This window comes from Zonotrichia leucophrys, chromosome 13 (genome assembly GCF_028769735.1).
Source record: "Zonotrichia leucophrys gambelii isolate GWCS_2022_RI chromosome 13, RI_Zleu_2.0, whole genome shotgun sequence".
NCBI lineage: Eukaryota > Metazoa > Chordata > Aves > Passeriformes > Passerellidae > Zonotrichia > Zonotrichia leucophrys.
Genome location: NC_088183.1, coordinates 9,262,617 through 9,546,040, shown reverse-complemented (window position 1 = coordinate 9,546,040; position 283,424 = coordinate 9,262,617). Strand labels below are relative to the sequence as shown.

The window sequence follows — 283,424 nt, the reverse complement described above, 5'->3', positions numbered from 1 at the left end:
GAAATTCAGGATCCATTTATCTGTACACTCACAGAGAAGGGGAAAGCTTTGGTTTCCATCTCCATTCCAAGCATTTGCTCTGTTTTTATCCTCATACTCTTTTGAATTGTCTATATGTGAATCAGAAATCAGATCTCCTTTGTCTCTCTGACTTTGTCTCTCTGACAATAGTTTAGAGAATCACAGTTGCTTTTCTCAGATATTTATCTGAGCCTTCAAAGGAGAATGTAATAATGAAAGGATACGTGCTGTGTTGCATAAATTGGGTGTTTGTCAGGGCTTCAGATACACAGTAAGATTAAACTGTAACCTGTGAGATGGCAGTAATAAATCGTATTTAGTATGTGAATATATGCCAGGCATGTATGTGGTTTGTACCTCGGGAGCTGTCTGGGTGAGGCTGCCCTGGTGAGTCAGGGGTATGGAGGCCACACTGCTGTGCTGACACCTGAGTCAGGGACCAATGTGTCACATGTGTGGCATTCTGGGGAGAGGTGAACTGGTCAGGCTGACTGCGCTTGTGTTTGCACACATCCAGCTCTAGGTTATTCAGGCTAGCCCATAGTGCCAACTCATTCTGTACTAGTCTGAAATTAATTGAAACTCATGGACCAGGGTGTCAGCAACTGCAACAATCTTATCAGTAACACCAACATTTCCATTGTACTATGAGAAATCAGTGTTTAAATGCAGATTTATGTAGATTTATATCACACCATCCAACAACACAACGTATTGTCAACTTAGCATTGTAGAGTAAGGAACACGTAAATTGGTTTCTTCACACTTGACTCTCTCTGAATATTTTAGTGATTCTAAATTATCCATCAATGCATGTCCAAAATGTCTGTTGCTATGGTTTTTTAATACTAAATGCAGAATTAAAGGGTTATGCAATACAATATAAAACTATACTTTACAATTTAAAGGCTATACAGTAGTGTAACAATGAACTGCCAACTTTGATTAATACATGTATTTCTGCAAGCAAAGAATATAGATACTGGTACATTAGTGTGGAAGTCAACTGCCTCCATGAGAAAAGGGACTTCTGATCAAATAAATTCAGAAGTACACACCATGTAGTCTCTTGCATATTCAGGTACTGGCCACTACTGGGTAAAATATATGTTTTATGTCTTGATAGTGCCATTAAATCAGATAAACCTGTCATCTTAAGTAGAACCATTGCAAAAGACCGAAAGAAAAACAGAACACTTTTACATCAGACATTTGTTACATCATCACAAACAAATACTATTTCTGTGTGTTTGACTAATTTCTGAGTCCAGATAGTACATGACAAAATCAGTGACATCAGTAATACCACTATCAACAGTGGCCCACTCACTTCAATGGAATGGCTTCTGTAAAAGATAGAATCTCAGTATTAATCACCTTGTACACCACAAAACATTTTACTGAAATCTGCTAGTTCATCATTCACCCTCATGCTGTAGATAAAGCAGGAAGTGCAGTGTCTTACTGAAGGGAGAAATTACAGAGTAACCATGAAAATCACATTTTCAAATCACTATGGTTACAGATAGTTCATAGTCAAGAGTCTTTTAAAAGCTAGGAATAGAGTGCTGATTCTCGAATGTTGGGGGCTTAATATTTTACAAATATTTTATGTCCTGCTCTCTCTGTGTCCAGCCTGGCTGGTTGGGAGCACTGGGGCAGTGGGTACATCCTTGTGCACCTGAGCACGCGGCCATGTTCCGCCTATCTATCATCTACCAGTTTTAATCTCTAGAATATTTGACAAACACCACCTCTGCCAGGACAAATACTGTCACTTTATCACCAGATGGACAAATACATGATTTCAGGACGATCAGGAAACAGATACTGAAATTAACTCACTTTCCAAACATGACAGAAGCACTGAGAGTCGAGAGTAGAGACCCCAGTTCAATAGATACTTGTGCCCATCCTTAAATTCCTTGCTTTTAAACAGATAACATAAACATCTGTGAAATGTCCTGCTAAGCTCATGCTGCGAGGCTTTAGGCTTGCTGATTGCTGGTGTAATGCTCTGATCAGCACAGCTTGTGTTACAAGTGCTTTCTTTGGAAAAACTCCCATTATTCAGTCCTTTCCATAAGCTATGTTTAAGTGCACAACAAATTATTAATACGTACAAGCAGTTGTCATGGAGATAATGTGATCCCAAGTGCGTTTTTTGTAAGTGGCACAAACCTGGCACATCCCACGTGCCTTGTATGGACAATTCCTACATAATGTTTCCTGTGTTAGATATGGGACAGATATATATCTTTGCTTTTTATGCCAATACCCAGTGGAGAAACCACTGCTTCTGCTTTTCAGATGGCTGGCTTTAGGAATATGAAAAATGTAAGACTTGTAAGATGTGGGGTTTTTTATGCTGTAACATATTAAAAAGGGGCTGAACAACTAATTTCTGTGAAATTTCAAATACAATGCAACATCCAAATTATGGCTATAACCTCACAGGATGTATTTTCTCTCCTCATCTTAGTCCACAGAATTATGCCAAAATGTAGTAATTAATCCAAAAGAAGGCAGCTGGCTAATGTAGCTGGGGAGGCTTCAGGGCCATAATGAGGATAGTTATCCTTAGAATGAGGCTGCTATCCTATTAAATGTCTATAAATTCCAGTGACATTTTGTTTAGGGTTATCACAACATTTCTACTCTTTGACTGTGCCCTTGCAAAGTAATTCACTGTGCACTTTGACCATTCTTACCTTTATTCTGCACCTCGTGTCTGGTCCTGGAGATTGCTGCACTTCAGCCAAGCAACACCTGACTGTTGGAGCCATTCTGTACCTGCTTGAATGATGTAGATTCTCTGTATATTATAGCTGTTGCTTCTTTTTGCTTTTTTCCCCTGATATTTACTCATCAGTTAATATGACATTACAGTTACTGGCATAATGACCTTGAGCTGGGCCAAGCAGTTAAGCTACAGAAAGGCTGCACAAAAGAATTGCAGCAAGAAAACTTGAGTTGTTGCTCCCTCACTTTCCTGCCCAGTGACTGTGTGTTTCTTTCATAGCAATGCCTCTGCCTTGTAGTGAAGGAGCATAAACTCAGCTGGGGAGTACTCATGACTGCTAGTGCATGTTAATATGAGATCCATGTTGGTTTGGAGATGTCACAGGTGTGTTGTGTGACAAAACAGGTCCCCACAACCTGCTGAGGATGCCTTGGCTAAACTGCTGCCTTGGCCTCCAGCTCAGCATCAGCTCTCAAGCCCAGTTCCAAGCAGTGGTGGCTGCTGATTAAATGCTTCCTCTGAAGAGAGAGCCTGGGGAGGGAAATTTTCTTGTGAAATCTCTTTGTGTATGTGCTAAAGGACAAAGGAGAAGTTCACTGCACAGGCACATTTAGATCCTGATTTTGTTTCACTGTGGTTAACAGTTGGGTTATTAGTAATAGCTAGTTACAAATAAGAACCTGACCTTATTTTTAACCTAATACTGAATCAGATCTCATTGTAATAGGTGGGTTCACTGCTGTACTTTGCTCTTTGAATATTCTCATTCAGAATTTCAGTGCCATCCATCTTAGGTATTAAAAATAGGTGGCAAGTTGGATAATTCTTATTGTTCCAAATGTCATTTGCAGCCTTACATAACAGTGTTCTCACCAAAAAGTTTATTTTAAGTGTAGAGTGGAAGAACATGCTGTAGCAACCTGAAATTGTTGGCAATACTATAGCTGAGTTATCTAGAATCTGGATAGAACTGTCTCTTCTTTTTTTGATGGGCCATTTTATTATTAAAACAAAGAGATTAATTAATATAAAAATGTGTAGACTGCCTGTACTTTGGAATGACAGTCCTGTGTTGTCAGTCACAAGCATCCTTAGGTAAATTGCCTAAGCAGAAACTGCTGGTAATTCCAACTCAATGACAGTCCAAATATTTGTGAGTGTAATAATATTAAATATATAAACATGCAGAATGGTGAATTACTTAGAAAGAGAATAACTCCAGGTGAATAGAACTTCACTTGATAGACCTGAGCTTCCTCAACTTGATAAACCTGAGCTTTGTCATTAGTAACATTAGCATTGTGCTCATTTAGAAAGTACTGTCTCCATTTTTAGTAGCTAAGACCATTTATCCCTCCAGCCATGAGCTGTGTCACCTTCCCTCACCATATCCATCAAACACATGTGACTTGGGAAGGATGAAAAATGTTGGGAAGAGGTGGTGATCAATCCTGTGAATATTAGACACCTCCCTTCAGCTGTAACCAGCTCCCCTGCTCTCCATGTGATCACAACAACAACAAAACCTGATTGATTCTATTTGAACGATAAATTTTATTTTTTCATCTTCTATTTCATTGCATCCTGTGATCTCCCTCCTTGATCAACATCCTTTTCACATCAAAGCTAGCATTTATTCTTCCTGATTACTGTTCTTCTCCTCTATCCCTTTTCCTGTCCATAACTTCCTTTCTTCCCCCTTTTCAGCTTCACTGAATTGGATCAGCCAAATGATCCAATACCTCATAAGTTCTGAAAATATAATTAAACTGTTTTTTCTCCCTGGAGTTCTGCATAAGATAAATATAATGCAAAATAAAAATACACTGTTATAAATTTGACTAATAAAAATCTCAGGTTTGGCAAAAGAATGAGAAATGGCCATGAAGAGTGACACATTAATCTCACTGGTAAATGGTAGTGCCAAAATTCCTGGCATTTCAGCTGGCACTGGGAACTTACTGAGGGAGCTCCTGGCATCCTTAGTGATGTATTATAGCATCAGTTAGCACTGCTGAGCTCTTTCACTGGCAAAGGAACATTCCCTGTGAGTCCCATCACCACATATTGAACTGCCGGGTGGTCATGCAGGTGCTACTCACACCTGCCTGTTGGATGCCCAAAACAGCCAATCCTAAAAGATTTCAGGTTAAAAGCTGGGTTTGCACTGGGCTGCCCAAGTGCACACTCAGCTTGAGCTGAGCATCCATGAGTCCCTCCCTGGCACTGAGGGCAGGCAGAGCTCAGTCTCACTGTGCTCAAAGGCAGGAACCAGGACTAACCCTGCTGCTGGGGCATGCAGAGATTTACTCCCAGGTGTCCATGTCTAGCACGTGCATAATATTAACTTGCACACTTTACCAGTGTGGTTTTCCTCCTCAGATTACAAACTGATCAATGAAGTTATGACTGTTGTTTTCACTGGATGAACAATTACTCCATAGTTAAATAATGTTATCAGGTGTATTATTAGAGAGAACTGGTTTCAGGAAACTGTCATTAACTTGAGCAATTATAATTTTTCAGTTCAATGGTGAATGCATCTGTATCAGGACTGAATGAGTGAGAGGCAATCAGTGCAGAATGAGAGGGAGTTTCCAGCTTCACAAGGGAGGCTCCCCAGCACAGAATCTCTGGGCTTATGCTGTGGAGCACTGCCCAGCAAGTTTAATTCCGATTCAAATTTGCTATCAAAAATAATCTTTAAAAAATCCATCTGAACCTCCTCAGAAGAACATTTATTCCAGAAACATCACCTTCCAAACATCAGATGCAGTACAAGTTATTCTCAACAGCAGGGCAGTTAAATTGACCATTCTTGTGATGGAGCTGTTCCTATAATAAGTCCCTCAAGGTAACTTTTCATAAATGGCCCTCTCTGTCCTGATTAATAGTTACACTCCTTTAACAAATCTTATCTATGACAGCAGAAAATCACTCATATTTTTTCTTCTAGTAGGCAGAAAATCTTCACTGGCATAGCTCCTACAGCTCTATTTTTTGACAATGTCCAACTGAAGACAGTCAGGAAATGTACCAAAATCTACCAAGAAACTGAATGTGTAATTAATATACCAAGTGAGAGAATTTCCACAATAAAGGTGTGTACATTACAGTAGCCTTGAGATAGGGCTGACTTCTTCCAAAACAAGTTCTTCTGGTTTTATGGGACTATTTATTGCACTTCTGTGTTAAAGAAAATAACTCTTGTTCTCACTCTGTACTATGAAACCAGTATAGCAGGAGGCACCATGGGCTGGTGAGCAGATCAGGAGACAGGAGAGGATGTCTCTTGTATCTGTTTAAAGATCTTCAAGGCCATTTCAACTCCCACTTTCTCTTCTGTGAAGTGTTACACCTACTATTAATTTTGCTAGTTATATGAGCAGATTTTCTAAACTGAAATACTCTCTCTTCAAAGTATAAGGTACCTTAAAGAGAAAAGTCATATTAGGAAAACAAATTCATTGTTATGTCTGTGAAAAAGCTTCTGGCCAATGTTACTGAATGCAAATATTTGCATTTTGTTCATCTGTTTTAATGTTAATGCTTTATACATATTATCCAGAAGAAGTATATATACACATATAAACATTCCTTGTAGAGAGGGTAGCCTCTCAAAAAAAAAAAAAATACTGACAGAGGGTATGTGTAACATGGCTTTTCACTTATCTCAGGAGATTCTGCAGTGTTCAGTGTCTTGCAGACACAAAGGTAATTTCACTTGATCTGAAAAGTAGCTCTGTGTGAGATGTCAGAACCACAGCACTGGACAGTAAGATTTCTGGGTTTGGGAGTGACTGAATGTATCCACCTGAAACTACTAATACATATTTTTAAAGTACGGGTGCTACCAGCAAAGTACAGCTTATTCTGACGTGAGGCCATGTGGCAGATGCTGGTAGTCCCTGTGCATCCAAATCCCTTCTACTTTCCTTTTCTATCATGGGATTGTGAATTGTACTTTTTCGGTTTTGTAATTAAAGGGTAGAACAGATGGAGAGAACTTGAAGAGCTGCATCCATTAATTTAATGTAGAGAATGTCTCCATGTTATAATTTAATATAATGAGATTTTACTTGAGTGAAATAAAACTCTACAGTCTAGTGCTTGGGAATGTTTACTATATGAGCAGCTTCACTGTTGAAAAGATTTCACTGAGTCATGCTATGACTCTCTGCCAAATACCAATCATATGACCAGCCCAGCTAGAAAAGGGTGTTCCTTCATGCCAGTACATTTCACATGCCACCCTACATTGAACCTTTTTTTGGCTGTTCACCTGTGCATTTTATGTGGAAACAAAGGGGGACAATATCTCTGTCTGAGTGAGTTTAAAAATGAGTTTTTAAAAAGAGTATATACCAAGAAGCACAACCCAGCTGGTCCAGTATTAAGAATGGTATAACAAGAGGGGCTGGGCTTGACAAGATTTCAGAAGTAGATTTGAGGCAGACAATCCAAACCAAACATTGATACTGGTGAAAAGCAGTGAATATCTTGCCAGTTCCAAGAATCGAGATGCTACCCAGGAGATAAACAATATCAAAAGTTCAGAGAACAAACTTCCTTATTTCTGTTGAAATAGGAGGGGGTTTGAATTTCTACAGTTAAGACAGAAAAAGAAAATCCAAAAGTAGATGAATGAGTTTTATATGCAGCAGTGGACACTGCTAGATTTCCCTAAATCTCATAAAATATTTATACTTAACTGTAAATGTTTAAGTGAAACTTGTGTTAGCTGCACTTTGGGAAATTTCTATTTTATTCCTGAAAAGCCTTTTATCTATGGAAAGCTACAGCAAATGTCTGTGCTAGTGATTCTTTACTCAGCAAGCTCCAGCTGTAGATACATAATACCCCTCTCCCACACAGCTCACCATGGCTAGCAATCAATACATTGTCTCCTGCTCACAAAGGCTACTCCTCTGATAATCAGTCACTAGGATGGGGATGAAATCATCAGGGAAAATAGGACTGGAAAGAACACAAAGGCTCACAATGGGCTCAAGTGTCTCTGCTGCAACCCTTAACTCCAACTAAAATATCCTACAGATTAACTTGCCTGGGTGACTACTGAGTAAGGAAGTTAAAGGGATGAGCACACATAGCACAGAAAGTTTAAATTACATTTCCCAGCAGTGTGATCTGTGAAATCACTGTTAGGCTGCGTGGGAATAATTGAGAGGTCACAAGGGATTATATGAGCATTTATGTTTCATTCTGGCATAAGTGTGTTCAGCTCCAGTGATAGCAACCAAATTGTTTCCGTCTTCAGTAATGCTGCATTTGCCCCTAGGCCTTGAAAGAATAATATGTTTATTAACTGTACATTTTATCTGTCACCAAGATCTCAGGTTTTCAAATTTTCGGTATTCAACTACTGAATTCAAGCTACAGTATTCAATGTACTGAAGCTTTGCTGCCTGGTATAAGGAAATGAAAAACAGGCTGGTTAATGGTTTCAGAGCACAACACACCTCAGCTCCCTCAGAACAAAGCAGAGCATTGCTTTAAATGGCAGCAAGCTTTGCCAGGGAACCTGATAGGAGATGCTCAGATCTTCACCTACCACTGGAGGAGATGTGTCTCTCCTTTTTTCCTGCTTTCCTTTGCCTTCCCTATACTTCTGTGGCTCTCACTTGAGGAATGGCTCTTGCTCTGGCTCTCTCTCACTTCCCTACTTTAACCTCATCCTTCCTCCCCTTGAAAAGGACTTGTGGTTTGGAGAAATATTCACGCCATTTAAGCAAAAAGCCATGGTTTTAGTGAGCAGTGTCTCCTCTGGCCTCCCTTTGGTGCTCTTCAAACTGCAGCAGAACGCATTCCATGAGATAATTAGCAGCTGCATTCAAGGGACTCCAGGGGAGACACGAATTCTGAATTTTGAGAGGATGTTTGTATATCTGATGTAATTTTGTCTCATCACAGCCTGCATAAGCTCCCTGTGCAACAGAACAAATGACAGAATTAACCAATGAGTCCAAAAAACTTACACAAGGAAAATAACTATTTTCTTCCCAACAGCTGGTGCAGCTTTTTCACTGTTGGATCTGTCTGTAACACCCCAAACCAACTAGAAAGGAAATGTTAGAAACCCTCCAAAATAATGCTTGGTGCAGGTAATGTAAGGTGCTCTTTGCCTGACATATTCACTGAAAATCAGGTTTTTCACTTGGAAAATACACTTCTGTAGTCAAGCAACTGTGATGTTTTTCTTAAACATTTACCCCTATACACAATAAAATACTTAATAATTTTACTATCAGCTCCTCTGCAGGAAATAATTCAAGCCAAATAGATAGAAACTTGTGGCAAAGAGCAGAACTCCCAGAGCTGCATGGTGGGTGTGATTGTGCTAAAGCCTCTCTCGCACAGCCCTCAGTGACTCTGATCTGGATGTGCCCTCACAGAATCACTGAGTACAGCAGATATTTCTGTATTAGGTAGTTATTTCCCCTTTACTCACAAAAGACCCTTTTCCCTCCCTAGTTTTATTCCAGCAAAGAGGTTCCTGCTTGTGTGAGGATTTCCTCTTTCCATGATGTCCTATTTGCTCACTCTGCAGAGTGCTGGGAGGCATTCAGCATACAGGAAAGAATTTCTAATTTCCCAGGGCCAGAGTGTTTAACAGCAGAGATTAACTGATTATCTGGTCTTCTCTCACCACCCTTCTAAAACCTGATAATTGCTTAGATCTGAACACAAGGAGCACATTTCTAAAATAATTCAGATAATGGCATTTTGTATGAAAAGCATAATATTTTATTGCCAGCTCTAGAATAGCATTTTCCATCAGTAGTTCTCAGTGGGCTTTGTAAAGTCAATACCACTTCAAAGGTGAGGAATCAGTGCTCAGCAATTAGAATATTTACCCCAAACCATCTCAGCCAGCAGCACAACAAGGAAGGAACGTGATCCAGGCAGGCTGGGATCAGATCCAGCTGGTCATTTAAAATGGAAAAGATGTTATTATTTATTTTTGGAGGATTTGCTAGCTCAGCCTCCCTTTCACTTTTTTTTTTTTCAGCCTCATAGAAACTGTTTTTCTTTCTGGGATCTTTAAGGTATGTTCTTTCTTCTTCTGAGCTGAGATCCAGTGAATGAAATCTTCTTCTGAGCTCTAACTCTAACCCCAAGCCCCTGGAAGCTTTTTCTGGACTTGGTGACATTAAGCCCCCAGTTCCCTGCTTACCCCAGGCCCTCAAAATAAATTTTTAGATAGGATTATACAGGAAAATGCATTAGGAGAGGAAGAGCATTTAAAAATAGCCTGGTATCTAAATCTGGGTGTAATCTCCTCTAATTCTCCCAGTATCTGAGCAAAGGCCAAGGGGCTGTACCAGCCTGGTGTTGGTAAATTCAAGCCACGTAGATATAAACCTCACAAATAGTAACAGCTGGAAGCAAATCACAAGCCAGGGAGCAAAGAGGAAAGGGCAGCACTATCCTAGTGCTCAAGTTTAATCAACAATGCAAGAAGAAAGAGGAAGAAATTAAGATGTACCAAAATTGTCCTAGTTTTGATGGTCTGACTTTTAGTTGCCATGAAACCTGCAAAACTGTCAGTATTTCAAAATTTTATATTGTAATGGCTGAATTTAAGTCTTTATTATGTTTTAAAGTCACAAAAATAAGTATTTGTTTTAAACCTAAACATAACAACAGGGGCTCTTTATTTTTTAACCCTGTTAATTTTTTAACATTCCAGACTTTTCATAGTTTATTAATCCAGCTTAAGTTGCTTATACTTTTTTTTCCTAGCAATATCAGTGACTGACTGGAAAATGCAACAGGAGAAGACTAATGAAAAATTTCAAATATGTGACAATAAATAGGAAAATTGATTGCAAGAGGAACTGGAATTTGCATCCTGATTCCTGTGATAAACAAAGATTTCTAGACTTCAAAACTCATTAACTCTTCCAGTTTCCTTATTGCATGAGCTTTGCTGCTCAGCAAGATTCTTTAAATACTTTACAGACACCTCGCGATACCAGATAATGTCATGGTCAAACAGAAACTGCTTTCCCTCAGAAATACAGGATGGACAAGAGAGCCCCTACAACACATACAGTCTCAGTATCACATTTCCAGTACAACCAAACTCCTTCCAGTTTCAGCTAAACATGTGGAGCAGAGTTTAACTCAGCTCCACTCAGTATTTTCCTTGTTCCAGTTTCTTTTACTGCCTCTGCAGGTAATTTATGCTCGGTTACAATCTTGGATCACGCTGTGGTGACTCGGCTGTTAATGTGTAACTGCTCCTCAGGGCTGGTAACAGAAAACATGAAGATAACTATAAAATACCTACTGATTTTCTGCTAGCTTTTTTGTTTGTTTGCAATTTATGTTTTCCAAGTAGATCTTCCTCCCAGAAATGTTTGCTTCTATGCTTTCCCTACCCTCACATTATTGTGCTGGTTCCTCATGTGTTTTCTGTGTGTACTGATCCCTGTAGCACACCATTAACTCATGGTGCACTCAGTTATTTTAGGCATAGATATTGGAGAAACACAATTAAAACAAGACTGAGTATCATAGCTATGCAATTACTTCTTGTTTTCTTTTTTTTTTCTTTCTTTAGACACTGAATGGCCAATGTCACTGTTGGGGTTTCAGTTTGCAAAGCCAAGGCTGTGGTTCCATGTCCTGGGTGAAGCTGCCCCTCTTTCCTCTGTCCCTACCCACAGTCTCAGTGGTGCCACAGCATCTTCATGAGACTTCTTGCAGAAAAAGAATCCCAGCTCAAAATACCCATCTTTGGTCAGGTTATTTTAATCCAGATCAGGTCCTTGACCGGGTTCACCACACGGCCCCACATGAATTACTCCAGCACAGCTCAGGGAAAGATGTGGGACTGGGGAGGAGCAACGTGACTGCAGGCAGAGCTGCTGCCAAGGGAAACATTGATCAGGCTGTACCAAGTATTTGTTTAGAAATCATTTTGAAATACAGTTTCAGAATATTTGCAATATTTAGTTGTTGGGATAAAAGGCTGCAGCCAAAGCTAAATCTGCTCCCTAATTATACAGAATAAACAGACACAAAATTAGACTGTGGAGTCTAAATAGGTAATTTCGCTGTTCATATTTAAATATCAACCATTTAACAACAAAAAATATTAAATAAATATTTTTGATTACTCGTGTCTATCACCCTGCTCACCAAACTACAGCTCATTATCAGTGCTTAGGAGTGAAGAGGCTTCCTGGGCAATGCTGGACCCCTAATTCAAATGTGTCCTCACCTCACTATAAAACTACACAAAAACCAGTTTTTGGCTAAAATGTCCTGCCTCCCTTTTTCACATTAGCTTTATTTTTGTTAATGATGCTGGGACTGGAACACTTCAGAAAGAGAGGTAGTTGAGAAACCATGTCTGTAAAAATTTGTTGTTTAAAGATTAGCATGTAAGAAAATACCTTTTGTTCAAACTATACGGAATGATTTTCATCTGGCAACTGTTTTCCCTTTAAATAATAAAACATTAAAACCTGAACTAAAAATAATCCTGTTGACTGTTCCAGTTCAGGAAATTTCTATGAGCCAAGTTTTGCTGGGTTTTTTCAGTGGCTGTTATTCCAAGTTAAGTCAGCTCAGCAACTGCTGACTCCACAATCTCAACTGCTTTCATACAACCTTCATTTACTTTCTTTTATTTTTGGAAACTGTGACAAAACATCAGCTGGAACACTCAGTCCAGCATTTTCTCAACATATCTGAAATAAAACAGCAGAGGATCATCTGCAGGAGAAATATTCCATAAAAATGCATAGCCCCTAAAGGATATCTCATATCCCTACTTGGAAGGTCCTTTAACAAGTGAAGATGTTTCTCATGCTGTTGTTTAAAATCACCAGTACGTTGTAATTACAATAACAATTTTATGCAGCAATAAATATTTAAAGAAGAGCAGTTATCACCTTCCCAAATCCTGCACCATTCTGACAGGCATTAAAATCAGCATTTCTCGTCTTTCAGCAGCTCTACATCTCTGCTGTTACTCTGTGCTTTGAAGGAGAATTTGATTTTCTTTCTTGTGAGAAGTTGGCTTTCAGGGCTGGTAAGAATCTGATAGCAAATGGTGAGTTTTTAAGCTGTATTAAATAACATTTTCTCTTAAACCATATGCCAGCATCTAAAGTAAATCTGCTATTAAACAACTCAGAGCACCAAATCCCTCATATTTGCAAAGATAATGGCAATTGTGTGCTCAATTAAAATGGAGCTGGTTAGCAAAGGACACAACCAAAACTTTTCCTTTGCAGCAAAAATCCCAATGCTATGTGTGAAAAATCCGTATTTTATGATTGGCTTTTCACAAATATTAAAATGAATATTATATGTGTTGTGTTAGAAAGTAATGCTGCATCAATTCTCTTAAGCAGTGTGTTAAATATAGTTTTAGGTTATAACAAAATGTTAAAATAAAAACTATGCTATGTAGGATACTTTTTTTTCTAGAGAAAGGTCTCACACCGAGATAGTGGTCACAGGACACCTAAATCTTTCAGAAAAAGAGAATTTATTGCCCCATTATCAGGAGAAACAAACTTCTTCCCGCCTCGCTCAGCCAGGACGATGTTGTTTGGATTATGAGGAAGAAGATGACGATGACCAGAGAGAATCCTGTGTTTGAATGGAATTTATGCACCATGTATGAGATGTATGAATATGCAACAGGTTATTGTTTTTAAGGGTTAATCCTCTGTTAGCGTGTGCCCTTTTTCGGGCTTATGCTGCCCAGAAAAAGGTACCCGGACTGTCCGTAACTCTTTGTTTTTATTGTCCCATATTGTCCTAATTCAAATTGCCCAAATTATTATTCCTCTAATTGTATTACTATTTTTATAACCATTTTATTACTATTAAACTTTGAACATTTAAAAAACAAGTGATTGGCGTTTTTCACACTATGTCTGTGTAGAAGACAGACACGCTCGTGTTTACAGCTCCCTTGAGATCTCCCAGGGGGAAAGGCACTGTTGGGTATCCTCGCTGGGAGGGAGCGAGCGCTGGCCCCGCTCCGCAGCCCGGGACCGATGGAAGCGATCCCCGAGTTACAGAGGCTCCACAGCCCGGGGCTGATGGAAAGGACCCCTGCCTTACAGAGGCTCCACAGCCCCAGGGCTGATGGAAGCGATCCCCGAGTTACAGGGGCTCCACAGCCCGGGGCTGATGGAAAGGACCCCTGCCTTACAGAGGCTCCACAGCCCCAGGGCTGATGGAAGCGATCCCCGAGTTACAGGGGCTCCACAGCCCCAGGGCTGATGGAAGCGATCCCCGCCTTTCAGGGGCTGATGGAAGCGATCCCCGAGTTACAGGGGCTCCACAGCCCCGGCTGATGGAAAGGACCCCTGCCTTACAGAGGCTCCACAGCCCCAGGGCTGATGGAAGCGATCCCCGCCTTTCAGGGGCTCCACAGCTGATGGAAGCCATCCCTGCCTTTCGGAGGCTTCACAATCCCGGGGCTGGTGGAAGCGATCCCCGCCTTTCAGGGGCTCCACAGCCCGGGGTTGATGGAAGCGATCCCCGAGTTACAGGGGCTCCACAGCCCCGGGGATGATGGAAGCCATCCCCGCCTTTCGGAGGCTTCACAATCCCGGGGCTGATGGAAGCCATCCCCCCCTTTCAGGGGCTCCACAGCCGATGGAAGCGATCCCCGCCTTTCGGAGGCTCCACAGCCACACCTGCTGGCTCGGCGGGCTCGGCACAGCCCGCCTGAAACCCGGGAATTTTTAGGGAAATCGCTCCATGGCAATGCTTAGCGCTGTGTCACGCCGTGGTGCCCTCTCATGGTGTCAGGAAAATGGTCAACATTTGAAAATTGTCTTACACCAAGTGCTGTCTAGAGCACTTTATAAAAAAAAATTTATAAAATTCTCTTTGTGGCCAAGCCAAGCATTAAACAAGCTAAAAAATAGAAATTATGTTTACTAAGCTCCAACAATCTGTTGGTGCTTCTTTATATATTAAAAGGTGATTACATGGTATCTACTATTCATCTAAAGTTTGTTTTACTCACTCTCTGACTGGTGGCAAAAAAAATGGGTTTTTTTCACTGTTCACTGTGTGAGTTCTTCACTCTGCAAAGGGCCAAATCTGGTGCTTTTCCATGATACAGTTACACCTTTTGAGGAGCAGGCTCAAAAAGTGAAGACTTGGCCACTGTCTCTGACTCTACTCTTGTGTGAGAGAACATATAATCAACGTTCTGTGAAAGATCTTATAGAACTTTAGGGAAATACGAGCTTTAGGGGATCTTTTGGGACATTCTCAGACTCCTCTGAATATCTCTCCTTTACTGGGCACTCACACAGAAATTAAGGACAATTTGCTCTGCAGAAGCAGTTTACCATTGTCTACATAGTTATGGACTGATATCTGTTCATATCATTAGATAATCCATAAATTAATATCATCAAGTCATTAGGACTCTTCTCATCTAGTGCTATTCAGTGTCTGTTCTCTACTTAAATGATCTCATATATTTTTTGTCATTGCACCTACTTCAGTAACATCTGGGATGTCTGTGCCTTATTCTGTTGCTGTGTAACCTAGTTCACAGTTTTTGGCTCATCTTTTTGAATAGGTACAGTGGGTGGGTGGAAGGTGAGTTATTATTTTAGCTCCTAGTTCTAGGGTAGGTAAGGGCCCCAGAGTTTTATCTAAATTATACTGGAGAAATTATTCCCTCCAGGAGGACTCTGCTGGCTGAGACTGTCCCAAAATACTCTTCTAATTTGCTAGATAGAGGTTATGAATGGACTGTCAGGTAGCTGAGGCTGTTTCACCTCTCTTTAGCTGGTCCTTGTTTCTTTATTTCCAAATTGCATTTACATGTGCTGCCCTATCATTTATGTTTCTGTGGATGTTATTCACACTCATGACCAGAGCCTGAAGTTTTTAGAGCCGTGCAGTTTTTCAGCATGGAGTAGGAAATTAAGATGCATAAGATCATCAACTTAAAATTTCTGGGCAGCCAGGAAAATGCAGCATCTCTGACTACAGATTCTCCCTCCAATGTGCAGGATCTTCTCTGAGAGTGTCAGAAGATACAGTGAATTTCAGCCCAGCTCAGGTGGGTTCAGACTCCCTGCCAGAAGTGTTTCCACAGCTGATTTTACCTTATCCACCTCCATACGTTCCTCTTCTGCATACCTGAGGGATATTGCCCAACTTTAAGTCAGTCTAGAGCTCCTTAAACTAAAGGGCCCACGTGAGAAAGGTAGGATCCCTATCTTCCATAAACAGTTTGGAACATCTGATCAAATAGTTTAATTATTGCCTAATTTGAGTCATATAAAGCATTTTCTGAGAATCTCTGCTTCTCTTCCCTGGCTGTTCAGAGAAAAAACAGATGCTTCCAACATAAATAAATCCAATATCTGAAATAGATGGACTAATACCCCTCTAAAGCTGGAGGAAGAGACCAACTTCCTGCATCATGTCCTCATCCTGAAAGAACATCCTCCATGCCTCCATTTCTATTTAGCTTCCAGCTAAACCAGTTTAGCTTCCAGCAATAACCACTTCTGAAGGGGGGGAACTTTAGAATCCCTTTATGCTGTCTCTGTGGGGTTCATCTTACATGGAAAAAGAAAAGAAATCCAAATAAGCATACTAAGAAAAAATAAAATGAATCCTCCTGAAAGCTCTAAAATGTTTGTGAAGGATTTTGAAGGGTTACAAAGACTCCTGGGGAATCCAAGTAGCCTAATGGATAAATTGCTTTCCCTTCTCTCCAAAGCTTCATTTAATTTCAAGTGTTAAACTTAGTTGTTTTAACTCAATACCTTCTGAAAGTGTATCTGTAACACTAAGTCAATCCATCATCAACAAAATCAATGACTCTGGAGATTTTAACACAAATCTCTATCAGATTTGGAAGAACAGAACGAGAGAGAGAAGGAGTAACCCCTTCTGTAACTGAGCCGTGGGAGGAAAACTTGGCCTCTGGTTTTGCTTTTCCCTGTCCCCTCGAAATGAATGAGATCCTTCATTCCTCTGCAGCAACTGCATTTTCTGTTGCAATAGGAAGAATGAGTCAGAAGAGCCTGCTGCTGGTGAAAGCTTCACTGGGCTGTCTTCAACAGAGTGCTTCATCCTTTGTGTTTGACTTTTCACGGTGTTAATCAGTTATTAAAAATGTCTGCTATCACCACGAGCATTCTGGATTTGTAAAAAAGCTTTTTGCTTGTCATTTATTCTAGGACTTAATGAACAAGCTCTCTTTGTGGAAGAAGACATTTTAGGTATGCTCTTAAAAATGAAATAGAGCAAGCTAGTAAAAAAGAAAATGCATCTCAATTAGATTATTCTTCCTCCATCTGTTCTCTCAGATCTTTTTATGGCAGGAAATTGCCTATTGGATTTTTGATTTTGCTTAATGGAAATGGCAAAATTTAAATCCATTCCCATTCCCACTGACATCAGAGGAAACAAAATTCAATGTCTGAACACAACACTTTTTTTTTTTAACCATTAGTGCCTACAACTGCATCTCAGTGAATATAGTAATTATAACATCAGTGAATTTAAATTAACTGAAATACTTAGAAGACTGTGGACTGGCACTTACACTTCTGAATCTCCTTGGCATTTCTGAAAATCCCAACTTCTCTAATTAGCAATTTCTGATATGCCACATTCTTCCTGTGTGGACAAACCAATTAAACCCTGTGAACTCCCCATATGACTTTGGGGTAACACACTGTAACTGGATGGGACTTCTAATAGGAAGGGGAGTTTCTAATAGGAGATAGCATTTCAAGTAAAGCAGTGAGCTGAAGAAACCTTTTCTTTGCATTTTTAGGATGCTGAACTTCAGAAGTACTATCCCTGAAAATCCTGGTCTCCATAAAAACCTCCAAACTTTTTTGGAAGTATCCAGCTGCTTGACAAACAGGACATTATGAACAGACAATAAATCAGCTGGTTAAAAGAGATATAAAAATTGCATACCATATTCTTTTTTTGGTATCCATGTGGGGATTGGTAAAATACATTCCAAATCTCTCATCAAAAAGCCTACTGTCTTCAAAACTGAAATGAATCCAAATATCCAACACTGCTGTGCTGCTCCCTGTGCTTCCTCTCAGAGAAGAATCCTTCCCGCTGACTCATTCTGCTCTATAAACTGAGGTTTGAGACTAAGGGAATTATCCTGGCTTGTTATTTACCTTCATGTTTGCAGTTCAGCACTGCCAGAATAACTGCTACAGAGTACTGCTGTTACAATTATTACTACTAATAACAATAATTAATAATCAATATCTAAAGCATAGAGATTGGGACCATGACTTAGCACAGGGGTTCTCTTTCCTCGCCACAATTCCAAACCTCTACAGAATTTCATAATAGCAGGTGGACAATAACAGAATTTTATGCAGAATAAAGTCTTTAGTGGAAATTAAGTACAAACTTAGAAAAACTTATAAGTTACCATGTGTGCTATGTCTCCAAAGTTCTACATTGTTGCTTCCTCACTTTTCCAGCATTTCCTCTTGCATTGCTCCATAGAGAGCCCTTGTCACTGACCATCCAGGGGCTCAGTGCCAGCACTGATGGATGTTTTTGATATGGACAATATGGAAAACCATCTGCAGGGCAAACAGACACAGGTTACCTGGGAATAACACAGATTGCCATCTTCTACAGGTTTATAAAATAACTCTGCTGTTTGGTTTATATAATAACAGCACTATTTTTAAAGATGAACTTTGCACTGCTTTGACTGAATCTGGAACCAGAACATAATGGCAAATCTGACCTTAAATGTAGGCACATTATGTGTCACCATTTTAATTCAGCCTTTATTTTTCTTTTGCTAATGTGGCACTGTATCCTGAGGTTCAAGTGCAGGAACCTGCTTTTTCTGTACAGTTGAATTAGAGGTGCCATCACCCTCAAAAAACCCCACACGTTTATTTTTATGTGTAGGGTCTCTTGAAATCAGTTAAGGAGCCCTGTACATTGTGTAAGCACATAATCTGTGTAAACATCACCAGGGCAGCTCATGTTCAAGCAAAACCTAAATCAGAAAGTTTAGTAATTCCACTTTGTGTTAACAAAATATTTTCAGATGAAATCATAGTGTATAACAAAGGAAGAGGAAAAAATAAAAACCCAACAAAACCTAACAAAATCAAACAATACAGTTTAATAAGAAGCACATTCTGTTTGTTTTAAAAGTACTCAAGGCATGAAAGCACGGACTGAAAAAATCCTCCTGCTACATCAGAACTGACTCTGAGGCACAGAGTGCCCTCATTTCCCAAAGTCATCAATGTCCTGATCCTGCTGCAATTAGCAGCTGCTAATGTAGGTGATGAGCAAAAGGGAGCAGGATTTTGGCACAGTACAGAACAGATTTGGGCACAGTACCCAACCCATCAGCAGCAGGACAAACCAGAAGTGATTAAAAGACAGAAGACAGAGTGAAGGAGAAGGACAAGGTGGGAATGCCAAGTACTGAGCACTTTTGGCTCTTCTGAATTTCAGAGAAGGGTCCGAGTTCTCTGGAGGAGCACTGCTGCTACCTAAATCCTCCTTCAATCATTCAGTCCAATGACTTCCAGGCAGCTGGAAGCCTTAAACTACAAAACTAATCCTTGTTCTTAATAAAAAAATTAACACATTTGATATCTGTATGACAAATCACAACAGTGAAGAAAAGGTGTGCTCTAGAAGCAATAACATTTTATTTATGATTAATCTTTCCATGAGCTCTTTCATGATTATTGTGAAGGTACTCAATTGCTTGTTCTAACTGGAAAAGGTATTTTTAAGTCCTTTGTTATCCAATCAATAGAAATAACACTGGAGCTCATCTAGAATTGTATGATTGAAAAATTCCAATTCACTAAGTGAAGTCTTTTCTTTCTGCTTAAATACATTAATCAGGTTAACAATATCCTTACGCTGAAATCATTGTTGGTAAAAGAAGAAAAACACTTTCTACCATGGCTTTTTATTTGAGTTCTTAGAGACTTCCTCTAAAAGGCTGACAACAAAAACTGCAATTTGCTTAACTAAAGACTGTCATTAATTTGAAAACACGCTGAAAGTCTTTGTTTCTGCTCCCTCAGCCTTCCTCCAATATTCAAACACATTTGCCACATTACTTTTCATGGTGCATCTTCAGGCTCTGAACCAATACAGGAGCACCAGGAATACAGCAAAGAAAGGAGCAGCTCCTTTCAGCAGCTTAAAAATATCCTCTTGAATGTGTTTTATTTACACTAATAAATCATAGATAAGCACTCCTATATTAAAAGAATCACAGTAAAAATATACTTTTTCACACTGAGGTCCATTTACCATTTAATTTGTACATTACTAGCTGCTGATAATTTGAAGCAGTTTTAGGTTAACTACAAAGCTGGTTTTAACTCGATATAGAAGTATGTTACTTTAATTACACCTCCTCCCCCTTTTTTTTTTTAATTGAGGGCTACACTCTCACTAGTGCCAGGTCTCCTTTGTGCTACCAAGAGCCAGGACATCAGTCTGTGTTTAGAGGGAACTTCGAGGGAAGCTGAGGAACCCATATGGCAAAATGCACCATTATCCCTAATTAAAAATTGATAAGAACTAAATTTTTAAAACATCCAGTTACTGCAAAGAGTGGAAATAGAATGGATATAAAGTACAGAAGTAAAGATCCAAATAAGTAAGAATCTAAATTTATGCCCTTGAAGTTAATGTTTCTGTACTTTGCACAAGTTCAGTTAAATCACAGTGAGCTGGTGTGTCTGGCAAGGAGAAAACCCAACTTGCCCCATGTCCAGACTGAAATTCTTGTGGACTTTTCACAGGCAGAGGTCTGAACTCAAACTGAGCTTTTAGGGGAAATCCCTACCACAATGCTGAAATACCTCTGCGAGGAAATGCTTGTGGACAATCCCGGTGGTGTTTGGGGATGGCACAGCCCTGGTGCAGCAAACACACCGCCCCTGCCGTGGCCAATGTGTGCTGGGGAGCTCGGGGAGGAACCAGAGCCCGCTGATGCAACCCACGGCTGGCACGGGGCCCTGGGGAGGCACACGGCTGGCTCTGAGGCTGGCCCCGATCTGCAGGGCTGGGAGAAGCCTCTCAGCTGGCGCTGCTGTCCCTCCCCATGGCAGGTTCTGCTGTCCCTCCCCATGGCTGGCTCTGCTGTCCCTCCCATGGCCACCTCTGCTGTCCCTCCCCATGGCAGGTTCTGCTGTCCCTCCCATGGCCACCTCTGCTGTCCTTCCCCATGGCCACCTCTGCTGTCCCTCCCATGGCCACCTCTGCTGTCCCTCCCCATGACAGGTTCTGCTGTCCCTCCCATGGCCACCTCTGCTGTCCCTCCCCATGACAGGTTCTGCTGTCCTTCCCCATGGCCACCTCTGCTGTCCCTCCCATGGCCACCTCTGCTGTCCCTCCCCATGGCAGGTTCTGCTGTCCCTCCCCATGGCTGGCTCTGCTGTCCCTCCCATGGCCACCTCTGCTTTCTATCATGACAACAGTCCTCTGAACGGGGAATAATTACCATTGACTCCATGGGGAATAATTAGCATTGACTGCAGAAGGCTGATCAATTGCTCTATTATGCTATACTGAATCATACCACACTATGAAGAAACCCATAACCCTTATAGACTGTCCCATCCAGCTCGGGCCTACTTGGTCAATCAATCCAAACGCCGTCCAGTGTCCAATTAAGAAACCACCCTTTGGTAAACCATCTCCATAACACATTCCACATGTGCACAACAACAGGGGCAGCAAGTGGGGATGAGAATTGTTTCTCATTCTCTTCTCTGAACTTTCTCACAACTTCCCAGGAAAATCCTGGGAGAGAGCCATGTCTCTCTGTGTTCAGAGGATATATAATTAGCACAGCTGTCCCTCTGCCATGGCCAGTTCTGCTGTCCCTCTGCCATGGCCAGGTGGGGCTGAGGACACCCAGGAGCTCCGGGATGGAGGCACCCACAGCAGGACCCAGGCAGGACAGCAGGAGCTCACCCAGCTCACACACATCATCTTGTGATGGGTCCAAGTTACCCATTTGTTTGAGTTTGAGAAATTGTTTGGGTTTGTGAAATGCTGCACAAGAATCTAGTACTTACTCGAGATTAATGTTGAATGTGCTGTAAAAATTAAAATTATTTTTAAAATATAAAAAGTAAAAATAATATTTAAAATATTAAAAATAACAAAAATGTGAAACAAAATATATTAAAATATATAAATAATATAACTAAATAAGCAATATACTATAATAAATAATATAATAAAATATATAAATAAAATATAAAAAGAAAAATACAAATATATAAAATATGCCTTATCAAATGGCATTTTTTTAAAAAATAGAAATAAACATTGAACTTGAAACAGCTTCCTGATCAGGAAGTTGTTACATCCATCCCAGTATTACTCAAGAAGGAACACATTACTTTCTGGCTGTGTAAGGATTTTTTCCAAGTGTTTGAAGCACTGTTACATTGGATAGCTTTAATTGCACACAAAAAAACGTCTCCAGGAACCAAATGACAAAGTTAGTGTTGAAACTGTTGTTTCCACTCATCTCTGGAAGTCAGTGGGTTACAAGTACCTGATAAATTGAAAACATTTGAACTAAAATGCCCATAGTGACATTATAATGGCAGTGATGCATTTAAGCTCATTAAGCAAGGAAGTACTGGAAATAATTATCAGCAGATACAAATCTAAAGTGGATATTTAGTGCAGATTTCATTTTGAGACACATTAAACCACCTTTGCAGGGCCAGAGCCTATCTTTTATTGTTAGTTGGGACTGATTTTTTTAAATTAGCTTGGGATATATTAATTTTAAAACATATACATGCCATGCAATCAACAGAACAGAAATTGCACCTCTTCAGAGGAGTAAAAAAAAGCTTTTAATTTATTATTAAAACTACCAGCTACACATGTTCCTGCCAGGTAGGATTAAAATATTCCATTAGATAACATCAATACAGTGTTCCCCGGTGGTGTCAGAGAAGAAATATTGTCCCTGATGAGATGTTGCTGAAAAAGTTCCCAAGCTAGGTGAAAATACCAAAGGGTTTCAGGTTCAGTTCCAGCTTGGTGCTGCTGTTTGGTTTTTGTTTATTTCCCTGCACAGGCTGAGAGTGACTTGGGCTTCAAAGGGCACAGAGCTGCCCTGGGGACAGGGGATGCCCTGTCTGGGCTCTGAAGCAGTGCCTGCTAATGCTGAATTAATTAAAGTTGTTAACTGACCTTCATTTTGTGTACAGGTCCAAGCTTGCACTGGTTTTTACAGATTGCTTTCTGCCTTCCACGTTAACAGGAGCAAAATAAAAGCTGGATAAAGGTATAGGAGCAGTGGGATGAAAAATGGGAACGTGAGTGGTGGGAGGAGGAAGAGGAGAGTCCAGAGGAGGGGATTGCTTGCCAGGAACCATTCCTGACTAGTGTGGGAATCATGTTTTAGTGGCTGGGGTATTATAGTTTCCTATTACCCAGCCTTTTGGAAAAGCTTGCTCCCCTGCAGCACCAGGATTTGTGTGAATTCCTCACTTTTGGCATCTATTTGCACTAAGGTGGACATTGGATTAAAACGGTCTGAGTAAATCTTTACAGAGTTAAATCCCACCCCGTGTGAAATGCAAATTCCTCTTCTAACTGACCCAGTGAGTGGTGCTGCTGCAGCAGGGCTGGCACTAGCTTGGTGAAAAAGCATCTCTGAGCTTAGTGCTGTGAAACCCTGGGCTGGTGCTGTTCCACCACCTGGATGGATGGCTGGAGGCAACGGGAATGGGCAGGGGATGCAGACAGCGTTTATTTCTGTCATTTCATTATGAGTCCCATGATGTTTTGACCTCCTTAAAATCAGCTGAAAGAAAAGCAGGGAGGCACATGTAACCACACAAATCCAAGTTCAGGGATAACTTCCAAGACTGTGTGTAAGAACTGGGTCACGACTTCAAAGAGACCTGCTCTGTCTGCTGGAGTAATGGGATTTTCAGAAAGGGCTGAGAGCCAGGACATCAGTCTGTATTTAGAGGGAACTTAAAGAAATGCCGAGGGACCATATGGCAAAATGGACCATTATCCCTAATTAAAAATTGATAAGAACTAAATTTTTAAGACATCCAGTTATTGCAAATAGTGGGAGCGGGCTGAATATACAGCACAGAAGTAAGAACCTAAACGTACAACCTTGTAATCTGACCTGGAGCAATTGTTTGTATGCTTTGCAAAATTCAGCTAGATCACAGCAAGCTGGTGTGCCTGGCAAGGGGATATCCCGGGCTGAAACGCTCCGGGAGCGTCAGGCAGCGCTGCTGCTGCCCGGCCGGGCCGGGTGCGGCAGTCCCGGCTCTGTCCCGGGCCCTGTCCTGCCCGGCAGTCTCGGGCTGCGGCTGTCCCGGGTTCTCTCGGACCTTTCCCGGACCCTGTCCCGCCCGACAGTCTCGGGGTGCGGAACTCCCGGGCTCTCCCGGACCTTTTCCGACCCCTATTCCCCCCGGCAGTCCCAGTCTCTCCCGGGCCCTGTCAGCCCCAGCATTCCCGCTCTCTCCCGACCCTTTCCCGCTGCCTCTTCCCAAACTCCGCCGGGCCCGGAGCCGCCTCCCCCTCGTTACCCCCCCGCGCGGTGCGATGGTGCGGTCCCGCCTCCCCCTCCGCAGGCGCAGTGGTGCGGCCGGCGCAGGCCCCGCCCCGCGCGCGGAGCCGCCATTGCGGGTTGTTTGTGCGGGCGCGCAGCAGCGCGGGCGGGAGGCGGCGCCGCGGCTCCGCCATGTCCACTCCGGCGCGCCGCCGCCTGATGCGCGACTTCAAGAGGTGAGCGGGGCCTGACCCGCCGCTGCCCCGCGCCCGGGGCTGGCACCGAGCCCCCCGGGCAGGGGAGCGGCAGAGGTGGGGGGAGCGGGGGCACAGCGAGGGGAGCGCGGGGTCCCGCCGGGCAGCGCCGGCTTTGTTCCAGCCGCCTCGCCCGGGCGCCGACGGCTGGGGGCGTGTGAGGATCGGAGTTGGAGCGGCGGCTGCGGGGCCGGGAGTGCCCGCGGGGTCACGGGGCGCCGGGCTGGCGGGGCTGCCGGGCCGGGCCCGCTCCGCTGCCAGGGCCGTGCCCGTGCCCGTGTCCCTGCCCGTGCCGGGCCGCCCGGCCCGCAGCCCCGAGAGCGGCCGCAACCCGCCGGCTCCGGCTTTGGCATAGCTCCGGCGGAATTCACAGTGTTCTGGGCTTGCTGATCAGAGGGCCTCTCTGAAAATAAGTTTGTTGTGATAGGCACCTGGAAAGAGTTAGCGAACGCTTAGTTAGTGTGTTAGAAGAACCGAAACGCTCTTCAATGTTTTTGTGCACGATCGTGTGATAGCGTGTTTAAAGTTGGCAATCGTGAAGACTCTTGTGTAATATACGCGAACTGCTAAAGGAGCAGTTATTAGTTGCACTTTTAAATGTTAATGACTGAACCACTGACTCTGGAATAAATTATTTCCAGTCTGACACGTAAACATACTTAGAACAGAGTGTGGAAAAGGGTGGGAGGTTTCCTTGCAGGATGTACAGTAAGAGCTCTCCAGACTGGGTCGCTCAGGAGTTCTTGGAGGTGAGTCAGCTTTGATAGTGTCTCTTTTTTTAGCATAGCCATGTTATACCAGGCCCTGAGAACACATCAGTAAACACTTGACGTGTATTGTAGTTAATTTACGTGGCTGCACGTAAAGCAGCAGCGACAAAAGCCTGATTCGTGCATGTAGAAGCAGGAGGAGGTTTTTGGGAAGTGGAGCCCTCCCCTGCTGTTGTGTGAGTGTTGGTGTTTGTTAAGTGGGTGTTGCTTGATTCCTGTTCAAATCAGAACAGGATATTCAGACTTTTTATTGTATTTGCTTACACAGATGAACCAGTGATTTTTTTTCAGGCTGACTACCTCAATTTTTCAAGATTGCAATCAGATGTGGTGTTTTTGTCTTTATATTCCTACAAGGACTGGTTTAATAATTTTGAGGTTATGGCTGGAGAGACTCTATTTACAGAAGACTCTAAATCTGTGGAAAAATGTAACCAAGTAGACAATGTAAATTTAATCCATTTGTTGTATATATAGGGACTTTGATATTCCAAAATTTATGTAGCTTTTTCATGTCAGTTTTTGTTTTGCTCTTTTGTGCTGCAAGTTATGCATTTGTTTCTTATGTTGCTGGTAGTTCATACTGAAAAAACAGACAATGTGCTGTGAACTCTGATTCACTTCATTAAGTATAAACTGCTTTTGCATACTGTGATTGTCAGGAGCAGTGAAGAGAGAAGAGTTCAGAAGATTTCTTTCCTCCTCTAATTTGTTTGAATAAACCAAAAGAAATAAAAGGTTATTTATTTACTTTGCTGATAAAAAGGGAGTACTCAAACCACATTTTCCCTGCTGTTTAGGACTTTTAGGATTAGCCCTATTTGCAGTCCTTGCCAGATCCTGTGTGTAGTTAGACCCTGTGACAAGCAGGGTGCACACGTGCTTTGAAGTTGATCTAAAACCCAAAATCATCTCGCAGATGCATTTGTCAGGCTAATGCTCAGGCACTGCTGCTGGCCTGCAGCCTGGCTGTCACGTAGGAAGAAATCCTGTTCCTGCTTTCCCTGACCAAAATAGTAGGTGGTTTATGCTGTTGATACTCAGCTGTCTGGACTGTGTGTGCTCCAAGAGCAGAGATGTAAACACAGAGTTTAAAGGAGCTTTGTGGGGCAGCAGCAGTGCTCAGCATCCTTGGACCATAAATATTTGGTAAAACAGTGGTGTTTTACCCGTGGTGTTACCCCAGGCTGAGGCAGTGCAAGTGCAGGGAGGATTGCCTGCCTGTGCTGCTGACAGCTCTCAGTAAATCTGCATTTGGCATTTAGTTAGAATTTGCCCCTTGGTCTGCAGAGCTTTTTGTAGTGACTTGTTTATAAGTGTGCTGTGCTATTATCAAACCTCATGGTAACACTCAAGAGTTGTTTGTGACACAAGGGCAGTCGCTGCATTTTCCTTGTTCTTGCATAACTCTGGAGGTAAAACAGGTGAGGGCAGTAGGAGCTGTCACTGAGGGGGTGTGAGCAGGTGGATTGATTGGGAGCTGCTGGTGTACATTTGTCAGGGTCTTGTGATCCTTAATATGGATCAGTGATGGGCACAGGGGGCATTTGGATCCTGTCCTTTGGCTGCACTACATATTTCTGGTTCAAGTTTGTGAAGCTTTCAGTGAGCAACATGCTTTTCCCTAGTCCGAGGATTAAGGAACTAAAAATAATTTGAAATGTTGCTGTAATTGCTTTAGAGATAAACACATTTGTGGGGCTGGTAAGAGGGAGTAGCAGCACGCAGGTTCTCCCTTTGCTCTCTTTTGAAGCAATCAGCTTGTCAGTCAAAATAGGCTTATACCAAATATAGCCACTTGTCATGCACAGATCTGGGTGTGCAGGAAAAGCTCCTCTGATGGTCCCTTGCCTTGAGTCCCAGCAAGAATGCTCTGTGTGTGTGCCACTGCCTGGATTTCAGCTTTCCTTGTGCCTGCAGCTTGTTCTCTTTGCTGTGGCAGCCAGCAGCAATTGCTCTCTCATAGTTCACAGTGTAGCACCATAAATCCCAGCTGTCCATGGTGCTCTAAGTTATTCTTACAGTTAATCCTTTGCTCCCTGAACACTTAATCAGACCTCTTGTGCCCTTGTGTCTCAGTGTAAAACATGAGAAAATCTTGGTGTGTGTTGCCTTGTAGGTCTGGCTTTCAGAGCATTGATAATTGCATGGAATGCTTTGTGTATTCTCTGATCTGGAATGAGAAATGTTTATAAAATGTGGATATTACTGGTAAGTTATATCTGCAGGTGGAAGTATTTAATATATATGACTTGTCATTCTATGTTTGTAATTCTTAGATTGCAAGAAGACCCTCCTGTGGGTGTCAGTGGTGCACCATCTGAGAATAACATAATGCAATGGAATGCAGTTATATTTGGGTAAGAGTTTTTGGTCACTATAAAATTCGGTATTAGAGGGCTAACTATGACAACCTGATGTTTATTTTTGCAGTTATTCTCTTGTTTCATGTATGTAAAGTCAGTAAACTTAAAAAAATTAGCCAAGGTGAAAATCTCTTTCCACAGATAATGGGGAATGGTTAGGAAGGAAAAAAACCTAAATTTTAAATTTGTTCAGCTTTTTTGTTGAATAAAGCTTGCATGTGGCTTAATAAATAGGTTATACTGTGTTATGAAAAAGCAGAATTCCTCCTTAAAGTATGTAAGGGCCACATGTTCTCAGCCATTAAATCCAGATGTATTAGTGATTGGATTGAATCCTAGTAGGACAAGGTACAGGATCTGTCTGGGAAGTTACATTAAATATTTTGTGGAAGAGGGGGTGCCTTAGTATCCTTTCATCAAAGTGAAGTGTGCTTGCTAATAGTCTGCTCATTTGTTCCCAACTAGTCACCTAAAGGCATATGTATTGTTTGGGATGATGATAAAGTTGCTATCCCAAATAGCAGGTGACTGTGGGACATGTCTTAGATACAACAAAGCTCTCAGAAGTTACCTATGGATGCTTCTCTAATGATTTAAATTATTGCTTCTGCCTGTATCTTGGAGAGGATGAGAAAGAAGATATACATTTATTGTGCCTGTGTGGAAGTAATGATCACTTTTAACTGGACTTTCTTTTTAAAACCTTTCAGGCCAGAAGGGACACCTTTTGAAGATGGTAAGTTGCTAACTTTTGTATCCTTTGTCATTCTAATAAATGTTAATAGTACTAACATTGTTCTGCCTTTGAAAAATAATAGATGTGTATAATTTGAAACAAACCAAGTAAGTGAAGCAGTGAGGGCTATAAAAATATGTATCTTAATCTAAGCAGTGTCTTATTGTGCTGGCTCATGGTTGGATAGAAAGCTATGAAGCAATGCTCCTATCAAGGCTTTTTCATACATACCCACAAGAGCTTTTAGCAGAGATTATTGGCCTGACACTGCCAGGTGTGTTTGCACATCTCTTTAGCTGAGCTCAACAAGAGCTTTTCTATTTCATCTTTTGGCATGTTTGATTCATCACTGTTCTCCTAATGAAGAACAGGTGAAAAACCTTGAGGTGTTCTCAGTATAGAACTCAGTGAGGTTGAGGGAATCCCAGATTTGTACATAAACATGAAAGCTGGTGTGTAATGACCCTCCCTCAGGCATATGAGGAATAATGAGTTTAATAATTATAGTATTATTGCAGTAATTGGCAGCAGATGGGTTTTTCTCTGTGTTGGGTTGGAGGAATTACAGTAAATTATTCACTGATCCATAACAAAGGTTTTCAGTGAATCAGTTGTGAGCTCCAAAGACAGAGATTGCTGATTATGAAATTCCAGTGTTTCTTTGCTGGCACCACAATGCCTTCTTAATGAAACGCCTTAAAGTCACCCAAGTCCATGGGCCCAGCATCCCTGGGTCATGGAAAAGTGGGATAATGTTGGATAAAGCTGTTTTTGCCATGTGTACACTGAGTCTTGAAGCTCCTACCCAACCACTACTGCTGGGTTTGTTACTCTAAGCAGTAATTCCATAGTTCCAATGTCACTTGAAATATGAAAAGCAATCAGATTCAGTGTTGGTTTTTTTTTTTTTTTAGATAATGGTGAGGAGAAATACTGTTCATGGAGTACATAAATTAATTTGTTGTCTATGTTCCTGGATATGTTATTTTGTTGTTAATTATCTGATTTTCTTTATCTTTGTTTGGACAGGTACTTTTAAACTAGTAATAGAATTTTCTGAAGAATATCCAAATAAGCCTCCGACTGTTAGGTTTTTATCAAAAATGTTCCATCCAAATGGTGAGTAAAGCATCTTTATTTAGCTCTAATACTCATTAAATATTACAGTGTGGTCAGGCATTCTCTGAAGCTCCAGAATGCTTAATCTCTCTTCACTGCCATCTCCTAAGTAGATGTCTAGGACAGCAACTGCTTGATGAAAAATTGAGAGTTATGATGCTATTAAGAAGCAGCTATCTGCCTCTTACTAATCAATATGTGGCCTCAGTAGCAAAGCCTGTGAGTATTTTCAGCAGCAGAGGCTGCACTTAGGTTGGTTTAAAGATGCAGTTCTGGCTGCAGATTCCTGCCCCCTTCCATTTAACAGCAGCCATGTCTGTGCAGCCACAGCATGAGCTGCAGGGAACTGCTGGAGCCAAGTGTTGATTATTCCTGCCAGGTGAGGTTTCACCCAAGTCTCTGCTTTCATCTGGTGCCCTGTGCCCACCAGGACAGCACAGGGAAGAAAATGAGGATGCTCAGTTGTAGAGGAGACATCTGACTCCATCTCAGTGATGAGGGCAGCTATGAGAACGCACTGTGCTGTCCCCCCCAGCGCTGAGTGCAGGAAAAATCCTGCCTGCTGCTCCTCTGTAGAAATTATACCTCACATACTGTGCAGGCCAGGTTGTCTCTGCCACAAGGTCTGTAATTTTTTGGGAGCAAGCTGGAAGACAAGGGTGTAGAAGTTTGAGCAGTGAGTCTCAGGTTCATGTGAACTCCATAGGGCTGATAGGTATCCAGACAGAAGTAGGATTTCAGGCACTTTTCTATATTTTCTACTGTATGCCTTGGTGCTTCTCATAGTGAGTGTGTGCAAATGGGGCAGGAGCTGTCCCTGCTCATGGTGTGAGGGGTTCCACTCCTGCAGCGAAGCCTTGCTGCTCTCTGGGAGCCTCTCCACTGTGACAGTGTGGGTCAGTCACCCTGGAGGAGCAGGACACCAAATCTGCCCCTTCCTGTGCTGATGCCATCATCTTCAGACCTTCCTTCTTTCCCTTTAGGTGTTCTGTTAATTTCAGTAATAAATCTTCAAAGCCTGTGTCAAGCCACAGAAGATGGTGAGACAAACTGCTGTCCTCTTTCCTAAAGCATTAATAATCTCAGCACAGACTGCATTGGAACAATAACTCTGCCCTCAGCAGTGCCATAAATCTGACAGTTTCTAAGTGACACCTGTGTTGTATTTACAGTGTATGCAGATGGCAGCATATGTTTAGATATTCTTCAGAATCGCTGGAGTCCAACATATGATGTTTCATCTATTTTAACTTCAATTCAGGTAACTTTGCATCTGTTTTACCAAATAATTATGGTGTTGTTGGTCTCTATTCCAGAATTCACAGCTCAGTGATGAGGATAACCAGGTGTCTGTATCAAGGGGAGCTTCAAATCCTTATTAGCTAAGCAGTATTTTTAGATCAAATAAAGACAGAGATGCTACATAATTGCTAATTCTGAGATAAAAAAACTGCCATTATATATTTTTGTACAGGAAAGCAGTTACTGGTTTGTGTCCATTTTTAACTGTTTTTACCCAAGATGGGATATCAGATGCAGAAAATTGCCTCATGTTTGAAACATTTAACTTTACTGTGAAGCCCTCAAAGGGACAATATTACTGAAGCACACTATTTGGAATAAGTAAAAATGGCCTGGCACAGTGGAAACACACAATTCCTTTGCTCCTGTGTGATTTTCTAATTTTTCAATAGTGATGTTTTGTAGTAGACATCTTAGTCCCTCTTTAGTCCTGAATGTCAGGATAATGTAATTACCAAATAGTCATTTAGCTCCATAGTGCTGACTAACACAAACTGTCTCTGTTTGGTTTGTGAAGCTACAAGTGTGTGTGCAGCACTGATGCTTAGGCAGGGTGTAATTTGTGGGTCAGTAATGTAATTAGGGGTGCCTAACCATGAGTTTAACTAGGTTTTTTAACTGGGCCATTCTGAGTTGTGTCTGCCTCTGAAACACATTTGACTTGAAACTAAGTTGATTTTTTCCTTGATTTACATGTGTTGGTTTGTCTCACATTATATTTTCCCCTTTTTCCAGTCTCTGCTTGATGAACCCAATCCAAACAGTCCAGCAAACAGTCAGGCAGCACAACTTTACCAGGAGAACAAACGTGAATATGAGAAAAGAGTTTCAGCTATTGTCGAACAAAGTTGGAATGATTCGTAACAGCTGCTGTGTTACTCTCCATCCTCATAATCATTATGTACAATTTAACTCTCAATAGAAAGGCTACCAGAAATTTCAAGTGCCACAGTTCTATGAATTTGCATAAAAACTCATTTGCAAACAAAATTAAGCCCTCCAGTTTAGGGGAAGCTAAAAGCTTGTGTATCTCAATTAACGTCCTTTTTATTGCATGGTAAGAACTAAGTTATTGCTACATAAATTTGTAATATATCCTGTTTGTATTTTTTTTCCAAGTGTATAATTGTTGGTGTGGAGTTTTCATGACAGAATATACACATTTTGTAAATCTGTACTTTTTCAAATATTGAATGCCTTATTTTTGAATTCTTTAGATTTTTAAATTGGAGAAAAGCACTTAAAAAAAGTTTTTATATATGAATATTTCATGTAAAACTGTTAAATACATAACCTTAGTGCAAGACATTCTGCTCTCACTCTTATCTTTTTCCAAGGGCTCATTTTTTTTGTCCATGCTGTTGATAACCCTGCACTTTACAAACAGAAAAGTTAATCCACAATGCAGCTGTCTTCATGGCATGTCTTTGCTTCTGCACCACAGCTTGACTTGACTCTGCGTGTCCTCAGTTGTATGAGGAAGAGACATTTTGGTAGCTGCCAATAACAAATGGGGAAACAGATATAACTATTTTGCTAAAAGTCCCACCTTAAACCAGCAGCAGAGTTGCAAACATAACCTGGGTGACCAGGCTTGATGAGAACATATTCTAATAAGTTTTATTTTTCTGAAATATTGTATTCTACAAACCTGGAAAATGTTGCCATCTAAATCTGCCCTATATTCACATAGTGATACTGTAATATAGTTTTGAATATCTTCTAATAATTAAAGAGGTTTCCCATGAGTTTCCGTTGGGGGGAGGGAAAAAATTAATCACCAACAAAAGAAAACATGTCTGCAGATTTAATGGAGTTATCCTTTAAAGCTGGACTGTGTACTGTGTGGTCAGGTCTCATGTCTGTATCACAGAGGCTCCACATATTCTGAAATTGACAGTTTAAAGAACTTTGGCTTTGTTTTTGTAAGTGTTGATGTGGTGGTAATTTCTTACTGTATTCTGTAATCCAGGCTAGCTGACTGCAGTAAAGAATTAAGCCATTTTTTTCTTCCAGCATTAAAATTGTAACAACTTTTCATAATTCCAGCCAGTATTACACATATATTAAACCCCCCAAATCCCATACCAGAATACAGGGCCTTGGGTGCCTAAAAAGCAGTGGAAATTGATGTCACCTAGAAAAGAAAGTGTTCTTTATTTACAGCAGTCATTACTAGAAGTTATTCTCAGTACACTGAAACAAAAATATCAATTTACACCTCACACCTGCTTGTAAAGGTCTGTGGCTTCTAGGAGCAGCACTGAAGTTTAGAAATGGCACTCAGAATACTGCCAAACCAGACTCTGACAGTAGCTTGTGGAGTAAACTGTTGTGCCTTGGATGAGCATTAGTGTACAAAGGCTCAGAATATATCAATGCTGTGTAATAACTTTGCTCTCATTAAGTCAGTTTGCTTTCCTTGAATTGCTGAATTTGTGTTTAGGAATTTTTCAATCTATGGCTGATTAATAACAGAAACTCCAAAGGATCCAATTTGCTTTTGGTTGTGGTGAAGTTTCAGTAACACTGACAAAGTGGTGCTACATGGCTTAAAACATCAATGCAAAGATTTTTTTGTTCATAAATATAACATGGAAAAGCTTCCCCCTTCTTAATCTAAATTTTTTTTTTTTTAATTTGCCTCCTCTTTCAGTATTTTTGTTCCTTTGACGTGTGCATGAGCTGAGATTTGCTGTTCATTAGCATTCACATTAATTTGATTTTTCCTGAACAGCCAGTTTGGCCCAGTTATAGATTGATGACACTCGGAACGTGTTCTGTGTCTCTGGGATGTGTGAGAAACAAAATTGGAGCAGGGATTTAATTAATGATGGGCACTGCAGGCTGCCTATGCAGAACCCACACTGTTCAGGGACAGGAGTGTCTGAAGGTGTCTGAGAGCATTCTCTGCAGAGGGCAGAACTTGGAGCCTACACCTGGAAAATGTCCTGCTGTCCCTCACACAAAGGTGAGGTGTCCCAGGGTGGGGAGGTGTAGGGAGATAGAATGTAAGAAAATAAAGGGAGTATAGAAAGTAATCTTACCCCTAAGGAGTTGCAGCTGTGCTAATTATTAAAGATTAGGGGCAGCCCTGACTTTAACAGGCCACAGTTGTATCCAATGAGAAGAAGAGTGCTATAAAAGAGTGGGGTGGCTGCGTGAGGGGGATTTGGAGTCAGTTGGTTGCTGTGAGAAGAAAGAGTCAGTGCTTGGAAGAGCTGCCCATGAGAAACACCAAGAAGGTATGGAACTCTTACAGTATGGAACCCCTGAAATACAATGACAACAAGGAGGAGCATTGCCTTGCTCACCAGATTTCCCACAGTAACATTTGAGATGACTCTGCACTTGATATGACTCTGCAGGGAATGTGGGAATGGTGAGAATCCAGGCTCCATGGTGACCTGTGGGGACACACTGGGACAGAGGAGCTCCTGTTTCTGCAGGTGGCATCCTGGAGCAGCTGGGGGCTGCACAGGACATTCCCAGGGGGTGTGGGAGAAAGGGTGACTTCTGTGAGCCCTCCACTAATGCACATTAAAACCAGAGAGCACAGGATAAAATCTGCTAAAACTTGCTAGAGAACAGATAAATTACCAGGCAGAAGGAAGCAGGCCAGAGGTAATGATGTACAGGATGCAATGTGTGTGAGCTGTCAGCACTCACTGGTGCTGCTCAGGGCCACACATTCCTCCTGGAGCCTTCACATGCCCATGTTCAGCATCTCCAGTGGGTTTAGATGCACTGACTGTTTCAGGCCTGGGTGTTCCTCACTGCTCCCACCTCCTGCCTTTTGGGACCATTTGATCACTGGGCTGAGCCCTGCAGGCTGCCCCTAAGCTGTGTGTGGGTGCTGAAACAGGTCAGGAGTGTGGGTTAGGGACAGATGAAAGCCCTTTCCCTCTACAAAGAGCAGGAGTGATGACAAAGACAAAAAGGTTCAAGTGCCCTGATTCACAAGAACACTCAGTAGTCACAATAAGCTTTGTGGCACAATTACCTTCTTAAATAGTATACTGGGATGCTTGATTTTTAATGTATTGGGAGATATAATGCACTAAGCTTGTTAGGACAGTGGGATTAATTAAGGAAGGGCTGATGGGTTCATAGTTTTGGATTTATAGCTTCTCATGGGGCTTTTGTTCATTGATATTAAACAGTTCATAATCACTTCTTTTCCATTGGATTCTTATAAAGATTGAAAAATAGTGGAGATGTCTTTAAATTATTCACCCCAGAGTTTTTGTCCTATATATCCATGTCATTCCCCTGATTTTACAGTTGGACAGAGGCATCTAGGTTTGCAGAGTTCTTGGGTCAGTCAGGAAGCCACTGGTGGGGCTGGGAACCCTTCCTGGGCATTCCCCAGTCTGAGTTTCAGGTATAAAACCACCTTTGCCTTCAGGTTTATCACACTAACATTATTCATAAGAAGAATCAAACACTGCACTGCTCGTGCTGCTTTCTTCAGATCTCATTTCCCTGAAGATGTCTCATCCAAATGCAGTCCCAAGCCAGAACTAGGGGACTTGGATCTTCACAAATGTGATTAACTTCACTCGTGTGAGTCGTCCCATTGGGATTCTTCACCATAGTACAGATAAATGTGTGTAATTGAAGAATCAAGGCCTTAGGCTGTGAGAAGTGAAGAAATCACAGCTTGAGGTACTGTATCTGCAGCTTCTTTGTGGGAGGTTTTGTATTAATAGTCAATTAATTCAGTGTGTCAAACAAATAAAGCTCTTAAATATTTAGAGATTAGGAGGTGCCTAATAAAAAATTTACAGGAAAAAAGGAAGATTCCCTGATCACTACAGGGACATTGAGATATTCAAAATAAAACAGGTAGGATAATGTAGACAGTTAAATACTTCACATTTAACATGTCAAGAGTCTGTGAAAAGAGCTTTTGATGTATATAAAAATGCACCAGCAGAGGAAGAGACTTATCCGGCCAGACTTCCCAGCCTGTGTTTTTATTTGAGGTTTTTACTGTTTGTGGAAGCTGTCCCAGGCAAATACTATGCCTTATTTGTTTGGAATTGTTTTCTGGAAGAGGAAAGGTGTAATCAGCAGGCAATCTGCTGTAATGTGTGAGTTGGCAAGGCAGGTTCTCCACCTCTGCTTTGGATGGGGCTCCACGGTGAGTGGGAAACAGTGACCAGGGACTCTGGGTGAGTGGGCAGCATTTGTGTGAGCAGTGCCAGCTCCTGCACTCTGTTTAATTTGTTGTTTAAGTATTAAAACAATTATCTGACCTCCTCTCGCTGATTTTGTTAATCTTTCTAATGGAGCAGCTTCAGCAGAGTACAGAATGTGTGTGTCCTGTTGTCACACTGACAATGGATCACAGACCCTCCTCAGCAAACCCAAATTCCTTAGAAGTGTAAAGTGGTGTAAACACTTGGAACCAGCCTTGGGCCGTATGAACACCTGTAGCTAGAGCAGTAAATTATTTAGGCGGTATTCTTTTTATTTCATTGAAGTTTTGGGGATAAAACCTGTCCAAAACTAGAAGACCAGCAAAGAATGTGTGTTATTGCAGGTAAGTGGACAGTTTTGTTGAACATAAATATTCACAGATAATCTCTGGAAATCTCTTCATATTCATGATGGTGAAAGAGGTGACAGGAAAAGGAGCTAAATCTAAAAAAAAATTAAATATGAAGAATCAATGACAAACCCCATTAACAGGATGCTGCACTGCTTTAGCTGTGCATCCAAAGGATAGGAGTCTTCTAGAAAATAATTTATCTTGGATTATGTGTGTGTATGTACATAGGAGAGGGCTTTTTGAGCTATTGTAGAAACTTTAGGTAGTAGTGTTTGAAAATAATTGGGCTTTAGGATTTGAGGAGTTTTTGCTTAGCATTGTTATTGCTCCTTGAATTCATCTCATAGCTCAGCCACCATGAGCAGAGAACAAAAAACAGGCAGAACTTTTTAGACTTTCTGATAATGACTGTAATTAGCATCACAAGCTATGGAAATTGTGATATTCCCTAAAGCTTTCTTGTCATTATCCTCGGTTTCTGCATTGAAAATAAAGATTTTTAAGACAGGGTATCTTCTGTATTTGGTACTATCCCACTAATGGTAACATTCAGCCTCCGTGACTGCGTGAATCCATTCTTAATGCTTGTGTCTGCTGTGGTCTGTGTGAAAGCTGGATCCTGCCAGAAAGCAAACATGCTCCTCCCAAGCAGGGGATGTTGTTCAGCATCCAGATGAGCCCTTTTTCATGATGTGGTCAGAGCATGCAGCGTGGGATTTTTCTGAGCTGGTGCAAATGTTATTAGAAGAAAGTTTGTTTTAAAATCCCACTATGTCAGTGTTTCGATCAGTAGTTCAGTGAGGTCATAAAATAAATTATTTTTGCCCTTAAACAAGTGCCAGAGCTGGGTCACACCACACTGCTGCAATAAGGGAGATGTGATTTGATGGCACTGATAACAGACTTGGCTGTAGAGGCTGTTAGTGGTGAAGGTGGGCAGATGTCCCTGCCCCAGCCTCCACCTGTAGCACAGGGTGTTCAGCCCTCAGCCGCTAGGACTGAAAAGATCTTGTGTTTCTTCCCCTGTTTTTCAGTTTGGGTCATTAACTGCCGTGTCTGATGCATTTCTAAGCTGAATAATTTTGACAGCTGCCAATTTGGTACACATACCATGGGCTGAGCTGGGAGCCACCAGGCTGGGGAGGATTCTGAAGCCTGAGCAGAGGCTCTACCTGGCACAGCAACAACCTCAGGCACAAAGGGGGCCCTAAATAGATATTCATCAGGGAAATGTTGGTCAGAGAAAGGTCACCCCAAGCATCTGAGACCCACAGAGGTTTTTATCCTGGATAAACCTCTGCTTGCAGAAATCATTGAACAAATTCACATTGTTTTCAAACCCCTGTTGAACTTTTAACCGCTCTGCCTCAGTGTTAGAGTATTAATTACACTGTTCATTATCATCACCATTTATTTATTCAATAAATAATATTTTTTATATTTTATGATTTTTTTATAGTTCTGTCAATTTTGAAATTGATTTGGTATGACTAGAATCATGGGTTCAGAGGTTTGTCTAGAATTCTGCCAGATAACTGCAATGTCCAGTAAATATAAATATTGCTATTTTATTACTTCATGTTAGTTCTATCATTAAGGGACTTGAAGGATTTCATTCTGAAATATGATAATTCACACAGGCTGAGGCAAATTGTCTTCAATGACTGATCAAAATGGGAAGAAGGCAGAAATGCCATCTCCTCTGAATTAATTATGAACCACACAGCTCTTGCTATTATCTGTTTACACATTATTGGCCTTGTGATGTGCTGGTGAGAGATTTTCTTTCACTGTCTGGTCCAAACGTACATGAAGTCCAATTTCATTAAGAAGGCTGCTCGCCTGCCCTGTTGAAAGGGTCATTGTGTTAGTTATTACAGTGTTTTCTTTGTGCTGCCTTCCCCCAAATTCCAGTAACTATTTTGTAGAAAAGTTTGAAAGTGAACTTTTGATGCCTGTGAAAGCTGCTTCATTGACTTTATTGACTCCAGAGCCTGAAGTTCTTTATCCACAGAGATCTTTTAAAGGACACTAAAAAGTTTCAGCCAAAGCTTATAGAATTTGGTACTTATAGTATAGTTAAGTATTATAGACCCAATGCTGTTCCCATGGAGACCTAAAGGAATTTTTCCATTGAATTAAGTGGTAGCAAAGCGTCCCCTTTATTGGGTGGGAAAAGGACTGGACTGGAGAACTCCATTTGTTGTTCCCAGTTTTGTTTGTGTGCTTTCAGTTCTGCATAAAGAAATAGCAAAATTAAATTTTAGGTGTTTTCAGTGAAATTTAAAGTATTTTCATTGTGATTCATCTGTTTGGTGGTAAGGGAATGTTGTAGGGTGATAACCCATGGCAGGCAGAGGCAGAGCTCTCACTCACTGCTGGTGCCTTTCCAGGCAGCCTGGGATGTGAGGAGAATTTCAGTCTCCCACTCTCCTTCTTGGGAGAGGTCAGACAGAGCTGGAGCTGTTGGCAGATGCTGTCAGTGCATCTCTCTTGGGTTCTGTGCCACCTATTCTTGAAGACACTTCATGTCAATTTGTGGAAACACCAACTTTTTAGTGCTGGAATTCCAATTCTTTGCTTAATACTCAAAGAAATCTCAGGTAGACTCATATTTAGAAAGAGCTGTCCCATGCTGGAAGTTTGGGATATTGCTCAAAGTGTTGTTCAAAGTCCCTGCTCCAGCCATGGCTTCAAGTGGGAGCTCTGCTGCAGGCACATGGCCAGATCCTGCAGCTCTGGGGTACAAACTTACAGGAAAAAATAAAATTGAGCTCTCAGATTGTACAATATGGTGCTAAAAAGTGGTTTTGGTTGAAGCTGTGTCATTAAATCCTTGGCTACTGAAGTCAAGATTTATGATTGATTTAGCCAGAGTGAGGGTCTTGTCTATAATGAAGTCCTTTCATTTTGTCTCACTGAGATTCCTCTTGTTCTTTCTTAGTGCCTTATGACACATTGACTCCATCTTTGCCTCAAACAAAGAGAAATTATACTATCATGATAGCCCTTTAAATATTTTCTATTTGAGGACCTACTGAAAGGCTCCAGAGGCAAATTCTTGGTTTAGAAGTTGCTATTTATGTCTAGACACATCTGAATGTTGTTACTCTTTGAATGTCCTGGATTGCTTGCTGCTTTCTTTGTAGAGATGGATGAGTCAAGAGAGAGAATGCATTATTTTCAATTAACTTGAAATAAGCTTTAACCAGCTCAGGGTTCTACTTGTTGCAACTGGCTCCCTTGATAAAAATACATAACAGAATAAGTGACACCACAAGAAAAATCCTTATTTATTGATGTTTCAAAGCAGAGCAGAAACAGATTCTCAATACATGGCATTAGATTCTCTTTGCATATTATTATTTGAATTATTATAGTGTCTCAGACTCCTGGATATGGCAAGGAGCCTACATGGGCTCTACACAAACAAATCCAGTGCCTCGTCTTTGCTCCAAAGGGCTTCCAGCACAGGTGTAAGGCAGGTGATGACAGGGAATAGTCAGGCACAGAAGGGAAGAAAATAACAAAATCATGATTAGTGCCAAGAGAACAACTGGTCTCTTTTTACTAACCAATTATCAAACATCATAATAAATCAATAGTTAAGCTTGGCAATTTATATATTTCATTATATATTTATATATAAATATAATATATTTATAATATTTATATACTTCATTAAAAATATGCACACATGAAGTAGAAAGCCAGATTGTCCTCAGTGTGTGTATTTCAGCTCCACAAGCAGGTTACACAATACAATTCTCACAGACCAGCTGATCTCCACCTCTGTTTTTCTGCAGTTCTGCATTTCTAAAAGTCTTGTAAAGCACCACAAGTTAAATTGCTGCTTGTTTCTGTTCCTTCCTGCGAACTGTATTTGCTTACCAAGCAGGTGAGAGTTATGAGGGTCAGCATGAAGAGCAGCCTGGCTCTCCAGCTGTCCTGGTGCACATCCACCTGAAAAAGGATGGACTCACAGCTCTGAAATTACACCTTCCTTGCTGTTTTGTAGGTGTTTATCTCACAGCATTCCTGGGTGGGTTATATTTTTATTTCATGAGAAACAGTTGCTCTGGGTCAACCACAAGACTTCTTGTTTCTGAATTTGGTACAGGCAGGGCAGGACTCACTACAATATTAGGAGGTAAAATGTTCAGTGTGTACAGGTACAGAAACAGAACAGAACCATGGAATCATTTAGGTTGGAAAACACCTTTTAAATCATTGAGTCAAAGTGTTAAAATCTCCATATCTGCCCTGGACCTCAGGGGTGGAGCTGCACAGACACTGAGGGTCTGTGCTGGCTCTGGCATCCACGCTTAACTCAAATGGGAGCTTGGGCAGCATCTCCAGCAACATTTCATCCTTAAACCTGGCAAGACAGAGGCCAGATGTATACAGGAGAAGTGAAACTCTGGGTTTACATCACTTGAAAGACCACAAAATGTCATTAAATCTCTGCATATTAATTTCTTCAGCTAAATTGTCTCACTGCTGACTGCATGCTGGGTTACATTCATTTTCAAAGGATGAAGCAAATATTTCAAATGAATGATCAAAAGAATATTTTTCTCTTTTCGCATTCTGAGTATGGAGTCTATGAAACATTTATTCAGGAAATGAAGAATTAGGGCCTGACTGATATCTCTAGTGTCACAGAGTAAGCAGGTTATCTGGAGATTTCTAGTGCAAACAATCCTGCACTTTGATGAATACACGAGTAATTGCCATTACAAGGGGTTGAAAGCAATATTAGATTGAAGTTACAGTCGTTTCAGCAATTATAAATAAATTCTCAAAATTAAGTCAATTAAAGTGAGAAATATCTTTTTTCATCTGTGCATTTCTTAAGCGAAAATGACAGAGAATTGTGGTTTAGAGTGTAAATAATGATATTTTTGTTGATCAGGGGGCTGGATGTAAGGGAAGTAGATTGATGCCTGATGTCTTAGGGAGTTCTGCAGGAGGATCTGTGAAATGCTGCAGTCCTACATGGTCATAGCTTGTTTGTCCTTGATTTTGTGTCTGACATTCGTCTGGGATTCTGACACTTTATTTTCACTCAGTGTTGTCGTCAAAATGATGCAGACCTTCTCTGTTAACTTGAGTGTTTAGGAGCTCTGAGACCTTAAATTGTAATTACATTGCTTCAAATGTCAGGTTCTTCAACATCATATCACTGCTGGTGATAGAAACCTAAGCAGCTTAGGTGATATAAACCTAAGGAGCTTAAATAGCTTCAGGATGCCATTTAATGTATGGGGAATCTCCCTGCCCAGGGAACCTGATAGGGGACATCTGAGTCACGGTGACAGCCTCAACAAGCAGGCAGGAGGGTGTGATGAGCTCAGAGGAGGTGAGCTGATGGTGGTTTGCTATTTTTAGATGCACAAAGAGGCTCGGAGACAGGAGCTCCAGGCAGGGCCACTCTGCGCTTGCTACGAAAATGATTCCTCGTCAGAGCTGCAAGCAAAACACAATTTGTAGCTGGCAGAGTCTCGGGGTGCCCTCCTTGTATGAACACATGGGCATGCCACAGCAGCAGCAGCAGCTTTTGATGAGAGCCTGAAATACAGCACATTTTAGCAATTCACTGCTGAATTTCATCTCTCTGTTCCTTGGTGTGTTTGGTTTTTACAGGGAAGGAATGAAATGATGCTGTGTATCCTCTACACTAAAAGCAGCCTTGTCTCATTATTTTAAGCTGAAGGAGTGGCAATTTAGATCAGATATAAAGAAGGGGTTTTTTACAATGATGGTGGTAAAATACTAGCACAGATTGCCTGGAGAGGTGATGGGTCCATTGAAACACTTGAGGTCAGGTTGGACAGGGCTCTGAGCAACCAACACCATGTCACTGATGTCCCTGCTCATTGCAGGGGGGTTGGACTGGAAGACCTTGAAAAAGTCTCTTCCCACTCAAACTATTCTATGATTATGACAGGAAACTATTCAGGAATCAATTATTCCAGTTTATTTACTGGAAGACTCTTCTCAGCCAGTTCTGGAAACTAGAGTAGTAATCCAGAACTGCAGTACTTAAATCCAGTAACCTTCTCTTCAAAAAACCACTGATGATTGCAAAAACCAGTTGTATCTAGCATCCCCATCACCTTCAATCAAAACCAAAGAGATTGTGTTTGTTTCAGTCACTTGGTAAAAAGGTGCAATGGTTTAGTGATTTGCTTAAAAAAAATAAGGGCAGAAAGGGCAGACTGAGCTCAGAGTTCCAGCTAGAAGCCTCACAGTCATTGCTTGGAGACCATGAGCTGTAGCTGTGGCGCTTTCCAGGACCATTTGTGTCCTAGGTAGGGCTAAAGAGTAATTTGGGCCATTTTCAAGCCATGGTTTGGCCATGCCCCTCTGCACCAGGGAGGGGATGGCTTTAATACTAAAGGTGACAGCAACCCTGTCCCAGCTACTCCCAGTTCCAGAGAGGAGTCCAGCATCTTCCGTGCAGTCAGGGAGGCGCCCCCTTTTTACTTGAGAAAGGAAAACATTCAATTAGATGAAGCTATAAATTATTTTCTCAATACTCATAGAATCATATAATAATTTGGTTCGGCAGGGCTCTTACAGATGATCTCATTGTGATCCCCCTGCCATGGGCAGGGACACCTTCCTCTATCCCAGGTTGGTCCAGCCCTGTCCAGCCTGGCTTTGAACATTTCCAGGGATGGGGCAGCCACAGCTGCTCTGGGCAGCCTGTGCCAGGGACTCACCACCCTCACAGGGAAGAATTTCTTCCCAACATCAAGCCTAAATCTCTCCTCTTTTAGTTTAAAACCATTCCCTCTTGTTCCATCACTGTCTGCCAGTATCAAAATCCCTCTCCCTCCTTTTTATAAGCTCCTTTAGGTACTGGGAGGTGCTGTAAGGTCTCCCTGGAGCCTTCTCTTCTCCAGGCTGAACAACCCCAATTCTCTCAACCTGTCTTCACAGGAGAGGTGCTCCAGCCCTCAGAGCATCTCCATGGCCCTCCTTTGGAGCTGTTCTAATAAGATCTTTCCTGCCTTTCTGCTGCAAGAAAAAATAAGATCTTTTCTGCCCCCACCCCATCTCTGCATGCCTGAACGCAGCTCTGCTTCTGCTGTGGCTCAGACCCATCCCAGCCCAGGATCAATGTCATGCCTGTTTCCCAGATGCTGAGCCAAGGGCTTAGGGCTGAGCCCAGAGCCTGCACACTCTTAAACCCCCATGGGATGAGCTGGGAGGGAGCTCATCAGGGGGAGTTCATCAGGGGGAGCTCATCACCTCGGATCAGGCGACACTGAAGCCACTGAAGCCCCTGTCACAAGCTTAGAAAGGTCAGCCCCATATTTACAAAAGCCCATCAGAGTTGAATTGTGCCCTGATTGAGATTATACTGGAAGGAAGACCTGGCTGTGCTGATGTTGACATGATTTCCTGAGAAAGTGAAATTGAGGCATTTATTTCTGATGGTTTTGCACAGCGCAGAGCTCTCAGCCTGATTTGTATTCAGCTGCTGCATATTAAGACTGGTCATTGCTCTTGTAAATGGTAGATAGGAAGAATTGCTATACAGAGAAATATTTCCTCTGTTTTAGGGTAGATTTTAGCTATAGCCCTTCAAGTCCTGATAACCAAAGCCAGAGTGATGTGTCTGGCATTCTCTGCCCTGCACTCCCAGTTATTTATTCTGTGATGTGCAGGAAGGAAGGAGACGTGTGCAATCTCCATTCTTGTTACCAGGAATTGTGCACTTAATTCTCTGTGCATTGTACTGAAAATGAACTAGTAAGATGTGTTCTGCATCAGCAAAAAGGCTCCCTTATTCAGCTGGAATGAGAACATGCACACTTTAACTTGGGAGTAAAGAAAATCGCTGTAAACGATTTCTTTAAACAGAATCTGTTGGGTTTTGCCTTCAATTTTTGCTGAGGGCGAAGATTCTGCAGAGTTTTTTTCTCCTTTTTCCTACCCAATTGCTAACCTTGCTGTTGCATGTGTTTTTGCTGCTTCTAGCACTTTTCATTCTGATGGCAGTTTTTCATCTCCTCACTAGCTTATGGCTAAAACAGTCCTGGTAACAGGAATTCCAGTTACTCACTCTCCAGAATAATTATTTCCATTTGTTCCCACTCTGGTCCTGGGGCAAAGGGCTTCCTCGTGTCTTGCCTTCATGGATCTGTCCTCCCAATTCCTCTGCTTTGTACAAATGTCTTTTCTGCAGGTGTTAATACCAGGTGACAGCACATCCCTGAGATGTATTTTAAGTCATTCCTAGCTAATATGTGATCTGTACATATTAGGATTTATTACTAGGACTGGAATTTCCCAGCTGGCTACTCAATTAATAAAAATGCATCAGCATCCACATGCATAATTATGGAAATGTGTGTAATTCTGTGACTTATTCAGTCTGAAAACTTTGCAGAATGCTTCACAGACGGGCTGTGAAGTACCACTAATCACAGCACAAACTCCAGACACACACAGGGAATGGAGTGGGTTTTCCTCACACTGTTACTCAACAAGTCCCTAAAATAACCAGGGAAACACATTCAAATCAGGATCTCCTCACCCACTACTCTTTGTGTTAGCTACTACCTAGATCCAAGGTGTTGTTTCTGTAGCAAAAGATAGAACAGAAAATTGCAACTCAGAGATTTTTACTGAAGCAAAGTCATTGGTGCAGTGTGTGATTGTTTAACAGTACAGACCTACAGCTTTATATGGTGCCTAGAGCTTTGAAAATTACATGTCTTGATGAATCTGGAGGATCTGAAGCTGATACATATCAATTAATGAAAGAAATACTAAAATTAAAGATGGAGCGGCTTCTTACCTGCTCCCTCCAACTAACAGCTGAGCGCTGCTCTGTACAATCTTTTTGCCCATCAAGGTGTGTAGGGTGAAGGTAAAACCACTGCAGTTCTGTAAAGGCAGATGTTGGGGTACAGCATGAGCACCTCCACACCAACCAAACATGTTCCAGGGAAAGGACCAACACTGGGAGCACAGGACAAGGCACTGCAGAGGGAATTCTGGCAGAGAATGCCTCTGGGGACAGAGCCCCCTGTGCTGGCACTCACTGAGTGTCCTCAGCCTCAGAGATCACCTTCAGGACAAAGCCACCTGCTACACCTCATCTCTAAATTTCAATCAATACAAGTTAATATCAATTTTTCCTGGTTTGCTTGGGCCCACATTAGACTAACCTATAATCAGCCACTTTATATGGAAATCAGTGTCAGTGCAGTCCTGCTCCAGTCGAGCTGTATCAGTTTATGGATTCACATTAAGTTCTGCAGCAATACAACTTTCTTCTGCAGCAAAGCCCTCAGAGAGTCATCAGCTTCCTGTAGCATCAAGGCATGGAAATATGAAGTGAAGGCTTAGGACATTTCAGCTGTATCAAAGTTATGAATTCTGCCTGAATTCATGAGGCTGCTGTATTATTTAATGCCTCGCTGTATAAAGACTCAGAGCTTTGTTTCAAAATTTATGTTGTCTGCTTCAGGTCTGAGCTTAAAGAGTTTTGAGAGGAGCAGCCCAGTGTCACTTACTGCAATGATCTGAGGTGAGGATGCTGACCTGGGTGAAAGGCAGAGCAAATCTGGGCTCTGCAAGCAACTGAGAGCAGTGGAAAAGCCCCAGCAGAAAGGAGTAAAAGCAGATGTGTATTTAAGGGCTGTGAAGAGGGGATGTGTCTGATGATGGGAGGAGTGGTTACAAACACATTGAGGTCTGGAATCATGAAGCAGCCCGTGCCCACGGAGGCCAGGAGGCAAATGACAAAATTAAAGCAGAAACCAAGTGATGATGTGGGTTCTGAAGGGCTCACAATCGCCTGGAGACGTTTAATATGCCACTTAAATCTGTGTGCACGCTCAGCCTGTGAGTGAGTAAATGCCTTGTGAGCCTGTCTGCCTTCCCCTGAGAGCCCTGAGCACAGCGAGTCGGCTCGGGCTTTATTCCTCAAGGGTTAAACTAGAAACTGAAGTACCCTTGACTCTGAGCTTAAGTGAGGCTGGTTTTGAGCATCCAGCAGTCTTACAGCAGCTGGAATGTGGAGGCTCATTCCTGAGCAGTAATGCCTGTGCACAGAAACTGTGTCTGCAGGGACACACAGACAGCAGGGACACATGGACAGCAGGACACACACAGCAGAGACACACTGACAGCAGGAACACACTGACAGCAGACACACTGACAGGAGAGACACTGACAGCAGCTCCTGGGTTTATGTTTGTCCTAAGCCCCCCAGTATTGATCAGAGGGGTTTCAAGGGTGCTAACCTGCATAAAAGTGGTCTTTAAATACTAAATAAAATAGCCATTTAGAGTTTCACCACTTTGAGGATCTTTTGCTTGCTGGGAGCAATGTCTTGGCACTCATGGACTGTAAAGCTGCTTGAGGAATGAACCACGATGGATGAGCACACACTGACCCCAGCTCAGAGCTTCTAAATTCTACCCAAATCCCTTTGGCCAGTGTTTCACACTGGCCAGGCTTTGCTGGCAATAGGCACAGGGACCAGAGCAGACACTTCACACTTTATGATAAGTAAGAAGAGTAACCATGTGAAGTCAGAACATTCCAAGAGCAGAGGCCTCCTTTGGCTGTTTCCAGCTAATTAACATTGCAAAGTCAATGCAGGCATCTTGGGAGATCTTCCTGGGATGTGGGGCTGGGCCACTGACCCCTCCATCAGGAGCCAGGGCTGCCCACAGCCTCAGAGCTGGCTTTGTGTCTGGCCTCCATTAGACCCCAATGCAGAGGTACCCAATACTGCCTTTCAGGTTATATCCAGGGAAAGGATGGTTTCCCTTCACCCTCCAGGGTCTGCAGTGGGGATTTACACACCTGGGCTGGAGAACAGCAGGCTGTGTGACCCTGTTCACCAACACATCCACACACAGGGCCAGATTTCTTCATTTTTGGCTTCCTTGTGGTGGTTATTTTTTTTTTTTTTTGTTTTCAGTCTGGTGACTCTGTCCTGCAAAGGAAGTGTATTTAGGGAGGTACATCTATAGTTGCAGCCTTTTCATCATGCTCACTTTCCCCTGTAGAGAATATTTAACTGCTACTGCTGGAATGATTCTCCAGTGGTTCACTTACTAATTATTGAACACCCATTACAATTAAAGTACTCTCTTCTTTCAACCCTGGGGATAAATTTTAGAGTATTAAGATTTATTTTCTTTTTTTTCAAAACCAGTGCAAAGCCGAACTTTCTGTGTTGCCCCTGGGTTTCACACTGCAAACTTGGTCAGTCAAGCATGCAAAAATCTGGTAAAATAAACCCTGGAGACCAGGTTTTAAATGGCCCTCTCACCATCCAGAATTCTCTTCTGCTTAAAGTAGTTGCCCAAACCCAGCACATAAGATTTAATAATAATTAATTACTCTATGCCAGATAATGAAAAAAGTGGTATGGACAGACTCCATGTACATGTACCAGTTGAAAGCATTAAATTTATTTTCTTCTGGTGCAAACCATCAGTAATCAAATTTCCATTACCCAGTGATGGGTGTGAATGGTCAAGAAAAATACTTAGTCAACAGAATTCCAATTAGAGATCTGTGAGTGTCCTGCTTTAAATATAGCAAAGTAAGGAAATATTTTCCCAGGAGGACGGTCCTCTGATGAGTAAGTGTGGTTCTGGGTATTTCACTGTAGCAAGTATTTGGCAGGAGCAAGATCAGTGAAACAAGCCTCTCTAAGTGCCTGAAGAGAGAAGGAGAAGTGGTTTCCTTTGTAAATGAATCAATCCTGCTCTGAAATTGTTCTATAAAACATGGAGAAGCTTAAAAGTGTGGTGAGACTGTCTCCCAAACATGACTTTTCATGCTGTATTTACAGCACGGTACTATTTATTCCATTTCTTCTGATTTGGAGGTACTGCTCAGATTTGGATGGTTGTTTGTGCCAGGTGAAAGATGCTATGAGAAGCTACAGAATATAATCATTGCTTGGGAAACATGAGCAGCCATCCTTGCAGCTGGGGAGGAGGCAGGGTTGGGTTTGGTCCCAAAGACGAGGGCGTCAGGAGAGGGGAGCACTGATTTCACTGCAATCCTCACGCCTTTCACAGTCATGTAACTGGGGTTTGCCTCAAAACTCTGCCTTAGCTGCATCACACATGAGTTTGAGACATAATTAATATTAATAAAGCCCATTATGCAAAATTAGCCATAGCCAGGAGATTCTTTAAAAGGTGAAATCATAATAGTCATGATCAGAGTGTCTGTGTTGCTGGGAAACTGGGAGCTGTCCTGGACTGCTCCTCAATATTTGCCTTTCATTACAGATCTTTCCTCCCTACTTGTGGAAAATGGGGTTTTAAAGGAGAGAAACAGTGATGACTACAAAGAAAATTCTTTCTCTGAGTTTTGGTATTTTTTGCAGTTGGGTCTCAGATCTGGCAGATAAAAGACATGTGGAGATTCCTTAGCAATGGTGCCCTGCAAGGAAAACCAGCAGCAGCACAAGTGGGTGTAGGGCACGATGCTTGTTTGTTTGGGAGTATTTTGGGGGGATCCTCATTACTCATTCTTCCATTTTGTCTTCAGAAATTGTGGGGCAGGTTCCAATCAGGTGTTGTACCTGCAAATCCCTCCATTTCCCAGCACAGACCTTGGCCACTGACCTGCAAACACCTCCTTCAGCCACTCCAGTATCTGTAGATCTGCCACGAGCATTTAGGTGCAGCCTTCAGATGAAGCAGCTACACACTCTTGAAAAACCTGCAGCAGAAGAACCTAAGCTTAAAAATAATCCCACAAGTAGAGCATTCAGCTAATCAGGAGTTCAGATTGTCTGGTGTTCCTGCGCACAAATCAGTTGTATTTCAGAGGCTGGAGCAAGGAGTCACCACTGGAGCCTGATTACAGATTTTAAGTGCTGCCTGATTAAATTAAACTTGGTGCTGTTTAAGGCTGATTTTGAGCAAATGGGAAAAATCAGAGATGCAATCCAGGCACTTTAAGCTGATCCAGATTTTGAGAGTGAAAAATTCAGGACTCAGACCTAGATCCAAGTTTTATCCTGAGGCCCCTGTCTCCAGAGTGGGCTGATTCAAAATCTTGCAAGGAAAGTCTCTGGGCTATTCCCCTGTAGTAAACTTATATTTGCTTAAGAATAAATGACTTAATTCTTAGTGGCTCTAGAAGGCTCGTGTCCTCGGCACTGAGTTCACCAGAACAAAATGCTAAACCACTGAGTGGTTTACTCAGACACAGAAATAGGCATCAGAAGGTATTTCATCAGTTCCTACAGTACAATCCAACCTTTGCAGGTTGGCACATGTATTCTCTTTCAGCCTTTTGATTAGCTGCATAGTACCAAAACCATACGTATTTATAGCTTGCAGAATTAGATAAATTCTCCAGATGTGGCTTCCTTTTAGTTATGCTGAGATGAGTGGAGATCAAAGCCTTTGATCTGCAGCCTGACTGAAACCTGCTGCTGACACAAGTCTAGAAAATGATGCAGTGAGGGGAACTGGCCACTCTCAATTTGCCCCAGAAGCATCTCAAACAAAACGGATGGGATGAAACTTTGTGAAGGATATTTCTATACACACCACTGAGTCTCTACTCCTGAAAGTACAAGGCAGTTTTCAATGAACCTTTTACTCTTAACAACATATTTAAATAGATTGATTTTCTGTTCCAGCTCAGAAATGATTTAAGACTTTTCAGTGCATGCATATCCTCTGTGATACACAGAACTGGCAGGAAATGTCATCATCAGCTAGTTTATAACCTCAATTAAGGCCATTTCCATTGCTCCAGATGTGTAAAGCAGACTTATAGCTGAGTTCCTGGTACAGGGAACTCCCTGATGCATCCTAGGCTCAGCCCTGCCAGCTCCATGATATCTCCTTCATGACCCTTGGAAAAAATGATGAATAGCCAGGGAATTGCAAATTCAGGCTGAATTCTGGCAACATGAGCACTTTGTACAAGTCTTACTGGTTAGGCAGATAGCACAGTCTGGAAACCCTTATCTGGCACCCCAGTGCAAAATTCTGAGTGGCCACTCCTGCCTGTCCCTGCATCTTCCCAAGCCCCACAGCAAGGCCATGAACCCTCAGCTCTTTGGGTGATGCTGCCAACAAGTTCTGACTCCCATGGCCACTTGCATGAGCTGTTTGCTGTGAAAGAAGCTGATAACAAAACACAACACACAAAATAAACAAAAAATTAAACAAAATAAATAAATATACAAAATATATAAATTATGTAAAATATGTAAAATATATAAAATATATAAATTATACAAAATAAACAAAATAAATAAATATACAAAATATATAAAATATGTAAAATATATAAAATAGATAAATTGTACAAAATAAACAAAACAAATATACAAAATATATAATATATATAAAATATACAAAATAAACAAAATAAATAAAAATATACAAAATAAAACCCAACCAACCAACTACAACCAAAAAATACCCACTCAAAAACCTTATATTCAAACTTCAGCAAAATCAGAGAATGGACAAATTTTCATTGGAGAGAAAAGGCAGAAATGTACTGCCCTAGAGAGAGCATAAGAAATGCAATTTATTTACTCAATCATAAATTCTTTATCAACATAAGAAGAAAGAACTTTAATTTTAATATTACTGAAAATTATCATAAAATATTAGCTCAAATATATAAGGGAAAATTCAAAAGGTAGAAAAACAAATGAAAAAGGTATAAAACCAAATGCAGTCAGGAAGAGACATCAGGGTCAACAAGTCCTTAACTCCATTAATAATGTGAGGAAAAGCAAATGAAAGGTTTGTCCTCCTGTGGGGTTTGGACTAAATGATCCTTGGACCTTATTTTGGACCAATAGACCTCAAGGTCCATTCCAACCCATTCTATGCTTCTATGAATTAATGCCCATTTCACAATATTTAGTAGAAAGTAAATAGTGAATAAGAGTTTACTAAATTAATACTAAGGAAAAGAAAATTCAGGACAGATTAGGGTAAAATCAGGTTAAAGAATACTTAGATAAGTTAGAGATTATGAAATTGGCTGGGGCTGACTTAATCCTGCAGACCTTGAAGAACTGTAATCTCAGAACTATTAATGGTATCTCTGAATTCCTGGATGGGCTGGGGTGATAGCAGAGAACTGATGTATTGCCCATCTTTAAAAGGTGGGAGAGGTGAGAGAAGAAAGAGCAGGAGAACTGTACAACAGCCAGCTTACCCTCAAAATCTGGAAAAATGCTGCAGCAAATAGACACATATCTGGAAAATAAGAAGATGAGCAACATCCAATACAGATTTGCCAAGCACAAGTCATGTCACAGAGCTCTAATTTAATTTTAAAGAGTGAAGGGCCATGGGGATAGAAGAAAAAGGGGAAATATCAAATATATTGACTTCAGTAAGGTTTTTGACACACTGATGGTGTTCTGCTTTTTGTCCCGTGCAGAATTTCCCTTTCTTATATAATATCTTTAAAAAATAATCTCGAGGAAAATGAAAATCTAATATTAACCAAATTAAAAGACTCTTTTAAGTTTAACAATTCAATATAATGCATAAAACAGAGGATAAAGATTACAATTTGTGAGGGCTGCCAGGACAAACTTCCCCCCACCTTTCAAGAGCCCTTATGGGGGTTCACACCCCTTTTAGGTGATGAGATTTTGTGTCTGTGAAATCCGTGAACACAAGGAAAGGTGTGAGGAAGGAGATCTTCCCGTTGCTGGCTCACCTGAGACAAGGACACCCTGTTTGCTCTTTTTTCTGGTGTGGGTGTTTGGTTGTTGGTTTTTGTTGTTGTTGTTGTTTGGGGGGGTTGTTTTGTTTGTGGGTTTTTTGTTTGTTTGCTTGCTTACTTGTTCGGGGGTTTGTTTGTTTTTTTCTTCTTTTTTTTTTTCTGTAAGTCTGCTGTTCTCTGTTACAACCTTACCTAATGGAGACCACTAGGGAAATAGGGAATGGAAAAGGGTGAGACTGCAGAGAATGAGCAATGGCCTTGTTTTTGAAATAAGCACAGTGCAGTAGTGCAGGGGAAGCAGAGATGAGCACAGCAGAAAGTCAGCAGTGAGCAGAAAGATAAATGACAAGTGCAGAGCTCACAAGCCAAAATACGGCCCTCTGGAGCTGTACAGAGTGAGTAATGGGCCCTTGCACAGGCACAATGTGTGGTCTGAGCCCTCCAACCTCTCTGGGCTGCCCAGCTGAGCTGAGGCAGGAGCAGGAGAGCTCTGTTGTGTCCTGCAGAGCCCAGGCACTGCCCTCAGCCTGATATTCTGACACACTGTGCTCTCCGTGGGGCAGACTTTGCCCTCCAGGCTTTATGGGATGTCCTGCTGCCACGCCAGACCCAGCAGCCTGCAATCACCTTCTGCAATTTTATCTCTCTCTATATTTTTATGGCATCACCCTCCATCCCACTCCACCTGTGAGTCCTCATTGCTCTTGGCTTGCAGCTCTGGAGCACACAGCTGCCCCATCAGTACCTCTGTCTGTAATGAAAAGAGTTTACAGCCTCCAAAAGCCCCAAACCCATATGGTTCAACATCTGATTTGCTTCAAGTCACTTAAGTCACAAGTTAAAAGCCCTGCCTTGTGCACATGCCTGGGAGTCAGGGTGTGGATTTCTCCAGGGAAAGGTCTCCTGTCTGCCTTTAAAGGGAGCAGCTTTGCTTTGATGTATCCATAGGTGAGGATCTGGCCTTGTCTCACCATGCGCTCCCTCCACAGAGCCCTGGGCTGCTGGGCATTATTACAGCTCATACAGAAAACCAGAAGCAGAACAGCACCCTGCTAACCCTGCCCAGGCTGGATTTGCAGACACCTGAAGCCCAGTACAGATGCAGGTTTGGGTATTGCCACATGCAAAGTGTAGATATTGTCACATATTCTTCACTTTTAAGGGAAGTGAAGGTTCTCACAGGTCTAGGTGAGGTGTGAGCACTGACAGACATTAATGACCAGAGCAGCTGCTCCCTCTCAGCTGGGGCACCCTCACCCTGTGCCCAGGAGCCCATTTCAGCTCAGCCCAGGAGCCTCCACCTCTCCCTGGGCTGTGCCAGGGGGTGCTGGGCTCCAGCTCAGCCCAGGCTGTCCATCCCCTGCCTCAGCCCCAGCTCTGTGGACTTTCTGCCATGATGGACCTGCCTGGGAGCTGCAGGATGCTGTCTGACCTGGATCACCTTCCCTGCATCTCACCTTGGCCTGTGGGTGTCTTTGGGCTGCCCCATCTCCTGATGATGTGGGCTCCTGGCTGTGACCTGTGGGGCTGCTCTGCCCCCCTTGCTCACGTACTGGGGGCTTTGCTGGGTGTGTTACCAGGCTGGGCTCCTGCCTTCCATCCCTACAAGCATTTTTAAACTTTAAAATCTCTTTGTTTGAAGTTAAGTTTAGTAAAATTCTTGTGGCAGAGGCTGAATAACTCAATAAAATATGAGCCTTCCCCAGGACTACAGGGCTTGTGCTGGGGAGATGATGTTGTCCACCTTCTAGCTGGTAAATGAAAGTTTTATTTTGGGGTGTAGGTGGATTAGGCTTGCTACTGCAGTGTGGGGTATGACAGGCCCTTTTTGGGGTGCAGGAGGGCAATGGGAAGTTCAAAGGGATTTGGAGTGTTCAGATGCACTCACAGACTCCAGCTGACACAGGGCCACCACATGCTCCCAGAGCCCTGTGCTCCTGAAGTATTATGAACTTAAAAAAAGAGAAAAATTATATTTATAGGCGATATGAATGGTTGAAAACACAGGTACTGTGTGTCTAGGTTGTCAGTGTGGAAGATGTTGCCTGACCCCCCTGGCATCCCAGCCAAGACTGAAACCCAGGGATGTTGGTGTCACCAGGAAGGGAGGCAGGCAGTGACACCTGTGACGCACTCTTCAAATGTCTGACATTTTCCTAAAGAAGCCTATATGTTATCAAAACAATGCATTTTATTCTTCTGGATAATGAAACTGATCAACCCAAATAACTGAGGGTTTATCCCAAACTGGGGCTGAATCTCAATTCTGACAGTTACTGCTGCCCACAGCTTGTACTTTTTTTTGTACTTTGAGCCATTTCTGCTGCCTTTGCTCCCTCCCAAGCAGAGGCTTTCCCTGTGAGCCCTGTAGACCTGCACAGCTGAGCACTGCTCCCATCTTTCTGCACCTGGTGCACATCCACTATTTTGCCTGGATTAATCACTGGCTGCAAGTTACAGTCTTCTGCATCCCAACATTGGCACTGAGCTCTGTCAGAGGGGGAAAAAACTCTTTTCTGATTATTAAATTGTCAGTCCAAAGTTGAAGAGTGTGTTGCAGCTGAAATGCTGATAAAAGCCCTAAATGTGGAGCTTACTAATACAAAGCTCTAGCAGCAATTTAGCTGGTTATCAGGCAGTAAATAAGACTTACCTGCTATTCTTTGATCAACCTTTTTTCTGTTATGAACTGCATGTGTTGACAAATTATGTCACCAAAAAGAAATTCAAGTCTTTGATGAAATAACAGGAAACATGCATGTGCTGGAAGGCTAAAAATTTAAATAAGGCTGCTTTAGGATTTTGGGTAGCAGTGGTGGATTTGCTTAAGGTGCATGAGGAAGGGCTGGGCTGGACATTGGGGGGCAGGAGAAGCTGGAGTGGCCTCAAAGTCACCCTGAGCCTCACACAGGCTTTGAGCAGTGTTTCCAGGACAGTGGAACTGCAGCTACCAGATGAGACTGATTCTCTTTGAATTTGTAACAATAAACTGGCAGTTTCTGTGAATAGATGCCTCTTTGGAGGATGGGTGCCTCAAAGAGAGCTGCACTGTCAGTACCCCACTGGGATAAGCAGCTCTTTAAGGGTGAGATTTGGATCCAGGGCTCTGACACATGAAACATTATTATTATTAGAATGCTAACAGTGGTGCTTGAAGGGTCCAGTGGAGCTTAGACATGAGTCTTGGTCAAATTCCAGCTTTCTGAGCCATTTCCCAGAATATCAGACAGAACTGAAACCAATAGGTTTCCACGGCTGCCTCTTGAAAAACACAGCCAGAGAGCCAAGTGAAAGGAGATACCACAACAAGGGAGAAGTGTGAAGCTGGAAAGCACAGATTTGGCCCTGAATTCCCCCAGAGTCTGGAGGCTTTTAGATCCAAATTCCTCATTTGCTCCATCTCAGAGTGTGAGGCTGCCCCTTGCAAACTCCCTGCCTTGAACTCTTCCCAAGAGCAGGAGAGAGGCTGGGACTCTTCCTGAGGTCAGTTTTTTCTGCTGTAACTGAGCTCTGCAGTCAAAATCCCCAAAAGCTGGCTCTTCCCTGACTGCAGGCATGTGACTGAGATCAGCTTCTGTCAAGTGTGAGAGGTCTCAGACTGTGCCATGCTGGGGTCCAGCTGGCTCAGCCCCTCCCTGTCTCAGAGGCTGCAGAGAGCATCCAGGGGTTGTTGTGGTGGTGGGGTGTGCACAAAAACCTGTTCCCTGGAGTATTTTCTCCTCCCAGATATGTTAGTCTAGTCCTTAGGGGCACTGGCTCAAAACTTGATCTCTGGATATACAGTTATATTTACCCACACAGGACGTGGGGCTCTCCTTGGTGGTTGCTGATTTATGAGCATACAGGATTTCTTCCAGCAGATCCAACAATGTATTTTATAAATTTTGAGTTCACCTCTTCACCTTAATGAACATTAATTGACTGCTAGATCAGATATTGGGAAGAAATTCTTCCCTGTGAGGGTTGTAAGGTGCTGGAAGAGGTTTCCCAGGGAAGCTGTGGCTGCCCCATCCCTGGAAGTGTTCAAGGCCAGGTTGGCCTTGAACCTGGTCTAGAAGAAAGTGTGGCAGAGGGATTGGGATAAGATGGGCTCTAAGGTCCTTTCTAGCCTAACCCATTCTATCATGATTAATTAAACAATATTACAGTTAAATTATCCTTTATGTAGTAATATATTCAAATTAATAAAAATTAAGCCCAGAGGAATTAAACAGGAATCTTTCACATATTTTTCCAGTGGCTCCAGCACTCATTGATCTGAGTCCTCATCCCCTTTTACTGAACATTTCCCATGTGAATGGGAGCTACTCTGCCAGAGCAGCACTTCAAATTGACCTTGTCCAGCACATTTTAACCATGGCTGCTCTAGGAGTAAATTCATTTCTCCTTCCCCACTGACTGGCACATGCAGGATGGTCAGGTAGACCCTGCAATTAACAGGGAGAGACTCACAATTCATCTTCATCCCTCTCACACGTAGTGCTCAATAAATGCATTTGATTGCAGCTTTGATGGAGCTGCTGGAGCTCCAGAGGGCTCATGAAATCAGTGTGTTCAGTCAATTTTTAACCTGCAGAAGCAACCAGTGAAAGGTGTAGATCCATTTGTTGGGAAAACAGCTGAATTGGAGAAATGAAACATCTCACCAGGAACAAATATTGTTTGACAAGGTCGGGGGTAGCAAAACACTTTTCACGGTGCTTTTCTGCCTGAGGCACCTCCCTTTTGCTGCCAGTGTAATATCCAGGAGGGGTGATGGGAACAGTGCTGAGATGGGGACAGCTTTCCCCTTTCCTTTGCCTCTCATCACAGCCACCAGCACAGCATGGGGAAAAATTCTCAATGGGAAGCTCCTTTGCCACCTTTTTGCTAAATTAACCTGCACAGGGGTGATAGCCATGGAGGAAAAAGGGGATTAGCCTTTCCAAATCCCTCTGATCCTCATTTCTGCACAATTCCTCTGGAGACATTTTTCCCTTGCAGTAAGTGCAGAGGCATCCATGGGCTCCTCCCAAAGGTCTGGGAAGGGTTACCGAGGAAAGCCAACCTACTGCAGCCCCTTGGGGGAAATACTGGGGGTTTCTGCGGTGGGGAGGCTGCTGACCACCCCTTGGGAGAGGAGGCACAACCAGGTGGAGCTGTGCCCCTGCCCGAGCCTGCTCGCTCCTGGGCTGTGCTGCACAGACTTGCCAGCTGTGGCTGCCCACAGAAACAGGCTCCATAACCTAGAGGGAGCTTTGTGATTCCAGACAAGCCTTGCTGCACCACCTGTGCTGGGGCAGGTCTTTCTCCTCCCCTCTCCTTAGAATTCACCCATTTGTTTTGTCTGCATCTGCTGGATCTGGCAGGAGAGTCTCTGTAAGCCCAAGGAGTAGGAGGTCACAGCTGTGCAGGAATCAAGGACCTTTTTAATTTAGGAAAGGGCCAGAACTGCCGTGGGAAGCCTGGGATGGATGTCTTCTAAAGCTTTTTTGTACTATTTGGGTGATGTGAAGAGGACTTGACATAACCTGACTTCATGAGAAAGCCAAGAGACCAGCCCAGCTGTGGTAAAATGTCTGTGGTCTCCAGATCTGCCCTAATTTGAACTTGAAAGTGAGCTCCAAAGCCCTGCTGCTCACTTTTGAAACTACTGCCTTCTCCTTGTGCAAGTGAAGTTCAAGCAGCTTGAAGGCTCTTAGATCCCCATCCCTGCAAAGAATAAGCTCTGCCTTCCCACCACCCCTCTCTGCAGGGGAACATCAGTGCCCGTGGATGAAGCTCTGGGAGGATTTTTTTGAGCTTCCTGTAGTTATCTCAAACCTTCATCTCTCAAATGCAAAGGCTTTTATAGCCTTTGTATTCTATTAGTGTAACACTGAATGCCCTCGTTCTTCAGGTATTTATAGCAACTTCTGCAGCTCCCATAATAACTCTTGGTGGCTCAGCACCTCACAACATGATGTCTTGTTATCCCCATTTCACAGATGTGGAAATAGGGCACAGGGAAATTAAGTGATTTCTGCAGGATCTCCTGTAACCCACTGCAGTGCCTTGGCTGTGCCACCACCTTCAGCTGAGCCTCAGCTCAGGTAGGATATTGTGGGCTTCTGCTATTCTCTTCATTTAAGATTATATAAAGAGACATAAATGCTAATTCTAGAGCAATGCCCTGATTTTCAGCAGCTCTGAGGAACCTCAGATGTCTCTGGACTCAATGCAGACATCCAGGAACTCAGAAAATTAGGCTGAGTTTTACTTGCCTAAATACTGGTGGTGAACTTGCTGGCAAAGCAGGGGATGAGCAGGAGGGTTTGGTGAATTCCTGCAGCCCCCCTTGGTCTCAATGAGGAGCTGAGCTGAGGGGAGCCAGGGCCAGGCGCTGTGAAGCAGGGCAGGGGTGCAGGGCTGCCCAGGAGCTGTGTGGGCACACAGGGGAGCAGGGCATGGAGCAGCAAGGCTCTCCCCCCTGGCCTGAGGAGGGTCCCAAGCACACTGCTCTCCCTCCATGCCTCAGTCTCCCCACCCACGCATCATGCATGGTAACAGTTAGCCACCACACTGAAGTGACACCCAGCTGGGTTATTTTGCAGCTTGGGTTTCAGGTCTTTGATTATGTGACAAGAGTGTGATGCAGGGGCTGGGCTATTTGGATACTTGATAAGCATGATGTTGTTTTGCAAGGTGATGCCACGTTATGGATTAAGTTCTTTATTCCCTAACGATGGAGCAGCTTTGGAATGCTCTGTGCATGCAGGCAGTGAAGGATGACTGCTGGGCAAAGGGCTGGTGTTGGTACAGGAATCTTTCCCTAAACTGCTGCTGTGGGATGGTTTCATGCATCCAGAGATGTCTCCTCTTTTTCTGTACAGCAGACCATCACAAAGCTTGTGCATCACCAAAGTCCCTGCTTTGTTTGTGCCATCAGTCAGAATCCTGGCTAATCACAGAATCACAGAATAGTTTGGGTGGGAGGGATCTTAAAAGTCATCTAGTTCCACCCCCTGCAGTGGGCAGGGAGACTTCCACTAGACCAGGTGAAAGGTCTAAAGAATGGCACTGGACAGAGCTGGATCAGCAGAAGCTCAGCATCTGTCCCCATCCTCCTCAAAAAAACATCCAAAGCTGAACCTTCAGCTTTTTTGAGGAGAGCTTGCCTTGTCCTGAGCCACACTGCACTTGAGACTATGTGGGGAAACTCCAGGAAAATGGCTTCTCCCAATAAAAACCTGTATGAAGACAGCTGTTGGTAAGGTTTTCATTAACCTTGCTCTGGGAATGTCTATTATTTCCAGCCACAGTGTCTGGTACTGCTTGGTACTGAGCACACGTGGAACAAACCCCTCCTGCCCCAAAAGAGCAGCAGAGCAAAGCTGTGCCTGCTCTGGAGCCGTTTGCACAGGACATCAAAGGTCTGCAAACCCCTCTGTGTCAGTGCCACACAGATGGAATCCTGGAAAACTGGCAGGTACCAGCACAGGACATTTTTGGAAGGATTACATTTGGTGCAGCACAATAGTTCCTTTATAGCCAGGGCTTGATGTGCTGCTGGTTCACGATGGCAATTAGCTGGATTAAGTTGCACCAATCTAAACAAAGTATTAATGAGACAGTTCCAGTAAATGGAACAGGCAGCACTCGGCCTGTGCCAGCTGCAGGGGCACTGTCAGGCATTTGGGATGCAATGTTTGTGGCACTGGGGAGGACATTCACAGCCAAGCCATGAACATCCACCTGCTGTGGTGGCCTCTGCTGCTAAATGGAGCAGGATGGGGAGCAGCAGCACTGCTGGCATCCCAATCCCAGCAGGCAGGCTGGTTCCAGCCCCCAGACGGGCAATGGCAAACACTTCATCCTGGGCTCAGAGGAAAAGGTGAAGCAGCAAGGCTAGAAGTAGGACATAAAATCAGATTACAGCTTTGCTGTGTTTGAATTGCATTGTTTAATTCCAGTTTCTGCTGCTCTAAGACTAGACATCAAATAGAATGTTAAAATTATTTGAAACCAAGCTACAAGTCTCAACATCAGAATGCCTATTATACTTATCTGTGACCTTCTCACCATTAAAACCACCATATTATCATTACTGTATATTTTCAGATTATTATTAGGCTTCTGAACTCTGCTGCAGCTTGATTTATAGAAACTGCTTAGTCACTGGCAGCAGTGCTGTGCTGGGAGAGGCAGAGATGCTCGCTGGTGTTTCAGCACAGGCTCCTGCCAAGAAGCAGACGCTGCCCTTGACAGATCATTGAGAGCTGGTGAGCATTTCCCTCTCATGTAAAACTCCTGGAATAGCTGCAAACCAAACCAACCTTCTTCCCTACCAACAGCAGGGGTGAAAAGACTCAAGGCTCAATTAATGCATCCCCTCCAATCTTTTAGGGCAGATTTCTGTTGCCCTTTGCATGCAAAGAGACCTTCTGGTTTGCTGAGTGCCCTGCTGGGAGCCGTGCTCTGACCTTTGGGGAGGCAGAGCTCCTGTGAAATTGGGATTTAGGCCTTGGAAGGAGCAGTCTGATGGGACAGGAGCTGTCAGCAATGTGGGAAGGAGCCGGGCTGGGATGGGAATGGAGGGGCTCAGCAGGTCCAGGCACTGAGGAGCACATCCAAAATGAAATGTGGAGGAAGCACCTGCTGCTTCAGGACATTAGTGATGTTTCTGTGACCCCATGCAGGGAGCAAATGCTCTGAGCAGAAGCTGCAGACAGGCCCTTACATGAAGGGTGTTTTCCCTGGCTTGTACACGCACCAGGGCATAGTAAATGCTAATAATTTACAGCCCTCTGAACAAACCAAATTACAAACCTGTTTCTTTTAGTTACTTGCTGAGTAATGACTATGCTGAGCTCTTTATAATAAAAAGTGTAGACAAAATCAGAGTCCTCAGCCCTGTATGCCCTGAACAGGTAGGGAGTGATGTTCACCACTGCTTCAGTCAAACTTGCATCATCCCCAGCAGCCCTCTGAAACCTGCAACTGAATTGAGCTGAAAATAAAACAATGGGTATCAAACACTTCCATCCTGATTTGAGGAAATGTTTCAGCAGCATTAATGAACTGTGCCTGCTTGCAACATGCTGGTATCCTGGAGATTCAAATCCAGCACTTCAAAGAACACACATTGGTTAAGTAGCTTAGTCTTTAGTTTTATTCATGCTGGAGTAAACCACTGCCAGATATTTTCAGGGAGCTAGCAGGAGAGAAACAATGGCTCTATTTGGCAGAGTCCAGTGGATGAAAAGTATAAAAGTATAGAGTCCTAAACTGCTGAAAATAGTGAAAAATAATGGATTGGTTCTTCTCTCCTCACTCAATACCTTCATTCTTTTTGACATTTATTTTTTTATTGCCTTTTCTCCTCTAATGCATTGTGGTGACTCATGTGAAAGGTCTGTGATAATGTTCCATTGCTGTGAAGTCACCAGATAACCACTACTCCAGATACACACTTATGTATGTTTCGAATATAGCCAGAAATGGGCTGACATTGATAGAACAGGGTAAAATAAGAGGTGGAAAGAGCATTTAAAAGCAGGTGCTGAGGAGTCCCACAGCCAGAAGACAATGATTTCTATATCTGTTGGAAATCAGAAAGGGCATGCAGTAATCTGATACACAAAGATAATTCATGGGATAGCTGGTGCCACTGCAGCTCACTTTCTCCTGTTCAAATAATTGCACTCGCTCACAGACACAATGCTTGAGTCAATATTTTCAGGAACTTTGCAGCTCAGGTCCAGACAATATCTGGCACTTTTTGCTGTCTCAAAGAGCAAACCCCATTTCATGTAGATCCTGCAGATGTGCAGGGCTGAGCTGGGATGAGGCACTGGAGAAGGGACCCATTGCTTGGTTCAGCCTTGGATTTGGTGCTCAGGAGGGAGGTGCCACCTCCCTTGAAGTCTCTGAGCCCAGTTCTGACTTTTCCAGCTGGTGCAGATGCCTGGGTGTTGCTGTAAGGAGCAGAGAGCCTGTTCCCAGGAACTGAACTTTGCTCTCTTAGCAGGGACATCTGAGGGCCATATTCCAAGTAGAGACATCATGGCTTTGCCTAATAATAAACCTATTGACTTAGGGCATTTGGGGGCATGAATTCAATAAATTTGTGTTTTACTGGACATGATGTCAGCCAAGTCCCTTCTAGCCAAAGGCCATCTCTTCTGAAGCAATCAGGGCCTAAAATGCAGCAAAATAGAAAATTTATAACTAAAAAATGGAGTGAGGAGTGCTGGCTTGACAATATTGCACAGTCCTGCCCCAGTCTGCATTCAGTTCTCAGCTATTCTCTGCCTGCAGTCCAATAGTAAAGTCATATTTATTTTCTTGGCTCTGCTGTGTTAATGAAAAAGCCACTTAACAAAACAAATAGAAGGAAGGACATTTGCAACCAATTATGGTATTGCTGATCAGTCACATTGTGCTGGAAATTACACACTGAAGTTCAGCCCAGGCAGCTGATCAATGACCTGGTAGCTTGGCACCGGTGCACGCTATCAACTTAATAAATCAATGTAATTCCAGTCCCTGTGCCAGCATATATATGTGGAGTCAATATGACATCAATATTATATAATGATGGTTAAAACTAATTGCCCAAACACTGAGGTTGAGGTCTCTTATCTGCTGTGCAACCCCACCAGAGCTGCTCCAGCAGGCAGGGTGGAATTTGGCTGTTCCTTAAACACACCCCTGGGCATCACTGAAAATCATGGGTTTAAGGCTTTTTTTTTTGGAAACCACAAGGGAAGTCAGCACTCCAGCATGTCATTCAGGGCTGCCCAAGCTGCCAGCCAGCCCTCAGCCTCTGGGAGGACGTGGTGTGCACGCCGGGGCTGGCACGCGCGGCAGGAATGGGTTTCTCCTTGGTGGCAGATGCACATCTTGGCTGCTTTATGCATGGCTTCCTCTTCTTAATTAGCTCTGACATTTTAGCTGTTGGAATATGGGTTTGGTTTAGAAGTTAAGGCTGAAAACTCTGGGAGTTTTTTGTTGGAAATGAAGTTTGGTTTAAGTGCAGGGAATGTGGGTTTGAGCTAACTGGGTTTGAGCTTTGTGGGCCAGGGAGCTACAGAAGCTTCTGAGTGTGCTGGGAGTCACTTCCTAACCTTAATCCTAACCTGTACACCCAGCTTCAGTGCTCTCTGCTCTTGTAGTTCACTCTTGTCACAGAAACTACACAGTTTATGCTTATAAAACCCCTAATTTTATTTAGAAACGCTTTTTTAAGGGTACCTGGACACTGAAGACATCCTAATAGGATTTTTGTAAGTCCCAATCCTGTCCAGCCAAGTGATTTACTCATCTCCCCACCTCTAATGTTTTATGCACAATATTTTACCTGGAACCACAGCAACATCCACTCTGGCACACACACCAAGCCTCTTACCTGGCCATGGCTTCAGCTTTTCTGGGAACACACCTGGCCCTGTGTTATGTGGAACCTGCTGTTTGTCCCATGTCATGACAACGGGTAAAGGGACATTTGGGCAGTACACACCCACCTTGGCACAGTTACTCTGGTTGTGTCCTCACACCTCAGCTGCATTTCTCAGATTCATCATGTCCTGGAGCCACTGGAAAGGTATGTGAGACATTTCTACCTCATTCCTCTGTGCTTAATTCTTATTAATTCAAGTGTTTTACTACATGAAGGATATTTTAACTGTAATATTGATTAATCAGTCATCAATGAATCATGATAGAATGGTTTGGGTTGGAAGAGACCTTACAGTACATCCAGTTCTAACCCCTGCCATGGTCAGGGACACCTTCCACTAGATCAGGTTGTTCCAAGCCTCATCCAACCTGGCTTTGAACCCTTCCAGGGATGGAGCATCCACAGCTTCTCTGGGCAACCTGTGCCAGGGCCTCACCACCCTCACAAAGAAGAATTTCTTGTAATAACCAACCTCTGTCAGTTTGAAGCCATTTCCCCTCATCCTGACACTCCAGGCCCTTGTCTGATCACTCTGATCTCCTGTCCCCCTCTGCTCTGTGCCAGTGCCAGCTGCAGCTCACTGGTGGCTCCCAGCTCTGCTGCACCTTTCCCCCAGGGAATGCTCTGTTATCAGCCCATGTTCATATTCTGGGAGCCTGTACAGGAACTTAGCCATGGCTCTGCAAGGTGCTCTGAAAAGTGGAGGGGAAAAGGCAATCCCTGATCTGAGGGTCTTCTGTTTCTGTTCTACAGGCACTTGGAGCCAAGGGGATACACAGCACATGCACACACACAAAATATATGTGTGTGTGTACATAAATATAAATATAAATATAAATATAAATATAAATATAAATATAAATATAAATATAAATATAAATATAAATATAAATATAAATATAAATTCCCATATACATATATGGCAATGACCTTTCTTCGGTAGCATAATTTGGTTTGCCTAATGCTTAGCTGAGAGCAGAGACAGGGAGCAAGGAAAGGAAAGGAAGGAAGAAAATCCTGATTCACGTTGCCCAGCCATAGCTGAAGCCAGGTTTGGCTGGGATTTTGGCAGAAGTGAGCTGTGAGGATAGTTCTGAAGGAGGAGAAAGGAGTGGCTGCTCAGATTTTATCAGGATGGTTTTCCCAGGCTCAAAAGAAAGCTGGGCAGAATGTGAGTGTGAGCCTTGGGAAGGAGCTGACAGCAGCATTACGGAGCCTGGTGGGGCAAAGGTTGTGGGCTGGCCATGTGTGGGTAGGTGGTTGGTTCAGCCAGGTAAGAGGAGATGTGCAAAGGTAACAGGAATAAAGACTAGGAGGCAAGAAGCTCGTAAATTATGTAACTGAAGGGCTGGTATGGCTGTGGAGTGAATTGATGTGGCCTTGAGGGGAGCTGCTAAAGCTGAAGTTTGTAATAACTGATGGAAGAAGAGAGAGGCTTGGAGGAGATTATTTTAAAAAATAAAGTTTTAGACATGATAAAAAGAGTGAATTTGAGACACAGTTCCAAGAAATCCAGCCTGGTATCACTTTGTTGAGAAGGAAATGGAGAAAAGAAGGAGAATGGCAGAAAACAATTCCTGACTGACTGGGGGGTGGAAAACACTGTCTGGGCTGCTCTACAGAACTCTTGCAGTCTTTCTGAGTTATTTGGGTATTTCCCCAATTTATTTTTTGATTAATGAATTTTTTCCAATATTGTAGCTGATTCTGGTCACTCACCCAGAGTCACAAAACATTGATGTGGGTGTGCCCAGCCTGGTTCTTCCTCATGGGACACCAGCTCCACACCAGCTTGGTTTCTTTTGATATTTCCAGAAGTTCATAGCAGAAAAATACTCTGAGAAAATTTTGTCTTGTGGTGGTTTATGCTTTATAACCCTGGCCATCACTCAAATAAAAAATGGCAGCGGTCTGTGGAAAAAAAGAAAAATAATTGAAAAATTGATTCTTACTTATGTTTTTCCAAACCACCAGAGCAGTTTACCATTTCTGGGAAAAGATGCAATCAGGCACCATTTCCCTTAATGTCAGAATGCAGAATAATGCTCAGATGAATTTTTCAAAGAAGGCACTTTTATATTTATGCTGTCAAATGGAGAAGCTGATTATCAGCTTTTTCTTTCTCTTACCTTAAATATTTACATCTAGAAATGTTAAGTGGATTTGTTTTCCTTCCTTAGTGTGCTTGGTTTGGAAAAAAAATGGGATTTTACATTGATTTTTCTGGTTTGTTTGTGTTGGAGTATAAAACCAGAATGTAGAACAGCTGGAATTGGTTTGGGGGATTTATCAGTTACACTTTGAGGGCATCATATCTCAGTATGGTACAATGGGTGTGAAATTCTGGATCCAGCAGCACCAGCAGCAATACTTCCTTCATTTTTCATTACCTTTATTAGATAAGAATAGAATAACTTGTACTCCTTCAAGGTTTCTCCAAAATAAGTGACTTCTTTGTGATCATCTCCAAACTGGAAGCTGCCTGACTCTATTTGAGCTCCCCACCACAGCAGCAACACCTGTGTTGGTGTGTGGGGAACCCTTCATCACAGCCTGGGCTCAGGGTTTGCACAAGGAGACCCCAAATTCCTCCTGCAGCTGGGGTGGGATGGGATGGGATGGGATGGGATGGGATGGGATGGGATGGGATGGGATGGGATGGGATGGGATGGGATGGGATGGGATGGGATGGGATGGGATGGGATGCGAGGAGCAGGGATGCTCCTGATCCCTGGCAGGAGATGTGGATCACACCTGGGCCGTGCTGAGGAGGGAGCAGCTCTGTGTGCTCCAGCATCATTTCCCCATGAGAGCTCTCCTGAGGCAGCCAGGAGCTCTCTGAGGCTGCCAGGAGCCTCTGGACCTGTCCCCACAAGCTGTGACAGACATTTCCTCTCCACAGATGGTGATGAGGAAGGTGAAGTGATGCAGTCCCAGACTCTGTCCCCACCAAAAGATGCAGCTCCCGAGGCTCCAGTGTGACCAGTGGACCCACAGCTCTGCAGGAGCACTGTCTGCTGACACACACAGCCCCAGAGGAGCCCTGTGCCCGTCCCTGTGCGTGGCACACACACGTGGGCATCTCCAGCAGCCTGAATTCCAGCTCCTGCCTCTGCCATCCCGGTGACAGCAGCACATTTGCATCAGGAGCCTCTGGGTGAGTAATCCCTGCCTCTGCAGCTGCAAATCCTGCAAACTCCCTGTGGCAAACCTGCTGCTGCTCTGGGCAGGGAGGATGCACTTTACTCCCAAAGCAGAGGATGAAAGGCTCTGTGGCAAGGGCTCCTCTTTGAAAGGGCTGAGCCCAATGCTCTGCACTGTTTATTATCAGAATCACTGATCTCCAGAGCATTAATGCCCCTGCCTGCACACACACTGCAGCCTGGCTGCCTTCTGCTGAGCATCTCAGCCTTACTTCAGCAATGCTGCTGCTAAATGCAGTAAAACACTGGATTGAAGGGATTCACCTGTTTCAGCCACTTGTCAGGATGGTGCACAGTGACAGGAACGGCCTGAAATGGCTGCATTTGCCCAATTCCTGAGCTACAGGTGTGCAGCCAGGCAGACCTGTGCCTGTCAGCACAGAACTGTCTAAAAATTAACCAGATTTGCACCTTCCCTATCTGTCTGCAGATAAGAGTGTTACCCCAGAGACAGGCAGGGGATGTTGCTGATAGACTGAACCTGGGTGCTGGGGAACTCCTGACTTTGACCTTGGCACTTCTATCACTGGAGCAAAATTCTGCATGCTTCTGTTTGCTTACATGGAGATAAGGATGCCGGTCTCTGGATTAAAAGTGTCATTAAGGAGGCACATTATGATTATAATTATTATTTTACAAGCTGGCAGGCCTGCTGCTGAGGTTCTTCAAGGAGTGTGTGCCTTTGCAAAAAGCTGGAAGAAGCTGTACAGGAGGATTTTCTCATACATAAGCTGAGGAAAAGGATTATCTGTGAAACAGCTAACACTTTTTATTTACTGTGAAAATCTGAGTCTCGCTCTCAATTTCCCATCAAGATAAAATGCAGGCATTTGGTTAAAATGGTAACTTAATGCTCCAGAGGTTTAATTACCACCACTCTATAATCAAAATCAACACAGAGTGCAAGCTGTAGCTCCCAACTCCAACAAGAAATGCAGCTTCCCACAAAGCAGTCAATAAAAAGAAGATATATAGCATGTGCTTGGATTTTGTGGTCCTTCCCACAGCTGAACTTGCAAATCTGCTATTGCTAATGGTTTTCTTTCAAACCTCAGGTTCTCCCTTAGCTTTTATCAAGATCCAGAGCTCCTTATTTCTACATTTTAACTTTCTCTGGGTATAATATCAATATACAAGGTAATGAATTAAGGGAATTTGCAGTGCTGGAAGCTAAATTTCAATTTTTTTTCCTGTACCAACAGAAAGCACTGAACTAATATCCATAGTGGTTATTGTTGAAACTTTATAAGGGCCTTGGTTGGAAAAAGTGTCATGAAAGCAGGGATGTCTTCTGGGCTGAGGCTGGTGTGATCCCTGGCATGGATCTCCATGGATCAAATGATCCATCCTCCTCCACTGCAGTTCCTGGTGCTTTTCTTAAAGGACTTCAGGACTTCTGGGTCGTAGGACCAGCTTGCATCTTGCTTAGGACAGATTTCCCTCTGCAAGTTGAGATTTCTTTTCTCCAGCGCATTTTCTGAATGGGGCCGTGGTGCTGTGCCAAGTGATGATCCCTGTGAAAATTCCACCTGCTCTGTATTTTTTCTGTTTCCTTGCAGGACAGGTAAAAGCTTTCCTTGTGAGCAAAGCTTTTACCTGTCCTGCAGCCACGGCCCTGCCAGGCAGAGGGCAAGGTGTTAACAAAGCAATCCTCTGCCCTGTGCCAGGGGCTGAGCCCTGGATTTACATCCCAGATGTTGCAGTAGCAAGCACAGAAGTTGCTCCCCAAAAAAAATTTTTCTATGGTTTCTGCCCTCTAAGCAAGGGTTAATTTTCCTCCTCATCAGCCCCCCATAAAAAGCAGCACATATTTTGTGACCTGCTCCTACCGACTTGTGGGAATAAGAGATACCCTATTAGCAATCCCTGTCCAAACAGCGCTGCACTGGTTAGTGCCAGCACTTTCCATCCAGCACTAGTATTTGTTTTTCCATGCTCTTAATCTTAGAAATTGAATTGAGTCTGATAAAAGTGACTTCCTGAATATTGCATAACAGTTTACGTCTGTCAGGAGCGAAGACAAACAGACCTGACCTTGAACTGGAAAAGTTTCCTCCCAGCAGGTAAAAGCTTCCAAAAGTCTGAGCAGGGGCTCCCTGTCTCCTCACTGTCCTGGGGCAGCAGTGAGGCTTCCCTGGCAGCCATTCCCTCCATAAAAAAGCTCAGTAAAATGCTGTGGATCCTCCTCTGGGACCTGAGAATCCCCCGGAAAGAGCCGCAGCAGGAAGGCAGCTCCGTGTGCTTGCTCCGAAAAGGAGGCAGAGGAGAAATCCTGTCCATATCTGGCAGGGTTTAGCCTCCAGGGATTAATTAAAGGCTTTTTCAGTTTTTCTTTCAAACCTCACAACATTCATCCCCGCCTCACTGAATAGGGAAAAGGGAGAGGCATTTTCTCTGGTGAAGCACCAGCCTGTTTCAATTTTCAGTTTTACATTGCAGTAATGTGCTTTTCCTAAGGGAATACCACAGGAAGGGCAAACTTTGGCTTCTCACCATTGGAGCATTACGTCATTAAACCGAGCTGGAAATCTGAGCAGCGGGCAAAACAAATTCCCTAAACTTAATAATTCCCCTTTTTCTTGGTGCTCCTGTCCCTCTGCCCTGCCCCAGGCAAGGCAGGTGGAGGTGCTGGCAGAGCCAGCAGGGATGGGGACCAGTGAATGAGGAGTGGGTGATGATGCCACAGGAGCAGGGAGGTGTCCTTCTGAGCTGCTGGGGCTGGGACTAACAGAGCTCTGGGGCAGCCAAATCCTTTCTTCTTTGACTCAGGCTTTTGGTGGTGGCTGCAGAGGGGCCAGAAGGTGCCACCTGGCTCTCAGGTCTCCCTGTGATACATTTGGGATCTTATGCACAGCTTTCCCACTGCCAGAAAAGTGCAGGGTTTGGGAGACTCTAGGTTTTGGGCAGCATCCTGAGGAAGCAGCACAGCTCCCAGCTCAGCCCACCCTGAGTGTGCGTGGTGCCCTGCAGAGCCCCGGCTGTGCCCTGCAGGGTTTGTTTTCTGACCCCATTACCTATTCCAGTTTGGTTTTCAGCTGCTTAGGCTTGATTATTTTAAACCCCTCTATCTGATTATCAGCAGCCCAGCCAGGCCAGATATGGGGATTCTGGGGGATCCCCAGCAGTGTCACAGAAGGATCATTTGCCTCATTCATGCTTCTGAGGGCACTGGGCAGCTGAGAGGGCAGGGGGAAGAGTTACAGGGATATTCCAAACAGGGGAAGGCAGCTCCCCATGAAGCCCCTGTGCCACAGCCTGGGGTATCTCAAACTGTGCTGCAGGATGCAGGACCTTGCTGAATCCCAAACTGTGCTGTAGGACCTTGCTGAATCCCAAACTGTGCTGCAGGATGCAGGACCTTGCTGAATCCCAAACTTTGCTGTAGGACCTTGCTGCCCTGGTTGTGAGGGAGTTCCTGTCACTGTGCCCAGCACCCCCAGGAGATCTCAGTGCTGGGCACCACGGCACACACCAACCCACACTGGCACAGCAGGATGCTTCTGGAAGCAGAGCAGCCCAGGGACACGCTGGCATGGCAGGGTGCAGCAGACTGGTACCCAAACCAGGCATCCCTGTGCAACCTTTCCAGAGCTGCCTTGCTCCTGCTTTTCAGCTTCCTATTGTTGTCCTAGAGCTGTGTTTTCCTCCTCCTCCCCCCAGCAGGATGAAGAAGCCTCCAGCTGGCCTAGGAGGCTTATCAGCTCTGTCTGGCTGGGTGTTAACAGTTTATTTGCATAAGTACCTGTCCCCGTCATATGCCGCCTGCCTTTGTGACTCACTGGAGCTGTTTATTTTTCCTCCAGCAGCCAGGCTCGGGCTGCTGCTCCCTGAGGTATGCCAGGGCAGATGCCACCACCCCAGGGCATGTGGGATGCCTGGCACGCTTGGGGCAGGAGCTCACCCTCGCTGCCTCACCCGCTCCTCCTGCCCTGCGGGACCAGCTTGGAAATTAAATGTAAAACTGGTCGGGTCCTGATTTCTCCTGGCTGTCAAGATAAAATTAAACTGAACCCCCTCCCATTTCACACCTCAGCAGCTGTCCCTGGCTGGGGAGAGCAAGGCTTCACCTGGGACCACAGTCTCAGCCCCTGCTGCAGGGAAGGTGATGGGCAGCTGCCTCCTCCCTGCTGACAGCACTCATTGGAAGGGACCCACACAGATCATCGAGTCAACTCCTGGCCCTGCACAGGACAATCCAGAAATCCCACTATGTGCCTGAGGGTGTCGTCCTAAGGAAATCTGGACATCGTCCAAATTCTCCTCAGCTCTGTCAGGCTTGGTGCCTGACCATTCCCTGGGGAGCCTGTTCCTGTTCTCAGCCTTCCCCCAGGGGAAGACCCTTTTCCTGATATCTTTATTTTAAGGAGCTGAATGCCTTAAAGCATTTTCTGACCTCAGGTCTCAGCTCCAAAGGCAGAGGCAGTGTAACCTGCCAGACAAACCCTTGGGGCTGTGCTAAAGCAAGCACTGTGGAGCTCTGCTCCAAGTGTTGGTCCTGACCGCGGAGTCACCTCCTCAGCCAGGAGCCAAGCGATCTTGTTTCTGCTCATTAGCTCTGAAAGGTTTTTCCATCCATAATAAGAAAGTCATTAATGTTAAACTTCCATTGCCAGGTAGGATTGATTTGAAGATTACAAGCACTATAAAGGGGGGATGCATTGCAAATACAATGTGTTAAAGTCCTGGAGCACAGGAATTGTTGCTTCAATGGTTGCCTGTCATCTGTGGTGCTCACCAAAGCCCATCCATGGAGCTCAGGCAGATGTGGGGCTGCTCAGCAGCCTGGAAGGGGTAGCAAAGAGTGGCTACTTTCAAAGGGAAAAGGTAAATTCAAATCAGTAGCATCCTCTGCAGAAGGGCTGTAATCCTGTCCCAGGAGATGACAGAATTGGTGATTTAACAAGTCTCCATGCTCTTCTTCCTGTGATATGTTATTAATATGGTGCAAAGCCCAGATGTCCTCAGTGTTTACAGATGGGAAATGCTCAGTATGAGACCCCCCTCTCCAAGGAGCTACCAAGACTGACTTATCTTCTCCTGAACATGGCCCAGACACCTGGGTGCTGTTGTGTGGTGTGTTCTGCTGATGTGTTCTGCTTCCCCTCCATGGCTGATGTGCCAGTGGATCAGCTGTCCCTCCATCCATCCATCCATCCATCCATCCATCCATCCATCCATCCATCCATCCACTCTTGGATGTAAAAGTTATTTCAGACATATATCATTCATCATATAAAATGTTTTTGACAATGAGCAGTGCAGGTGTGCGTTGCTCATCTGACTGGGAGATGGGATGGATGGATGGATGGATGGATGGATGGATGGATGGATGGATGGATGGATGGATGGATGGATGGAGGAACTTGGTGAGCAGAAAGAGGGATTTGGCTCAGCTCAGCACATCCAGCCTCAGCTCTGCCTGCGTGATGTTACAGGGCAGACCAAAGTGTGTGAGGAAGAAGTGAGCATGGTAAGGCAGGTAACCAGTAATTTCCTACGAGTATGATCATGGAAGAGGATCAGTGGATTCAGTTTGTCCAAAGAAAAATGCAGAGAGAGAAAAGAGAGAGAGAAAGAGGCAAGCAATACACCATGTGAACCATTCAAAAAGTGGTTAAAGGAGCAGAACCACAGAAAGATAAATTCATGCAGCCAGGAGAGTGCTGCAGGAATCTCATTATAAATATCATGTTCAGTTGTAGATCAAGAAATCCTCGACTTGCAATCTTTATCTCTTCTCCTCAAATGCATTAGCAGCTGACTTGTCCTTCTGGCTACTCTCAGGTCTTTCTGAGATGTTGTTTCCCATTCCATGTGCTTCCCTCATCCAGGCTGGGTTTGCTGCATGGGAACACTGATGGAGTGTCCATGTCAGCCCCCCTATGGTTAAAACCAACCCTGTAAGCAAACCTTCATAATTTTATTTATGACTTCTGGATGAGATAATGGTTTTCCACTTTGAAAAGAAAGCTCACTACTTCAACATTTATTTTCTATAAATGCCATGGCATTTATATTGCAACAGGAGACTATTCAGTGACATTATCTGATAAATATCTTGTTATACAGCTGCAATTTACAATGCATATATTTTTAACGGTGCTTCTAAGCTAAATTAAATGCTTCTAAAATATGGTACTTAAGGAAAACAAATGTCTGTTCTAGCAATTTTGTTTTTCAGGGTGCACTATTTTTTTAAAACCAGATACCATCTTCATCCTGTCAGGCAGTAAATTATGCACTTGCACTTTCATAAACTCTCCCCTTGGGAACTTAGTCAATGAAATGGAAATGTCTTTTTCACACCCTCCAACTCCAGAGAAATACAGGGAAATAGCCAACTTGGTTATGAACTGAATGTCTAGAGGGAATCCATATGAAATGTGGATTAATGCAGTCCTGATGCATGTATTGTTTAGCATATGTACCATTCACTCAAATGGTGCATTGAGTTGTGACTGGGATCATTAATGTCTCCTTTTTTTTCTGAATTGGGAGAGTAATTGCATGTTCCATGGTGGGATGTGCAGGTATGAGGACTCTCCCTGTCACTGGACTGTGAACCTCCCTCCCAAGGCAGGACACTGCAGGAGGAAGGCTCTGCTGGCCTGCTCAGGGAGTAAAGCACGACAGCATTTACACCTCAGCTGGTCTTTTCTGTGTTGTGGGGTGGGATTGGGCAGGACAAGGGCTTGCAATGGCATGTTCTGCTTGAGGGACAGCCTTTCACAAGGAACAGCAGAGCTACTGAGGCAGCTGAATTTGATGTTCCTTGCACGTCCCTTCTAATTGAATTATTAAAATCTACTTCTGTTTTCACCATCCATCACCCAGAACCACAGAGTTTTGTCTGTAGCAGTCAAATATCTTCCCATGAAGCCCTGTGTGGTCCAAGGAGTTGTGTTATCCCCTCACCACATCATGCATGGAAAGTGTGAGAATCCAGCAAAAAGGCAGCAAAGGAAAGGGAGGCAGGAGGGGATTTGCAGGGGACCCTGCTGAGATGCCCAAGGATCCCTCAGAAGCAGCAGGAGCTACAGCAGCTCTCCTGAGCCAGGAAGGGCACTGAAGCTGTTCACCTGACCACTGATGGTCCTCACTTTCCCCAATCTACCTTGAGAGCCCTCTAAAAGCCCCAGCTCTTCCACTCTGGGGAATGCAGGAAATGTGAGGTGTATTGGATGCACTCAGCAATAGCAGCAAACTCAAAGAAAACAGGAAAATCAACAGCAACAACAAAAAGAAAGGAATCTTGAAATTTGGCAGGAAAAAATGCAGTGCAAACCCCACAAGAGCGTGAGTATCTTTGCACAAAGCCACTTATGGATGCATTCCTTAAAGGTAATCCCTTCAGACACTGTGAGGCTGCCATTTCTTTGAAAGATATTAAAGCAGCTGTTGCTAGAACACAGAGAATTACTGAGCTATCTGTCAGGGGATGGACATTTGTAATGCTATATCATCTACTTTTTTTTTTTTAATTTACAGTTTGTTTTCATACCAAATTTCCAGCTAGTGAAGGTAATTGAGACTGCAAACAAAATCTCACTATCCACTGATCTGCCAAATCAAATTTTTTCTCCTGTAAGTATAGTGTATTTCCTTAGCTTCAGAGAGGAAAAGAATTATGCAGAATGAATAAGAAAGAAAAGGGGTTAGTTTAGGAAGGGATTAGTTTATATAATGACCATAGCAGCCATCTCTCTGTTATCTGTCATAGTTCATTCCCAAAGATGTGAATTATTATCATTGTCATTTAGAACAGAGCTTGTCATTTTCCTTCTACTGCATCTGCTTACCACTGTCCAAATTAACACATATTTTAATAAAAACCAAATATCCTGACTATAGCCGGGATATTGGATGACCCCAGCTGGGATATGGATGGAGCAAGATTCTTTATCATCTTTGCGTTGCCCTCCTGGAATGACTGTGCACTGCCCTGGTCCTCCAAAGGAATTAAAGTAGCCATGAGGTGTTTTGATGACTTTTGGCTACCAGAGGCCTCAAAAGAGGGCATCTAAGGCAGTGAATTAGTAGCTGTGTGTCTCCTGTGCCGTTTTTAAGCTGTGTGGTTCTCTAGGAGCTCTCTGTCCCTGGAGCATCTCCCTGCTCCATGATGTCCTCCCACACCCAGCACCAGTCCTGGGTGGGTGTCACAGCAGGAATGGGCTGAGGGAGCTGAGCTCCCCTCGTGGCCTTTTCCCTGTCAGAAAACAGAATAGTTCTAAAGATCTTCAAAATGACATATGATTTTTGCTCTCTTTGGGGACTACATGCACTCCCATGGACCAGTCCCATCCATCTAGTTCTCCTGAGCTATGGCAATCAAATTTGATGCCAACATGGCAACTGGGCTTTCCTCCTTCTCTCTCCTGTCTGCACTGAGATTTTCACTGGTCTCAACTCTTACTGAGAGGTATTTTTCAATCAATGTCTTGAAGAGTAACTATTTCATATGCTTGTTCTCCTGAAGTTGCTTTAACAATTTTGTAGCTCTAAGGTGAGCTAATTCACCCCTAAAATTCAGGTACTCACACCTCATCTCTGCAGCAGGATGCTCCTCCAAGGTGGGAAAGCAGCCCTGAAGTGACAGCTCTGCAGCATTTTGGGGGACTCAGGGTAAGTGATGGGATAACTCTGCAGAACTCACAGAAAACTCACAGAGACTCTGTCCTTCACTTCAAAACATCTGTTAATTCTACTTGTGTGCTCATCATCGAAAGGCTGCCTATATTTTTCCTTTCAGGTTTGCGAAAATAAGCGCCGGTGAATGAAGATGAAAGAGAAATGTTGCTGGTTTCTTCCCTGGAGATCGTATTTCTTACTTGTTGCATAACTGCTTATTTTAGCATCAATCAACCAAGCCTTTGTTGTGCAGACAATTCTGTCCTTTTAAAGGATTTGTGCAGTATTGTTTCTTCCAAAATGCTTTTTTTTTGTTGTTTTTATTATTAGATTTATTTCCTCTCTTAGCAAATGCCAACTGACAACACCCTGCAACACCCTGTCAGAGCTCTTCATAAGTGTTACATAAATGTCATACTATGTAAACTGAGTGTTGTATGTAACATACACATGACCTTTCTGGAGAACCATCCATCAGGTGCTGCGTGTGCCACGTTTATGCATCTGTACACAAACTGTGTTTAAGTGTGCATATATGGTAGCCAAAAATCTCTTAATGAGAGTACTCAAAAAGCAGAAATGTCTGAACTTTGTCAGTGCAACTTCATGTACACCCTTTTGCTGAAGCAGAACAAGACTTCAGTTGCATGTGCAGATACTCTTTTCCCTCTGCATGGCTGTGTGCAGTGAGATGGTCAGCAAGGGGCTCAGCAATGCCGATTGTTCAGCACATGAGCCCAGGCACAGCACGTTATCCAGAGCATTATTCACATGTCTGACCACTTTTGGATTTCACAGCAATAGAAAATACAGCTCCAATACTTCTCCGTGCAGTTTTCAAAGCAGAGCAAGGTGCTCAAGTTCTGGATTGTAAAAATCTACTGAGGGTGCAACCAGGCATGCTGTGGACCTGTCATGTCCTGCTGTGACCTTCTTTAGAGGTGTACTCCAGAAATCCTGGAGAAATGGTCCAGAGGGTGGTGAGGCTGTGGCATGCAGCACAGGACCAGAGCAGGGACCTGCAGGTTCCTCAAAAGACAGAATTATTAATTTCCTCATGGCTCTTTCTACAGCACTTTCCACTAGACTGCCTCAGTGCTTCAGCACCTTCATTAATCCTCCCCAAACACTCATTCTGAAGATGGGTCAGAGTGACACATGGATGGATTAAGGTCAGTTTTGACTAATTCAGGGTACTCCATCTGAAAAGCATAACGTCTGCGTTTTCAGAGCATTTAACATGATACAGCACTTCATACATGCAAGCACAGCACCCACTGCTTCCAGCTGCACAAAGATGGATGTCAGCAATTCAGGCTAAAGGCTTCCAGCCACGCATCACAGTGAGGGCAACACAGCCATCAGCAGCCAAAAGTTTGGGTTAATGACTTGGAGTGTTACACAGCCTGTGGCAAGGGCACGTAAAGAATCTCCTTCTTTGGGAGAGTTTTATTCTTTTGTCACAGTCTGCCTGTGTCCTGCAGCCCTTGCATCACTCCTTGGGCAGTCTTTGGTGATGCAGGTAAGATGAGAACACGGCCAAAATTTGTTTCCTTTTTGACTTACAGAACAGAACCGTGCTGCACAGGTGTCACAGAGAAATCAGATTGTGACAGTGTAACTAAGAACTGCATTAGAGAATGTGTGCACAAGTAAATCTCCAGAAATTGGTATGGAATGCCTCACTTTGGACACCTCTCATGTCCAGACCAGGTAACACAGTGACCTTCACAACATCTCTTAAGGCAGACTGTGCTGTAGATGGGGTGGGACCTGCAGGTGAAGTCCTGTCAGGGTCTGTTCTCATGAATCCCACTGCTCTTGTAATCCAAGGAAATGCTTTTTAGTCAGTAGCTGGTGTCTCCTGCTCCCTGGGGGGCTGCTGAGAGGGCTCCGAGCACCTGAAGCAGCAGGTGCCCCAAGAGCAGCATTTTGAGAGATTTCAGCTGCCAGAACTGGGCATGTTTATTGCTGTGTGGTGAACTGCTCTTCAAAGCCCAGTAACAGGACTAATTTGGGTGGATTTATCTACAAGACCATAAAAGGCTGCTTCATGCCAAATTTCAAGACCTTATTTCTAGTGTTAGTCCTAAGAACCACAGCAAGCTCAAGAATGACCAAAGTGATGCTCTTCCCCTACTCTGCTTTCATCCTTGGAAGTGCCAAAGGACTTGGAACCTTTGGAAAACATCCAACACAGACTGCCAAGGCAGAAAGTTACAGCCTAATTCATTCAAGTTTGGTAATTTATAACAAGCCACAACAGGGATGTAAGTTGGGGAGCATCTGGCTATTGTAGCTCTGGTTCCTAATGGTTTATAATTGGTAAATCACAATTTTAGGGCTGACCAGCTTAATGAATCAAAAGAGATGATGGCAGATTGTCACTGAAAGAGGGTCTTTAACTTGAATTTTAATCTTCTGCAGCATTGGTTTAAAACAGTTCAAGCCAACTTCTGTAGGGCCCCTGGGAGTCGGGGCAGATATATGCTCTACATCCAATTATTATTACTATTATTTTAATTTAAGAAGCCGTTTCTATCCCGAAAGCACTGCTGTCGTTGTTTTTAATCCTGTGCAAAACAGCTGGCAACAGGCAGCCCTGAGCCACCCAGAGCGCTCGTGTGGGGCGCGCACGGCAGGGTCACCCCGCGCGGAGCCGCCGCGCCGCTCCGCACCTCTCCGCGGAAACTCTGCCAAGTTTTTTGGGGGGAACACGCACAGGCACACACGCCCGGCCCGGGGGGGTTCCTGTGTTGCGGTGCATCCCCAACCCGCCGCTCCTCGCCCCTCCGGAGCGGCCGCGGTGCCGGCGCGAAGCCTCCGCGTCCCCCCCCCCCCCGCGGTTCCCACGCCCCGCGGCCGCGGAACTTCGCTGCGCGGGTGCGGGAGGGAGGCAGCAGCTCCGCGCCGCGGCCCCCGCCCGCCCCGCGATGGGCAAGAGCCGTCTTTTTGACGCAGGAGAAATGGCAAATTTTAAGTACGTCATTAATATGGCGCCAAAACCCTTTTCTTTTTTTTTTTTTTAAGTATAAGCTTATTTTTTATTTATTTATTTATTTTTTCAAAGGTTGGCGAAGCCGCCCCGTGTACGCGTGTGCACAGCGCGGAGAGGGGGAGCGGGCGGGCGCGGGGGGGGGGGGGGGAGGAGAGCGTGAGTGTGTGCGGGTGTGAGTGTGAGTGCGTGTGCAGGGCCGGGCTGCGGGGCGCCGGGGCTGCGGGCGAGCGGCGCTGGGGCTCCGGGCAGCGCCATGGGGCCCCGGCGGCCGGCGGGGGGGTGACGCGGGGCGGGCGGCGGCGGCGGCGGCGCGGCCCGCGATGGGACCCGCGCTGCCCGCACCTGGCCCTGCCGCGGCGCCCGGGGAGGGGAAAAGGCGAAGAAATTGAAGATTTGGGGCGGCCGAGGCGGGGGGGGGGTGGGTGGGGGGGTGGAAGCACCGCCACCATTATCCGTCCCCGCTCCGAAAGTCGCTTCCCCGCCTCCCTGCCGGAGCCGGAGCCCGGGCGGCGGCGGGGCGCGGAGCGCCGGAGGAAGTGCGGGGTGAAAAAGAAAGAGAAACAGGCGGGCAGGGCTCGCCCCGGCCGCGGCGGAGCGGCCATCTCGGCTGGGAGCGGGACCGCATCCATGGAGTTACCGGGCGGGCGCTCCTAAGGAGGGCCCGGGCGGCGCGGCCCTGGCAATGACACCGGATTGAGCCGCCGAGGGGGCTCTCCCGGCCGGGGACTGCGGGAGCATCCCCCGCCCCCGCCTCCTCCCGCCTGTCACCCCAGAGACCGGCGCAACTCCGGGCGGACACTCCTGGCCAAGGTAAAGGCTCGGCGGGGTGGCGGCGGGAGCGGGCTGGCTTTGCAGCGGATGGTTATTTTGCAGCTCCCCCTGCTTTTGCTGTATATATGTCTCTTTTTTTTATTATTTATTTTTTTCCCCTCCCTCCCCCGGCTGCCGGGCGGGGGGATGTGCAGCATTCCCGGGGCGGATGGCGCACGGTGGTCACTCTCCTTTGGAAGTGCGGGAGGGAGGGAGGCGGCGGGGACGTAAACAAGAACTTTTCAAGGCTCGGTTCGCTGGTTCGCCCCTTTATTCCCCGAATTAATGACTGCGGCAGCGGCCCCGCGCCCTGCCCTGCCCGCCGGGGGAGCGGGGGACGCCCCGCGGGGCCGGGGCGGGCAGCGGGGGCTCGGCGGGCGCAGCGCGGGGCGGGCGGCGCGCTCGGAGCGCAGGGGCCGCGGGCGCGGAGCGCTGCGCGGGGCCGGGATGGCGGTGCCCGGGGGCGTGGCGGCTGCCGGCTCCCGCCTGCCCTCCCCTTCCTCCCCCCTTCCCTCCCCACCGCGGGGCTTTCCCCGCCGCCTTCCCCCGCCGCACCGCGCCGCGCCGCGGGGTCCCGGGGCTGCCGAGCGCGGAGGCTCCGCCGCTCTCCCCCCATGGCATCACCCGCGCTCGGAATCATCCCGCGTCCCCCCGCGCCGTTGTCCCCCCGGGCCGCCCCTCCTTCTCTGCCCGGCCACCTGCCCCTTCCCCGGGCTCCCTGCTGCATCCTCCGTGCCCCCGCCGTGCTCCTGCCCCTTCCCCACCTGCCGAGCCGCTCCCAGCCGGGATGCGGGGCTGGGAGCGCCCCCCCGGCTGCCCCGCGCCCGGGGTGGGAGCGGCGAGCTGGAAGTTGGGAAGCGCTGGAAAGGCGGGAGGCTGCTGGATTGTCAACCTCGATCGCAATTAGGGGGAAATAAATTTCTCTCTCTGTCTCTCCATACCTATACGTTTTGAGCGCTTTTTGAGTGGGAAGAGAAGGATGGCATGGCATTCGCAGGGAGAATTCTCAGTGCCTTTCTCAGCCCCCACAGTGAAATTTGTTTTGAAGGGCTGAAGCCAGGACCCTCCGACCGCTTGGACAGTTCTATGAGGTGGTTTTGCTTGGGGGAAATAAAACCAATTATCTGATCTCAGCCTTCTCCCCAGGGGTACAGAGCCCAGCTTTTAGGAATGGTGTTTGACCTTTAAGCATTTATTGGCTACTGGGGTTAAAATAAGCTTGAGATAGGAGTAAAAATAGCTTGCAGAAAGGTTAAATCGAAGGTTAAATTTGTTTTTCTTAAGAAAATTGAGGCTGATGTTCAAAAATGTAGGCTTGGAGCAGAGGATGGAGGGTACACATTAGGGGGTCTGTAGGCAAGGAGATGCAATTCCTTTAAAGTATTGATGGCTGTTGATAGGGTTTGACACCCAAGTTCTGAAAGTTGGTGGGTGAGTGGATTCAGACCAGCTCTGATCTTTACCTTTCTGTGTGTTTTCATGATTCACAAAGGTTGGAGTGTCTGTAGCTCCTGTTGATTTCCTCTGAGTTCTTGATGCTCAAGAGACCTGCAGGATGGGCAGCTGGCTGTGGGCATGGAGCTTTGCTGGTGTCCCTTCTCATGTCCCCAGGAAGGCAGGGGTGGCCCCAGTGCCCTCAGTAACCTTTCTGATTACCTGTGCTCTGTCTGGGCTTGCTAAAGAAAAAATAGATAATTATAAGGAAACGAGTCAGAAGAGGCAAGTGAAGTTATAAACGTGAGTAGTAAAGGAAAAAAAAGCCCCTTGTAGGTGTGGAGAAAGGCAAAGCACAGGAAGTAAACGAGCGCTTGTTTTGTTTTAAATTGAAATGAGATTAGATTTTGCCCTGGGGAGCCAAGACAGCAGCGCTGGTATGGAGGAGAGGAGGGATGGCTTGCTCCTCACCTGGGCACCTGAGCTTTTGCTGGAAAGCTGGGGCTGGCAGCAGCCTGTGGAGGAGGCGAGGGACAAACGAGCCCCGGCAGGCAGGGGCAGGCTCTGCTGCCCAGAAAATGGTTGTTGTAGGTACCAGGATCCTGCTCTTTAGCATTTACACTTCGCAGGGTTACCAGGGAGGTCAGGAAAGGCTCCTCCCAGATGGAGGGGCTGAGCAGCACGGTTTGCTGCGGGTCTTGTTGGCCCCGCTGCCGTGCATCCTTCGGTCCAAAAGTTTGTCCTGTTACTATGAAATTGGGGCTGTGCCAATTTGGGGGATGCTGCTGCTCTCTCAGAGCCTCCCGTAGCAGCGCTTGGCTCTGGAATTTGCTCATGGGAAAAGGCAATGGGACGAGGACAACCCTCCCACGGCGTACCGGCTGGGATGTTCCAGCCCTCCACCCTTTTTATTGCACTTTCTAACAACTGGCTGGAGTTCCTAGACAGAGGATAAAAAGCACATTAGAGCAGAGGGGAAGCGCTGGGGGGATGCTCGGGAGCAGCCCCAGGCTCGGTGCCAGCCGCGGGCACAGGTGGCTCCGGGACGGGGTCCCCGAGCGGGGTCGGTGGCCGGAGCCGTGTGCGTGCCGCTGGGGGCACTATGTTCTGTTTGTGTTCCTATTTCTGGGCTGGAAGAACAAACAGGGAAGTGGTTTTTCTGCAGTCTCATTGCAGCTCACAAACAGAGCACATCATTGAGCCGGTGTTGCTCTCAGCGTCAGAGGTGACGGCGCATCGGGACCGAGCGCGGCGCATCCCTCGCTCAACCTGCGGGAGCTGGGAGGAGGTGATGACCATACCCTTTCCTTTTTTTTTTTTTTTTTTTTTTTTGCTGCAACTTATGCAGGTTTCTGTGCCTGTTCCCTGTGGAAGTGGGGAGCACAGGCATGTATGAATTTCTCTGTTTGCTTGCCACAATTCAGAATGGTTCGTTCTTGGAAGCAGTGGAAACAGCCTCTGCGCAGGGTGCTGGGATGCCGCTAAGAAATCTCCAAATCGCACGTGGAGTTGATGTGCAGAAGAGTTTGCAGGGAGCTGGGGAACATCAGGGGGCTCTCCAGAGCACAGGGCTGCTGGAGGGGTCTGCAGAGGAAGATTTCTGTGCTGGCTGGAGGCTGGATGAGGCATTTCGGTTCAGTGTGGATGGGAGCGGGTGCCTGTCCCTGGCAGTGTGCCCAGCTGAGCTCAGGATCTGGGCACAGGCATCCCTGTGCCAGCAGTTGTTGCCTTCACCTCTCCCAGGTTGCATGGGCTGGGCAAAATTACATTCCCAAGAGCTCCTCTCCAGCCTTCCCCTGCTGTGAGGCAGGACCAGCCAGCCTGAGGCCATCATCTCCATTTTAACACCAATCCTGGTGCTAATTTGTCCAAGGACATAGTGATTTACATTTGTTTAGGCTGATGAAGGGCCATCATCTTCCTTGGTCTAGCATTTATCTGCCTTTCTCAGCTTTGAACAAAGGCAATGCTAAACATGTGTTGGTTTGCAAGCAGTTCAGTTTTTGGTTTCCAGGCATTAGCCAGGGCTATGCCTGTGGATTTGAGTTGCAGACACTTCAGGGGGATGTTCATTTGTTTATAAAAGAAACCCACATCTGTTTCTGTTTGAATTTTTTAAGCAAGCCTACATAGAAACCTTTCACTTGGTTTCTGGCTCTGTAAAAACTAGATTTTGGGCCAAGTTTGACCTAACAGTGACCTTTTCAAAGTATTACAAATTTTTTTGGTATTTGTTTATGACTTTATTAATGATGCCATGTGGGGAATGGGTCAGTTAAAGGTGAAATTAACTTCTAATGTAAACAAAAGATTAATTTTGGAGCAGAGATGGTATTTTGCTGGGACTTAAGTTGCTCAGTAGTTCACCAGCTGAATTGCTCCTGAGAGCTTTTGGGAGCTGGAGTTCCAGCCCTGGGAGGGATGTGGGCAGTGAGCCCTCCCCACCCCCAGCCACGATGCCAAAAGGGTGGTGGGAGCTCAGCCACCATCAGACTTTATAACTCTGGGATGCAGATGGGGAAATGGCCCAATTACCCCTCTACAGTAAATTCCTCTCTTTAGTGCCATGTGGTTTACTACTGTTTGGCTGCTCGAGATGAGTCCCTCAGAAACAGCATCTTAGCACGGCCTGGAATGTAACCATTTTTCTGAAATAGCCTGGGTTTGGCCAAAACTTTTGTTCCTTTCAGGCACACAGTACTTTGTGTGCCATCCCCTGCCCAGCCTTTCAGTGCTGCTGTTCAGAGATGTCTGTACTTTGCTCAAGCCAGAATTTCATTCACAAATTTAATGCAGTTTGGTTTGGAGGATGCTGTCTTGCATCCTGCCAAACAGTGGCAAAATGATTTACTGAAGTACAGATGCTATTTTTACCTGCAATGTGAACCACTTCTGTATGTGAATATCAATTCATCTTGTTACCTAGCGAGTGTGTTAATTCTGTAGGCAGCTCTAGGGCAGAAGCAGGATGCAGGGACCAGGTTCTGTGAGGGATGATCAGTGCATCTCCTCACACATACCAGCCAAACCAGTGCCACCTCCTGCTACCTGAGCATTGACTGCAACCCTTTTTCCCTCCTTGGAAGGAGAGTGATGTCAGTGATGCTGCCTTGCTGTAAAAGCAAAGATGGGAAACCTGGGAAATCTCACTGGCTATCAGTGGCATTCCTTTGCTTCACCTCAGGTGTTTTTTTTCCCCCTCCTCTTGGTTTTGGCTTATTTAATCTCTGTGATTAGGAACTCCAGAATCAATAAAAGCATTGCCCTGTCTTTGTGCTCCAAATGTCTGTTTGTCACTTCAGACCAGTAGGAACCAGTTTCAAAGGTTGAGGTAGGATTTTCACTAAAAGTAAGTAAGCTGCAGTTGGAGCTATCTTCAATTTCATTTCCCCCAAGCAAAATCTAAAGGCTGTTTGGAACAAGGCTGGTTTAATAACATCTGTTTCCCCTTGAATCACCAGGGGAAAAGTATTGATATTGCTATATTCTTAGGGAGTGTTTTAAGTCACATTTTGACAGGGCAATGCCTTACCACAACACTGATAGTTAAAATGTTCAGGATATTTTGTAGTATTTTCCTTTATAATGCTGTGATACCACATATATTGTAAAATACACCTATTACAAGGTTTTTATAGTTTATGTGGAACATTTCCTGATGTTTGGGGGCAAATGTCATGCTCTAGCTTGCTGTCCCACTCTGTGTGCTGCTTGTACCTGTTGCAACCAAACCACACAAACCCAGTGTTTCATTATCATTCCCAGTTACCATTTGTGGAAGCAATAGTGGGAATGACATATGAACACATTCAGATTCTTCAAAAATATCTCAGAAAGTACTAGGAAGATTTCCATGAGGTTAAGACTCATTTCTGTGCATGTATTTTGGCTTCTATCCTGTTGGATAGGTGTCTGGTCCACAGGTAGCCCTTTCCATCCAGAGCTGCCCAAGCCCTGTATTGGGAGCCACATTGATCAGCCACATTGGTAAAATTTGGATTTTCAAAAGTTAAAATACCTTTCTTCTTTTTTTTTTTCCTGAAGCCCCTACTTTGAGTTCTGAGTGCTTAGTTCCCAAGGGGTGAGTTCAGGACAACCTGCTGATTTCAGGCACTCCTGTGGCTTGTTCAAATTCTCAAAGCAAATCAGCTGAGCTTGAAGCTGGTCTTCTCATCAGTGCAGTGGTAGCTGCTGCTGTGATTTTAGCTCTGGAAGGATGGAGAAGCTGAGCAGGAGGCACTTGCCCACCCCTGGGAGCTCCAGCAGTGACAGCGATGGGAGGTGCTTCCTGTGTCACAGATACTCCCGAGCTCTTAAGAGAAATAGCTGGTGGCTGAATGGGAAGATGAGTCAGAGGGTAAAACCCCAGGCTTGTGGTACCCAGGGGTTCTCTTCAGCTCTGGGATGCTCGTACTTCCCCCTGCAGACATACCGAGAGTGTGCAGTTTGCATTCTCCTGTCTTCACACTCTGCAGCTGGGACAGGTGGTTCCCAGGACATCTCTTCCCCCATCCCACAGCACCGTGGTCCCTTGAGGATATCCTCCAGTCCTGTTGGAGCTCTTGCAGAGGAAGAGACATTTGGATGCAAATCCTGCACAGACAAATTTCCATGGAAAGCTGAGTGATCCCGATGCACCCACTGTAACTGCTGGGAGTGGGAAAAGCTGGTAGAAAGACAATTAAAGTTTTTTTAAAAATCCATGAGAATTGTTTTCTTGCATTTTTTTCAGCCTCTGGGTAGTTGTCTGTCCTGAGGGTAAGGACTGACTGGTGCTGGGGTAGGAGGGTGTGCAGATATTCATGTAGCAGTGCTTTGGTGCTGAGATGAGTTTTCTGGACATGAAGTGTAATGTTCAATTTCTTTTGTTCCAGATGGAAGAAAAACGACGCAAGTACTCCATCAGCAGTGATAACTCGGACACCACTGACAGTAAGACCTTTCATTCAAAGCTTTGAACAAGATTCACCTCCAGCAGTCAAAATGCTTGAATAATTACTGTACAAAGAGTGGAGGAAACTGCATTTACTGGGAAGTCTCTGTACAATGAATAGTGTGCAGGGCTGGGTTTGTCAGAAATGCAGCAACAAGCTGATATCAATTTATTTAAAGGAGCCACTTTGCTGTGGCTCCTCTTAACTGATGAGAGTGTCTCCCTCGTGTGAGGAGTCTGGGCGAGGAGAGCTGCTGATTGCAGATCTGCTAACCAAGCAGCAAACACCCTTTGTAGATGAGTTGTCCTTTCCTGTGAGCTGCAGCCTGAGACTAGTTTGCTCTTGATTCGGGTTGTACCAGGGGAAAGGGAAGTTTTTCCTGGAGTCAGAGTAAAACTGGAGCAGTTTGCATTGTTCCCTCCTTGCAAACTGAAGAGTGATGTGGGAAAAGGGATAAGGCTCAAGCCAGCAAAACCTGCAAGCCCACGCTTGCTTTTCAACATCTACCTCACTTCATCCTCATTCAGGAAGGCACAGAAGCATGTGTTCAACAATAAACGTGCAAATGTGCTGAATTTTGGCTATAAATAGAGCACTCTCCTCTCCCACCTATTCCAGGGTTTCGCCCACTGCACACATACCACACTGCCTCGGTGTTCAGTACCCTCAAGGCACCAGCCTAATCCCTTGTCTGGACTCTGGAGTTTCTTACTAGTGGCTCTTGGTTTCTTACAAATGTCACAGTAATTTCATCTGGGCCTTGCTGGGAATTTGCTCTCCACACTTTACAGGATCTGGCTGCTGGATATCCGAGAACGAAAGGGACTTTAGTAAAGACACTAAACTTCTGGGCTTTTTCCTAACAGGATGATGGAGAGATTACAGGGGGTTATGGAAAGGCTGATCTTGCTGGGTTTGGCTGCTGTTCCCACAGCTTCAGCCAAAAAAATTGTCAGTGTGAGTGGAGTTAGCACCACAACTGCAGACAGGAACCTGCTGTTCTGCTGCCAGCGGGGACCCCCATCCTGCTGGAGCCCAGGGGGCCTGGGGCTGAGCTGTGCCTACAGAACGTGTTTCAGGCTCTGTCAACACCCTTGCTTCTCGTAAAATGAAACATCTCTATCTCAGAAAGGAGTTTGTTTTGGAAGCCATGCTCCAAACTTCCCGTCTCCTAATCCCCAGATGCTCAAAGGCTTATGGAGCCGAGCTGTGCTCGCTGCCTTCCCTGCCTTTCAGGGGTAAGGCATCCTTCATCATGGTATTAAACAACGGCCTTATCTCTATGGGGCTTGCATATTTATGCTGCAGGTGATATCTCAGCTTTTGACAAATGCTCTCCTGCAGGATGGTTGTAAACAGAGTGGTGACCTTCTTTTTCATGCCTCTGCCAGCAAAGGGTAGTTGTGGTGTGTTATCCAAGCCTGTATAGCTGTAGCATCACATTGTACCTTGAGAAGAGGGGGCAAGGTGGAAATCAGTGGCTGATCTCTCCATGAAAGCTGTGGAGCTGCTGCTGCTGCACTCCTTGGAGCAGCTTGCTGAGTACAGCAGTGTGTCCGTGGGGCTGCAGCCTAGGGGTGTCTGCTCTGGGCTTTGTCCACACAGTCCTGTTATGCTCTGAAGTGTTATATAGAATTTAATTTGTATGGAACCCTCTTTATTAACATGTGGCCTATAACTAAAAAAAACAAGCTGTGTTTTGGGAACAGGTGATGCCCCCACGTTTGGCCTTCATTTTGTGAAGTACAAGAAAGTGCAGTGCAAGTAAAGAATACAGGTTGTGCTGGTGCCTCTTCCCCTGCCAGGAAAAGTAGGCATGTGAAATTTACCTGGGCTCAGCTGCCTGAGCTGGTGGAAGAACAGTTTCCCACTGCAGTGGTACCACAGCCTGACCCCTGAGTCAGCTCAGCTCCTGGCTCAGCCTGTTTGGGTGTTGCTTATGTGCACAGTGCTGTTTCCTCCTGTTTAGCCCTCCAAGGATAAAAAAAATCCGTGTTAAATAGGCCTATTGGTAGTTATTTTGTTGCAACCTCACAGAAACATTTTTATATTCTGTAATATGGAGGGGTCCTCCTGTACAGAAGACCGAACTGTCATCATTATTATACAGAAATTCCAATAATCAGTTTGTTATTTATTATTAACAAATACAGCCTTACATTTAAGTGATAATGACACAAATGGGTTGGAAATAAAAATTAGTAGTGTATGGTTCCAGCACATTTCAGGCTTTAGCTACCCTTCTTTTTGGAGTGGTGATGATATTGCCCAAAAAAAATGTCATGTCAAGGTGTTATTCCATCTTCGTGCTGACCCAGAGTGTTGGCTGGAGCAGGGGGGCTGGTGAACTAAGGAAAAGCTTTGACTCTTTCCCAGGTAACCTGTTTCTGTTGCCTTGTTGCAGGTCACACCACATCCACCTCCAGATGCTCCAAAATTCCGAATACCAAATCCCCCTGGTCGCGGCAGAAGGAGAAGAAGCCCTCTGAGGTACGTGGGCTTTTCGGCTTTCCCCAAAGGAGAGTTTTCCCTTGGGACTGCACTTGCCAGATGTGGCAGCCAGTGTTCCCATGGCTTCTGTGGGCAGTGGGTGCCAGGACAAGGTGTCCCCATGCTGCAGAGCCACAGCTCCCAACAGCTGTGTGAATCCAGCTCCCCTGGGGAGGGAGCTGATGGGGACACACAGTGAGCATCTCTGCTGAAGGGGTGGGGGGTCCTTGTGCCCCTCCATCCCTATTGAGGCAAGTAAAGGCAAGTTAAGTTGGGTGGGGCTGGGAGTCCTACAGTACTGGGGTGTCTGCATAACCAAGATTCCCTGGTTTGGGTGCCCCTCTGGGTGCCCTTTTATTGAGGTCACAGCTCTGATGGCAGGGGAGGGTGATGTGGAGACTCCTCCCATAAGCAAGTGGGAGGCGTGGAGAGCTGTGAAATGAGAGCACAGCTGAGTTGCAGGTTGTGCTGTGTTGGTTTCCCCTGTCACAGGGCTCAAGGACATCAAGCTGATGCCATCAGTCTGACCTTGCTGCAGGGTTCCCCTGGCTGGGGTGGGCAGTGCTGCCACTCTGGGGACACTGCCCAGCTTCACCTGCTGGCTCTGCACTGCAGGGCCTGGGCCTTGGGTGGGAGGAGCTGTTTGTCCCCAGGACTGTTGGGAGGGGTGGTGCTGTGTCCTGTTTTTCCTTTTGTGCCTCGGATACATTTCCACTAGCCATGGAAACTATACCAGGCATGAGCTGCTGTTGTAGCAACCGCAGTGTTTGGCAGTGGTCATCTTCATTTCAGCAGCAGCGTGAGCAAAGCCAGAGGGACATTGTTCTCACATTCCCTTCCCTCTGCACTGGGGTCTGGAGTCAAACAGTGCTAAGTTTAGCAGCAGATGAAGCTGGCATGGCTCCTGTGAACTCCCCATTTCACCTCTCCTGACGCTGTGGCCTGGTGAGCACAAACCTCTGCAACATCCTCCTTTTGCATCAAGCTGAGTAGAGATTTTGAGGTTTTCCTGTGGTCACTGCCTGAATTACAGCTGCACTTGGTTCTTACTGCTCTCATAGGTTTACATTGAAATATCTGTGTTGGCAAAGGACACAGACTGAAAGAGTTGAAGTTATTTGTGCATTGGGTAAAGAGAGGGACTGGAAAGCTGTTACTGCCAGCTGAGTTAGTTGGAAATACTCCAGAGAGCAAGAACCAGGGGTGCAGATGTCACTGATGGCTAACAAGGCTGTTGGAAAATTGAAAAATTGAATATTAGCACTGGTAATGTTGGGTTTTGGTTGTAGATTTGTCTCTCAGTATGTGTGTGGGGGAGATTTCTGGGAGCTGAATCCTCCTTTGGAAAGTGAAGCATCTGGGGCATCTCCTCCTCCTGTGGCACTGTTACCCCTCTCTGAAATAACTGCCCAGCCCTGTGCCTGATGTGTCCATAAAGGCTTGGGTGAGCCCTCTAGGTGCTCTCAGGAGTCTCTGCCACAGAGATGGCTCATGTTAGATGTGGGAAGATGTGACTCATGTCACAGCAGTGTCACAGGTGCCACCCTGCTGCTGCCCAGTAAAATCCTTCTCCAAGAGTTGGGACATCTTTCTGCCTCACTGGTGCAGACACATTTTTGTCATTAATATGAGTTAGTTTAATCATCCATGTAGGATTTTACCTGGCTGCTACTGAATATAAGTCCAAGATTCAAAGTGAAAATGCTTCTTGACTTGATGAAGTGTGGTAGGAGCTGGATCCAAGCTGCTGCTCTACAACAGCTGGGGTGAAAACTAGATATTAATCCATGGCATCTGGGGAGACATCAGATGCCTGCAGAACTGCTCCATTATCCCCCAAGGAGGGTTCTCAGTGAAATGTAGCTGTGGAACAGATAAAGTGGAGCAAAATCTGAACAGGTCCCAGCTTAACAGCAGTTGGGACAGAAACTGAACCTCTGTGGCTTATGTGAACTGAGAGTCTAGGGGAATTTGGGGAGGCCATGTGTGATTACTCAGGCTGGAGTTTGGCCAGGATGCTCAAGCTGACAAACCATCTTTTGCAAAAGCATGGTGGGCACACAGGCAGATGGAGCAATGCAGATCTCAGCTGTGCTCCCCTCTTGCTGTGTCTGGGTCTGCTGGAAATCAGCACCAGTGAAACTCAGGGCTCAGGACATTGTTGGAGGTGGATGGAGTATCACCCCAAGACTTGCAGCTGTGCAGGGAGATGGCTTGGAGATCACTCCTGTATGAATTTTCTCTCCAGCAGCATCTTCTAAACTTTTCCGTGAGTGACCCAACTTCTGCTCTTCCTGTGAGCACCCATGGATGTGTCTGGTCCAGGCACTGTGGGGTTTGGCACATCCTCCCAGGAACACTGGGGGATTTCAGGCACAGACTGTGACCTGCATCATGTCCTGTTGGAGCAAGTGCTGGGAACTGTAAAACACAAACTACACTGCTATCAAACTACTTCACATGAAACAGTGAATCACCTTTTCTTTTGTCCATCCTGCTGAGGATGGATGTTGATCTCATCATCACTGACAGATGGAAACCACAGGAGAATAATAGGGAGAGCAGGATGAATGCATTAGCAGGTATTGAACCCCCAGCCATTTTGGGTCTGGACACATCTTTTCAAACCACAACTCAAACTCCAGCTTTACACATTGTGGCTTTACCAAGAGCTGCAGTGGGTGCAGGCGTGTCCTGAGGGATGGCCATGCTGGAGGATGGGCTGGGCAGATGGCAAATGGCCACCAACCTGTCCTGCCCTTCTCCAAGTCATGTCCCCTTCTCTGGGAGCTGCTGTCCCAGGGGAGCAGGCATTCCTCCTGACAGCCCGGGCAGGAGATAAAAAAATCGAAAGCATTAGTGTTACATAGTTATTAGTCAGGTCAGGGGGTGATGTTTATTATGAAAGACTCTGTGAGAAGGGATTAACTATACACATTAAAAACCATCGGATACAAGGCATCTGGAAAAACAAGCTTCTTAACATGGAAAAGTACTGAGCTGTTTGTAAACATCCGCAAAGGGGCCATTGCCAGGGAGGGTGATTATATTTATCTGTGCCTGTCACGGGGCTCTGCCCGGGCTCTTTCCTGACTGTCCCAGGCACCAGCCTGTGTCTTCTTGGCTCTGTCCCTCACAGAGGTGACAGCTGTCCTTCCCTGCCCCTTGCCTGGGCAGCAGATCCTTCAAGGCTCAGACCTGGTGCTGATGGTGCCCTGGGCATGGCTCTGCTGCGCTGCTCTGCCTGGAGGCAGGGATGAACGTGGGCAGCTGCCAACAGTTTCTTGCATCTGCACTGATAGCAGTACCAATCTGGTGATTTTAATTAATCTCATTAGTGCTCGTTTGTCTCTCAACTTGTCTGCAAATGGAGCGTGGTGGCTGGTACCCATCTCCCCGGGTCCCTGCAAGGAGCTGCTGGTCATGCTCCCCACCCTGTCAGCTGGAAGGAGGGGATGCTCACTCAGGTAATGCCTGCCGTGGATCTGGATCTGCAGCAGGGAGTAGCACATGCCTGAAGCACGGATTTCTGCTTCTGTTAGTGGCACATCAGTGCAATCCTGCCCCCGGCTGTAGAGCTGCTGGGGATGTGAGCACGAGCCTCACATCCCTGGTTTGACTGCAGTCTTCAAGCCTCTCTCCTGTTCCTGACAGGGAACAGTTGTCAGTGTCTAAGGAGAGAATCTAAGAACAAGGCAAGTGTGTAATGATAGTCTGTGGTTCTCTCTGCCAGCTCCCAGCCATCAGCAGCCCAGGGACTCCCTCGGATGCTGCCTCTGAGTCACTGCCTTAGCTGCTGTGTTAGTCATTACCTCCAGAGCTGTTTGAGATCCACAGCGCTCACCTGCACTGCTGGAATATATTTGGGAGGCACAAAAGCCTGCTGTTTTGTGCAGAACACCTGCCTGCCAGCCCTGCAGCCGTCCTTTCTCAGCTGAAGAGCCCTGTGCAGTCTGGGCTGTGCTGTGCAGGTGCTGCTCATCCCACCGGACATCCTCGCTGCCCTTCTCCCTCACTCCAGACCTTCAGGAGGAGAGGGGACTGCAGCTGCAGGGCTCAGGATGAAGGGGAAACCACAAATTTATACAATTTACTTTATTTTCTGCTTGCCTTGTTTAGATATTACTTCCGTGTTTTGAAAGGCGCCTTTTTATATCTCTTTACAAGGATTTAACTCCTTTCCCTTCTAAAATGTAATTCTTACTGCATTGGATCATGATTTTTTTCCTCCTGCATTAGGTATATAATGACCCAGTGCAATGTGAATTTAGTTCCTGTGCTCTCTGTGCTTGGAGAAGAGCTTTAATGGATGTGTCCAAGCAAGACTGGACAGGCTTTTATGGGGCTGGATGGGGAGAAAATCCCTCTCTGTTGAAAGGTTTGACTGCAGTTTGGCTTTGTCAGTTTTCCCTTGCCAGCGTGGGGATAACAGATTAAAACCATTGTCTTCTGAATGCTGAGAAGGGCTGGACAAAAATGCTTCTTGTTCCTATTTTGAGTTCTGTTGTTCATTGAATCTTTAACATCCAGCATTTCAAGAGGAAACAAGACTAGATGAAGAGATAGGAGGCTGGCTCCCCAATTGGACATGGGAGTTCAGGATTTCTTCCCCCACAGGCAGATGGTATCTCCTTGCAAACACACTCCTGGCACTGCCACGTTTCAAAACCTTGCTACCGAGTATCAACTCTCTTCTCATTTTGGAAAGGGCTGGAAAAATGTCATAGAGCAGCAGGGATGTAGGACTGGGAGGTCCAGAGGGCAGTGGGGTGGGTCAGCCAGGGCTGCACCCACAGAGGTGCCATCTCGAGCTGATATCAAGACAGTTTGTACAACCAAAACCTATTCTCGGGGCTCCCATTGTTCCCGTTGTTTTCTCTTTCTCTAAAAATCCTTGTGACTCATGAGCTATAACAAACAATTTTATGCTTGAGAGAGTGAAGGGCTAAGAGAGCTGGCTGGCAGTGAGGAGGGAGTCCTGTGCATGAGGCAGCTGGAGACTTCCCTGGTCCCAGTGTGGATGGAGGAAGGTGGTTGTGGCTGGGGCTATGCAGGACTGCCAGGACTGCAGTCAGGGAGGGAAAAAAGAGTGTTGGGCCAAAGCCTGAAGAAAACTTGATATGTCAGTGCCAGGAAGCAGCCCCACACCTGCCTGCAGTGACCTGATGCTGCCCCTGCTTGGAGCAGCACTCTGAGCACCCACCCACTGCCTCTGCGTGCTGTGGAGGGGTCATCACTGTGAGACACACGTGGCTGCTGTGGGAGTGAGGGAATCAGGGGGGATTACAGCTCTGCTGGGTGATGGAGGGAGTGAATTCAAAGGTGAGATCTCAGATGCAGGCTGTGACCATCCCTTCTCACCTCTCCTGCCCGCCCTCTCCCTAGTGAGTGTTGTGTTTTCTGCACACACTTCATTTTGGGCTGCTCTTCTCTTACATTGTGTACCACTGCTTTGGGAAGAGTTGTTTTCACTAAAATGTTTTAGGGACAGAGATGTTATTGTGTATTAAAAAGATGCCATCCCATCCTGGCATTTGAAGGAGAAGGCACTGAGCTTATTCCTATGCCCCAGGAGCAAGGTCTGAAAGCTCCAGAGTGAGCAGGGTGCAGATGCAGGGGAAGATGTGTAACAGAACTCCTACCAGCTCAGGAAGCCTGATGGGGAGGGACCCAGCCTGCTGGAGCCCATCTGTGTTGGGCTGAGCTCTCTGCTCCCTCTGGGGCTGGTTTCTCCTGGGCTGGCTTGCAGCAGGCGCCGGGAGCCGAGCGCCTGTGCCAGGGGTGCCGGGGCCATGCTGGGGGTGCCAGGGCCGTGCCAGGAGTGCTGGGGCTGTGCCAGGGATGCTGAGGCCGTGCTGGGGATGTCAGGGCCATGCCAGGGCTGTGCCAGGAGTGCCGGGGCTGTGCTGGGGATGCTGGGGCTGTGCTTGGGTTGCTGGGGCCATGCTGGGGATGCCGGGGCTGTGCCAGGGATGCTGGGGCCTGGCCAGGGGTGCCAGGGCTGTGCCGGGGCCATGCCAGGGGTGCCAGGGCTGTGCCAGAGATGCCTGGGCTGTGCTGGGGATGCCAGGGCCATGCCAGGGCTCTGCCAGGAGAGCCGGGGCCATGCCGGGGATGCCAGGGCTGTGCCAGATCCGTGCCAGATCCAGCACAGCAGTCCCAGGCTGGCTGCTGCTTTCGAGCTAGTTAAAGCCAGGGCTAGACGAGTGTTTCTTCACATTTCGATGGAAAGCCCAAAACAGATCCGGCTCTGGCTCTCACCCAGGAGCTGTTTTGGTACAAGAGGGAAGTCATTACTGCAGGATCAGAGTTTGGTGGTTTTGGGTCTGTTTGGGGCAGAGGGGAGATTTGGCAGGCTCAGAGCCACAGTGCAGTCACTGGGAAAGGCAAGTCCTTGACAGAGCACATTGAGTGGGAACTGAATGGCAGGGAGATTGCTGGCCACTTCATTAAGAGGGGTTTGTGAGTGAATTGCAGAGCCTAGAAATTGATGTGAGAGTTGCATAGAAAGGTGGTGGAGAGGCTCCCAGAGGGGCTGGGTGGTGATGGGGCAAAGGCAGAGAAGGAGGAGAATGCTGGAAAGTCCTTAGCTAAGGGAGGGATGGGGAGCAGCATTTCTGATGCCTCATGGCATGTCCATCATCCTTCCTGTTGTGGTGAGGCACTGTGTGCCTTGGCATCTCCCAGGGGTACGTGTTCTTCTCTGAGGTTGTCCAGCTGTTGGACAAATTGATGCTGGTCCATGGAGAGCTCCCAGAGATGCCTCACAGGTGTCACAGGGAGAGGCTGCAGGGCTGTGTCCAGTGGGAGAAGCAGCAGATCCTCACCAGGGTGGAGCAGCTGATGTAAAAGGTGCCAGGGGCTCAAGGAGGAGCCAAATCCAGCCCCTGCCTTGCAGGTTTCTGCCATACCTGCAGGAGCATCCCTCCAGTGCCAGGCTGGATCCCAGTGACACATTGGGATGGGAACATCAGAGGATGTCACAATGGATTAGCTCAGGGTTTGGTTGGTTTTTTTTTTTTTTGTTTGTTTGGTTTTTTTTTTGTTTGTTTTGTTTTTTTTTTGAGATACAAAAGGAACACAGCTTTTGCTTTAAAATAGCAAATTACAGAAATTACAAAAGTACTGATGTATTGTTGGGGAACACTCAGTGACTTCTCATGTTACTGGACTGCCAGACTGGCCCTACTGGTGTGTCAGTCCAACACCACAGACAGGTTGGCAGCAGGGATGGGGAGGTCCTGGGGTACTCCAGATTTGCCTGGCCTGTGGGATACAAGGCAGATTAAGGTTTTCCCCATGTTCCTTTCTTTGCCTGGAGTCTGAGGCTGCGCAGCCACACCGACCTGATGTGGACTCCATGTCCATTTCTTTTGGAAATATGAAGGAAAAAATATCTTGGGATTTTGAAATTTCACATTCTTTTTAACTGTGTTTAAAGCTGACAGTAACAAAGGGAGAGGCTGGCCCTGGGCACTGGTGTGATGCATCCTGAGCATCACTAAACCTCCGAGAGGTTCCTGGGCAAGCAGAGGTAATAAAGGAACGTCTTGGTTTGGCCTTTCCCAGTGCTGGCAGATCGATAGGCAATAACTGAGATCCCATTCAGGGCTGAAAGGGGAGGCCAGAGCCTGGCCAGGGCTGTGGTGGTGGAGGAGGGAGCGGATGCAGGGCAGCAGACAATCTGTCAGCTCCCACGGCCAGGGAGAAACAGTAAACACTCCTATTGAGGGAAAATTGCTTGTTTTCTGGTACCCAACTTTCTCTTCATCGCCAGGTCCTCGGTTCATCAGTGCCCAATTTATCCTTTATTTGGTTTTCATAAATAATTCAGAAGAGTTTGAGTAGAATAATTGAGTCTTTTCCCAACCCTAATCCCAGACAATTCAAAACAAAAAGACATTTAGATTACAATTTGAGCGTATTAGCTGTTGGGAGATTTCCAGACAACTGATCTGCTTTCCTTTACAATTTCTGTGCTGTTCTATCATTTCTAAAGTGTTCTGCTTTGATAGTTAATAATTTGAGCATATCCAGTTCTTCATGAAAAGACAGAGGCGTCGCTGTGATAAAGTGCGGGCGCGCGTGCTGCCGTCGGATGGGTGAGCTTATCTGTTTTCCAAGAAGGACTAAATAAATGAAGTAGTGAGATTGCAAATCCAGCCTGCAATGTGCCTTATCTTCAGGGAAATAGATACAATCGTGCTTATTTGGCTTAAAATTAAAACTAAGCTTCTATTCTGATGCGAGCTGAAAGGCCAGAAGGGATGAATTTGGGGAAGACTTAATGCAGGAAACCACAGGGTTGGGATCTGCACCAGGCAGAGGGAGGAATTATACCGAGGGCTGGTCCCATTGCTGTGCAGGCTCCTCCATCTCCCTCCTTATCAGTGGGAGGAGGGTGATGGGCCAGGATTTTGGCACTGTTCCATGGATGCCCTGGTGTTACCCAAAGAGAGAGGGCTTGTCTCCTCACTGCTGGTGCTAACCTAGCAAAAGAAAATGGGGATTTTTGCTTGGGGTAAGGGTTTGGGAAGGCCACAGCTGCTGTGGTTGCCTGGAGGCCTCAGGGCAGGGTAATGATGTGGCTGGACCCTGCCAGTGGTTGGATTTCCTGCAATGGACAGTCCCACTCCCAGTCCCCCTCCCAGTGTTCTGCACTGCTCTGAGCTGGCTGCCAGGTCTGGGCACTGAGGTGGAAGCCGGAGCATGCTGCCGTCCTGCCCTGCACTGCCCTGAGCAGCTTCCTGCCAGAATTGGGTGTATTTGCCTGCATTAAAGGATGCAATGCTCCTGCACCCCAGAGCATCAAAGGGGATGTCCTCAGGAGGCACTTGAGCTGGCATTGAGGGAGGAGGATACTCACATGTCAGCAGGATCCAGTCCAGGTCGTTCAGAAAAGCTTTTGGGTGCCCTGCACCTTTGGAACCATTCCTGCTTGCCTTTGCCCACAAATCCCTAGGGATGTGTCTTCAAAACAGTATTTTCTACAACAGCATTGTGCAGTTGCCAGGGAGAGGTTAGACTGAATATTAGGAATAAGTTTTTCACTAAAGGGTGGTTGAGCCCTGCCACAGTTTGCCCAGGGCAGTGGTGGAATCCCTATCCCTGGGGGTAATTAAAGACTTGTGGATGTGGCTCTTGGGGACGTGGTTTAGTGCTGAGCTTGGCACTGCTGGGTTGAGAGTTGGACTTGATGATCTTGTATGGTTGGACCTGATGATCTTGTAGGGTTGGACTTGATGATCTTGTAGGGCTTTTCCAGCTTTAATGAGTGTGTGCTTTAGGGATTGTGTGGTGCTGGTGGCCAGAGCAGGGGGTGGCACTGACCCCATGGTGGCCTCAGCGCTGTGTGGCTCAGGCACAGGAGAGCATCTCATCCAAGAGCTCTGAGGTGTGAGGGATTACTCAGGGTTGTGTTGTCCTCGTTGGAGCTGGGCACTGAAACTGGGTTAAGGAGAGGGTGTTGACCCAGGCTGTGACCTGTCAGGGCTGTCAGGAACAGGGTGTATTTCTACCCTTTGTTCTAGAAAACACTCTACAGTGGGATTCCTGCACTTGTTTGTATACACAGACCCACACTGCTGAAGGGACTATAATATCTCACATATCCCTTCTCATCTTTAATTAATGCCTCTCTTAATATTTTTTTAATTTCCCACACTGGCAGTGTGTTAAAAGGTTACTGTGGTGTTTGTAACCATGTGTTTGTAACACACAGAGCCTTAAAGGACCCTGATCTTTCCCAAACTGAGCTGACTGCAATATATAGGCTGTTAATTATGTTTGGAAGGATGTGCCAAGACTGGGTCTGACCAACTCAAATCAAGTTTATATGGACATAGTTTAAAATGTCTCCAAGCAGCTGCATCAGGAGGAGAGTACCAGTGAAATTCAGAGGTCCCAACATAGCAAAGGTTGTTTATATATTGTATTAACTCTAATTGGGTTAGCAGCTGAGGCTCTGAGGATTAAACAAACTGACCTAAATACTGGTCTCAGTGGTCTTACTTAATGTCTAGTTTCCTGCATTTCAGTCGATTTGGGTTCCCAAATACTCTCCAAAGTGTGTTATCTTTGTGTCAAAAAATGTAAAACTATCCTGTATTATTTCTTGTGATTCTGACAAAGCAATTCTCATTTGGAGAGCAGACTGTGAAGAGATTAAACAATATCCAAAGAAAACACCTGATCCACCCCAGCCTTGTGGAAGGAATGCAGAAGTAGCAGGGAGGGAGTGAGATGGTGTCCAGGCAGGATTGCTGGCACTGGCAGTTATTATTCCAGCTAATAGCAGATGGTAGAGAGGAGAAATCATCCATTTTCATTTACAATTTATTTTTGTGCTGCAAGAGGCAGGATTGCTCGAGTCATTGCTGTCAGGCAGCCCTCTGGAAGGAAAACCTTACTTACCGTGAGGGATATTTTTAGAATGAGTTTTTCATCCCTGTGTATTGGGAGAAGATGCTGCAGGGCCACGAGTGAGATGGAGAATGAGCCCATTCACTGAGTGAAGGACTGGAGGATTTTCCTGCAGGAGGGGACCAGTGTTGATTTCACAAGGGGTTTATTGAGTCAGGAAGAATCTGTGTGGATATGTAAGCAGCACCTAGATCACATTTTAGCTGGATAATTTCTGTATTAAGCTTTTGTCTGTCCCTGTTCAGGACAGTGAGGTGATGTGATGGAGACATGAAGGTGCTTGGGGCAGTGAGGTGGCCAGAAGGGGACACAAAGGTGCTCAGGATGGTGAAGTGATGTGAGGAGGATATGAAGGTGCTGGGACAAAGTGGCTCTGTGTTTCCCGCACCTTCATTCAAGACAAGAACATTTTCTTGTGGCCTGTGAAGCCAGATGTGGAGAAGCCCAGTTGCTGTACATCCCTTGGCATTTGGAGTAGATTTGTGTGGTTGTGCTGAAACCATCAATCCCCAAAGACAAAGCAGCCTGTTTCTTTGGTTTAATTTTTGGTCTGCATCTTGTCCAGGCTCACACCCTGTGGCTGGATTTCCTGACTGCCCAGTATGGGAGACCTTGAAGGGGTTGCAGCTGCAGGGCTTGGGCTCTTGGCACTGCCTGGCTGGAGAGGAGTCCCTGCCTGTTGCTGTGTTCTCCTGCCCAAAACTGGCCCTGCAGGAGCTTAATTTGACACCCTGAAGTTGGTGATGCAGACACCCTGTGCTGTGCCTTGGGGGCGGTTTCCCTGGACACCCTCCCTGGACCCTGCACTCAGGATGGTTTGTTCCCCTGCAGGTTTTCAGGACGGATCTGATAACAGCCATGAAGATCCCTGACTCCTTCCAGCTGAGCCCTGACGAGTACTACGTGCTGGCTGATCCCTGGAGGCAGGAGTGGGAGAAGGGTGTCCAGGTGCCAGCAAGTGCTGAGGCCATCCCTGAGCCTGTGGTCAGGTAAGTGAGCAGGATCTCCTCCATCTGGTTCTGTCCACAGGGAACCTGGTCCTGATTAGGAATCTGTCCTTCCTGTGGGGTTCCCTCTGCCTTGGTGGGGTGTACACCACGTGGGAGAGCACATGGAGGTGATGCTCAGGATCCTGGGCTTGCACATGGATGCTCCCACTATATCCGGAGAAGTCCCTCTCATGTGTGTGGCATTTTTTGGTCAGTGGCCAGCTGGGACAGCTCCTTGTTTGCTCTTGGTCAGGAAATTTTAAAAAAGACCTGATAAAATCGAAGGAACAATAAAAAAATAACAACAGAAACCCATGCAGAATGCCAGCCTGTGCCTGGCTGCTCGATGCTTCTCTGTCAGGGAGCACGTGGTTGTACCGCTGGTATTTCACGGCAGGGGAGCAGGAGTTGGCCCTTAAATTAAAAACTTCCCTCTTTACCATGTTTGTGCAGATTGGAGACGTGCTGGGCATGCTGAGATTCAGGGCTTGGGAAAAGGAGCCCAGCAAACACAGAAGCATCTCCCAAGACCTTGTGGAGACGACGTCTGTCAGCAGAGATCGGGGGCTCATTAGCTATTTTAAAATAGGGAACTGAGGTTTAAAATAGACACTCAAACAGCTGCTCAGGCGAGAAGGAAACATGGGGGAGCTGCTACTCCCTGTGACGTGTGTGGGGGATTATCCCAGGGCAGTGGCCCGAGCTGTGGGGGAAAGGTTGGTGCTGCCGGTGGGGACAATGGAAAAGGCTGGGAAGGGACCCCAGAACTCGCAGGGTTGGATCTGAAAAGTTGCAGGATCAGACCCAAAACTCCCCACAGGGTTTAGAGGAGCTTTGCATCTCTGGTGTGTTCCCTTTGTGACGTGTGACACCGTGTGTGCATCCTGCAGAAACACTCGTGCAGCGTCGTGCCAGGGCGATGCTGGGGCTGCTCACGGGAGCGGGGTGGCTGCTGGGGGATGTGTTCTGCCAAGGGATTTGGGCACAGAGCAAAGGCTGGTGGAGGCTCTGCTTGTCCCACAGCAACAGCAGCTGCTGCTGCTGCAGCTGCCGACCCCGCTTCTGAAATAAACTTTTGTGTACGCTCCCCTTCCTCCCCCGGGGAAAACAGAGAAAGAAATGAAACTTTAATGAGTCTGAACACATCAAAAGGGAAGTTGTAAAGGGGGCTGTTGAGTTGATTTAATCCTTGGGAAAAAAAAAAAAAAAGCAACCAAAAAAAAAAGAGAAGGGAAGGAAAAAAAAAAGCCTGTGTGTGAAATATCTTTTTTTAGTTGTCTTTGATAGCTAACCGCAGTCTGGCCTCACCAGTGCTCTGCTTCCCAGCTGAGGGCTCGTGCCGGGGCTATTTCCAGCTGAAAAGTGATAGCTTGGCACTGCCTGGGCTGGCAGTGCCCATGCAGAGCTGGGAGTGCTGCTTCCCAGCAGTGGGATTTGGCACCCCAGACCTCTCAGCCAGAGGCTCCTGGGGTGCAGGATAGGCTGGAAATGCACCTCTCTTCTTGGCTCCCAGCCCTTGGATTTGGGGCTGCTGGAGCATCTCTGCTGCATGTTTTCATCAGTGGATATTCCTAGAGTGACACCTGGAACAGGTCACTCCCTCCCAGGTCCCCATCCCACCCTGTCCTGCTCTGGCCCCCCCAGCACCATGATGGTGGTGGTGGTGTCCCCCTGTGGTTTCTGGAGGGGACATCCTGGTGCTGCCCATTAACCTTGACTGTGAAGTTTCACTCCCAGTGTCAGTTTCTCTTCCAGTGTTATCCTCTGAAGAATTTCCTAATTCTTGGGATTATTTTACTTGTTTGATTATTCTAATTGGCACTTTTCCATAATCCTTGATGAATTGCCTCCTGAAATAGTTCCAGCTCTTTCTTCAGTACCTCAGCACTGTTTTTAGTTCAAGCCTTGCTCTACAAAGCGTTTGTTTTCTTTTTAAAGCAACAGATATTAGGAAGAAATTCTGCCCTGTGAGGGTGGTGAGGTGCTGGCACAGGTTGCCCAGAGAAGCTGTGGCTGCATCTCTGGAAGAATGTCCAGGCTAGACAGGGCTTTGAGCAGCCTGCTCTAGTGGAAGGTGTCCCTTCCCATGGCAGGGTATTGGAACTAGATGACCTCTTGAAAGTCCTTTGTAAGTCTGTAATTCTGAAATCTGACCCATTCTCTATGACCTCTCAGGTACTGATTGCTGACTCCATCACTCCCAGCTCATCCCAGGCTTGGGATTTCTGCATCCCCTCTAGTTTGTGTCACACCCTGCTCATCCCAAGCTGCTCCTCGTCTGCTTGGAGATTGTGCTGCTTGCCCACAGCTTCAGCTTCCTCTTCTTTCTTCTGCTGTTGCTCTGTCTTGCACTGTGTCTCAATTGCCTGAACCATCTCTCCCTGCTGGCTGGGCAGCAAGCATGGCCTGGAGGGCTTTGTCCTCGGATAGACTCCTGTTTGGGATATTTTGCCTTCCCCAGTGTGATGGGAGGGAAATGAAGAGCTCATTTTACAGCAGTGTTAATGGTTGCACCTGGTTTGTAGCCATGATGCACTCCCAGGGGGACAGGCAGTGACACTGCCAGATTTTTTTTTAATCAGGACAGAATGCACGCCAGAAGGCACAGCAGAGATGGTGTGTTCTGCTGAGCAGCTCTGCCTCCCAAAGCATCCCTGCCCTCAAGCTTTTCCCACTTGGGCCACTGATGTGAGAATGGGAGGTGGAAAGGGCAGTGTTGGGCTGCCAGGGACAGAGCAGACTGCAGTAATTTTGCTATCTCCAGGGTTAGACAACTCCTTTTTGCATCTTGCCCTGTTTTGGAGAAATGTCAAATGTTTTTTCACAAGAGATGACTCTATTTCATCTGCCTTAAGAGAGCAGCCTTAAAAGGCCTTACAACTCCATTTACCTCCCCTGTTTAACTGCTTTAATTCACCCCAGTGTCCTTCCCAGGAGCAGCCACCTTGCTGGTCCTGCCTGAGCTGCTGCTTTTGCCCCCACCCCGTGGCTGCTGCCCCATGGCCTCGGCATCACTTTCCTCCTTTACTTCCAAATTTTCCTTTTTCCCTACTCAAAAATTTTTGTCTAAACCGAACATCCTCTCTGTGTTAGCTGTGGACAATCCAAATTCCTTTTAATCTGCTGAAAAAAGTCCCAGCATTGATGTTTTTTGTGGACTGGCAATGTGGAGCCCAGCGGCTGCTGCTCTTCCTCGCTGTCAGCGCTCTGCTTTCCCCATCTCAGAGGTGTGACAGAGCATCCTGCCCTTAGGGGGGGATGCCTGTGCTAATCCAGTCCTGATGCTGTCACTTCTGACAGCCACTTCCATGTGAAACTCCTAGGGGGAGGTGGGGAGGCTGGAGAGAAGACAGGAGAGCCCCTGGAGCTGGTGAGCAGACAGGCACTGCCTGCAAAATAATAGCCAGCCTATGGTGCTGCTGCTCAGGAGCTGGTTCCTGGGCTGAGCCATGGGCAGCCAGCAGATTGTGCTGTGGGGTGGGAACTGCTTCCTGCTCTGGAGATGGAGCTCGTTGTCTGGAAGGTGCCTTGAGTTGGAGCAGAGATGGAGCAGAGATGGAGCTGTGTCCCAAAGGTGCCATGCGCTGGAGCAGAGATGGAGCTCATTGTCCCAAAGGTGCTGTGAGTTGGAGCAGAGATGGAGCTCATTGTCCCAAAGGTGCCATGAGCTGGAGCAGAGATGGAGCTGTGTCCCAAAGGTGCCATGAGCTGGAGCAGAGATGGAGCTGTGTCCAAAAGGTGCCATGAGCTGGAGCAGAGATGGAGCTCATTGTCCCAAAGGTGCCATGAGCTGCAGCAGAGGTGGAGCTCTCTGTCCGAAAGGTGCCGTGCACTCAGCCACTGCTGCTCTTTTCATCTTCCTCCTGGCTGCTTGGAAACCAGCTCTAGGTTTTGTGCCTCCAAAGCTGAAAATGAGATTTTTAAAACATTTTGTTTTCCTGGAGCTGTAAAATGTCAAAAGCTGGGGTAGAGGCAGAAGGCAAGAGCTGTATTTTAAGGAATGCTTTCCCCAGAAAGCATCTGTCTCCAAATGCCTCCACTGAGAGCCACCTTAAACTCCAGGGTCCTTTCTAGGTTAGCACAAATTGCAGTGCAGTTGTGAGGAAAGCAGGGGAGGAAGAGGTGCAGCATATCTTGGCTTGTTGTCTCAGGAGGATGCTGCTGGCAGCCACCTGGATGCCAGGGTCATCAGAGGCAGCACAGGAGATCAGCTGCTTCCTCTCCACGATTACTTCTGGCTCACGGCTATTCAAAAGGGTTTTATTTGAACCTGAGAATTTTATTGGCCTGAGAATTGCCCGGAGCTTGAAGGGCTCCTGTGTGGAGATAAAAGGCACTTGCAGTCAGATGGGAGCTATCAGAGCAGTGAGCAGTCAGGGCAGCTTTCCCTTGCAGCAGGCAGGCAGGCTGCCATCCCCTGCCCTGTGTCACCCACCTGCAGTGTGGGTGGTGGTGACACTGCATCCCCAGGGTGCTGTGTTCCACCTCTGCTAGAGACCATTGTGGAAGGATCTCCACTGGCTTTTTTGGAGCAGAGCTGAGCCTTACAGCCCCTGTGTGAACTCTGCAGTTATTTTACATTGTGTAAACAGAGGGACAGAGATTTCCAGCATGAGGAGATCCAGATGCAAGGTCCCATTCTGCTGTGGGATGCAGTTGGGTGTTGGAGGCAAAGTTGGCTCATCTCAGTGCAGCCTCAGGATTAAATAAGGTAAAGTAAGGGTAAGAGTTATCAGCAATTTGGGAGCATCAGGGCTTTGGGTGCCTCTCCTGTTGTAAATGGGAAGATGGGAAAAAGTCAGATGAGTTTTGTATTCCCAGAGTCACACCATAACAAACCCCACAGGACTTTGCAGGTTGAAGGGTGCTCGTAGGAGGCTGTGGAGCCATTTTTGAGCAGTGGATGTGCCAGGGACCTGGGCTTGTCCCTTCCTGCTGGTGGCAATGCGTGTTGAGGTTGCACAGCAGAGCATCACTTCCTAAAGCAGCGGCACCTACGTGGGATTTTATGCACCTGTGCAGGTTTTATTTCCTCCTTTATTAAATGATTTAATGTTCTTGGCATGTGGCTCCTTCCCCAGGCTGACAGGGATGCAAGCAGGATCTCAAGGTGGCTCTTGGATCTCGCATTAAGCCACATTAGTATGTGCTGTAGATTCTGTTTCCTGTGAATTTGCACACAGCGGGAGGACGAGCAGGAAGGCTGCTTCTTGCTGGCAGCCTTCCCAGATATTCTTGGCATTGCAGATCTATACTTGCATCGTCGCTGTGGCCCTGTTTTAACAGAAAACAGAAAGTGCTGTGCTCACAGGAAGGCACAGCCCCGGCGAGTGCCGGCGATGGCGGCACCGCCACAAACCGTCTGCCGTGCACCATGGCCCTGTCCCTGTCCTGTCCTCCCTCAGTCCCCTCTGCCCTCCTCTGATGGCCACACACAGGTCAGGCTGTGCTCAGGGAACACATCCAGGTGGTGCAGGGCTGGCTGGGCTGGGTGGTGTGGCACTGCCCACTCAGGTTCATCTCCTCCAGGCTGTTCTTTAGTGGACTCCCATCAGGAGATGCCCCACGTCTCCAGGAGCTCCAGCAGCTCTTTCCAAGCTGTGCATTTCTGGCAGGTGGTGGTTTTGTGGCGCCAGTGTCACTGGCAGAGCAGGCACACGGAGCAGGTCTGTCTGTGGGAAGCAGTGCTGGAGATGAGTGTGCTGAGGTGGGGAGAGGAGTGAACTGGTGCACCAGCAGTGGGTGTAGGACTGGGACACATCCCTGCCCCCATCTTGCACTGGGAAGACACCTCAGCTCCTCCTCACAGGGCTGGGTGCTGCACCCACAACACCCAGCAAAGGGAGAGAGCCCCTGCAGGAGCAGTCTGTGCTGCAGTGTGGAGCGTGGCAGCCCCAGGAAGGGCGGCCAGGCTGGCCTGGCAGCAGGGCGGCACGATGCAGATGTCCCAGCCATGCCTGGACGTCACCTCTCCGTGTCCCCTGGGAGTGCTGGCCGGCAGCCAGGCTGTGTCCCTGCAGCCTGGGGAGGGCTCCCCGAGGCTGCCTGCTCAGTGTGTACTCCATGAACCAGCACACTTTGTTCTCAGTGCTCACATTGGACTTCCTCTCCTCGGTCGGCGACGCAGGCTGGCTGTTGACTCATCAGCTGCTTCCCTTGGGCTTTGCTGCAGAAGGGGCAGGCAGGATTCTGCAGCAGTTTGAGGAGCTTTTGGAGCACAGCTTTTTTTTCTTTTAACATAATCCTTTTTTTTTTTTCCTGTTTTTTTTTTTTCCCTTCCCTCCAGCTCATCATGAAAAATGTGTGAGTTTGGAGCTTGCAGATGGCATGCTGGCGATTTTACAAAGGGCTATTTCTTGGGTTGGTTATCCCTGTTCTGTGGCTGCCTGCCCTTGAATGTGCCTGGGTTCTGGTATGCTCCAGAAATACATGTACACTTCCCTCAGAGACTGTGCTCTGATCAAAAGAAATGAAAATCCCAATTGCCCTAGGCCTAAATGTTTTGATCACAAGCCCTGGGCTGTGTGTGGGGAGAGGAAGGCTCCCTGCCTGCCCGTTCCTGGGGACCCCCACAGTGACAGCTGGGCTGTGAGGATGGGCTGGCCAGTGGCACTGATCCAGGGCTGCAAAATAATCCCAGTGATGTAACATCAGTGAGTTTGGTCTCCAGCTCTGCCACTGGCAAAGCGAGGTTTCCAGTCAGATCTGCTCAGGCGTCCCTTGTCCCTGCAGGCAGAGGGGAGGGATGGTCTGGGCACAGGGTGGTCTGTCCTGTCAGGGCTTTAGGGACCTGGTTTGGGGTGGGATGAATCACACCAGGGCAGCAGAGGGACTGGGCCATGCACAGGGTGGCACTGATGCTGCACAGGGGGCACTGGGGCTGCACAAGGGGGCACTGGTGCTGCACAAGGTGGCACAGGGTGGCACTGGTGCTGCACAGGGTGACACTGGTGCTGCAGAGGTTGACACTGGTGCTGCACAGGGGGCACTGGCACTGCAGAAAGGGAATTGGTGCTGCAGAGAGGGGCACTGGTGCTGCATAAGGTGGCATTGGTGCCACAGAAGGTGGCATTGGTGCTGCACAGGGTGGCACTGGTGCTGCAGGAGGTTGTTGGCTCGTGCCCAGCGCCTGTGAGTGCTTTGCAAAGGAGTGAGTGTGATTTACTCTGCCTGTTACTTGTCATCATTTCAGGTTTACTCTCTGCTTGACAAGTTCTTGTGTGGGCTTTCAGCAAGTCCTCACCTTTATTAGTTTGCTATGGGAAATGTGCTAATCCAGCCTGTTCTTACCTCATTCTGAGCCACTTGGACTTTTATTTTGAATGTTTGCTAATCTTCCCAGTGGATGCCTGTGGTTTATACTGGATCAAGCACACAGAAAGTCAAGTGTACTTCAGGAGCAAATGTATAGAACGAGTGAGCTGGATTTCCTGCTGCTCTGTAACAAGGTTTGCAGCTCTTGGGACCCACTCTGGTTTGGTAGAGCCTTGGGAGCCTCCACATCTCACTGCATTGCCTCTGCTCTCCATCCAGAACCGTGGATTTATTGTGAAGCCAGGCAAAGCCCAGCAGCTCTGACTGCTGGGCTTGCAACCACAGCCCTAATGAAATCACCTCCCAGTGATTTGGGGCACCTTGGGTCCCCTCTGAACAATGCAAGCAGCTATTGCATTTAAGTGCTCTCCAGAGTGATGGGAGGAAAGGGACAGCCCAGCTGCTCCATTCTGGTGCTGCTGTGGGTAATCCTGTAGAATTTAGGTGGGGTGTTGCTGGAAAGTGAGCTGCACTGTGTTACCAGACCTTGGGGAGGTGGAGGAGAGCTGTAGGTGGTTTCTCTCAGTGCACTTGAAGAAGATCTGGAAAATCTGATCTAGTTGAAGGTGTCCTTGCTCATGGCATGGGGTTTGGATTAGGGGACCTTTAAAAGTTTCTGCCAGTTCAAACCAGTCTGGGGTTTCATGAGGTGCACCCAGAGCTGCAGGGGATGGTGGAAGAGGCAGATGGATCCCTCCCTGTTCTCTGGGATGGGCTCTGAGCTGCTTGGAGTGTCAGAGCTGTTCTCATGTGCTTCAGGGTTCAGTGTCAGTTCAGTGATCCAGAACACATTAAGAGAGTCTGGGTGCTGCCTTTTCAAATTCCTCAAAGCTTTGCTTTCACTGGGCTGGGTTTCTCCAAGGAGACCCATGTGCAGACACTGTGCTGCTGGATGGGAGTTGTTGTCATCTTGTGCTCATGTCTGTGTTTTGAGCTCTGCCACACTTAGTTCTGTGAGTAACAGTGTCAGGGGGGTTTGTGCAGTTCTTGGTCTGCTGTGGCTCCTGCTCAGACCCTGGCAGGTGCAGAGCTGCCACCATTGCTGATGTCTTCTGTTTCTGGTCTCCATTAGTAGGTGGATACAAAGGCAAGTGGAGCTGTTTGCATTACTGAAGTAATTATGGAAACATTATCTGGCTGGGATAATTAATTCCAGATGCTTTAATGTTAGTAGCTTGGCTTAAGTTACATAAAGAAGCAACTTTTTTTTTTTGTCTTTTTATATCCAGAAAACACACACTCAAGTGTCCCTGGCTTCTCTAGTAGCAATTCCAAGACATATATTGCTGAAATGGGAATGAGCAGGATGCTGGCAGCCTGCAGGCTGGGTCTGGAGGAGGTTGCTGTGTGACCCACATGGGTCCCTGAAGGGCCATGGGGGGGTCAGGGATGCTCTGGGAGAAGGGGAGAGCAGCACCTGTGGGTGCTGGGGCTGCTCTGCCCTGCTTGCCTGCAGGGAGCTGTGTGAGCATCCCCTGCAGCTGCCCTGGCACTGGAGGCTGCTGTGTTCTGCTGGGTGTCAGGGCCAGGGGAGCAGCACAGGCTGTGTCACCTCCCAGCAGCTGGGCACAGTCCCCCTGCTGCCTTCAACGCTGTTAGAGCTGAATGGCAGAGAGAGAAAAGGGGAAAGGAATATGGAGAAGATCTTTGCACAGCATCAGAAATTATGTGTGCATTTTGCTCTCGGCCCAGACATTGCTTTTGTCTGGTCTGCCAGAAAAACATCTGTGTTTTGTTGTTGCAATCAGCCCACCAGCAAAGCACTGCCCAGCCATTGCTGTGTCCCTGCAGCCCTGGTTTTCCTCTCTCAGAAGGTGTGGAGATGAACCCTCTGGTGCTCTCCTCTGCCTTGGGAAAGCAGACACTGCTCTGCACCTGAATCCTTCTGTACCAGGTCCCCACTGCCATCTACATCAAAATGATTCTCTGGGCACTGAATCAGAGTTGCAACTTAAATAATTCATTTGTTGAGCTAAATCTCGGTGAGATTTAGGCTGGAATATAAATGTGAGAAAGACAGGGACATCAACACTGGTCTTCCTCTAGTCTGCTGGGTATCAGGCTTTTTATGTGGTGATAAACAGCTCAGAAATGGAATTGGAAAAAGCTGTCTGGGTTTCACAAGATGGCTGTTTAGTGCCTCCTGTTCACTTGTTTTCCTCTTTTTATCACATCAAAGAAGAGTGAATCACTTTCTCCTTAGAGGATTATGTTATTCCAGGGGCCTGGAAGGACCCACCGTGGTTACAGGCTGTTACAGAAGGAGATTTCAGATGGGGAGGGAGCAACTAAGCATTTTACTTACTGCACCTGTTAATTGTAATTGGGAGCTTCAGCTGCATTTCTGTAAAACTTCCAGATCCTGCCTATGTAAATCCTAAACTGCCAGCAGCTCGGGAGGGGCCACCTTACCCCATCCTTAACGTTCTGCATGGAAATGGGAATGGGATTGTCACAGGGGGATTTCCAAGCCCACAGAGAGAGCCCTTGAATGGTCCTGGGAAGGAATTTGGCTGTGCCCTGCAGAGCTGTGCTGTGCTGCTCAGGGATCAGATGCTCCCCATGGCTAGGGATGCTTTAATAATGAAAATTTCTGATGTTCACTGGGCAGCGCCGAGTGACAGAATTCAGCTGGGGAAGAGCAGCGGCAGCTGAAGGGGACATCCTGTCCTGGGCTGGGGATAGCAGGGTCCCTGGGACATGCTGGGGTCCTTGGGATGTGCTGGGGTCCTTGGGACGTGCTGGGGTCCCTGGGACATGCTGGGGTCCCTGATACATCCCGTGGTCCCCAAGGCATCCAGCAGGAGGGCTGGGAGTGCAGCCTGCCCAGCCAGCCAGCATTGCTGCACAGCACCCAGCATTACGGCACCCTGTCCTGGGCTGGTCCCTGCCTGGCTGGGGACTGCAGGGTCCCTGGGACATGCTGAGGTCCCTGAGGCATCCCGGGGTCCCCAAGGCATCCAGCAGGAGGGCTGGGAGCACAGCCTGCCCAGCCAACCAGCATTGCTGCACAGCACCCGGCATTACGTCACTTGGAGCTGCACTCACTGGCTGCTGGCACCAGGGCAGGAGCTGCTGCGAGCAGCATTAACCCCTTCTGAGCATCCTCTGTGCCACTCAGGCAGCACAAAGGGACCTTACCGGAGCTGAGCATCAGGCACTGGTGTCTGTGCAGTCAGGGGGTGCATTTTGGGCACGGCTGCTCCTGTTCCTGGATGCTCCTGGGATTCAGCTGCTTTGTTCTCTCAGCACAGCAGCAGAAGGCAAATGGAGCTTCATGGCTGGACTGTGTGTGGCACTGCCTGTGTGGGTTTTGGGACAGGCACTTAAAGGAAGGTTTGGGTTATAGCAAAGGGCAGTGCCAGCCCAGCCACCCCCTGTGCCCATCAGGGCAGGGGGGACAGACTGCTCATGGCACTGAGCTGTGTGCCAGAGCAGGGATGTGCACAGGAGGGGCTGATGTTAAGTTCCCTCCATCAGCCTTTTTTGCCAGGAATGTGCTTGTTGCAGCCCCTGCCATGAAGACAGCCTACAAATGGTGCAGAATGGGTGGCAGATGGGGCCATCCAGGTTTCCCTTCATCCATCAGCCACCACAGGTTTCCCTTCCCAGACCAGAGGTTCCCATTCCCATGGCTGCTCTGTTGATGTATGTATGCATGATGAATTTGCATGGATTTTCGGAGGCTGTTGCCAAATCTTGAGGGGGTTTTGGCTCCAGCAGCCAATAAGGAAATACTGCAAATAGTTTATTTTCTTCACAAAGTGGTCCCAGCGGTGCCATCTCATTCTTCTCTTTGGGTTCTTGTTTGTTTTAAAATAAGAGGGTTTGGTGACAGTGCCCTGTTGAGATGCACTGTGTCCCCTCTCTCCCTCCCTCTCCAGGACCAGCTGCCTCCAGCATCCCTTCTCCATCCACAGGAGGATGTGTTGGCAGGCTCTGGGTACCTGTGGTCCCTCTGCAGCGTCCTGGGCTCTGGTGTCAGGTTCCTCATGCCAGGGGTGCCAGCAGGGTGCTCTGAACTCTCTGTGCTGGTGACCAGGGAGCTCCAGATGTTCCCTGGGGTGTCTGCAGCCAAGGAGGGAAGGGTGAAGTGCACAGGTACCTGTTAGCACCAAGGCCTGGGTGAGCCTAAAGACACTTCTGGGCTCATCCAGCTGCTCAGGCCAGCTTGCTTGCAGGTCTGAACCTCAGGCCAGTTAATTGAAAACCTAAATATATATTATCTATATATCTAAATATATATTCTCTTCTTGGCCTTCCCTCTTGTCTTTGAGCCCAGTTTTGGGAGTATAGTTTTTGGCTCATGGTTTTATAGCCTTTACTAGAAGCCATAAAAATACAAGAAGTAGGAGTAACATGGTCAGTAAATCTGGGAGTGGGAATGCTGAGGATCACAAACCGTTGTGTGTGGGTTGTGGCTCATTATTGTGACCATCCACCACTATCTCCAGCCCTATCCTTCACCCTTATACCCCCAGGCACTTTTTCTAACTTAAATGCTTAAATTCTGCTCTGCTGTTGAGAGGCAACAGCATGTATAAAATCTGTTAGCTTAAGTTCAGAAGAAAGTAGGGCATCCAGTCCAAATGGCCTGCTAGATACTATTTTTAATAAACAGAAAGTGAAAATCATCCCTTTAAATTGCCCTTTTAAAGCTGTTGTGTGCCACAGGAGAATTCCCCACAAGCAGAGCTGGTGGTAGGAGCAGTATCAGCACTGAGGGCTGCTGGCAGAGCTGTCTTTGCACTGACTTTCTTAGGCTGACTTATTTATGGACATTGGACAAGACTAATTTAGGCTGGAGTGGAGGTAAAGAAAAGATTACTGACTAATGTCTTTGTTGTAATAAAATTAAGTATTTTTACATGAGAAACACTATGCAGGATTAATTATTTCTGATATATTAAAGGGAGCATATAGAAAAAAAAAGCCTTCTCCCTTCAGCCAAGTGAAGCATTCAGTTTACAGAGATGATTAACCATGGGAATTTGCTGAGTATATTTTATTACAGTGTAATCTTCTCCAGGGATAGATGTGATCCTCAAGAGTGTTGGGGTCCACTTACTCCTTTTCCTCAAGTGCCCTTGAGACCCACTTTCAGACTAATGGCCCCAGGTTTGTTGTGATTTTCAGGCTGATCCCAATTTTCAGCCCTTCATTTAAAGGAGCCTTTGATGGATACAGGATTTTAAGAAAATGCTGTGTCTCTGGATAAATAAAGGAGTGTAAAGCTCCTCCTGTGTAGCTGAGCTTCTGTGAATGGTCTGGCTCTTGGTGGGGGCTTTGCTCTGTGATTCTTTGCCTTGATGGTGAATTTGGGTGGGTTGGTGGCTCCTGTGCAGACTCCTCATCACCCAGCCTGGGTATTTCTTTGTACATCAAGCAGCAATTTGGAAACATGGTTTCCCAATGGATTCAGAGTTGTCCCTGCACAGAAGGGGAGCCCTGATGACATCCCCAGCTCCTGGAGCCCAGCAGGAGATGGACAGACACTGCTGAGGGCAGCCTCTGTGCTTTGTTCCCTTTTTATTGCCAGGTCTCCACTGCAGTGCTTGCACAGTACAAAGCTTAACACTTTTTGGGCTCCAGTTTCTTGAAGCTGCTGGAGGTGAGGAAGGTGCCCAGCTTGGTCTGTTCTCTGTATTGCTGTGAGGCAGGACATGGTCTTTCACAAAGGATTGCTCTTAAACTGTAGGATCTCTTCCTCCCAAAGCTCCTCCTGGCCTAAGGCACTGTCACTGCACTCATCTTTACATCTCAGCACCAGGAAGAACTTTGCAGGTGTGGCAGCACATGTCAGGAAGGAGTGGGTTGCTTTTTAGGAATGTGATTTTATCCACCAGAGCAGATGCAGGAATCAGTGGCAGGCTGTGCATCTCTGGGGCATTGGGATGCCCCATGTGAGCCTCAGCATCTGGCAGCCTCCAGCTCCCCTCAGGGTGGGAGCAGTGCTCATGGGAGCAGGCACAGGCTCTCCTGGGGTTTGCTGAATTGTTTGCAAGCCATAAAACCCTTGTGTGTTTAACTGAGCGCTGCAGATGAGTCAGGGAGTTGGTCTGGACCAGGCTTCTAGCAGGTCTTCATAGGGTTATACAAGTTTTTCACTGTATAAAAAATAATTTAGCAGCTGTTTCAGTTTCTTCATTTCTGACCTCTGTTTGCTGGTATTTGAAATGGTGAGAAAATGGCATGAACATGTCCCAGCATCCCCAAGCCTGAATTAACTCCAGGGGATCCCAGTCCTTGCTGCTAGACCAGCATGGGGTTATGGGGAGGAAACTTCAAAAGTAAGTGTAGTGATCCTCTTAGGAAGATACTTTTCATATTAATGCTTATTCCTTGTAAGAAAGTGCTGAGTGCTGGAGCACCTGATCATCCCTCCCTGATCCCTGTGCTCCCAGATGGGGAGAGGCACCTGCCATCCCTGCACTGGCATGTTTCAAACCTTTAACAGAGTGCTGGTCAGCTTGTTAGATGTTGGTATCTTCATTACCTTGATCTTCATCATCAGTGACACGGTGAGAGGCAAAATGTCACTCTACAAGTGCCAGTTCCCATTAAACCAAAGCAAACTGCATTTAATTACAGTGTCAGAAAGAGCTGGACATTGAGCACTGGTGGAGCTGCTACCTTCAGTGAGCCCCTGAGCTCTCTGCATCACCAAGGACTGTGCACAGCCAGGACCTGAGAGTCTGAAATTAATCCAGGTTTGGGAGTCTAAACATAAATCCAAGTTTGAGACTCTAAACATGAATCCAGGTCTGAGAGTCTAAATGAATCCAGGTTTGGGGCAGTTGGGAGGGGGGTACATGACTCGAGGTGACTGTCACTTGTCTCCTGTCCCTGAGCATCAGGTTCAGCAAAATTTCTCCATGAGATTCCTGCAGAAAGGAGGTGGAGCTGTGTGCCCAGGTGGGAGGGGATGTGCCCAGGCTCAGGCAGGTCCCACACCCTGCTCTTGGTGGGCAGTGCTGTATGCACTGTGTGAGGTAACCCCAAGGGGCTGCTCCATGTAGGGGGATAGAATTTAAGAAAATAGTGTAGAAAGTAATCTCACCCCTAAAGAGTTGCAGCTGGGCCAATTATGAAAGATTAGGAATAGGCCTGACTTTAACAGGCCACAGCTGTAAGCAGTGAGAAGCAGAGTGGTATAAAAGAGTGGGATGGCTGGGTGAGAAGGGAGCTGCAGTCAGTTGGGTGCTTTGTGAAGAAAAAAGAGTCAGTGCTCTTAGAGATGCCCACGAGAAACACAAAGCAGGTATGAAACTTTTGTGAGAAGGAGCCAACAGCATGGAACCCCTGCAATGAGATGACAACAGCTCCAGCCACGTCAGCATCCTCATCACACTGAGTGCATTTCAGTGCTCTCCATGCAGTGAACGACCTGTTCAGGATACTCCTTTGATATACACACAGAGCATTAATCTTTGCAGGTTCATGCCAGGGTAAAAATAGCAGCGCTTTGCTCCTGCCATCCCGAGCATCCGCGGCTGGCTCGGTGTCAGAGCATCACCTGTTGCAGGGGCTTTGGGGTGAGCAGCTTGTGTAACTTGGCTTAGTGAGGGCTTAGGGCCCTGACCTCGTGCTGCTCAGGCAGCTCTCCCAAACAGAAGCATTCATTGCAGGTGGAGGAGTGGTTTTTTCTCTCCTGTAACACAAGGCTGTGCCCAGCCTGGCTGCCACACCCAGGTTCTGTCTCTGTGAGGGATGACCCGGACTTGAGCTCATGAAAAGGAGAGGTTCAGTCTGATGTGAACCAATTGCACATTGCACCAGCAGCTCCTGCTTTATTTTTTTGTGAAAAGCATCTTCCAGTGGCTAAATGGGCTACAAGAAGGGTTGGACAGCAACTTTTTTAGATGGGTATGTAGTGACTGGACAGAGGGGAATAGCTTTGACCTGACAGAGGGCAGATTTAGATTAGGTATTAGGAAGAAATTCTTTCTTGTGAGGATGATGAGGCCCTGGCACAGGCTGCCCAGAGAAGCTGTGGCTGCCCCATCCCTGGAAGTGTTCAAGGCCAGGATAGATGGGGCTTGGAGCAGCCTGGTCTGGTGGAAGGTGTCCCTGCCCATGTCAGGGAGGGCTGGAACTGGATGATCTTTCAGGTTCCCTCCAAACCCATCTATTGTGTGATTCTCTGATTTTAGGGGTTTGGGAGCTCCTTAGATGCCAATCCTGAAGCTGTGGCTGGAGCATCCCTCTAATGTCTGCATTAGTGTCATGGTTTGAGCCTGGCACAGAGCCAGTGCCCCCCATGAAAATGCCCTCACCCTGGTGTCTGCTGTGAGATGTGACCAGAATAAGCAAAACAGGCTTTAGCTTGAACATAAAGAACACTTTATTACCTAAACTACAGGAAAATAGGGAAAGACTATAAGGAAAAGAAAAAAAAAAAAAAGAATTGAAAACCTTACAAAAACCACTTTCCCCCCCCTTCCCACTACCTGACTTTCCCAATCTGATACATTCTCCCAAATCATCAACTGCCCAGCCTTGGCCCCACACTTTAGTATACTCAAACTGCAGTTCATGAAGAGGAAAGGAGTCCTTCTTGTTCCATAGGCTTCCCCTGGAAACACACTGAAACCTCGTGTGCTTCCCTGTCACTTCGGCACCGCCCGGAAAAAGTCCTTTTGCCGCTTGTGACATCTTCCTTCCATGCCCAGTGCTCTCACCACTGACGCATGGACCAGAGCTGCTTTTAGGGTTGTCTTTCAAGGATGCCTTGTCTCACTCCAAAAAGGCACAGTCTCTGCTTTTGGGACATCTGTCCCCCCCATATTTTTCCAACCCCCTGGGGCCGGGGGGTCCTCACGAAGAACCCTCCTGGTTTTGAGCCACTGCTTCCCCCTAAGTGCAGTCTCTGTGTCACAGGAACAACTGAGTCCATGGCCACAAGAAAAGTCCAGCCAAAAGGCCACTCCAAATCATCTCTCCCCATTCAATCATCTCCACGTTCTTCGGGCCAGGTCCTTGTCTCATCTCATCTCTCATCTCCCTTCTTATTCAGCTTCGAGGAGGATTAGCATTTTTTGCAAGGCCCCAATCATGAAAGAAAGGGGTTAAAACTTTCAGTCTCTGTCTGTCCCGGAACGATGATACTCCCACACGTGCTGCTGCTGCGGCCAGCCGGGCTGCACCCTTCCCCCCCCTTCCTCCTCCTGGGCTGGCTGCTATCACATTCCGTCTCGCCGACTCTCCCTCTCTCTCCCTCCTGGGGGGGGAATGGCTGCCCGATGTCTCTTGGGGCTCCTCCACCCTTCCATCCTTGAGGGCCTTCTCACCCCCATCTCTGTCCAGGCCCCGGGCCTACCGCATGGCTGCCCCTCCCCCGCCCAGCAGCAGAGACTGGACAGGGGAGGGTGATCTGACCTCTTCGCTGCGACGTCTCAAGAGAGCCTCCCAAGGCCAAAGCCCTGCTTTTAACCCCTGTGTATTCTCGGAGGTGTGTCCAAACTTCACTGGCTACACCAGGTGTCAGTATGAAACTCAGAACATCCATTGGTTTGACCACAGCATCCCAGAATTCCCACTCCTTCCTGGTCAAACCACCACAATTAGAGAAGTCATTGAATCCCCAAATCCTATCCTGGATTAAAGTGAGATTGTTCTAAAATGTGGGGACTGAGAGCTGTCCTTCCATGTGGCTCTTTTTGGTTCTTTAATTTGGAGATGTACTCAGGACATTGGGTCACATGTTTATTTTCAATTTACTGTGGGGCAAGTAAAGCAAAAGAGATAATACGAACCCATTTCTTGATGTTTTTCTCTCTGAGCCATAATGCTTCTCCTGCTGGTGGCTCTGGAAGTGCCTCCAGTGTTTGTGACCACAGAGAACAGCAATTAAACTGCATGTCTGGCTCTGTAGGAACTCCAGGTTCATTTTCCTGCCACAGATTTCCTTCCCAACCTTGGCAAGGCAGGCAGGGTCTCATTCCCAAGGACAGCTGGGCTCAGGTGTCTCTCCCTGGCACATACAGACCTTGGAGCACCTGGTACCACAGCTCATCTGCTTCTGTGGTGGACACCATGGTTCTGCCCCAGACACATCCCAGAGCACAAGGCACTCCATGCTCTGACATTAGCTTGCATAGCAGGACAGAAGGCAGATAAAAGTATTGCAGGGACCAGCAGCCTTCCCAGCTGGCCCTGGTGCAAGAGCAGGGCTGGGTCCTCCAGCTCTGCATGGGCAGAAGCTGTGCTGCAGTGAGGTGTGTTTGGTTGCTGTTTCTTTGCAGCATCTTCCTGGCTTGCTGTCTGTGCCAGGAGGTGGATTTCAGGGGAGGAAATGTGAGCTGTGCAAATCCTGCAGCAAGCTCCAGCTCCCAGCCTCTCTGAGATGTGTCAGCTGGCACCACAGGCTGCTTCTCATTTCCAGCCTGTCCTCTGCCTGCATGTCATGAGGCGTGACACTGCTGACATGTGCATGGCAAGTCTCCTGCATATTGCTGCAGAGCTGCCAGGGAAAGGCAGAATTGCTGACAGCCAGAGCCTGGTTCCTTTCTGTGCAGGGAGTTTGTAGCACATGAGGCAGCTCCTCTCCCCATCCCTGTGGTTGTGGTTAGAGAGCACTCAGAACAAATCTCACAGACCACCATGGGATGTTCCCCAGTGCCAAAGAGCTGCCCAGTGGATGTGGGCACACTGGAGGTGTCCATGGAGCAGTTAATGCCTGGGGGCTTGCTGTCAGTACTTGGAGCATCATCTCCATTGCACCTCATTTTTCTCATGTAAAGAGTAATTTCTGGGGGTGAATGGGAACACTCTTGCTGTAGTTGCTCTCCTGAGGCTGTCTGTCAGTGCTTGGATTGACTTTAGGTGCAGTGGCTTTGTTTTCCTTCACAGAGTCAGGTGCCCAGTGTGCTCTCACCCTCCATGGCAAGAAACAGGACATTTTTCTGAGCTGTAGCTCTTTCTGAACCTCCCTTTCTTTTCTTCCAGGATCATCCCCCAGCTGGAGAGCTCACTCTCACAGGTTTCACCCAGCAGCCTGCCTGGCTCTGAGATCTCAGAGGCTACAAGGACTTACCTGCAGGGCATGAGCCGCTATGACCTGGACGAGCTCGATGCCTGCTGGTTGGAGCTTGTTAACATGGAGCTCAAGGAGATGGGTGAGTATTGCTGCCTTTGTTTTCTTTCTGCTCTGGCTGTCCCACAGTGGCCATTTTTGAGTAAGCATGTGGAACTAAAAGCCTTGAAGAAGAAATGTCAGAAACTCTGGTCCTACTTGTTTCCTGTTCCAGGCATTCTCTAGATATCACAGCATAACATTGCCTGCATCACTGCTGTTATATCACTGCACATTCTTCAAATCCTTTAGTGGATTTTGGTCAAGTGCAGCTACCTGAGCTTGGAATTTGACCACTGGCACTAGCTTAGCATGGTCTGCTGGGCAGATTTGTTGGCACAGACCCCTGGGTGTGTGTAGTCCTGCCAGACTGTGGAGGGATTTTCCAGTCCTTGTTAGGGAAGGGTTGCTGTGGTGTGGCTGCTGCCCTGCAGGTAAGAGCAATACCTCAGTAAAGCATTCACCTTGTGGGGTCAGTGAGGGCTCAAGTGTGCCTGCATGAAGGGTTAGTCCTGGTGGCAAAGGCCTTTCAGGAGTGGGGAAAAGGATTTTACAGGTGCTTGAGCACCTGGGATAGTGCCCTGAGGAGCAGGAGGGTTCTCCCAGGCAGCTGGTTGAGGGCTGCAGCAGGATTCAGGATGAGGTCAGGAAGATGCAGTTCAATGAGCTTGCATGGAGCACAAACAAGCTCAGAAGTTGGCCATGACAGTGACTGATGTTGGTTTTGAAAGATCTGTCCTTCTGGTGTACTCATGGTTTACAATGAAATTTTGTTACCATGACCTTGAGAAAGTTTTAGAAGCTGCTTTCACAGTTTGTGTGAATATCTGGTATAGATATCCTGTATATTGGATTTCCCATAATCTCAACATTGTGGAGCCTGTAGCATCACAGAGAAGTCACAACTCAGTTCTGCCCTCATTAGCTGCTCCTGTATCAGCAGCCCCAGCTCTGTTGTTAGCACACACAGGTTCTGAGGCACTGGAGCTACACTGAAGTCCTTGTGCAGAGCAGGGGGTGCTGCTGGATGAAGCCAAGTGCCTCAGTCCTGCTCAGGACTTGCAGAGGATCCACCCTTCCTAACCATGCACGGCTGCTGCACCAAGAAACCACCTTCAGCCACACTGGGCATCGTCCTGACCTCACTGTGCCTTCACTGTACCCCCTGCTACATTTCCCTCACCATCTCCACCAGAATGTCTCTGGGCTCCAGAGAAGCATTGTCTCTATTTCAACTTCCTCTTGTGTGTATTTCATAAGACTCTAGAAATGAAGTGGGCAGAGATTTGGCTTCTCCAGCTCAGTTGGATTAAATTTGCCTTGCTTTATTATTTCTTCAGAGTATTCTGTTTCAAATGCAGTTTCCAGCTGTGGAGCTCCTGGGGTGATGGAAGGTGGAGGTAATTGGAAGGTCCCTGCCCCAGGCCAGACAGGAGCTGGCTGTCCCCATGTCACCTTTGGGCTGGCATGTGCCAAACCCACGAGTGCTGGGGTAGAGGGGCAGCTTCTCCAGCAGCTCTGCCTTGGGAGTGAGTTGAGTTTAGGAGGGGAGGTTTAGGCTGAGCTTCATCCCAGCCATAGCCCTGCTCCTTGTGGAGCATCCCAGGTGCTGACCCCCAGCCATTTTGAGCAAGCTGCATTTTTTCCCTCCATCTCATCGTTTATCAGCCAGTCACCTTTTCCAAGGAGTGTGCTTAGGAGATGTTTGTCCAGGGTGGATGAAACCACAGAATCTGAGGAAGCCCTTGAACCTTCCTGCCATCACCAGCTCTAGATGGTGATAGGACTGAGGTGATCCCAGCAGTGGTGGTGCAGAGAGCATCACTGCCCATTCCTGCTTCTCCAGCCCATTCCTGTCACTGAGTGAGCTCTGTCATTACTGGCTGAGCCTTAAATATGCTGGGGAGAGAGGAGCTTTGAAAACCAGTGTTTGGCAAGTGAAATCCACTGCAGATTCAGCTTCAGCCCAATGGATTCTGGTATCTTTCCCCCTTCCCCAGTCCTCCCAAATTCTCTACTTGTGGTACATTTTTTCCAGTGACTTGGAAGAGATGTGGCTTTGATAATGCCCCATCCCTGCTGCTGTGGGGAGCTGGGGGTTTGGCAGGTGGGAAGCAGGATGGGAGCTGGTGCTCCTGGCTGCAGGACCATGGTTCATCACCCTTGGGAGCTGTGCCTGCTGTGGAGCCTGGAGGTCATTGTGCTTCTTTGAGGGGATGCATCCTCCTGCCCGCGGAGGTGATGGGGTTTGGGTGCTCGTAGAGGAAAGCTGTGGCAAATCTGCTCAGCTCCTGGGCTGGACCAGAGCAGGGGCTTTGCTCCCTCTGCTTCGCAGGTGGGAAAAGCCAGGGTGGGATTTGGGTGCCCTTCAGCACCCAAGGCAGTCCATAAATAGCTCTTTCTCCCGGAAGCCCTTGACATTAATGACACTGTTAATGACTCCCTGAGATCTCCAAACCTGCTTTGCTAATCTCCAAGATCATTAACATGACTTAACTAGAGAATGGCAGCCTGTCCTCCCATTCAGAGGAGCCAGGAGTTATCTCCCAGAGTTAATTTAGGAGGTAGGCAGAAGTTTAAATTCTTCATGGGTGTTTGGCTGAACTGTTGTCACTGGGCTGTGCAGGGGCACAATATGTCATTCCCAAAATATTTAATGACAAAGAAGGATCCAGATCTCCGACTGGCTCCTGAGGATGTGTGGGGAGGAGAGCTGGAAAACACCTATGAGATCATCCAGCTCGCCTTTCGTGGCTCTACGTAGCACACAGCACATGCCTTTTCCAGTCCTTTTTAGGTCACCCCAGGGATGGAATTTTATCACCAAGATCAGATAAACCTCCAGATAGCTCCAGCTCTATGCATTCTTCCTGCTGACTCCTCTCCCAATTAAGTGGAATTGCTCCAGAAAGCAAAGGTTTCACATGAAAAGCAAAAGTTTTAAACATGAAACAGCTTTAAATAGTTTTAAACCCCCTAGTAAGATGCCTCAGTAGCTGTTGCTGTACTCGATGGAAATGTGCTGTTTAAAGAACCTTTGTGTCCTAGAGATGAAGTCAGTATTTAGGCATGCCTAAGTGTTTTATTTGTTGCTGCTGCAATATGAGATTGTAAAAAAAGTGGATCTGAAGAAGACTGAATGGAGCCTGGAGCCAGATTAATGTCCATGCCACTCCAGGCAGCACAGGCCTGTCCTTTTAGACAGCAGCCATGCCATAAATCTTCATTTTTACATTAACATTTTATGCTGTGTTTTGTGATCTCTACTAAATCCAAAGCTATTGTAAGAGTGCAGCTAGAGAGACTTCAAAGAGCAAGGCTGAAAGATCCTTTTGCAGTGATGGACACTTCATAAACACACGGAAAATCCTCAAGAAATTGCTAAAATTGTTGTCGGAATCAATTTTGCTGAAGGCAGAGTCGACGTTTCTAAGTATTCCCTTGACTTAATCCATATGGTGTATTCTGCTCACATATGCCCACCACAGCTTCTATCTTTGGAGCTGGAGGTGTTCCTGGTATTTTATGGCAGGAACATGCAAAGGTCACATGGATTGCTTTTGAAGCTCCGGGGGGAATTCAGCGCTGCATGCTTGAGATGTGTCTGTGTGCTAATGAGCTGATCCCTCCCTGCTGGAGGTGAGATTATTGGTCGAGTAGATGTGAAGGAAGCTGCAGTCAGTGGGGTACCCTGGGCACGATGTGCTTGGTGGAGCAGAGGGTGCCGTCAGTCCTCTGAGGGTGCTGTCACTCCTGCTCCTCACAGAGTGGCTGCTTCCCACCCTGGCATTCCTGGGTGTCACACTCTGAGGCTGCTCCCATCCCACTGCATCCTTCTGGGATTCTGGGAGCCCCTTTCTCCCCCTGAGGCAGGAGCTGGCACTCCCCAGGCACAGCCTGTTTGCAGCTGCTGCCCACCACCATGTGTCCATGTCCCACTGTGCAGGGCACCCCAGGACAGAATTGTGGAATGGTTTGGTTTGGAAGGGACCTTAAAGCTCATCCCATTCCCACCCCCTGCCATGGGCAGGGACAGCTTCCACTGTTCCAGGTTGCTCCAAGCCCCATCCAGCCTGAACTTGAACACTTCCAGGGATGGGGCAGCCACAGCTTCTCTGGGCACCCTGTGCCAGGGCCTCAGCACCCTCATAGGGAAGAATTTCTTCCTAATATCCATCTCACCCTGCCCTCTGTTAGTTCAAAGCCATTCCCCTATGTAAAACATCACAAGCCTCTGGATCTGAGCTTATTTATCTCCTCAGAGATACAGATAATCAATACCACGTGTAAATGAATGTATTAATTGTATGTGATGTATTAATGTATAGATTAGCAGGGTGGGAGATCAGTGGGACATTTTCCCTCCACATTTTCAGCTCAATCAGTTTTTACATCAAGTCGCTGTTGTGCTGTTTCCATGAATTCCTGGCAGTAATTGCAGCAGTTTCCAGCAGCACTCCAGCTCTGCTGCTGATGGGGTGAGGAGGCTTTCATCAGGAGTGCTCCAGGACAGCCCTGTCAGAGCCCAGCATCGCTGCAGCTTCCAAAGTGCCTTCTGAAACATTTTGTCATCATCTTAAATTTGAGCAATAATTGATGTCGGTGGGTGGCAGAAAGGGTGATAATTGGTTCCTGTAAATCTTTTAAGTGCATTAGCAGGCTGTGTTTGTAACAAAATGTCTGGAGGTTTCGCTGTGGATGCTCAGTTCACTGTTAGTGTGTTGGTCACGCTTTACACGCGGGGTCTGTTTATAAATAACACCGATAAAAGATTGATGTGCAACTGCTGCGTGGTCCAAGGGCTGTGTGGCTGCAGGTGGTGGGCTGGAGGTGGCTCTGGGAGTCCCAGTGCTCTGCTGTGGTGTTCAGGTGGTGGCTGCCATCCCCTGATGTCCCTGCAGGATGCCCAGGGGGGCTGGTGCCCCCACAAGAGCACACAGGTGGCTGGTGTCCCCACAGGTGACGAAGCAGACACGTTTGAAGTGGCTTGCCTGGGGTGAGCTGGAGGGCCAGGGAGCTGGAAGGAGATTCCTGCAGTGTGTGGTCCCTGTACCATGTGTGAACACCCCATGCCATCAGGGACCTGTCATTCTTTCACCTCAGGTTTGCAAAGATAGTCAGAGACAATCCTACATCATCTCACAATTGCTTTCGCTTTTTAATTATAATTTTTAAAAGCATTAATTTTACTTCTTTTTAATATATAGAAATATATTTTATTATATATTAATAGATTAAAATATTATGTATTATATATTAATAACATATACTTATATAATATATAAATATATATGTGTGTATATATGTATTTTTAATATATATTTCCTGAAAAGCAGACTCCCAGGTTCATAGTCTGTGAATCAGCGAATGGCACAGCCTGCACTCCTGATAGCTGTTTGTTCATGAGCTGTTTCCATCTCCAGGTGTTCTCCACAGGGGGAAAGGATTTATTGTTTCAGTAAATTGATATTAGTGGAGCACAGTTCAGTCAGAAATAGTCTTTATTTTGTGAAAGGTGGCTCTCCAGCTATTTTTTTCCTCCCCTTGAGTTGGCTCACACCATGACAAGGAGTAGCTGAGAATTCATTTAGCAGAAGAATATTGCTCCTTCATGCCACATAAATTACAATATTACAGGAATAATTGTAGGGAGGGCAGCGTTGTGTGGAGTAATTGCCTGGTGCTTCTCCCCAGTGTGGCTCTGTGGCTGCAGGGCCAGCCCAGTAACCCCAGTTCCTTTGGGACACAGGGTTAAAATTCTGTGTTTCAGGTGCTGTGTGGGCAGTTGTAAGGGCTGAGCTGTGCAGTTGGGAGCTCCTGGGGTGATGGGGATGCTGAGGAGCTGCAGGGATCACTGCAAATCCTGACACAGACACACAGCGATGACTTTATTGCTTGGAGCAAAGTTCTCTCATGTTTTCTTTTCATGAATCAGATCTGGAGACCTCCTGTAGTGCATCATTATCTGTCATTTCTCCTCCATTTCTGAAGAAATCCCATTTTCTGGTGCTTCCCTTAGCTGGGAAGGTGCTGCCCTGCAGCATCCTGCCCTGTGCAAGCAGGGGACAGATTTCTCCTCTGAGATGCCGTGGGAGGCAGCATTCCCTGGATTACAGCCTTCCCACTGTGGGGCAATTCTGGGCTGTTCCGGGGAGGCTGGGTGGCCACATCAAAGCCCACCATGGTTAATGAGCTCAGTGTTAATGGGGAAAGGGTGTGGGTGGCCTCCTGGAAGGGCTGATGGCACAGTCTTCCCCCTGTGTCAGTGTTTTGAGCTAAATAGCCAGGGATTATATTGGCACGGGATTGAAGCCTCACCTCTGCCTGTGTCCCTCCAGACAAACTGTGAAGTTTATGACTATCACTGCTGTCATCTGTAGGGGCTCAGAATAACTTTGTTTTCTTGCCTAAGACCTTGGCACACCTTAACCAGGTGAAAATACCATTCTCTTGGTCAGCAGGTAGAGTCTGCTGACCTGGGAATGGTCCCAAATGTGGACATCACTGGATTTGTTAATTGTAGCCAAGATCAGTTGTCAGTGTCTTTGCTTTCCTTCTGTGGAGTCAATAATAGTGTCACTTGTGCATGTACACACAGGGAGTGTTTTGGTGGAGGATATTTTTGTTTGCTGTTTAGCTGGCCACGATCAAATAAAGAGAGAGCTTTTGCAGCCAGAAAGATGACAATTTTATGAATGGAGTTCAGTAGTACAAACTTCATGTGATACAGAAGGAGATAAATGGAGCACAAATGGAAAAAGCACTTCACCCCCAGGCCCCATTGTTTAGTGTTTCACAAACGATTAATCGCTTCATCCCCATCAAGTGCAATTGTCAATTCAATGAGCTCCGAGGTGTTTGGGATGAGGCTTGGCAAACACATTCCTGATGTAATTACACCTAAATGGAGTGGGAGAGTGCCTGTGTGTGTGTGTGAGATCCATATTCCCATCTAGGGCTGCAATAGCTGCATGCTGGAACCCCACCAAGGCACTGCTCTGCCTCTGCCCTTCCTCTGGCACAGGAATTTGGGATCAGCATGAACTTTCTCCCCAGGGTTAGGCAGGTGCTGGTGGAAAATTCAGGAGGTGGGATGGGCGCTGCTTCTTTCCACTGGAGGTGAAGTGGAATGGTGGCAATGCCAGCATGATCCTGACCCTGGGCAAGGCTGAGTTCGTGATTCCTGTGGAAAACCCCCTCCCTTTCCTTCCTCATGCTGCCTGCAGCTGCCAGCTCTCTGCCTGCCCTCTCCCATGAGCACAGGGCAGCTCTGGAGAGTGTGTGGGGAAAAGCACTGGGAGCACCTTGATGATCATTTTGCTTTGCAGAAGAGCAGAGCCTGAAATGTTGGGAGGAATGGAGTAGCTCCAGACTGGCACTCTGGTGCCCAGGCTCATACTCACAGATGGGGAGTTGAAACCGTGACCAAGAGGAGGATATTCTTGCTGGACTGGTTTAATACTCACATAAAGTCACATTGAGCAAGTACACCTCGGGTGGTGTGTTTGTAAAGGGACTCCATTAAGGCAGAAATAATGCTCTGACTTTCTCTGTAATATGCAGGCAATGATAGGACAAGGGGGAATGGCTTTGAGTTAAAAGAGGATCAATTTTGATTAGATATTGGAAATAATTTTTTCCCTGTGAGCGTTGAGAGGCTCTGGCACAGGTTACCCAGAGAAGCTGTGGCTGGCTTGGACAGGGCTTGGAGCAGCGTGGTCTAGTGGAATTTGTCCCTGCCCATGGAGGGGAGGCTGGAACAGGAAGATCTTTAAGGTCCCTTCCAAGCTCAACCCTTCCACGTTTCCATGGCATCCAACCGGAGCGGTGCCAAGAGCAGGATGGAGGCTCCATCCCAGCCCTGGTGCTCAGAACTCACCGTGCTGGTGCAGGATGCTCCACATTGCTGAGCTGCAGAGCCCCAGGCGGCCTGTGCCAGCCTGGGGCTCAGATCCCACACCCATGGTGGGGCTGCTGCGGAATCCAGCAGGTATCAGCAGGTTCCTTGGCACGCTGCAGCACAGCAGCCCCAGCTCCTGCAAGGGCTGAGATAGGGAGCAGTGTTGTCTGTCTTAGATGGTATCTCAGACTCCACATAGACGTGTAAAATGCCAGGCTGGATGTTTGCAGGGACTTGTCAAGCCAAGGGAAACCGTGCCAGGGAAGCATTGGGGAAGAGCTTAAAAAGGCAGACAATGGTGTGTGTGCTTGCCGAGCTCGCCTACGTGGTGCTTTCCCCCTTGACAGAGTTTTTTCGGTTGATCAGTGGCTATGGGGGGAAAGATGCAGCCTCTGACAGCCCCATCCAGCCTGAGGTGCTGGTTCCCCTGCAACCCCATCCCTTAGGGCCTTGGAGCAGCCCAGAGTTCAGCCCAGAATAGGAACATCACACTGTGGCTTGAGAGATGACCAGGATGCCAGTTTTTTCACTGAAAACTTAATTAGTAACTGGTCCTTATGGGTTCTTCCTCAAGCCTTTTTTCTCCATCTCTGCTTATAAATGAAGTATCTTCTGCCATTGCTTTGGAGCAAGGAGGGTGGACAGCAGTTTGGGTCAGGCTTCTTCACTGTCTGACCAGTTGTGGATATTTCACACTAATGAACTACAAAGTCTAATTGTTTTGTATTGCATCCTGCTGGTACTTCTGTTGTCCCTGTCCCTTCTCCTCTGATGACATGGAGCTCATTGGGACACAGGGTGTGATGGAGGCTTAACTCTGCCTCTAACCCTTCAGGGAGAACCTCACCCCTGCTCCTGACAGATTTTCTTCCTTGCCTGGAGTGACCTCACGTTGCATTTGTGGCACCAGGATCTTTGTGTGCAGGTGGGAGGCAGCACTTCTGGGGCAAGCCTTCTGTGTGGCACCATTTTGGGTGATTTAGACAGGACAGCAGCATGTCCTATCTAAAGGCAGCTGGGTGTCTCTCTCCCAGAGGCTGCTGCTCTAAAAAACCTCTGCTGGTTATTGACCTCACACTCCTGGTTGTCTCTGTGGAGAAAGCTCTGGTAAAGCATCTCTGCCACCTCTCTCCATTAAAGATCCTGGTGTTGGGGGAAATAAAAGACCCACCTGGGTCTGACCCCTTGATTTCACTAAACCCAAACACAAAAAACACCCCTCATTTATGCTCAGTTTCTGCCTTTGGCTTCAGTTTTACATTTCCGTTTAATTGCCCTGAAAATGGTCAGTTTTCAGTCTTAACAATTAAAGCACTGACTTTGTGTTGCCAAAGCTTGTCTGAGCCCTCTCTGCAAAAAGCATCTTTGCAAAACTTGTCTCCTTGAACATTTAAACTGTCAGCCCCAATTATCCGCATTGCTTCAGCTGAATGGGTTTCCCTCCTCTCAGCCAGCAGCAATATTTTGTTACTGTCTATGAAACACAAACTGCATCCTGAGATAGGAGCAGCCTTTTCACCCTGGCTGTGGATTTGCTCTTGAGTTTCCATCTGAAATGCTCAGCCCCTGGTAAAACACTGCCCAGAGGTGATGGGTGCCTGGGCTGGGGCTGCTTTGGTGGCTCTGCCTTCACTCTCTGCCTTCACACTCTGCCTTGTGCCTTGCAGAAAAGCCTGAGCTGGACGAGCCCACCCTGGAGCGAGTGCTGGAGGAGCTGGAGACCATGTGCTACGAGAACATGAACATGGCCATCGAGACTGAGGAGGGGCTGGGCATCGAGTACGACGAGGACGTGGTGTGCGACGTGTGCCGCTCGCCCGAGGGGGAGGACGGCAACGAGATGGTGTTCTGTGACAAGTGCAATGTCTGCGTGCACCAGGTGAGCCCTGGGGGGAGCATGGCACTGAGATGGTGTTCTGCATGCACCTGGGGTGGAGCAGGGTGGCAGCACGTGGCTCTGCTCATCACGCTCTGGTACCCTCCTGTCGGAACCCAGCAAGTTCTTCTGGCTACCCTGGAGGGCTCAGAGACCTTGGCACAGAGCCCAGGACCCCTGTGCCTTTGATTTAGCCCTTGGAAAAAAACAATTACCAACCTTTGTGTGAAGAATTGTAAGTCAAGAGAGTTTAAGTAGAATAATAGTTAGTGGGTCACGGGGTGAAAAATAGATTTTTGTGATTTCTTAGAGTGGGGGTTCAGAAGGCAAGATGGAGGAATCTAGGCCTGTCCAGCCTTTCTCCTTCTTCTTGGCCTCCATCTGCTGCTGTGATGGTGGCACTTTTGGATTGGTTTAGAGTAGAAGCTCATGTCTAACATAGGTGATAGGTATTGGGAAGTTATGGTAAATAATGTACGCATAGTTTTTAGTATAAAATATAACACCACCCCAAGGGTGGCCAGTGTGCCTCAACCCATCCTGCCAGACAGACCTACAGTGGGTTGGAGAAAGAATTTTACACATAAGATACAATAAACAACCTTAAGAATGAGAACAGAAGAGCTCTGACTCCTTCTTCGACCACCGGGCTGGGAAAAGAGACTTTCTAATGTATCTCAGGATCACCGTGACCAGCAGAAGCCCTGGGTTCCTCCTCCTCTGGGTTCCTCCCATCCCTTCCCCTGGGCTGCTGCAGACACCTGGTAAACTTTCCTTGCGGATCCCAAATGCAGCTCCAGAGGAGTGGGAACAGCAGTGAGGTCTTGCATAGCTGGCAGACAGCAAATTTGCTTTTCTTACCCCCAGCTGGGAGTAAGAAAGTAGAAACTTAAAGGAAGTTTTACCTTATCTCCTCTATCTTCGTATTTCACAGCATTGCAATCTGAATTTGCTGACACCTCTGAAAATGAAAGAGATTGAAATTTTTACTGGCACAGTCTCCTGAAGGAGTGAGGGCTACAGTGGCTGTCACTGCTTCAGTCAAGGAGTAATGAACTCTCGGGGAATGAGAGGGGCAAAAGCCCCTTGCAACCCAAAGAGAAGGATCAGTTTCCACCACAAATGGTGGCTGAGGAAGCAGTGGGAAACCCCAGCCTTCATCAAGAAAGAGGAAAACCCAGGGACACCTTCACTATCTCAGGTTGCTCCAAGTCCCAGGGATTTAGGGCAGCCTGAGATCTGGGGCAACTTTCTTACCCCCAGCCATTTGTAAGTGCCCACAGACACACACAGCCAGAGGATGAGGTGTCCCTTCCTCGTTATTCTCTGGTCTCTGGGATATTTTATTTTATACCTCCTTGTCCTTTAATACGCTTATTCTTCTTTACCCCCTTTATGGAGCCCCAGTGGGATCTTTAGCACGTTCAGGTGATCAGCACTATGTGCAAGGCTTGGCAAAGGGCTGGCTGGGATGTGGGTCTGCAGTGCTGTGCTCACCACAGGGGTGGGCTTGCACAGGACCCCCAGCTTCCTCCTCCTCCCCCTCTGCTTTGTCTGGGGAGTGGTTGGACCTTCCAGCTCCACCAGTGCAGTCTCACATCGCAGGGTTTCTGTCCCAGCTTCCCCACTGTGTGAGCGTGGGATTTCATTTTATTTTGCTGCCTGGAGGAAAATAATTTTATTTTTAGAATTGAGTGCTAATGCTTCAGGCTCTTGCTGAGAGGAGTCTGTGGGCCTCCTGCTTTTGGGGAAACCTTGACAAGGGGAAGGCAGCCACGTGAGGGTCTCCTGGGTCCCTTGTGGACCCAGGGAGGTTTTACTGGTCATGCTTCAAGGGGAAGCTGTGTGGTGCTGGGATGGCAGCAGCAGCACCTGGGCTTCACCCTCTGTGTGAACGGTTTTGGGTTTTTTCAGTTCTAAAGAGAGCCATTTGCTCATCTTTTGGGCAGCTTTTCCATCAGTGCTTCCTGGAGGTGGGAGAGCACTGGAGATATCTATAGTTGCGGGTGGTGGGTGTTTTGAATGGTTTCCATCAGTGAATCAGATTCCACAAAATACCAGAATGATTCAGGGTTGGGTTCGAGGTATTTTTTTGTCTTGGGTTCTTTTTTAACAAACCAAAGTGGCAGTGTCAGGCTGTGAGCTGCATGAGCCACAGCAGGGACTCAGGGGGAGCTGGGGCACCATGTGGGCTCCACTTAAAGCAGCAGCCCCAGTGCTGCAGGAGGGGACACAGCAGCCTGGGAAGGAAAAGAGGGATTTTCAGTTGTTTTCAGGGAGCAAAGTCCAGCCCTAAGCCCTATACCAGCCCATAAACTGCCTGTGATTTAATCTCTGCCCCGATTTACACCCTAAGCCATGAAGTGCAGAGCCACAGAGCAGGGTGTTAGATGCCATCATGGTTATCTAACCTGCTCCATGCCTTTGCCAGCACCATGTCCAAAACCTGCTGGGAATGATGCTTTCCTGCAGGGTTGTGGCTGCTGGTGCCATGGGCTTCACCAGAGCCATGCCTTGTCCTCCTGCATCCCCCTGGGAGGGGGCTCAGGGCACACAGTGTGGGTTATGGTACCTGATGATATCTTTGTACTCCCTTCATCTGCATAGCACAGGCCATGAGGCTTGCTATTAATTAATTCCTATGAAGTGAAGCCTTTAGAAAGCACATGCAGTTGTCCTTTTAAAATTGTCAGCGAGGTGGAGCCATGCCCCCCACTGCTAAATCACAGTTCATTGCTCTCACAGTGACAACATCACACTTCTGTGATGGGAATGAGCCACCTCCAGTTTCCAGCCACCATGCCATGGGCCTGTCATCGCTGAATTCCCTTTCCCTGGTGTGGCACATGGCTGAGCCCACCCTCTGTTCCATGGACCACACCAAGCTTGTCTAGGGCTTGGCATCCTCCCTGCTTTTTTGACATCTCGTTCTCAGTGATGTTGCACCCCAAATAGATGCAGCAATAAAAATAGCTGTGCTGCTCCTATTCAGCATTCCTCTGGCTTCATATTTCTGGAGCACCTTCTGCCTGCTGCTGGACTTGGGAGTGTGTATTTAGCTGATAATGCACCTTGTTTCTAGAGCTGCTCCTTGTCTGGGACAGAAGACCTGTTTTTGCTTCTCAGGAGCAGGATTGCACCTTCAGCTACTCTAAAATCACTAGAAATAAATAACCAAGATCCATGAGTCTGCTAGAGATGGTCATAATTCCTGCTTTCCCCTGGATTTTGAGATGAGTCTGCCAGTTCATTCTGCTGCTAGTACATACCAGGCTGATTCCTGCCTGGTAATAAATCACATTTTATAAAACTGTGTTCCTGAAATGATTTATCTATCAGATTTGGAGGCACTGTGAAACACACAGTTGTCTTGTTGAACCATGTAGACTCGCAGCAATAATATTTCCTCTTTTAATTCCTTGTTATCCCAATAATCTGTTCACAAATTGGCTTTTTCCACTTTGAAACCACTATCAGTTTGTGATTTGGGGCAACCTCAAGTCATGTTGTAGTCTTCTGGGCCAGTAGAGACCAATGATGCACTTTTGCCAAGCTCACACATCTCCATGTGCCCCCTCTGCTCCTGCCCCCACCCACAGCACTGGTACTTGCTGTGACAGTGCCCTGCAGCAGCAGGAGAAAATCTGCTCTGCTCTTTTTGGGGTAAACTTCAACAAGTGGAGCTGATGAATGCCTGGGCTCAGTTTGCAGCTACCAGTGCTGGGGGTCCTTGTCAGCCCTGGCTGCTTGCCTTCTGCAGGGCTGTCAGAGCAGCCAGATGTAGAATTAATTACATCTCCTCGCTTTAAATAGGGCCACAGCCCTCTGTTAGTGCCCAAGGCAGTGTCGCCCTCTGAAACCCTTTAAGTGTGAGTTATCAGGACCTGCCAGTTAAAAACTGTCTAGTTTTAGCAGTAGCTGTTTAATGCAGTCATAAATCATGGTGAAAGTGGGAAGTATTTATCATTATGTGATGTAGCTTATCATTTGGCTCTTCCCCCCCAAGCACAGAAGAGAAATATTTATGAAGCACTTTGGCTTCTCGGTGTCCTGCATTCCCACAGCAGGTCAGGGAGCTCCAGGGAGCCCAAGTCCTTCAGTTCTCACTCTCTTGGCTGGAGACTTGTCTGTGCCCCCTTTAGATGTGTCATCCTTTAGATTTATTATCCTTTTTGGTTCCTCCCATCTCATTTACATTTATTACTATTGACTTCCCCTTTTTGCCTTTCCTTATTTATTTTTGCTTCCCCTTTGGGCTGCACTGGGTCTCTAACCAGTGTGGTCAACTTTCTCAATCATGGGCTTGTGGCTTTTCAGCCCTCAGTGACCTCAGAAGATTTCTCTGCACAGCATTTCTGGCTTTTCATGGGTCAAAAACAGGCAGGACATGGGCAGATGTCTGTGGTGGGGACTCTGCCCACCCCCAGCCTGGAGCCAGGTTGTGCTTGGTATGGTGCACAGCACATTTTTATACTTAGCTTTTAATTAACACCCAGGACATACTGATCCAGCAGGAGCATCCATGTGAAAACAGGGAAGGTGGTAAGGAAGAACTTCATCTCCCTGTCTGCTGTTTGTTGGGATGCAGCAGGAGAAAGGTGGGAGGGAGGAGGTTTGGGAGGGTGTTCATCCTGGTGTGCTGGATTAACCCTGTCCCTCCTGTCCCCACAGGCGTGCTATGGCATCCTGAAGGTGCCCATTGGCAGCTGGCTGTGCAGGACCTGTGCCCTCGGTGTCCAGCCCAAGTGTCTGCTGTGCCCCAAGAGGGGCGGAGCGCTGAAGCCCACCCGCAGCGGGACGAAATGGGTCCACGTTAGCTGTGCCTTATGGATACCTGAAGTAAGGGCTTTGCCAGCCTCCTCCTGGCACCTGGGTGGGCTCAGGGAGGTCTCAGGTCTTGGCCCAGGGGGTTCCTTAACGGTGTAAATAACAAATGGGTAAATAACAAATGCGGTTTGGCTGTGCCAGAGCCACAACGCTGGGCAGTTATCGTGTGTTTAATTAGCAGCCAAGGAACTGCTAATTAAAGGAGGGCAGAGAATTGGGCTGCAAGGCCACAGAGGGAGGGGCATACCTTTGAGCAGAGTGAAGCTAATTTCATGTGCCCATCTGAGATACACCTCAGATGAGGAATTCATGCAGAGGAAAAAGCAACATGAATTTTTCCTTCTTTGTCATCCAGATTTGTTTCTGGTTTTGGGGGGTTTGGGTTTTTTCCAAATTACAGCTGACCCTGAAGAATAAGAAATATAATCCATCCCTCATTCAGGCTGCCACAGACACCCCCTTGTAGGAGATTTGGGACCATAGCTGATAGTTACAACTTGTGTTCTGTCTTGTGGCCAGGTTAGCATTGGATGTCCTGAAAAAATGGAACCCATTACGAAGATCTCACATATCCCAGCAAGCAGATGGGCTTTGTCCTGCAGCCTCTGCAAGGAGTGCACTGGGACATGCATCCAGGTATGTAACTTGGCACAGGAGGAGCTCAGAGCTCTGGGCTTGTACCTGTGTTAGCCACTGGAGAGTCTGGAGATGCTGAAGGACAAGGTCTGAATGACTCTTATTTCTGTTCTGAGTAAACCTAATGACAAGAGCCTGTCAGGCATCATCAGATGTTGTTTGCAATCATTTAATGCGCCGAGTGCTAGAAACCTAGATTAACTTTATTTGCATAACACAGTGGTGTTGCTGTAGTGACACTAATTACTGGGACTGCAAATGACCTTGATTTAGATCAGAAACCTCCAGGAGAAGGGCTTTGTGAGGCTGCCAGGAAACTGAGATGCTCATGGGATACCTAACACAAGTATTTCACAAACCTCAGGGGGTGAGCCTTTCAGTTGTGGGGATATCGGGGTGCACCAGGGTTGGATAGTCCTCACTGACCTCCTGGCTGGGCAAAAAAAGTACTTACATGTATTACATTTCCACATTTTCTGATGTGCCACAACTAAACAAACCACTGCAGATTCCTGATTGCCTGCCCTCCCCACAACAGGAGAGGCAGAAATTCTGTTTTCAGATAGAAAGCAGGATTCTCCAGGCTTTTCTATTGCAAGAGTGGGACATAGCTTCCCACACCATGATCTCTGTTCTTGGGGAGCAGAGCAGGAGCTCCCATCCATAGTGCAGCCCTCTTGGTGTGAGGGCATTTGGGGAGCCCTGCTGAACCCCATGATTGCCTCTCCTTCCACCTGCTTGGCCAGTGTGATGTCTTGGTGGTCCCAGAGAGCAGCCATTAAGCTTTGAAAAATTGAGAGAAATGTAGGCATGTGTCCTGACCCCAAGGGATCAGCTCTGGTACCTCAGCAGGAGCTGCAGGTGGAAGTCAGTGTTTGCAGCAGTGACCATGGACCAGGAGCTGCTGGCTGGTGGCAGAAGGACAGCAGGGATAGGAGCCCTGCAGTGCTGAGCTGTGTTTGTGCTGTCATCTTGGCTTTAATACCTTAAAGGCAGCTATTTAAAAGTAATCCCCATAGTTTGAAATGAAATCTCACAATACTTCTTTAAATCTGTCGCATTGACTCATTTTTTTTTTGATGGCTCTGGGTGCTTATTCACCCTGCCAGATGGAGATACTGTGTCAGAATGGCAACTGCTTTCAAAGAACAGAGGGGCAGGGAAGGAAGCAAACAGGCTTGGCAGCATCAAAAAGAATTCAGTGTCTCTCAGGCTTCATCCTCTTAGTGCCGTCGTGACATGGGAGCTGCGAGATCCTGAGAGCTGAATGGATTTGCATTAAAGGTCACCTGAGACAGAACAGGAGCCTTGCTGCCTCATGTGCTGGCAGCTGATGGTTTGTAAGTTTTCATGAGATTGCCACTGGGGCATTTGCCAAGGCCACCCTGCCGTGTGCAGGATGGTTTTGCTTCAAGGAAAAGGGGGAGAAGTGACAAAAAAGCAAGCAGTGCCTTTATGTAAGGATTTATGGGGTAAATTAACACCCCTAGGTAAATAAATACACTCTGTACTCATCCATGGTACAGAGCTCTGTTTTGAAAGCTTATGTTTATGGAGCATACTTTGTGGAGCATATTTTATGGAGCATATTTTTGCTAGTGCCTGTTTATACAGGTGGGATCTACCCTTGTCAGCATTTTGGGTTTGTGACCCAGCTCTGAAAGGAGGATGTTGTTTTCTGCAAAAGCATTTTTTGGGTGGGCGTTTGTTCCTGGCAGCAGCAGTCAGGTGCTGCAGGTGGGCAGGTCTGTGGAAAGAAGGAAGCTGCTTCCAGGAGAGGCTTTTCCAAGTGGCCAAGAGGGTTTTGTGAAGGTGAAGTCTGGGAGGCAGGCTGGAGGAGTAGAAGACTGTCATCCAAGCAGGGCATCTCAGAGGCAGCACTGCAGCCTGAGAAAACACCCACCTCAGCCACATTTGCAGAGACAAACAGGACAAGTCTTTGTGGGGACCTCTGTGTGTGGAGGTGTTTTTCCCCCATCCAAATTTGACCATCAAAAGGGAAAGAAACTCAGAAAAGCCTGAGAAAGAGCTCCCTGCTACTGTCCATGCCTGTGCCCTTGCTGCTGCATGTGACTCAGTCCCTGCTCCCTGGTACAGAGCTGTGAGCCCAGTGCAGCTCAGTGTGATTGTGACTGAGCCTAAAGAACTGGCTGCTGTGCAGGGATGCAGCTCTGGAGACACCCCTTGCCTGAGTCCTGCTCAGGGGAAGTCATTACTTCATGGTGGTTCTTGTGGTCAGACATCAGGAGATGCCAGAGAGCTCAGAATGCAGGAGGAATTTTCTTGTTTGCATTTCTGAGATGGAAAAGAGAGTGCCAGGAGCCAGGCTCTGGTGCAGCCTGAGTCCTGACCATGCTTTTTTGGGACTCCTCCTTGCTTGTCAGAGTGACTGGAGGAGCTCACCAAGGCAGCACAGAATGCCAGGGCTCTCTTGGTTGTTGGCAAGCTTCTCCAAAGAAGTCATCATCTTCCAGCTTTCTTTTTGCTGTCACTTTTTGGAGAAAAAGCCCTTGGAAATGTCCTTCATCACTCCCCCGTTCATCATCACTTCTCTGCCCACTGCCACCCCCTCCCATTAGGCAAGCAGTGCCCCTGGTGCTCATCCCCTGGGATAACTGGTGGTTCCCAAAGCTGTCTTCTGCCTGTAGTGCTGGAAAGGCAGCACGTGGCACCAGGGATAAGAGCAGGGTGTGCTGCCCCAGCCCCATCCATCCTCTGCCCCTCATCCCCCGAGGAGTCTGAGGCTGAAATTGCCATTTTTAGCTGAGAAGCTCTACCAGGCTCCAGACCATCTGTGGTCATGAAAAATCACATGGTGGATTTTTAAGGATGCAGAAGTGTTGTGTCTGATGGCTTGGCCAGTGTTCAGCACCGGTAATTAATTTTTCCTTCCTGAGCTCCCCTCGCAGGTCTGTTGGAGGAGCTGCTTCCTTCCCCTCAGCCCCAAACTGCAGCAGAGCACCGCTGCAAGCTGCTGAACTTCTGTTTGAGTGACCTTGGCAACTCAAATCATCTCTGTTTCTTCCCAGTAAGAATGATTTTAGGACTAATTAGGAGCCCGTGTTAAATCTCTGGGGCAGTTTTTACCCTCTCTCTCTCTCTCAGAATTTTGTTTGGGAACGGATTTGCCTGGATAAGCAAAGTGTGCTAAAGTGCTTGAATGAAAGGTGCTGTAAGATAATGAAGCACAATCAATAATGAAGCAGGGACTGCTCCAGTGTTTGAGCCTGGTTCATTCTGTGTGGCAGATCCCTCCCTCCTGCCACAAGTGGCTCCGTTCCAGCGCCATTCTGGGATGGATCAATATGTTTTTATTGTTAGTTTATCCAGGGTCCCTCGGTGGCTGTAGCCAACCAGGTATCTTTCTTTGTTGCCCTGTCAGCTGAACTGCCTAATTATTTTCTGTTTGCATTTTGGGCACAGTTTCTGACAAGTGCTGCTTGCCATCTGTTGGAGTAGAGAGGTCCAGGATGAGAGTCACTGGATTTGCTTTATCACTAAGGTGGAGTGATGGTCATTCCTGGTAGCAGGACACTGTCCTGGCAGAAGACATGGGCGTGTTGTTAATGCTGTTTTTAGCACTGATGGCAGAAACAGAAGGGAAGGGACAGCACTGTGTGTGCTTTCAAAGCCAGCATGTGATATACTGACTGCCCTGAGTAAATCTGGAAGCTGCAAGTCAGGCTGGGCTCCCTCTGTCCCTCCCTCGTTGCCAAAAATAAATACTTGGGAGCAGAGCTGGTGCTTCAGCTGTGTGTGGCTGTGACAGGGCTTGTCCCAGGGGAAGGGCAGGGTGGCAGGGCAGGCACCTTCTGCCCACTGTGGTGGTGAGTGCCCTGGGCTGGCACAGGGAGCATCCCTGGGTCTCTCACAGTGCCAGGCTCCAAGCGAGTGCCAGCAGCACAGCAGAAGGAGTTGAGTTTTGCAAGTTACCAGATATTTTTGTGAGCAATTTCCGACTGAAATTAGCACCAAATGGCCATTTTTAAACAGGATGAGCGTGGTGTTGGAGTTCATAATCCTCTTGTTTGTGGTGCCTGTGGGAGTTGGTGCCCAGCATTGCTGCCCAGAGCCATGCTGGTACAGCCAGAGCTGCATCCAGCTCTTCCCACTGCTCTCTGAGGCTTTGGAGCAGGGCCTGGAGAGCTCTGGAAGTGAAGGACTTGGACAATGCTTGCCTAAGCTTTCTGGTCCTGGCAGCTTCTTGAGCACCAGCAAACTCATAAAAAAAGTCAAAGGAAAATATCCAAAATCAGCAACGTCAAAAGTTCGCCCCCGGGTGCCTGAGCAGGATTCAGGGCTGATGGATGGGGTGATGATAAAAAGCTGTAAAATTTATTTTCCTCAACTACTATCAGAATATATTTTTGAGAATTAAGGTGCAGCAGAGCCCCAGTAAAACTAAATGGTTTGCCATCAACATTCAGGAAATTTCACATGCCTCCACCTGGTCCTTCAGGCCACAAGTGCATCTTCATCCCCCACAAGAACAATTCTTCTATTAACCCAAAGTAGTGCCTACAGTAATAGCCCACTTAAAAGGTCTCATTATTGCAGTTTAACTGGTCATTAGCAGCTGGAATAGACTGATTTCTTATGGATTATGGTTGAAATAATTACCTGACACTCTGAGCCATTAAAAACAGTTAATGAGTGGAGGGGGAAAAGGTGCTGACATGTACATGGCACAGCACTGGCTGGTGGGAGTTCCTCTGTGGACACCAGGCTGAGATTTGTTTCCTGTGGGATCCAAAGTAATTTAAGCCTGAGTTAAGTTCAGAAGATCATTAAAAAATCGATCTGATGCAAGTTTGACAACACTGTAGCCCATGTACAAGTTCTAAAGCACTTGTTTTCTGATGTTTTGCTCCAGTTACATTTTTCTTTCTTTTTTAAATGGAGCAAGTCAGAGGCTGTGTAATTTCCTGAGGAAGAAAGTATTTAGGAGCACTGGCTGCTCTTAGATCCCATGTTCACTCCTAAACCTTGCCATGTTCTGTATGCTTCCGGTAAAAAATGGCATGCTGGCTTTAGATGTGGTAACAGAGTGGGAGTAGCTTGAGGGTGAAATACAGGTGAGCATTTCTCCATCAGGACAAATCCACTGACGGTCCTGGAGCATCCCATTGGCACGAGCTGTTCTTTGGCTTTTGACATGTCTTGTTGGAAGAACCATGTGAAGCTTCTGGTTGTGGTAGGTGGGAGCTGAGCAGGGTCCATTACAGAGTGGATTAAAGAAGGTTAGGTGGGAAAATGCCACCTCTTGAGCCCTGGGGTTCTTCTGCTTGTGTTTGTGGTGTTGGGCTCCTGGGTCTGTGTGACCGGGACAATACTGGTGTTCCTCCATCAGGAATTCCTGCGGTGGAACATCCATCACTCCATGGCGGGTGCCAGCCTGGTGCTGTCCCTGCGTTTGTGGCGTGCCCGTGTCACCTGGTGTGTTGGTGAGTGTCCCCTCATTGCTGTCCCTGAGCCCTGTCCCTCTCCCGCAGTGCTCCATGCCCGCCTGTGTCACCGCATTCCACGTCACCTGCGCCTTCGACCACAACCTGGACATGAGGACCATCCTTGCAGACAACGACGAGGTGAAGTTCAAGTCCTTCTGCCTTGAGCACAGCACCGGCGCCACCAAGTTGCCCGAGGAGGCACGGACAGAGCCCGACCAAGCCCAGCTGGACTTGGAGAAGGTCACGCTGCGGAAGCAGAAGCTCCAGCAGCTGGAGGAGGACTTCTATGAGCTCGTGAAGCCTTCAGAGGTGGCAGAGAACCTTGACTTGAGTGAATCGCTGGTGGACTTTGTCTACCAGTACTGGAAGCTGAAGAGGAAAGCAAACTCCAACAAGCCGCTGCTGACACCAAAAACAGATGAAGTGGACAACTTGGCTCAGCAGGAGCAGGATGTTCTCTACCGACGCCTAAAGCTCTTCATGCACCTCAGGCAGGACCTGGAGAGGGTGAGTACAGCTTCTCCTTCAGTGCTGTGCCCCTGTGCCCATCAGGGCTATTGGCACCCACAGGCAGCACAAGCCCTGCTCCCCCTGACTCAGTTTGGCTCCCCTCACAGTTTTGTTCTTCCATCTTCATTCAGAAATTTAGCAGTGCTCAGTGTGTGCACGTCATCACTGCCAAAACACTGACAATGATGGAATAAGTTAGTGTTGGGCTCATCCAGGGGTTCAAAAGAACAAATGTCTGCAGGGAGAGGTGCCTCGGCAGGGCTGGGTGGGTGGGAGGCAGATGATGCTGCAGCTTGTGTCCACTATGCCTGAATAGTTTCACAGAATTAGCCTGTGTTGTCCCTCAGGTGCTTTGCAGCAGCAAGGCTTGGGAACACATCATTGTTTACTTATATTAAACATCAAAGAGGAGTGAAAGCAGAGTGAGGGCAGGGCCAGTGGGACTGGGCATGGCTGCCCTGCTGCAGCCAAAAGTGGGTCAGCTCCTCAGGGAGCAGAGGCAGAGCCAGGCCAGAGGATGCAGCACCTGCAGCTCCCAGTGGTGCAGGGCATCCTGGAATCCTCCCAGCCAGAGCAGAGGAACCAGCAGCCTCCACAGCAGCTTTTTGGGTGAGAGGGAGCATTGGTGGAGCAGCAGTGCCCCTGTGGTGCCAGAGCTCCCTGGGCTGGGCTGGCTGCCACCCCATGCAGCTGCCTCTGGATTTGGCTGCACGAGGGCAGGAGCAGGGATGGGGCAGAGGCTGGAGAGGAGCAGCAGCTGGAAGGTGAGAAGCAGCGAGGGGAAGAGGCACAGGGGAAGAAGCAGCGCACACAGAGCCTGGGGTGAGCTGGCAGAGAGGGGACAGGTGCAGTGGTGCTGCTGCTGGGAGGCACACGGGTGTAGCACACTGCAGCAGTGGCACAGGGACAGGCAGGGCAGGGATGCCAAGCCTGCCATGCACAGCCCAAGCTCCTTCACTTCCTTTGCTTAATACCCAAGCCCTGCCTGGTCCCCTCTCTCTGCTCCTGCCAGAGGGGTGAATCCACTGCCCTTGCCCAGGTCCCTGTTAGACTCCTGACCCACAGCTTAGGCAGTCTCTAGGAGCAAGGAAAGCAGGAGAACAGCATGGTTCTGACCTGGTGGATATGGTGCTGTGGTTTCCTGAGCTGAGGGTGCAGTAGGTGACATGCCCTTCCCTGGGAGGTGAAGGTGGTGGGGGTGCTGCCCCTGCATGTCCCTGAGCCCTCCCTTCAATCTGCTGTGGGTCTGCAGCATAACTGACCCTGTGGGGAGGAGAGCAGTGTGGGTGGGCACTGTGTCCGTGTCCAGGTGGGGGTTCAGCTTTGGACCTGCCTGCCCTGGTCCCCTGCTGCACCCACTCCCATGTGGATCCTGGAGCCAGAGAGCTTTTTCTGTGTGGAAATAGTTGGATTTGAAGCTGTTGGTCTATTTTCTGTGATTCTGTGGCTTTCATCCGTGTGGTCATCATTGCCATCCCTCTGCCAGTCTGCCCCCCCTTTGTTCCTGCCTTTACTTACCACATTGCCATCTCTGTGTTGTGCTGGGCTGGTGCCACCATGAGTGGGTCTCCAGCAACAGGCTGCATCTGCCTGATGCAAGGGTGACAAGTTCAACTCACTTTTCCCCCTCATCTGCTCTATACTGTAAATCTGAACCAGGCTGCTTTGCCTCCTGCTGCTCCCTTTTGTTGCCAGCTTGGCTTTTCCAGCTGCACTGAACCACTGTGCATCCCTGGGTACCATGCTTTGCTCACGGCAGCTTCTCTTTGATTTCTTTGTGTCAAAACTACGTGTTTTACCAGATTTCTCATTTCCCAGAGTTGCCTCCAGGCTTTGTGGGGTGTGCCCATCAGCATTCAGCCTCTGCTTAGCAACTCCCTGCCAGGTTTCACTGCCTGTGCCTGGAAGAGCTGTTTGTTTGTTCTGCTTCCAAGAGTGGAACAATAAACACCAGCCAGATCAAAGTCCAGTGCTCAGATGGGTGATAGGGCTTTAAATCCAATTGTGGGCAGAGCATCCCAGGTATCTGATCCTGCACCTGGCAGGTCACTGCCACCCTGGCTCACTTGCAGATAGTCAGGAATCACATCAAACTGGGATCAGAGAGGAGTAGCCTGGAAGGCTCTGAAGGCTTTCAGAGGGTGTCCACAGCATTTCATGTTGGATTTTAGCAATTTCAGCAATTAATCTGGCAGAGGTGATTTTGGGGCTGGTCATGGTATCGGGGATCCAGGAGTTGGGGAGGGCAGGAGCAGAGAGCAGATGACATGGGGACAGCCATAGGGATGGTGGTTCTCTCTGTCATTTCTTAATCCCTGACATTTCTGTACTTCACAGTGTTAGCAAATTAAAGCTGTTATCTGGTATTACCTGGGAATCCTAATACAGTCCCCCCATTTTATTTTTGGCCTTTTTTTAACCCTCTTTGCCTTTTTTAAAAAAGCTTTTTCCAAGGACTGGGTGTTTAAATTAACTTTAACAAAAAGCTGTGGTTTCCAGGCTTTCACACCAGCATCTAAACTTGGCTTGGGGAAGCAGCACTGGGTGGTGTTGAGCTGTGTAAGTGTGGGTAAATACCAGCAGTCTCTAAGCAAAGCTAAAGTAATGTTTTCTTCCAGGAATATCAAATCATAGGGAAGAGATATGGCCAAACTCTTGGAGAGTCAGGTTGCCAGAAGCAGTTGTTTTCTTTATAAAGAAATAGCTTGATGTTTTCTCCAATCCAGAAAGAAAAAAAGAGAACATAGTAAAATATGCTATAGAACTCCCTGCCTTGTATTTACAGCTAGGGGATTCAACAACAACAAAAAAGAGCAGCTTCTTCTCCTTTTTTTCTAAACATTGCCAAATTGTCCTTAAGTGAGGCAGGGGTTGCCTGCAGTTGTCCTGCTGCCCTCACAGCCTGTGGTGGCAGATACAAGGTAAGTGTGGGACAATGTCCTGGCTTGCTGTGTCATTGTGAGAGGCTCCTGGCCACACTGGGACAGTCTCCCAAACCTGGAAATATTCTCTGCAGAGAAGAGTGTGAGCATGAGGAGGGGAGGAATCGAAGACATCAGGGTCACACGTGGGTGTGGACATACCCATGTGCATGTTCTTCTGTTCAGGCCACCTCCCCCTTACCTTATTACAGGCAGCATCAAAAAGCTGAGTAAATGCTGTCAAATCCTGTTAGCTGCCATTAGCATTTTATGCTCTGCAGCTGAAAGCCTCTGCTTGCTCCAAAGCCTTGCTGTCCATTGTGGCAGCAGTGCCAGAGCCTGGCTCTCCAGCCACCCTTACGTGGGGCTGGCAAAAGCAGGGCATGAAACTCATCAAGTGCCAGGTGCCAGGAGTTATCAGCAGTAATTCTGTCATCTTGTGCTGCTGGGGGTGTTTATCAGCATCAGGGTTTAGCTGCTGCTGCTGCAGGGCTCACATGAGCAGTTATATTTTGTGCTTTGCTGTTTGTGTTTAAAGCTTCAGATAATCACAGAATGGGTTGGGTTGGAAGGGACCTTAAAAGATCATCTCATTCCAACCCCACTGGCATGGTTAATGAAAGTTCTGGAGCTGGGACAGAATGCACCAGTGATTTGCAGGTAGCTGTGGAGCAAGTGTAAATATCCATATGAAGGGGCCAGGTTTGAGGCAGGGAGCTGCTGCAGCTGCTGACCTGGGCCAGCATCACCAGGGAATTTTGCTGTGTTTTCTGTGCTTTTCCCTGGGATCTGCTTTAGGGCAGTCCTGTGAACCTCTGCCATCCCCATCCCAGCTCAGTCCCTCCCCTGCACTGGCTGTGGGAAGAGGGTTTATCCCTCTTGCAAAAGGTGCAGTTTGTGCATGAGAACTGGGGGTACCAAGCTGCTTCATCGAATTTGGCATTTTTTGTGCAGTGGCCTTGTCAGGTGTGCACAGGAATGTGCATGATGCAGCTGCTGGGCCAAGGACTCAGAACAGTGCTCAGGTGTTGGTGCTGGCCCTGTCCATGCCTGTGTTAAATGCTCCTTCTGAAGCATCTTCCTCATCTTCCTTCCCAGCCTTCCCTGCCCACCGTGGGCTCCTGGCTGATCCCAGGACAGAGCTGTTTGGGCTTGGAATGATTCACTGCATGGCTTTTCCCATATGTACCACACAGTTTGGATCCAGAGCCCGCTCTGCCAGCCCTGGCTCACCCAAAGGGCCATGGCAGGAGGGCAGCACAGAAGATGGTGAGGGGAAAAGGATGGAATCCCAGGGAGTGGGGATTTCCCCGGGCAGCAGGAGCAGCAGCACAGCTTGAGGGGACCTGCTGTGACCCTGCCTAAACCAGACACTGTTTCTTGTGTTTCTGTAGGTTAGAAATCTCTGTTACATGGTGACAAGACGGGAGAAAATGAAACACACCATTTGTAAACTGCAGGAGCAGATCTTCCATCTCCAGATGAAGCTGATTGAGAAAGATCTTTACCCAGGTCAGTACCACAAAACTCACTCTCACAGATGCTTCCCACTGAAGCCAAGTTGTGTGCCAGGGAAGCCAGAGCTGCCCCCTCCCCTGATGTGTTATTTTGGCATGGCTCATATATTGACTCAGAAACACTCAATAAAGCCAGACTGGAGTGCTGGAGCTGTTTGTTTTCACAGATCCCTCTTGATCCTCCCTTCCCAGAAATCACTCAGAAGGACCAAGCATTTGCTTAGGTGGGGGTGCTGGGACAGTATTTGGTGACTTTTTGTGAGCTGGGGCTGCTTGGGAGGAGGTGGCACATCCTGGGCACGGGGCTGCTCTGCAGCTGGCACAGGCTGGAGCCCTGCTCAGGCTCTTTGCAGATGCCTCTGAGCATTCTGTCAGGAATCAAAGGTTAAGCTGCTGGTGGGGAGCCTGTTGCTCCAGGAGACCAGCTCCTTTAGCTCTGGTCAGCTGCAGCTCCCTGCTTCACATACCCTTAGTGGAGATCATGCTGCTGGCTGCAAAGCCTCTGCCAACTTTTATTAAGGAGCTGAAATAAAGCTGGTTTCCTTTTGTCCTACTTTTTTTTTTCCTTTTGCACAAGCAGTGCTGGAGCCCAGAGCTCCTGCTCCCTCCTCCTTCTCCTCCTGTGCCTCCTGTGGCAGGGCAGAGCAGCCCCTGTGGCTGCAGAAGAGTTTTTCCAGCAGCAGCATCTGGTGCTTTGGCAGCCGCTTCCGACGGTTGTTGTGTTTGTGGCTTTGGAGTTGTGTTTGAAGCCATCACATGGTTGGGGTTTCTTCAGGAACTGTCTGGGCTGAGCTTTCCTTGACAAAAGTCTCCTTTGACTGAAGTTTTGGAGGCTGAGGAATGTGTGTGCTGAGATGTCTGTGAGTCAGGCCCATGCAGATTCCTGCTGATAGCCAAGGCCAGGCAGCGGTGGGGCACAGGAGGGCTGGGGGGCCCCAGGGTGTGCTCTGGGCTGATGTGGGCCCTGCAAATCCCAGTCCCTGGCATACTCTGAGTTGCTCTGACTGTCCTTACTGGACCAGAGGTGCAGCTCAGCAGCCTGAACACACACAAATGGTGTTTGCACTACTGGGGACCCCACATTGCACATTCCCTGGCACCCAGGGTGTTATGTGCATGTTATTCCTGAGCTGGACCCCCACCTCACTGTCCCAGCCAGCAGCATCCCTGCCATGTGCTGTCACTGCCAGCTTCTGAGGGTTTTGGAGGCATCACAGGGGACTTCAGGATGCTCTTTAAACCCAGCCCAGCATTCACAGCTCTCAGAAGGAGACAGGCACAGGGTAGTTCGCCAGGACAGATTTTTAAGCTCTCCTCTCTTGCAGACAAGGTGTTAGATAGCTGGTAATGCCCTTGGGGACCTGTGTTCCCCAAAATGTCCTTGGGGACCCGTGTTCCCCAAAATGCCTTGGGGTTCATGTCCAACCCTCTCTGATGCAGCAGTGGGATGGGAGCCAGCAGTTCCTCCCAGGGACAGTGGGAGTAGGTGAGCTGGGAGCCTCACCAGTGGGGTGCAGATGCCAGCCAAAGATGGAGAGCTGATGTTGAGGCTCTGCTGATGGTGTTTTGGGGTTGTCTGCATTGCCCATTGGTGCTGTGCAGTTGCCCTTCCCCAGAATGTTATGGGTGTACTTAGAAAAGCATGGCTGCTGTGCCCATGATGTTTGTTCTGCCTAAAGGTGAGTGATCAGAGACAAGCCCACAGTGGAAGGGTGGCTTGGGCAGGGTTTGGTGTGCAGGGATCACATTGTGCTGCAGATGCCTTTCCCTCCTGCCCTGTCTGGCTGGTGTTTGGCTTTTCCACTCTGAACCAACCAAGCTGAGCTGCTTGTCTCTCCCAGGATGGACTTACTGCTTGAGCCTGAGCAGGGAGTGACTGCTTCCTCTGGGACCCAGCTCCCCTGAGTCCCTGCTGCCAGGGAAACAGCCCAGCTCCAGGAATTTGGTCCTGGCATCTCCAGGTGGTTTGGGCATCTGGGTCCTTCCCATGCCAGGGGGACATTAGGCACCCTTCAGCATCAGTCTGTAGAGTGCCCTGAGCTCAGGAGGAGTTCCCCTGCCAAGACCACACCAGGAGCTGCAGATACTGAGCTTCCAGTGGAACCAAAGGTTTGGATAACTCCCTGCTGCCTTTTCCAGCATTACAAAGCACTCACTGGTTTGGAAGAGGGGAACAGTTCCATTAGCATCCTCCCCCACAGCTCCTGACCAGGATGCTCCCCCTCCATACCTGGGGCTCCTGGGAGAAAGGAAGAAGTCTCCATTATTTCACCAGGATGAGGGCAGTTTTTAGCTGCTATACAGTAGCCATCCACTGAGATCTGTTGGGGTTGTTCCAAAGATGGTTTTGGCACAAAGGTTTTTTTGGACCAGCTCCCACACAAAACTCAGAACAGGAGGGGTTTATTTTTCCCACTGTCAAATGATCATTTAAGCAGGAGATTCTTAATAAAATCAGTGAGACCTTCCCATGTAAAATGAACCTTCCTCTCTTCTTCCCTGTATTTTTCTTGCACTGAGTGGAAAGTAAACACTGTCTGGCTTTGAAACACGGCTACTATTTTGACAGGTTCCTCTTCAAAAAGTGCTGCTCGGGTTTCTCTTTAGCCCCGTTGTGCTGTCTAAACAAAGTTAGATTTTGATTTTGTAAGCGAAGTGAAAAATGTGTCTGCCTTCCTCCCATTACTTGGCAGGAACGTAGCAAATACCAAATTTGCTTTTGCATTTCTTCCTTTCTTTCTGTAAGTCCTTTGGTCAGGAGGGGTTCCTGGCTGGCAACTCCAGGACTGTAAATCCTCTGTTAATTCAGACTCAGGCAGGTGCAATGCAAATTTCCTCCCCTGCCCACCCAGTACATTTCCACTGCTGCTGCAGGGGGAGAGCTGAGGTTATTCCCTCTGACCCCTCCACCCCATGGCCTCTCTGCTGAGGATTTGCTGCTGGCTCACACAATAAACTGATTTCTTCCTTAAGATCATTGTTTAGCCTATGGGCCAGACTCTGAAAAACTGCCTGTTTTGCCTCCATTTCCACGAGCCACCCACATTTTGGTTTAAGGGCAATATCCTTCCTTCTCTGAAAATTAACAGAAGTTTTAGCATGGACTTCTGGGGGAGAATGGCCTAAAAGAGAGTAAGTAAAAACTGCTGAAAGTATTTTACTTGGCAATACAAGTTGTACTTTTATAGGGTATTTCTCCTGTTTACCCCAGAGGAATAAATCCAGTAGAAGTTCAAAGCCATTTAGGAAATGCTAATTTTTAGCTGAATGTCTTTATAGCTAAGAGTTAGATCCCTACCTTTCCATAGGCAGTCCTGGTCATCTTTCCTACCTATATCACTTTAGGGTTTTTTCACTCCTGTACACTTTTGTCAGATCAAGGTTGGCTCTAAAACTGCTGGTACCTTTGCTCTGTCAGTCTGGCTGTGCAGCAGAATCCCCTCTGGAGATGCTCTTGTTGGTGATGGGTGACACAGCACCAGATTTGTAGGTCACTATGGCTCCTGCAAGGTGTCTGAGCAGGATTTGGGGTTACTCCCTAGTGGGTCCTCACCCCATAGTCCTGCTCCAGGTCTGTGGCTGTAGAACCTCCAGCAAATCACCTGCCTTCAGTGGGGCTGCTCGTGTGGCCACTCCTCTCCAAGGCTAAAATCTCTTTTTTTTTTAATAACCTACAGGATTCAGATTTTCTTAAAATGTAGAGCTTAGCCTACAGCTGGCCAAAGGATGGCCTTTGCTCTCCCTTTGGCTTGGAGGTGTTTGCAGGTCTCCACTGCAGGGGTTGCCCAGGGGAACTCGCTCACCGCAGCATCCCTGATGCCTCGTCTCACATGGCGTTTTCCTTTTTTCCTAAAAAATGCCAGAACAAACTGGGAAGAAGACAAAGGGTAAGAAAAGTGACCCAAGAAGGAAAGGAAGAGATGGTAGAAAAAATAGTCCTGAGAAGACAGAGAAAAGGAAATCGGTCAACGAAACTGTTTTGGGACAACTGGGTAAGTCTGATTTTATGGCGCAGAGCTGACCCGCGATGCTGGAGGCTCCCTGTTTTGGGGAGCAGGGTTAAGAGTCCCAGCCCCTGATCCCTCCTGCATGTAACACGGTGGAGTTACACTTTCCATCTCACTTTTGTGGGAATCAGCCTGAGTCATCCAGGTCCTGCTAGAGAGACTGGCTCAGAAACATGCTCGCTGCCAGGGCAGGGGATTTAAAATTCCCTCTGTAGCTCCAGGATTGGGAGAATGTGTTACAAAACCTGTGGTGTGCTGCTGGAGCGGGATTTCACTTTCAGGTGATAAAATCAGACTTACCCACCCCATGGTAGGGCTGCTCCTCTGTGCTGTGCAGTGATGGTGAGTGCAGCACGTGGGCTGTGAGGTGTTCTGTGCCATCCATGACCATGCTGGTTGTGCCAGTGGTGCAGGAACATCCAGGAGTCAGGCACAAAGCTCATCCATCTCATGAATTTGCTCAGGGGTGAGGAGCCTGGCCCTACACATGCTTCAGCCACCTCCAGCAGGTCCCCATTACCTAAAAGGTTGTTTTGGACAAGGTCCTTGACAACTGCATATGGTTTTTACGTGGAATTGGGCTGTTGCTTGACTTCCTCTGGTGCTGCCACCTCCACCAGCAGAGGCAGGTGGTGATGAGTTCCTGTGTGCCTGGCTGCCAGGGCACAGGGGAGCCCTGGTCCTTTGAGGCTCTCAGGCAGTCTGGAGATGCAGTAAAACCCTCCAGGGGGTACAGAGCATTTCTGTGGGAGGTCTGGTAGTCTTGACCACCCTGCCTTGCTCTGCTTTGCATATTGCTCACCTGACTATGCTGTTTTCTGTCATCTCAGAGCTGTTGGACCTTTGGAAACAGGGCTTTTGCACTCATTCTGTCTCTGCTCTGTTTGCTAAAGAAGTTTTGGATTTACTGGGGCAAATTCCAGCAAACAATGGAGGCTGGAGAATCTCAGAGGAAAGCTGCATGGCTATGAGCTTGGGAAACCAGGCAACTTGACCCAAAGCTTCACCAAGGTCTTGTTACCTGCTGCATTTTGTGAAGGGTTTGAAGCATCTCTTGGGGCTGCTGGGGAAGGTGAGCTGGGCAGTGCTCTTTCCCACAAAACTTGGGCTTTTTGGTGTTTGGGTACCACACAATGGCCAAAGTTCATCCTTGCTCCTGCATCACCTTATCTGCCTTGGGCTGCTGTCAGGGTGGGTGCTGTCTTCTCCAAAAAGGCTGTGGTGATTTGCAGGAGGTGCAGGGTCACAGCCTGTGTTGATGCTCACAGGTGAGGGTGATGTAAGGCTGACACTGCTATCAGCAAACCTTATGGGCATGAGTCACCCTGCCCAGGCCACTGCTGTTTCCCTCTCTGTTGCTGGACTGACTGTTTCAAAGGAAAGCTCTTCCTGAAATCCCAAATCAAACCTCATTTTTCCTCCATCCATAAAACCACCTCAGATGTTGAACCCGTGGGTTTCTGTTTCAGAGATGAAAACTGCCTGTGCCTGTGTAGGTGTGCACCTTTCCCATCACTAATTGGACCCAATTAGCCCAGCCCACAGTGCTCACTCTTGCTCTCAATGATCATTATCAGGAAGCTTTTTAGCTTTTTCCATTCCAGCCTTCGTCTTTGCTGGAACTTCTTCAGTTCTTCTTCAGTTTCCGTGCCTTCTGAGATGTTCAGACCTGCAGATGTAGCAGTGGTCCCATCACCACACTGGCTGATTAACCCTGGGGGTGGCCTTGCAGCAACTGCTTCCTGGGGAACCTGTCATTCCCCTGTCCTGCTCTGTCACCGTATTTTTTAACTTACGTTTGAATTGTTTGTCGTCCACCTTTTCATGAGAATGTTTCCACCTGTGCTGGGATGCGCCATTCCTTGTCATCTTCACTGAAGGAAGAAGCTTGGTTTGGGTTCAGGGAGGTTTGTGGAGAGTTGGATGTGAGGAACTGCTTGAGCTGTTGTGCTGTGACCCCAGTGCACCCCAAGTTCAGCACTAGTACCAGAGTAACCCCTGCTCTGTGTCCGGTGGGTTGCGTTGTAGTTGATCTTCCAAGTGTTTCTCCAGTGCCAGGGAGTTTTGGTGGTGTGGTGATGGTGATAGAGGGCAACATGGCTGTTCCTGTTCCTGGCTTCTGAGGCAATCTTCCACTCTTGTTTTTCCCAGGCTTATCAACCTCCTTCCCCATTGACGGGACCTTCTTCAACAGCTGGTTGGCACAGTCAGTGCAGATCACTGCGGAGAACATGGCGATGAGCGAGTGGTCACTCAACAACGCCCACCACGAGGCCAGCACGCCCGGCCTCTCCGAGGAGCTCCTCCAGGACGAGGAGACCTTGCTGAGCTTCATGATGGACCATTCCCTCAGGTCCCCGTTCAGGCAGAGCGAGACCACAAAGAAAGTGAAAAGCAGAACGAGAACGAACACTAAGAAAAAGCTGCCGAGGAGCAGCCCCTGTGCAGTGAGCGGGGGCCACCCGGAGGGCTCAGAGCCCTGGACTAACAATGCCAGCAACTTGGATGATCCCACCAAGCCCTTCGCTCCGGATTCCAGACCCAGTAAAACGGAAAAAGGGGCGGCCAAACTCCCCACCGACCGCAAAGGGACGGGCGAGGCCAAAAAGGTGGCCAGGAAGGGCTCTCTGCAGAAAGCCAGCGAGCCTCACCCCCCTGCTGGGACGCGGGGCTGCGCCAGCAAGGAGGAGGAGGAGGAGGAGACGCCGCGCTGCGCTCAGCCGGAGCCCAGCCCCGCGGCCAAAGTGCCTGACTCCATAGGTAGCCCCAAAACCATCGTGCGGTTCAAATTACCAAAGGAGAGCCGGGGGGCGCGGCGGGCGCAGCCCCCCAAGGCCGAGGGCGCTGGCGGAGCTGCCCTGCGGCGCTTCGAGGCCGACACGGACGGATACTTCTCCGACGCCGAGATGAGCGACTCGGACGGGGAGTCCCGCGGCGGCCGGGCGCAGCGGGGCCAGCTGGAGGCGGCCGGCGAGGACATCGTCAGGATGAGCATCCTGGCCTCCTAACTCCTCCGACCGCGCCGGCTCCGTGAGGCCTCAACCCAGTTCCAACTGCCATGTCCAATTTCTGCCTGGTGTCGCGGCGAGGGGGGTTTTTAATATGTGTATATAGTTGGAAATTCGGCACTGTTGTCTTTCTCTTCTCGAAACGCCTGAGATACAGCTTCAGCTTCACCGACATCGACGACTGTGACAGCAGTGGTCCCTCCCCGGCTCCCTGCCTGACCCCACTGCCTGGGAACGTGAGCCGGCACCCGGCAGGACCGACATGGAGGGCGCTGAGAGGGTGGAGGGTGCCGGTATACCCGTGCTTTCTGCAGGGATGACAGTTCAATTAATGGGCATTATTTAATGAGGGGCAGATTTCTGCCTGGGACGGTTGCCCTCAGAGCAGGGAGCGATAGAGGGTCCGGCAGTGGCCAGCTGTGGGAGGGGAAATTCCCACCTGTGTGTGCGGAGAGAAGGAAGCGAAATAAGCGATTCTAAAATAAATAATGACTAAAGCACAAAAAGCTTGTTGGAGGAAAACGCTTGGGGTGGAAGAGAGCAATGTTACATTTCTATTTTTAGGGAAAAAACCTCTTGGTCGTTATTTTTCCCCTCACCTTTCCATCTGGTTGGGATCCGTCCAGGGGCCAGGATGCAAACGTCCTCCCCGTCCATGCCCCCAGTGAGGTTCTTAGAAACATTGAAGGGATTTACTCAGGTGAATGGATCAGCAAGTGGAGAATGGAAATGTGGGGCTGGATGGAGGAGGAAAGCATCCTTTAAAACCACCATGGGGAGTCAGGGTTGGTGTAACCTGGGAGGCTGAGCAGTTTTTTTGCCCATGCTTCCCTCCAATGCTGCTGTGGTCCCACCATGCCAGGGCAGCACATTTGAATTCCCCTTGCAAACCAAAACCATGGCCCCAAGGCCAAATGTGCTGTCACTGAGGGGAAATTATGTTGCCACCACCATTATGTTTTCCTTCTAAATGCTACAATGGAAATGGTGAATTTATTCCTCTCCATCCTTTGTTTTGTTTTGGTTTTTTTTTTTTAACCTTAAATCCTGGTTACAAGCTGTTGACTCGTTGTGGGGGGGTGATTCACAGAAGCTGACATTATAAATATTACAATAATTTAATGCATAAAATGTCCCCAATAAGCCTTAAATGTTGTTTAAAAGCCCATGTTACCTATAAGTCAGGCGAATTTCCATGTTTGCACTTAATTGCACCATTACTTCGGTTTTGGCTTCAAAGGTCACAGTTAAGTCATGCTACGTGTTTTATTGGAGTGACCCCAGTGTGAGCTCAGGGAACAAAAAAAAAAAAGGAATTCACTGAAACTTTTGTTGTTGTTGTTTTTTAAAAATAAAAAATGTTTTAAAAAAAACTAAAAAAAAAAAAAACAAAACCAACCCAAACCTGGGACACTTCTGCAACCGGTTAAAACCCATCACTAAACAAAAAAACCTTGCAATTGTCAAACCAATCAGTCAAAGAATTTTGTGGATGCCAAAGAAATATTTTGACAGTCAAGCAGCACAGCCAGAAACCGGAAACTTGTCATTATGAAAAAAAAATTGGAAGTTATTTAGCAACCAAGGACTAAAGACACACTCATACCACACTGCTGCGGCGTTAGGTTCCAAGCTTGCTCCGAGGGATGCTGCTGCTCCGAGACCGCATCCTGCCATTTTGGTTTCCGATGCTTTTTGCTCATTTCACTGTGAGCTTTCTTTTTGAAACTCTGAGACTATTTCGATTGGTGTTTTAGAGTAGATCATCATCTTTATCAGCCTTCCAAAGTCCTTATTATTGATCAAATTGCAGCAAAGATCAGCGATGACAGCCCAGCTGATCCCAGACACGGCGACTGGTGGGGGCTGTGGGTGGGATGCCCAGCCCTGCCTGAGCCCAACACTCACCTGGCTGAGACTGACCGTGCCTGGGAAGGAATCTTCCTCAGATGGGAAAAATGTGACACAAGTTATTAGTGGGGGAAAAAACAAAAGAAAACAAAAAAACAGCAAAATACCAACAAAACAGGAACTACCTTTGTTATAAATTAGCATAATCCATTGAGGTTGGAAATGAAAATCTGCTCATTAATTAAGGCTCAGTATGTTCAGATAATGTTAAATACAGTAAATAGGACTTAGTTTATCTTATCAGGCTTGCTAGCTTTAGCTCCAGTATCCTAGTATACGAGTCATAACAATAATCAATATGCTGCCTTTTAATGAATCTTGCTTCCGTGTGCTTCACTCAATTATGGTTAAAAAAAAAGCAATCCACAAATTTCACTGTACACAGTTCCATTCATCAGCTTCTGCACTACTTGTCTTCTCAGTACAGGAAAGCAAAAATGGGGAAACTTTAAAGAACAACCAACCTGGCACCTCCAACACTGGGCAATAGCACAGTTTGAAACACTCCCAAAACATCAGGCATCATGTTTTGCCATCAGGAGATGGGGGAAAAGCTAAGCAAGCTGGTGGGGCACAGGGAGAAGAATGGGATGGCAGGAATAGAGAGGAGGAAAAGGGCTCTGGTGAGCTTTGGGGCTGAGCAAGGGCTGGACCATGGCAGGATGGCTGCAGCCACCCCAGAGCATCCCCTGCCTGGAGCGTCCTGGGAGCAGGGGAGTCTGGTGTTCTGGAGAGAAAATGCACAAGGAAAATATTTTTGATGTTAATGTAAATGTATTTTGAAATGAATAGAAAGAGAAGAAAAAAAGGTATATTTTAGTACAGAATGTTATCTTTTAAGATGTATAAACTGCAGGAACTGACATTTGCACTGTAAGAGCACCTGTTTCCTTGGAGAAGCAGCCGCTGTTGAGATGAGGATGCAGAAAGCATCATTCCCTGATGGAGCACAGCCCCTCACCAGCCCCAGCCCTGATGGCTGAGGGAGTTTCCCCAGGACAGCTCCCATTCCACACTCCCATTTTCCCCACACCCATCTTTTGATTTTTTTTTTTAATTTTTCTTTTTTTTTCTTTTTTCATTTGCACCTATGTTATGGGGTTAGGATGCCTGCTGTCCCATGGAGCTCACCCCAAGGCTGGATGCAGAATGGAGCCAGGATGGATGCAGGCTGCAGGAAGATGCTGCTACAGGGCAGGGCATGAGGTTTGGTTGTTCTTTAAGGAAATCCCCTGCAGTTTGCACCATTCCACATGCAAACCAACCCACTTCACATCAGTTACAGGAAACGATATGAATGTCACAGGAGGAGAAACCCTTCTGTTTTCTTTGTTTCAAAGAACGTGATGTGCCATTTGTTAATACAAAAGAGAAATATTGAAAATATATTGAAAAGAGCAATTTTAAATTATTTTTGGCTTATGTTGCAATATTTATTTTCTTGTATTAGAAATTCCTTTGTAGAGAAAAAATGTATTTTTCATTAATGCAAAAACCTATTTCTCCTTTTTGTACATTTTCCATGTTAGTTAATCCTTAAAGCAATATAATGTTATCAAACTCGTTCTGTGTGAGACTGTATTATGCATGCTATTTGTGTTGCCTTGGAATAGCTCTGTCTGCCATTATTTTCATCCTGTTTAGATACAGTGTATGCTTTAATACACATTGGGACCATGGCCCATTGCTTATGAAAAGAAACCCCTTTGCATTCCTCAATGTGTTGGCTAATGCAGTCAATAAAGCAGTGTTTTCTGTGTACCTCGTGTTGGTGTAGTGAGCATGGTCACACAGAGCAAGCTCATCCCAGGGATGCTGCTCTAGCCCTGCTGATGCAGCCACTCTGCCTGTGAGGAGCACATTTTTGAACTTCATTGCATTTCCATTGCCAAATCTTAGCCAGCTCTTGGGGAAACACAGCTGGAAGGGCAAGCCCAAGCAAGAGGTTGTTCACAAAGTTCCCCATGCCTGAAAGTTTCTGTAATTCAAGGTAGCTCCCTTTCTGGTGGAGATTTAAGTCTTGTTTTGCAGACTTGGAGCAAAGCCCACAGAGGAAGTCCTGCTGTGAGACAGGATGCTCAGAGGAACAGCTTCTTGCTCCAGGAGCTGCTTTAACAGGCAGGGAAACACTGCTAGATCTGCTATTCATGGGAGCAAAAGTAAGCTGTGAAATCCAAAATACTCCAGTGATGTGTTCCTCTTTGTGAGACACTCCTTGCATCCTGCTGATGCCAACCAGCAGCCAATCCAGTGAGTGGCATCTCTGCCCATGGGAGGAGATGGGAACTCAAGCTTTAAAAACTTGAATAGGATCCACATCTTGTGAATGCTTGGCTGGTTTGGAGGCCACAGGCAAGGGTGCTGCCTTGTTTCAGCAAATATTCAAGTCATTAAGGAATGGCTCTTCCACCATTTTTGGCCTTTACTGGCACATTTTTCTTCTGTAAAATTGCCCAAGTGCCCAAGCTGCTGAAGGAAAAGGAGCTATTTAGCAGACATACTTAATTCAATTTGTTTGTTAAGTGATTAATCAGGTAGGTGATGGTGCACAGTGAAGTCAGAGCAAAACTCATCTGAGATGGGTCTTCTGGGGGGTGGAGCAACTACCATGGCCTCACATTTAGATCTTCAATGAAAAGGGAAAAGATTGGTTTATTGCTAAAAACTGAGGATTTTGTTACTGGGCTGTGTTCTTGCTCACAGCTCTCCAGGCACCTCAGAGATAAACTTCAGTCCCCAGAGCCCCTCAGCGCAGGTGTGATGCCCACAGCAATGTGCATGAACCTGTCAAAAAGCCAGTTCAAGAGCTGCCTTCTCTAGCAAGTTTTTCACCTGTTCAAGGCAGGGAGATATTCTGGAGTTCCATTCCATAGAGCAGGGAGCAAGGCCAGCCTGACTGTTATTGTTTAACTTGAATCAGCAACCCCTTTCCCAGCCCCAAAATGTCCAAGGGGAGGATGCCAAGCCCAGATGGATCTCAGAGATCTGATGCTGGGGAACATGAGGCATCATCTTTACAAACTGGCAAGGATTTTGTCTCCAAAATATTTAAGGCTCATGGAAGAGAGAGCTGGCCAAATTCCTGGGAAGATGCATCCCTGCCTGCTGGCACCTGCATTAGACCAGAGATGGCTGGGATGGTCCAGCTGGATGTATCATGGAAATGGGCATGGGAATGAACAGAAGTGCCTGCAAGCAAAGGAAGAGAATTTTGGGCTGCTGAAAAGACTGCATCACCTCTGTATGTCACCTCCTCTCCCAGAGACCCCATTTCACAGGAGATAAAATAATCAAGCTGACCAATGCACCAAGAACAGCCCAGCAGCTCATTTCTGACATCTTCCTGTTTAGACAGACACCTGCTAAACCCCAAGCTGCCTTCTGAAGGACTGGGGTGCAGGAGGGAGTTCCACGAGGCCAGGAGCCCAGCCCTGAGTACCAAACCCAGGCAGCAACCCCAGTGCCCCTGACCATCACCAGAGGAGAGCCACCAGCCACAAAGGGCACTGCTGACAGGGCAGGGACAGGCAGACCTGTCACTGGGGCTCCACTAGCAGCACCACACCATCCTACAGCCCAGCCTGAGAAATCATTCCTCAATAAAGTCACAAAAAGCTGTTATTAAACTTGTCTTTGTAGGCAGAGCACATAGAGCTATGGTACTCACTCAGGGCTTGCCTATAGTATCTTCAGCACAGATAGTGCTGAATGCCTTGGTTTGGAGTGAGTAGCCAAAGATTCATTTCAATTTAATTGCAAAATAAATGTTAGGCTAGTCCTTATATGTTTTGCATACAGATTGCAAGTGCCACCATAAATACTAATGGGTCAAATACCCCCCGGTGTCAGTAAATCATCAGCAACGGATGTGCAGGGGAATTAATTTTCCTTCAGCTTATCCTGAAAGAATTGCAGTAAGACCTTGTTTTATTGTGTTTGATTAAGTGCTGGTGGTATAACATAATTTCCCCTACCCATTAAAACCGCTGGTGCTGTACTTCTGCATAAATGCCTCTAATGTGATGAGACCATATTTAATATTTACTCTTCCAAAGTTAATACATTTAGGAGAGACATTTTGTGCACTAAAAATAGTTCCTTGGTCTTGGATTTCCATGTAGGGCTGTGAAATGATGTGTCTGCTGTGATTGCAACAGATGAATAAGAAAAAAAAATCCCTAAAAAAATAAACAAACCTATGACTAACCCACAAAACAAGGGAAAAATCCCGCTGCAGCCAGGCTGGACCCTGCCTGATCCAGAGGGTTTCACAAGCACTGACTCTGCTCTCTTGCCCATCCCAAACTCTATTTGACAAACTCATTCCCTGTTTGTTTAATGCAAAAGTGAAAACTAGACTTGTGGAGGGTCTAACTAGGCATTTTTCGAGGCGGGTTTAAACAGATACGTTTTCCCAAGGTAACTTAACTTGGGATGAGTTGGGACTGGTGCTGGTTGCTGGTTCTTTCTCCTGAGATGGCCAAATATGCTGGGATCCATCATGATGTCATGGTGGGGAGGTGCCCAGGCCCCAGGGAAGGTTTGGGGGCACAGGGTGGGCTCACAGCTCTGCCCTTACCCATCCCTCATCCATGAGAGGGTGCTGTGGGCACAGATCCTGGACCTTGTCTGCATCGGGTATAAATCATGCAAACAGCAGAGTTTATAGGGGAATTAGGTGGTAAGAGGGATGCAGCTCCCTTCCAAAATCAGAAGTCAGGTGCTGGTGGTGCTGTAAGTGCTGTGGGTGCCCTAAGAAATGAGCCCTGGGGAGTCTGAGCTCTGCTGGTGTGTGCAGTGCTGGGATGGAGTTTCCCAAAATGGGATTTTGGCATTTCCCTAAGTGCTGGGATGGTGTTTCCCAGCTAAACCCACTCTGCTGAGTGTCAGATGCAGTCTTTTTCCTCAGGAGTAGCTGCTGTACATTCAGATGTAATAAAGATTAAAGTAATTGACTGCCTGTGCTTACATTTTAAGTGGTACTTTATAATGCTGACACTGAGCACGAGTAGAAAATGCAGAGGTTAAAATGCTGCTGTTCCACCTGGTCATTAGCAGCCCTGCAATGAGCTCCAAATGGTCAGATCAATGAAATGGAGTTTTTGCAGGGGAAAAAACGGCAGGTCAAGAAAGCAAAATAACACATCTGCAGCCATAACTCCTGGGAAAATTATTCCCAAGAGAGAGCTGCTGAGGACACCAGCCATCCATGTGGGAATGGACCTGCTGTGTGCTCTGCTCCATCCCAACATCTCCCTGTGCAGGCTGGAGTGCTGTACCCTGCAAGAGAGAAAATTCCCTGCAGACAGCAAGGTACCAAAGCCCCTTCCAAGAATGCTCAGCTATAAATAGGTGTTTGTTGTGTGGGATACCACAAATAACAGTGACACTCCACAGAGAGACTGTCAGACAGGGGATGAATTCCTGCCCTTAATAAGAAAGCAGGATAAATAAAGCATTTCTAAAAGAGGGAAATCAGCAATTTTTGCAGCTCCAGCTTTAAAATGAGTAAGTTTGGGGGATAAAGCCCAGCAGCAGGGATGCCAGCCCTTGTGCCCTGCATTCCCAAAGCCAGCTGGAGCCAGGTGCCATGCTGGGGGACACAGGACTCCTCAAGACACGCAGAGAGGCCAGCACACAGACCTGGCATGCTCCAGCCCCCCGAAGGGCTATTCTGGAGAGCCATGAGCAATGAGCTGGTTCCAATCAGGTTTTTTAACCCACCCCACAGGGAGCAGCTCTGGAGCAGCACAGGCCAAGCAGCATCACTGTGTGGCCAGAAGCAGGCTGGGGACACATCCCTGTGCCACGAGCATCACCTGCTCAGTACCAGCTCTCTCCTAGCAGCAAAAGCACCCATGGCTGAGATTTCAGGCTGAGTCACAAGGATGCCAGGGCACAGCCAGCCTCAAGGCACATTTATTGGCACAGCAAGAGCAAGATGTCTGCTGAGCCGTGAGGACTGAGGTCACTGCTCTGATCTGAGGCCTGCGAGCATCTCCCCAGTCCTCTGTGTGTGCTCCACAACAGCTCCAAATCCAGCTCATACCAACACACCAGGAGGGAGGAGGAGTGTAAATAAAGGAGCATAAATAGCTGAGCTCCAGGAGCACAGGCTGGGAGTGGCAAGGGCATGGCATGGCACAGCCAGAGTGTGCCAAGAGTGGCTGTGCCTCCTCCACTCCATCAACAGCCACAGCTCCCACCCACCATCCCACCAGCCCCTGACAGGCATCTGCAGTGTTTTCCATCCCAAGCATTGGAGGATGTTCAGTGATGGTGAAGTAACAGCCACACCTGGCACCAAGGAAGATGTCACTGCTGCCGCTGGCTCACAGGTGCCTGTTGGAAAATGTGACCTGAGAGCTGAAACTCACTGTAGCTCTCTGCTTCCTAATGGGGGAACACAGGATGCCATTACTGGCTTCTGAGACTGCTCACTGGCTTTTTTTTATTGTTTCATAAAGTCTTTGGCTTAGCTGAGGTTTTCACCTGTTGATAATTAAGTGGACAAGAGCTGCTTCAGCAAACAGAATTACCTTACACTAAGGCAGGTGGCAGCACTCTCTGATAGCCCGAGGAATCACACTGGGGCCCTCACAGAAATCACATTTCGGCTGATTTTCCAGTCTGAGGGTGGTGTTTGCTGGCTGCTGGAGAGCTGCGATGCTGGGGGCTGGCAGAAGTGAAATTGTCATGCATACACAAACTCATTTTGCCTTTTGGTTTCCATAATGCATCAGTGAAAGCAGTTTGTTGGAAATGAGGGAATCAGGGGAAAGGTTTGTGGACCTGGAGGGCTGTACTGATGGGGTGAATAAACAAGGAATTGTCTCATTGCTGAATGACTGGAAAGAATGAGGAGTCTGCAGCAGCAACTGAAGCACCCTCCAGGCTAAACCCAGCTGGAACGAGCATCTGCAGCCCTCAGAAGGGAAGCAGCAGGAGCAGGGGCGCTGCTGACAAAATATCCCATCCCCTTCTCTTCATTTGGTGCCTCTTTGTCTTTCCCAGGGAGGAAAGTGTGGGGCTGTGTCCCCCTGTAGGACCTGACACTCAGAGCAGGGCTGTCCCCCCGAGGGTGCTCCTCTGATCTGGTACAAGTGGAAAGCCAGCCACAGGCAGCAATTTAATCTGCATTTTGCTCTTAGAGTTTGACTCAGACTAAAATTCAGAGCTCAGAACTCTTGGGGTGGGGGAGCAAATGACACCTGAAACACCAAAAGCCAAAGGATGTGGGCAGGCTGACACTGGTTCACTGCCTGCCTGTCAGACCTCTGCTCCAAGCCTGGCCTCCCATGGGTGCTGCAGCCCCTTTTGGGATGCTCTTAGCCCTCCTCTGAGCAAGAGGACTGACAGGCCCAGATCCTCCACAGACGAATTTGTTTCAGACAGGGTTTTCCCCAGCCCACTCCAACTCTCCCAGACCAGTCCCTGGAGCAGGGAGCAGAGGTGACCCAGTGGCACAGGCTGGGCATGAAGGAACAGCTTTTGTGGTGGGAATTGCTCATTTCTGCAGGAGTATGAGGCCCCAGCAAGGCCACTGCCAAGCTCCTGATGATGAACACCCCACTTGTGCCTGCTCCAGCCTGGACACTGCTGACTCTGGGCAGGCATCCCAGTGCTGGGGAAAGCATTTTTGGGAGTGCAGTGCCACTGGGCTGGTTTGCATTGCCACGTGGATCACACCGAGTGCCTGCAGAGCAACTTCATCCCCTGGGACAGCCTAGGAGCAGCTGAGGAAATTGTCCTACTGCCTGCAGTGGCACTTGCTGTGCCTGTGGAGGGACAGCTCTGCTATGGCTCCCAGCTTTGGCACCTTTAGTGAGCTTCACCTGAACCACTAGAGCAGCAAACAATGCAGCAAAGCCACAGGAGAAGGGTGGAGAGTCTGAAATTGTGGGTTCTTGTCAGGTACAAACACTGCTTGGCTGTACAGCAGCTACTTCCCATGTGGTTAATGCAAAGAAATGGTGAAAATAACTAAGGGCAGCATTTGCTGTAGTGATGGAGCAGAATCCACCTGACAGAGACAGAGCCAGGTTTCAGCTGCCCAGAAGCTGCTGCATCCCCAGCCCAGAGTCAAAAAGCACTTGGAGATCTTTTCTGGGTAAAGGCATGGACCACCTGAGCCAGAGGGGAATGGCTGAATTTCTCCTGGAATTAACTGCAGGCCCTTGGTGTGTGGGAGCAGCAGGACAGAAGGAGGCTGGGAATGACAGACCAGAGCCCAGCCTGAGCAGGACTTCCACTGAGTGTGACACTTTAATGTCAATGTCCCCCAGTCACTGCAGCCCCCCTCTGGGCTTTCCCAAGGCAGATGTGAACCCCAACATGAAATGCCTTTAAAACACAAACATGGCCTAACACTTGTACTAACATTTCCTACCCTACTCTTGATAAAAGAAGAACAACCAAACCAGGCTGGCTGGCACCAGCAACCACCAAGGAACAAATCTGTGCTGCAGCTGTGGGGTTAAAGAGCTGCTCCTTAGTCAGCTCCCACCTACGGGCACAGAAGCTACTCAGGAATTACAGCTGAGCAACCCACCAATGCCAGCATCCACACTTCCCTGGAATTACAAAGGTTTTTAGTCTAATAAAAGTATATTACAGGCACATCTATAATGAATATCTTGAGATATCTATATATGAAAATCTATAAGGGTAAATACCTATAGATAGCTAGCTCTATAAATACAGTTTTTCATCTGCAGATAGTCAAGATAGCTTGAATATCTGTAAATGAAAATTTATATTCTTAGAATTTAAGGCTGAAAAATCCAATTCCACATGGGAAGAGAGAGGAGTTGACTTGTGTGCTGAGCTGTACTCAATGATTCTTGTGGGTCTCCTCCAAAACTCTGAATATTCTCTGATCCTGAGTGATTCTGTGTGGCACCAGCCACCACCAAGGCTCAGTCTTGGGGTGCTCAGAGCACAGGAGGTTCCCTGCAGCCCCAGGGTAGGTGCTCATCCAGGATGGGATCCATCCTCTGAACTTTGCCTCCAAGGAAATTTGACATTGCCAGCTACCAAGAAGCTGGGGTATGCATCAGCGGTTTGAATAGTGGTTATCTGGAAAATATTTTTATTTTTTCTGGTGTTCCTGAATATTGGGAACATGGCAGATGGGTGCTCAGGACCAGCAAGGGTGATCCAGCCTGAGGGCTTCCCCCTTTCCCAGCCCAGGCCAGGCAGCAGCCCAGGCCAGCCACTGCCTGTGTCACGCACAAATCTGCATTTTATGCTCCAGCAGATGAAGAACTGCTGTTCTCACAGCTGTCTGACACAGAAATCATTCTTTGGGAAGTTCCTGGAGGAGGCAAAGCAAAAATGCACCCAAATACAGGCAGAACACTGCAGGAGCCCAGTTTCCTGGGCAGCCTCCACTGCCCAGGCAGGACCTCTCTCCCTGACCCCCTTTTCCCCCCAGGATTTCAGCACCCACTCCCACCCCCACACTCCTGGTTTGTAACCAAAGGCCGCTGCAAACTAGACTGAGATCACCAGATCATTCTATGTTAGACACTAAACAGACATGAGATGATCACTTCAACTTAATTATATCATAATTAAGCCTTCATATTCCTGTCATCTGGAACTGTCAGCGGCAGCCTGAGTGGAGCTGCTGCTCCTCTCCAAGAGCCGTCACTCAGTGCTCCTGAGAGGTGTCAAAATAGGGGTAATTGTGCCTGCAGAGCCAGCTCCTGGCTGTAAACAGGAGGCTGTGCTTCACTCCAGAGCTCTGCAGTGCAGCAGGGGCTCTGCCATCCCCTTGCCAGGGCTAACGATTGCCCAGCAATGTGGCAGCCTCGGTACCCATGTCACCCATGGCACCCTTGGTGTCCCATGCCCCAGCACTGGTACCAGCATTGCACATGAAATCCTCCTTGCCTTGTGAGAGCCAGCTGTGTAAAACAGGTATTTAATCATCTTATTGGGAAAAGTTAAATTTAAATCGGCATGTGCTTTTCCCTACAGGATCAGAAAATGGGGCTGGGGATGTAAATGTGGGGAAGATGCCTTTCCCTGAGGTTCAGCTGAGCACAGCCCCCAGTCCAGCACATGCAGAAAGCTGGATGGGCTCTGTCCCTGCTGAGAAGAACCATGTCCCCTTCCAGCCTCTCTGCTCACCAGCCTGATCCTGCTCCCTCCCAGCCTCAAGACATCCATCCATCCATCCATCCATCCATCCATCCATCCATCCATCCATCCATCCACAAACCCAGGCTTTCTTCTTCTCCTTTGGATGCCTCCCCTCCAGGCCAAGTCACAGAGATCCCTGTGCATATAGACACTACTTTAACTACAATTTTATTATTATTTAATCTTACAAGAACCCTGTAAAGCTTGCAAGGTTATTTAGGATTGTCTGTCCAAATTCCTGTCACCTTTGTGGTTTCCAAATGAGTCATTACCACTGTTCCAGCAACACCCCATCAGCTACAGGGCAGGTGGAAAAGAATGTCTCCTTCAATTGGAGCAGTGATTAATTAGAAGTATAATAACTTCTGTGGAGGGTTTCCCTCACCCTTGGCCAGTGCACCTGCTGCTGACCTTTTCCTTCTCCATGCTCTAACAAATTCCCAATTAATCACCCTGAGAGGTGGCTGTGACTCAGTGCCTCATTCTGGAGAGCCCTCTGACCTCCAGCCCACGTGGCTCTTGGTCCTTGTCAGCAGGATCTGATTTGTTTGTGTGAGCTGGCACCACACACATGGGAATAGAAGGCAAACCACAGCCAGGCACAGGAGTGTGCTTGGCACGTGGCACCACGGGTCCCAGGAGGTGTGAGCAGCTTGAGCAGGGACCCACAACCTGAAATGAATGTGAGGAGAGACAGTGATGCTGACCTTCCTCCATGCTCAGGAGTTGGGGTGGGGGCTGGAGGAGGGCTGGCTCACAGCCCAGGGCAGCCAGTGAGCTGCTGTGGCAGGTGGAGGCATCAGGATGGAGCTCTGGAGATGCTGAGCAGCCTTTGGAGCTGCAGTTGACACCACCATGGAGCAGAGAGTGCTCCATGTGCTGCTGGAGCAGGGGCAGCCATCCCTGTCCCTGTGTCCCCAGCATGCAGAGCTGGCCCTGCCACCTCAGCTGAGCCACAGAGCAACTCACACCATGGCAGGGAGGGGAGAGATCCCCTGCTGCAGGCAGAGGCACACAAAGCAAATTAGAGCAGAGCTGCTGAAATCCACACCACAGCTTTTTGCATCCACTGCATAGTTTCGCAGGGGAAAGCTGCTAACCACATTAGTCTTCCTGAGCTGCTTATCTGATGAAATTGCTGTCCTTTGCAAGGGTATGCTGGCTCCAAACAGGAGCCTGTTTGCCCTTTCTTGCTCCCGAGTTTGACTTTCTGCTGTTTGTGTTCACAATTCAGCAATTCAGTAAACAGCTGCAAAGGACGTTTCATTCCTTGAGAAGGATCCGTTCCCCTTTCCCCAGCTCTGTGCACGGTCGTTCTGGAGATCGTTGCACAACTCCCTGAGCTCTTAAAAAACATCAGCGGTGAGAGGTTAAAGATTTTAAAGCCTGCTGCCACCTATGGATGGAAGGAAAGCAGTGAGAGCAGGAATCCTTCCCGGACTGGAAGGACACCTGAGCTGGGGATGAGGTGCTTGCACTGGGGAGATGCCAGCAGCCCAGAACGACAGGAGCTCCCTCCTCCTTCACACAAACCCAGCAAAGTGTAGGACACAAAGGGCTGAGGAAGGGTGTTGGGAAATTTGCTACCCATCATGTGATACAAATAGTACAGAGAGGAAATAAGCCTGTTTTTTGGCCTGCTGTATTAATCTGATTATGGTGTTTTCATTGACAGACTGCAGCTTGCCTTCCCCTTTGCCTATTTGTTCTGTTGTAATTAAATCCTTAAAAAAAATGTACATATTTGCATTCAGATTTCTAAGGTGATAATTTCTGCAATAGTACTCAACAAAACACCGGGAATGGATATTTGTGGGGCCATGAAAACTACAGAGCAGCATATTCCACCTTCACTGGAGGAAACAGGGATATGTCTAATATGGATGATGTTATAGATAACAACACATCTATAATATGGATATGTTATTTTTATAGCAGAGCCCTTAGTTCATGAACAGGTTCTTTGGGCCATGGCAGGGGACATCTCCCATCCCAAGGGAATCCCACCAGACCTCACAGTGCTGCCCTGTGCCCAGCAGGACCCACCTTCACCTCACACTGGGAAAAGAGGAGAGGGCAGGGACTGTGGTGCAGACAAAGGCCACACTTCAGTGTTAAATGCAAAGTTGTTTGATACATGGTGCTCATACACTTTTTTCTTTGCTCTGGTTATCCCCATGCCTGCTCTGGAAGTAGAAAATGAGCTGAAAGCAGGCACAACCTGATCCCCTGATCTCAGGCACCCACTACCTTACCCTTTAGAATCAGATATACTTTCAGCACAGGGTTCAAGATGTCCTACTGGTTTATTATTTTAATTTTTTTTTTTTTGTAATTTCATCAGCTTCTTGAAAAACCTGTTTTTCTTTTATCCTGAGTCATTTCACATGAAGAAACTATTGTTCTAAACTGTGACTCATCAGTTTGCATCACCACTTTCCAAACCCCTCAGGGCAACGTGGGCTTGGAAGCAGGGAATGGGAGCCAGCCTTTATTTACCAATAAATAGGCACTTCATTTCTGCATTGACTCATGGCTGGTTTTCTCCTGTTCCTCAGTGAACCTGGAGTTCTGTTTGCTTTTGTAATCGTTTTTTATGAGGAGCATTCACATGAACCACATCTCACTGCCAATCTTCTGATGTTTAAATACAAATGCTTGCAAGGAAAGTCAAGTATCTAAATGATAGAGCTGAAATACCTGGAAATATCAAGTTTCTATAAACTGCCACAAGGCAGAAAACACAACTGTTGGTTAATGAGACACTTCTAATTACAAAAATTCATAGGGAAAAGGAGGCCAACATCCAAATTATCCACTACACTGAAGCTCTTACACAGATCCTCACTATATATTTTGCAAATCTGAATCAAAGGAGCTCTTTTGGAACTAGAATTCCCTCTGTCACTGAGATACATCACCCCAGTCCAGCAAATGCAGCACCAGCAGCATGCAAGGGATGAACAAATTTTGCATGAGCAAAACTGAGCCGTGAGAGTTTAAAGGTGCAAATTGAAAGGTTTGATCCTGCTTTTCCTATGCACCAAAACCTGAATAATTCTCCTCCTGTCCTCCTGCAACTGAATAAGTACCAATAAAGAAAAGAAACTACGACTTTTGGCAACATTTGTCCTTCTAACCCCATAGATGTCAAGATCAAATTATACTCAGCATCTTATCCTAAATACCTGATGCTGCAGTTCCCTGTGGGACATAAATTAAATCATGGCTCAAATCTCTTGCAGCTGTAGCATTGAGTACTCCAGCAAAACTTGCCATGGTCCAGTTGGGCTGGGATTCATCTCAAGGGCAGGAGGAATGCACAGGGCCCAGAGCAGCATATTAACACTAATTATATAACATATAACATTAATCATATTAACACTAATAATTGTGTGAATGGTTGCACTTGGTCTTAGAGGGTTTTTCCAGCCTAAACAAAATTCTATGATTCTGTGTGTCCAAGGCAAAGAAAAGCACAAGAACATAACTTGAAAGTGGGAATAAAACGAATGTTTAAACTATGACTAGGATGATTTCTGCTAAGTACCCCACAAGTGGGTTGCACATCATGATAAACTTAAACTGGGACATAAATTTCTGGCTTTCCCTAACAGTAAATAGCCAGTTAATGTGAAATTTTAACACATTTTTTTCTTGTCATCCTACTCTTCTATGCTGTCCTTTGTACACAATTAGGAAGCTCATAGGAAAACCATTTAAAAGTAATTTCTAGTCAAAATTTCCACAGTTGTCACCGACACTTCACTGCTGGCAGAGCTGCCCAGCAAACACTATGGGGTATGGGTGCACTGGCAGGGGGGAATGAGCTGAACTTGGGGCTTGAGGGTTTTCTTTGGCTCTTGTGCAGCAGTAACATGTCAGCCTAGGCTCCTCATTGAGTCCTTCCCATCAAGGCACAGCTTTCCACTGAGAACATTTCCAGTGCTGTGGAAGGTTTGTGGGCTAGAAGGCTGCTCTTTCCACTTCACCTGATTTTTTACTCAGCTCAAAAACCCACAAAATTTCTAAAGCTCCGGACTGGGAGCAGGCTATTCCCCAGGGGGACACAGCAACACAGGCTGCAGGGGTCAGGTGCAGTGCTGCAACACATGCCCTGTGGGCTGCATGGCACAGGAGGGAGAGGAAGGCACATGCTGCTGCAGGAGTTTGGGGGATGTTGTGTGTGAATGGAGGGGCACCATCTGTTTCTGAAAGGACTGTGCTCAAGCATTTGCTGAAAATGAGGTGGGAGTTTGATTGCCTCTTCTGCAAAATGAGAACATCAGAAATGGAGTAAATAAAAAGGACAGAGATTTGTTGGAGCAACTCCAGGCGGAGGCCACAAAGATGCTCTGAGAGCTGGAGCATCTCTGCTCTGGAGACAGGCTGAGAGAGCTGGGGTTGCTCATGCTGGAGCCAAGAAGGCTCCAGGGAAACCTTACAGACCCTTCAGGCACCTAATGGGGCTCCAAGAGACCTGGAGAGGGACTTCAGACAAGGGCATGGAGGGACAGGGTAAGGGGGAATGGGATGACACTGACAGAGGGCAGGGTTAGACTGGATATTAGGGACAAACCCTTCCCTGTGAGGGTGGTGAGGCCCTGGCTGCCCAGAGAGGCTCTCCAGGACAGGCTGTCCTGTCCCTGCTCAGGGCCAGGCTGGATGGAGTTTTGCTGTCCCTCCTTGCATGACTTTTTCACCCAGTTCCCAGGGCAGGCTTTGGGACTCCTGTGCCTGCACAGACAGGCTGCTCCTTGTCCCAGCAAGCACCTGCCCAGTGCCCTCCCACTCACTCCCTGTGGCAATGGGCTGGATCCCTGAAAGCTCCAGCCAAGGATCAGGGTAGGACCAGCTCCTTCCCCAGCACAGCCTCATCCTGTGCAGCTCTGGTACCATCTAATGAGTGCAAAAGTAAAGTCTCCATGACCCATTTCTCTCACATCTTTTTCCTTCTTTTGCAATCTTGAGATTTGCACTTTTTTATATTTTGCAGAAAGGATCCAAGTCTCAGCCACACATCTGTTTATTTCAGATCTGGAACATACAAAACAAGAATTTTTGTGGTTTTTTTTCTAGATGCTGTCTTTGTCAAGTGCTCTTATGCCCACAAGGTGTCTGAGATATTATTACAGAAACTCACAGCATTTTCCCTCTTATCTGGTAACACACAGGATGCTTTTTTTGCTTTATTGCATGAACCTGCTTCCCTTTCACTAAACATCTTCCAGCAGCACAATGTTCAGCAGCAAATTTAAATTTGCTTTGTACTCCCAGAGAGGTGCAAGCAGTTGACCAGGTCAGCCAAGGACTTCACCAGCCCCATCTCCATGGTGTGCATTTCATAATTTCATGTTTACAGAGACATAAATAGACTCATCCCTCAGTCACATGTGTGAGGATCTGTTACACATTCTTCACTGCAGTCAGACTCACAGCAGCTCAGTTAACTTCAACTACCCACAGAGGAACTTTTTGGGTTTTCTTCATCTCTCACAAAATAATAATGGCAAACTTCGTGTAAACTTCATACTGCTTCTCTCTTACATTATGCCTGACAATGGCTCTGCAAACACAAGCAGAATTTCTTCTTTGATAGAGGTCTTTCTTCTCAGAATTTTTAGGCATTACAGTGTTGGAATAAAGCTCCCCCCAAAACAGCCCAGTGTGCCACTAACTGACACCAGGTTTGTGGGGTATCTCCAGCAGCTTCTGTGTGAGGGAGGCTTCTGTCACCCTGTTACAGACATGGGCAAACAGTGCCCACGTTAGGGAGGCACCATTTCCTTCAGGGCTGCTCTGAGAGCTCTTCTTGTTCAGGCAGAGCCCAACATGGCCCAATCCCTCCAGCCACCACTGGCACCACAGGGAAAACAAGGACAGGAGCCCTTCCACTCACAAGGATGATGAGGCAACATTTGCAGATGGAAAGCTCTGAGGCCCTGAAATGAAAGGCATCAAAAGCTCCAAAATATTACCGTAAGATTTCTCACTATGATGCAACATGTGCAATAAGAAACAGGGTCATAAGAAAAACAAGGGATATATTTTTTTTAATTATTATTTTACAATACTTGCTTACCAAATTTTTAATTGCAATTCAAAAGCAGACAAAAAATAATTTGGCAAATGTAAACTAAGGAGAATGTATTCTTAAGGTTGGAAAATAGTTCTCTAACAGTAGGTTAACACACTCTCCTGTGGGCTACACTCAGTTTGATAAGTTTGAACTCTGTGGCAACCCCCACTGCTCAGTCCTACCAAGGGGGCCAATCCTAGAGCACAGCTGGATTCTAAGGATGTATCACTCACCTCTAAGATTATATCTTTCCATCTCATTTTAGAACTGCAACAAAGGAAAGGCAATTTTTTCCATGTTCAAAGAGTTTTCCAGATAGAGGATTTTTTTCCATACACCCATGAACAGAAATTGAGCAAAAATGAGACAGAACTATTACTATACCCACCCAAGAAAACCCAAACTCAATCCTAGACCATATACTGAGCACACTTTTTTCCTGATTTTGACAATTTCACAAGAACTACCTGTTTAAAACTCCTTAAAATTTCAAGCAAAATTTTATTTTCTATTCCAAATGGTTGTATTTCCAGCATAGGATGGGACAAGATAATAACAAACGCATCACTTTCACCTTTAGCTTTTCTTCTGCAGTTTATTTTATAAATTACAATTTTCAACATTTAATGCACTCACATTTCAGAACAGAAACACCAGTGCAAAGAGTGGTTTGTCCAAGTGCAAGAAGTTACACATCCCCACTGACCCCAGTGGATGAAGCCCCAATGTAACTCCTCAGTCCACGACCAACAACAGTGTGTTAAATGTGAGCACGTTGTAGTCAACAGAAACACTGGACTCTGGTTGGAAACAACCAAATACTTTGACAGGACCAACAAGAGAAGAACAATTTGACCTCCAGCAGACCTGTGAATTCACTGGGATTGGAGACCACCTCCTTCATTTTTCTGAACTGACATTATTATAAAAAGTGAATGCCAAATGTTCTTTATTTGATGCTCAGATCCAATTATCAAAACACAATAAAGCTCCCATGCATGCAGGTACTGTACTCCAGTGAATGCCACAGGTCACCTTTGGCACATCATAGTCAGGACCTGAACACAGAAATAATCCTGATCTGGCACAGGATGAATGAGAAAGCTTGGAGAGTTTGCCCATCTCCAATGCCAATAATTGTTGCTGAAAAATGCATTAAACCAAGACTGAAATACAGCAATCACCTCTCAGTTATACAATACATACTAGACCCCAATTTTAAATTTTTTTAAAATTTTTAATTACATCCAAGCAAAAGAAATCTTCAACCCAGAGATGCTGGTAAATGGGGTCACTGCTGTGAAATACAGGCCAACTGTCAGTAGTAGTTAGTAGGATCTTAGAAATCTGCATTCATTTCTCTTAAGGAACTGTTGCAATGTAAAAACAAAATGAGACAATTCATAAATAACATCTTTATTAATGAGTTTTCTTTTTCACATTCTTTAAAGTGATGTTCAATTAAAATCTGCATAGTCAAGAGTGCAAAAAAAAAAATCATAGAAGTCAGACCCAAATGTGAACACTACTTGTTTTGAAGCAAGACTGGCCATAGTCATAGGAATAAAATAGAAATAAATGGCCAGGGGGATATGGAGGGGGTGGGGATGAGAACCACCAGGAAAATTCTCATCAGTAAATTTGTCTATTAATAAAGTCTTCACACAAAGACACACAACACTCATTCACATTCATGTGCACAACAGAATGTAAACCACAGAAGAAAGGTCCTTCCTCTGCTGAATGAAATGAAATAGAGCAAGATTATTTATGTATTTCACTGAGCATTGATCACCTATTCCAACAACATACCCAGCTGGATAACACAAGGTCCAGGTTTCTCCATGCCCTTATTACAATAACACTTCAGCCACCATCCCAGAGCAGGAACCAGGGAACCAAGGGTGTTTCCACAACACTGGGAACTATTCTTAACACACACTTTTAAGCACCATCACCTCCCTTCCTTTTTAATTTTTAATAGGATTACCCCTTTCTTTAGTGCTGCTGTTCACAGTTGGTTGGAAGAGCAGGTGAGGAGGACCCTCCAAGCCCATGCAATGGCTCAGCCTGTGGAAGTGCAGCACAACATCTCCACTTCCAGCTTCATTTCCATAAGCACAGGCAACACAGTCCCAAATCCCTCACATCAACACCACAATGTGACTCTGCAAGTAGTACTTTTAATATTTACACCATCTAGTGATTCAGCTGTGGTTCTCTGCATTATCACCATCATCAGAAAAAGCTAGAGAAAAAAGCAAGAGGCACATCCCCTACATACTGGCTGTAGGTAGTGAAGACACACACTGTGCACACAGTGGTGAGAGGCCACTTCTTGCCTCCAGTCTGGATTTGTGCAGCAGAGACATCACTCCACAGCTGAGCATGAGTTAAAATGCAGAATTCTCTATGTTGGTCATTTGGAAAAGCCCTCCAATGCCCTCACACTGAGCTGCACCACACACAAACTGGGCTTAATGTTTTGCATGTGATTCTGCAGTAATAAACTTCATTTACAATTTATATTAGTTAGGTTCTGAATTATTCAGATGCACAATCTAGGACTGTGGAGAACTGATCATCAATATTCAATCATACCAGTTCAGGTTTGGGCAAGGAATAAGTCTCATTTATTTGCTTTGTGCCTACAGCCTTCAGATCTGAGATTCAAGCCCAGAGGTCAAAAGGAAGTTATTTGTGAAATCAAACCAGTCAGAAATACATTTGCTGCCATGGATATTGGAACATAAGGCCTAAAGTATTTTGCAGAAGATGCACAACAGGAAGTAATAGGATTCAGTACAACTTGCAGCAGTTTGTATTTGTACAAGGACAAAACAAACTACACAGAGAAACTCAAAGCCATCAGAGTGAAATGGTGACTCCAGGGCTGAAACCCCACATTCATTTGGCAAATTAGGAGTAAAACTTGCCCAGCACAAGAAAGCACTCACCACAGCTCCCGGCCAGCATCAATAAAATGTGCTGCAGCACCCTTTCTTCAAAGATAACCTGCTTTCTCCTTGGGGAACTCAGAAGCAGGGAAAAACAGTCAGAAACTGGAAAGAGGGACTCAATTTTACCACAGAAATAAGTGCCCTGGGCAGCCAGCAGCTGCCACACTGGTCAGGCTTCAGGGCAAAACCACATAAAAGGATCCATCTTGTCCTAAAAATAAAACTGCCCAATGAGTGTGAGCTGGTAAACCTGCAAAAGCAGCAATGGCAACCCCTTCTTTTTCCAGGAAATTTCATGGGCAAGTCTTCTGGTAGACCCAAAAATGAATGAAATTGGAAACAGGACATTTAGTGCAGTGGTATTCTTATTTCTTCAGAAAGAAACTGTATTTCTTGTGTCACATCAAGGATTTAATTCAAGAGACCAGTAGATTAAGACCACTTTTGTCATTAATTCAAGACTTACTTTGGCACAGCTAATTTAGACTTTTTGTATTTGTGCTAATTATAAGGGCATCACAGTGGATTTCTCCTTTACTATGGAAAATCCTAAAATAAATAGAATTTAGTAGTCTGAAAAAACCCACCTTATTCTAATCTACAACTAAACTACTTTGTGGCCTATTTATGTTTCAGGAAAATATCCCACATATTCAGATCAGCCTCACTAGTTAAGACACATTAAAATGAAACATTTCCCAATAAAGATGCCAAAAACTGGATTTAAATTTATTGCATGACGTTGCATAAGAAAGTGTATTATTGAAAACTGTAAGGCATCATGCAATTATCCATCAGCTAATTATTTATTATTCCTTGAAAGATGGTTATATACTCTAAAGTTATAAAACCAGTTTCAAAAAAGTACATAAAAAATTTAACATAAGCATTAAATATTTTTCACATGTTCATCGTTTTCAGCTGTTAAAAAGTGCATTCAAACATACTGTACTGGAAAGTTGCTCTGACCAAAAACGGTGCTGGAGACTCATTAAATTAAAAGCTGCAAAAGGATGTTGCATGGGATTAGAAAGCTCACAGGTTGTGTGTATTTAAACTTACAAACTTGCTCGAAATAATTTCGCAATCCTCACACTTACAATTTAGCATCAATGATAGAATTAGCTAAAAATGTGTATTTTTAAAATTGAACAGTCAAATGAATTCAAGTTACGTACACTGAGTGATCAGAAAGGAGCAGACATGGAGCCCAGGGCAGGGTGTGCTGCTGGGATCTGGCAGGCTCAGTTGATGTACTGGGCCATCCAGCGGAAGCCCTCCCCGTAGCCTTGTCTCTTCAGCACGCTGCACATGAACACCTCCAGGGGCCTGGCATTCAGGTCCTTCAGTGGTGTGCTGCCCTGCAGAGAGACACACACAGCCCCTTACAGCTCCTTGGAAATCAAACATGTCCTTACAGTGCCCTTATGAACAGCATCTATTCCACATGGACATCTGCTTCTGTGGAACGCCCCTACTTAACTTACAAATGCCCCTACTTACTTAACAAACTTCTGTTTGACACTGGAATTTTGGAAAATAAATTAATCTAAAATCATAGAATGGGTTGGGTAGGAAGGGATCTTAAAGCTAATCTCATTCCAGCCTCCTGTCATAGGCAAGGACCTTCACTATCCAACCTTCACCTATTGAACCTTCCACTATCTGCTTCTATGGAATGCCTCTATTTAACTTGCGTTTGACACTGGAATTTTGGAAAATAAATTAATCTAAAATCATAGAATGGGTTGGGTAGGAAGGGATCTTAAAGCTAATCTCATTCCAGTCCCCCACCATGGGCAAGGACCTTCATTATCCAACCTTCACCTATCCAACCTTCCACTATCCCAGGTTGCTCCAAGCCCTGTCCAACTGGCACAAAACCACTTCCAGGAATGGGGCATCCCCAGCTTCTCTGGGCCTGACACCTCCACAGAGAGACAAGAACAAGTGACCTTAAACCCAGTAATTTGTATGCAAGAGCACCATGCATGTTCTCACGTGCATCCACACTGGAGAGGGGATGTGAAACCAGAACAGAAGAGCAGACATGCAAAGAGAATTTTACAGCTTATATTTGGTGTTCAGTCACAGTTCCCTGCTCTGTTTGCAACAGTTTTCCAATCAGATAAAAAAACCATTTGCTACAAATTTTAGGACTGACCAAAGCATGAATGCCATGTGCTTGCTTGCCAAAATCAGCACAGTGCAATAAAGCTGCTGTTTAACTGGAGATTCACTGTGGTGTCAATCTTCATTAAATACATGTGGTGGAAAGACCAGAAAACAAGAGGGCAAAATGCAACAAACAAGAAAATAAAGATTTCTTCTTGTCTGACCTAAACTATGACTGGCACTGAACTTAAAGGGAGGCACCTAAGAGTGAATAAGCAAAGATGAATTGCAGGGCAGGTGCCCTGAGCAGAGCTGGTCAGCTAAAGGAGAAAATCTGAATCTACAAATCTGCCTTGTTGCTACGGATGCCAGTAGGAACTTTCTCTTTTCCACAACCTACAAACTTAGACTTCTACAATGGTGTAAATCTAAGCTTTAGGCAAATATGTTAGGTAGAAAATTATTAAAGCTTGCACTTGAAATGAGAAAGATTCTATTCAGTTTTCTCTCATAATTCACTCTACAACTACAGCCTCTGAAAACTGTTTAAAAATAGTGCATAAGAAAGTTGAAGTAATAACTAACTATTATTCTAGACACAAATGCATTTTCTCTGAAATAATAATAACTAAATAATAACTAAAAATTATTCTAGATACAAATGCATTTTCTCTGAAAAAATGTGGCATTAAATACAATGTAAAAAGTTATAGTAGACATACATTTAACACACACACAAAGAGACTCTGGGATTCATTCTATATACTGTTATTATGTACTAAGTACTTCATAAATTAGAAAAACATTTCTTTTGTATAGCTGGAGCAAACCAGAGTCAACACACAAATAAGGCAAACTAACTGCCCAAGCAAAAAACCTCACCAAAAAAAAACCCCCCAAAAAAACCACAAAGCAAGCAATACCTTTCCTGTTGTCTGGCCATACAGACCAAACGTCTCTCGTAACCTCTCTTCACTGATGGCTTCAGGTCTGTCAATCTTGTTACCAAGAATTAGGATAGGCACATTAGCAATAGTTTCATCTGTCATTAGTGACTGCAAAGGAATGGAGAAAGGAGGACTGATTAATTTAAAATACAGAAGGTCAAATCACTACTACTCATTTACAGGTGACAGTAGAGGTCTGTTGGGTATTTGAGCTTAGTTCTTAGAAGTTCAAACTTTCAAAAGTTTATTTAAACTTACATCAAGTTCTTCTTTTGATTCAAGCAATCTTTCATGATCTGCACAGTCCACCAAGAACACAACACCATTAATTGCAGGCAGATAGTTTTTCCACACTCTGCGAGCTACAGGGAAAATAAGAAATAAAAATAAAAGGAAATTATCCCCAAATAGCAGAGTGATGCACATCGGTAATTAAAAAGCAACAGGTGCATGTGGGTTTATTAATTTGATTTTTTAAAAATTCTTAGCTTATGTTGCCAGTCTTTGGAATGCAATTCATGTTTTACAAAGCTTGAAATAACAGAACAAAATCATAATTCACTCTAATGTTATCACTGTTCTATCCCACATGAACGCTGATGTGTGGAAATGATTTTTGTTTCCCCAAGAATTATGTCAACAAAGGTAAGTCTGAAGGTAAATGCAAGGAATTCAAAGTACAGAACTCCTCCTCACAGTATTAGTCAAAAGTTTCTGCTCTACTGCAGCTCTTGCTAAATCATATTTGTGATAAATGGTGGAGATGGGCAAAAGAGCAGCCAGTGTCACAGAAGAGTTTGGGAAGTCAGTCTCTGCAGCAGGGCCGTGTTTCTGATTGGAAGCAAACTCCAGCCCAGTTCAGTGAGCTTGAGTGAGCAACACACTCTCTTACCTTGAGCATGTCCACCCAGATCGAAGGTAGTGAAAGTCATGCCAGCAATTGTCAGCTCTTCTGAAGCTGGAAATACACAGAATTATGTTCTAGGTGAAGATTATGCAGTGCTTTGGAAAAGTCTGGCCTTCTAGCACATAGATTTTACTTTCTTTTGGTTCTTTACAGTATTGTGTTATTCAAGAAGAACATGAGAGTAATACATTCTCTCAAAATCAATGGCACATTCATGTATCACCAAAATGTTATTAACCATTAAAGCATGTCTGAAATATCTACAATGCTAAGAAGAGCAGAGTAGTCCTACATTATTTATCCCTCATGTTACACAAACAACAGTTGGCTCTGACATCTGGTTTGCAAAAAAGATTTTGCATTTGGCATTTTGTTTTCAATACTGTTCAAGGCTTCTCCTTTTCACATCCTTTCCCAGTTTCTCACCTCCTTACTAGACTTCCCCAATCCACATTTTCAACCTGTTGAACTTCTTCTCCTGCAAGGTTAAGAATCCTCCTACCAGGATAACAATTGCACAGCAACCTCTGAGACACAAACACTGATTTTCTAATTATACAGAGAAGCTGGTCCCAAAAATTGCAAGTCCCTATTTCTTGCAGCTTCTATAGTACAAACTCTCTGCTTCATTGTTCTGCTTGATATTCACCTTGTAATTTTAAATATAACACTCTGAACTATCCTACACACACTGTTTTTTAAGATTACTTGAACTATCCATGGATTGCAATCCCAAAAATCTCGTATCTCCCCAGTTACACTGGTGGTCTTAGATCTGGCATAATCAGATCCTGCTTTTCCTCAAATGCTTTCTAGCTAAGGAGCAGCACTGTGAACTTACTGGGGTGTAACGTGGGGACGTGCTGTCCCAGTCTGTCATCTTTGAGCATGTGCAGCAGTGTTGTTTTTCCAGCATTGTCCAGTCCAAGAAACACTAGTTTGCCTGATTTCTTGTACAGTCCTAGAATAAAAAATGACCTAGTGATTAATCAGTTCAACAGAGTTCATTTCCAGCACCAGAGATGATTTTGCTCCTAGGAACAAAGTGTTCAGTCACGGTACAAAATACAGACCAGGCACATTCCAGCACACCTTTATCAGTGCCCTTTATCCACGCTGTACAAATGGCATTCCCACTTACCACAAGGCTGCTGCACCAGGTAACATGCAGCTTACAGGATGCTTGGCAGGACAGGCACAAATTGGTGTGAATGTGTCAATCATGGAATGCATTCCATTAGCTTAGGAAAAGCTTCTGACAGAACAGGACTAAATGCTACCAGTGCAGTTTACTCTGCCCCAGCAAAAGCACAGTTCTGCTCACAGGTGGTGGAGAGATGGGCACAGACCCAGCACTAACAGCAGGCTCTGGATCATGGGCCAATCTGAACCTGAACTCTGTTCACCTACCATCAATTACAGCAAAACACTCATCTGAGACAAAAAAGAAATTCAGACTTCAATCACAATAATACAGAGAAATTGGATTCAACATCAATAATCATAATTTGTGAATTAATTCTTTAATATTGTCTAACACACTGTTTGGACAAAAAGTAACTTTCAGCCACATCCCCAGGAAAACTGTTGGCTACATCTTGAATGGCATTGTCAGGACACTTCTGACACACTTTGTCCCATGTGACAATGCTTTCCTAACAGGAATAAGAAATTTTATTTTCATTGGTTGTCATCTTTATAAAAATGTCTTCTGCCCTTCTTCTCCCCCTCCACTTGTAACCCCAGAAATGCAACAGTTGCTGTGAAGGAGAGGAAAGATTTTTTAAAACACAAACACCATATTTCCTTAAATTGGAGATTATCGAAGGGCAATTCTCTTACAACTTGTCAACACTGTATCCTCTGCCAGAATTAGTTTTCACTGCTTCAAACTCATTGATATTCAAAGGAAAACATTAAGATAAATTAAATTTAAACCAAAAAATCAATCCTGTTCTGTACTACAAAAAACCCCTATTTTCTGTAATGTGCTATGCTCCTGTGTGTTGGGGTGTTGAGCCAGCCCTGCTGAGGCTGCAGCACTGCAGGGACAGAGGTGCCTCTGCCCAGCAGACCTTTACACCACTGCTGTTTGCTCACCTCTGCCTTTGAGCTAATCTCTGTCTTTGAGCTAATCACATTCCAGCTGGACATGTTTTGTAACTTGCAGGAATGAATATTCTCTCCTATTCATCATCTTATTTCATTAATGATCTTTATTACTCCAGGTCCTGCAGAGTGTCTTCATAGTTCTTTCATGTACAACAACTTTTACTTCCCAAACTCACCTTCTCACATGCCCATATATACACTAACTAATAAACTGTGGAGTAGAGGAAGTGTTAATGGTTACAGAGAAAGAAGTGGACAAACATTTTCATATACTAACTTACATCACAGGAGAGACTCCAGTTCACGCTCACCTTATGAGTTAAACAAAACTCTCCTAACCTATAGGAAAATAAAAATATTTTTCCCTCTCTCAGCCTGCAGATCCAGGAGTCTTTGCTTTCCAGTCAGATGTTGCTGCTTGCACCACAACATTTCAAGCTTCCCAGGTGTCTTTCAGAGAAACACAAGACTAACAAGCAGCCATACTTCAGCTCCTGGCTACACCAAGACCTGAGGTTTTATATATACATACAAACTAAAAAATGTTTTTGTGCCTCCCAGAAGTATACTTGTGCAAAGATGTTCTTCCTAAAGTGATCTCATTAACCTTCTGACAGACAGCACAGGGAACTGTGGGCAGTTTCCCAAATGTGATGATCTGTCTTTTTCAACTCTAACTACAACTGAGAACGCAAAGAGAAACTGTTTCTTTTAGAAAAAGAGAGACATAAAAGAGGGAGCTGCTTCAAGCTCCTCTGTCTTTCAGCAGAATTAGCCTTTGGTTGCACAGGAATGGAAGAGCAGGCCAGTGTGCAGTAATCACTGTGCAGCTAAGGAAGAAGAGATAAGATTAGTCAACTTAGTTAAAATTTCACTGGCTAACATTTTGATAGCAGGCCAAGGGTCTGACATTCAGTGCAAAACTTTAAACTTTCAACTGATAAAAGGTAGGTGGCACAGCTTGCTATGACTTCTTAGCCTCAAATGCTTTTTGACCACTTCAATAAAATCCTTTCAACTTGGAAATTGTGTCTTTTACCTATGTGATCTACAACTTCTGAACCTTTTTTTAGTATCCTAACATTAACTGAATCCTAACATTAATTTTCCTCATGGTTGTGGGGTTTTTTCATCTTGGACCGATATGGATTGGAAACATTTTGAACAGGGAATAATTTTCTGAGGTTCTTGAGTAGGTGCCAGTGAAGTTTCACATTAATTTCTGTGGCACAGAACAAAACCTCACAGAACAAGGTGCTGCTGAACACAAGAAAGGGTTTCAATATCTGACACTAATTTTTTGCAGACAGTCCCTCCTATTTGGATTCTGAAATGATGGCCTCATGTGCAAAAGAACTGAATTAAATAACTGAGTTCAGTTCTTTACAGCAGAGAAAAATCAGGAGAAGACCCATAAGAGCCAAATGAATTACACCAGCTTAAATGTAGTATGATTAGAAAAGTCTGACCTTTTATGATCATGAAATAAAATGTAATTTTTTTCAGGAAGGGTTAATGTAAGACAGAGTGGAGAGCACACTCTGGAAATGCTCAGTATTGATAAGTGAAACTTTTGTTTGAGTGTTACTGAATGTACACAAAACCAAATATTATTATTTACCCAGCAGTCTTATTTGAAGATAACAGAGGTGAGCAGATATTTTACACAAGAATAGCAGAAAGGAAAAGCCCCAAACAAAAATGACTTACCTAAAAACTGCAATACACTACTGAAACCACTGTAAATCCAATCAAATAGGAACATATCTGAATCTTATAGTCTGAAATAAAGAGAAAACATAATACATTTAAGTTCTGTCAAAACAGCACATTAAGCATCATAAAATATTTATAGGTAACAAAAATAATTTAAAATCCTGTTTTAAAAATAAAAAAAATAGTTTTGGTAAACTATATCATAGACCAGTTAAATGACAATAGCAAAGATTTCCCCCTCCCTTGGGAAAACACTACATGGACTGAAGTCTTTGCGAGAAGTAAACATAATTTTATCCAAAGTACAATTTGTTGAAGGTATGTGATGATCCACTGAAGATTTTAAACAGGATTTTCACTTTTCAGAGGGGAAAGGTGGCACTTAGAGAGGGCACTAGAGGGATATCAGTGCAGATTTAGGGCTCCAGCCACCCCTGGGAGCTGCTGGGGTTCAAAGTGGAGGCAGCAAGAGGTGAAGAAGTTTTGCAGAATTGAATCTAAAGAAGTTTGATACCAAATAAATCCTTGTTCACACAGAACCTGACTGTTTGGCTTGTTATGGAAAACAATTACCTAGCACAAAGCACTGTAACTATCCTTCAAAGACAGTGACCTCCTGTATTGCCCTGCACAGACTGCCACAATTCAAACCTTAAATGCAAAAGTTTTCTTTAAAAAAACCCACTTTTTCCCCAGTGAATTCCTTCAGCTTGGATTCAATAACAAGCTGAGCTAAGTGCCCATACTAGGTTCATTGAGTAGCCATGAGTGATGAATTTTCTAGCTTACATCTTAATTTCCTCATGATCTAAAGTGAAGATAATCATAGAATCACTGAGGTTGGCAAAGACCTCTAAGATCATTGAGTCCAACTGTTAGGCCAACACCTCAGTGTTCAACACTTAAAGCAAGTCCCCAAGGCCACATCCATGGGACTTCTGAGTGCCTCCAGAGGTGGTGGAAGCCTGTGCCAGGGCTTGGCCACCCCTTCAGCAAAGAAATTTTTCCTAATATGCAATCTGAATCTCTGCTGGCACAACTTGAAGCTGTTTCCTCCTGTCTTGTCACTTGTCACCTGAGAGAAAACACCAACCCTGACCTGGCTACAACCTGTCAGGGAGCTGTACAAAGTGATGAGGTTTCCCCTGAGCCTCCTTTCTCCAGGCTGAACCTCATCAAACTTGTGCTCTAAATCCCACTGAAAGCACCAGTTTGACACAGTGAACTGTGAGCATTTTAGTTCTCTTGGAGACTAAAGGGCAACATCCTTAGAAGCCTTTAGCAGCGAATTCCTACTGGAATACATGACCCCTGTGGACACTGGAGTCTGGCTGCCCTGGAAAAACTGGGCTGCACTGCTAAACACAGCTGGGAGAGGCATCCACACTGCTACAGGGGCTCACCACACTTGTTCAGAAGCTGCCTTGGGGCATCACAAGAGGACTTCAGGGCAGCTCTGAGCCTAGAGCACAGCACACAGGAGTCAACACACAGGTCTGAACCAGCCCAAAAACCCAGGCATCCATCACAGCAGCTACAGTCATGACAGAGTTTCTTTGCTATGCAACAACAGGTACATCATACAGAGCTAATGTGGAAAGAGGAGTGGATATTTAAATGACCTTTGCTTGCACTGGAACAAAATCTGTTCAGATGACGAAGCACCAGGTGTCTTGGTTTCGCCACAGCTAACCCTTAAACCTTTAACCATGACTCTGAACAACACAGCAGCTGCAACAGGCACAATTTTTAAGAATACCAATCAAATATGCTTGTCAATGCATAAACACCCAGTTACACAATGTCATGACTGAAACTGTCCCTTGCACGGCTAAAAATCAAAGGTCAAGAATAAGCAAACATGGCAGAACACACACGTCAGCAGATTTATTTATTGCTTGAGCAAAATAGCAATGGAGAAAAGCCTCTGTGGGGCTTAGGGAAACCATCGACTCAAATAACCTGCAAATCAGGGCAAACAGCGTGATGTAAGAGAAGTGCTCAGATTACTGAGGTGAGAATAACTTCAGTGTTCAGTTGTATTAACCTGTTCCATCTATTACACTTAGGTTTACAAAAAACATCAACCAAAACAATCTTCATGCACTACAGAAAAAGTTTAAGGGGTGAGATTTAATGTGAGAACAGGATAACTCTACAAACACAGCTGAAGTGGCATTAATACAGGTTCAATTTCCATCACTATAAGAAAAATGGTGCTGGAAACAGAGCTACCCAAATCCTCCCAGAACAACCTCCATATCAGCTGGCAGCAGTTAAAGGAAAACACTTTCAAAATGGGAAAAAAATGAACAGCTAATTGTAAAGGCACACAGGTAATATTTGAATAGCGATATTAAATCTGCTCTTATCACATAGGAAAACTTTATAATTCAGAGCTGTGTCAAATCAAAGCATTACAAACCAGAGTGGCTCTGCTCTGGTTGAGAGTTGTTATGCTGAGAGCAAATTCAGGGAAGAGCTGAAGCTGTTGAATATATACAGACTCAAACTCTCAGCCTCACGTTAAAAACACCACAAAAGCAGAACAATGAGGACTCAGCAATCACTGTTCACAAGCCATGATGGAGATGAAGGTACTATTTTAATGTTATTTCAAGGGTTGATTTGAAAATAATCCACTGGAAGCAGACAAAAGCTTTGAATGAAAAGCTGTGCTGGACCAAGACAGTTTTTTGATATCAACTGCTTTTACAGACATCACCAGCTCACTGTGTCTCCACTGCAAAGACACCAAAGTTAACTTTCTAGTATCACTTCAGTGACACATGTCTACCCCGGAAAAACATCCCCTTCAACCCAGGTTAATTCATCAGCAAAGCATCAGCCAGTAACTCCTGTGCAGCCATTCCACCACTCCACAGACCAAGGATCTGGGTTCACTCACTGAGACTGGAGAATGAGGAATTCCCCACAGTGGCTCTGGTAACACCGAGCCAGCCTCCTGAAGGGAAAGCTGCTGACAGCAAGCAAACTCACTCACAACTCTTTTATCTTCCGAAAGCCAGGAAATTTTTTCCTCCTACACTCAACTAGTGTTTTTCCTAGCTAAAAATTCATCATTTCACTTCCAAACCTTAGGACAGTGCTCACTTCTGAAGGCTCTTGAAGCCAAGGTAAGAGACAATATCAGGCTTTTAAAGAGCATTTTAAATGCCTTTATGGGACAATGAGGAAACAGAAACCAGTGACACCCATGAGAACAGCTCTGCATGAACTGGGAACACACTGTGCTACACCTGTGTGGGGACTGTCAGCAAAAGAGAAGAGATCTCAGTCCAGCCTGAGAGCACCAAACATCAGTTTCAGCCACAGCTCAGTCTGAAACCACAACCTGCAAGCAATGGCTTAAAGCCTACTGCCAAGGGTGTATTTTTAGTTTTTCAAGCAGGATGGAAACACGATAACTTGAAAGCTGTAATTTCACACATGATCACCATAACATTATAAAATATTACCACATGCAACAAAAGTAAAAATCTCTAGGAAACTCAGTGGATAAACTGAGATTCTACAACACAGTTTATTCTTTGATTTGAAATTGCACTTGGATTTTGTATTTTAAGAGCTAAGGAAAGACACAGTTAGAAAATTAGGTAAAAGCGTAGACTCTCTAAAAGAATTTTGATAATTTTTTGACAGCAACTAATTTTTGAGCCAGCAGAGTTTGCCTATGAGAACAGCACTACAACCCACGAGTTCCCAAGGGCAGCTGGTGCAGAGGTTTCGGCAGCCCTGGCTCACAAAGCCCAGCTGTCAGAGCACATCCTCGCTGCAGGGCTGCCGAACATTCACTGACAGGGAACAAAACCCTTAAAAGCAGTAACTTCTGAAGACATAACAACACTTCAAACAAGCATTGCCCGGTCGATACAAGGCGGCAGACGGCCCAGGGATGCTGCAGGGCACCCGTGGGTTACGGGGTTCCTTAACGCCCCTCACCAACACAGACCCCCGGAGGCAGCGCTGCTCGGGACCTGCGAGCACCGTGACAGCCCCAGGACCGGCCGGTGCCGCCAGCGGCCCGAGCAGCCCAGGGCAGTGCCGGGGGCAAGAAAGGAGGGGACAGAAGGAATAGGAGGGGAGCGGCCGGCCCCGGGCCCCGCGCAGGCCGCAGCTCGTCGGGGCGCGCTGGGACCCCCAGGCAGGCCCAGCCGCGGCCCGGAGGCCGCTCCCGGCAGGACACGGGAACGGCCCAGCGTCCTGCTAGGGAGAACAGACCCCTTACCGCCCGCCCCGCTCACCCGGTACCGCCGAGCCTAAGGTGCTCCGGGACTCGGGTAGCACCGACACCGACACCGACACTCACCCTGGCTGCGCCCGCTCCGCCCCCCGCCGCTCCTTCCGGCACCGGCACCCGCGGCGCACACACTCGGCTGGGCTCGTCTGCGTTCGGATGGACTCGGCTCTGTCCGGATGGGCGGGCGTGGTCTCTACGGGGTTGCCTTCGGCTGGGTTCGGCTAGGCTCGCCCCGGTTCGGTGTGACTCGGCCGTGTTCGGCTGGGTTCGGTTCGGTGTGACTCGGCTCCGCGGCTCCGCCCCTCCGCGTGCCCGCCCAGCCCCGCCTCCGGCCCCGCCCCTTTCAGCCGCAGCGCCTCTCCCGGAAGTGCCACGTGTCCGCAGTGCGGCTGCGCGCGCCGCCCGGCAGTTCCGGTGGGTCCGTCCCCCCCGCCCGGCCCGGCGCCGCCACACGGGCGGCACCGAGCGCAGCCGGCCGAGCCATGGCCCAGCCCGCCGGGGCCCCCGCCGGCCAGCAGCCCTACAGCAACGGTGAGTGCGGGGCGGGCTCGCGGGGCTCGGCGCGGGATAGGGCCTGGCGGGCACGGCTCCCGCCGCGGGGCTCTTCCCCCGGGCCCAGGCCGCCCTTCGCCCCGGGGCAGCGGAGGCCGGGGCCGGTGCCCGTGGGCAGAGCGCGGGGAGGGGGTTCTGGGGACGGGTGCTGGCTCACACCCGGCTGAGCTCGGCGGGGCAGCCCGGACGCCCGCTGCCGGGCTAAACGGGGCGGAGAGCAGGAACGGAGCGGCGGCGGAGCCGGCACTGCCGGGACCCCGGGGCGGCCGGGCCGGTGGGAGCGGGGCCGAGGTGACCCTGCCCCCGGTGTCACTGAGGAAAGCACAGAGCCACTCATCAGGCAAAATAAAGCTTCATTGTGATGTATTTTAATGGCAGAAGTATCCCAGAGTCCATCTGTGTGTCGGTATGAACGGCAGCGTCTCTCACAGAGCCCCTGTCCGTGCTGCACGGGCTGGCCCGGGCCGGCCCTCAGCCCCGGTGGGTCCCTGTCGGTGACACGGGTGACACAGCCGAGGTTTGACCCTTTGGAACGGGGCTGTACATGTGGCACTGTGGTTATCGCTGAGCTCAGCCCGCGGCGCTGCGGGGCTTTCTTATCTTGTCATTCCCGTAAAGCCGACATTATCTGCTTCTGTGTGCTGCCAGCTGCGAAAGTCTTCATTACTTTCTTCCCCTCAAAATGCGTTTCTTTACAACGAGATGCTGAAGGTGAAACTGAGCTTACTAGCCGGTGTTTTAATATAGGAATAAAAAATGCAGGGCCAGCCTCGTCTCTGTGTCTGTTTTCGTGGCATGTGTGCAAATCTGTGCTGATGGAAGTGTCTCCTGATTTCACATACACATCCTCTGCACTTGCTGCCTTAATTATACACTTGTGTGTTTCAGTAGCTGTGCTGCATCATAAGCAGTTCAGTTATAATGAGATCTTTTGATTTTTCTTCCCCCTCCTCCTGCACAGTGTGTTTATTGCTTTTCTTCAAAGTCATCAGCAAAACGACAATTTGCAATTAACTGTGTAGCTGCTTCTAGGGTCAAGGGAGTGGGAAGAGAATGAATATAATGTGGAGAGAGAGGCTCTGTCCTGGAGAGGCTGTACAAAGGGAATGTTAGCTAATGGAGTAACTGAGTGGGATGATTTACCGACTGGCATGGCTTTATGTTTGCTCATTTCCCTAGTGTCAGATTAAGCACATAATGGAAGTTATGGAGAGGCAGCCGAGAAAGAGGAATTTCAGGCTGTTCAGCTGTCAGGTGTATGAAAAATAAAGAACTGAAATGTAGAGTTATGCAAATTAAACAGTAGTTACGGTGTGTTAGAGATAAGGCTTGGGTTGCTGGCCTTTGAAATAAATCAAATTGTTCAAGCATGGACTGCTCATAGCATTGTTTAAAATGTGTGTTGAGAGGATGCTGTGATCCTTGCCCTTTATACTGACACCAGAGCTTTATAAAACAGTTTTGGGGGTACTGAGTGCTGTGGTGGTGCTTACAGGGGTCTGTGAGGAAAGCAGACTGTCAGCAGGATGATAAATTGTTCTCCAGCTGTCAGCCCTGCCTTGCAACTTGTTGCTTGCTGAAATGTTTGCAGGTAACTCCCTGAGCTTGCATGGCCACCAAGGCAGTAAATTGTCACAGCAGCACCGTGTGCTGCCCGGGAAATTGTTTAGCACAGAGCTTTGGGTTGCTTAGCAACAACCTTCCTCTCCTTCATCTCTGTTTGTCTTTTAATAGGACCAGTATTCTGTACTCATTTAATTGCAGGTGTCCAATTTGCTTTCCAGTTGATAGATCTGAAGTGCAAGCAAGAAGGAGAAACAATTCTTTTAGAATGTTTTGCTCTTCTCATGTGGTACCTTAGCATGGTGCTTTGATGTCATGAGGTGCTTTAGGAGCTGTTGGGTTTGGAATCCAGTGGGTCAGACTCAGGTGAAGTGGACACTGGTGGTGACTGATTCCACAGCATCTGTTGGGATGTAACTTATCAGAGTGTTTATCTTAGCATCTCCCTGGAGCTTGGAGAATTTGTGGCTGGCAAAAGTGATGTGCTGAGTGACTGGCTTGGAGTAGGGGACAGTGAAATTCTGTGTGGCAGAAAACACAACTTGGATCCTGCCTGTCCACATTAGTACTTTGAGCATTTCATAAAACCATCAAGCGACCTTCATACATATTCTGGTGCTATTCCTGATCTCTCAGAAACATTAAATGGCCTTGTGTTGTTGCAGAGGAGACTTTTGATGTTAAATAGGTGGCCTTTCTTCTATCACTAACTCATTTCTGTGGTCTCCAAGTGTTGGCTGTTTTGCTGCTGTACAGATGAAATAGCTCTTCAGTCCACACAGAATTCCTTGTTTGTTTCTGGCTGCACAGAAAACAGCACCATTTGGGGAAAGCTGGACAGCCTAGATACTCCTTGATGGGTCTCAGTGAAGAAGTCAGGTCAAGATGGGGATCTGGCTGCAACCCAGCAACAAGTCCTGAAAAGTTTTTGTGCACTATGAAACTCTTTGTAAAGGGATTTTGTCCCTTAGTGCTATTTCTATAGCTTTTTTTGGCAGCTTAGTGCAGACTTGTCTTGGAAACATAAACTATTACATGAGGATGTCAAGACTTTTCATTGTGCTTCTGACTTTAAAAATAAAATTGAAGTTGGAACATTTATATTTTTGCATAAAATGCCATAGAAAATATCAAGTAGGTCAGTTTTGATATCACCTCACTTCCACTGTTTTCTCCTCAAGCAGAGAAAACAGTGCATAAGAGAGCAATCCAAATACTCTGATTTCTGCCTGGGATAGAGTCATGCCCTAAGGTGAAAAATCAAATTAATAAATCAATTTGTATTTGTTCTGTATTTTTCCTACAGTTTATACTGATGTTATATCAGTGTTTGTGTGGATGCAGTTAGAAGGTTTGATAAGAATTCATCATTTTTAAAGTTATCAAGTGTAATTGCCAATAGGGTTTGTAAATCAATTCTTGGAAAGCCATCTGATAGACTGCAGGGTAGTTTTTGAAGGTTACTCATAACTGTAAGCATTTTCATCTTGGTGAGCTTTTTCTTTAAACAGCCTTGATTTTAGAGAATTATTAACTGCAAATATCTATGAGCAGCATTGTAGGGACAGTAGGGTATAACTGGATTTCCTAACTGAATGATAAATTACAGGTTGAAATTAATGGTTGGAGAATAATATGGTGTGTAGAAAGAAGAGGCAGTGAGGATGAGATCACTGGCACCGTAGCAGTTCTATGGACCTGTGCAATATTCAGTGAACCAGAGCCTAAGGTTTTCTAGAATGTTTAATGCAGTGTTTGTCCTAACTAAGAATTTCAATGTATTCTGCATTTAGCTTAATTTATTGTCAGAAATGTGTGAGTTACTTTAACTTGGAAATGTGAACTTGCTCACCTTTCAGAATGTAACCATTACATTCTAATAACCAGCTATCTTTTTTTTAATGTGTAACTGTGTGTGTGGAATGTCTCCAGTATGTGAGCTGTGTTTTTAGGGGATGAGAGCCACAATGTGACTGGCTGAACCGAGTGACACAACACTGGAAAGTGTTGTGGTAGTTGTGAAGGAGTCACAGCTGGCTGTGGCCTGCAGCATCTCATGTGTTCTGCTCAGAAGGATTTCACTTGAAAATTGATAGTCTCTCTTCAGCATGTCCATTTTGTGGCAATGATATGAACAATCTGTAGTAGTGCCTTTCTTGATGGAGCTCTTATTGCAGTGGAAATCCCATGGGATTCTGTCAGCCTGTTCCTCTGTAAAGCAGAAATCTGATGTGTTGTTTACTCTTTGGAGAGTTATTAACCTTTTTTTTTTTTTCATTTTTTTTCTTCAAGTGAGTAAAACTTACTTCATGTATACCAACCAACATATGCATAAAGAGCATCATCAACCTGTCAAGTATTTTTTTTCCTGACTGATGAATTATTTTATGATAAACTTACCCTTCCTTCTGTGTTGGTGACCAGCTGGCCACTCACATGAGCCCTATGTGTACTGATAGTTCTCATACTAAAATTAACTGCAGAAACTTTCATGGATTGACTCAGTCACTTGAGAAGCAGCGTGGTGACCTATGCTGGCACTTGGCTGCCAGTGTCACTGTGGTAAGCTGACGTGTGCCTGCTGTCAGCCATGGTGTGAAATGGAGCTCTTACGTAATGGATCTTCCACTTTCGCTCTGCTGCTGTGTGCTGCTGCCTGTGCTGTGGGACTCTGCTCCTCTGTGGGCAGCTTGCCTTTGGGGGTTTCTGGGGACTGGATGGGATCCTGTCTGAGTTTCAGTCTTGATGGTACTGGAATGCTTAGTGGTTTCAAGGTTCTGTAAAGCAAAACAAAGATGTAACTGTCAATAGCAAAATACTGCTCAATTCATGTTCCTTGCAGTAGTACTTCTGTCACACCTAATGGTTTAAATTAAAAATGGCTTGGAGACTAATAAAATCCTAAGGAAAGACATTCACAAGAACATCTTTTATTTTCAGATGTGATATACAGCACTGACTTTCTAAAGAGTGTAGTTTTTTTTCATTCCAGGCCCTGTTCAGAATCAGCTGATGCATTCCCCAGAAGGCCAGGGATACAGCCCTGCAGTTCCAGGATCCTACTCCCATCAGCTGCCAGCAAAGGTTCCTCCACATCAGTCTTCTGGACAGTACAGCTACAGTGGCTCTCAGAATGTTTCTCAATTAAACAACTTCCAAGGACCTGGCCAGACTCTCAATAGACCACCAGTGGCAGCTTTCTCTGGGTCACCAGTACAACAGCCAGGTCCTGTTCCACAAGTGCTGCCACCTGCATTACAGAACTCAGCTGCTGTATCATGTGCTGGGAGCTTTCCTCCTGGAGCCAGCCCAGCGGTGCTTTCAAACTGGCAGTTCAGCCAGAGCCCTGGGAGCCAGCTCCCTGGGGCTCAAACAAGCCATTTGGCTCCTGTGCCTGGGGCAGGGGCTCAGCCTCCATCATCATTGCCAGGGAGTACAAACCCTGCAGGGAGTTATCAATATGCTGCTTCTCCAGGGGCTCCTCCACTGCAGAACAGCTACATGAAGCCAGGTAATCAGAACTTTGTGATATTCTACCAATGAATGGTTTTCAATGAACTTTTAACATAATGAGTATACAACTGACTCTGCAGTAACATTTTGCTTGTGGAAGATTGTTAAAGCAGATACACTCATCAGAAATACCTGGGTGCTTTCTTTGGGTTAGGAATGAAAGTGCTGTGCCCAGGGTGGGTGGTAACTCCTGAATGGTGTCCCATTGTTTTGGGATGCTGTGTGTGGGTGATGCTGTTTGTGTGATCTACACCATTTCCTGGGGTAACCCATGAAGCATTAGTATGTTCCAGTCCAGCACTTCACCATTGAAACGAGCTCTGTTCAGTGAGCCTGGTCAGTAACCACTTGATTCAGGTAATTTTCTGAAGAGCCTGTCAGGTTGATGCAAATAACTGGAGCACAGCCTGGAAACTGAAAAGCATTCTGTGCTGTAGAAATAGAGGTCAGTTCAGTGGAAAGCTTCCTTCCCCCAAACTTGTAATTTTCACATTTAATGATAATTGTCAATCTTCAGAAAGTCCTCTAAAAGTAGGAGACTTTGCTCCTACTGCTTTACTGCTGGTATATGCAATGGTAGAAGCTTTTCTAATACAAAATAGCTCTATTGTGCAACTTGTGATTGTTATGGAAACACAGCTAATACTCAAGTTTCTCTTTGCCAAACTGTTGTATGTTGGTTTTTTCTCACTAAGCATGCAAACAGGACTTATGTACAGAAATATTTTCATGTAAAAGCAAATAATTTTTCTTGTTAAGCACTTTTAGCCTCATTAGAGATTTTTATTGATAGTAGTTTTTTTTGTTATATGCCTGCCTAATTTTCTTATGCTGTTCAAAATGTCTTAAGCTTGCAGAATTTATTAAACTGTTTCTGGCACTTAATTGGAGTAAGCAGTTAGTAGTTTGGAATAAGTGAGGAAAATGCAGAGAAATTTTGGAAAGTGGCATATGAAATGAGAGGAAGTGTGTGGAATAAGTAATTTTTATATGCATTCAATCCTCCTGAGCCATTTCCCTGGTATATTTTTTGTGTAACAATGATCACTTTAATTAAACTTTTTTGGTGATCATTCCAGACTTAGTTATAGAGTTGGGATATTTTTTTGTACATCTTGAAGTTCTTGCCAACAATAGCAACAAAAAACTGAAAGAGATCAGTAATTGCAGGAACCTGGAATGAGAAATGAACATGAAGCTGAGACCTTCTACCCACATGTTAGGATTTATATCTCATGCCATTCATCCTCTGAGTAACAAGAACATTTAAAATTCATTCTGTGCATTTTTGTAACAAAACTTTTGTGATTTTTTTCCAGCTGAGTTAAACTCCTCCTAAAAGTTAATCTCTTTATAGGATCTGCACCCCCACCAGTGACTCAGCCTTTAACTCCCCTCCACCCTCCAAGGCCACCTTTAGGACCTCCACCTGTTGGTGGTCCCCCTAGGCCACCAGCAGCAGTAGCAGGACCACCTGGTGCACAGTCCATGCTACAGTCAGCTGTAAACCAAGAAGGTAAGAAACAATTTGCTCTTTATGTTGAATTCAAACACTGCAACTTGCTGTAATATGCAACCTTTAAAGGCAAGCACGTTGTTCTATGAGAAACTCAAATTGTAAAATTGATACTGATACAGCTAATAATTCAATCTGAAAAGAGTAGGTAAGGACCTGGAAAGAAGAAAAATTCTTGTAAGCAGACATTATAAAATTTAAGAAATTACCAGTTGAAAATAGATTTCCAAGTGCTGTTTTACATGGGCATGTCTGCTGTAGTTGGCATTGCTTTTTTCCTTTTGTGTGTTGTAAAGTGATAGAGATCTCATTTCTCTGTGTCCCTACTGCTGTCAGGGCAGAAGTCCATGTATGACTCCCTGTGTACAAGGAGAGAGAAAATGTGGACCTTGCAATTCCTTGCTATCAGTGTGGCTGTACCTTATTCTCTGTGTAAAATCACTGAAATACACATCTTGCATTTGTTAGCTTGCTGAAGGAAGCTCCTAGAGGCTGTGAAGTGGCAGCTGTTGAGGACAGACACCTGACTTAGTGTCTCCTGTGGGCCCTGCACAAATCTGCCATTGTTTAGGAACTCCCAGGGCTCTGTATCAGACAGACTCCAGTTGTTTGGCATTTAGTGCCCATGCTGGATGGGGCCATGTGTGAGCTGGCAGCTTTATTTTTACAAACACAGTTCTGTCAAAGCTGTTGGTTCCTTGCATGTTCAGATTGACAGTTTCTCGTGTGTGGTAGCTCTGTGAGCACAAGAATACTATATTCAGATTTAACTTTGTTTGGAATGTATTAAATGCATTAGAAACAGCTTTTGCTTAGAAAATATTTTCTTCATCGTGAAAAGAAACATTTCCAGAGCCCTGGAGAGATAAAAATGTTTAGTCTATGAAGCAGTTGGATTGCTGCTAGGAAGATTCAGTGTGTAATGTAAGTTCCTTTTTTTGGGTCATCTTTAGAGATTTTAATAAAAAATGGTAATAAAAATAGAGTACCTACTTGTCCTTAGCAATATATAGTTGTGTTAGTATATTTAGACATAGTTGGCTTACCAAAAACTGTCCTTTGGGAGCACTCTCTGAGTTTCAAGGTTTTTCCTATCTTTGATAGAAATTCTATCTTGGCTGATGTGTGACTGTGTCAGAGCTGTTGCTGTTTGCTGAGCAGTAGTGAACTAAATGTGTAAGCGTAGGGAATTTGGTGTTTCTGTGAATTATCAGGGGAAAAAAATCTTCAGGGTTAAGCTGAAGGTTACTAAGGAACCCTAAGCTACAGGTTACTTGGAAAGCTACAGCTATCCTGAAGAGACTTCCTCTGCTGAGGAGGGAGCATCCCCTGACCTTTTGCTGCATGTTGGCTTGGAAGCTATGGCAAATCCCTAATTGGAAGGAGTCATAAAAGATTTTTCAACCAGAAGTGTAAGGACTTTCGTTTTCCTTAAAAAAAAAAAAAAAGATTGTGATGTTTTATAAATGTCCTTTGTTGAGGTCACAGCTGCAAGGGATGTGTGTATGAGAAAGAGGACAAAGTATATTTAATTCATTTTCTTCCTGGGTCAAAACTAAAGTAGATTCAAACTATGCTTATCTTAATATTCATCCAGCAAGTAGGATATTTTTTGCAGTTACCTCATTAAAACTTCTTCAGAACTTGTGCAAATTTTTCCTGTGGTTGTTTTTCTCTAAAGGTGATGCCAGATCTGCTGCCAGTGATGGGTCTGTAGTGCAAAACAGCTATGATGCAATTGAAGGTGGTGGCCTCATGGGTAAGGCTTTGGGGTACAACTGGTTGTTACTATTATGGAACTTTTAAGAGTCTGGGAAAGATAGAAGTTTAATCATTTGTGTACAAACATATGTACTTGGTTCAATGCCTGTCTTGAAGCTAAATGTGAAATTTGAAGCATTGACAATTAGCGTGTGTTAGCCTGTGATATGTAAAGTAGGTGAGAGCCCTTTGCAAAGTTGACAGCAGCTGCATTTTTCAGACTTAGCAACTAAACAGGCAGCTCTCCTGTTGTACTAATGCCTCAAGTAAAATACAGTTCTTCAGCAATTAAGTGTCTGTCTACTCTGCTTCCAGCAACTCCACACCATTCTCCTGCAGCCCCAAATCTGAAGATGAATAGAAGTGTTGGGTATTCTTACCCTGCCTTACCTCCAGGCTACCAACATGCTTCTCCACCTGGAGCCCCAGGAATGAATGCAGCTGCTTTGCAATATCCAGATGGATCAAAACATTTCCAGCAGGTAAAGGTTGTCTGGTTTCTGTCTCAGCACTACCTCTGGTGGGATGTGTGGGTAAAGAAAAGTGATGGTTGGTAGGTGCTGTGTGTCCCTAGGATGCTGTTTCTTTTGTTCCCTGTTTGGGCACCAATTGTTCAAGAGGACAGACATAGCCAGAATTAATGCTTTTGCCTGTGCCTTGGTACCACTGTGGAAAAGCTGTGTGCCAGCTCTTTGTGAAGTGTTCCACCCTCAGATCTGTTCAGGATGTTTCTTTTGAAACTTTCAGCTGCTTTTGGCATGTTTCTCTTCAGTGGCTTTGTTATTGTTAGCTGAAGTGTTTGGTTTTTCTTTTCCTGAACTTTCCAAGTGAACTTACCAACACTTTCACCAGCTGAGCCTCTGTATTTCAAGAGTTTTATAGGCAATTTATGCTTTTTTCCTCTGTTATGTTACATACATAAGTGATGTTCATGTGACAACCAGCATTTCTAAATACATTGAGACAATGGCAGTTAGTACATGAGCAAAACAAACTGGAAGGGATATAGATGTGGTTTTAAACAGATTATGGATTTCATCCAAGTACTTGGTGCTAATCTGTGAAATTTGATTTGTCTCTAGCCTGTCCTGGGCACTAATCACTTAACTGCATCAATGGCTGGCCTGAGTCTACAGCAGGAAGGGTTAAGACCTGTGAATCTTCTTCAAGAAAGAAATATTCTTCCTACCACCCTTTTGAAGGCTCCTGTCCCCAACTTGCATGAAGACATCCAGAAGCTCAACTGCAATCCTGAGTAAGATTATGCATTTGCTATAATACATCAAAATAGATAGAAATTTAAATTCCTGCTTATAAACATAATTTCACAAAATATTTTCTTAATTTTATGAGTAGAAAATATTGAGAATAGGCTTCACTGTTACAATAAAGGCAATAAGTGGGTTTAACTTTGAAGGGGGAAAAATCATCTTTGTAGAAAGTATGAGGAAAAATTAGTTAACAAGCTCTAGATAGGTACAATATAAAAGTTTTATGCCTGGCAGTGAGTATGAATGAGAAGATATAAAATTACAGTTAATTCAGTCAGGTGAGGTACATCAAAAAGATTGTGCCTGAAGAAACATGGGTGACCTCTGTATTGAAAAGTAACCATTTAAAACAATGGAGTAAATGAAATTTCAAACAAGAGACTGGCAGTTGGTTAACCAGTTATTCTCTCTGATGAGACCAACCAAACTGTGAATGGCCAGGGACTTCTGCTTTGCAAATGTTTTTATGGTAGATAAAGGAAATAACAGCGCCTTTGTGATGTTGTTCATGCAAACAAGCTGGACTTGATTTGCAAATCTGCCACATAGATCTGCACCTTGTAGAAGCTGCTGAGTGCTCAACACTCAGAAAATGATTGTGGGATTGTTTATAGTTACTATGTTTTAAAAACCACCTTTTAAACATTGCTGGTTCTGATTTATTCCAAAATAACATTTAGTATATAAAGATTTGGTGCAACTTTGAATATTGTTAGGCTTAGCTTTGACTTGGGTGACTAAAATGACACTGAGTTCTGTGTAAAGATCATTTGTATGAAACAAGAACTCAAAGTATGTACTGTGGGTCAAGCTCAGAAACAAAATGATTTGACAGAGATAGAGATCTTTCATCTGGAAACAGAAATTCACCATTAGCAGCTCTAGAAAAATATACTGTACTACTGAAATCATAATTTATTTGAAAGCCTCTGAAAATAACCCTTTGTCATCCATGTAGGTTGTTCCGCTGTACCCTGACTAACATTCCTCAAACTCAGGCCTTATTGAATAAAGCCAAACTTCCTTTGGGGCTCCTGCTTCATCCTTTCAAAGACTTATCGGTATGAGAAATGTTCAAAACTTTACTGCTGAAATATCAACTATGCCTTTACCAGAGTCCAGACAATGGACAATGAATTATAAAACAAGGACAGGTATCTTGGCCTTGAAGAATTACCATAGTAACTGACATTTCCTTATTCCATACAGATTGCTATTATTTTTCCCTACCGTATTTAAGCCTTCAGGTCTCACTTCTTAATAAAAAAGAAAGCCTCCCAAACCTCAGAAAACCAAAAGCTTAAAGGCAGCACAGAATTTGGACTGTGATAGAAGACAACTTAATTCCAGGTTGTCATGTATCAGTTGTAGTTATTAATTTCAGACCTAGTGCTAATTCTAAACTCAAGGCTTGACAAAGTTGAAGGGATTTGGATGTCATGAAATAACCAGAAGACTTTGAATTTAGCAGTGTCTTTCTTAAACATTGGGTTTTTTCTAACTTTAATTGATTTTTCAAAGATGCTTTTGATCTGTATTGGGTGAGGACTTGATCTTAAACCATCAGGGTAAAATTCAAGAATTTGAGGCTTGGAAAGGGAATCCACACAGTCAAATATGTTAGAGCTCAGTTCCTACCTGTTTTATTAAGGAATTGCAGTGGTGCTGTGAGGATGCAGAAATACTCCTTCTTTCAACAAGGATTCTTTGCCTCACTAGGCAGCTCAGTGTGGGTGATGTTACCACAGATGAGCAGCTGCAGGGTGAGGATGCTGTAAAACAGGAAACTTTTCTTTTCCAGCAATTGCCAGTGGTCACTTCCAGTATTATTGTGAGATGCCGTTCCTGCCGGACGTACATCAACCCCTTTGTCAGCTTCCTGGACCAGAGGAGGTGGAAATGCAATTTGTGCTATAGAGTCAATGATGGTAAGTTTTAGATGTGCTTGAAAGGGCTGCAATTAACCTTTCCCAATTAACCTTGCAGCACCTTAAGTGGTGCAATTAACCTTGGCCTTTGAGACTGGCCACAGCAGTAGGGGGATTGTTGTCAGTCTTGCTGGGAGTCATGAGAAATGTTTCCCAGTGCCAGTGGTGTCCCTAAAGAACCATGATGAGCCTAAGTAGTCCCTCACAGTACCTTGCACAAGTGTAAAAACTCCACTGCCTGGTGTAGTTCTCCATTGTTGCCCAACAGCCACAAAAGAGTTGATATATTTGTTTTAAAATGCAGCACAGCCAATACTAGTGTGAAATACTAATATATAAACTTATCTACATAGTTCCTGAAGAATTCCTATATAATCCTGTGACAAGAGTTTATGGAGAACCTCATAAAAGACCTGAAGTCCAGAATGCTACTATTGAGTTTATGGCTCCATCTGAATACATGGTAAGGCTTTATTTACTTTTACTTCTTCTCTCCATTTGTTTTATTTTCAGAGGGATGTCAGAGAAAGCTTTGTTTGAGAGGATGCTTTCCAGTTCAGTAGCTGTTGCCTTAAGGAGTGTATCTGAGAACTCATGGGGAAGATCTCAGAGAGTTCACTTTTAAACATTTATGATGTCAAAGTTACTCTGTATTTGGAATATGTAGGCATTCTGTGTCTGGAATATGTCAGTATTCTGTATTTGCAATATGTAGTATCTTTGGAAGAAAACTAGAATTTTGGTATTACCAAATAAGAGGCAAATGCATCCAGAAATTTTAGCTATCATCTGTGTGCTGTTTTAGCAGTTTAAACTTGGAATAAAATGAATAAGCCCAATGTAACAAATGCTGTTTGAGAATTAAAGGTGATCTTTTCTTTGCTCAGCTGCGCCCACCCCAGCCCCCCGTGTACCTCTTTGTGTTTGATGTGTCCCACAATGCAGTCGAGACAGGATACTTGAACACAGTCTGCCAGACCCTCTTAGACAATCTGGACTCGTAAGTACTTTTGCTTAAAATCTCTAATTTTCATTCATCTTAAGAAACTTGTGGTAGACACCAACATGCCAGTCCTTTCTGTGTGGAAGACAATTTTCTAGTGTGGGCAAACAATGGCCAGTGTTGTGTTAAAATGTGCCATAAAGCTGTAGTCTTTTTCCCATCACAGCTACACCAGTATAAAAGATAATTTTGAGGCTTGATTTTCAGTCTGACTCTTTCCTATGTGCTTCATAAATCCCCAAAAGAATGTAAGCATCATGTTTATCTTTTGAACTGTATTTTTTAAAAGCTCAAATTTAGATAAGTATTTGCTGAAAAGAGTCGTACATCTAATAATCTTCTCATAAAATGCATGCTGTTTGAACTTATATAAACACTAATTGGGATTTTGCAGTTTATTTATTCTTTTTCCTCCACTTCTGATTGCCCTCTGAAAAGGTTTTCACCTGCCTGCTAGGTGACTCTACCATGAGCTCCTTTTTTGTTGTGGTTTTTGTTCTTTCCAAAATGACTTAGTGAAGCTCTTGCTGTCTAGCTGTTAAACTAACTGCTTGGTAACAACCACTGAGAGATGCAGTGGATGTTAAAAAAAAAAAAGAAAAGCCTGCAGAAATGAAATTTCATCTTGTTGAACACCATATGTCTCATTTTCAGGCTTCCTGGGAACACTAGAACAAAAATAGGCTTCATAACATTTGACAGCACAATCCATTTCTACAGTCTTCAGGAAGGTCTCTCTCAGCCTCAGATGCTTATAGTTTCAGATATTGAAGGTATGCAAAAATAGTTTTTGTGATCAGTACCTATTAGTGACTTCTGGTTATGACAGCCTTTAAAAATAAATATCTGGTGGGAGTTTCTGGATCACACCATTAGTCTCTCTAGTAATGCCTTTGGAAGTACCATATGTGTGAGTTTGTTTATGAAGACATCTCCCTCATGTCTGAGCAATGCTGTGGCTGCTCATGACTTCAAACATGAAGACAGCTTTCCTACCTTCTAGTTTAATTTGTACAAATCTCCAGATTCCTCTTGAAATCCCAAACACTGATGCTAGATACCTTTCTCTATAGATTTTCTTGTGGCTAGTGCTTAGTGCTTCTGCCTTTTGTTTCAAATCACCTTTCACTGGATATTATTGGGCAGGGTAGAATGAACATTGGAAATATTTGCTATGTGATTTTATTTAACAGTTTTGATTATCCTTCAGCCCTGTTGATTGCTGCTCCAGCATGGGATTCTAGCCACAGGAATGCTTATGAGAAAAAATCCACAAAATTATGTTTACATGTGCTAATACACTGAAACTGTGTATTTTTTTCCTATAAGCATGATGGTTGGCAAATAAAGTCAGGGAAAGCTTGGTGTGTTTTTAAAAGATAACTCTCTTTTTTTCCCTTTCAGATGTATTTATACCAATGCCAGAAAACTTATTAGTAAATTTGAATGAAAATAAAGAGGTAAGAAGCAAGGACTTTCTTACATAACTAGTGACATTTACATAACTGGGGATATGTTTGGCAATTTTTTGATTAATTAATGCTCATTAACACCAGCTGTTCAAATGCCAGGTTTGAGGCAAAAAAAAGAGGTCTTTTATCTATGTCACTGTAAGTGCTTTCAAACCTGGAACAAGACAGTGCTTCAATTTTTCTAGAACTTTCTCTATACTATTTTAATATTAGAAGTGTTAATACTTGGTTGTGTTTAAGTATTTGTACAAGATATATATATATATATCGACCCAACAGCCAATATTTGGCTATAAAATAGAAAACCTTGAAGACTCATAGGCCTAATACAGTTTTCTCACTTGCAGCTAATTCAAGATCTGCTGAAGACATTGCCACAGATGTTTACCAAGTCCCTGGAAACTCAGAGTGCTCTGGGGCCTGCATTACAGGCTGCCTTTAAGCTGATGTCCCCCACTGGAGGTAGAATCACTGTCTTCCAGACACAGCTCCCATCTCTGGGAATGGGAGCACTGAAGTCACGAGAGGAGCCAAACCAAAGAGCAACAGCAAAGGTTAGGAAAGCAGAAAGCTTGGGAGTATTAACAACTCTGTTCTGTGCATTTAGGTGGTTCTGGGATTTCCTCTTCTGGGTTAATTTTGTGCTTGTCTTGCTCCTTTTAAAGTAGCAGAAAAAACCAAAAGAAAACCCAAGCAATATAAACGCAAATTACCTGATTTTTTAAAATAAAATATTTTTAATCAATGATGGAGAATTGATTGTGTCCCTGAAAGCAGGCAATAAATGTATTAATCAATTTGAATTTCCTTTGTATTTTGTAATACTCCACTGTGTGAACAGGATATACATCTGACACCATCGACTGATTTCTACAAGAAGTTGGCCTTGGACTGCTCAGGACAACAGGTTGCAGTGGATTTATTTCTTCTTAGTGGGCAATATTCTGACTTGGCTTCTCTAGGTAAGTCATATAAAGCTCTTTTGGGATGTATAACTCTTGTATTTTGAGCAAATGCATAGAATCTGCATTAATATTTAGTAGATGTACCTGATTTGAATTAATCTAGTGTGTCAAGATACAAACTTGTCCTTGCTGCGCAGTGACAGTGAATAGAATGTCATCTTTAAGTCCTGATTTAAACTACTTATTTTCTTGTGCTCCCTTAGTGACTCAGGACCCTTGTGCTACTGATACAAGTAGTGGAAATAGTTTCTTCCTTTTTTATGCCTTTTTAACCATCAGTGTCATTGCCTTTAGAACAAGTTTTATTAGCATTTTAATTAATTTTTTCTATTTAACCAAACTTTCAAATGACAGCAATTTCAGGTCAATGGAAAATTATTTCACACCTGAAATTTATCACATATTAGAATATATAGTTGTAGCTACATCTGTCTCTGTAGGCAGGTCTGTAACTGTGCATTTGAGTGATTTGCAGGTGTGAACAATTTAATACTTTAAAGACTGCAGCAGCAGCTGTTTGCACTCTCCAATGTATACTGGTTTTGTTTCAGGTTGTATATCGAGGTATTCTGCAGGTAGTGTCTACTACTACCAATCTTACCATCATAAACACAACCCTGTCCAGGTGGAGAAATTGCAAAAGGAACTGAAGCGATATTTAACTAGGAAAATTGGGTTTGAGGCTGTCATGAGGATAAGATGCACCAAAGGTCTGAATTCACTTTCTTAGATTTTTGTGGGGTGGAGAAGAGGGAAGTGGGGGTTTGCTGCTCTTTGGGAATGTTTTCTTTGGTATTCTAGCTATTTTGTAACCTCAAATGATTGAAAGGCAAAGATTAGAAAAGCAAAATTCAGTACCAGAGATAAGACAATTTTTTTTAATACTGTATTTGCAGTGTCTTTTCTGGCATCCAAGTTCCAGTTTATAATGGTCAAAACTGGAAATTTTCCTGAACGATTTCAACAAGGGACTGTTTTTATAATCTAGATACTTTCTACTACTCTGCAGTGATTTCCCTTGCTAATTCCCACTTTCTGCTAGGCTTTGTGGATTCTTTGGATGAGTTGTTAGTTTGTAGCATTTACCTTTTCTGAAGATAATATATTTCATTGAGAGGGAGCATTCCAGTACAGTCATTGATGTAGAGCTCTGTATATGGTGCCTGTACTTCACAGCTATAAATCCAAACTGATTCATTATCATCTTGTAGGTCTTTCCATTCATACTTTCCACGGGAACTTCTTTGTGCGATCTACAGACTTGTTGTCATTGCCCAATGTAAACCCAGATGCAGGATACGCTGTGCAGATGTCAGTGGAAGAGAGTCTTACTGACATGCAAGTGGTTTCTTTTCAGTCAGCTCTCCTGTACACCTCCAGCAAAGGTAAGGTTAGACTGAGCCAACAGTGGCATTTGTAGTGTTGCTTCATAAAACAAGTGTGGGGGTTACAGTTGTCTTTCCTTGCAGGTGAAAGGCGAATTCGTGTGCACACGATGTGCTTGCCTGTTGTCACAACCCTGAGTGAAGTGTACCTGGGGGCAGATGTGCAGGCCATCACAGGGCTCTTAGCCAATATGGGTGAGTGTGCTAAGAGCTTGTTTGGATATGTGTGGATTGTATCCTTAAAGGTCTGAGCAATAATCCTCTGGATTAGAAGAAAAGATTCTCCCTCATCCTAAGAGAGTTTTGGTTTTAATGCTTGGCTTAGGTGAAGGATCAGTAGAGCTGTGTGTAATCGCCTGGGCTTAGGCTTAGTCTGGTGCATCATCATGGCCCCTCAGCTTTTTTCTGAAGCACTTCCCCTAGAATGTAGTAACAGCTTAAGCTGTACTGACATATATGATAAAGTGAGAGGAGTTAATGTATGTGATTGCATCCTGCCAAGGGAGGAGCCCTCTGATCTGAGCCTTGCCCTGTTTCAGCTGTGGACCGCTCCGTCTCCGCCACGCTGAGCGACGCGCGCGATGCCCTGGTCAATGCCGTCATTGATTCCTTGGCCGCTTATCGCTCCTCCGTGCTGAGCATCCAGCAGCCCGGCCTCACAGCCCCCTTCTCTCTGCGCCTCTTCCCTCTCTACATACTGGCACTCTTGAAACAGGTAAGAGGGCAAAGGAAGCCAGGCAAGAGCATGATTGTTTGGCAGGTCAGCCTGAAGTAAAAGGACAATTCAAAGGCACTGACTAGTGAAGAGAATGTGTCAGGGTACTGATAGTGTTTTCTCAGGAATCTCAATTTTGTGTGTCTCTGGAAATGTACATCCACACAGCAGCTCAGTGTGTATTAGAAGAGAGCTGGGTGCAGCAGAGAGGGAGTTGGCTGACTGTTCTTGCAACAGGTTTAAAGCATTTCACAGTATTTGCTCAGTGTAAGTATTTTTTAATTCAATTTCCCTGAACTGATACTAGAAGTCCTTTAAGTGTTGGACAGACTGGTTTCTTGGTTCAAAAAGAAGTTTTGGATTCATACGTCTTGGTTAGGAATTAACCAGCATGTTCATATTGAGCTTTTTCATGTGAAAGGCTTGATGAGCATTTGATCCAGTCAGGTGGGAGGAGTGAGCTCTACTTTGATTTATAACTTTTTCTTTGGTCCCAACAAGCCAGGACTATCTCTTTCTTGTTAATACAGACCTAAGATTCTGTACATTGAAGCCAGTTGTAAACTGCTCAAGTATTTATGCTTTTAAATTTCATCAAGTAGCATTTTTGAGGTGTGTGTTAGTATTTCAGGGTGCTTTCATCTCAGCTGTAAGAGAGGACTGATGGTGCCAGGTCGAGGTTACTTCTAAAATCCAGAAACAGGAGAGAGACCTGCATGATTTCTATGTGAAACACTGAAGAGAACTATGGAGAAGTAAAATATAATGAAAAAAGACTTAGGATACGTCTTTAAAACTTAAGTTAGAAATAAACAGTAGGCAATGTGTTTTATCTGCAACTTACCCTGCTTTGCTTTAATGGTTAAACTAAAGGCCTGATTGTTTGCAGAAAGCATTTCAAACTGGGACAAACACACGTTTGGATGAGCGCATCTTTACCATGTGTCAGGTGAAGAACCAGCCCCTTGTTTACCTCATGCTCATGACACATCCCAGTCTGTACAGAGTCGATACTCTCACAGATGAGGTGAGTCTTGCCCTTGCTACATAATCTGATCCCAAAGATCTGTGTGATGTGCAAGTAAATGTGTTAGAAATCTCCCAAGTTTCCCATATTAAAGCTGCACAGCTAAAATGTAATGTTTCATATTCTCCCACTTGTTGCATTTATGTATTTGTTATTTGGAAGTGGATTGATGAATTCTGGAGAGAAGCTGTGCTTTGCTATGGATGGGGAAAGTTTTTTCCTAACTTATTTCACCTTTGCCTTGTGTCATTATCTTGTGCTATAAAATCACATATACATAAAGACATCATTATGTGGGTTTTGTCCCTTTGTAGCTTCCTTTATTTTAAAATATCAAGCAGTTTTGAGAACAGGGAATGTTTATGTAAAACCCTGAACAATTTTAGGAATCACATCTTTGGTACATAGCAAATCAGATATTCCAGTTCCAGAACTAATTAACTAAGATACATTTGATGACATTCACCCTCTTGAAATAAAACATTAAGATTTATTAGTAAATTACTAATTAATGAAGGAAATCATAATTTTAAGTATAGCATGAGCTGAACTGAGAAAAATGGTCCAGCTCCAGTATTCAGTGTAATAGATCCCCCTCTTATTTAGCATTCTGTTCTTGTTTTTTGCATCAAGATGTGAACCACTGTTTTTCATCCTTTTAGGGAGCTCTTAACATAAATGACAGAACTATACCTCAGCCACCCCTTCTCCAGCTGTCAGTGGAGAAGTTGAGTAGGGATGGTGCTTATCTTATGGATGCTGGCTCTGTAAGTTGTGTGTGGGGGGGGATTAAAAAAAATATCCAAGTTTACTTGGTGTGTTCTTTCTGAGAACCCAAAATATGCTCGGGGCTGCTGAGGTGTGTTTTGGGTTGGATTAATGTTGTTATTGATGGTGTCTTTCAGGTGATGTTTATGTGGATTGGGAAGAACTGTGGGCAGGGTTTTATCAGCCAAGTCCTTGGAGTTCCAAATTATGGCTCAATACCACAGAATATGGTACGTGCTTGCTCTGCACATCAGGCATACATCCAGTGCTGCCAGAATATCATTTGCATGAGAATGAAAATACACTACTCATATTAGCCCTCTAGTGGTATAGATCCAGATCCAAGGAAAGAAATAATTGCTGTTACCTCTTGGAGTTTGTTCTCATGAAGACACAGTAGGAAGAGGCTGACAGTGATTGAGTTTCTCAGACCTGTGGGAGCAGACTAAGAACACTTGCAAACAGTGAGCACAGTGGGTTAGTGGGAAATCCTTTCGTTTCTGCAACAGAACAGGAATCAATCACAGCTCACTCATCACCATTCTGACAGCTAATTGCTCACAGGAGTTTAGTGCTCTTGACTATTTCAAAGAAGACAAGACTGAAAGTATACATCACAAAATGTATCTGTCTGGGTTTTGTTTATACCTAATGAGTTGGGCTAGTTGAAGTGTTCCTTTTACTGTTTTTCTGAAAAGTTTGTATTAATGAAACCCTTTGGCTTTTAGACACATCTCCCAGAACTTGAAACGGCAGAATCCATCAGAACACGAACTTTCATTTCTTGGCTGAGAGAACAGAGACCTTTCTTTCCTATACTATATATAATAAAGTAAGTGGTTTTTAACAGTCTTTTTTGCTTCTTCAGCAACCTGTTTACCATACATACTTGGATATCATATACTGAACTTTCTTAATGGAATTCCTAACAATAGTGTGTGCTGTGCCTGACAGATTTGACGACAGATATGACTTATGAGTTGTCTCCAATTAGAATTTCAAAAGACTACCTAAGGATTCCTCTATGACATTTAGTCTTTTTTAATGTCAGATAAATGAAGTAAATGCTGGTAAGAGCACTTATTAGGATTAATCACTACTAAAGGCTATTTGAGATCCTATTTTCATATATTCTTAAGCTTTTGAAATGACTGGTCACTTGACCTGTAACTTTACTCATGCACAGTAGCCCATGGCAAATGTTAATTCCACTCAAACACTTATATTTTTTTTTTTTAAGGGATGAGAGTCCATTGAAATCAAGTTTTCTGCAAAATATGATTGAAGACAGAACAGAATCAGCCTTATCATACTATGAATTCCTCCTTCATATACAGCAGCAAGTGAATAAATGAAACACTAGCCTTTGGCTTACTTCTTTAAGGAAAGATTTTGCAGTAAAGAATGATTGTGCTTGTAATATCTTCATTAAATCTGTGGCCTGAGGCAGTTGATGAGAAGTTCTCACTGTGATTTCAACGAACTAAAGCAAATAAAGGACCACATCTGAGAATCAAATGTGCAACTACATAATATTGTACCTTAAAAATCAAACTGTTGGAACTGGTTGAGCACCTTTAATTTGCTGCAAATCGTGTTTTTACTGTAAGTAGTTGCAGCATGAAGTACATTTACAAAGGCAATACTGAAAAGGTGAAATACATTTTGTAAAATAAAGAGTTCTTTGTTGTTCAAAATGTATATTTCTGTAACTTTTTTTTGTTTGTTTTGTTTTTGTTTTTCTTCTTTTTTTTGTTGCTGCTAGATATAAAACCTCACAATACTGATCATGATTTGCAGGGAAATTCTTTCTAAGTGCATCCAGTGATTACAGACAGAGCATCTCAATGTTCAACTTAATGCTTAAAGTAGCAGTGAAAGAAGTGTTCATTGTGAAATGAACAAATGCTTGTGAAGTGTAGAACCCAGTGCTTGGATTGGATTATGGCTAATAGGACTAAAGGTAAGCTTAACCTGGATAAGGTGGCTGAATTTGTTGAAGCTTTTAATAAGTCAGTATTCTAATTTTAAAAACAGTGGGGAAGAGTGGGCCCTACATGAGACAGATTTTAAAAAGTTATTGGCTGAGTTGGCAGCAAAAGTAGACTTAGGTAGATTGTCAGCTTTGCTTTTCTTCACTAAAAGGAATAGTTTTAATTTCTATTTATGAATGGTGTGGGAGGGGAAGAGCAAGGAAGATTATCTCAGATGTTGTTTGGTTTATGTTCAGTAGACTTTTGGCTCTTGTTTACTTTAAGTGAATGCTGGGCCCCTCAGATCTGGTGTGTTTCTGAAGCAAGTTTGTTGGCAGCACTTCAGACCAAATGTTGGTCTGCAACACTGAATATTCTGACATTAAAATTGGAAATTATTATATTGAATTTGAAGATTTGTATATGGTTGCAGACATGCCAGAAGTTTGTCAAAAAAAGGGTTTTTTGCTGCAGCTGTGTAATGAGCCCAGGTCCAAGGCCAGTGTGCACCAAACAAAAGCTTTAAATATGCTCTGAGATCCTGCCAGAGCTACAGATCGAAACTGACACCGGACTTGAAGTAAGAACTTCTATACAAAAAAAAAATTAAATAATTTTATAGAGGTGTATTGATAATTCTTCTGTTTTCAAGATCAAGCTATCATTGATAGCTACCAATTTAAAAAGTATTTAAGTTACTGTATTCCAATGCCCATGGAAGTATTGCAGATGGAAAAATCTTAGTTTGCTTTTTTATTTAATAGTGGTAAACTTAAAGGTGTTTCAAACTTTCTGGGGCAGGTGACTTGAAGAGGTAAAACACTTGTGAGTGGTCAAATGTACTGTGCTTTGGATGTTTGGAGATACAGATGTCAGTAGGGTCAACCTTTGGGTAGACATTTGCTCCCATTTCAGGCTGTGGCTGCTTGTGATTGTCAGGATTTTCCTCACTTCAGGGGAGAAGTTCCTTGGGAGAAATTGTTCTTGAGCACAAGAAGCTAAAGTTCAGAACAATGGCTAAAACAGCATGAAAAGGTTATTGTAGAACCAATTTAAGCTTCTCTGTCTGCTGCCTCAGTAGCAAACAGGAATATATTTACTTGAACTGCTTTTCAGAGAATTGCACAGTTTCTAGTCATAGTGAAGAGGTGTCTTTTAAGTTTTAACAGTCTGATTTTTATTTGCTTTCCCCAGGGAGGGGGAAAGGGGTCTCTTCATTTAAATCATAAATGGAACCTCTGCACTTGCATAGGTTCTGCCCCAAACCTTGTGGTTTGGGTATGTTATCACTCAGATGTTGAATTAAAAACCATCCTTGCATCAAACAGCCCACCCAAAGTCTATTTCTTACTGTGACTGTATTTTGCTACTATATCCCTTTTTTAAAGAACCATAAATACTGGAGATGGCCTCGTTGCTTTATGTCCACCAGACCAATGGCTGAAGATGTCAGTCCTTGTGACAGTTAACAGGTTTGAAGTTGAGTCCCTAAGTTTTACAGAGCAAAACATGGTAAATGAGTCAGATGAACCCTCTGGGAGTTCTCTTCACTTGGGAGGAAATTCTCTATTGAACTTTGTTTATTCCCTTGCAGTGGGGAAGGCCTGCTGGTTCACTGGTACTGCTGTAATGGCAGTCCAGGGAACATGAACACACACACTACCTGTGATTGCTTTTTTACATACAGTTGAAAAAGGAGGACACTGAAGATGGACTGCTAAAGTAGGCAAGAGTGGTTCTGGTACTTAGATCTCAGCACCACAACTCCACCACTGTAAATGTGTGGTAAAGGTGTGTCTCTCTTTGTAGTCAAACACTTTTTTTAAAACTGTTTCTTATTTTGACACATTAGTGTTCAGCCAACATTGTTACCATTCATTTTACTTTGCTTTCATTATTGTTTTTAAATTAATATATTTGAGTCTAAGTCCACATAGGCTATGTTGCAATAACTAGAATGATTCAGTTTTATTTAGAATTAATTTCTTAACAATTTAATCAAAGATGCAGAACGGTTTTTAAGTTAAGGGACCATTAAATGTGATTTTTAAGGTTCTGTTTACTATTATGGATGTAATCCTTATAGTAAATTTAATTTTGTAAAGTAGTGTATAATATTGTAATATTAAATCTTTGTTCTCTGAACTCAAAGATTTGATCTTCAGTATGAAGTTATAAATCTTCCCCCTTCTGAATTTGAGACAGGATTTACTTGTCCTCCTTTTTACAGTTTGTAATTTTCACTGTTTTATTCCTGTAAAAAGTCATTTATAACACATGCAAATGCTTATTTTATCTGTGCTAATTTATCAGATTTGGCTACTCAATAAAATTAATTGAAAGAACTCATGCCAGTTCATCACTCTTTTCTTATAAATAAAAGTAGAACAATGTATTTAATTGAGATAAATGCCATGTTGGTAACAGGAGGTAGCTGACAGTGATGGTTGGAATTTAGCCTTTAGCAGCATTCCAAGACGGTGATCAATTTTATTTTAGGTAATCCTGTATCTTCATTTAACATCCCATTATTTCAGCAGCTTTTTTGTAAAAGCCATTCCATCCTAAATGCTTGCAAATTTTTTTGAGATGTTGTCACTGCTGCCTCTGGCCCATTATCGATGAGTTAATGCATGAGCTTGGTACTCTGACTTCTGTATTTAACTGGTTTAAAATACAGAATTCTCTCATTTAATATTGTAGAAATATTAATTGGATTTGTCAGTTTCGTTTTCTTTCCCAATGCACCTCACGCTGCCCTGCTGCTGCTGAACTCCTCTACTGCTGCAGTGGCGGGGGGATCAGCGGGCACCGTCCTGGCACGGGGCTTTGGGACTGGGGGCTCTCCGGTGCGTCCCGTTCTGGGCAGGGATCACGGGTTCTCCGGTGTGTCCCGTTCCCGACAATGCCCCCGGGCTCTCCGGTGTGTCCCGTTCCCGACAATGCCCCGGACTCTCCGGTGTGTCCCGTTCCCGACAATGCCCCCGGGCTCTCCGGTGAGTCCCGCTCCCAGCAGTGCCCCCGGGCACGGACCGCAGCTCTGCGGTGCCCGGGCTGTGCAGGGCACTGGTGCTGATGGGACCGTTCTGAGTCAGGGGCTGGTCAGGTGAGGGAAGAGTAACGTGGCAGTTTCATCACCCGGCACACCGGGAGAGGCGTACCGGACTTTTGGCGCACATAAAGATGAATATTGTGCCAACCGGATCTTACTGGAAAGAAGTCAATACGCTCCCTGTTCGATAATGCCAGTGCCTCTGGCGTCCCGGAGCGGTGATTGTTGGTGTTTCCTCGGTGTGCCCGTCAGTCCCACAGCGGTGCAGTGCCATGAGCGGAGGCTGTCCCGAGTGTGCAGCGGGCCAACCCCGCCCTGCCTCGGGGTGTCCCCGCCACCCACGTCCCTGAGCGCCGCCATCGCCCCTGCCCGGCCTCGCACCGTGACGTCACTTCTGAGGCCGGGGCCGCCATCTTTAGTGCGGGCACCGCGCCGTCAGAGAGAGGCGCGGGGGGAGCTCTGCCAGCGCGCCCCGCCCTTCTCCTTCCCCTACCCAAAATGGCGGCTCCCGCTTCAGCTGCTGGAGGCGGGCGGTCCCGGCGCCTGCGCGCTGTGCGGGGCGGGCCCGTGGTGCCGGGCCTGCGGTGCCGGGGATGGCGGACGGCAGCGCGGGAGGGGAGCCCACACCGCCGGGGGCCCCCGCGGGGCTCTCGGCGTCCCAGCGCCGCGCTGAGCTGCGCCGCAGGAAGCTGCTCATGAACTCGGAGGAGCGCATCAACCGCATCATGGGCTTCCACCGGCCCGCGGCGGGCAAGGGTGAGCCCCGTGGCGGGTGCGGCGGGGCTGTGTGAGGGCTCCGGGGCTGCGGTGACGCGTCGGCCGCTGCCCGTGGTCCCCAGTGAGCAGGAGCGGCTGGTTGCCCGCAGCGACAGGGCCGCCCGGCTCCCCGGTCCCTCATAGGGATGCCTCAAGCAGCACGACCTCCCCTGCTCCGCCAGGGGCCCGCCCATAACATCCCTGTGCCCGCAGAAAGGTTGGCACTCGGGCCCTAGATAGCGAGCATCCAAGCTGTCGTTTCACTGCAAGTAGTTTTTTTTTTAGTTGAAGAAACGATGAGCCTCCCCCATGTTTTTAGTTAGTAGCTGCTGGCTTTCATAGCTGGCTTTTTATAGCAAAGTTATCTCACATTTGGATAGTGACATGGATGTTTGTGGCTGTTATGCAGAATTTTCTCGCAGAACCATATAATAGGGAGCTCAGTTATATCTCTGTGCATTCTTCAGATGGGCTGTCTTGACAGGAAGGAGTTCTCAGATTTCGGTTTACAAGGATGCCCATGAGCTGTGAATCAGTCTGACACTGAAAAGTACTCCTCAAGTGTTAGCTCTTGCTCTGTGCTAGGTCCAGACCGTTCTTGATTTGCCTTTTGTTCTCTGCCATCACCTCCGACTCTGTAAGATGGGTCTTCAGGCTTGATATAGAGCAGGTTAACACTGCCTCTGACACTAGACAGGCAGCTAAAGTGCTTAAAGTGCTTCTGTTTGCTTATTTGTCAGGTATTCGTGCTCTTCTGGTTGATTCACTTTCTGCAAATCTTGGTCTTTTTTTTCTAATGTCAGTCCATGTATTTGGATCTTTCTGTTTGTGTGTGCAGTGCTGTTGCTTAGGGAAATTCAGTGTTTTTAATATCTCCATTGTTTCAATTTCTGACCTGCATTGCACAGCCTTATGTCTTGTGTCTGCTCCATGAAGAGTGCCCTCTTTAATCATAAATCTGTCTTTTCCCTTGGGAAGCAGAGACCAAGGATCCTGACCCAGTACACCTGAAGTGTTGTTCCACGTACACGGCGTGCATAACTCTGTTTTTATTTTTCTTCCTTAGATGACGAAAGTCACACAGAACTAAAGCTTCAGCACGAGCAAGATAAATCAAACTCCCTCCCCATTCCTTCAGTTTCCAAGCGGGTTGTGCTTGGCGATTCCATGTGCAATGTGACAGGCTCCAGCGACCACGCAGGCGCCATGGCAGAGCTCAGAGGGGACAAGGACCTGTTTGCCAAAGCCCCAGAGCTGGTCCCCGAGGGCACAGGCGAGCTCCGGCAGCGCCACAGGGCAGAGCTGCCCTCCGAGGCCGCGGCACGGCCGCCCAGACACGGCTTGGAGCAGTACCTGTCCAGGTTTGATGAGGCTCTGAAGCTGAGGAACCAGCTGATGAGCGAGAAGCCGAGCCAGGAGAACGGCAGCGCGGCGGAGGAGTTTGACTCTTTCCGCATTTTCAGATTGGTGGGGTGCGCGCTGCTCGCCGTGGCGGTCAGGGCCTTTGTGTGCAAGTACCTGGTGAGTTCAGGGACATCCCCAGCAATCCTGCTGGGGGGTGCTGCTTGCTGCAAATACTGGGAAATATCTGGGCCTGACTGGTAATGACCAAGTTGGGAATTTCAAGCACTCTTTACATTTCCAAAAATTGGATAAAACCTAAAAAAATCACTGAATTCTATGAGATTAATCTGCTACCAACACAGCCACTGTGTAACCACTGAGAGCAGTACATTTGGTCTGTTGTGGTTCAGGAGCAGATGCACTGGAATAGTTGTGGCAGCTTAAATCCCCTGCAAGTTTATTCCCACCTTGGTGAGCATACGAGTCAGCTGCTCCTCTAGTTCAGGGTCTGCAAAAGAATAATAGAGTAAGAATGGAGTTCTCATCTGTGGAAGTGTCCAAGGCCAGGCTGGATGGAGCCTGAAGCAACCTGGTCTTGTGGAAAATATCCCTGGCCATGGGTTTGGAATGAGATGTGTTTTCAGGTCACTTAAAACCCAAGTTATTCTGTGATTGTAAGAATAATAGTTGTACCAAGATAAGTAGATCCTACTCATTTATCAGCCTGGGAAAAGTAGTTCCTCAGTATTCCCAGTGCCAGCCAGAACAACAGCACAGAGGTGTGATGCAGGTACAGCCATCCAGCTCCTGCATCCCTGGGCTCAGTTTTACACCCTGGGCTCAGTTCTACACCCTGCTGTTCTCTTCTGCCATTTCAGTTCTTTAGGCTCAAAGAATAGAGGGCAGAACCTTATTTTTGGCATGTAACTTGTGTACTTAAATTTGTAGTGTTCAAGAACAACTTTGCTCTGTTCCACAAATTAATTTTTACCTACTACTTTTCTTCTATGCTTTGAAAGGATTAAATCTTTGTGTTTCTAAGCTATTCTGACCAAGTTAATTTTTACATATTCTTTTCTGTTCCTTCAGTCGATATTTGCACCATTTCTTACTCTACAACTTGCTTACATGGGGCTGTCCAAGTACTTTCCAAAGGTAATTTTTTTTCCAGAATTAGATTAATTTGAAGTGTTTTCAATTTAAACTTGTGTTTAGGTTGTATTGTTTTAGGACCAATGCATGTGAAGTATTCTTGCCTTGTTTTAAACTGTAGAGTTGAATGACCAGCACTGATAGTTTTTACTAGTTTTTAATCTTTCCAGATTTAGTCCAGGATCTTTTTTAAAGTTGCAGTGAAAACATAGACTTGCAGCTTGTGTAGCTGTAGCCTAATTAAAAGTGTCTGACCAGGAAATCCAGGTAGTTCTTTCATGTCTTCAGGAAACTTGCTTTTCTTCTATACCCTGCTCTTCCCTGGTTATTATTTGCTTTGCTAAGCAGCTGTTCTGCATATAATATCTGCATGAAATCTGGGAGAGTGTTTGCTAAAAAAATGAGGCAGAATGTTGAGTTTTAAGGGCTCTGCATTCCACTGCTGGTATTGGTTTGAATGGCAGCTTGAAATGAGACATTTATCTGTGTGTGAAACTTGCTGCTTATTAGCAAGATTTGCTATACTACTTGCTTTATATATTTACAACAGGTAATTGTTCCTGAAGCATTTGTTAGGTTGATGATTTTGTCAGGTCTGCAGGGCAGAGTGGAATTGAATGATGTTCAATCCATAGTTAAAAGGGAAAATTTGCATTTTAAAAGGAATAATAGATTACTTGTAGAAAATCAGAATAAATCAGCAGTTGTTTTGTAGTTAAGTATATCATAAATAATAGTCATTCTAAGCTGATGTGTCACAACACAAAACAGTAAGTTTAGCCTTAGATTTGTACCAGCTCATCTGCTAAATCATCTTGATCTTGTTTCTGGTGTACTTAAAATCCACTCTTCAGTTTCAGAATTCAGGAGGTGGCTCCTTTCCACAGCTTGCTTTTGCTGCAGTTAGACGTGGGTGGGTGAGGTCAATCCCTTTGTTAACCTACATTTTTCTCCCATGAAACACAGAAATATTCTTGAAAGCCTAATTTAGATTGGATTAAATTAAAATATTCAGCAAGTATCATCAAATTATTAGAGTTTTCAGCCACTGTCACCTTTTCCTGCCTGTCAGACTTGCATTGTTGGGATTCCTCATCTTATGGATGGAACAGCTTTCACAAGGTTTTGGAGCATTTCTGAGTTCAGAGAATAAAACTGCCAAATTAAGTTGTTCTAAAACAGAAACAGTTGGTTTTCAACTCTAAATATTTTTTTCTGTTAAAAAACTCAATAGTATTTATGGGGTTTTTAGGAACCAGGTCTAGTGGAAGGTGTCTCTGCCCATAGCAGGGGATTGGAAGGAAATGAGCATTAAGGTCCCATCCAGCTCAAACCATTCTGGAATTCTGGTTTTTTTGCTGAATAGTGTGATGATGAGATTAATCCAGTTCTGACAGTGGAGATGCCAGGCTTGGCTTCTTACACCTGGATTTCCCTTCTCTGGGCATGTTCCCACTCATGCAGAAGCAGCTGCCCAGCCTCACAGCTCAGCCTGCTGGGAGGAGTAGTGTGAAGGAGGCAGAATATCAGGATGAATTTGATCTGCTGTTAACCAGCCTCTCACTGGTAGATCCATCTCAGCAGGATCTGTGTCTGGGATAAGGGCTGTGACTACTGGAGTGTGTCTGGACAGAATCCATCCAAACCTGCTGCTCCTACCCAGGGATTTGGAACGTGTGAAATTGGCACAAGGTTGTGACAGTAAAGCAGAATTGGATTAGGAGAACTAACTTGATACTGGTTTTTCTTTCCTTTCTAGTGTGAGAAGAAGGTGAAAACGACAGTACTGACTGCTGCTCTTCTCCTCTCTGGAATCCCTGCAGAAGTGATCAGTCGCTCCATGGACACCTACAGCAAAATGGGAGATGTTTTCACAGACCTTTGTGTCTATTTCTTTACTTTTATCTTTTGCCATGAACTTACTTTGGTTTTTGGCTCTGAAACACCATGACAGCTGTAGAATTCCACACAGTAGCTACACTAAAGCTTTCTGGACTCTGTTCCTTTTAACATTTGACTGTGCAGGCAGGTCTTAACCTTCATGGAAATTCTTACCTTTGGAATGCTTGAAAGGGGCCTTAAATCCAGACATTTTGGGAAAGGGAGAGCAGGGTCCCTGACTGCCAGTTGTGTTGGTTCAGTTTATTTAAATCCTGTTTCTGCATATTACAAATGTGAAGGTTAGGATGCAAGTGACAGTGGATGATTTATTTGTTTTAGTTAGATGATGTCCTTCCCAGCCTCCTTTGTAAACATTTACAAAGCTGCCTTTGTTCTTTTCAGTGAGAACAGGAAGATAATTCCCTTCAACAGAACCATATATATGTGTATATCCTGTATGACTATAGCTAACAAGACCTGCTCATTTTGTGGTGGTCCCATTTTTTAAAGAAAACTCTAAAGAAAAGAAATCCCTGTATTCTCTTCAAATGTTCAAGTTCAGAATGTTGAACCAAGTAGCTGCTTCTGGAGAATGTTGGCGATGAAACTTGCCACTTTGTTGTCCTTTTCCTTGCCTTGCCATTCATTATTTGTTGTGATTGTGATTAATTTAATTTGATGATTGTTGTGGAAAAGAGCTAAGCAAAACCAACAGCAAGAAGGTCCTGGTGCTTATAAAGGTCATTAATCAAACACTAAGAAGAAAGAGAACTAATCACATCTGTTTGTGAGTTTCCAGCAACCTAATCCTAGTGCAGCTCACACCTGTGCTTTTTGATACTTTTTTTTATATTAACACTTATCTCATGAGAGTTTTACATATTGGCACCCAACCTGCAGTATCAAATCTTTGCTCTAGTGTTTGTAAAACTTACCAGGGAAAGCGTTTTGTTTTCAAAAACAAAAACTTTGTTTTCTCTTAGGAATTTTGCACAGTGAGAGGAAGTGTCATTCCAAATAGTCAACTTGAACACTACTGATAAGTCTCTGAAAATCTCTATTGAAGCTAAATTTGTAGTGTTTTCAGCTTGTAGTTTTCTGTTTAAAATCTGGACTTTCAGGTAGTGTAGGCTGTTGCCTATTTTTAATATTGGTAAACTACATATTTAACTTGGTATTTTTCTGTAGAAGTTATTTTTAGGGAGCAGATGTATTTAATTGTACCTCTCTAAATGGCCCAGCTTTCAGCTGGTTATTCTCTGTTAATGCTTCCTCCTGTAATTTTAGTGATGCATTTCTGACTTTTAAATGAGATACATGTTTGTGGCCTCAATACAAGAACTTTATGTTTTGATTTGACCATTTTCATGGGGTTTTTTTAATTGGTTCTGTTACAGTGAGTATTATATTACAGATGTACAGGGCTGGGTTGCAGAAAATTCTGACTTAGGTCTCTTAGCACAGATATTGATTCAGCAGCTTTAAATTTATTTATATTAGATAGTCATTTCAGAAAATTGAAATTACAGTAATTTAAGATAAGGCTGAGATATGTAAATAATGAGTTTGCTCAAAAATTACTTGTTCTGATTCTCTATTTATATGCCCAAATGTAATACAAATAAATTGGAAAAAATCCCTCTACCAGTACCTGCAAAAAGCTATGAATTTTTAATGCTTACCATTAATCAGGTAAATACCCTTGCATTGGCAGAGCACTAGGAGGGGTGCTAAGAAATCGAAGAAATCTCGATGAAGAAATGCTGATCAAGAAACGACCTTTGACCAAGAAACCAGTCTCTTTTATTCCGTTTTTAACGTACCTCTGTTGGTGTACATAGTTCTGTTTCATGTTTATTGCCGATGGGTTTTTTTCTATTAAAAGCCAGTTTGTTACCCGTTCCTCGGCGCTGTGTGCGGCCGGCCCGGGCTCGGTTCCCGCCCCGGTTCGTGTGCCCGGGCTGCGCTGCGCCCTCCGCCCGCCGGGGAGCGCTGGAGCGGGGCCCGGCCCGGAAGGGGCGGCGCTCCCGCCGGGCTCTCGCCGTGCGGGCGCGGAATGGCCGCCGCCGTGTAGCGGGAGCGCCGCCGCCATGGGCCGCGAGTCCAGGTGAGGGAGCGGCGCCGCTGCCTCGCCCGCTGGGGATCGCGGCGCGCTCGGGGGTGGTGGCGCGGTGAGGCGGCCGTGAGGGGGACACACGGTGGCGCGGGCTCTCTCGGCCGCCTCTGTCGGGGGCGCTGAGGCCGCCGCGGCTGGGCCCGGGCCTGGAGCCGGCCCTGGGGGCAGGGCCGGGCACTCGGGGCTCCGGCCGGGGCCGAGGGTACCCACGCTGGCTTGGCCCGAATTGCCGGGGCTCACTGGCACCCACCCCGGGCGCCCGGAGCACCTCCGGCCTTCTCGGGCTTGTTCCAAAATGTCGTAATTAGCCACGTAGGGGGTTTAGCTTGGTTTAGGTGTTTTTGCTTGTGCCTTTTGTGTTTATGGACCACGTTTATTTTGCCCTCTCCCAGCTGAGGTAAAGACCCGATTGGGGTTGTAACCAGCTCGGCAGTAACGTGCTCTTGTGCTGTGTGTGTCTCGGGCCGAAGCTGTGCTCCAGATGATACCGAGCTGCTCACACCTACCAGGCTTTAAACCACTTCCACGGTTTAAATTTGCTACTGCTCTCGGGCATATGCCTCCGTCTCGTAGTTTAATCAGATTTTTTTTCTAAAGCTGACCCGACAGTCCCCACATCCAGTTATACTACACTGTAACCGCTCCCAGGTCCATCTCCACCGAGGGAGACAGATTACTTGGAATTTAACAACCACCTTAGGCTCACATTAGTGATCTAGTGCAGAGCTGGGCACTCCCACAGATCTATCTAAATTAGTTCCCGATGAGCTGGGGCAGCAGTGGGTGGTACAGGGCACCCTTAGAGCCTCCTGAATTGACTGCCAAGCTCTGGCACTCCAGCCAGCAGGACTCAGTTGCTTGTCACAGTGCAGCTTCTCTGCTGAAAATGACAGGGTTCCTCTGTTTGGGCTAAAAATAATGTTAAAAGTGGGTTTAAAGTTTTAAAAGTGAAGAAATGGTAAGAGGGTGAGAGTGAATGGTGGGTGGAGATGGGTGGGGGCTGCATGTGCTGGGGTTGGTGTGAGGAAATGTTCCTCACACTGGGGCTTCTGCAACCTGAAATAATTTTTTTGGCTTTAATGCACACTACAGAGGAAAAAAAAATAAAAACAAAATTAGTTCTCTAAAACAAAATCGTTAGAAAGAGAGGAAGCATAGAGCAGATCCCATGGCGTTTTTTGATGGAGATAGAAAAGAAATTAAAAATCTCAATGCTGATGGATGTTCTTTGCAGTCAGTTATCCTGCTGATGGGCAGGATGTGGGTGTGTGCCACTGTACTGACTCCAAGTGCATGTGCTGCCTAAATATACAACATAACATAGACTAGATAGAAATACACTGCTATTTTTAGAGCTGAACTGTTTTATACTACCATGGAAGTGAAACAAGGAGTGAGGGGCTTAAAGTCTTGCCTTCTCTGCTTCTTCCTTCTTCTCAAGCATGACTGCTGGGCTTCTCAGGAGAAAGGGTCTGTGGGTCCTGAGCCACAGGGACAAAGGAATTATTCTGGCATGGTGTCTGAAAATCTGGGATTGCAGGAAGAGGAAATGGTCACAGTCAAGGTTCTTCTGTGACTTCTACACTAAGTTGAAGAGTTTCCTAGAAAATTCCTAGCCCTGCTGTGCCCCACAGTGTGGTTGGGTTAAGAACATTAATGAGGGGAGGAAAGGAGACCCCCATCTCCATCACACTCCTCAAGCCTTGCTGACTTCTGACAGCTTCTGGTGTGTTGTTTGAAATGAAGGAATTTCTGTTGATGTCAGCATGGTAAAGGCATTGACCACAGTGTCACTTCCTCAGGGATTTATGTTTCTTTAATTCCAGTCTGACAGCTTGCCCATTGAGCACAGCTATAGTTCACCTGCCTTACACGTGTAAACATTTATTGTATAAAAAGCAACAAAGAGCAGTTTTGTTTGCTTAACGGATTTTGGGATAGCTTCAAAGAGCCTTCAGCTTTTCCTATATATAAAATGGAAGTCAGTGGATTTCTGGAAAGGAAATTGTTCTTGATGCTCTGGTGTTCTTATGATGTGCTTGTAGTAGTACTCTAAAAGAAAATCATGACCAAATAATCCTTCTAATTTCAGCGGCACTAGGAGTGTATATGCATGTTATGTATATTATACATATAGTATGTACATTAATCAGTTTGGCAGGAGGATTGCAGAAGTTTAGACACTTACAAAGTCAGAAATCCAGGTAATTATTTTTGCCTGCTGTCCATGGTGGTGGTGCTCACCCTGTGTGCCCCGCAGGCATTACCGGAAGCGCTCGGCGTCCCGGGGCCGCTCCGGGAGCCGCTCCAGGAGCCGCTCCCCGTCGGACAAGAGGAAGCGCGAGGACCGGCGCTCCAGGAGCCGCGAGCGGGACCGCCGGCGGGACAGGTCACGCAGCAGGGACAAGAGGAGGTCTCGCTCACGGGACAGGAAGCGTCAAAGGTACGGCATCAGCTCCAGTCAGAGTACCTGCAAGTGCCTGTCTGCTGGATGTTGGTGTTCTCCCACTCCAGTTAGTTACGTGATGGATTTCACTGTGCTTAAGGCTTTTTGCTTATTAAATGCTTGCTGATGCTGGAGTTTGTAAGTTCTTAGTGGTCTGTGGGAACCCAGCAAATTCCTCTGGCTGCCCCACAGGGCTCGAGACCCTGCCCAGGGAGCTCAGAGATCTTGGCACAGAGCCCAAGACCTCTGTGCCTTTGATCTAGCCCTTAATAAAAACAATTACCAACCTTTATATGAAGAATTACAAGCCACCAAAGTTTAAGTAGAATGATAGTGAATTTATCACAAGGTATAAAATAGATTTTTTGAAGTTTTTAGAATGAGGGTTCACTGGGTAATATGGAGGAATCTGGGCATGTCCATCTTTTCTCCTTCTTCTTGGCCTCCATCTTTTAGATTCATTTAGAGTAGAAGCTCACTGTCTAACATAGATGATAGGTATTGGAAAGTAATTGTAAATATTGTACATGTAGTTTTTAGTATAAAAAGATAACACTGCCCTGCGGGAAGCAGAGTGCCTCTGACTGTCTTGCTGAGCGGACCTCAGCAGGTCAGGAGAAATAATTTTATAGATAAGAAACAATAAACAACCTTTAGACTGAGATGTGAAGAGCTCTGACTCCTTCTTCAAGCACCGGGCTGAGAAAAGAGACTTTCTAACACATCTTGGGGTCACACTGAGCAGCTAGAGACCCTGAGAGTGGTGGGTTCCTTTTACAACCTGTTCCTTGATGACTGGTGGGTTCCTTTTACAACCTGTACCTCAATGGAGGGCTAAAGTTCTGCTCTGAGCATGTCCTAAGTAAAGACAATGTTGTTGCATGTCAGACGTTCGAGGAGCAGAGAAAGGGAGCGGAGCCGAGAGAGGAGACGGTCCCGGAGCCGGGAGAGGAGGCGCTCACGGAGCAGGAGTAGAGGGAGACGCTCCCGATCCTCCAGTCCAAGCAAGAACAGGAAGACAGAAAACAGGTATTCTTGTGTTCTTAGCTTTAGAAATCTGTAAAGGTTTACTGCAGGTCATTGTTTTTTAAATATATCTTGGTACGGTTTTCAGGTATAATTGAAAGCAGCATATAGTCAGGCTCTGCTGTAAAATGAGTGGGAAGTCTGTAAATGATAACAACAGTGTATACAGCACAAGTAGTGATGGCACTCTAGAAATCATGACAAGCTGGAATCACAAAAGGTGTGGGAATAAGTGTATGTTTTGTATCAGAATAGTCCGAAGGAAAAAACTTAATGATATTTAATTAGCTAAAGGGAATTTTATATTTATTGTCATAAGCTAGCACAAATTAGGTTTAGATGCTTTCTTTTCAATTGGATGCAAAGTAAGTACAATAAAACCTGTTATAAATGGTTTTTATATTCAGTGCAAGTCTGCCTGTTATGTTTGCATTACATGAGAAGAGAAGAGCCAGGACAATGTGTTTAGGGGGATGCTCACACTTCCATGTCAAGTTGCTAGATCATTTTACCTTTCTCTGGAAATTCCACAAACAGGAAATTTGTTCTCTTTTCTAAATGCTGACTTGAAGGAGGTGTAAAATAAAGTACAGAACAACTAGAGTATCAATTGTAAGAGCTCTGAAAATGAACTCTGCAAAGAAATTAGAAAGGCACACAAATTGCTGGATTGGGTTAGAGTCTACATTACTGGGAGTTAGAGGAAGTAATTCCATGACATGGAAAGATGTCTGGGAAGCAGTGTGTTTTGTGAGGTGTTTGAAAACATAACAGGGTGGTTGTAGTTCTGTTTCTGTCCATCATAGATGTATCTTTCCCCTGAGAAAAGCTGTAATGTTGTTTGATCTTACCTTTCAGATCAAGATCTAAAGAAAAGACAGACGGTGTGGACATTTCCAAAGAAAAGAAAAAGGACAAAGATGACAAAGAGGAAGAGAAAGACAAAGATGCTACCACAAATGCTGTGGCCACTGAGGTAGAGGCTTCTAACACTTGTAAATTTAAAAGATAAAGAATTTAAACCAGGAAGTTTGTGGATGTCCACAGCTTCTACAGCTTGCTCACTCAATGGTTACATTTGTTTCAAGAAGCATAAATAAAGCCAATGGCCATTAATTTTCACTTTTTGGTTGGTTTTTGTCATAGAATTTTGATCAGAATAAACTAGAAGAAGAAATGAGAAAACGAAAAGAAAGAGTGGAGAAATGGAGGGAAGAACAACGCAAGAAGGCAATGGAAAACATAGGAGAGCTGAAAAAAGAAATTGAAGAGATGAAACAAGGGAAAAAATGGAGTTTAGAAGATGATGATGGTATTTAAACTCTTTGTATATAACAGAATACTTCTATTCCTAGTAATATTTTTATTACAGTATCTTTGAAGCATCTAATTACTCTTCAGAATGTGAACTGTAAAATAAAAAAGCCTTAATCCGATTATGGTGTCAGATGGCTTAAGATAGATTTTTGATAAACCACCTGGAGAGACTTGTATGGGGAAAAATTATATAGTAATATATAGTTGTAGTTATTTGGATGGACAACATTTTGCCACATGTAAGGACTTTTGTCTTTCCCTGTCTTTCATCCCGATTTTTTTTGCTCTTATTAGATGATGAAGAGGAAACTGCAGAAGGAGAAAAAGAAGGCAATGAGGTTGAAGATGAGGAATTAGATCCTTTAGATGCTTATATGGAAGAAGTAAAAGAAGAGGTCAAGAAGTTCAATATGAGAAGTGTGAAAGGTGGAGGTGGGAGTGAAAAGGTAAAATCACTTGTTAAATATTTCTTGCTTTTAAAGGACTTTGTGTTTTAATAGGAAAATGGCTTGGGGAAAATGGAGAAAGTGCAAAAAACCAACAAGTTATATGCACGTAATGCATGTTTGTTTTAACTATAATTTCCTGGTGCTTTTATGGAACTGTTTATCAAGCATTATTCTGATAAAATTTCACCAAGGGAAGTAGGAAATAAATTGCTCAGCATAATGTATCCAGAAGTACAAATATTCTGTGTGGTGTTTTACAGGATGGTCTTTGTTTTGTACAATAGTGCATTCATGTTTTTTTAACATTTTTTATAGAAAACTGGACCAACTGTTACCAAGGTGGTAACTGTGGTGACAACCAAAAAGGCATCTGCTGAGTCAGAAAAGAAGAAAGGGGAACTCATGGAGAATGACCAAGATGCAATGGAGGTAATGGAACTGTTTTGTATTTCTCTTGTGAACAGGTAAAGTGCCTGTTCTTGCTTCCTGTGGCTGTGTGGGGTGTTTGGCCTGAAGGGCTGTGAAGGGTGTGGGGATTTTGCTGCTCAGGAGGCTGTGGAGGGTCAGCCTTGCCTGAGTCACAGACTCAGCACCCTGCAGGCCCTGCAGCTCAGCCACTTCAGGCTGTGCTCTGTGGCTGCACTTCCAGTGCTAGTGGTGCTCCTTCAAAGCTGAGCTGGGGACATCTGTCAGAGCTGTGACTGCAGTGTGACACCACTCTGCTGGCTGGCTGCTTTCTCTTCATTTCCTCTTACTGTTTCTTTGGTGTGGCAGTGATTAGTTCTGAATGACAGGGCTGGTAGCTGGCATTGGTAAAGCCGTGAAAGTGCCACAGAACATGGTGAGAGTTAAGGTTTGGCAGAAACATGAAATCATTAGGGGAAAGAACAATTGGGACTCCTAAGTTAAGAGCACGTCTTCAGTTTCATGTCTAATTCAGTAAGAAGTACCTGTTGCTTCTGTGTAGTTGCTCTATAAATGTCAAAAGCCAAACACCTTCATAATTCATTAATCCTAATATACACAAAAATTGTGATTTCTGCAGTATTCCTCAGAAGAGGAGGAAGTTGACCTTCAGACTGCCCTGACTGGCTATCAGACCAAGCAGAGAAAGCTGCTAGAACCAGTGGATCATGGAAAGATAGAATATGAACCTTTCAGGAAAAACTTCTATGTTGAAGTTCCAGAACTAGCTAAAATGACTCAAGAAGGTAAAGACAAATACAACCAGAACACCTTCGGTACTGTTGAAGAAAAGAATGGTGGATTTCAGTGTGCTAAGGAACAGCAAATGCTGTGCAATGTAAAAAGCATTTGGAGCAACTTGCTATAGAAAAATGTTAAATCGGGTGCATCTCTATTGTTGATAACTTACTGTAATTATATAGAGGCTTTGATTGGAAAATTAAGCTGAGTCCTTTCAATCTAACTGCTGTGTTTATGTGTAACAAGCAAAAAGCTGTTTTTCTGGTAGTGATAAAAATAGTATTTCATGTTAAGGGACAAAGCAAGAATTTTTTGATCAGGATATTAGAAAAGTATCAAGTTTGACTCTGTTAAAAGATAAACTCTATTTCAGAGGTCAACGTGTACAGGCTGGAGCTGGAGGGAATTACAGTCAAGGGAAAAGGCTGTCCCAAACCAATAAAAACCTGGGTACAATGTGGTATTTCCATGAAGATTCTCACTGCCCTCAAAAAGTAAGCAAGCACTTTATGAACTGTATCCTTGATTTTGCTCGCTGTGTTCTGTCCTGTGTCCTTGAGAAGGACCTTTTACTTTGCTGCATAATGAATGCCACGTGTCCATGTAAATGTTACAATTATAGTCATCAGAGTGTTTATCACTCTGTGTTGAATTATTTTTATTAACTATTCTCTGCCATTTGTATCATGCTTTTGCTGCTCATTTTGATCTGTATTTTTTGAAGGGCACTGATATATGTATATATAATATGAATATGTAAAAACTTTTTAGCATAACTTCATGATTCACATCTATCAAATTCTATTTTGTTCTTAAAATATTTTTTTCCTTCTTGAAGACATGGCTATGAAAAGCCCACTCCCATTCAAACCCAGGCTATCCCAGCAATTATGAATGGACGGGATTTGATTGGCATTGCTAAAACAGGAAGTGGAAAAACGATTGCATTTCTGTTGCCCATGTTCAGACACATCATGGATCAGAGAGCATTAGAAGAAGGAGAAGGTCCCATAGGTAAAAAGATTGTATTTTCAAAGTTACTATTTAAATTAATATAACATCAAGTATATGCTTTAGATGGGATTTCAGTTCTTTGGTTATAGGGAGAAGTGCTTACTAATGTCCATTGATGAGTGGGGGTTTTTTTAGTTAAAGATCACCATGCTCTTTAATGTTGTTTTGTGATTACTGTGCTAGCTCATGTTGTTTCAGTAGCGCTCCCATGTCCACATGTATGGGAGACCTTCCTCCCTTGATTCTTACACCTGGACCAGATTTCCACTCCTTCCTTATAATGTCTCAGTTACCTTTTCCTTGAAATTGCATTCTTAAAAATAGGAAGTGAATTGCTGTAAACATCATTACAAAAGATTAATTTCTATTGTGGAAAATACAACATGTCTTATATTCCAATGTATGATTAAAATGTTTTGTTTTTCAGCTGTCATTATGACACCTACACGTGAGTTGGCTTTGCAGATTACCAAGGAGTGCAAGAAATTCTCAAAGACTCTTGGACTTCGAGTTGTGTGTGTTTATGGAGGAACAGGAATCAGTGAACAGGTATGCAGAACACATGCCTGGCTTGTCAAAGAGTGCTTGGGCTTCATTATTCAGTGTTTCTTTTGTAGCAAAGTTAGTTGATTTTTCTTTTCCATAATCCAGTACATTTGCAGTCTTCATTATGGATTTTCTCTGTGGGAATGGTAGTAATGCAAAAAGCTTTGCATGTAACTTAGCTTTAAACAATAATGATCCTGGAAAGTCTCAGATATGATCCTTAAAAATTCCAGACTGTTTGTCTTTATGTATGTACTGTGCATTAAATTAAAATTGAATTATTAGTGGGATATAATAGTTTGAAAGTTACTAGGAAGCTGTATTCTTCTGAGAGTTCCCTTTAAGATAACAAAAGCCAGAAAATTATAACTTTGCTTTATTTCATTATCAAATATTGCATCTTGAAGTAACTTAGAGATTAATTTCAAGGTTTTCCACACCTCCACCCCACCTATTTATGGGGTGACCATAACAGGAGTGACCATCTGTGGTGGAAGGTGGTGTATCTACTATCACTTGTTCCTGATGTAACACTGATATTTCTTACAGGCTCTTAAGCATATTGAAGTCATCTCCTCATTAAAACTGCTCCAGGTGGTGGTAACTCTGACTGTCAGGGGTTACTCTTTTTGGAAGCAAAGTTCTCCAAAGACTTGAAGGAATTGCTAATGAAAATCTTTATGTAATTCATGTTAGTAGAACAGATATATTACAGTGTAGATGGTTTTCTTTTTTGCAAGATGATATATGTTTAAAAAACTCTGGAAGAAATCACAAAGCAAAAAGTGATAGTTTTTTACTGTGTTTTGAAATCAGATAGCTGAACTCAAAAGAGGTGCTGAAATTATTGTTTGCACACCTGGACGTATGATTGACATGTTAGCAGCTAACAATGGTGAGTAGAAAACCTTTTCCTTTGCAGATTTCTTTTACATTTGTTGTGTAATTCTAACAGATTCAAAAGATCATGTATTTTGATAAATGGTCTTATGGAATTTTCTTATATCTCTTCAGGCTGCACTATATAGCTATTGAGAATATATAACACTAATAATAGGTTTAAGCATATATTGATTTGCCATTTTTGGGGAGGACAGGAAATACTACATTCTTGAAGAGTTTTTGAGAATGTTTATCATTGCTAAACTTGAAATGTGCTGGTCCAAATTTTTTAAGTTGGAGTCATTTAGATAAAGGTTATGTAAGAGTTGCTTATTTTGTCTGCCCGTTGATCCATGCTAGAGTAGCTCAGCAGTTCCCTGCTTTACAAGAGCATCTGACTCTGCCTTTATCTGTTGGCTTTAAAAACAGACAAAGAAGCCCTCCCTAAATACCTGCTCAGAAGTAAAAGAACTGACCTTATATCAGATATTCAGATTGATTAAACTGAGCCACTGCAGCTTTAAGAGGTTTTGTCCTAGTGTAACCATTGCATGCTTATTAGATAAAGTTTTATTATTAAATTATTCCACATCAAAACCTCTACTAAACTGTTGACATTATTTAACTTCTGTGAAAAAAGTACCTTCAAGACATATAGAACTGGGCTTCCAAGACTTATATCGTCAAAGGTAGGTACATTAATGCTGTTCCCAAGTAATTTTACAAAGTTATTATTTGGGGATGAAAGTGTTAAGGTGTTAAATAGATATGTAGATGTCAGGAATACTTGCTTTGTTCCTTAATGTTGAATTCCATATCTTAAAAAATGCAGCGCTTAATGTCTTAAATAATTTGAGGATTCAGCTCAATTTGCTGAAGCTGAGAGGACCAAATTCTTCTGTAGTTTGATAGGCACAAGTCTGAGTGATAGTTGTAGAAAATGTAACAAATCTTTCCCAGTCAGAGAGCATTTGGCAGTGTCACTCCACAGCTGTGTGGAACTGAATGTGTTTATATTGTTTCAGAGTATGATTTTAAATCCTTGAGTTAAATCCTTCTCATGAAGGGGAATCTCTTCACTGTTTGGGAAGGGTGCTAGTTATCCTGTCCATGATCATTTCAAAATGTTCACAGAAACACAACTTGCTTATTTTATTTCAACCTGTCCCAGAGTTTGGGGTGGTTCTTGATTTTTAAATTCAGTAGTGTTACTGGGTAGGTTTGAATCTTTATATAATAGTTATTTTTAAAAGATTGCTTACTCTGTTTTATGCCTATTATTAGCAGTGATCTAGAACTAGTATGGTTATCCTCATGTAGTTATTCTGAATTCCAAGGAAGCATTACAGATTGTGTATAAAGGAGTTTTCTGAGGCTGCAGCAGTTAGCACTGGGCTTTGCCTTCCACACATGCGCTGTAATCTCTAATATGTTCTTTTCTAGGTGCCGCTGTCAGATACTGGCTGATGTGGCTCCTTGCTTCAGCTCAGTCTTAGTTTTATGATGTGTTTTGGCGAGGGCAGTTTTCTGAATTTTACAGGTTCTTCTGGCCCTATGATGGTATGCAAGAGACGAGTTTGACAAACTAAAAGGGCCTTGTGCATACTTACACATTTCCCAGAATGTATGTGTGATTAAAGTGTGAACATTAAAATTCACATTCAGTGAATTTTTTAAAAAATTAATTAATGTCTTTGTTAGAAGATAGTGAGACTATATAACATTTAAAAAAATATTCCTAAGGGCAACTAGATTTCCATTTGATTTTGTTTCCCATGTGTTTTTTCCTCTCCTTTCACAGGTCGGGTGACAAACCTCCGCAGAGTCACGTACGTTGTGCTTGATGAAGCTGACAGAATGTTTGACATGGGGTTTGAGCCTCAGGTAATTCAAGACATGGGGGGTGGTGCCAAAAGAGACTGTTTGTCACATCAAGGGTTTTACAATGCTACATCTGCCAGTGGATGTTCAAAAGGATGTGCTGCATATGGACAGCAGTTTAAGCTGACTCTAATATTTCTATTACTCTCCTATCTGTTATCACATTATTATAACATCATATTATCCTCACATCTAGTAGAAGATATCCCTGCCCATGGCAAGGCCTTGGAACTGGAAGATCTTCAGAGTCCCTTCCAACCCAAACCATTCTATGATTCTCTGTTTTGCTTTCAATAAATTCCTATATAGCTTAGATATTTCTCTAATACACAGAGTGTTTTACACACTCATTCTGAGTACTCGTGGTATCCCTGTGTAGTTCCTTGATACAGGTGTTGTGTTAGTAGTTTTAGTCTGTTAATAAAATCTTTGATGTCTCTTGGCAAGAGATAAGAACAAAACGTTGGAAATGCTGCTGACTTGCTGAGAGCTTTGGACATCCAGGGCTCTTCCAGTTGACATGGGCTGTACTCTTCTCCAAAATCAGGAAAATTCCCTGTATTTGTGTCTTGAGCTGTAGGGTTTCTGCTGCATTTCCTAGGATTTTTGCTGAGCTGCTGCCAGATTCCATATTGCCATGTAACTTCCTTCTGAATCCAGCAAGTTTTGCCGTCTTCCAATGCCAGCAGCTTGGTTGCCTAGAGGAAATCTGTAAAGAATGTTTTGTGGTATTGGCAGATACCACCTGGCTTTAGAGATGACAGCTTTGGTGGGTGTGAAATGGAGTTGCAGCAGTTGATGTTAACAGGGACCGTTCTCTCACCACAGGTCATGCGCATTGTAGACAACGTCAGGCCTGACCGTCAGACTGTCATGTTCTCTGCTACTTTCCCCAGAGCTATGGAGGCCCTGGCTCGCAGGATCCTCAGCAAACCCATAGAGGTGCAGGTTGGAGGCAGGAGTGTTGTCTGCTCTGATGTGGAGCAGCACGTGGTGAGTATGATGCATCTGCCTCGCTTATCTTCTTTGCCTGCAGAGGATTGTTCCCAGCAGTGTTGAATATAAACCAATATACCACAGAGCTTTTCTTTTTAGAAGTTTAGTGGCCTTATTAAAAATGAACTTAGAATAAATCAACACCTTAATATACAAATGCAGTGTGATTTTTAAAGTTGGTTTGTAGCACTAAGCTGAACAGCTGTTTTACCACTAACTGTGGGAACAGCCTGAAAAACTCATCTCCTGTTCATGATTTTTACTTTTCTACACTCTGGATTTGTTTAATAACTCAAGATACAAATTATACTCTTTTGTATGTCATTTTCCAGATTGTCATAGAAGAGGAGAACAAATTTCTGAAGTTACTGGAGCTACTGGGACATTATCAGGAGAAAGGATCTGTTATCATATTTGTAGATAAGCAAGAACACGCTGATGGGTTGTTGAAAGATTTAATGAGGGCCTCTTATCCTTGCTTGTCTCTCCATGGAGGTAATCTGCAAATTTAAGAACTTATATTAACAACTCCCAACTAGGATCTTGGTATCCAGTAGTTAAAAATCACTTAGTTCTTGTATAGTACCAATTCTATTACTTCCTCATAAGCAGCTTATGCTTTCTAATTGGGGAGGATAATTGTCTCTTAATTTGAAATAGATATGATAGTTTTGTGTAATTACTCTTCGTTGTTCTCTGGGAGATGTCATCAGATGCCACATCTTGTGTCTGTGCCAGAGGACTGTTAGAGTTAACACCTCCCAGGGAATATTGCTGACTACTCATTATTGCAGAGTAGTGAGTGCCATGGGGAGTATCACATGATATTTTTATTTGAGATTCCACAGTAACAGCAGTTGTTGCTTTACTTTTCTTCTATCAAGTAGTAATAGAATGGATGTAGCAAGAGGAGAAAAATCTCTTTACAATGCTGTCCATCCCAGTGTATCTTGAAACTTAGAGTCTTTTTTGGAGTGTGTTATGTAAAATCAATAAGTACAAAATCATTGTTCAGCAGGAATGCAGCAATGGAAGAGGGAAAAATACTCTTGTTCTTCTGAGATTTCTGTTTTCTTTAGAGAACAGACAAAGCCTCCAGATGAGGTCTCAGCTGAAGTATAAAAGAGAGAATATTAAAAAATGTTTTGGGGGTCTTGGTATGGGGAAAACATCTTATGGTTGAAAAATTAGAAGTTATTCTAAATAATAGAGGTTATTTTGGCTAATGTATTTTGCCTTCAAAAGTGTGGAAGTGTTAAGTTTTATTTGCTTGTGGTTTTGGTTGTTTGAAGTTTGAGGGTATTTTGACCTTTGTACAAATTCTCATGGCTTAAAGCAGAGCTTTATAATGAACTGATTTGTCTTGCAGGTATTGATCAGTATGACAGAGACAGCATCATTAATGACTTCAAGAATGGAACCTGCAAACTTCTGGTGGCCACATCTGTAGCAGCCAGGGGCTTGGATGTGAAGCAGCTGATGCTGGTGGTCAATTACAGCTGTCCCAACCACTATGAGGACTACGTGCACCGAGCCGGCCGCACCGGGCGAGCTGGCAATAAAGTATGTACAGCCATGTACTCACACACTCAGTGCTGGCATTTCCCCTTCTTTACTCTTTGATGAAGTTGTTCCAAGGGATAGCTACAGAGGGAGCAGTGTGTGTTGTTCGTGGGAAGAGTGTTTTTTGTATGTTCTGAACTTCAGCAATTTGAAATTTGGAAGATGCGTGTTCTTCTGATGTCTGAGTGTTCTTTGGTTGTTTTGCACTGTTGGAAATGTGCCCTAATAAATTGAAAAGATTTTAATCTTTCTTAACTTTGAACCATGACAACACTGGTTGGAAGGAGAGATTTCAGTGTTTACTGTCTTTGGATGATTACTTCTGTATCAGCTTCCTGGGAAATCACATTATTCATTCTACACTTCCACTAAAAAGAAGTTATTGCATGACTGTCATGGTTACTTTCATTGACTAGAAATCAGCATCTGTGCAAGGGTGCTTCAATAAATTTAGAGATGATGTCTTTAGAGCTTTTTCCTAATTGTGTCTTAAATGAATTTTGACCAGGGGTATGCATATACATTCATTACTGAGGATCAGGCACGTTATGCTGGTGATATCATTAAGGCTTTGGAATTGTCTGGGAATCCAATTCCTCCTGATTTGGAGAAGCTCTGGGCTGACTTCAAAGAGCAACAGAAGGCTGTAAGTAATTCTTTCTTCTGTAGGTGGCTTGGTCCAGGTTTAATGCCTGTGCATGCATGGGTGACCTCTCTGGGAACACGAGTGTGCTTGGCTGAGTGTGTCAGTGACCTCAAGATTGGGATCTTGAATGTCATTAAAGAACTGTTCCTGAGAATTTAAATATTGTCACTGGGTATGTAATAAATACCTATGGCATGAGAGGCACTTTGGCTTTTAACAAAATTCACATACAAGATAATGAAGCCCTTTCACAGAATTTCTATGATTATTTCTAGAGCTCTCACCATCAGAGGATCTCACTCATGCTGAGAAGAATGACTTTGGAGTTTTTCTGCTATAAAAAAATGGAGGGTTTTTTATACTGCATTTGAAAAGCATTTAAAATGTATACTTACAGAAAACCCCAATAGGATACTGTCTCTGCTGAATTAACACAGGTTTTTTAAATTACATTTCATTGTTAAATGCAGGTTTTAAATTTGAAGCACTTTACGAATGTGCTAGGATTTGCTTTTTAAAGAATATCAAAATTATTTGTATAATTGTAAAGTTATTTTATGACTGTGAGAACTAGGATTTGAAACTCCTAAGTATGATAATACATGTTTTTGTTTTCAGGAGGGAAAGTTGATTAAAAAAAGCAGTGGATTCTCTGGCAAAGGTTTTAAATTCGATGAAACAGAACAGGCTTTGGCTAATGAAAGAAAGAAGCTACAAAAAGCAGCTCTTGGCTTGCAGGATTCTGATGATGAAGATACAGCTGTTGATGTAAGCACTTGGGAATAGGATTTAAGTTGCTTAGGATTTTCGCAATACATTTGATTTTCTAACCCAGTAGGTTGCATAATACATTGCAGAGTGCATGGATTTCTGTTACTCTGTGACCTTTGTTACTGACTGCATGTTTTCTTCAAATATAGAGATACAGCTATAAAGATCAAAATCTAGGAAGATTTTCAATGTCTCTTTTTGACTTATTGGTATTTTACACTTAATGTGTGTAAATGTCACATAAATTATTTGGGATATTATTCTTGCATAAATGAAATAGAACGATGGTCCTCAGTTGCAAACATATTTTTATTTGAAGTGTTTTAAAGACATTCATGTTAGCATTTTCTATTTTAAATCTTATTAAATTCCTTTCTTAATATTGGATAGATTCCTTTTTGTGACCTTGCAGGTAAACACTGTGTTCAGACTTTTTCCTGATTAGATCATCCTTTTGTTGAGCTGTAGTTTTGGGCAGGCTTCTACCATTTATACAAGATTAATTTCTTTAGGAACATGTAAACTAAATGTCCCTTAGTGTTTCTTTATCATGACAAGATTATTTAGTGGAAATGCAGTGATGAAATAATTGTTCTTTTCTTTAGATTGATGAACAAATTGAAAGCATGTTCAATTCCAAGAAAAGAGTAAAAGACATGGCAGCACCAGGAACATCAAATGCTCCTACACCATCAGCTGGCAATGCAGAAAAATTGGAAATTGCTAAAAGATTGGCTTTGAGAATCAATGCCCAGAAGAATCTTGGAGCAGAGGCACAAGTCATGGTTCCCTTCCACTTTAAGGTCAGGCTCTTTACAGACCAGTTTTACTCTTTTTTAATAAAGGTTGTTCAGTTCTTTGTTCTGTGGTTGCCATTTGATTTAGTGTTTCTGCACACTAGTATATACTGCATGGTTTATCTCATTTAGCCTGGGCTAACTCACTTGTATAGGATTTGTAAGTGAGCTGATTTGTTTATAAGACTTATTACAGAACCATAAATGCTTTGTCTGCCCTGACAAAGAGTTAATTCATTACTGATAACATTACACAATTAGTTGTGTCACCTTTGGCAGAGTTGCAGAACGTCTTTCTCTGCTGAAGCATGGAATGTATGTGTGATGTAAAATGTGTTTAGATTGAGCTTAATTGTTCTGGAATATCCAAAGATATTTTAAGCTGAAAATACAAAAGACCACTAAGGTCTTTTCTTTGCAGATGTGAAGGGAGGAAGGAAAAGCAGAAGTCTGGAGAATGTATTTGTTAGCTAGACAATTACATTACATAGAGAGCTTTAATGAAACCATTATTGGTTTATATAGGACTTTTTTGGCTACCTTGTTCTCAGTATGGACCTGTGCTTTTACAGGATGTGATGCAGCAGGCTACAAATGCTATCCTGAGAGGAGGCACAATTCAAGCTCCTACTGTGTCTGCCAAGACCATTGCAGAGCAACTGGCTGAAAAAATCAATGCCAAGCTCAATTATGTACCCATAGAGAAGCAGGAGGAAGAGAAACAGGATGGAGGACAGAATGAATCCTTCAAGAGATATGAAGAAGAATTAGAGATCAATGACTTCCCACAGGCAAGTAACCATTTTGCTGCAATCAAGTATAAACGACCATCATTTAACAAAACCTCTCTTCATACTCACACCAGTAAAATACTGTGTCTCTGTTTCTGATCATACCTAATTGAAATTGCTACATTAACTGTGATTACTTCTCAGGTTATATAAATGCAATGCCTTGGACTTATTCCAGAGAGTATCAGAAAAACAAGTATTCCTTATCAGATAAAAATCTCTTCACCCTCTACCTACTTCTCTGACACTGTCTGGTGTTTTTTGCAAAGGCTTTACTGTCATGACTGATACAACTCTTTGCCCTTTTTTTAGTACCTGAGTATTTCTGCCATTCAGGATATTGGTGCTCAGATCTAACTCATCTATTATTTTGAGGATTTACATTTCACAGTATCAAGTACAAATTCCCTGTATTTATCTTTGAGGTTATGCCCATGCTGGCAGAACTAATGGATTGCCATTTTGTGTGCTGCCTTTCTCCTTGTTGATCCCCTCCTGTCCTTCACCTTGCAGACTGCCAGATGGAAAGTTACCTCCAAAGAAGCACTGCAGAGAATCAGTGAATATTCTGAAGCTGCCATTACAATCAGGGGAACTTATTTCCCTCCAGGCAAAGAACCCAAGGAAGGAGAACGAAAGATTTATTTGGCTATTGAAAGTATGTATTCTTTTTATAAATGTTTCTGTTAAAGCTGTGAGTCTAGTTTTGTAATTAGACATGGAATTTCTGTAGTCACTGTTTGGACACTTGAGTTACAGACTCACTGCAGTTACTTTGCAAAGTACTGAAAAACACTTGTTTGTCTTTATACACTTATTAAATGATCCATGGGGGTCACAGAGAGGCTTCTCCTCACCTGCCACAGAACAACAGCTAATGTATGAAATCAGTTTGGAGGAGAGGAAAAGAACAGAGGAAGAACAATTAGCACAAAGAGGTCTGTGCCAGTGTGAAATAAGGAAGAAAACAGAATTCTGTTTAGGCTATTAAAGGTATAAGAAATTGCATCAACTACTACCAGAAAAACTTGGCAACTGTCATGATGGTTGAGTTTTTCAAAGAAACCTCAAATCCTACATATTTCTGAACAGTATCATTTATGACTGGAGTATCTTCTTAAAAGAGAACACAGTCAAGCTTTGGAATTCTGTGTAATAAAGTGTTCTTCACCAAATAGCTGAGGATATTCAGCAGATTTTACTGTGCTTCTGAAAGTAGAGAGCAGTTTTTATGCTGCAGGCTTCATATACAGAAAGTGTTTAAGATTATAATACATATTTTTATCTTCAGGTGCCAATGAACTTGCTGTACAGAAAGCAAAGGCAGAAATCACACGACTTATAAAAGAGGAGCTCATCAGATTGGTGAGTGCAATATCCAGAAAGCAGAGGGAAAGTGCCTTAATGTATGATTTATGAGATTGACTTCTGCAAATGTTGATGATCTGGCATAAGGTTTTATTAATATCAGGGACTGGGACCTATAGATCTCAAAAACACTGAACAGCCTAAAAATCCATGGCACTGGTTAATCAGCCAGAACACGGCTGCTATCAGCCAGCAGATGGAGATAACACATTGACAGAGCTTTTTGAAGGAAGACCCCCTCAGAGTTGAGTCCCAATAAATTTCCTAATTTCAACACCATCAGGCAGGGGACAGGATTATTCCCCTCATTTTGATATTTTATAAGTGTTGAGAGATCTGGTTTGCTGTAGCTTTACAACATAGCCAGCTAATGACCTAGTGGGGTTTTACTGCAATTCATTTATCCATCGTCACTTTTAACTGTGGTTATCCTCTTCTGTATTTGCAGCAAAATTCTTACCAACCAACCAACAAAGGAAGATACAAGGTTCTATGAGCATTTGGAGTTATTTGTCTGCTAGCAGCTGGTGCGTGAAACTTTGTGGCTTCTGTTGTTTTTGCTGTTTACACTGCTTATTGTAAATTAAGAAAATTTTTTATTTCATCTTGCGGACATTTTTTTAACAGAAAATTGATACTTGCTGAAGCATCTTAATTCTCTCCACTAAAGTTATCAGTCTTAAAGCCAGACCAGTTTTGGTGGGACATGATTTAATTTGAAAGTGCAGTTTATACACTTTTCATCATAAAGAATATGAAATAAACTGACTTTTTTTGACAGACAATAGTATACTGTTAAGTAAAATGAAAGTGTTGGGATTTGTGTTGGAAATTGTTAGAATGTACCTGCTTCATATTGTTGAAATGGTTCACACATCAGTTTCTACTGGAAAAATTCTAAAACACCAAAATAAAGGCAGGATTTTTCTCCTGATCCATCCATAGCATCTCTCTGGCTGGTTTCACACACATTCATTCCCTGTACAAATGTCCCTTAAGGTCAGAGAGTTTTGCATTGATCAGAGTAGAGAATTTTATCCTTCTCATGTTCCCGTTTTTCTTTATCATCCAGGTAATAGATAACTCTTTGGGGTTGTTGTAAAGTGAAATGTTTTGTAGTATGATAATAGTTCTGTTTTTTTCTAAACATCAGAATTTTAGGATTTGATTTTTTTTCCCCTCATTTGGTGACATAAGAATGAACCCTGTTTTAGTTTAAAAAGTTTAAAAAGGAATTCGCAGAAAAAGAAAAGAGAAACCTCTTTTGTAATGAAATAAAACTTTGTCACTCTTTTATATTGTTCTTATATATACATTTAATGTGATTATTCCCCCAGGATTGTCATCTTTATTACTGTTAGGACATGACTTTAAGTAAAAATGTATAATGATATTTATGAATGAATTCCACAAATACTATCATTGCAGTAATAAGCTACTGGGACAGGCAAGACCAATGTTTTTGAGCTCTCATCCCCATAACCAGTAGGATTCATGAGGGACTCTACTCCTAAGCATTAACTTCTGTCTGCTTGTTCTGGAGCCAAAGCAGTAGCAATTTCAATTGTTTCATCCTAGCAGCTGCAAGATTTTCAAGATGATAATTTTCAAAAGGACTTTCATAGAAAGCTTTTCTTACCTGACACACTGAGAAGAAATGTGTCATTTTAAACCAGCTGTGTATATACTGCTTTAACCCTGCTGAAGACAAATCATACAATCTGCATCATGGCTGTATAAATTCACAATTTTCTTTCCAAACTTCAGGTAATTTAAGTGACTCTTGGTGTTTGCATACAACTGTGTGTTACCCTGTCAGTGTACTTTATTTGCAGTACTGGGAAGAAGTAAAGGAATGATTATACCAGCTTAACAGTCTACTTTTAGGATCAGAGCACTCCTAATGTAGTACTTGCCAGTATTAATACATGGAGTAGAGCAGAGAGAACAGCACACACAGTAACACTTCTCAAAACTTAAAACAGAAATCCCAAACTAAAGTTCTGTGATTACATTTAAATACATGTTTTCCTTCCCTTAAGGACTGGGCTTTGATGTCTTTCCTAGAAATTCTTTGTTGAATTGTCTAACTTTTGGGCAGTGTTCCTTCCCAGAAATGACACATTTTGTGTATTTAATGAAGAGCACTGTGGAGTTTGGACAGCCTGACATGTGTTTAAAAGTCTTGGTTCAAAATGTTCATACATTGATATCTCCTAAAAAAGGCATGATGGAGACACTTTTATTGGGTTTCAGAGATACAAAAATGTATAATCTTTAACTTCCTGGGGGTTTTAAATGCAATGTCAATATTCTTATGTTTTTTTAATTCCAGCAAAAATAAAAGCAATTTCAATGTATATTTTTCAGAAACTGTCTTTCTGAATAGCTCCTCTGTTTTCTGCACTTGCACTGCTTCTGTGGTTTTTTCTATGACAGTTAACCTCATGCTGTTTGGAGAAGAGTGATGTGAACAGCATCTTGTACTTTTGTTTTTGTGCTGGAAATGCAATGCCACACAGCCCAGACTCAGTTAAGAAAGTCACAGTGAAGGTGTTTGGATACGTGAAAACAGGAGCAAAATGCATAAAAGCTGGGGGAAAAGAAACTCTCAAATTTACAAATACACAGGAAAATAAACAATGGAAATAGGATGAGAATAAAAGTTTGGAAAAGATAGAATTCAATAATGAAAAGCTCTGTGTAGTTCTTGACAAGGGTCTCCATGGATCTAGACAAGATCTTTATAAACATCATGATTTGCTGCTTTCCAGGGAATCTGCCCTGGTCAGATTCACGTTGCCAGTTGTGGGAAGAGCACAGGGCTGTGAGTTTTTGGTTTTTCCTTTTAAATACACATAAGCAGAGCTTGCTCTGTTTCCTGCCCAGGTGATAATGCTACCAGCTTTCAAGGTTGCCTTTATGCTCTCAGTGAGTGAGCAGTGATGTTTTGGGTGGATAAGTCATAAAAGTATTGATCATGAATCACCTTTTTCTTGCATGTCACATAATGTGGTGGTGTCACTGTGCAGCAGGCTCACAGCAGGGAGGGGAGGCAGGGTCAGACCCCTGTTCCCAGCCCAGCTCCATCATTCTCCATGCAAGTGACCCACCAGAGATTCAAACAGCAATAACTTCCCACCATCCCTGTGAAGGATTAATGCCCAAGTCATGAAAACAGGAGAGACTAAATCCAGTATTTTGTGTGGGGGGAAAAAAATTCACAGCATGATAAAAAAATTTGTGCTATCACAGTTCAGACTGTTATACTCCCTGAACTGTATGGTTCATGCTGCCACCTTTTGTTTAAAACAGGCAGCTCAAGGCCTATTTTACATGCTGACTTAATGCTAAAAACATAAACCTGGACAGTGAGTGTTGATCACAGCCAGCATGTTCTGTAGCTGTTCCCTGTGCTGGCTGCTTGAGATTTTACTTGTACAATTAAAGCACTGCAATTTAGTTAATGTGCATTTGGCTGCTAATTAAATAAAATAGTCAGAGGCTAAAAGTACCATCTGTGGGGGCTTTTCATACTCAAGTCTTCCAAGTGGAAGCAAAAAAAAATTTTGTTAAGCGAAGTTTTCCTGAAATTCTGCAATTGTGGCAGCCAAATATAAAACAAACAGCAGGGGCTGGATTTGGGATCTTCCTAAAATAAAAAGAATGCTGGAATTTCAGGGAGTGAGAGAACACTTTGGTGTTTCAGTCCTTCAGGCATGTTTACAGTTGTAGGAAATGGTCATGGCTTCAGCCAAAGCAGTGGCAGGGTTACAGCCAGGTACCTGTGGCTGTGAGGATGGAGCCTGTGGAGCTGGCCTGGGTTAGTTTTGAACTTTGTGCCATGGTGCTGATGCTGTTGATGGTGTGCTGCTGAACAGCTCATTCCAAGGGGTTCCTCATTTCCAGTTTGCTGAGGTGGTGCTCAGGGGGAGCAGCAGTGGCAGGGGGGCACTGAGGGTCCTCCCTGAGCGTTAGCACTGGGCCCTGTGTGTGCTGTGGCCTCCTCACGTGATGCTCCAGGAATGCACTTTCCTTTGATTATTTTCCTTGACCCAGATCTCTTCCAAATATGGTCTCAGCTTAAACAAGTTTGTGTTCTTAGAGCCTGGGCGTTTGCAGAATAAATTCTGGCTTCCAGCTAACCGTGGCTGTATGGGGGAGTGGAGGCAGAGAGCAACCTAAAAGTGCAAAAATAAAAGGGGCACAGCTGGAGTCAAACTTGTCCCAAAATGTACATTTTGTACAATGTTTATACAATGCTAGGAAGGAAGATTTGTTTTCATAGTTTTAGCTACAGTGGAAACAATTGTTTTTAAATAAATGACCATTAGTCTGAGTGATTGCCACTCAAACATTGGTTCTCTGAAACTTTTCATCTGAAACAGATTTAAATATTTTTCTTTACTGAGAGATACAAGATTGTTAAGCTGACCAGCATAAGCAGAGGTAAATTAATTAACATCTCAGATCTAAGTTGTTCTAGTGAGCTAAGAAATTATTAATAACCTACTGCAGAGTGAGCATATGATTAAGTTATTTTGTACTTTGGCCATTCTAAGTATGAAGTTCATCATCACAAACATTTCTCAAAATAATAAATACCCCATGGCAACTCCTCTGAAATGAATGGCCAAGCAAGGAAAATGTTACACTCAGATTAAGGATTTTCATTAAAACCTACATTTCCTCTGCCTGTGCATGTTAGCTAGGAAGTGAATTTGTAGAGATGACCAGCTCTGATAATTCAGTTAGATAGACAGGAGGCCATGGCAGTTCCCATACTGACTTCTCCCTGTTTGCTCAGCATGCTCTGGAGCCCAGGACTGAGGAGAAGCTCCTGTACTGGCAGAAGAAGGAACTTGTGCTTTGAGGCCCTTCCTCTCCTTGAAAATGTGCATCCTTCGGCGAAATCTCCACTGAGAGAGGAGGAGAATGGCATTTTGTGGTTTGGATGTGGGAAGGCTCAACATTTCATTGCATCACTTATCTTACAGATAATTAATGCAGTCATTTGGTACTGCTAATGAGTCAGTCCTTTAGAGGAAGAAAAGGAGGAAGCAGATCCACAACCAGAGTGCTTCAGGCCCTGGGAGCTGTGACAAAAGAAGACAGTGGCAGAGCAGTTTATCAGTTTGGTCCATGTTGTTATCAGCACAGTTTCACGCAGGGGGACCAGGCCCTGTTGCTGCCAAATGACAATTTGAGCTGGCTCAGCTGGTGTGGGTTTGCCTGGAGTTTGGAGCAGGGCAGTGACACCAGCCTGGCCAGCACAGAGCCATGGCCAGTCCCAGATCAGACAATTGGGTCTTGCTCTGCTCTGCCAGGAACAGCCTCGACAACAGCTGGGTTCCAGCTTCACAGCTTGGGATGGAGCCTTTCACTGCCTCACACTGCACTGCCACTCCTCTAGGGCCTGATGGCTCCTGTTCTGTTGAGACCAAAATTTCTGCAGAAACCAGGAGGATAAGCCCAGCCTGACTTCATCACCTTCCAGATTAAAATACTGCAAATAACGGGACACTGAAAGGTATCAAACGGAACCATTTTTCATTGGCATTTCCAACAGGCGTTTGAACAGCAGAAAGATGAGCTTTGTAAATAAACTGAATCATTTGCTAAATTAAGCTAAATAAATGCTGCTTTTCCCTGCTGCTTTCTTATATTGCAAGTGAGGATTCCTGCATGCATTAAGAAGAAATGGCAAGAATACGAATCATCATCTTGGCAGGATGTTTCACAGCAATTTTCGGCCTGAAGAGCTCCAAGTATTGTAGAAATGGAATATCTTAGTGTTGGAGTACAGCAGTCTGCTCCTCAAACAACAGCAGGAGAGGAAAATATTTTTAAAAGCAGAATTAACCATTTGTGAAAGCTACAAGTTTGTTTTCTGGTCTTTTTTGCTTTTATTATCTAAAACCTCATCTGAATAATACACAATATTTTTCAGGCTCTTTTGTGTGTCAGTAATTTAAGGACCAATGTAGTCATTCAGACCCTGGACCAAGGGTGCTCATGAAGGGCAGGAATCTGTTATAGTCATTAACAAATCTGCATTAAAAAATACGTTGGTCACAGCCCTCCACCAAGTGGGCAAAAGGTTGGATGGTGAAATGTGCTGGGCACTTAAAATGTTTCTGTGTGATCTTTTTGTAAACATTTGAAGTTGCAATTCCTGCAGCTGCTGTTCCTGCTTGCAGGTATGAAATTGTGTTTATAAGGAAGTGCCACTGCAAGACTGAACTCTTCAGAACACGGATGGATGAAACAAAGCAAAGTATTTAATAACCAGCAGTCCCAGAGATGGCCCATGCCCGGACCCAGCCCTGTGTGAGCTACGCTGAGAACAGCAGCTGTTCCACTGCAGAGTCAGCAGGGAGCCAGAACTCATGGCATACATCCATGTCATACATCCTTCTAACAATTGGACTATTCCTTAATGGACTGCAGCGTTTGGTGGAGTGGAGGTGATGGAGTCACCGCCCCTGGAGGTGTCCCGGAGGTGGCACTCGGTGCCATGGTGTGTGTGACGGTGGTGCTGGTCATGGGCTGGGCCCGCTGACCCCAGAGTGCATTCCAACCCAAGTGAGCCTGTGTGTGTGCTTTTGACACAGAAGATACCACACTCCTCTATCCAGACGGTAGTGATGGAAGCACCAGTAATATCCACCCGCTTCCAGGGATGTCCAGGGCCGTGCACGGTGCCTCAAGCATTGAGCACACGTCTGTGCCCTCACCGGCCTCACCTCTGCCCGCCCGCCCCACAAAATGGCGGCGGCCGCGCGGCCCCGACCCTCGGCGGGGGAGGGGCCTCCCGGCCCCGCCCCGCGCGCGCCCCCGCGGCGCGGCCCCGCTCGGGAGCGCGCCCCGCCCGCCCCGCCGCCCGCGCCCGCCGCAGCGCCGCTCCCTCCCTCCCTCCCCTGCGCCCGTCCCCTCCCTGCAGCCGCCCGGCGCGGTGTGGGGAGGCGGCCGCTCCGCCCGCCGCCGCCGCCGCCCCGAGCCTCTCAGGTAGGTGCGGGTCGGGCCCGCGGGCCCCGGCCCCTGCTCCGCGCGGTGGGAGGCGGCGGGCGGACAAGATGGAGCCGCGGCCGGCGGGGGAGGGGAGCGGAGCGGAGCGGGGCTCTGCTCTCCCCCCTCCGCTCCCTCCCCGCCGCTGAGGGCGATCCCGCGATCTGCTCGCCCCAGGGTGCGGTGCCCGGGCCCCGCGCGGGGCCGTGCGAGCGGAGCTGCGCCATCGCCGCCTGCCCCGCTGTCCCCGCCCGGCCGTGCCCGGGGCCCGGCCCTGCCCGTGCCCCCCGCGCGGGACACGGGACACCGAGGGACACCGAGGCCACCCCCGGCGCCGCGTCCCCGGCTGCGGCCGAGGCGCAGCGAGCTGTGCCGCCCCTTTGTCCCCTCAGCCGGCCCTCGGCCGCTCCAGGTGGGGCTGGGCCCTGCTGTCTCCAGCCTGCGGCCGGGAATTGTTCCTTCCCTTCAGCAGCCGCGGCTCCGTGTGCGGGGCTGGTCTGTGTGCGGGGCTGTTTGCTTAGAGCGCCTTCCCGTTCGCGTGGGGCAGCTGGGTGTGTGCGGACAGCCCGTGGAGGTGTTTCCTGACACACCTCAGTAGCGGATGCCTTCACTGCCCTGCACATCTGTACCTGGAGAGCCTCACTGTGTCCCTTCCGTGCCTCTTCGCCTTCTGATATAACGCGTGTCAGTGCTGGGTATTCTCGTGTTCAGTTGTGGATAGTTTAGTGCATTCTTGTTTGTGCATAGTTCTTCTGGTGTAATTAATTAGTGAATAGTTGCACTTTAAATTTTTGTGCAGTTCTCTGTGGATTAACAGTTATTTTGGTCCATGTGGTTTTTATTTGTGTAAAATGAAAGTGTAGGAGGGGCACTTTGTTAAAATATTCTTAAATAATGGTTTATTTCTATTTCAGTCTTCAGATGCCAGTTTCTCTTAGAATTTTGTGTGTGTGTCTGTAGCCGTATCCCTGATATTTTAGATGCAGCCTTAAATTAAAAAAAAATCCAACATGTTCTTCCATTGGCCATTGTTGAACAGATTCAACAAGTGGACTTTGTCTTCCAGCTGTCTCACACAAGGACACTGCCGTGGCTGTGTTTGGGTGGGTGGACAGGTGTCCAGAGCCTTCTGCATGGCCCCATCACAGAGAAGCACTGTGAAAATGCACATCAGCGAGGAGATGCTGGATCCATCTCTTAAACTGGAAAGTCCTTTTGTGCTAGCAGGCTAGGGAAAGGAGAGGGTAGGTGAGAACACCCACTGAGATGAATGAGCACCTCTTACCTCTGGAGCTATTGTTGGAGGCTGCAGCCCTGGGGAGAAGAGGGTGGGTGAGAACACCCACGGAGATGAATAAGCATCTCCAGCTCCTCAAAGCCCTTGTTCTAGGCTATGGCAAGGACTGCTCCTTTTTATTTGGGAATAGCCCCTTGAGGTGAATGGACAATTCACAAACACTAATAATCCTTTCTTTATAAAATCTACCTCTACCTGCTCCATCATTCAGATGCATATTTGGCTTGCCTTGAAGTTTGGTAATTGCAGAACCACAGAATAATGAGGGTGCAGTTTCACCTACTCTCCTAAGCCAGTCTGTCTGGCCTAATGGCTGCCTCCATTCTGTGCTGCTCCATCCCCGGCTCCGGGGTTTTTCTCCAACCTCCATTCCCTGTGCTGTGTTTGGGACTTGTCACGCCTGTCATCCAGATCTCTGAAGTCCACTAAACCATCTTTTTGAGATCTTGTTATTTTTTTTAAGTAACAGTACCAGGGAGTGGGTCAGTGGCAGCCAGTGGGTGATGTGGCTTAGGCTGACCTGGCGCTGTCTCTGTGCTAATGGAAATGTGGGCTTCTGTTACTCTCTTGCCCCCGTGCCTACACACTGTTGCTTTTGCTTTCTTGTTGGATTAGTTTTCACCTGGATCAGATCCCTGGTGTCGATTTGTCCTGCTCTTGCACAATAGTTGGTGTTGGCAGAAGGAGTGGGAATGTGGGAGAAGAGGAAAGGGCAAGATTGTCCTGTTCGGAAAAAGGGCGGATTCAGAGTGGTTTTTCTGTTGATTATGAAACCAAGCTGACAGTTGTGCCAGTGTGACTGGAGGTGCACAGATAATTAAATAATAATTAAATCATTGATGCCAGCTTCTTTAATTTTTGTGAGGCAGTCTTAAGTCTTTCAAGGTGTGCTGTTCATCGTCATCATCATATGTGATCTTGGTTTTGGGCTGGGAAGAAGTCAGCTGACATGCTAATGTTAGCATCTAGTGAAACTCTGCCCTTGGATCAGGCTTATTTGGTTTTTAGGGTTAGAAAGCCTAACAATGACTTGTTTGCCTGGTTTTGCAATCAAATAACGAGTGAACCCTAAAAGTTCAGTTTACTTTACACTTAGCCTAGTGGTGCTTGCCAACATCAACTCTTTGTGAGAGCAGTTGAGCTTTGTCTGTAATACAAAGCTGGTGCTTAGGCTTTGGAGAGCTTTGTTTCTCCTGGGGTGTCTGAGTCTAAAGATTTGAACTGCCGGGGGCCCAGAGGCCGCACCCAGCTTGCAGCTCTCTGCTGAGGAGCAGGAGGCACAGATGAAGGCTCCCACTCTGCCTGGCACGTCTGGGGAAGGGGAATTTGAAGGGGGTGGGTGTTTCAGCTCCAAATAACTCTTAACTTCTGTCATATAAGAAACTTACTCTGGGTCACCACTTATAAGTAGTATTGCTTGGAGAACTCCTTAATTTCTAAGAATAACCAAAATTCCAAAATTATGTTGTCTCTTGATTTGCAGTCTTGTGTTGTCATGTAGGAAGTCACTGCTGAAATTAAAGAAATAATTTCTTACATTTTGGCATCTTACCTGGTGTCAGATGGTGAGCAAATAAACATATTATGCACCAACTGCAGCAAGGGCTTCATAAGCACAGTGTGGAAAAGCTGGTTATCAAACTTCACAAGTAGATAAGATTTCAGTTGTAGGTTCAGGTGTTACAGTGTATGTTGTGCCACTGATAGAATTTAATACTTAGTATTTTTAAAATATTTACATTTATGACTACTCCAGGTAAGGGACATCCTTGTGAAAATAAGCAATTACAGGGTTTTAAAAACTGGGTAAGGCCTTACTTTACCAAGAGTTCATGTGTAGAAAAGGAGCTGACAGTAAAGGGGACATGTGAAAAACATTTAAATTGATAGAATTCTTAGTGAGTGATGAAAGGATTTCTCACACATGCTGTCCTAAGAGAGAAGAGCAGAACTAACCCCTTATTTCTGTTGTGGTCTTGAAAGGGAAAATGTTCCTCCTGCTGCAGTTGCTGCTCAACCCCCCTGCACAGCAAAGGAGCCCTGTGAGGCTCCCCAGGGCCCTGGGGCTCAGCATAGAGCGTCCTTTATGAGGGATCCTGAACAGAGCCGGGCCTGTGCTCTGCTCCTGCAGCGTTCCCTGGCCACAGTGACCTTCAGAGAGCTGCACAAATGATGCTTGTGGCTGCTTGTGTTGTTAAGGAGCGAGGCACATACTTTGTATGTGTTGGATGATGATGAAAATGGGCTGCTGCAGCCTCCCACAGCCCCATCGATGCTGTGGAAACTCTTGCAAGCTCAGCGGTGAAAAACCTCAGCAAAACGAGTGGGTGTTGGATACTAACCCTCATTAAAAGCAGAATTGGTGTGAGGAGTTTACCTTTCTTGGTATTCATAACTTGGAAAGCTGTAATATAGGTGGACTTGGAGTTTTGTGCAGTTTTGCTGTGATTCAGGTGTGTTTTAGCAGAAGTGAGAGGCCCTTGCTGAGTCAGGTCTGTTGTGGCGCTCACCAGGGCACAGCAGGCAGGGTGGGAGCAGAGCAGTTGCTGCTGCTTGTGCTGGATGGAGCTGATTATTCTGCTCAGTGCAGATAATGGCCCTCAGATCCAGTTCTCAGTGTAAAACAACAACTGAGCAAGTGCCTGTTCTGGGGGCCTTGTGGACTTCTCTGCTTGTCAAAGGTTTCATCTTGTCTGCACTGGCAGCTGAATCATCCCCGTGAAGAAGGCAAGGTATGATGTTTGAAAGCCAAAGATGGCATCACATCACAGCCCAAGAGGATGTTTTTATGTCATGTGATTTAAGTAGCTTTGATATTACAATTTTGTGTTGTGAATAGGTCATGAATGGGTATTTCCTGCAGGAGGAAAGCCTGGAGAGAGAGAGGCCATAACAATAGTGGGAGCCTCAGCTGTGAGCCAGAGCTGTGTGTGAAGCTGCATTTTGGGGATATGAGGGGGTCATGACCATGTCCACACATCCCTCTTAGCAAAGCTTTGTGGTCCCAGCTGGATTGTCCTGTTTCTTTCTAGCAGTGGTGGAACTCCTGTGCTTTGTTGCATGAGAAGCTGCCTCTCTTTTCCCAAAGCCAGCTTATCCAGTGCCTCCTCCCTTCCCCAGCACTTGTAGGGATATAAATTGCCAGGCACTAAAAGATCTGTACAGAAAATCCTCCACAGTCACTTTCCAGGGAATCTTTTTGAAATACAACTTAATTTCCCTGTTGCAGTGCCTCATCTTAATTGTTTGTTGATACAGAGATATTCTGCCAGTCAGTTAAATCAGTTTAAAAACTGATTTATGTAAACTGTTGCAAATATTTTTGCATGTCTATTTACAGGTTTAAAATGAGAAAGTTCTATCTTATTGGAAACTTTTTGGAAGGTTTTATTCAAGAATGATTGCACACAAAATTGTATGTGTTTAGCTATACAATTTAGCTGGAGTGTAATTTTTAAATTGGCATAGCTTTGCATTTTATACCAATTTTTCTTTTATACTGTATATCTCCCTGCCAAGAAACCTGCTTCCACTCCATAGACTCTCTACATTCTTTTATTCCCTACTGTAATGTGAATGAAGGAAAATTGTGCTGGAGATTCCATGTTAGGGTAATTAAGCTTGATTACAGATTTCCTTTTAAAAACTTTTCGAAAAAAGTCTTAGAGAAGATAAAAGAGGAACCTTGGCTACTACTTGAAATATGCATGGTTTGTTGAAAAATGGTGCAGAGAGGGGGGGAAAATGGATTAAAAAACCCTATTGGCCGTCTTCCACTGAGATTGGGGGTTTTATTAAGCTTCTTCTAGAAAGAAATTTTAAACAGTTACTGATTTGTACTGTCTTTCTTCATTCATCCATTCCAGTGATGCTGGTTGTTGCCAGATGGAAGGTAAAGCATCATCAGCCAGGGCTTGTGTGAGAAGTCAGTGTTTGTCAGTGGTGTTGCAGTAGACACAAAGCACATGCATATGGTGATGAAGCTGCAGCATTCATCAGCTACAGCAGAATATATTCACTGTGCTTGTGATGGTTCTGCCCCAGAAAGATGGATGGAAAAATCCCCCAAGTGTAATGAGGAGAAGAAGCAGAGAGTAAGAATGTAACACGGGAGTGAGTGTGAGCCTGGTTGGTCTCATGAGAAACAGCAGCAGCCTCTGCTTTTATTCAGTGCCTTCTCCCAGCTCTGGGGTGTTCCTTGTGTTCCTTGGATACTGGGCAGCTCAGCTGATCCTTCTTTGTGGCAGCTGAGCTTGGAGCAGTTTTTTGGGGCCAAAGCCAGTACTCCTGTGTTAAAATGAGCCCTGAGACAAGAATGCTGCTCAGCACTCCAAGTGTCTCTAGTGGATCAACAAACAGCTGAACAGCCTTTCAGAGCTGCTGGGCTTTACACTCTCTGCAGCAAAGGGACATTATAGAACCCTCATGTTTGCAGTTACATATGAAAAATCTCAGATATTTTTTGTGATAATTGCAGGCACTTTTCTAGTGGGGTTAAATAAAGGTAACATTTTTTGACTGTGAATTGTAGAAAACCCCAAGCTTCCTTCTGCATTGCTGCACAGATCAGTCTGTCTGGTCTCTTGACCTGAGCTTATTTCCTTTGTCCTTTGCTAAGTGCAGGCTTGCAAACTATTCTTAGTTGTTTGGCTTGGACGTTAACAGCTGCAACAACAATGGTTTCACTTTTGTTCCACTGTGCCCCATGCAATGCACCAGGATTGTAGCACTTGGATTATCTCTGCTAGAACATCTAATATTTAAACTATATAGCTATCATAATTTCACTGTTTGACATAAACCCATATTCATATATTTGCACAAGAGTAATGCACACTGTAATGTGCATTTGACAAGCCAGTGTAGATTGAGTGTTCCAACAGGGAATGTATCCTTTGTAATCAGGAGAAAAGAGCACGGGGATTTACTCCAGGGTAAATAGACTGTGCTGTGTGCTTTCTCTCTGGCTGGCAGGAAACATTTGTAACTGCCAAGTAAATTCAGTAATCAATGGTAGAGTTTAAATTATGTTGCTGTAGGTGATATTCCATAGCTATTGTAGGAAAAGATAATAAATCTTCCAGACCTTATCTACTTGTGAAATTTAACATGGGAAGTAATTTTTGGTGTCTTAAACGTGGCTGTAAGACATAGAAATCCTCTGAAGGGACAGGTATTTATTGGCTTAATGTTGCCTTCAGTATGGCTAAATATTATTTTCTTAGACTTTGAGTATTTGCAGCTTACTTAAGTTGTAGAACCAGTATAGTTGAATGGAAGATGTAATTGCTTTATTTCCCAGAGTTGTTGGCAATGCCAATAATACCAACATATCTCAGTGCTGGCATTGGTAGCAGCCTGTACGTGCTCTGCTAACTGGGACAGCAGTGGCATTTCTGCAATCCAGCATCTTGTACTTCGTTACAAATTCATTTCATCCCTCTGCTTTCCCAGCTATGGCACCATTGTGTTGCCAAATGCCAATGCCAAATGCAATGTGTTTCTTTCTTTGACATTAATTGTGACATGAAATAAGAAAACTGACTTGCACTTTATTCTTTTGCTGCAGTTAAGCAAACAAAAAAAAAATCTTTAGGATCCTGTATCTACTATACCAAGAGAGTTATAGCATATCTTTCCTTGGCTTACAGCTGAGTCCCATATCAATCTTAGAGGTAGAACAACTAAAATTTAGATGATACTTGGTTAGAAAGGTTTTGGAATCATAGATGAGAAAATATTGTAGGTCTTGGTTTCTGAAATGCTGTTGTTCAGTTTTTTAACTTACTTCATCTCTAATTATACCTATGTGAATAATATGTGGTTTAAACTCCTTTTTAACTATGTGTAAAGGTTACTGTGCAGAACCTCAAGTGAAGGCTTAATAAAACTAATTTCAAAAGTAATTTACTGACATCAGTACTGTTTACTAAAAATAGACTAAGTAGTTTGAACTAACTGATGAAACAGAGGTAGCTTTTGAAAGATTCTCTTTTGTGCAGCACTGAAGCATTATGATATATTGATGCATATTTCCCCCTCCTGTTTCTGGTAGAAAATGATGCACCCTGTTGCCAGCAGCAATCCAGCCTTCTGTGGGAGCGGCAAGAGCTCTTGCCTGAACGAAGACAATGTGAGGGCTGCGGATCAGTTTGACCTCTACGCCACGCAGCAGAGCAAGTACAGCCACGCAGTCAGCCACAAACCCATTGCCTGCCAGAGACAAGATGCCTTGAACGACCCCCACTTGCAGACCACAAGTGGCAGGAATATAGAGACAAAAGATGAACTAAAGAAAAAGAAAAACCTGAACCGCTCCGGGAAGCGCGGCAGGCCGTCAGGGACCACCAAATCTGCAGGGTACCGAACCAGCACAGGGCGACCCCTGGGGACCACCAAAGCAGCTGGATTTAAGACAAGTCCAGGCAGACCCTTGGGTACAACTAAAGCAGCAGGATACAAAGTCAGCCCAGGCAGACCTCCAGGTAGCATTAAAGCTCTATCACGGCTTGCAAATCTCAATTATACTTGTGGCAGTGCAGCTTTTCCTTACCCTATGGTGCATAACAGAGGAGTCCATGCTGCTGGTGAAACTAGCAGCAAAATCAAGCAGCCTAATGAATGAAGGGAGGGAATGAGTAACTCCTTACTAATCTGCTTTATGCTGATTTTGGGCATGTTTCTTGAGTTCTCTTGTAATGTTTGTTTAAGTCTGAGCTTCTAGATTTTATTTCAATAATGCCATAACCTACGGGTGCAATTAATAACTAACAGAATGTTGGGAAGGCTTTGGTTTAAAAAGGCTTCTGTTGATTTAAAATAATAATTTATAAGGAAGTCTGAAATTATTCATTATGCCTTGGTGTCAATACTTAAGTAATGTCCATGTCCCTAGTTTTAAGTTCAGTTTCTCATAAATCTAGATGTGTGGTTATGCATTAAATAATTGAAATAAGGAGGACAGAAATTAGCTGGCTGATGGTTCATGATGTGGCCTGTTCCACAATAAGTAACTTAGCCAGTTAAGTTCTTACTTGGTAAGAAAAACTGATAAAGTGACAAGCCACATTTTCCACTTCTGCTGGACCTTCTACAGACCTCAGATAGACTTACAATAAATTTAAACAAAAAAAAGCCAACCTTTTTTTCTAAAGTGATTTCCAGTGACTTTTGTTTCTAGAGTTGTAGCATTAAGTGAATTTCAACTCATCCTCCAATAACATTTTGGGAGATATTAAAGAAACCTGAGCATTTGTACAGTGCATTACAGCTGCACAGAGCCTTACAAAGACAAGTTACTTTGCCATTAGGTGGGAGCTGTTCTTTTAGGTACACTGTTACAGGATTCTGCTGGGTAACTTTGAAATGCCTAATAATACATATACCAAACCACAAAGAATTATTTGGAATTTGAAATATTTTATAAGAAATTAAGTACTGTTCATTCTAGTTAGGCACTTGATTAATATTAAACAGTATGTTCTTAAATCTGTAAATAGCTATTTACTCTGGCTTTTGCCTTTCAAATCTGTGCTTAGATGGCGACAGTTTAATAGCTTTTCAAGTAATAACCTATAATGTTTACAAATTAAACTTTTTAAATAGACACTGTTGCCAAATTTTTAGACTCAGTTTTGCCAGATATTCCTGGAAATAGTTATTTCATTGTTAGACATTTATACTATATTTAAGTTATGGAAACTTATATATCTACCAAAGGACACCATTTTCATCATTTACAAAAGCAAACTGTATAGCTGATGCAAACAGGATGCAGTTTACTGCACTGCTAGATCCCAGATATAGAGTAATTCATCTATGCATGCAAGCCAGAAAAAATGTTGTTGGTTAACTATAAACACCTTTCTTGACTCAAACTAAAACCTCCCCTCCTCCCAAAAGAAATATTCGATTTTTCAACTGGGTGTGTGTAATTTTTTTTAAGTGCGGGAGAATGTGTGAGTGTGAGTGTGTAAAATACTTTCATCCAGACTTCAAAAGAAAAAAATAATCAGTCCTCAGTGTTACATATTGTTTGCTCAAAATTTATTTTATTTTTTTTTTAATCTGGAAGAAAGTTTACGTTAAAGTAATTTCACATATAAAATGACTTTATGATAAATTCGTAGCTTGAAATACCTGGGGAGGGGGAATATGTAGAGTTTGAGTTTGCATATTTGGGGGAGAATAAAATTTGGGTTGAGCCTGTGCTGAATGGGTAATGATGGTCATTTTTGTTAACATAAATGCTATTCTGGCCTGCTGTCATTTTGACTAGACCTCTTGCTTTCAGTGATGACAAGAAACAGATGTCATGTTTCATACCTTTTTTATCAGGAAAAAAGCAGCAAGCCTTCAGGTGTTCCAGTGATGCCTAACACATTTTGAGCTGGACTTTTGCTGTACTTTACAATAGGTGTGTTGAATTGTTTTGGGGGAACTGTGTATGGACTGGCAACTAAGAAAATGAACCTCAACTTTTACTGGATGGCTCCTTAGTCAGTACATGAACTAATGGCAGCTAAATTGCTACTAAGGAATAGTTTCTTCATGCTGAAGCTCTGAAATCCAGTTGTTCTGTTCCTCAACAAACTCTCAAGTCTGAAATTTAGCAGTCTCTCTCAGAAGATGTAACTTCTGACACATGCAAAATGCTAACGTGAGTTCATTCACCCTCAGGATCTGTGTTGTATTGGCTGTTTTTAATCAGATAATTTTTCAACAGAAGACTGCTTTAAGTTCTTTCCTGAACTCAGCTGGGCAAGCAGTCCTCTTCAGCTGAATGTGTAAGTGCAGGAGTGTCACAGCTCGCTGGCAAGGAACGTGTTGCATGTCACCACTGTCCCTTGGAGAAACTCCACTCCTTACCTCCTCCTGCTGATCCTGTTTGCTCCTGTCCGTTCCTCACTTGTGCATCCACTCACTGGTGCTGTGCTGTGTGGCAGGAGATAATGCAGATGTATTGCTCTTCTGCTAGTATCATTTGTATTCAAGTATGCTGATGAAATAATGAAATCACCTAAGCAATTTCTGTTCATTACAGTGGTTATTAATTATATCAGATGAAATATAATCCCAGTAAAAACTAATTAATGTTGTCAGTTGTGAAATGATGAGCATCAAACAGAAAAGTGTTCAGAGAGCCTGCGCTGCTGCTTGGCGCTCTGGATTGAGGAAGGAGATCAGAAGTGCACTGCTGGTGTTTCCTAATTCTGCTTTATTTTACATCTGACTAGAGTTTACTGGTGCCATGCAGTGAAGGGAAAAAAAAAGAGGAGATTCAAAGTGACTAGAAATGGAATTTTCAAATACTTCTGTTCTTCCTATGTATACTCTGCAGAATACATTGTGCTTTTTTCAACACTTTTTTTTTCCATGAGAAACACTGAAACAGCATGTTAATGCCTAAACTTTATTAGTACCAATGGGAAAACTGGCATTTTCCCCCCATAGTATGAAAACATTACTTGTAAGGTAAATTGCTTATTTTATATTATATATCATAATTCAGCTATTCATAAGCTAGAATCACTGTTGTGTGTTAACACTGTTCAAAAGACCGACATGTCAAGTTTAGATTTTAATAATTTCTTTTAATTATCAAGTTTCTAATGTCTTATTTATACATAAATGAAATGTATTAGCTTGCTATTATTCCTTAATGATGCTATAAAGTTCACTGTTTAAGATACATATAGTAACTACTATTCATTTTCTTGATTAAATTTACTTAAACTTTAAAACCAAATAATTTTGCTACTATAAAGTCTTGCACTGGACAGATTCAAGATGCTAGCACCATATTTTGGCAGAAAAAAAATCAGATACCATCAGAAGCAGCTGACTTTGGTATCAAAGATGGTATTTTTAAAATCAGCACTTAGCTTTGTCATTAAAGCAATGTTCTTTATATCTTGGATTTAGTTTAAAGTAATCAAATTAACTAGAGCCATTAAAGATCTCTCTTCTGAATGAATATATTTTCATTTTGTCTGAAGGATCTTAATGTTCAGTCAGGACAAAACCAAGCCTTGTCAGTGAAAAGTGATGTATCTGTGAAGAGAATTACCTGGAACTACAATACACTGAGTAATTCAGATGAGAATTTAACTCCCTTCCCCATTTTGAAGAGCTTTAAAAGGCAGAGCAATGTGAAGTCATTTGTGCAATGGTTTCATTAGCTGTGGCTCTGCTGTCTTTGTTATATGTATAATAATGTTTCATGCTCCCCTTAGAGTTGACAGTTAAAACAGCTGATAACAATCATAAATACTTGGAACTGCAAACTTCATTTCTGATTACAAAAAGTTTATTCTTCTCTATTTTAATGCATATATTTTAACACTGCTAAATATATTTATGACTTTAGTAGACACTAGACCTTTCTCCTTGTGACTTTTTTTTTGAAATAGAAGAATCTGTATTCTGAAATTTGAACCACTTTCTGTTCCTTCAGTCTTGCATCATTTGCTTTTCCACAGGTTTATTTTGGGGGTAACAGTAATCTGTTAAGTAACTAGTATCAGCACCCTGTCCTCTGCTGTAAAAAGCCTGATTAGATACTGTGTATGTTTTTATGTCCATGAACTTGAGCTACTCGTGTGCAATTATGTGTATGGGAATGGAGTAGTGTTCATGATCTGTATTTACATCATCATATGGATGTATATTTATTAATAAAGTTAATACTTTAAAACCTAACTATTGTTCCCTGGGTTTTTTTTTAATACCTTTTAAATTCTGGCTGAAGATGCCAGTTGACAGCATTACCTACTTGTTACAGACATGTTACATATATTTACATTAAGGCAAAAAGATTGAGTTGCAAGATGTCAGGAGATAGAGGAATGTTGCTTATTTTTGAATGAATTGAAAACAACGTGACAGTAACTTAATTGTTCTTGTCCTTTCACTCAAATAGGAGAAAAGGGCAGGAAAGGAGCTATAGCCCTCTGTGGATAGTCAACTGCTATCTTTTCCCTCTGTTGCACATGGAAATAAAATTGAAAGTACTCATAAATAAAGTTTTCATGGAATGGTGATCATAATTCATTATTCTGTCATGAATAAGACATATATATCCCTGTATTCCAAGAATATTTGTGCTGTGGCAGGAAGGATTATGTTAGGATTAAATTCACAGTAAGAAATTGTTTTCAAGTTGAAAATGCTCTTTTGACTAAAACATAAGCAGAAGGGGGAATGGGGCAGCTTGTTCTCTGCTGGTCTGCACCAGTTTGGATTCCCTTTGTGCTTTTGCTTTCAGGCTTGCTCCGTATCAGCTCATCTAATTAAATGTTTTCCCTCTATGTGCAAACCTCACGTTTTCTATTTTTAGATTATTATGTCCTCATTATTAGTGCTTATGCAAATTGGACTTTGAAAGAAAAAGCTTCAAGCGAGAAAATGTGTGCTGTAAGGAGTGACACAGTTGGAGAACTACACCTGAGTAAAAACAAAGCTAAAAATCCAGTCTCTGTAATAAATGACCTGCATCTTCATTTATACACATGTACTTGATTTTTCCTGTCCTTTTCCCGTGTGCATGCTTCATGCTCCCCTCAGTCACGACTATCACTTTTTGACAGATGCAGAATTTTGGCAAAATCTCATTGTGCACTACTGGCAGTTTTAAGGAAGTGTGTTAAAAAAGATAGCAGCACTTGAAGTAATGTGATAATTTTCAAAAGTCCCAAATAGTCTTGAAGCTTCACTCTTAAATGGAAATAAAGTAAAAACTAATTCTGCAACAGGAAAAATGCAATGTCCTAAAAAGAAATATGGGAGTATTTCTCTTGCCTTTCTGCTTGGGAGCTTTGGTTGATAAGTTGTTGGACAAGAGCTCTTCTTTTTAGTTTTAAAAATACGCCTCTGGTTTGCTGCGTTTTACCCGTACCCCAGCCTGCGGTAGGTAAAGGCACAGTTTGTGTGCAAACAACTCCCAAACAGCGCTTCCCTAGCGATGGTGGGAGCCGGCAAATCCTTCACCAGGCAGTGCGGCTGTGGGGAAGCGCTGGGGCTGCAACACGCTGGCACCAGAGCAGGCTCTGGGATGAGTCCCAGGCACTCGCTGCTCAGGCTCAGCCTGCCGAAGCCATGGCACTTGTCTCGTTGCAAGAATTTCCGTCCTGAGCTAATTTAAATCAAGGGTGAAATGCCTCCAGCAGCAGGAGCAGCCCGGCAGCCGGCCCGCCGTCGGCTCAGCCCTGCAAGGCGGGATCACAGAATCATGGCATGGTTTGGGTTGGGACCTTAAAGAACATTTTGTTCCACACCCCTGGCATGGGCAGGGACACCTTGCACTGTCCCAGGTGGCTGCAAGCCCCGTCGAGCCCGGCCTTGAACGCTTCCAGGGATGGGACACGTTCCAGGGATGGGGCAACCACAGCTTCTCTGGGCAGCCTGTGCCAGGGGCGCACCATACTCACAGTAAATTTTTTTCTGAAAATAATTTTGGTAAAGAATTTTTTTCCTAATATCTAATCTAAACCATTCCAGTCACAACATGCGCTTGTAAATAGTCTTGCCCCATCCTTCCTATAAATTCCCTTCAGGTACTGGGAGGCCGTAATTAGGTCACCCGAAACCTTCTCTTTTCCAGGCTGAACACCCAATTCTGGGTTCGGCGGGGCCGCGAGAAAACTCGGATAGACCCAGCCGCTTTGTGTAACACGAGCAGGGCCCGTCCACGCTCCGCTGTCCCACCTCCCTCAGGCCCCGAGGGCTCTTCCCACGGAAACGGGAGCGGCAGCGGAACGGGAAGTGTCCCGGGGATCCGGCGGAAGCGCTCGTTGTCCGGGGAGACGCGGCGGCGGCCGCCGGGGCCGGGCCTGTGCGGAGGATGTGGCGGCTGCTGCTGGCGCTGGCCTGGCTCGGGGCGGCCCTTCCCGCAGGAGCGGCGGAGCGGAGCGGCCCCGAGCCGGTGCGGTACCGCACGGCCGAGATGGCGGACGCGATGGTGGGCAGCGAGGCCCTGGGTGAGCAGCCCGTGCTGCTGTCGGCGGTGCCGGCCGAGGCGAGCGGCGGCCCGGCCGGGGCTTGCGATGGCGATGCGTGCCCGGCCCGGGAGCAGCCCGTGCTGGAGCCCGTGCTGCCCGCGGCCGCCGAGGAGCAGAACGGCACCGACAGCGCCAAGGCTCCCAAGGTGAACTGCGAGGAGAGGAACACGACGGGCATCGAGCGCTTCACGCTGCAGATCCTCAACGTGTCCCAGGTACGCGGAGAGCCCGCTCGCTGCCCGCTGTCGGTGTGACCCCGGCTGCCTGCTGCTCTCAGTGCCCGACTCAGAGAATTTCCCTGTGTAACGTCCTCAGTCCTACCGAAGAAAATATATGACTGGGAAAGGAGGCTTTTGGGGCCATTCTGAGCAGGGAAAAAATGGAGTTATGGCTCCCTTCCTGTGCCTGTGTGTATCTCTGTGCCTGCAGGGTGCTGCCAGCTTTCCTGCTCTGTGGACTTCTGTTTCTCTTGGAAATCGTTAATGGCAATTAGTGCCAGCTCTTTTCTTGTAATGGTTATGTGCATGTATATTTTTAAGTAACAAACTTTTAAAACAGCCTTTTTAAAAGGTTATATACAATTCTCCACCTGTTTTAAAAGGTGCAGCTGCTCGATCAGTATTGCCAAGTATCTAATCAATTGCTGAATGCTGCATCCCTACACAGAATTTAACTCTGTTAAATATGGAATTGTCCATGTTTGCTCTCATACTTTCTCCAAGGATCTGATGGAGTTCCTGAACCCAAACAGCAGTGACTGTACGTTGGTCCTGTTCTACACGCCCTGGTGCCGTTTTTCTGCCAGCCTGGCACCTCATTTTAACTCTTTGCCCCGAGCATTTCCTACTCTTCGCTTCCTGGCACTGGATGCATCCCAGCACAGCAGGTAACTCACACTCCCTATGCTCTAGCTGCAGTTCATTTCTGTTAGCTTTCAGTTTTATAAACAGAAGTGACGTTTTCTCTACATAAACTGACAACTTTATTTAGTGAAACTGACACTTTCAGTACTGTGACTGTCTTTATTTCTTCCTCCAGAAGATTTCATTTCCTTCATGCTTTGTTTTTTCTTTTTGTAGTTTATCAACTAGATTTGGAACTGTGGCTGTACCAAATATCCTTCTTTTCCAAGGTGCTAAACCTATGGCTAGATTTAATCATACAGACAGAACGCTGGAAACCCTGAAAGACTTCATCTTTAACCAGACAGGTGTGTAAATCAGCTCTGGTTTGCCAGTGGGAAGAACAGGCTGGCTTTAAGGTCCAAATTGGGCTTTCCTCTCCCTGTGTACCCTGTGAGGATTCAGCAGAGGTTCCCTTAATCAGTTGTTGCTGTGAGCTGGATTTCAGCCTGTGCTGAGAGCAGAAACTCAGCTCCTTGGGCTGCTGTCACAGAGCAGGGGGAACAGTGGGGTTTAGCTAGAGAGGCTGCCAGAAGGATGAAGCATTATCTTCCTGCCCAAAGATTTAATTGAGAATGAAATAAATTAAACTTACTTTGTCACCCAGCTAGCTCACTTCTAATCCACACTGAAGTGCTGTCTGGATCTGCATTTCCAGAAATGCACAAAAATCAGATTCCTGAAACACTCTAAATTAAATTTCCATGCACTGTGAAACTCTCACAACTTATCGAAAGCTGTTCTGTGGGAGGACAGAAGAAGCCTTCTCTTGTTTTGCAAATGCACATAAAAATCACTAAGTTCTTATATCAGTAAATCATATCCTGGGTACATGTTAATGTACGAGGGCCATCTCACCAAAATTTTAGTCTACCAGAGTTTGAGCCTTAGACTGAGACCACAAACAAAGCTCCAGATAAAGCAGCCTCTCTGTATTTAGCAGTTATGATGTTGACCAAGTACTTTGTTTTTTAGGGATAGAAGCTAGAAGTGATGTGGCTGTGACAGAGGAAGACTGGGAAGGGCCCCTGCCCAGTGTTCTGACCAAGGGCATAGACTGGCTGCTGCTGTTCTCTGTGCTCTTCCTGGCTGCCTTTGTCATGTACGCCACCGTCCGCACCGACAGCATCCGCTGGCTCATCCCGGGACAGGAGCACGAACACCAGGAATAACCCCGGGTGTTCAAACAGGGACAAAATTTTGCACTTATTGGTAAAGGGGGAATTTTTATGGACTAGAAGTACCTAAGAATGAACTGTTGAATTTGTTGGTTGTAATTTATAATAATGACTAAAAATTGGCTTTATTTATGAGCTGCCGAATCTGTGACAAGCCCATTTGTGGCAATTCCAGTGGTAAGTGAACAAGTATGAAAAAACATGAACTAAAGTATTTATTAAGCTGCTCTGATTGACTTCTTTTTAAGAGACTTTGATGTAATTAATGTGACAGTTCTAATTTGTAGATCAAGGAAGATTTTTACATCACATTGGTCTGTGCATGGCACTGCAAGGCAAACACTGGTGAAGGAAGGTGTTGGTACATTACTTTGACTGTCCATAAAATGAACTATGAAGATGTTTTAAATGATTTTTCACTCCCATGGAGGTGACTGTTCCCATCTCTGGCACTGGGGTTCAGTGCTGGTTTTCTCATCTGAGTTTTGACTTAGTAAAAGTTCTTTATGAGATTTAGAGTCACTTCCCAAGCTCACCTCACTATTTCTCTTTGTGTATACAACTTATTTACCACATTCTTGTTGGATGAAATTGTATTAATTGTCCTTTAAAAAAATAAATAAATCAGGTTTTTAGTGTAACCTTTTAAGTCCCTTTCTTTCAGAAGTAAAACATGCAATTTCTGAACTACAGCTCACCTGCTGAAATTAGCAAGACCAGTCTTGATGTTTATTTAAATTTCTAGTACCATGTTTGTTAGTTTCACACTCTCCACTTGAGGCTATGTAAAGAATTTATCGGTTATTTTAGTTATGATTAGTATGGAGGGCTTTGGATAAGGTATGGACTGGTATGTTGTGTGGATTATGTGATTGCATAAAATATATCATAGTGGAGGCTTGCCAGAGTATCCTGATGGCGTGGTTTAGAGAGCAAATTCAACCAACATAAAACAAAGACAGTCTTAAGACTTATTGTTTGACAGATAGCTCAGATCCCTGCAATGTAATTCTTCATGAATTTCTTTGTTGGCTCTATGTTTTCCTCTGGAAACCAGAGGTCATGTATATCTGTGTCCAAAAAGGAAACTGCACTGGTAGGACTTCAGTCTTACTGAAGATAAAGCTGGGGTGAATGTTATTAATAAAGATTATTAATTGGAGCATTCTTGCCTCTGCCATCTGGTTCGTTTGAGAGGCCCGGGGTTGGATTGTCCCCAGTGCTCATGTCTGCACCGCTAACGAAACAGGGATGTGTTTACAAACAGAGCGGGGCTGTTTCAGTGCGGTCCCTGGGGTGGAAATGACCCCTGCCCGCTCTCTGTGCGACAGAATGCACCCGCGGCCGGCAGCTCTGCTCGGCCCTTCTCCTCCCGGGTACGTATCACAAATCATGGAACCATCAGGGTTAAAAGAGACCTTTTAGACCGTCCAGACCAACCCTCCACCGGCACTGCCACCGTAACCCCTAAACCACATCACCCAGCGCCGCATCCCGGCACCTCTGAAACCCCTCCGGGACTGGAGACTCCACCGCCTCCCTGGGCAACCCGACAGTGAGGAAGTTTTCTTTAATGCCTGATTTGAGTGCTCCAATCCCAGCTTTAGGCCGGTTCTGGTGCTCTCACTGCAGGCACGGCAGAAGCGATCCCCACTCCAGCTCCTTCCAGGGAATTGCAAGGAGCGCTGCGGTGCCCGAGCCTCCCCGCTCCTGACCGGCGGCCGCTTTGCCGGTACCACCCGCGGCCCCGGGCGGCTGCTGCGGCGCAGGCAGCTCCCTCTCCTCCGTCTTTCCGTCTCGCCGGCTCCTCCCGCGGGGCGGGCCGGCGGGGCCATGCCGGGCGGCGGGGCCGTGCTGCTGCGGCGGGCGCTGCTGGGAGCGCGGCGGGCGGCGGGCGGCGCCGGGAGCCCCGCGGCCATGGTGAGGCTCGGGGGCACCGCGCCGGGCCGGGGGCGAGGGGCGGGGGGGAGGCACACGGACAGGCCGCGGGCTCGGCCAGCCCCGGCCCTGTGCCCTCGGAACTGCGGGAACTGGGATCGCTCAGCCGGGAGAAGCCTCCGGGGAGACCTGGCTGGCACCGTTTAGTGCGCCAAGGGGCATGGGGATAGCTGGAGGGGATTTGGGGCAAGGGCGTGGAGGGAAAGGGTAAGGGGGAATGGCTTCACCCTGATAGAAGGTTAGTTGGGATATCGGGAAGAAATTCTTCCCCGTGGGACTGGTGGGGCCCTGACAGTGTCTGCCCCGAGGAGCTGTGGCTGCCGCATCCCTGGAAGTGCCAGGCTGGATGGGCAGGGAGCAGCCTGGGATAATGGAAGGTGCCCCTGCCCATGGCAGCGGTGGAACAAGATGGGCTGTAAGGTCCCTTCCAACCCAAATCATTCTATGATTCTCCCCGTGTCCCCCTGCCATCCCACCTCTTGGCTGATTATTTTATTTTACACAAAGCTAATAGTGAACAGCACGTGCAGGGTTCAACCCTTGCCCCTCAGGCATGAGAGTTAATTATATATATATATATATATATATATTTTATACTTAATGACTGGTTTTCCTGGGCTTCCTCCAAACAAACATCATCCATCACTCGGGCAACCCCAGCACCCAACAGCCTCTGGGCCATGAGCGTGGGTCGGGTGCCATCACCTGGGGTGCTCAGTCACCATTGGCACCCAGTGCCCGTTCCTGCCTCCCTGGGCTCTGGCCATGCCCCTGACGAGCTGCTGGGGGCTGTGAGTGTGGGAAAGCCATTGGAGTTTTATCTTTGTCCTTGCTGCTTTCTGCTCCATTTCTGAACATCCGGATGTGTCAAGGGCTGACTCAGGACGTGGCCTCCACAATGTGAAACATGCTCAGTGCTCACCAGGGCCTGCATAAAATACAGTCTCCATATTCCTATCAAAAACTATGTGGTCGAATTTCAGGTCACACCATTGTCTTGTCAGTGGCCATGTGTCAGGTGAGATGTCAGGCCATGTGTCAGGAGAGCTGGCACAGAGCATCTCTGGACTTTGTGTTTGAGACAGCAAAGTCCAGCAGTCCTGGACTTTGCTGTCTCAAAAACCCACCCCCCTCATGATTTTTTGTGCATTTGCAGTCAAATTTCATCTCGTGCCAGATAAAACAGTGAGTTTCAAGAAAGCCTTTAGCTTTGGTGATTTTTGTATATGCTTGAAAAATATTAAAAAAAAAAAAGTAAGAAATTTATGACTGTGATGCAGTTATAGCAATGAAAAATCTGAAATTTGTGTTCTGGCAAGCGTAACATTGTGTTTGAAGTGTAAAGAGCCTAAATTAATTCAGTTTAGGGCCTGTAAAACCCATTTATTGTTACATCTCTGTATCCCCCTAAACACAAACAGCAGCAGTGTTGCTGTTAGATTGATTTACTCCATTTGGGGCTTTTTATCCTATGTTATTGGTGAAAACGTTGCTCCTTGGCCCTCGTGGATGTCAGGGCCGTGCTCAGGTCGCATTAATTGCGTTAATTCCTGCTCTGCTCAGACTCACAGCCCCATCTGGTGGCACCGGGGCTCGGCTGGCAGGGGTGAAACTCCTGAGTGCTGAGCAGAACCTCTGCAGCAAAACTGCCTTTCTGGGGGATCTCACAGAGCTGAGCCGGCTCTGAAATAAAGAATAAACCAGTCTGAATGTAGCTGTACTGGGGACAAAGGTTCTTCCCACGAAAGCATTGCGTTTGTCATGAGAGAGCCTGAGAGCCATCTCTCAGAATTTGTGGTCTGAGGAACGGCTCATGCCCTCAGTCCTGCTTTTAGAAAAGGAATCAAACATCCTCCAAAGGCCCCAGAGAACGTTCCTCTGTGTCTGGCTCTGGTCTTGTGTGTGCTTCAGCCCCTGATTTAGATATTTAAGCAGATATTCAGATATTTAATCTGTCATGTTTGTGCTCCCAGTGGCATCAGGAGGACTCGTGTCACGTCAAGTAAGCCATACATAAACACTGCTGCTTTGCAGAATTTAGTGCTTTTACCAATAAAACTTTTTTTGTAATTGTGTCTGTATTGACTTTTGATTTACTTACAAAGCTCTTTGTTCCTTAAAGAACTCCATAGCATGTGCCGTCTTAAAAGTCCGTTTCCACTTTCTTAAAATAGTAAAATACAAAGTAGGTAGAGTGCAATCTCCTGTTTTTCTTCTCTCTTTTGAAATAGGTATTTCCTGATATTATTTTATCCTTATAATATTTTAGCCTTATAATTGAACATTTAGCAAATAATGTAAATAATCCTTTACTTACCAGACAGAATGGAACATTTGGAAATTAAATGTGATGTTACGGCATCTGGACAATTCAGATGACCAAGGGTACAGGTATGCTGGTGTCCATCTTCATTCCTGGGAGTCTGTTGCTTTTCACTAGTTTTATACAAAAAGCACTTGGCCAAACTTACCTGCCTAAACAGAAATGGCAGGGTTGGGCTAGATTAGGTTAAACTGTTCTGTGAAATTATAAATGGTAAGAAACTGCACAGTGAATTTTCCATATCCTCACCTTTACACCATACAAAACCACAATTTCATCGTGTGGTTTTCTTATTGTTGTACAAAGGAGCGCCTCAGCCTCACTTGTGCCATGCCTTTATTTTTTTCCCTCAATAGTCCTCCCAGTCTCACTGGTTGACGACAGAGGAAAGGAATCAAGTTTTACTGGATCTCAAAGCTTCAGGCTGGTCTGAGCTGGGAGAAAGAGATGCCATCTACAAGGAGTTCAATTTCAAAAATTTTAATCAGGTAATGATTGTTATATGCCACTTTTAATATAAAGGAAATGTAATTGCTTTAATTTCCATATGGTCCTGATGGGAAAATATTTATATTCAGAAGTTTGGGAGTATCCTGGTGGGGCCAAATCCTCTTGGATTTGCCCTGATGATTTGCTCTCAGATTCTGATCTCATTAGGTGGAGTAAATTAATTCCATGTTGTAGTTGATAAGCAGATTTGTTCTAATATTACAGTTTCTGGATTCTAATATTCAGGTTGGGGTCAAGGTTGGGATTGTGGAATCAGACAAAGCAGTATTTGATCCTCTTTTTTTTTTTCATTACTAGCACTCATAAATAAATGCTGGAAATACATAACTGATGGGCAGTGGGGATCATTTTTGTCAGGGAAATATGTGAGAAACATAGGTAAATATAAGAAAGAACAGAAGCTTTTGGCAAGCAAGGTGGGGAAAACAGGAACATTTCACCTTCTAAACAGGAAGACAAAGTTCCAGTATATCCTTGATTGAGTTGTAATAGCTGATCTTGCAGTGTCTTTGGCACACAGAGTGCACAGTACTGGTTTTTATTTACCTCACTGGGTTTTGTTTGGAAACAGGATCCTGAGCCACATCTCACACTCACAAGAACTTGTCTCAGACATTAGTTAGAAACTGGCCTTGGAAATAATGAATTTGTCTTGAGATCCCTGCTCAGCTACATTTCACTGAAAATTCCCTTCTGAGGAAAAATGACATTGCTTAGAAAAAATCACACTCCCAGAACATGCATTAGAGAGAAGGTGGATGAGGTGAGCTGGGAGAAAGCAAAAGAGAAAACAACTGCAGAAAAATGCAGCTCATTAGCAGGACTGTGCCAGTGCCACGAGTACATTTTTAACCTGAATGTTAATACAGAGCAAACAGAACCAAATAATTTCATTCCAAGGGCAGTGAAGGGGAGAAGCCCATGAGAGGGAGCTCACAGGAAGCCTTGGTGAGATGTGCAGGCAGCTGGAGCAACCAGGAATGTGGCAGGATAGAAGTGACCCTTGGAAGAGGGGTCCTTGAGATTTTCTGCCTTTGAATATTCATGAAATGGCATCTCTGCCTGGTTGTGGTCAAAGTCTTTGTTGGTTCAGCACAACTAGAAGTGAAGTTGCCCTCAAAAATATTTAAAAAGTGTTTTTGCCCACTGTAAATGAGTAACTCAGTTTGATCAGATGGATTTAGACAGTCCCTGTCTGCCAACAGGCAGGTGAGGAGACAGATCAGTGTCCTGCACCAGCAGATAGCTGGAAAACACATTGCTTTGACAAAAATTTACAAAGTTTTTTTTTTTATTTTGACAGTGTAGACTTATCTTACCTACCAGCTTAGGTAGATATCCATATGTCTTCTTGATTTGAAGGTGGATGGAGCCCATGCCAGTATAGGAAGTTGAGTATATTTAAATTAGCTTGTTGGTAAACTATATGTCAATGTAAATTAGCTTGTTGATGAACTATATGTCAATACTTCTAGTACCTGTAGTCATGGGAAGAGTATTTTAAAAAATGCCACTTTAACTTTTTGGAAGATATTAGAACAGGGTCTTTAATTCTTAACTGCTTTTATGGATGTAAGGCAAAATGAGAGCAAAGGTTGGAGTTGGCTTCAAAACGAAATTTCTGCCCCCATTTGGGAGAAAAAGCTGTGCAGGTGGGTGCTCTGGGCAGCTCTGCTTGGATCAAGCATAGATGTGAATATCTGAGGGCAGAATTTCCCCTGTTGATTTTTATAGATTTACTGCAGGATGCTTTTACTGTTGCAGGGGGCAGAAATCATTCCTGTTCTCGTAGGAGCAGGCTCAACATGCAGATCCCAAGGGCATCAGATCCTTAGCTGGTATTAGAGAGCAGGTATTTGCCTTTCGATAAGTTAAAGCTGAAAATAAATTGAAATTATGCATGTATGCTTAATTTTATTAAATTATGCACATATATTTATAATGATTATTAGTAAACACTATGTTTACTACAACCTGGGAAACAAATGAAAAAAGTGGAGCTATACCTCCCTGTACTTGGGAGAATTTAGTCCTGCAATGAAAAAATTGAACTTGTAGGTACAACTGCTTTCATTTAATGCAATAAATATTCTATTTACAGGATTTAAAGTGTTTAGTAAAAATCAGAGGACTGAGAAATGTCATTTCCTCGTTGATCTTCTTGCTGTCCTTTCACAGATGGCATAAAATCAGGTGTGGAAAAAAAATCACCCCCAAAAATACACACACAAAAAAAAAAGTAGTTGAGCTGACATGAAAGGTATTTCAAATTTATGTTTTGCAGATGATATTGGTATGATTAATGTATTCATTGCTTTTTTTTTGTTTTATTGCTTCTTGCAGATAGTGTTCATGATGCATGGAAAATTCTGTGGCTTCAAAATCTATGCCAGGTTTACAAAGTCTGTGTATGTCAACAGATGTTGAGAATATAAACACAACTTTTATTATAAAGTTGTGCAAATGTGTAGACATGAGCTTGGTTTATGTATATTATTTTCAGCATGAGAATGAAATGAAACTTCTGTGAAACAGGAATTATTTGGATTCCTGAAGCTTTCAGGCTGAGATCAGCTCAGTTAAAAGCTATCAGCAGTGAGCTGCCTTTGTAAGGCTGACAAGCTAATGACACTTCTGGCTCAGGGAATTAGTTTGTAACCCAGAATTTGAAAGCACTGATGGTGTTTGTTATTCTGAGGATACATTTTCACAAAAATGGACTTTGTTGGTACAATTCTCTGAAATAAGCTGGAAGCCAGCCTGGGGTTTCTGCTGAGAGCGCTTGGTTGGTTTTGCTGCTGTGGATGCCCACCAAGCACCAGTCCTGGGGGACTGGATGTCACTGGTGTGTGCTCCCAGAATGTGAGGCGGGCTCCTGGGGGCTTGGTGGTCTGTATAATGTATAGAATAAAATACACCAGTGGTGGGGGAAAAATGCAATTCAGCTGTAGAGGAGAGTGTTGTGTCCAGAAGAGCTGTGCTGATGGCACCAATGCCTCTGTTCCTCCATGTGCCTTTCAGTTGCCCTGGGCTGTTGCCACTGTGGAGTGGCAGGTGGGCAGAGATGAGTTAACACTGGGCTCTTTTACCTCCAGGACCCTCAATGGGGTGCACTTTGTCAAAGCCCCTGGGCTGAGTCCCTTTTCCAAGGGAGCATGTGCTTGGCTGAAACTTCTGGTTGTGAGTGAGGTTTTGGAGAGGAGGTGGGCTGGGACCATTCCATGGCAAATCCCAATTCCTGCTATGCATCTGAGTGCTCATGAGCCTCTACAAACCTCACATCAGGGAGCTTCTCTGGGGCCTCTCTCCCAGGCTGCAGGGCAGAGAAGAGTGGCTGGGGAGGCTTGCAGGCCATGGTGTAGCATCACGAAGTGATGTTGTCATCCATTCGCATCTTTGTGCTACTGAAACGTCTTCCAGTCTGCTTGAATAAGATTGGGGATTGGGAAAGAAAGTTAATTTATGCCTCCAGATCATGCTGGTAACTTCTCCCAGCATTTCAGGTCAGTTCACCTTGGGAGCAGGGATCTGGAAGAAGGGACAGGCCTGGTTTAAAGATGTGAATTTCTGCCGGATTCATCTCAAGGCCAGTGCTGGGCTGGGCGTGCAGCTGTGAAAGGCTGTGAGTGCAGGATGCCAAGTGCTCAGCTTGGGTCCTGTATCCAGCTGCTCACTTTCCCAGAATTTGCAGGAACATCTTAGCTCTGAGACTTCCATGTCTCTTGTCAAACTTGGTTGGATTTGACCAGAGGGTTTAAGGGGCAACTGCCTGTGTGATTGCGTTTCCGTAGGTAATCACACCAAGGCAGCAAATGCAGTTAGGAAATTACAAAGGTGGGCAAGTTTGCTGATGGTCAGGTTCAGAATTTACAGCTGCTTTCTTTTATAGGGTAAGTTTTTAATTAAGTTTGTTTTTGAAAAAAAAAAAGTGTAGGAAGTCTCCATAAGACCTCTAACGTCATTTTCTAAAATGACAGGAAATCAAATGCTCTAAGAGTTTTAAAGCTATTTCAGGTACATTTTTTGTCTTTTGGGGCAAGAGGGAGGAGGTGGAGGATGAGTCTGAGTGGAGGGGACGGTACGGAAATGCTGTGCACTAAGAGTAGAGGCACATGTGTCTCAGTGCAATTTGTGTCTTGGCTTTTGAGAACGTATTTAAAGATGTGCAAAAAATCTAGGAGTATTAAATAAGTTGTTTTTCTCACTTTGCATTTCCTTTCCAGATTTGCTGTCTCTCTTGTTTGGAGTCTGGGAGAAAAAAGTCAGACAGAGCATGTTATGGTGCATGCCTTTTTTTCTCCCTGCTGGTGATGCCAATTTTTTTTCTTTTGGCTGTAGGGAGACGTGCTCAGATTTGTCCCTTTAAATTGATGATCCTCGTATGATCCCAGTTACACATCCAAATGAATTTGGTAGGATATGCAATGCATATTCCTGATTTCTTTCAATAGCAGTACTTGGTGCCAGTGCCTTCAATACAATCTGGGTCCATCCTTTTTCTACTCCTGGCACATTGCTTTGTTTTTGACATTCATCAAAGGTTGGAAAATTTGGTTTTATACATATAGGCAGTGTATTTCGTTTCCACTTTATGTACTTAATCTTTTGGCTGTTTGTCTAAAATACGTCCACGCCTTGTATGTATTGAAAACATTATATCCTTTAACTTACAGTCTGCAGAGTTAAAATGAATTTTATGGTAAATATTCAGTTGTGGACCACATCTCCAGCTTTTTATATGCCACAGCGGTCTTGTGGTTTTTTTTCTTCTCCATTGTCTGATAGTGAGGTCATTTTCAGTCCTCTTGAGATATTTTATTCCCAGCCAGATGCAGGCCATATATTAAAAGTAGCACCTGTGGCTAATATCACAGCAGCTTACCATAAATTTACATGGTAACTAGGATTATATCTGTCAAGACTGTTAAAAAATGTCTAGTTTTAATTTGATTTCCAGTATTGAAGGAGCTCTCCAACATTTTGCTTCATAACTATATTTTAAAAGTTAAAATCACTCCATTGTTAAGTTTTATGGCACTCCCAGTGCCCATTAAGTTGATTTGTTAAACGGGGGTCAGAATAAAGCGAGTTGGCTACGGGAGGATCGGAAACCAACCCATTTGTGACAAATTTAGTCCTCGCGTGTGAATCTTCTCAGAGCCCAGGGAGTGATTGGATTCAGGTGCAGCCTGTGTCAGTTGTGTTTAACCTCAAAGCCTGAGCAGCCTCAGCCCAACTGTCACTTCTGCTAATCGAAAGTTGGACCTATTTTCATACATTTTTGGGGGGAATTGCTATTTTTAATGTAGTAGTGCTCTGCCAGCTCTTTCTGCTAGAGTTTTGCGTTTGATTGCCTGTCGACTAAAAATAAATTATTTTTTTATCCAGCCAGGTAGGTGCTGGTTTTCATATAGGCTTTCTGAAACTGCTTCATTTTCCATTATCCTTTGAGTCCTCTCGCATATGCTGTGATTTGTGCACCTGCAAAGTTATGAAAGTATTTCATAACTTTGGTAGTTATGTTGGTAGTTATGTTGTTCACTAACTTCCCAGCGTTTATGAATACAATAACCGATTTACAATAAATCAGAATTATTTATGAGCGGGTTTACAGAGTTGGAAATACCTTTGTATCTGAAAATAATGAATTTTGGATGTATTTGCCTGTTGACATTTTCTTTTATTAGAAACTGATAGTGAAGTTTCTGGGACTGGCAGAGGTTAACCTGCAGGCCAAAACACAGTCAATGAACTGCATCAAGTGTCTCAGAGCAGAGCACAGTAAAAATATATGATTCCTGGATGGTCACACCTTCCTTGAGTTTATTCTTGGGATTGAGGGAGTAAATAAGAGTCTCACCTCTGAGTCAGCAGGTCAGGGTGCAGCTGTGGGACCTGGACATGATCCACCTGCCCCTGCCTTTGGGACCAAGGTACCGCAGGGTCTGGGGGAAATGAGATGAGAGGTTCCTTCTTTGGAAGCTTATGATTCTCCTTCCTTGGCCTTGGAGAAGGAGGAGATGGCACTGGAGCTCTGGTCAGCATGTCCAGTGTCCAGTGATGCTTCCAGCTCATTGGCAGTCAGTGGTGAGGAGTTATGCAAAGCTTGGAGGTCTGTAGTGGTGGAAATGTGGGATCTGATTGTGTCTAAGAAGAAATGAAATCCTTGGAGATGGGAGTTGGGAAATAAGGGAATTATTTCATTCTCACAGCCATCATGGTCTGCCATGTACAAACCCATAGCATCCTAGAATGGTTTGGGTTGGAAGGGATCTCAAAGCTCATCTCATTCTGAACCCCTGCCATGGGGACACCTTCCCCTATCCCAGGGTGCTCCAAGCCCTGTCCAACCTGACCTTAGACACTTCCAGGGATGGAACAGCCAGAGCTTCTCTGGGCAGCCTGTGCCAGGGTCTCCCCACTCACAAGGAGGAATTTCATTCCAGTATCCCATCTAACCCTGCCCTCTGTCAGTTTGAAGCCATTCCCCCTTGTTCTGTCACTCCATGCCCTGTAAGAAGTCCCTCCTTGTCTCTCCTGTAGCCCCTTTAGGTGATGGTTCCTCTTTGTGATGTTGAATATCCCATCTCCTCTTTGCCAGGCTCTGTGTGTGCAGATGCCACCACCCTTGTGTCCCAGCTGCCTGTGACAAGTTCTGTTACATACACACATCACCATTGTAATTTCATTGTGACACTCCCAGTGGCGTCAGGCTACCAGGGTTATTTAAAATGTCACAGTATTAATAATATTTAAATAAATATAATTATTTTTAAATTGAAGACTCACACATGGTCATATGTCCTTCATCTCCTTAATCATGCAAAATGTCCCAGCCTGGTTGTGGTAGAGTTTGCATCAGTTTTTTTATTTTGTTTGTTTTTGTGACTTAACTGTAATTTGGCATACTTATTTTCTTGACGAGCAAATCATATTTCTCCCTAGAATAAACCATTATTTTATTGTTTATAATTAGTGGGGTGTGGTGTTTCTAATTGCTGAGTTTCTCCCCTCAGCAGACCTGTTGTATCTCCTTTTATGCACTCCACTGCTTAAAATCTGCCCAGTTGACCTTTGGGCTGCTCTCCAGTTGACTCCAATACAAATGCTTTTCTTAACAGATGGATTTATTATCACTCAAGTAAAAATTATTACAGCATTTGTTTTATACTTGTTGCACGCATCGATCTAGAGATGCAAAAGAAATGATTTGTCAAAATGCCTTTTGGATCTCACAAGCTGTCTTGTAGATTTCTAGCAAAAGAAGAATTTATCTTTTTTTTTTCAGCTGCACAGATTGATTGTTTCAATTAAACAGAATAAATAATGTCCTATCAGCCATATGGACAGTGCTTAAAGAGATAAATGGGAGCAAGTCAATCTAATTTTAGCTACATTTTGGGCACTTCCCATGATAAAGCACCTTTGGAAAATGAATGGAAAAGACAATGGGTTTGAATTCAGTTGAATAGCTTCATTTGGGGAAATGCAAGTATGACTGCCTCTTTTGAAGAAGATGGTTACTCAGATGAATGTTTTTATCTTTTCAGTTAATGAAAACTGGTTTCTTGAAACTCCTTTATGCAATAACATTTATTTTTATGGAGGGACTGGAACGATGCTGGTTAAACGCAGTCCTGGTTGTTCAACCTTTTGCATCCCCTTGCTTTTGGAGCAACGCCTGCCTACAGTTTCCAACTGTAAATTGCCTTTAGCACCAGCAGCTCTCCCTTTCCCATACTCCCACAAAGCAGCAACACGCTTTGGGATATTATCCTCTGCAGCTGCAATTAAAACTGGACTCCGGCTGGCGGAGTGAACTGAAACAAAGCTGCAACGCCCCTATTTCAGAACGAACCATTACTCACCAAAAGCACATCAAACCCACTTAGCGGACATCCGTTAATCCTGCCGTGGGGCGGTTCGGGCTTTAATGCACACTGTTTTACACGTTAAGGGGTTTGAAGTGCGGGGCCGGCGCTGACCTTTCGCATCTGCTCCTCTCGCAGTAGGAATCTCCGCTCGCCGCTCCCCGTCAGGCCGGATTAGCGTGACGAAGTGCAGCTCTTCTGCTGGCTGCAATTTCGGGTTTTGATCAGAATTATTTCTTTCACAAACAATCACGTTTGGCTAAAACGTTACATCTGCTCTGGAAAGCCACTGGCAGGGCCGTCGTTTATCAGGGCGAGGCATGTGGAGGGTTGTTTTCCAGCTCTCTCTTATAAAGCTGCAAACCCGCTTCACGTGGCTTTTTGGGGGAGAGTTTCCTTTCTTGCTCTTCCACTTACCCTTTATTCCTTTAGTTTTGTTTGGCTGAGATGAAAAGTCGTTTTGGACAAACAAGAAGCTGGGTGTGATGTTTTGGAGGGATTTGGTGGGAACACAGTGATGAGTGGGAAGCCCTGTGCTGAGTCAGCACTGCACTGTTTGGTTTATCTATTGCTTAGGATGCTTTGAAGTAAAATGTTATTTATTCCTAGGATCAGTGGGAAAAGTCCTGATTACATGATCTACCATGATTTTCCTTGGACTGGAGTGAGAATAACATCAGACAGTTAAATGTAGGTCTGTGTATGTCCAAGGTGTCCCTGGTTGAGGGAACATTTACTCTCCTTACAGTGGGTGGGTGCTCAAAGTGAGCAAAAATACTGTTAACTGTACAAGCCCAGAATGCTGAGTTTATGCACATTGTAATGCCCGATCTAACAAAAAACCCAAGAGCTTTACAAAGGGTTTCCCTTGGTGGTGTGCTCATACGAATTTCTAAAAGAAATTTGGTGTTCACCAGAGGACTCAGAATTACTGTTTGCCTCCCCTCCTGAGCCTGTGCCTCCATTTCCAGATGGACCAATGTACAAGCAGCGTGGTTTGCCCAGAGAAACCTTTGTGTTGGTAAAAAAACAACCAACAAAAACTTTGCAAAATATTGCTCATTGAACACACTCTGTCACTTCCAGGCATGTGCTTGGAGCATAAGAAGGGGTCTGAAGACAGTGGATAATGTTAAGTGCAGGTTGAGTACCTGAACTGTTGGCAGTTAGGTGAGCCTTGCTCTAATAACACACCTTAATGTAGCTGTTTTTATCCTTTTCTCTGTGACCTGCTCCAGCCATTCTTCCAAATAGCAGAGACAGGAGATGAAACTATAGATCCCAGAGGGAACAGTGGGCATGGCAAACCAAGCAAAGGACCTGACTGTGCAGAGCTTGAGGGATACCCTGTCTTCTCTGGGAAAATTCTTGGTCTGTCCCACTCTTTTTCCCCAAATGATCTGTTGTTTCTAGACTTGAAATGCCTTGTTTGCAAAATAACATTTGAATTTTATGGTGCAATATGAATTAGCAGCCTGCCTGTGCTGGCCCAGGTAAGTCTCCTCCTGAGTTCACTGCCCCTAAACTCTGTTAGAGAAGGTGTCCAAACATTAAAACTTGTTCTTGCAGTACAGTAGGACACATTCAGCTGAGTGAAATGATTCCCTGACTAGATCTGACGTAAATGGTCCTTAGTTTGCTTTATTGCAAATCTCTAGATCTTTCTAGCTTCTGACTTGGCCAAGAGAATTATTGTAAGACCTGTCCAAATTCCTCACATCTCCATCATGTTTTCTCTGTTGCGTGTTTGAATTGCTGAACTTGCTTTTAAAAAAACAAACTAAACCAAAAAAGCTGACGGGATGGTGGAAGATGAAATGGTCATGAGACCAACATCTTCCCTTAATCCATCATAAAGCAAAGCCTTTCTTACCCCTCTTTGATGTGTTCTTAGGATCATAAATGGCAAATATTTAGAGGATTATCAGAGGCAGGATATGATTGCCCTTGGATGCTCAGCAGAGAAGATGTTGGATATTAAACTGATAGTGTGTGTAATCTTGGCCAAAAGACCAAGGAGAATTTTGTCTGAGCATCCCTGTGTTATCAACAGCATGGATGGCTTGTGAACTTCCCTTTCATGTCTACAGAATGAAATCATTCCTTCTCAAATGAGTAAAAACAAACATTGGGGAAAATTGCAGAATATTTTCTTCTGCTCCAGTCAAATCTGTTTCATCCAAAATGTGGCATGATGGGATCATGAACTTCTCTGTTCTTCTACACCATACCTGCACTCTGTAAAAGTCAGAGGGTTTGAGAAGCTTTTAGAAGGGGAACATTCACTTAAATTAATTCTGATCTGCTCTGGTTTACAATACCTTCCTGTCATGGGCTGGCACTGTGCTGTCAAGGATGATTCATTGTGCTGTGCCTCAGCAGAGGGCTCAGGTGCCTGAATTCAGAAGGCTGGAACTGGGGGCTCCCTACACCTTGTTACTACTTTATTTTTATTGTGGTTTGTGTGATGGCTTTATTACAGTACAGCCAAGGGTTTGATTTGCTGGACCAAACATTAGTTTTAGCAAGTCAAATTATCATTGTTCTTTCAGTTGTGCAGCCAAGAGAGTTTATTATTTTAAGTGCCTGATTACTTTAGCAGGTGCTCAGTTAATGGGGACTTCACTGTGTTATTTCATGTTTTTAGGTAGGGTGCAAAAATCTCATTTTAAAAAGTCGTGTTTCATGGAATACCTTTTTTTTTTTTTTTTTTTTTTTTTGTGCAAACCTCCTAAGGGCAACCTTTATATTCCATTTTTTAACTCAAAGCACACAAAAATGGCTCGGAAGGTGGAGAGCCGCATTGAGATTATGACATGGAAAGATTTCCACCATGCTCTAGTTCAGTCCTGACACCTGGGATTATTTCCCTCTTTTTTTCCTGGAAAACGTAATTTAGAGATCTACAATTTTTAATAAAATTGTTTTTTTAAATTAAAAAATATTTTAAAATAAAATAATATTAATTATTCTATAAGTGCTGAAGGACCTGGGGGAAGAAAAGGAAAAATTAAAGCATTTATATTCTATATTTCGATTTGAAATGATGCATCACAAATACCTCATGATTTAGTTGCAGGTGTGGTTGGGATTTAGGGTATCTACTCATTTTGCAGAAGTTTTATGGGCAACTTCCTATTTACCTACCTGTAAATAAATGAAAGTAATATGTAATGTGTTGTAATATGGTTGTAATTGGTTGTAATATGGTTGTAACCATGTAATATGGTTGTATTGGCATTGAAACTTTTATCACTTCCAGAAAGATTTTATGCTGCTTTAAGACATCTCTATCTTCTCTCTCTTCTACTTCATCAAGTCTGTATTGGATACAGAAAGAAATTCTTCCCTGTGAGAGGGGTGAGGCCCTGGCACAGGTTGCCCAGAAAAGCTGTGAATGCCCCATCCCTGGAGTGTTCAAGACCAGGGTGGATGGGGCTTGGAGCAACCTGGGATAGTGGAAGATGTTCCTCCCCATGGCAGGGGATTAGAATTAGATGGTGTTTACAGTGCCTTCCAGCCCAGAGCATTGTGTCCTTCTGATCCTGTGGTGTCAGAGCTTTGGTCACTGAAGTCAAAGTGTGCTGAGCTGGGAGGATGAAGCCCTGAGCTCCAATCCCTCTGCAGAGCTGCACCTCAAGCACTGTCAGAACTGTGATGTGTCTAGTGCTGCACTGGGTCCAGAGGGTGCTGAGTAAATGCAAATTTCCCTTTGCCACAAGTGGGCTTTTCCTGGGACAGCATTCCTGGAGTTTCCTTCTGTCACCTCCTGTGGCTCTGGACATTGTCGCGGTACCTGGGTGAGGAATGTCCCCATGGAGGCAGGGCTGGGCCTCCCTGCTCCACTCCTCCCTGCCTCCAGTGATCCTGCATGGTCCTCAAATTGCTAAATCATTTGAAAATTGATAAATCATATCACATTGGTAAATCTGATGACAGAGGCACAGCCTTCTGTCACCTCCTGTGGCTCTGGACATTGTAGGGGTACCTGGGTGAGAAATGTCCCCATGGAGGCAGGGCTGTGCCTCCCAGCTCCACTCCCTGCCTCCAGTTATCCCTCATGGTCCTCAAATTGGCAAATCATATGACAATAAACAGAAATAGTCTCAGTGAAGAGAGAAGGGGAAACTGTTGTTTATCTGGTCAGGTGGTTTAGATTAGCAGTGATGCTGGTCTGTATTATGTTACTTTAAATCATAGTGTCCCAACAGGACATAAATTATGAAGATTGTTACAGTATGTTTCATCCAATGTAAGATCAACAAATTGGAATAATTTTTTTTAATAGGAAAATCAGTGCTTTGGCAAGGTTATTGTTGAAGAATTTAATTTAACTTGAGCTTTGCTTGCATTATTTCTTAATATATAAAAACTATTTGCATAATGTATGAAGTATAAACATTTTTAGAATCAAAGGCAAGAATGCCCTTTCCAAGATTACATGGAGTGGCAAACTACTTAGAATAGATCAGTGTTTGTGCTTTTGCTGTCAAAAATGTTTGATATAGAGCTGGCAAGCTGGTTTCTTCACTGACATAATTGTAAACAAGTGTTGGGAGACAGAAACAGCATTCTTTGGAGAACATGGTGTAAAGGTTTGCACATTCTCTGCTGCACATCTAACACAGCAATGTTTACAGCTGCAATAGGAATGTAAATAGGTAACTTTTTTTAGAGTGTAAAGCAGCATTGCATTTTTGTGCCAATGATGTATGCAGATAAGTATGGGGGATGCAAGTGGTCAGCTCTGGATTTTCAAAGAACACTGTAAACACAGAAAAACATTGGCAATTCAGTTGGAAATTGGAGTTGTGAGGGTTTGGAGATTTTAGTTTCAGATATTGCTATGAAGATGGAAATGGCATCTCAGTCCGTGCCAGAGTGTCTTTAGTACTATCCTTCCATCCTTTCCCCTCATTATTATCATTCAGAGTTAAGAGCACTGCTTTCCCCAGTCACAGGTGATGCTGTGGAATGGGAAGGTTGCCTCTGTTCACAATAGTTTGCTGCTTGAGCTATTAAAGAGGAGAAAACCAAATTTCTACCAGTGGTTCATCAGGTGTTGTTCACCTTTACACCCTGTTGGCTGCCCATGCCAGGATGGAGAGAGTAGGGAATTGTAGGCACAGTACCTGATGTGTCTTGTCCATGCCTTGAAGCCTCAGAGAGAGATGGGGGACATGAGTAACCTGAGTTCAGCTCTATTTTGGTGCATGATTATTTGCATTGTTAATTACGGTCCCAGTGTTCATGGATTAATGTTAAAAAGGGGGAAGCAATGAGAAGATGTTCACCTGATTTATGTTGTATGTGAATCTAGACACAGACAAAAAGGAGAAGGAAAAATATCTAATGCCACGTGGATCCAGTGTCTCTGAGGATGGTTCAAGCAGATTGATGATGCCAACAGGGAAGAATCCCCATATTGGGATTCCTGTGGTTTTGGGAATGGGTACCTGTCCTTCTGTGCTGCCATCAGCTTCCTAAATACTAATTAGATTCCTCTTTTTGTGTTTTAGCTAATTAGATTCCTCTTTTTTTGTGTTTTAACTATGTTGTCATTTTCAGATAAAGAGTGTAGCTTTGTGACATGATTTATGCATATTTATACGATAAAAATATTTAGTGATGGAGTAAATAGACTCAAGATAAAACAAAGCCCAGTTTTTTCCTGAGAGCACAAGAGAAGATATCGTGAGAGCCTTCATGACTAGCAGCTGATCCTGACCTACAATATCTTGACTTTAGAGAGCTTTTTCGTTTTATCTGCTGGCTTGTAGCTCACTGTTAGGTAGTAATGTCAGCTGGATATGTGAAAGCTTCTGGAGTTGGGGAGTGAACCTTAATGATTGATTTTATTGTTACAAATGTCAAACTCTAAGGAGAATACATGCTGTACCCTGGTACTTTTTACTCAGGTGAGTGGAGAGCAAATGTGCGAGGTGTAGTCATCTCCTGTGTGACAGTGTCACTGTAACCTGAGTAATTCATTAATTTCCCACTGATAAATGGTACAGATGCAGCCTGGGAGGCAGGGCAAGGGAAGACAGGTAGCCCTCGTGCTGCAGAAGGTCAGGGTTAATGCTACCTCCAGCGTTATAATGACAGATGGGAGGCAGAAACCTTAATGTACTTGTGATTAGCACATGCTTTCCTTGGCTGCGCGTCCAGGGGATTTAAGAAGCCTGAGTGCACACTTCATTTTAAAACAAACAAACAAAAAATAAAGTGTGCATGGTTATGTCGTTGAGCCTTTCAGCTGTTTTGCTGAAATATCTCCACTTGGAGTCAAGTACTGTCAGCTGCTCTCTTCTGGAGATGCACGGGGTGATCCATCACGGGGAACTTGTGGTGGGTGATGTATGAGCACAGCACCGCGACCTGGGAGCCTTTGATGTATAACTCATCAAGATAATGTTGGCAAGCATTGTACAAAAGCAGCCTGTTTAAAAAGTATTAAGATGAATGGATTCCTTGCTTAAGAAGTGTGAAAGGAAGAATAATAGCAGATTAGCTTCGGGATCCCGGGGTTCTCCCAGAGCTGTGCAGCGCTGGGCGGGGCAGAGCAGCGCACGGAATTTCATCTTTCCTCCCAGTTCTGACAGCAAAGTGTCTGGCCCTGGTTCTCCCATTCTCAGGCAACAAAAGTAGCATTAAGTCTTATTTCGTGATAGTGGATTATATCAGTTTCAAGAGCAGCTTGACCAGTCACAAAACATCATGAGACAGCTGAATTCTTTAATAGTTTACCTTGGGTTTTTTTCACTTACTTAGGTTAGCTTGTCTTTCTAAGAGTAGCCCCGATTTTTATCTTATGGAGACATATTAGGACTGCTAGTATTTAAGAAACATATTGAATGTGATATTATGACTGAAACACCATTAGTTTTTAGTTCCTTCTTTCATGATCTTAAAAGATGTGAAGAGACGTACCAGCACACCCAGGTGTCCTGTCTGTGCAGGATTGCTTCACTTCTTACTTACATTGCTCTTCATGGTTTGTTGTAGGGACTCTGCACTCTGCCACCCCTTGGGTGTTGTGGTCTATATGTGGAGTTCCCTGAATGTCTGGATACTATTTTAGCCCAAAATGTCCTAAAAGAGTTAGGTTACAAATGTGTCTAATATGCCTATTACTGAAAAACCAGAATACTTCATAATATTTACTGCATCAAAGTCTATTTTAATACTTTTTTATGGATTCTAGAAAATGCACAAAACCTTTCTTTCTCCTGTCTTTTTGTTTTTGAGGGGAAAACTAGCAAAAGTTCTCATCTGGGGCCAAGGGACTGCACTTCCCTGTTATTAACAGAGTGAAAGTCAAGACTGTGTTGAGTCTCACTGTCATGAGTGAAGTGGTTGTCCCACTTTCATCAAGAAATGTGTGATGGTCTGATAAACTCTGCCCACCAGTGCAGACTTGACAATGATCTTGCACTGCAGACTGCATAATAATTTTCATTATTTTTAATTAAATTTGAAGAAGTGCAGACTCCTGCTCAAATTAAGGTTGGTTGTGTTGCCGGAATGCGGTAATTACTTTAATTGATCACAAGATAGTTTCCTTGATCACCAATTAGACCAAATTACCGATCAAGTTTCAAGACGTGAAGAAATGTCCAAACTGATTTTGTGTAATAGTGTTTTCATATCTAATCAAACCTAAAGATCTTTTCCTTCCAGAGCCAGTTGTATTTTCCCAAAGAAAGGTTAAGGCTCTACAAATATAAAGGTGATTAATAAACAATAGTGTTCCAATTCATTTAATTAGTAAAGGAAGTATTTAAGACCTTAATGGAGATTGTGTTGGTGAAATTGCTCGGTCTTTTTTTGTGAGAGTTACACTTTGTGTGTAATTAAAGTAAACTGAAATGCAAGGAGTAAGTTGCTGTGGGTGATGTGCAATGAGGGAGAACGTTTCTGAGCAGAGCAGGGCATGCACGAAGGCAAGCAGGCTTCATCCTTCACTGTGACACTGGATTGCCCTGGCTGGGACAGCTGGGGGCAGCTGGAGCAACAAGCAGCAGGATGGGTCCTGGGGAGAGTCCTCTGTGCTGGAATTTATTCATTTTCATGAGTTGGACAGCCTCAAGTTGAGCAGTCTTCAGTAGGATGAACAGTTTTCTGAACAGTGTCCATTTTATCCAGTTGGAGACTCCACTCTCTGTGGGGCAGGGGCAGTGGGATGTTGTGTTGGTGCACTCACTGAGGGGATTTGGTGGTCTGCTGATGAGGAGGATTTGTCATCTGAAGTGTGGAGGAAGGTCTATAGCGCAGATAAATTTTTTAGAGTAACTTGTTTGTGTAATTCTCTCTGTGTGCTTTCATTGGAGCAGTGATTATTGTCTCACCATCAGTGACTGTTTGCAGTGTGACCTGGGTCTATACATGGGCGGGTGAGTTCCTGGGATGAACAGACACCAATAGAGCTTACATAAACCTGATAGGGGATTTTATAAATTTATTTTTATTTTTTCCCTTGCCATTTGTTTCTGTATTCAGGAATTCTGTATTCTGAATTCAGGAAATTCAGTTGCAGACACATCACTGTTTTAAAGTTTTGAGGATATATCTGTGGATTGATTGCTGTGTTGGAAATAGCATTCTTATTAAGACTGGACACTATAAAAACATTTGAATAATCACTATTAATGGAGAAGTTTTCCAAATCATTGCTAACATCTGATGCACAACTTGCAGCTTTCTACTTCAAAGCATGCTGCTGAAATATGGGCAAACTTTTAAAAGTAATTGTTCACTCAAAGTAAAACTAAACCGAGCAAGAGCTTCAAGGGAAGTTAGTTTCTCCTGAATTTTGGAAAGCTCTTGGGTCAAAGAAAAAAAGCTTTTTAATTGCTGACAGTTTGGTGATTTCCAAATGACAAACCTCATTGGAATGATTTTCTCTGATTATAACGTTTGCATTCATTTGACTGGCAAAGCGACCAACAAAGTAATTCTTCATCCAGGCACCAATTCTTTTTTTTTTTTCTTTCCTTAAAGGTTTTTGCAATTTGTGAGAGGGAAAAAGACTTGAAACTATTATCAACCATTATATGTTATTCATTGACCACATGTTTGTTTGAAATGGTCATCACTTGGTGGAATGTGGGCTATATACATTCTCTTCCATAAATTAGCACTAAAAACCTACCTAAATCAGGTATGGTTTTGTGGAGCTTGTTGTATTATAATCTGAACCAGACTGTAACGTGGATGTTCCTCCAGCTTTGCATGTTAATTCAGGTCCTGAACTCGATGGATGGAGCTTGCTATGAACAAAGCCTGCTGCTGAGAGCGTCCTGCTCACGCTCCCAGGCCCTTTGGGCCCCACTGCATAATTACAGTCTTGATTTGCATGGACCTTCTAATTTTCTTTATAATGCACTGATTTGCTCCTAAGTATTTTGGCAAGGGGCTGCTATTATTTTCCTTTTGAGCCTCTGATAAAACTTGTGTCCTGAGGGAGCGTGTAGGGACAGAGGACTGGAAAACCTCTTTTAACTCATTTAAAGGGAAAATATGTCTCATAAAGCAGAGGGGCAGGCCCACCTGCTGCCTTTTTCTCTGCAGTAAAATAAATAGCAAAATGGTTAAATGGAGGGATGTGTTTCTGGAAGCAGTGTTGGTCACACAGTGGCATGGTGCTTAATTAGAAATGGCACATTTCTAAGGTGCAGGAGGGGATGGGGGACTTGGGATGGATATTTAAAATCCCTGCTGATGGCGGAGGTGAAATCACTGCTGTCATGCAATGGCTTTGAGTCCTGGGCTAAGTCACATTGAGCAGGGTGATTTACCAGGGTCTGCAGGGGATCATTTCAGCTGTTTTGAGAATGCACCAGTGGCATGAGAGTTCAAATGGTTCTTTAGCACACACAAACCCAAGGTGCAGCCATCTGGGGCATCTTGAGGAGATTTTGGGATTTTGGAGTGAATCTTGCCAATCCACTGCCAATCCAGTATTTTCCTCTTTGCTCTCTCTCTCTCCTTAGGCTTTTGGATTTATGACACGTGTTGCTCTCCAGGCAGAGAAGATGAATCACCACCCAGAATGGTTTAATGTCTACAGCAAGGTAACGTTCACCAGCCCTAGTTACTCACACAGCAGTGGAGTTAAGGACACCAAACCACTGGCCCATTCTCTCTGCCTTTATTTGTAGCTTGTCTACAAGGTAAGGGAATGGGAAGTGTCTCTATAAAGAGATTTGAGATTTTAAAGAGATGCTGAGATTTGCAGTGGTGAGGAATCAAAAATGAAGCTCTTTGCGCCTGTATGGTTGGGGCCTGTGGCTTCACCTCTCTGGCTGAGATCTAAAAATAAAACAGAAGCCTTTAAACTCCTATTTAGCCAACCTGAATAAATTACTGTTTTAAAACTATTCACCAGCTCTCATTCCTGTCTGTGCAGCAGGTCAGGAACTGAGCAGTGTAGGCTAGCAGACTGTTGGTACCTAAATGGGAGCCTGGCAGTCTCAATTCAGATTTGATTTTTTAGAAATTGTAGGCTCATATGTCTCAACATAGCAGCTTATAAAATTTGTTTATAATATTACCTAACTGATGGTGGTCTCATATTTACAAGGGTTACAAGGATTACTGCAACCCTCAAATGAAAGGTGCTGTGTGAAGGGAGAAATTATTGCTCTCCCTTCAATTTTATTTTCTAATCCTTCTCATTGCATTGTATCACATTGTTTGTTGTAGCATTTAGTGAATATATGGCAATCCCACTAAAAATATACCCAAAAAAAGGACATGTGGACAAGCAGCCTGTAGCTCAGACCACCACCCTCAGAGCAGGACATCCCACCTCTCCTTGTAGGTGAAACTCCCAGCAGAGACTCTTCCTCATCAGTCCTTCATGTCACCCTGACCACCTGATTTTCTTGGATTTCTAGAATATTCAGATTTTGTCTCCTTTTTTCTTTTAAGTATTCCCAAAATCTCAGTCAAAGGCAAGACAAAATAATGCCCATCTTGTCATCTGGCTCAGTCTAAACAGACCTGTGAGGCAGCTATGTCACCTATACTTTTTTTAAAATTAATCTGCAGCAATCTTAAGAATTTTTTCACCTTTGGGATGTGGATTCTTAACAAAATATGAGCCCCTGATCCAGCTCTTGGCAGCTTGGTCAGTTTCCCGGGTTCTTAATGAAACTCATCCGTGGTATTTCAACTTAAAGAGTGAATGATTTAATCAGATACCTCTTCTTGGATGAAACTCAAGAATACAAAGCCTGTGTTATTGTGCAAAAGGGCTCATCTGGTGAGATTCCAGGCTCTGTAAAGCCTCCTCACCTATAGCATCTTCTGGTTTACACAAGCAGGGAGGGTCCAGCTTGGTGCTTGCCAGGAACACCACGTAAAACCAGCTCACTAAGAGACACTCAGTGTTCCCAATGAACTGCTGTTCAGAGATCAAAATGTCAAATGTCAGAGATCAAAATGTCTTTGTAACCTCTTTCTTTTCCTTTGTGACAGGTTCAGATAACTCTGATTTCCCATGACTGCGGTGGGCTGACCAAGAGAGACGTGAAGCTGGCTCAGTTTATTGACAAAGCTGCTGCCTCAGTTTAACCAAGATATAAATAGCTTTAATACAGTGTCCACTGATATTTTGTTTTTAAATGATATCTCTTTTTCCTTGTAATCCTGATTTCCAAAACCTGTAGAGGGAAGATATTTTGTAAAAGGAGTGGCTGAGCTTTTCTGACCTTCAGTACCTTAATCATGAGACCCCTTTGGCTGCCTGTGCTTGTCCTTTCCCATTGCTGGTTCTGCAGGAGGATGCAGTGGATAAACCAGCAATAAATAAGTTTTGAACAATCCTTTTTTACAAACTACACTGTACTGGAATGAAACCATGAGCCCACCCATGTGTGTTGGTGTTCCCCAAGCTCACAGGGACTGATCCAGCTGCCATATGAGTTTCCCCCATGCCTGGCCACTTCCCTCCTATGGTTTTGTACATCTCTGCACTTCAAACAGTGTGAGAGCAGCCTGGCCAGGTCAATCCCCTCTGGCTTGGTACCATCATCTCTGCCAGTGACCAGTGACAAGTGCAGGGATCTGGGGAGAGCAGTGCACGCTGCTGCTGATGTGTCCTTGCAGTTGCAGCCCGACTGGCAGGAACAGCTGTATCCAGAGCTGCTGCTTGAGAGCCTTTCCCCATCTGAGAGTACAGAATCACATAACCACAGACTGGTTTGGGTTGGAAGGAGCCTTAAAGCTCATCTCATTTCACCCCCCTGCTGTGGGCAGGGTCACCTTCCACTAGACCAGTTTGCTCCAAGCCTCATCCAGGCTGCCTTGGACACTCCCAGGTGCAGGGCTGGATCTTGGAGTTGCTGAAAAACTCAGTGCCGGTACCGCAAACACAAAATGTCCTGGTGAGCTGCTACACCATTGAATGAAGCCTGTGCTGAAGGGCTTGGCCAGGTCAGTGCTCAGCTCCCTGCAGGACTGAGCCACTGTTGGTGGTGTAATGCTCCAGTACCTGCTGGATCAGGCTGGGGGTGGCCTGGCCCAGTGCCCGGAGCCCTGGCCAGGGCTGCCGGCGCTGAAGGAAGCGGCATTAGCAGCATTCTTGCTAAGCTGGGCTTCACTGAAGCTATGCTCACCCACTTTTTTTTTCATAGCTAGAATTACTCGTTGCACACATTGTTGCAGATCCGACTGACAACGTTTAAAATAGTTCCTCCCGTGGTTTGAATTGTTTTTATCCTGTGATCCTCCCCTAGACAGATTTGCAGCGCCGGCAGGGAGATTTCAGGCTGCTCAGAGCTTGCAGGAGGGGCCTCTCCCCCTGCAGTGCTGCTGCTGGGTGTCCCCAGCGTGCTCTGTCATGCCCTGCCAGCGGCTCTGCCGGGAGATTGACACCTCCCAAATGCCCCAGAGCATTGCTCAGATGACACTCACAGCCACCAGCTACCGAGAAGGGGGATGCACGCCTGCCAGAATCTATATCGGGGCGAGGTGTGTGGTCTCTCGGGTATTTTGGGATGCAGAATGCCATGAGCTTGCCACCCAAGTGATTGAGTCGATAAAATAAGATATTTTTTGTAAATCCTCAGCAAACACACCGTCACGTGCTAATTGGTCACACACAGGAAGCAAGAGGTTGGAATTTGTTGTCAGTAACCTTACTTAGGATATCAAGTTAATACCTAAAAAGACCCAAATTCAGACAACGTGCTCAGCTGTTCTTTTCTCACAAGTGCCTTTCCCCAGTGAAGTGCAGGATTTCCCTGATATGGTTTGAAAATGGTCACTGCTGTGAAGAGTGAATAAAACTAAAACAAACAATCAGGCTGTGATGTCTCCTGTTGGTGGTGGGGAATTGAAATGAGCTTCACCCAAAGTTTTGACAACATCTCTAAAGAAGTGTGTAAATTCTGATGTTCAGAATTTATGTATAACGCGTGGGCTTTGAGTAAAACCAATAAAATCAAATTCCTCCTTTGTAATTTGTTTCTTTATTATTGTATATATGTGACAAAGCTGTTTAGTTTGAAGACAAATTTAAGATAAATAGTATTTAGTTACTGGGAGGTCTTTGGTTTAGAATATTGATATTTATTTACATACTCTGAGGAAAAAAATCCCCTTCAACTAATTCAGCTCAGAGAGCTGCACTGTCTGGCTATGGCATAAAGCTGTGCTGGGGGTGTTGAGAATCCTGACCAGCAAAGAGGCGAAAATACTCAGGAATTAGAAGGATGAAGCTTTGAAATGCTTCGTTTTATGGTCAGTGCTTGTTTAGCCATAATTTTAGTAATTTAGCCATAATGTTGTAATTTCTTGATAACTTCTGGGACATCCCACAGACCTGTAAGCAAGGTGAGCATTGCTGTGAAATGTAAATAATAAAATAAAAATAGGTCATGGGGAAGGGATACACAGTGTCCATGAGCTGGAATTTCACAGCAAACTTGGACAGCAAGGATTTAGTGGTAGGCACTGGTTTGGGGCCAGGAAACTCAGTCTAAGGCTCCTCTTGAGAAAAGCATAATTTGCTCTGCTCTGAGGAAAAGTAGCCAGTGTACAAGGGTTGGGCCCAGATGGGAGGGCTCAAAAATGGGCTGCCCAAAATGCAGCTTTGCTGTGCTGGCCTCTCCTCCTGGGCAGCTCAGTACCTGCTCCCCAAAGCCCACAAAGCTGCACCCCAAGGCTGTGTTGCTGCTCATGCACTCACCTTCCCCTGTTTGCCTCCAGCTTCAGATCACCAGTCACAGGTTAAATATTCCCCTGAAGTGCTAGGTGGTTTTTGGCTTTAAGGCTGATTGTGGCTTGAAATATTTGGAT

General features: G+C 45.0%; 9 protein-coding genes across 15 annotated transcripts; 8 read left to right on the top strand and 1 right to left on the bottom strand.

The window, feature by feature from the left end:
* Positions 1 to 24,442: 24,442 nt before the first annotated feature.
* UBE2B (ubiquitin conjugating enzyme E2 B) lies at positions 24,443 to 32,193 on the top strand. Of its 2 annotated transcripts, none has more exons than XM_064725035.1 (6): positions 24,443 to 24,574; positions 27,642 to 27,722; positions 28,439 to 28,464; positions 29,494 to 29,583; positions 30,756 to 30,844; positions 31,621 to 32,193. In XM_064725035.1, exons 1-6 carry the CDS (start codon positions 24,531 to 24,533, stop codon positions 31,747 to 31,749), a joined length of 459 nt encoding a protein of 152 aa, XP_064581105.1. In that variant the 5' UTR covers positions 24,443 to 24,530; the 3' UTR covers positions 31,750 to 32,193. The 2 variants fall into 2 exon arrangements, with proteins under 2 accessions (XP_064581105.1, XP_064581106.1); XM_064725036.1 differs by lacking the exon at positions 24,443 to 24,574 and adding an exon at positions 25,218 to 25,341 and having other exon boundaries at positions 31,621 to 31,882.
* A 46,636-nt stretch (positions 32,194 to 78,829) lies between these two features.
* On the top strand, positions 78,830 to 154,195 carry JADE2 (jade family PHD finger 2). Of its 3 annotated transcripts, XM_064724599.1 has the most exons (13): positions 78,830 to 79,217; positions 81,817 to 81,939; positions 85,526 to 85,583; positions 87,990 to 88,075; positions 99,329 to 99,486; positions 117,748 to 117,917; positions 127,442 to 127,653; positions 132,322 to 132,489; positions 132,997 to 133,113; positions 138,606 to 139,067; positions 143,386 to 143,503; positions 147,372 to 147,500; positions 149,667 to 154,195. In XM_064724599.1, exons 3-13 carry the CDS (start codon positions 85,526 to 85,528, stop codon positions 150,521 to 150,523), a joined length of 2,535 nt encoding a protein of 844 aa, XP_064580669.1. In that variant the 5' UTR covers positions 78,830 to 79,217; positions 81,817 to 81,939; the 3' UTR covers positions 150,524 to 154,195. The 3 variants fall into 3 exon arrangements, with proteins under 3 accessions (XP_064580669.1, XP_064580670.1, XP_064580668.1); XM_064724598.1 differs by lacking the exon at positions 81,817 to 81,939 and having other exon boundaries at positions 78,831 to 79,217; XM_064724600.1 differs by lacking the exons at positions 81,817 to 81,939; positions 147,372 to 147,500.
* Positions 154,196 to 169,243: 15,048 nt separating this feature from the next.
* SAR1B (secretion associated Ras related GTPase 1B) lies at positions 169,244 to 183,998 on the bottom strand. Of its 2 annotated transcripts, none has more exons than XM_064724565.1 (7): positions 183,750 to 183,998; positions 179,414 to 179,484; positions 176,433 to 176,552; positions 175,577 to 175,642; positions 174,943 to 175,046; positions 174,661 to 174,792; positions 169,244 to 172,983 (listed from the first exon to the last, which is right to left on the bottom strand). In XM_064724565.1, exons 2-7 carry the CDS (start codon positions 179,466 to 179,468, stop codon positions 172,867 to 172,869), a joined length of 594 nt encoding a protein of 197 aa, XP_064580635.1. In that variant the 5' UTR covers positions 179,469 to 179,484; positions 183,750 to 183,998; the 3' UTR covers positions 169,244 to 172,866. The 2 variants fall into 2 exon arrangements, with proteins under 2 accessions (XP_064580635.1, XP_064580636.1); XM_064724566.1 differs by having other exon boundaries at positions 183,685 to 183,760.
* SEC24A (SEC24 homolog A, COPII coat complex component) lies at positions 183,962 to 207,441 on the top strand. Its single transcript, XM_064724564.1, has 23 exons — positions 183,962 to 184,211; positions 188,788 to 189,306; positions 190,666 to 190,824; positions 192,506 to 192,583; positions 192,901 to 193,067; positions 193,668 to 193,840; positions 194,815 to 194,917; positions 195,658 to 195,784; positions 196,138 to 196,247; positions 196,672 to 196,784; positions 197,442 to 197,560; positions 198,192 to 198,247; positions 198,607 to 198,813; positions 199,101 to 199,221; positions 199,776 to 199,934; positions 200,436 to 200,609; positions 200,694 to 200,804; positions 201,149 to 201,324; positions 202,214 to 202,351; positions 203,014 to 203,118; positions 203,257 to 203,349; positions 203,848 to 203,951; positions 204,360 to 207,441. Exons 1-23 carry the CDS (start codon positions 184,163 to 184,165, stop codon positions 204,472 to 204,474), a joined length of 3,276 nt encoding a protein of 1,091 aa, XP_064580634.1. The 5' UTR covers positions 183,962 to 184,162; the 3' UTR covers positions 204,475 to 207,441.
* A 1,269-nt stretch (positions 207,442 to 208,710) lies between these two features.
* Positions 208,711 to 214,921, top strand: CAMLG (calcium modulating ligand). Its single transcript, XM_064725164.1, has 4 exons — positions 208,711 to 208,900; positions 209,967 to 210,421; positions 211,334 to 211,399; positions 213,156 to 214,921. The coding sequence occupies exons 1-4, from the start codon at positions 208,738 to 208,740 to the stop codon at positions 213,345 to 213,347; spliced, it is 876 nt and encodes a 291-aa protein (XP_064581234.1). The 5' UTR covers positions 208,711 to 208,737; the 3' UTR covers positions 213,348 to 214,921.
* A 371-nt stretch (positions 214,922 to 215,292) lies between these two features.
* On the top strand, positions 215,293 to 235,498 carry DDX46 (DEAD-box helicase 46). Its single transcript, XM_064724974.1, has 23 exons — positions 215,293 to 215,384; positions 217,654 to 217,836; positions 218,728 to 218,868; positions 219,724 to 219,841; positions 220,012 to 220,177; positions 220,477 to 220,628; positions 220,947 to 221,060; positions 221,677 to 221,842; positions 222,211 to 222,331; positions 222,676 to 222,851; positions 223,279 to 223,400; positions 224,214 to 224,292; positions 226,081 to 226,163; positions 226,989 to 227,153; positions 227,489 to 227,651; positions 228,526 to 228,719; positions 229,228 to 229,365; positions 229,984 to 230,133; positions 230,742 to 230,939; positions 231,506 to 231,724; positions 232,238 to 232,382; positions 233,016 to 233,089; positions 233,541 to 235,498. The coding sequence occupies exons 1-23, from the start codon at positions 215,368 to 215,370 to the stop codon at positions 233,586 to 233,588; spliced, it is 3,132 nt and encodes a 1,043-aa protein (XP_064581044.1). The 5' UTR covers positions 215,293 to 215,367; the 3' UTR covers positions 233,589 to 235,498.
* Positions 235,499 to 239,945: 4,447 nt separating this feature from the next.
* C13H5orf24 (chromosome 13 C5orf24 homolog) lies at positions 239,946 to 252,098 on the top strand. Of its 3 annotated transcripts, XM_064724870.1 has the most exons (3): positions 239,946 to 240,100; positions 247,453 to 247,882; positions 249,735 to 252,098. In XM_064724870.1, the coding sequence occupies exons 2-3, from the start codon at positions 247,456 to 247,458 to the stop codon at positions 249,773 to 249,775; spliced, it is 468 nt and encodes a 155-aa protein (XP_064580940.1). In that variant the 5' UTR covers positions 239,946 to 240,100; positions 247,453 to 247,455; the 3' UTR covers positions 249,776 to 252,098. The 3 variants fall into 3 exon arrangements, with proteins under 3 accessions (XP_064580940.1, XP_064580939.1, XP_064580941.1); XM_064724869.1 differs by having other exon boundaries at positions 247,453 to 252,098; XM_064724871.1 differs by lacking the exon at positions 239,946 to 240,100 and adding an exon at positions 241,194 to 241,344 and having other exon boundaries at positions 247,453 to 252,098.
* A 2,094-nt stretch (positions 252,099 to 254,192) lies between these two features.
* TXNDC15 (thioredoxin domain containing 15) lies at positions 254,193 to 257,640 on the top strand. The gene is made up of 4 exons (XM_064725270.1): positions 254,193 to 254,610; positions 255,118 to 255,281; positions 255,475 to 255,605; positions 256,273 to 257,640. The coding sequence occupies exons 1-4, from the start codon at positions 254,239 to 254,241 to the stop codon at positions 256,467 to 256,469; spliced, it is 864 nt and encodes a 287-aa protein (XP_064581340.1). The 5' UTR covers positions 254,193 to 254,238; the 3' UTR covers positions 256,470 to 257,640.
* Positions 257,641 to 258,306: 666 nt separating this feature from the next.
* PCBD2 (pterin-4 alpha-carbinolamine dehydratase 2) lies at positions 258,307 to 282,585 on the top strand. The gene is made up of 4 exons (XM_064725172.1): positions 258,307 to 258,395; positions 261,093 to 261,224; positions 279,113 to 279,193; positions 280,602 to 282,585. Exons 1-4 carry the CDS (start codon positions 258,309 to 258,311, stop codon positions 280,695 to 280,697), a joined length of 396 nt encoding a protein of 131 aa, XP_064581242.1. The 5' UTR covers positions 258,307 to 258,308; the 3' UTR covers positions 280,698 to 282,585.
* The last annotated feature ends 839 nt before the right edge of the window (positions 282,586 to 283,424 follow it).

Excerpts from the sequence above, each read along its gene's own strand:
- SEC24A (XM_064724564.1), top strand. The coding sequence starts at position 184,163 with ATGGCCCAGCCCGCCGGGGCCCCCGCCGGCCAGCAGCCCTACAGCAAC. Across the intron at positions 198,248-198,606 it reads ATTTGAATGAAAATAAAGAG|CTAATTCAAGATCTGCTGAA; the intron begins GTAAGAAGCAAG and ends TCTCACTTGCAG. Across the intron at positions 202,352-203,013 it reads TCGATACTCTCACAGATGAG|GGAGCTCTTAACATAAATGA; the intron begins GTGAGTCTTGCC and ends TCATCCTTTTAG.
- CAMLG (XM_064725164.1), top strand. The coding sequence starts at position 208,738 with ATGGCGGACGGCAGCGCGGGAGGGGAGCCCACACCGCCGGGGGCCCCC. Across the intron at positions 208,901-209,966 it reads CCGGCCCGCGGCGGGCAAGG|ATGACGAAAGTCACACAGAA; the intron begins GTGAGCCCCGTG and ends TTTCTTCCTTAG. Across the intron at positions 211,400-213,155 it reads TGTCCAAGTACTTTCCAAAG|TGTGAGAAGAAGGTGAAAAC; the intron begins GTAATTTTTTTT and ends TTTCCTTTCTAG.
- JADE2 (XM_064724599.1), top strand. The coding sequence starts at position 85,526 with ATGGAAGAAAAACGACGCAAGTACTCCATCAGCAGTGATAACTCGGAC. Across the intron at positions 88,076-99,328 it reads AGGAGAAGAAGCCCTCTGAG|GTTTTCAGGACGGATCTGAT; the intron begins GTACGTGGGCTT and ends GTTCCCCTGCAG. Across the intron at positions 139,068-143,385 it reads TCAGGCAGGACCTGGAGAGG|GTTAGAAATCTCTGTTACAT; the intron begins GTGAGTACAGCT and ends GTGTTTCTGTAG.
- C13H5orf24 (XM_064724869.1), top strand. The coding sequence starts at position 247,456 with ATGATGCACCCTGTTGCCAGCAGCAATCCAGCCTTCTGTGGGAGCGGC.
- PCBD2 (XM_064725172.1), top strand. The coding sequence starts at position 258,309 with ATGCCGGGCGGCGGGGCCGTGCTGCTGCGGCGGGCGCTGCTGGGAGCG. Across the intron at positions 258,396-261,092 it reads CCGGGAGCCCCGCGGCCATG|TCCTCCCAGTCTCACTGGTT; the intron begins GTGAGGCTCGGG and ends TTCCCTCAATAG. Across the intron at positions 279,194-280,601 it reads GGTTTAATGTCTACAGCAAG|GTTCAGATAACTCTGATTTC; the intron begins GTAACGTTCACC and ends CCTTTGTGACAG.
- DDX46 (XM_064724974.1), top strand. Across the intron at positions 223,401-224,213 it reads GAACAGGAATCAGTGAACAG|ATAGCTGAACTCAAAAGAGG; the intron begins GTATGCAGAACA and ends TTTTGAAATCAG. Across the intron at positions 232,383-233,015 it reads GATTTATTTGGCTATTGAAA|GTGCCAATGAACTTGCTGTA; the intron begins GTATGTATTCTT and ends TTTTATCTTCAG.
- TXNDC15 (XM_064725270.1), top strand. The coding sequence starts at position 254,239 with ATGTGGCGGCTGCTGCTGGCGCTGGCCTGGCTCGGGGCGGCCCTTCCC. Across the intron at positions 254,611-255,117 it reads AGATCCTCAACGTGTCCCAG|GATCTGATGGAGTTCCTGAA; the intron begins GTACGCGGAGAG and ends ACTTTCTCCAAG. Across the intron at positions 255,282-255,474 it reads GATGCATCCCAGCACAGCAG|TTTATCAACTAGATTTGGAA; the intron begins GTAACTCACACT and ends TTCTTTTTGTAG.
- SAR1B (XM_064724565.1), bottom strand. The coding sequence starts at position 179,468 with ATGTTCCTATTTGATTGGATTTACAGTGGTTTCAGTAGTGTATTGCAG. Across the intron at positions 175,047-175,576 it reads TCTGGGTGGACATGCTCAAG|CTCGCAGAGTGTGGAAAAAC; the intron begins GTAAGAGAGTGT and ends TTTTCCCTGTAG. Across the intron at positions 174,793-174,942 it reads AATCAAAAGAAGAACTTGAT|TCACTAATGACAGATGAAAC; the intron begins GTAAGTTTAAAT and ends ATTCCTTTGCAG.
- UBE2B (XM_064725035.1), top strand. The coding sequence starts at position 24,531 with ATGTCCACTCCGGCGCGCCGCCGCCTGATGCGCGACTTCAAGAG. Across the intron at positions 28,465-29,493 it reads AGGGACACCTTTTGAAGATG|GTACTTTTAAACTAGTAATA; the intron begins GTAAGTTGCTAA and ends TTGTTTGGACAG. Across the intron at positions 30,845-31,620 it reads CTATTTTAACTTCAATTCAG|TCTCTGCTTGATGAACCCAA; the intron begins GTAACTTTGCAT and ends CCCTTTTTCCAG.